Raw genomic sequence first — 243,489 nt, forward strand, 5'->3', positions numbered from 1 at the left:
GAGGAGGAAGGTCTCGCAAGCCTCTTTATTGGGGGTGGAGTGGGGAGGTAAGTGGGGATGGAGCCACGCAAAAGACGATGGACAAAGAAAAGGAAAGGCAGCCCAGCGCCGACTATCAAGTGAATAATTTTTTTCAAGACAAATCAAGAGCGTTCCAAGGGGTGATTTATCTAAGGAGGTATTCGGTGAGTGAAATAAGGAGGTACGACAGATGGGAATATATCGTCAGTCGCAGCAGCCACACTAAAACCAAGGAGGTCCTTGTCTAAAACAGCGCCTCGCCAACAGCGATCGACTCAGGTGTTGGGGCGGGGAATTTTCGCACGAACTACAGCCGTGTACGAGAGTTTGGTGAGGTGCGACAGCACAGACCCGAGAACATGTGGGCTGGGCTTGCTCACGATTCACGAACACCCTATGCGGTGAGTACCCCTGTACACCGGAAGAAGCAGAGAAAGCTGCTGTAGCCTTATCAATCGATCAAACCAATGTATCTTACAAGGTTAGCGACTCCAAAACAGCCATTCTTAATTTTGCCCGCGGACGCGTTCACCCCCCCCCCCCCCCCCCCCCCCCCGCGTGGCGAATATTGAGAATGTGCACCCTAAATTCCAATAGGCGTATTGAGCTCGTGTGGGTGCCGGCTCGCGTACTATGGCAATCCCGGAAATGAGGTCCCCGATAATTTAGCCCGATGACTTATATTTGCCGGGCAAATGGCGACCCCAGACGAGATTTCTCGAGGGACTGGGCATACACGTTCTCAGAACTCACCCAACAAGCACGCCTTGCCCGTCGACGCACGCACGCACGCACGCACGCACGCACGCACGCACGCACGCACGCACGCACGCACACACACACACACACACACACACACACACACACACACACACACACACACACACACACACACACACACACACACACACACACACACACACACACACACACACACACACACACACACACACACACACACACACACACACACACACACACACACACACACACACACACACACACACGCTATGTCGACAAGTCGAACGGTTTGGTTTATGGTTTATGGGGGATTTAACGTCCCAAAGCGACTCAGGCTATGAGGGACGCCGTAGTGAAGGGCTCCGGAAATTTCGACCACCTGGGGTTCTTTTACGTGCACTGACATCGCACAGCACACGGGCCTCTAGAATTTCGCCTCCATCGTTATTCGACCGCCGCGGCCGGGATCGAACCCGCGCCATAACCACTCAGCCACCACGGCGGCTACAAGTCGAACGCGATCTAAAAAAATCTTAAGGACGATTACGATAATAATAATAATAATAATAATAATAATAATAATAATAATAATAATAATAATAATAATAATAATAATAATAATAATAATAATAATAATAATTGGCTTTTGGGGAAAGGAAATGGCGCAGTATCTGTCATATATCGTTGGACACCTGAACCGCGCCCTAAGGGAAGGGATAAAGGAGGGAGTGAAAGAAGAAAGAGGTGCCCTAGTGGAGGCCTCCGGAATAATTTCGACCACCTGGGGATCTTTAACTCTCTAATGCGAAATTTGAGCGCAGCGCAGCTGCAGGTGTTTTGATTTTGCGATATACTGAAGCAAAGAATTTGAGAGATTCGTGTATGTATGTGTGGTTACAAAGCCCTCTTTATTTTCCACGGACACTCTTAAAGTAACCTTTCTCTCCCAGTCTTTCACTGCCATGAAGGCGGCATTTATGGTCGGAGATATGAATGGAGATATGTTCAACAGCGCCTCCTCTGCTCCCCCTAAAGCTACCTTCGCCGCTTTCATTCTCGAGTCAGTATATATTAGTGCTAGGCCAGAAGCTGACCGGAGGTCACGCTTTGATTCTGGCTAGGAGTTTCACAATTAGCGGGATTAAAACTCTGCTTAGAGTGTGATTAATACAAAATATGCCGCAGCTGAGCCGTGGCGCTGCCAGCGCGTGAACGCAGTCGACCGTAGCCAACCGGTCAGCTGAGACGTCACTCATCATGCAGTGGTTCCCTTTGCCCGGAGCAGGAGATATTTGCTGCGACACGTCTACATGTAACCTTCGAGCATTTGTGCCTCGCCATCGTAAAGTATACGCCTCGCTGCACGAGCTTTCACGCCCAGGAATGCGGGTAACACAAAAGCTTCTCGCGGCACGTTTCGTACGGCCCGGCATCAACTGCGATTCCCGACAGTGGACTCGCGAGTGTCTTGCGTGTCAACGTCTCGAGGTTCAGCGTCACACTGTGACACCGTTCGCGATGTTCCCAGTACCAGATGCTCGATTCGATCACATTCATGTCGACTTTTGTCGGACCGTTGACACCTTGCCAGGGCCAAACGTGCTTGCCGAATTGTGTCGACCGTTTCACGCGTTGGGCGGAATATATTCCGATTTCAGACATTACAGCCGAAACTGTTGCTCGCGCTTTCGTCGGCCAGATGCTATGTCGTTTTGGTGTGCTTTCCTCCATTGCAACAGACAGAGGAAGCCAATTTGAGTCTGCGTTGTTCGCCAGTATGACAAAACTCATCGGCACCTCGCACATCAGGACTACGGCCTACCACCCGATGAGCAATGAAATGGTTGAGAGATTTCACAGGCAGCTGAAAACAGCACGCATGGCAAGTGAGCAGTACACTTGGGTGGCAGCATTGCTCTTCGTGCTCTTGGGCATACGCACGGCGTTCAAGGCAGACATCGGATGCAGCGCTGCGGAGCTTGTCTGCGGTACGACGCTACGTCTGACCGGCGAGTTCTTTGAGTCTGGCCAACAGTAAGCCCGCATTTCCGCCGCGAACTACGCATCTCGCCTACGTGACATTATGAACAAGCTCCGAGCTACACCTCTGCGACAGCCCATCGATAGGAGGACGCACATGAGCAACGAACTTTAGTCATGCAGTCACGTATTTCTGCGGAAGAATGCAGTACGACGACCACTGCAAGCACCGCATGATGGGCCATTCAAGGTTCTCCGTCGTGGGCGGAAGACGTTCACTATCGAAATGCGGGGACGGCGGGAGGTTGTCTCGTTGGACAGGGTGAAACCTACGTACATGGAAACGCAGAACACGACGCCCACCTCCACCCCGTCGCCTGGTACCCATACACAAGCGCCTCGTTGGCCTCGTTCCACGGCAGCGGATTCCACCACGGCAGACTGCGGCACAAGACATGCCGCGGCTAAGCCATGGCGCTGACAGCACGTGAACGTAGTCAACCGGTCACCTGACAAGGGGCCGGCATACAAAAGAATAAAACTAGTTAGCACCGAGACTCCAAGCCTCATGCTTCGTCTCTGCTTTCCTCGCGCGCGCCAGCAGCAGCAGCGTCTGACATCGCTCCGTGGCTGCCAATAAAGAAGGTGAATTTTGTATTGCGCAACCGACGTGGCTGTAGCAAAATTCATGCCGCCAGTAAGGTCCTAAATAATAAGCATACCTGAATAACAATAGCTGCCTTCAAGGGCTCACTATTCTTGGGGCTAACTGCATGGAGTTCATGAAATGCAGTACGTTCATTTTAAATTCCCGCGCTATTATGGTGCCGCTTACGTTCCTCGCTAGTGGCGCTGCTGCGGCATGCAAGTGGCCAAAAATTTACGGGACAAAGTTTTAGAATATTCAGCTGCTTTTTAAATATACACTGCGTGCTCTTGCAATCATATCGATTCCAAAATTTTGCACGAAACCACCTACTGGCAAAAAAAAAAAAAAAAGATAGCATGCAGCGCTATTTCGACCAACCAAGGGCAGAAGCGACGAGTGAACGAGGGGCTATTTCGAAGAGTACCGGGCTCGCGTGTATGCACACAGTTTCTTTCGTCTGGTTGGCGCTAATTTATGAGCGAATACATACAATTTCAGTGGATGCAGCAGTCAGGGTACTATGGACCGATCAGAAAAGCCGTTTATGATGGACAGCATAGTGAGCGTCATTTTACCAGCAGCAGGAACTGGCGAAAGGATGAAGATAAAAATGCCCAAGCAGTTCTGTGAGGTGCAAGGAAAACCAGTAATCTGTCACACGATTGGTGCGTTTCTGCAATACAGTTGGATATCGGAAATAGTTGTAGTGTATCCTCCAGATAAGTATTCCCTAGTAGTTAGTACTTTGAATACGGCCGATTTGCTGGAAAAAGTTACGCTCGTGCCTGGTGGTGGGACTAGGCACAGATCCATAATGAACGGCATGAAGCATCTTGAGCAGGATCCTCCGGACATCGTGATCATTCACGACGCCGTGCGACCCATCGTACCAAAACACGTAAGTGTGTTGACGCTTGCTGAGGCTCAGTAACTGATGAGTGGTTCCGCATTAGAATGAATGAAACATAAGTTTGTGGCTTTTTTTTTTTTGCAGGTCTTGGAAGAAGTTGTGCAGGAAGCGAAGCTGCACGGTGGAGCAGGCCCGGTAGTACCTCTTGTGTCGACAGTACTGAAGATTGACGACAAAGGATTTCTCGAAGAGTCACTAGATCGGTCCAGATATGTTGCGAGCGAGACGCCGCAAGCATTTCAGTACCCATTATTGATGAAAGCATATCAGAGGTCTACAGAAGAAGATTACACCAATGGTACAGAATGCCTTGCGCTTTTGCACAGGCACTGCGGGGTAGCACCCAAGTTAGTACCAGGGACTGATGAGCTGTTTAAGGTTACATACAGAAAAGATTTGTATTCTGCTGCAGGAATGATCCAGGATGCACAAAGCACGGCCATACCTCAAGTAGCTGAACGATTCTAATTTCTTCTGCTACAATCGGTGTATGCTAAGGCACAAATTGCAGCACCTATTGTCTACGACATTCTGCAAAACCATGCCTCATTGTCATTTGCTGTCATCACTGGGGTAAAAAAAAAAAGCACAAACCTACCATACTAACTGTTTCATTGTATTTGAGGGGCTTGCTGTACCCATCTTTCTCACATTCATATTTCTCAAACAATGAAACCAGTGAAAGAAATGAGAACACGAGGAAGTACACAAGACAGCACTGTCTGGTGTACTTCCTCTCCTTGTGTTGCCGTTTTTGTTGCTGGTTTCATTATGTTTGATTCACACCAACTAGCTCGCATGGTTACCCTGTCGCTGTTCATATTTCTTGTGTGTCCAGTTTTGTTAATGGGAATTTTTAATGTCCCAAGTTGACATAAATTGTTTAACATTTTTGTCACTTCTGTGCAGCTGTGGTGCGTACATATATTGTGCTGCAGCTGTTCATTGCACCAGTGCAATTTATGTTGCAGTGCAACGTGCTCTGCCATGATTTACTCGGAAAATAGCCAACATAGCTGCTGGCTTTGCTGTGCTTGCATGCTTTGAGGTATGCAATTTTGCATTTGTAAAGGAAAACATCTGAAGCAGAACTGTGGATAGATATACTCGACTCATTGAAACTGCACAAAAACATTTGCAATTTGCATTACCCATGGCCACTTTTATGCCTGGCATTGTTGCTACGTCACCGAGCTTGCCTTCTACTCTACTGACTTTAAACAGAAGTGATGCAGGCTTAAATTCAATCGGTGCATGACAACTGGGATAACCTTTGTGCTGAAGCTGTACTCGCTGATTGCATTGTAAATTAAAATGTGTGTTGTAGCGCTGCTGCCAGCAAGGTGTATGTTTTAGCATCGTGCAATACTCGTGGCTGTCCTCTGTAAGCCTTATTTGAGAGGACTCATTGTGAACCACATATTTGCAGTACTAATCAAGGCATGTTGTACCCATATTGTCCATTTGCACGTAACATCAGCTTTAATGCCTGGGTTAACCCATCTCAACTCATTTACCATGGCCATTCAAATCATTAGTTGGGTGGGCAGCATTAAGCAGCTCCCAGCTCACCGAGACTATCGAGCAAGTCTTCTCCTTCTGCAGTGGTCGCACTCAAAAATGGTGCTCATCATGTGACTGCAGTGTATCGTTCACAAACTTATTTGATGGAAGTGATAGCACAGAATCGATGTCCAAGACTATCAGCCTTAGTTCACTCATATAGAATGGGAGTTCATTCATTATACAAGCACGTTCATTGCAGGAGTAAATATGGTACGCTATGATTGTCCTGTTTTTTTTCTCTTTCAGTCCTCTGCACACTGCCAATGATATGTTTATCCTATGATAAGCCAAAATATTTTAGTTTGATAGCTCAGTAAGTATTAAACACACTGCCACAAAACTGACTTTTTTCCTGGAGCAAGGAAAAAGTGTGTGCCCAGTGTTGCAAATGTACGCCGAATTCTCATTTATAAACAGAGTTTGGGGACAGATTTCCGTGTCAATATGTTCTTGTAAGGAGCAGGAGAGTTTTTCAATAAATGGGTATGCATGGCACCATTTTAAAGATGCTGTGTGGCGCAAGAGGGGGCATGCATATCCAAGTGCCAGCCAGCATTCAACGATTCGTTTCACATCCAGTGGAAATCATTGCTTAAGAATAAGGCAAGATTTGTGGCGTGAAAAATTACTTGTGCTCCTGAAGTCCTGAAGGATGTGTTTTGAATAGCTTACCGATTTCTGGTCAGTAGTAAAACCATGACAGTGGGTATTTCTGCCACTTGTTCTCCGATTGAGAAAGCATACTGAAGCTCGCCATGCTAAAGAATATTTGCATTTCTCCCAATGAAATAATAATGGCCACAACGAATCCAAATGGCTGCATATGAGAGTTTTGCCAGAAAACGGGGTGACAACTGCTGTCCGAGTGAAAGCAACAATGATGGTCCAGCCTGGATGTGCATTTGAAGCACCTTGACCAGTGCAAAGCAGACGGGCACACAGAGAAGGAAGGACACATGCTAAACTTGCAACTGATATTTTGCTATAGTACAGAAGTATTTACGCACACACTCTTGCAGCGCTTGGTGCCACCTACCTGCTGCAGTCATGTCACGTGATAATAGTGTAGAATCTTGTTGATATGAATTCCTAAAATTGTTTGTGGCAGGAGTGCACTGTGTGGAATGTACAGAATATTGGGTGTTCCGAGCAATCTCCTGTGGCACTTTGGATGATGCGAACGCGCGAGCTGTGACTGCACCCTTGAGTACTAAGTGCTGTTGTCACATCGGCGATGCGCGATGGCCAGTCACGTGGTACGCACCGCAAGTAGCGAGTGCGGTGCACGACCCCTACATCATCGACGTTGTGATCGCCAGTCACGTGGTACCTCGCACAATGAGCGGTGGCACGGCACCATAAATAAATAAATCTCTGCCGTAAACAGATCTGCGTGAATGCATTTCCCATGCTTCTGCATATGGATTTTGCTTGTTTTGGATTATAGGAATATTTTTGAGACAACTTGAGATTCGTAACATCGAGATTTCTACATTAATGGTGGACAATAAAATTACAAATGACAGTTCATCAACAAGAAACATGACATTGCTTGCAAACATGAGTAAAGTGGATAAAAAGGCAACAATGGAAATAAAGCAATATCGCAAAATGTTTCTTCTAGATGACCTGTCATTTTTCATCTTGTCTTCCATTATTATCGTGAGATGTGACTGTAGCTGAGAGGTGGCACCAGCAGCGCAAGATAGTCCATGCAAAAAATACTTCTGTTGTAAAACATCAGTTGCAAGTCTAGTGTGCGTACCGCCCTTCTCTATTTTGTGCGTCAAAATGCCTTAAATATAACCAACTAGCCTAAGTAAGAACCTTGGCTGCATATGCACTTTACAAAGGGATGATTCATTGAATGAGGCAGTTGTAGCACATCGGAGGGCTGTGAAAAAATTGGAGGGGACACTTAAGCTCTGCCTGAAGGATATGACATGATAGCGTTAATGAGCTAATGCCCATATATGCAGAATTTGTCATTCTTTACTTTACATTCATAGGCCCCTGGGAGTCCTCGTACCACTCCTTCCATGATGGTGCAGCGGTTAAGGGATGCGCCACTGCCCTGCGATGGCAGGTGCTCCCAGCGGTGGGCCTTGTGCGACCCAGGTTGCTCTTCCCAAGCAACCTCGTGCAATCAACCATTAATTTAGCCGCCACCTGCCAGGGTGGCTAGTTTGCTCACAATCCAGTGGGCAGGTTGTGATGACGGCTCAAGGTCACGTGACTAAGGTAGCCTACCTTGGTTGCTTCTGCGAGGGGTGGCCGTTTGGGCCACCCTACGCCGCCCCATTTATCGCTCACAACGCCGACGGTGTCGGATTTTCTGCACAATGGGAACCCTAACGCTATCACGATAAGAGCCAACGTGTCACAGTTTGGTTTTTGCATTATCTGGAAAAGAACGCATTGGCTAGAGCAGATTGCTGCAAGACCACCACAGTGCCACTGTAACAAGTTGCAAGTGATTGCTTTGCAGTGGCCAAATAGATTTCCGTTGCTAATTCAATGTGCACCTCTAAACTGCTAATGCAATGTGCACCTCTAAGCAAGTACACCACACCCATCTGCGAGATTTTCATTAAAAATGGAACAGAAGAAGAACCAATAAAGCATACGATAGTATGGACGCCGGGACAGGCGGGAGTGGAAGGCAACCAAGCGGTCGACAGGGTAGCTCGAGGGTACACTTTTTACCGAGCTCCCCCCACAAGCGACCTCAAGGAAGCCGAACCTGTCCCTAGAGATTACTCGGCAATCTTAAACCACTACAAGGGCTGCAGGAAACGGTACCCCCCACCACATAAATCTCTCTCCAGGGAAGACTCCGTCGCCTGGAGGCTGCTACAGACGGGCTCATACCCGAATCTAAATACACTCAACAAAATACAACCCACACAATACACAGACAAATGCCCATGGTGCCATGAAACACCCACGCTCGATCACATAACGTGGGCCTGCCAGAAAATAGAGGTGGCACCAAAAATACCAAACCCGAGTGCAGAGCAATGGGAAGGAATGCTCTCCAGCGACCGTCAGGATGTCCAACTAAGGCTGATCCGGCGAGCACAGCTGGCAGCGGCATCCAGCGGAGCCTTGGACTAGGGGCAGACGACCATTGCTAAGAAGACTGACGACACACCTGACTCCGCCAAATTGCTCACCTACTCTCTAGAGCTCAATAAACGTTTTCCTTCCTACATGTTGGTCCTCTTCATAACCGGTGCTAGTTGTAAGAAATTGACTTCATGCCCAGTGTCGCGAGTTCACTACACATCGATTTCCAAAATAAAATGGCACCAAAAAATTTGAGTTCAGATTTTCAGTATGGTTTGGTTGCATTAGCTTATATAATGTGGTAGTTATGTTTTTACTCTCATAATTTGGTCATTATAGGGTTATGCCTAGTTGTAAAACTGCATAAACCCAGTGCAGAGTTTTTAGGCCCGAAGTCAACGAGTTAATGACTTTGCGCATATGCACCTTTTAGTCTGGCGGAGGAAACACGCAGCGTGTGACGCACGCGATGCCGAGATCTGACCATGTCGGATCTCAGCCCCAGCGCAGGTGTGGTGGTGCCCTGTTGCCTTACCTTTCCCGCACCCCCAAGAAGAAAGCACGCTCCCGCAAGACTGCTTCCCCACAGTTTTGCGCAAAGGTGCGCAGAAGACATATTGTGGTGGGTGCGGTGGCCAAATGTTTCGGGGAAACCCCCTTGGGTGTTTCCTCTAAACATTTAACCAACACTGTTCCAATATGCTCTTGCCCCACCATATGCTAGCATTCCCGGTTAGCTCAATTATCAGGAGCGGACATGCGTTTCACTCACATGAGAAAATAAGAACTGTTTCAAGGAACACACCTGTCCCATGAAGCTGATAACTTAATCTCCAAAACATAGCTCCTTGTACACTTCACGCAACTTAAATATGATTTCTTTGAAGTAACCTCGAACAGACCGCGCATCTTCTTCACAGTGCCATACAGCCATCCTGCTTCGCCAAATACTAGGTCCGTTCGATTCGCCTGCACTCCCTGCACCAGTTCTGTAAAGTTCCGCAGCGGTGCCGCGAGCGTGCAGCGCCAGTTCCAGCAGTTCAAGTGCTGCTTACTTCCAAAACGAATGGTCGTGTGCAGGCCTGGTCGTCTGCTAGCCTTGGTGTCGCCACCAAATTGAAGCCAGCAGCGTGGCGCCCAAATCAACGGCCGCCAACATCCCGAACCGCGTGAAGAATTTTCAAACAGCACATCGCAACGAAGTGTTGCCATGAATCAGTCTCGATGCAACCTTGCGGCAGCTAAGCGAAACGCACGTGTGTTCTTTTACTGAACACGACTGAGGTGCGTGCGCGCCGACTTGCATGCTAAGCAGTTGTTGCAACAACGTGCATCATGCGCTGCATGCACGTGTTTACTTTTTAGTTAACACAACCAGCTTCGAGTACTAATATAACTTTACTAGTAGAACGGATCGATAGACGCCGGTTACGGGTCCGTCGAGAGCACGATGGTCGAGAGATGCAAGGTGCCGGCGAGGGCCGCCGTCCCCACCTCCGTCGTCGCCTTTTCGGGTGGCCACTCAAGTTCCATGAGAGTCGTCGGGCCCGTGTGAGGCACTGTAGTCATCGACGAGTGGAATAATTTGAGTATGTCCGCCGTTTATCGCAAAGCGCAAGCCATCGTCGCGAAAGCCGTCGTCTGCTTCCATGGCGGCTACAGCTGCACCATTTCGGCACCGACCATTGAGGAGGTGCACAGTTTTCCTGCATTTTCCTGAACTAGACGTGCACGTCTGCACTTTTTTGAAACGAATGGCGTTGTGCAGACGGCGCCATCTTGCACTGCTGAAACGAATGGCGAAGTGCAGCACTGCGAGAACCAGTTCACGAAGTGCAGGCGAAACGAACGGACCTACTGTGCAGGCCAAGAAGGAAGAATACATCGCATTTATAAAGATCCGGCTCAACGTCCAGGAATTGTATCCCACACGGCATCAATAGTGAGTCTTTATTGTCTGCTGGAGCACGTCCCAAAAAAGCAGCACATCCCAACAATCAAAAAAGACATGTTCTATTAACTCTTGTTTGTGATACAAGCAGTCAGCTCCCCATGGTAAAAACAATCCCTTCTCCTCCATCCATATTTTAACCAGCAATGTACCAGAGTGCAACTTGAAGAAAAATGTCTTCACACCTGCTGGCACCACCATTTTCCATACTCTTTTTAAAACATTTCCTCTTTGGCCTCCACTATACAGAGATCAATACAATGGCTCGGGGAAGACACAGTCAAGCAAATCTTTTAGCAATTTCTTGCGCATGGCACTTGAAAAGCATTCCAAACTGAAGCGAGCATTCAGAAACCGGAAAGCAAAGATCAGTTCTTTCAAAAAATGACTTGCATTGTATCGCGTCGACAGTGGAAATAACATAGTTTGGCAAAGCCGAAGAAAGCCTCACTGGAATAAAAGTCTGCAGGAAAGGGATATTTGAGAGTGCAGTGCAAAACATAGTGACCCATTGTAAACTGTCGAAACAGGCAATATAGAAAAAAAAAAGTCCCGGTTAGCTCAGTTGGTAGAGCAACTGCTCTGGTGAAGCGATGGTCCCTGGTTCAAACCCTGGACCAGGCCGAATTTTTCTTTAACTACGAAGTTTCTGTCGAAGCTGTATAGCTTTCCTCTGTAGCTGTATGGATGCGCTTGGGTGGATGCCAAGGAGTAATTTGCTCCCTTATTAGAAGGATTTTATATACTTTTCTTTCCGCGAGAGAGCTGCGCGGATGCCCAGTAAGAACCATTGCGCGGGGTCACCGTGGACCGCGGTACCTGTGAAAGTTCGTCTTAACCGAAGGGCATGCGAAACAGTTTGTTTTAAGTGTTTTTTTTTTTACACAGAGTCCTATGGGAAACCAACGAAACGGTCTCACATTATTCATCCAATGAGTTCCGTCTTTAAGGGGCTCTGAAATGGGCTCTCAGGAAAGGTGCAGTATTCCTGGGATGCTCAAGGCTGCCGGTTCATGAATATCCTCCAGCAAGAGTTTTAATGCATTTTGTATACTCAGTTTTAGGGGTGTGCGAATATTTGAAATTTCGAATACGAATCGAATATGTTTGATATTCGATTCGTATTCGAAAACAGATATTCGTGAATTTCCGAATATTCGAAAATTCCCGAATACTCGCCAGCGGTCGTATACTGCGCATACTTTCATAAATTCGACCGTGGCAAAACCACAATATCTGGGCAATTAGCTGATAATCGAGTTAAAAATTCCAGGAAAACAATACAGAGGTCCTATCCCCTTCCTTCTCCGCCGTTTATCACGCGGACCGACCGCATCCCGACGCCGCAAGGCTTCACCTCGTGAGAATTTCCCCAAGTGGGCTTTCCCACATATCACCCGTGCTGCGAACAAGATAGCCGACAGCCCGCATCGAGCAATCGCAGCGCGAAATCGCGCTTTTTTTTTTTTTCAATCCTTCGGTAATACGTTACATATTTAATGCCCACATCCGAAGAATGCGTCCTGTCGCCTTCAAAGATCTCCGAGCGTGACTTCCGCCATCCCGTTTTGTAAACTACACTATGCGGAAAAGCCTACTTGCGGAATGCCGCGGGAGCCTCCTGAAGGGGCGTGTCGAGTAGTCACAATAGGGCAAGCGATTCTGTCAAAATCTCGCCTATTCCATGGTGCATTGTAACGTGAACACCTCTTTAGCGGGCGTAACGGCAGGCGTGGCAACAATCGGAAGGCCTCTGTCACTAGGGGAAAAAAAGTTGCCTGGCTGCGTAGTTTCGGTTTCTGAGCTTCACCGCTGCCCAGCGACAACTTCAAATGTCGGCCCGCGCATTCGCCGATAGTCCAATCCCAGCTCCACGCGGCTTATTTCTTCTTCCTTTTTAGAAACCGCCTCGCTTGCATTTGTGTTGTTCTTACAGCACTCCAAAACGGGTGGCTCGTCACGGGCTTACAGGTGTTAACGCGATGGAGCTGCCTCATAAGGCCTTACTACATCTTCAGCATTTTCGGCAGCAATTTTTTTTTTCGGAAGGGGGGGGGGGGGGGGGCAAATTTATTAATAGAGGCCTTCGGATGAACCGGGCATTTCTTCCGGTCCCTTGAACTCCGAATGAATGAGGTTTAATAGTCATTTTATTTTTTGTTGCCAGTCTTGTCATTTTAGGGATATTGTTTTCCATGACATCATTATAGTTTGGATACTGTTATGCAGTCTAATCAAGTAGTATACATTTCTGTGCACATTGTTTTTTTATATGGTACTGAGGCAGTCTAGTTTTGTTTATTTTAGTTGCAAAGACCATACACTATTTTGAAAAAAAATAAGGGCAACAATGTTTGCTTGCTCATCACTTTATGAAATTTTTTTTTGTACTGAACAGATATTCGATTCGATATTCGAAGCCATTTTTTCCTCATATTCGTATTCGGTTCGTATTCGAAAATTTCAATATTCGCACACCCCTACTCAGTTTCATACATAGCAAGCAATGCTGAAAAGATAGTGCATCTCTTCGCGCAGGCTAAGTCCGCGCCCAAAAAGTAGCTCACTGAAAATTTCAGCCAGAGGGCCCGAACACCGAGTGCCTCACAGCTTTGAACTTGATTTTAAAAGCTACCACTTCATCTTATACCGCTCTTTGTTTTACCGAAGTTTCGAGAAGGAATGCTGTGTGGCGGAGTATTATGGTTTCACGAACACACTGCTTCAGCAACCTCCACAACCTGTTATGTATGAAATGGAGTATAGAAGCAGAGCTATCTGTAGTCAAAACTTGAATTTCAGCATCTTTGCGCCTTTCCCTCTCCTCGTCATTTTTTGTATGCTCAAAGGTCAGCACACCCCTGCCGGCTCCACTGCCGAAGGCGAAGCTAACTGACCCACCGAGACGATGCTGCCGATTGGCCGTGGCCATGGTAGCTGCACGACGCCTGAAAGAATGACCAATCTCTGAACAGAATTAGGCAGGGGCATGCGACGGAGGAGGGCGTGAGCATGAGAAAGTCACTGGAAAGGACTCGCCAACTTTCACGTGTGCGTGTGGGTTCTCTGCTGTGTGTAGAAGTGTATTATTTGGCTCAGGTGTTCATGATGAGAGAATGAAGTGATTGAGCAAGTTAATGCACTCTTCTCAAATGGTGTTTTCGAGCCCCTTTAATGGGAGTCTACTGTATAGTTTAAGCCATAGCACACAACATTATTCATAATGCAGGTTTAATACTCGTATTGCATCTGCAGGAGCACATGATACAGGAATGCACAATGACAAGACAATGTCGAGCAGGCTCCTCCTGTACAAACTGCAAGCCTGGATTACATGTAAAATTTATGCACAAATAAAGCTTTAAGAGGCTTGCACAGAAGTGCAATGTGACAGTTAAAAACGTGCACAACAGACAATACGGCATTGGTATGCTCTACAGACAAAATGATCTGCATACATTATATATAAGGTTCTTTTTAGTTCACAGGTATAAACATATAAAAACAATTGGAATGCAAACCATAAGGCTGCATACGTCTAAATCTTTGCTCATAAGAAAACATGTATCCACTTTTAGGTTCTGAATAGTGTACCTACATATCTCCACATTTACAGTGGTAAGCTCTGTGTCTGCAAATATATACATGAGCTACAGTTACAGTTGTACTCTGCAGTAACCACTAAAAACATTAAGGCAAGCAAGATTGGCAAGATGGTACCAGTAAAATAATACCAATCAACAGTAGAACATAATAAAATATGCCCATTTCATGTGTAAAATCAAGGATGCTTAAAATGATATATGCACAGGTATTATGTATGACTACACTATATATAGCAGAGCAAAGCATGACCTTGAGCAAATATGCAGCCATGACAGGCACAATGATGCATGCACACAATACAAGGACACAATTGTAAAGCAGTGGTTAAGTTTCTACAGCGTACTCAAACACAGCAGGATTGTTCAAGCATTGGCACATTTAGAGATCAAAGCTGGTATGCATACACAGAGCTGGTTCTATGAACACTGTCATTTGTGCCATGCAATTATTTATATAAATGTAACGTAGCAGCAACCTTACGAACAAAATTCACCGTAATAGTAAGTAACTAACATCAAGCCTGCCTAAATAAAAATTAAGCTTCTGGACTTCACAAGGATGCCTAGTAATGTAGTCTTGCCATCACACACAAACCTTTAAAATATCTGGTTCACACAGTACGCCAACAATGATGCTTGTCAAAAAATGCAGTGAGTTCTCTGAAATTAGCACATCACAAGAGGAGCATACTGAGCCCACCTCCCTCTGCAAAGAGAAGTCAACCTTCTGTGGCCTCAGATGCGGTTCGTGTCATCTTTTTTGTGACGTCCTGGGGGAAGCTTAAATTTCGGTTCGTAGGTGGCCTTTCGGGTTTCTTCGGCAATACTGGTGTTCCCTCCTTACTACCCTCCTTGGCAGGTAGAGGAGGCTGTGGCTGAAACAAAAAGTTTTAATATGAGTTTTTATGTTCGTTGTGTCGCCATCAGGACAGATCACAGCACTTGCAGGAGCAGCAAGAATGATCATGATAATTATGATGAATTTTTATCGCAAGGGAAGCTTTGGCCAAAGAACACCATGGCACAAGGTCTTTTCGTCTGCTCAATGTGGGGTCAAAGACCCATCTACCAAGCATTTCAGCCCTAGAGAAGCTGAGCAGCAGGCTAGGGGAAAGCTTGTACCTACTGTGTCACCAGTGTGTACCTGCAAGCGCAGCAAGAAAATACATCTGCACTTGCTTATACCATTTGCTCTCTGCCTGGATACAAGGGTTTGAGATTCAGTAGAATAATGAAATCAACATGTTCCGCTCACTCGATTTTTGGTCATGCCAGGAATGCTCAAGGAAGGCTTGCGTGCTGGTAACACTGGAGTATCTTCTGTCACATTGGTGTAATCAGCGTAAGCCTGCTTCTGAGGAAGAGGCGGTGGCCTGTCAACCTCCTGCGGAGGTTCTGGCGAGCAAGCCGGCCCAATGGAGCTGGCTGGAAACATGGGGAAGCTCATAGCAGTAGCCAAGCTTGGTGTAGTTGCTCCTCCACTCCCTGCTGCAGAATGCACATCACAAACAGCCAGACAGACAGTCAATCCACACAGTGCATGGGCAAGCATTTCACAACTCGACCATCATTCACTAAGTGCTTGAATGATCAAAAAGTGTACCGAACATAAGCTGGAAAATGGTTAATCCTAAATGTCGAGCAGTCTGTACAGAAATGGGAGGCCACAAATGCTAGATTGCCTTCTTTGTTTCCCTGCATTGCTGTGTACAAAGGTGGGTACTTAAGTGTCCAAAGTCGGCAACAATCCTTAGTTTTCAGCAAATTGAGGGGAGATGTAGTGCAAGAAATTAAAATATTCAGCCAAAATTCATTTTATCACTTTTATGACAGTTTTGAGTTCCTTAAGCACTCAATAATTTGCAAGCATAATTAGCTCATAACTGTCCTAAAGAAGCAGAAATTCGTGTTTTTTTTTTAACAAGTCAACATCCCAAGGGTAAGCCCACTGGAAGCACTAAAAACTGTGAATTTCCCAAAGCACTCACAAAATAGGGCATATATACCAACTGCAGTGTCGTTACCATCATTAGAAAGGTAATTTCACAAACTGCCATGAACAATACAAGCATTATACTTCTCCTTAAATGTAATCAGCATAAGGCATGCAGGCCTTTCCAGCAAAGGCACCTTTTTTTATAAAAGGAGTGATAGCTTAAAGGAGCAGCGACGCAGCTACACAGTGCAGCCCAAAGGTGAAACTGTCGTTCAGGCTTTGCACCCGATGCTGCGCAAGAGGCGGCTGAAGTGAGTGTTTTAAAATTAAAGTCTTTGTTAAAGTGTTTAAAAAAAATTCTGTTCATTCGCTGAGTTCACACAAGTTTTTTTTTTATCATAATTGCTTCCTTAAAAAGAGCTGCAAAAGCTACTCTCATCAGCAGAAGCAGGTTTTGTGTATTGCCTTGGCCACCAGGGGCACTCGGTATTGCTGCAACACTTTTACTGTCTTGAAATATGGGCATAAAATATAAACAGCCGTACAAAAAGCAAAGCCAGACACAGCTTTTGTATTTTTTAAAGAAAGTTTTCAGTCAATTTAGCTGCATCTGTTTTTTTTTCATTGCTTTTACTTTTTGACGTTGGACGACACTGCGATTGCAGATTCTGGAAGGCCGCGCCTTTTAGCTCCAAAGGTCTCGGACGGGCGCCTTTGCCTCCAAGGCCCTTCGCGGCAAAGGAGCAACATTTGTGCTGTGTAGGTGTACTCCTTAAGCCTTTGGATATAAGGACCTGATTGCCTTTGCGGTGCCCGTGTGACAGGAGTATAAGATGTTTATGGTAAGTGAGGTTTAAAAACTATGCTAGCGAGTGGAAGTAAATATTGCCACGCTGCTGACTTTCTGCCGGCGCCACCTGGAGGTCGAACTGTGTTCCTGAGCGCGTGGCCGAACGTCTTCTTTGTCCAGAACGAGCGCGGCGGTGTTGGCAAACCTCGCCCGAGTGAACAGCTTTGTTCTCTGTATTTTCGCCGGTGACATTTTTGGTGGAGCCGTGCTGGGTATCATCCCATGTACGCTGACCGGGACGATAGCCCTGACGCTTCTCCCCGACGAGCAGACGCCACACCTGTCCACAAAGCGAGCCGTCGCCTGCGAGGCCTGCAACCCGAATTTGAGCCACTCACGATTCCTGCTCGGGCCATGACTTCCGCCACTGGCAGCCAGACAGGTCAGTCCTTCGGCAGTGCCCCGCCGTTCGTCTTTCTTGCACCTCGGTCGCCACCATCCTTCCACGGCGACCGGTTCGAGGATGTAGAAGATTGGTTGGCCGGTTTTGACCGTGTGGCCGCGTTCAACCAATGGGACGACGAGCGAAAGCTGCTGAACGTGTACTTCGCACTGCAAGACTCGGCGAAAACGTGGTTCGAGAACCACGAGGCGTCCTTCTCTAACTGGGCAGCTTTTCGCCGCGAGGTGCTCGCCACGTTCAGTTCGAGCGAGCGAAAGGAGAATGCCGAACTTGCCCTTCGCTCCAGGTCACAGCAGTCCAACGAGAGCGTGGCCATGTTTATTGAGGACATGACCCGCCTCTTCAATCGGGCCGACCCAGCCATGCCCGAAGCTACAAAGGTGAGGCACCTTATGCGTGGGGTAAAGGAGCAGCTGTTCGCTGGCCTCATGCGCGACCCTCCGAGAACTGTCGCCGCCTTTGCCAAGGAAGCGACGACCATAGAACGTTCCTTGCAGGAACGGAGTGCCCAATACGGCCATCAGGCAAATGTAGCGGCCGCTCAGTACTGCACGTCCTTGCCAGGCCCCGGGGATGAGGCGCTGCGAGCGCTTGTGCGGAGCATTGTCCGCGAAGAACTGCGACACCTCCACTTGAGTGCTCCGTCAGAAAGCGTACCTTCGACAGGCGATGTTCTCCGTGACGAAATCCGGCGAGCGGTGCAGCCACCCCCAGCACCCCTTTCGGAGCCGCACGTAATGTCCTACAGCGATGCCCTGTGCCGACCTGCCTCGGCGCCGCAAGCGTTTCACCCCGTTGCCGAACAACCACCACCCCATCGTTACGTGCGTCCCATCGAGCAGCAGCAGGACCCGTGCCCTCCATTCCGCAAAGCGTACGTGTGGCGAACGTCCAACGATCGTCCGCTCTGCTACCACTGCGGGGAGCCCGGCCATGTTCTGCGGAATTGCCCGTACCGGCGGATGGGTCTGAGAGGATTCCCACCGGACGCGCCTCGACCGCGCTATGGTGAAAGACCGCGGGACATAGAGGAGTACCTGAACTCTCAAGTGCCGCCCCCGACCTCACAGCGGCGACAGTCGCGATCGCCATCCCCGAGGCGCTTTGCTACGCCCAGTCGGCCCTCAACCTCCGGTCAGTTCAGAGGCACGTCCCCTCGGCGGGAAAACTGAAGACGGCGTCCTCCGGGGGTAGGGCCGCCGCCGCTGCACGAAGTCAACAGCCTCCACCCGACGATTGGACGTGACGGCCCGAGCGTCAACGACCCGATCCGACGACCTCACCGACGTGCTGCGAACGATTAGTTTCCGCTGAAATTTTAGTAACCGTCGACAGTTATGAACTGACCGCACTCGTCGATACCGGCGCTGATTTTTCTGTGATGAGCAGGGAGCTAGCCATGACACTCCGTAAGGTTCTGACGCCTTGGTGTGGACCCGTGATCCGCACTGCCGGTGGCCATGTCGTGACACCAATCAGCGTCTGCACTTGCCGCATCCAAATCCGTGGTCTTACTTTCACCGGCTCCTTTGCCGTGTTAGCTGACTGTTCAAAGGACCTCATACTGGGCATGGATTTCCTTCACGAGTATGGTGCGATCATAAACCTTCAGAAACTCATGGTATCTTTTTCCGCCCAGCGAGCCGTTAACACAACCACCGAGCCCTGTAAAGTAATGTTGCGCATATGTGACGACCACATAACAATCCCTCCGCGAGCCAGCAAGTTCGTCACAGTCGAGTGTACTGACAGCACCGGCGCTCTTGGCATTGCTGAAGCGAACATGTCCCTGCTACTCGCTCGGCAAGTTTGTGTCGCCCGAGGCCTAGTAGACCTTGCCAAAGGTCGTACCGAAATCTTAGTCACGAACTTTACTCGTGAACCGCAACATTTGACGAAGTCAGAAGTCGTCGCTTATTTTGACGAGCTTGGAGAGTGTACGAGGCAGTGCTCTTTATCCACCACGTCAGACCTCGCCGACGCGACGGCTACAGCCATTCCGACTGACGTGAACCCGCACCTCTCGGCCAGTCAGAAAAACTGCGTGCAAAGCATAATCTATTCCTTCCGCGACTATTTTGCGGAAACTTCCAAGATCCGACAGACGCCGCTTACCAAGCATCGAATTGTCGTTGCTGACGACCAAATACCAATTTGCCAGCGCCCTTATCGCGTGTCTTCCAAAGAACGCGATGCCATCCGCCGCCAAGTTACACAGATGCTCCAGGACGACGTCATCCAACCTTCCACGAGCCCCTGGGCATCGCCTGTTGTTCTCGTCACGAAGAAAGATGGCACCCTCAGGTTCTGCGTCGATTACAGGCGCCTGAATACCGTCACGAAAAAAGATGTGTACCCTCTGCCCCGCATTGATGATTCCCTAGACCGCCTGCGCCATGCCACCTTCTTTTCATCCCTTGACCTCCGCAGTGGGTATTGGCAAATAGAGGTCGACGAACGCGACCGAGAGAAGACCGCCTTTATTACGCCAGACGGTTTATACGAGTTTAAGGTACTCCCCTTTGGCTTGTGCTCGGCCCCTGCCACGTTCCAACGAATGATGGACACCGTGCTGTCCGGTCTGAAGTGGCAGACATGCCTCGTATATCTTGACGATGTCGTGATCTTCTCTGACACGTTTGATGAGCACCTGAAACGCTTGCGTGCTGTTTTCGAGGCCATACGTTCCGCTGGTCTCTCTCTCAAGCCAGAGAAATGTCACTTTGCATTTCAAGAGCTGAAGTTTCTTGGTCACATTGTCAGCGCACGAGGTGTTAGTCCAGATCCCGAAAAGACGGCCGCCGTAGCTGCCTTCCCTAGGCCAACAGACAAACGGAGCCTGCGTCGTTTCTTGGGCCTCTGCGCGTACTATCGCCGGTTTGTTCCCAATTTCTCCCGGCTAGCAGAGCCTTTGACCCGCCTGACGAAGGATTCTGAACCCTTCATCTGGGGCCAAGACCAGGACAGCGCCTTCACAGAACTCAAGTCCCGTCTGCAGTGTACGCCTGTGCTTGGCCACTTCGACGAAGAGGCCGACACTGAACTGCACACTGATGCTAGTAACGTTGGCCTCGGCGCGGTCCTTGTTCAGCGGCAGGATGGTCTAGAACGCGTGATTGCTTACGCCAGTCGCACTTTGTCCCGTTCAGAAGTCAATTATTCCACAACAGAAAAGGAATGTCTAGCTGTGCTGTGGCCCGTTACGAAATTTCGTCCGTACTTGTATGGCCGCCCGTTTCGGGTCGTGAGCGACCACCATTCACTCTGTTGGTTGGCGAACCTGAAGGATCCCTCGGGGCGGCTTGCTCGATGGAGTCTTCGGTTACAAGAATTTGATGTCACCATCGTGCACAAGTCTGGCCAGAAACACAGCGATGCTGACTGTCTATCCCGCGCCCCAATCCTGTGCCCCACTGACGAGTCCGACGACGATTCCGCTTTTCTTGGTGCTCTCACCACGTCCACCCTTGCCCAACAACAAAGGGCCGATTCTGACCTGCTGCCCCTCATAGAATACCTTGAAGGAATCGCCCCATCTCCACCTCGGCTCTTCAAGCGCGGACTGTCATCGTTTTGCTTGCGCGATGGGGTACTCTACAAAAAGAACTATGGCCCAACGGACACTGTCTATCTGCTTGCAGTGCCAGCTGCGCTTCGTGACGAAGTTCTGCGCGCGTGCCACGACGACCTTTCTTCGGGCCATCTCGGGTTTTCCCGCACGTTGGCGCGCATACGCACCAAGTACTACTGGCCCAAGCTTGCTGCGGTTGTCCGCCGTTACGTCCGAACCTGCCGAGAATGTCAGCGCCGGAAGACGTCACCGACTAAACCAGCCGGGCTCCTACAGCCTATCGATCCCCCGCGCCTCCCATTTCAACAGGTCGGCATGGACTTACTCGGTCCGTTTCCGGCGTCTTCCATGGGTAACCGGTACATTGCTGTTGCCACTGACTATCTCAGCCGCTACTGTGAGACCAAGGCTCTTCCCCGTGGTACCGCCGCCGAAGTCGCCATAACATTGTGCTTCGTCACGGAGCTCCAACGGTCGTATTAACTGACAGGGGAACCCCGTTTACGTCGGCACTTACGAACGAGGTACTTCGACTCAGTGGCACCAGTCATCGAAAGACAACAGCGTACCATCCGCAAACCAACGGACTCACTGAGCGGCTTAACAAGACAATTGCCGATATGCTTTCTATGTATGTCGACGATGACCACGCGAACTGGGACCGGATACTTCCTTACATAACGTTCGCGTACAACACTGCGCTTCACGAAACGACGCGCTTCACTCCTTTCCATTTGGTGCACGGTCGCGAAGCCTTGACCATGCTGGACGCCATGCTTCTTCCGGATCCTACTCCCTCTTCTGTCGTGGATGCCGACCAATTTGTCCGTGACGCCGAAGTTGCTCGCCAAGTTGCTCGACAGCGAATCCGGTGCCAACAACAACGCGACGCCCAGCGTTACAACCTCCGCCGCAGGGAGGTGATTTACACACCCGGTGACCAAGTCTGGGTGTGGAGCCCAATCCGTTTGCGAGGGCGCTCCGAGAAGCTTCTTCGCCGTTACTTTGGTCCGTACCAGGTGTTACGCCGCCTCAGCGCGGTGACCTACGAGGTGCTCCCTCAAGGAACTGCTTGGTCCTCTCGACACCCGACATCCGAGGTCGTCCACGTGGCGCGAATGAAGCAGTTTTATTCCCGTTAGCCCCGGACCCAACCCCGCCATTACCTTTCGCCTTATTTTTTTTTCTTCCCCTCGCGTGCGGCATTGAGTCGATGCCTCTTAGATGGGAGGGGCAATGCCACGCTGCTGACTTTCTGCCGGCGCCACCTGGAGGTCGAACTGTGTTCCCGAGCGCGTGGCCGAACGTCTTCTTTGTCCAGAACGAGCGCGGCGGTGTTGGCAAACCTCGCCCGAGTGAACAGCTTTGTTCTCTGTATTTTCGCCGGTGACAATATCTTGCAGTAGGGAGGAATACATATTAAAGCATCTAGAAGCTTTAAATTTCAATCTGTCTAACCTATTCGTACCAGATACTTGTAACCTGAACAGTTCCTGTGACTGTGACATGCCACATTTTACCTAGTGACTTCATGAGAGAGAGATGCAAGCACTGTACATGCATAAATACACGCATCCCAAAGCATATCTACACGGTGGTCATTTCATTATAGATATGAATCAAAATAAACACTCCAGCAAATGAGGGTACTAGTTGATGCAATACTGAATTTTGATGCCAAAAACAGCAGTTTTTGAGTTCACAGTAAGTGCACTAAGCGTGAACGATATCATCTGTAATTCTGTTTGACAGAGGTGGTGATGTGCTTCGTGTGTGTATCGGCTTATAAGACTGACAGTAAAGTTGTGAATGCTTTAATTTATATAAAAAAAAAAAGCCCTTATAAGAGCCCTTCAGTAACAAAAAAGTAATCATGGTTCAAAATTTGTGTGTGGTATTAAATTTTGTGCATAAGGCTTGCAAGGTGTCGTTAACATCAATTATGAGTCACTTTCCTTCCCCATGTAAGCAACACACCACAAAAGCGACATGTCAAGAGCCAATGCACACAAGCTGAGAGAGACACCAGAATTTCCTGTAGGGTTTTTGTAGCGATGCTTGAAGAATATGGTGCAAGGCATAAAAACAACAAAAATGAAGAAAAAGAAGTGCTAGTGCTGCTCTCTTGTGACTGGCCCAATGATGTTGCATGTCAATAAACTGTCACTGATGTTGCAAATTGAATTGTCACACCACATAAGACAAATCTGTTCATTTATTTGCGAGTTTCTTGGCTAATTAATCACCTTTCCATACCACACAAACACAGGTATAATAAATGATGGCGGCATCTCCTGTAGTGGCAGGTTCTGTCTGCCATGAAATTCATAGGTGAAAGTTTTTTACTGGTAAGACAATATGAAACAAGTCCATGTCACTAAACTAACAAAACGCTGCGTATGCTGCATACACGATGGTGACCTCAAGAAAGTGATGCCTTGCAAAGAGCCTGCTGTTCCAAATCCTTCATGGGACTTTGAAGGCGACTATCGCAAGTGGTCACTTGATAATCGCTTCATCGAGAACTTTTGCCACTTTTTAAGCGAGGCTTGTCTACACTCCTTCGTCTAACTTTCTTCCATATCCCCTCTCCCTTTCTCATTATGCCTAATGGCAAACACCTCTAATAAGAAAAAAAAAAATCCTTCCATTACCTTGAGATGGTGGTGTTGAAGGGGGCAGTTTGAACTGGCCACTAGATGGCCTGCTGTGCCTCTTTTCAGCCTCAGACCTCAAGGGGCGGTGGGGAGTCAGCTGGTGAGCACAATAAGAAATAAAATCATTTTTGTTGCTTTGCAATGTAAGGCAGTATGGTACTCATTCAATCATCTCTGGAACATCTCCTTATGCACGGCCATGCATAGAGAATTAAATTTCTACTGCACAAGTGAAGCCTTTCTTTAGAGCAGACAATGACCAGAATGTTACATACTAATCACGACAGGTGAACAAGTTACTGTACAGCACTGAGTTCATTGCAAAATTACCACGGGACAGTAAGGCACTACTACAATCTGGATAAAGACATGGATCTCAAGATTTAGTTCCAAATGCCTGTGTTGCCTCTTGATTGTTCCTAACAGATTTCATCGTTATCTTGCACTGCAGCACTTCTGTACACTGAAGTCTCCAGGTAGGATAGGATAGGAATAACTTTATTAAAATGTCGGCGCTATTTTAAGGCAATAAATTAAAGGGCCCTGCAACAGACTGTGCACATACATTTTGTTTGCTGGTTGCTTAGAGCGGGATGTGGTAATGCTATTAGCTTCAGTCCTAACAACAGCGCGGATGTATTCAAGTTTTTAATTATCTCAAGAAATCAGCATCCAACTACTGACAATGTCACCGTCAAGACCCCTAGTTTCCCGCGATGCCGTGAAAAATAGCAGACTTTAGCATCTTTTGTGGAACTGGATGTCAGCAGCCACATTCTCTCTTTTTTTAATGATACTGTGTTTGGAAATGAGTAGGAATGATAGAATGATGGCAATGTGTTTAATTTAATCGTCCGAATTCTGAAGAAACATAAAATCTGTTAAAGAACGAAACTCTGCTCATGCCTTGACATGTTTGCTCCCTCATCTGTTCAAGCAAACTACCACGCAAAGCAGTGCACTCGTGCTTGTAACAAGGATGGGACAAACCATGATAGTGGCGCCTCTCGAAAGTATATTTGTACGCATATAAAGAGAGTTATTTCCTTGAATAATCTGCTTTGAAAAGCACCTTGCATTATATATATTGCCACACTGCTGACATTCTGCCGGCGCCACCTGGTAGCCGAACCTGTCTCCCAGCGCATGGCCGAACGTCTTCTTTGTCTCGAATGAGCGCGGCTGATCGGCAAGCCTCGCCCCAGTAAACGGCTGTGCTTCCCGCGTCCTGCTACGTTTGTCGGTGACAATATGGAATGAAGCTACGAATATAGCATGAATTTAAGAATATTTTTTGCTGTTCTTTGCGATAACCACAACGAGCTCACCCACCAGGCTTGTAAGCTGTGAGGCCAACTTCTCAACTACCCTGTCATCAAGTCGAAGTGCGCGACATGCACTAGCGAGAAAGGGTTGCTATAAATATGAAGACAAGGTGGCGCGGGCAGTTGTGAAAGAAGAGAAGGCAGCGAAAGAGCCGTAAAGAGTAGGGAAGGGAAGAAAAGAGCTAACAGGCACAGAAAAGTGCAGTGAAGCAGCGAAGCAAGAAGAAGCGGAATGGCAGCCACTGATGTGCAAAAGGCCGTATGTTTTAAGAGGTTTCCGGCAGAATATTGCAAATTGTTTTTTCTAAATTCTAGGGAATTTAATATTTTCCGCCGCAGAAAATTAGGGTTGTTAGTCGTCACTCCCACCAAGATCACAAACAAACCATTTCTTGACCGCAAGAGCATAATATATGACTGAAAGCCTTTGAAAATAACCTGGTATACCAACTCACATGGCTACTCCTTTCTTTTCTTAGTTCCTTTGTTATTTTGAAGTACATATCAGAATTCATACTACCACTACAATATGCGTGCAAACACAAGTATAACAGTACTGTTTCTTGCAAGCCTCTATTTCATCACGTTTTAACTCTATTCACATATTTAATTCATCAATTATTGTAAATCTAAGGCATTCTTTGTTAATCACACCAACAAGTATTACATGAAACTTGACAATGCTTCCACAAATATTTTCTACTACATAAAAATTTTTATCCCTTTAACACAGGTGACATATTCACACAAAGATATTACCTGCTGGTCACTGATGGGCTGTATGTGACAGAGGCGTAAGTCAGAAAGTTACTAGCCTTGTTTTCCCTTATCTTGTAGCCACTGGGCAATGTCCACAAGTGAACTAAATAATATTCTTAAAAAGCAAGTTTGTACTAAGTGACGTATTCATCATTCATCTTGCTCAACACATTAGAGCGCAGCACTTCAGAGTCCAAACAATCCTTATTGCTGTATGTTATCCATGTAAAATCTGTCACCAGCCGATAGCATTCATTACCTCCCAAAGGTGAAATGTGGCAGCGAAAAGTTTAACAGGTCAATGATTTCATAGAATGATCTCATAGTGAAACAGTCCACGGTTTAGTCATGTTGCTATGAGCCGTTTCCATAAAACTCAAGTGGTACACTTGTTGGCTGCCTAATTACTAAAGACAGCATTAACATTTATTATGACGATGCAATTTATCCCCAAAACAGTGCCATGTATGTTGATTCAAAATTTAGTCACCTGCCATTTTCAGTAGACAACTAAGGGCATAAATCAAGATCAACATTGTGAGCATGAGATTACCTGTTCATTCAGTTCAATAATGGGTGCCTCTGAACCTTTTTCAGTCGTCAATGGCAGATCGTACCACTGGGACTGTGACTTCTCTTCATGTTGTGAACTTAAAGATGCAGCTGAGTTGCGCCTCAACGTGAGACCTGTGCTGTCACGGCTCTTTTTCCCATGTGGTTTGTGTGGCGACACCACTGAGTTTTGCTTCACAAACACTGAAGGCACGAGCGCACGGGTTAACTGTGTGCTCTGTGGCTTTCCAGGTACACCTGGAAGGCTGAGGTAAAAAACAAAGAGAAGAAAGGGCACAAACAGTCAATATGTGACACTGTATCAGCAACAGCACACCACGACCCTGTGACAAAGACAGTAAAGCTACCATGAAGCAGTTGTAACCAGCACTTTGATTACCTGTTATTTGTAATGGAAAACAGACCACTAGTTTTTGCACAACTTCAGTTTGGAATAGGTTTCCAATTTACGTTACAGAATCCAGTTCACTACACCTGTTTAAAAATAATTTGTGTTTTCTTCTTCGCACTCAATTTTAGATACTTTATTGCCAATTTGTTTTGCTTACTAATCGGTGTCAATTTCTTCCATTATTTTCATGCCGAGATTGCTGTTTTTTCACTTGTATGTTTCTAGTTAATACTTATGACAGGTCTCTCCTTAAGTCTTTGGCTCTGTGACCTCTTTTTGAATTCTGAATATGCACTGTAACATCGTTCATGCTATAAAAACCTCAAACCAGAGCTAATGATTCCGAGATTAGAGTTGTTTTGAGCAAATGAATACAGCATTTGTACAAAGAGTACCAAATTGATGACGAGAAATGGAAGATGGAAGGCTGCCCAGACGTGAAAAGAACATGGACATGGTGAGAATGGTGTACTAAACATAACCTTATAAAAGGCACATTACAGCCATTTAACATACAATACAGCAATGCCTCTATGTCCAGATATAGATGCAAATATGAAATTCGTGCCCTTGCAAGACTTCCACATGCTTACGTGATCACTTTGGACGGCCTGGCTGCAACATACAAGAACAGTAAAGTGCTGAAATGCACTTCCTCACTGCTTTCAAATCCACATGCAGTGTTGTGAAAAAGTTTTAAATTCACATTATCCAGCTCTAACATGTCCGATCTTTGACTTGGGTAATATGATCCATCTGGACAACCATTATAAACTAGACACAAAGAATCAATTTCTTACCTGATCATTTTCTCTGTTCTCAACATGTCTACGAGTCGATACGACCATGACGGCACAGCCATGACAAAGTAAGGCCTCTGTTTATCTTAATGTGTGCATTTATATTCCAAAAGCAACTGAAGTGTCATAACACCGTTCCAAGCAAGTTTAAGAACATGTACAATGTAAACTCCCCCAAGTGCTAATTTATGACTACTTCTCCGATTAAATGCCAATGAACTTGTGCAGCTTGAGCTATGCATAAATGTGCAGCACAGCAATGAAAGCACATAGTTGTAGTTAAGGCCATTTAAAAAAAATTAAAGTCAACTTGTTACTTTTTATTTCGCCGCATGCATTATACCAGCCCTTTTCTTCGCTGATATTCATTAGCCTACTGAACTTCTCTTCAAAATCTGCATCAGCATGACACACACAACACAAGATGAAAAGGCTGCACATGCACTGACCACCAGCTCAATTTCACTGTTGTACTACACTGCCCATGCATGCAGTGAGAGCTAACTCTCAATGCACAGCAAGCTCCTGGCACTGCATCTAGTTCACGGCAGGGGTAAATACACAAGCTTAGTATTGCTGCCTTGGACTCACTACTGCAAAGCTGCAAGTTTACTCAGCATATGCAACTACAGCAGAACCACTCTAAAGTAACTTGGACCAGCAAAAATCTTTACTATGTCAGGGAGGGTCTTTACTATATCAGTTGGTGGTGGCATGGATCTGAGGATGCGCTCGGGCTGCTAGCTAAACACGAAGTGTTGATTTATAAAAGACACTCAGAAATACCTTTCATCCTGCTCTTATAGTCTCTTTATGTGATAATTATTCTCTGTTATCACATTTTATGCTATCATGTTTTCTTTTACATCTTGTGGAAATACTGCATTTGCACGAATACAAAGCGGCTATGAATATAATGAGTTTGATTCCACATGAAAACCAAAGCTTTGTGTGAAGATGGCGTTGTCTTTGGCAGCCTTAGCATCATTTAAGGGGGGAAGCTGGTCTTAGAAAAAAAAATTGTATTAATGAAGTCACAATTATGAAATCTTCAGAGAACATGTATTTTTGCGTGCTGATTCCAAATATGGAATTTAATTTAACGTACAAGTCCTTGTGGACTTGATGCAATATGTTATGTAACTTTTTGTGGAGAGCTTTAACGAAATTTTGCTGCAGGGAACTTGCTAGAATGTATGCCGTCCACTTGTCTTGACAACAAGCTATGCAATAAGGGTAAAATTATTATCCTGCCTATCCCAGAAGTTGAGTTACAGGGTCTTGATCTTCATACTTCAAAAACGGGAAGAAAAATTTGTCTTCCTGTTTCTGAAGTGACAACTTCAAAATTCTATAACTCAATTTCTATGACAGGCAGGATGGTAATTTAAGCTTTATTGCATAGCTTAATGTCAAGAGAAACCAATGGCATGCATTCTAGCAAGTTCCCTGCAGCAGGATTTCTTGAAAGCTCTCCACAAAAAGTTACATAACATATTGAATAAGTGCTCAAGAAATTGTTGTACATTAAATTAAATTTCATATTTGGAACCAGCACGCAAAAATACATGTTCCCTGAATATTTCATAATAGTGACTTCATTAATAAAATTTTTTTTCTAAGACCCTCTTCCCCCCTTAAGACGCAACAGTTGAGAAACGAGCGTGACACAGTCAAGTGTCGCAAAGCTACCCACGCAGTGCCACCGCTTCCCTGTACTTCGCGCTGCCGTGCTGTGAACGTTCGCCCCTTTTCTTCCCTACCCTACACCTCACTGCACTTTTACTGGCTTTCCTTTCTCAGCTACGTGCACCGCCTTATTTCTATGTTCATGCTGCCAGGAGAGGAAACTGATCCATTCAGTCAAGGTCACTGGGCACGCTCAGCGCGAACATGGATGGTGCCGAGCAGCGGCTCTTTCTTGTCTTCTACTGCGTTGCCACCGGGGATGGTGCAAGTCTTGGTTTTGGCGGCCGCCACATGCCAGCGCTACTACAGCAATCAGTTGCGCCAAGTTGCCACGCCAGCTGACCAATCCAGGATTTTAAAGCAATGGCTTTTTCGCTCATGGCCAACGCATGGCCAACGCATGGCCAACGCCGATGACGCCAGACTTTCTGCATAATGGGGTCCTCAAAGCTGCATATTGTTTTAAAATTTTTACTATAAACGAAAAAGAAAGTACAGTCATCTATGCAAGGCGAAATGGGACTGCAGTTTCACTCTACTATATTCGAGTTTTCTACAGCGAGGTTCTACTGTACTAATCCCACTTGCCATCTCCTTTATCAGTTTTGTTATGCATACTTGAAAATAAACATATGGCAGTGGCATTTTACTGATTTAGCCAATTACAGTGCAACAACATTAAAACATAATTAGCTTTCAATTAATGCCTTTTCTCTCATTTAGCATTATATACTCGGCAGACCAGAGCAAAACCTCGGCCTGTCAGCGTTAGTCGAAATACATATTTAAAGGCTTGGTGGCCTCGTGAATGTGCACAGAAAAGTTTGCAGCCATAGGTCCAACAGTTCTCTCCTTATGAGTTTTCTCCATGCTTTCTAATATGGGCCTCTGGGCCTACATAAACATACAACACTTTATGATGTATATTTTGTTAAGCACCAGCATGATGGAATGCATATTTATATAAAAATGACAAAAAAAAAACCCTAATGGAAAAGCACAAGAGACTTTGGAACTGTTTGACCGATTGCGGCATAAATCTGGTTTAGACAAATCAACCCACTTGGAAGGCTGCTCAGAGCACACCTATTGTTACACACTTCTTGAAAAGCTGACTATGTGGGTGCACAGTGAGTAAGTGATGCATTTTTTAAGGATTCTGTAAAAGAGAAATGTGCATTACATTATGCCCTGCCCTGCATTATGTATTTTACTGAATTTGCAGTATTTAATGTTAAAGCAAAAGAATAAGCAAAGGTGATATGCAACATTACACTCGGAGGCCAAAATCAAAGTAATGCCGAGAATATAGTCGGATACAACTCAAGAATGAAGCAGCAGAAGGCCCTCCAGCCAGTGGCATTGGCTAATTTTCACGACACCGCGGTTAATCTGATTAAACCATGGTTAACTGCCTTCCGTCTGGCACTCCCTGCGATGTCATGCTAGCATGTCCAAGGAGAATAAACATGATGTCATGAGAATCGGTTGACCCCATTGGCTGGAAGGCCTTCTTTGAGGGGCATTCGCTGCTCTGTTCTCGAGTTGTATCCCACAATAGCAAGCTACAAAAAGATCAAATATGCAGTACCTGGAGATAGAGGCTGTTTTCCTGTTACTGCTACAAAAGAAAGAAAAAAAGCAAAACAAGTGTTAGTAAATAAGAATTAAACAAAACGCAAGCCCTGCATGTGACTGTGAACATCAACACAATTCACCTCCTTCTCATTGTCTGCAGCTAGTAGCAAAGCTTGTGCAACAACTGTATGCATTTAGCATATAAAAAGGTCTATAAGGTGCATGCTGCTAGAACAAGTAAGGTGAGAAAAGCACACCAAAAATAGCAGGGCTGCAGTTATCAAGGAAAGTCAAATATGTATAAATTCTATGGATTATGGGTACATTAAATAAAACAATCTGCACTCCCAGGCAAAGAACAAATAGCATTAAGTGCCCCATTCAAGCTGTATCAGGTCAGTTTAAGACACAATGACACCTAACATTGAGCTTTAGTGTATTATGTACAGCACATGCAATATTAGAGGTCCTTCAGAGGACTGCAAGAACATTGTTGCAATAAGCAAGTTGCATGATGAGCTCCTGCGTCTGGTTACTACACTGTCTACTCCAGTAGCCAAACTCTTAAGCCAGAAGTATTCCACATGACTCTGTAGAAGCAAGGGCTCTCAAACAACTATATTTTGAAGCTTATGGTTTAAAACTAGGAGGCATCTTTGGAAATGGCTTTAGAAGCACTATGATCTCATCCATAAAGATGCTACATAAAGCCTCTCATAATAATTTCTTGTTTAACAACCAAAACCTTTGTTTACAACCACAACTGTGTAAAGCCACATCTGAATGCACACTTCAAAAGTTTAAAAACTGTTCAGATTCCCATATGATATGAAAACAAATTTCATGTGCCAGAGCCTTAAAAACATCCTTTTTTACATGCAGGTCTATAAGGCATAATTTCACAGCCCATTTATTCTTGGCACATTTCAAGAAGAATATTTCTTAACAGATGCAGCAAAAGCTGTGAATAAACATTAAAATCTCGTGGATATGCTGCCAAAAATACTGAATATCAAGAATCAATCTAGTCAAGCATTTCTTACCTCTCTGGTGCAAAAACAGAGCTGTCAGTACGTTCAGTACGTGACGACTGAGTAGACGGGGGCACAACCTTGTATCGCCTAATAAGTATGGGGTGTTCGTTCAACTCTGGAGGAGGGGGCTGCAGAGAAATCAAGCACTCAGCTTTTGAAATTAAAATGCAGGCATTCACATGTGTGATACACATTTCTACACTCGCAACAGATGCTGCACTTTCTTTTTAAAGGTGTAAAACAAAGAAAGTGTTCTGTTCTAGTGAACAAATCTTACAGAAACAGGCAAGCGCCTGTTTCTGTAAGATTAAGGGGAGACGCGGGTCTTGAAATGATAAAAAATCCGAAAATTCAGATTTCTCAGAAATGGCACACTCGGGATCTATACACTATACAAAGTACCTGCCTAAAAAGTTTCAAGACCTAATTCGACCTCCAATTACTAAAAATAAAAAATAATATATTTTGTGCCTATGAAGAGCGGAAACGGCAATTTCAGAGCGAAATGCGGCAGAACTTCGCATCCCTCGCTTCCCACAACTGCATCCCCGATGGCCGTCATCTTAGTTTTGTTTGAAAACTGGGCTCCTTCCCCCGCATCCTGGTATTACTCATTGCTGTGAAATATTTTTGCAATGCCCACATTCCGCTGTTTTTTCAGACTTCTACAGCAGCCTCCGAATGGCTGGCGCGTGCATTTCAAATGCAATTTTCTCAGCTTAAGTGTTTTTTGCCAACATGACTAGCCTTACGAAAGTTTTTATTATGTTTTTAAGGTTCAATTTTAATTAATCTTATAACGCTGAATTCAGAAAGATGGTTGGTTTACAGTTTATAGGTGTTTAACGTCCCAAAGCGACTCAGGCTATGAGAGACGCGAATTCAGAAAGAACTAAACTGTGGAGCTATGCTATTTTTTTTTAGCTGAGTCGAAAATTACAAACTTTGCGAACCGTAATGTCACCTAATTAATTTCATATTCCATAATTATGGCATTTGGACATAATTGAACATTTTTATATAATGATATACCTAAATAACAATGTAAATACCACAGCTCTGCATGGTAGGCCTTTGGCTACAGCTTCTTTTCAGTCGAAACCAAAAACATTGTCTTCATTACCTGCAAGAAATTACCTAATCAGGTGTGAGTTAATTTTTCACAACATGGGAACGAAGTGAGATATACTGAAACTAATTACATTTTTAAAAATGGGTAGAATACATATGCACATCCAATACTTTTATAATAAAAAATTTAATTTCAAGACCCATGTCTCCCCTTAAATCACTTGAAGGCAAGTTGTTTCAACGTTGTCCACTACTTACCACTTTGCCATAAGTTTCTTCAATGTGTGCCTTAAGTTTCAGATACTTCTCCTGCATGTGCGAGTGGTAGGGCTGAAGGCTTTCGGGGGCCTTATCCCTGTGAATTTCAATGCCAGCTTCGAGAAGTGGTATCTGCAGCAAAGACACACAATGCCTTACAAAGGTAGAACCAAGATTGAATGAAATGGAACCACTGGGTAACCCGTAGAATGAATGTTTTCAAATAATTCTACAGAAAGATATCAGTACACAGCCATTTAATTTATAACATATTGTAGGCACAGCACATAGCCGCTACACCTCATTGTGATTGATCCTCCCATTGAGGGTCTTAGAATCAATCAGTGCAACTAGTCATATTTTAATTATCCCGCTGGGCACTTTTCTAGCACAGAATTCACGTGAAAGTGTGACAGTTCTAAGTATACCACAGGCCAAATTTGCTGGCTAAGAAAAAAAAGTAAAGCTTATCTTCTAAAACTTTCAATACAAAGATGCTTCTTTCCATTTTTCGAATGAATATAAGTGAAAGTGGTAGTGAATGACAACTGCAAATGGCAGTTACTTATTTTGAGGAATACTAAATTCTTCAAGTTTTACCTATAAAAGTTTCTGTGTACATACAGCAGGCATTTAGTACAGCAGATAGGATGGAGACAATAGGCAAAGCTTTACAGAAACAACGAAGTGTTAACAAAAGACAGTTCTTTGAATGCATGGAGAGTCCTGCAATCAGAGACATTTACAAAGCAAAGAGATAAGATGATCAGAAGAGGCAGGATTTGTCTATAAGCAGTTTTCAATGGCTATGCATACTGAAAGAAATAAAAAATGACAAAATAAAAACTGAAAGAAATGAAAAATGAGAATGACAGAAAAAAAAAAACTGCTTAGAGACATAGAAGAAAGGATGTACATGGCACTGTCACACTGCTTAGCTCGACACTAAGTGCCAGACGAACATAAATGTGCAGTGCCTCAGATCGCATCATAGCTGAGGACTGCTAGACGAACCATTCAAAGGCCTTCTGCAACGGTCTACCAACCCCTCTCCCGCACACACCCACCCCCCCAACCCATGCAGAGAGAGAGAAAGAGAAGGTGCTCAATTGCCTTACCACGACCAAGGGTATGAAATGAAAGACTATCAGCTATTTCCATGAGAAGCGAAAATTTGTTCTTAGGAGCAATGCTAAGCCACACACCACACAGCAGGGTCACTTCACATCAACGGATCACCCAAGAGATTTCCTGTTTCCTCACAAACCAGGATCCCTACACAACTCAGGATCAGCAGTTCTTGTTTTGTCGTGTCATAAAATATTTGCAAAAGCTGAAAAGAATCTAAAGTGCACCAAACCTTTCAAGCTGTATAATGACTAATCATGAGTAAGTATACACCACATTTACTTCTATAACAAAATCAGTATTTTTCCCAAGAAACTGTATGAAAACTTTGGAGGGTGCGTTCATTAGATGGAATAAGATCTTAGTAAAATTCACATTTTGACGAACAAAATAATGCGCAAGTTCATTATGCAAGTAAATACAGTATACAAGCAGCCTTTTCCAAATTTCAACACACACACACACACACACCCCACACGCACGCGCACACACACACCCACGCGTGCGTGCGCGTGCTTGACTAATAAATGTTTCCTTTAACAAAGCGTAATATAAAGTGTATATTTCGCTCTCTCTCTCTCTCTCTCTATATATATATACATATATATGGTTTAAGGGGGTTTAACGTCCCAAAGCGACTCAGGCTATGAGACACGCCGTAGTGAAGGGCTCCGGGAATTTTGACCACCTGGGTTTCTTTAACGTGCACTGAAATTGCACAGTACACGGGCCTCTAGAATTTCGCCTCCATCGGAATGCGACCGCCACGGCCGGGATCGAACTCGCGTCTTTCGGGTCAGCATGCAGCCAAGCACCATAACCACTCAGCCACCACGGCTAAACACACACACATGCATGCACGCACGCACACACACAGACAGCGAAGTGTATGCTTCGTATAAGTAAACATTTTTATTTTACTCGACGTTTCGATCTTTTCAAGAGTGATTCAAAGTGAAAGAGTGATTTCATATCACTCTTGAAAAAGATCACTTTTGAAAAAGATCGGTCTTCCGATCGAAACGCCGAGTAAAATAAAAATATTTCCTTAAACGAAGTGTATACTTCGCTCTAATATTTTAAGCAGTCAAGTACGTCGTGTTTTCGCAACTATATATATATATATATATATATCAAATTTGAGATCACTGCGGAAACCCACATTGGAATAGTGTGAAAGCACTGACGCCTCCTCGGCACTAGTCGCCTCTCTTTGCTTCTCTTTGCCTCTTTTAACATGTGGTCTGGAAGCTGAAGCTGCACTATGTGATGGCACAGACAGCTTAAACATGATGCCACATGCCCACACAATGCGCAATTAAGCACCACGGCATCAGCACGCGGCAACAGCGAGAGAGCGACTGGCGTACAAGCCGCGCACCGAAGCGGAAGGGGCTGTATACTCATTTCAAGTTGTTTTTTGGTGTGCCGTCGCTCCGTGTCTCTCACGTGATCGTGACGTCACTTCAGCAAACCACCAATGGCGTAGGAGCAATGCGTCGAAGCGGATGGGGCCGTATACTCATTTCTCGTTTGGTGTGGCATCACTCCCACTCCGCGCCGTACCGTTACACCATTAATTCCCCTGAATTAACCCTTAATTAACCTTAATTCACAATTAACACCCTTAATTCACACTTAACACCATTCATTAATCAATTAATTGATTGGATTTCAATTAACTGCACATTTTCCCTCGTTTCATCTCAGTACTCATTTCGGGTGTTCAAATTTGGCGGCACACATTGGCTCCGCCCCCACTTCCGGGCAAGTGGTCCCACACTTCCGGCATTTTCAAATTTGGCACCACTTTTGCTCTGGCCCCGCCCACTTTTTGGACATTTTTAGCTCTAATTAACTAACTATTCATCCGATTTCGAAAATTTTTGTTTGCGTAGCATCCTCACATCATCCTCTTTCGATTACAACCACTCGTCCGATGCTGCCTCTTCTGAGTACCCCGCAACTGCTGCGGACACGTTTTGGCAGACACGACCTTGTCAACATGGCCTAGCGAAGCTTTCGCTTTAATAAGCATCTACTCAATTACAACTTGATGCTGTTTGCGCCAAGATAGTACCCATAATGATGCAATTGCCTTTGGAAGTTAGCACCAAAGGAGAAAGCGCATAAAAATAAGCTAAAATGCTATTGTGTAATAGGAAAAATATAAAAATTAACATGTCCATTCAGAGTATAACCTAAAAAATTAAGGCCCTGAGACATTAAAAGGGCAGTGGTAACTGAGATAGTTGGTTCATACTTCAGGGTGGTTGCAGCAGAAGTACGAACCCATAAACACGTTTTGGAAACCGTAAATATAAACCTGCCGAACTGTTAGACCCGAAGAACATCTGAAGCAAATAAAACAATAAAACAACAATCTTGCGCCTAAGACTGCTTGCTAATTACTGCACCTACAGTAAAACCTCGCTAAATCTAAGTCACTGGGACCATGAAAGATCTTTGAATTAACCAAGCACAGAAAAAAATGGGCCTGGGCAAAAAATGGGCCTAGGAAAGAAATTTTGTTGCTGGAATGCGCTACCTGCACCGGAAAAACTGCAATTTCCAAACACTGCCACGCAAAAGTGTACCCCCCTACTTGTAGCTTCTGCTGGCAAAAAAAAAGGCAGACTCCAAATACAAGCCGATAATACACGTTAGAATCCAGTCTTACCTGGCAGGCAATGAGCTCCTTCAGTCTATTAATTCCATCCGTTGCTGACCTGTTTGCTTCCAGAAACTCCTGAGTGAAGAATGCCTGAAAATGATATTGTTGATAGCTATTGTTTAGAACACTGACAGGTTGTCTAAAATTACAGGTTCTCCTGCTCATGCCAAGCAAGTGCACATTTTTGTGTCATGAAAGGCAATTCTTTGTATACAGACAAAAAAGGGACTCTTTCCATGATGCCATTTTAAGCAGTTTCCTTTCTGAGAAAATGCATAGAATATACAATATATTAACCAATCCCAGACATTCTTTTGAAGGCTGAAGCCATCTTATTGCAAGAGAAGTGATCAACCAGTTATTTATTATCTTCATAAAAAACCAATCCATCAAGGAGTAAAAAAAAGGACAGTCATGATCTACAGTTTACTACCACGAAGTTAACACCAATTATTTAGGTTTTAGTTTCATTCAACCATGTTACACATCTTGCTAGGTGTTCGTGCTTTTATGACACAAAATATATTGTTTATTCGGAAATGAAGAATATGAACTAGGACAACCACTAGTGGGCAGGTTACAAGTGCTACTGGTTATTGCAAGGGCACCAAGAAAGAAATACACAGTTGACGCTGTGGGGCCTGCTTTCATAAAGAGAGTCACCTTGAACTACATACTCTCAAGCATATTTGTTACCTGCCGCACCTGTGAACCACAAAAATAAAAAAGTAACCCAGTGGAGTACAGCAGCAGTTGAGAGGACATGATGAGGATATTGCTGAATATTGAAAAAAGCACACCTCACTAAGGTCGGCAGCATTGCAGAGGCCATTTCCAGCATCAGCTAATGAGCAGTCGAATTCACAAAGCAAGCAACAAATAATGTTGAATAATTAGTCGTTATAGGTAGTTAACGATGTGACTATTAGGCAGTGTATAGGCTCTTATCAGACATCCACCATTCTTATGTGCAAACAGGTTTGCAAGCTCAACCCCTGATCAGCTGATGCAAGCTTTAGAATCAGCAAAGCTTCATGGTTTTGGCAAGACATCAGCAGTGAAGTGGCAACAGCAATGTTCAAGAATCGCAACTGGCACTGCAAACTCATCTGTATGGTTTCTACTGAGAGCAAGTATGAACCCGCATCGCAAAAGAGAGTGAAACCTTGTTGATATGATGAAAAAAAAAATGCAAGGAAAAAAAAGTATTATCCAATATTACCTGCTGTTGAACCCTGACATGATTAAAGCCCTTGTTATGTTTGTTTGTACGTTTGATTTTCTGTTATGCGTGTTCACATACCCTTATGTAATACCTTCGGGTCTTTAAGGAAACAAATGAAATGAAGTATGATCCAACCACCTAATTTTGAAAAATGTATCTGTTGAATGAGGCACAAAGGTGCTTACTGACAATTTCAATTCACGAAAATGTCGAATAGCATTTCTTGGCACAAGGTCTGAACAGCTCCATTTTTAGTGTTCGCAGATTTCAGTCGACATTTGCGTCGCTCTAAGTGTGGAAGTAAATCCACAACTGCCACAATTTTCGCCATCTGAACCAGCAAATCATATTGCCACAGTGTTAGCCATTTACCGGCGCCGCCATGCGGTGGGACAGCACCTGCTGGTCTTCTTTGTCTTCCCCGGCTCGTGCGTTTGTTCGCTGTGTGTGTCTGCCTGGCTAGTCCTGGTGTGCCCTTCTGCACTTTCTGCCGGCTTTCGGTGACATTTTGGTGGAGGTGCGGGGTAATTTCCCAATGCACGAAGAGCTCCCGGGAGCTTCCGACGATGCCCAGCTACACTCAGTGGACACGACACCTGTCCACAAGGCAAGCCGCCGCTTATGAGGCTTAAATCCTGAGTTCCGACCCCTGACGGCACAACCCCGCGCAATGACGCCCACTTTGACAAGTCAGACCACCCTGAACGCCGTCAGTTCCCCACCGCTGCTCCTTCATGCGCCTCGCACTCCCACATCGTTTCATGGCGACAAGTTCGAAGACGTGGAAGACTGGTTGGCCAGCTACGAAAGAGTCGCTGCGTTTAACCTGTGGGACGAGGACCGCAAGCTATGCAATGTCTATTTTGCCCTGGAAGACTCTGCCAAGACGTGGTTTAAAAACCACGAGTCCGCTATCTCCACCTGGCAAGACTTCCGGTGACAGTTGCTTGACACCTTCGGCAGCAACGAATGGAAGGAGCGAGCTGAAGTTGCCCTGCAGTCCCGAGCGCAGCGGCCAAATGAGAGCGTCGCCATGTTCGTAGAAGACATGACGCGGCTCTTCAACCGCGCAGATCCTACCATGTCGGAAACGAAGAAGGTGCGTCATCTTATGCGAGGAGTGAAAGAGCAGCTTTTCGTAGGACTTGTGCGTGACCCTCCTAACACTGTGGCAATATGAACCGGGAGCACATCAACAAGGTTTCACAGTACTTTGACTGAATAAAGGTTTAGAAATTTGTTGCAAATTTCCAACACATCCATCAATATGACCAGTGGGTACCATATTTACACGATTGTAAGTCGACTCGCATGTAAGTCGACCCCCCAAATCGCATGTCCGAAAAAAAAATAAAAGTTGACGCGAATGTAAGCCGACCCCCCCAATCGCATGTCCAAAAAAACAAAAACACCGGTGGAGCGCTTCAAAAACGAAAATTTATTGCATAGATGGGCTATTCATCCTCACTTGAGTCATTTTCAGTGGTACTGCTGTCATCGTCGTCGTCGCCGCTGCGATCCCACAGCACATCGTCCTTCATGGATAGCCCGCACTTCCTAAATGACCGCACCACGACATTGCGTGGAACGGCCGCCCAAGTGGAAATCACCCACCCGCACACAGCCACCAGAGAGGCTCTCTTCACGCGCCTCGTTGGCGTAAGTTCCCGCCCTTTTGCCGCCAGCCACTCGTACTCACGCCGGAGCAAGTCCTTGAATGGCTTGTTAATGCCAACGTCTAGCGGCTGCAGCTGCCCCGTCAGACCACCGGGAATCACCAGCATATCTGGATCTTCTTTTCAGAGCTCTGCCTTCACTTTCGCGGTAAGGTGGCCACGAAATGAGTCCAGCACGAGGAGGTTCGGATTGCGATTTTTGAGGGATGCCCCTGGCCTCAAAAGCCACACCCGACGGTACCAATCAATAACTAAGTCGTCCGTTAAAAAGCTTTTTTCGTTCACTCGCACAATCACACCTTTCAGGAGCATTTCATTTGGCATAGTTTTTCTTTTGAAGACGATGTACGGTCGGAGCTTTGTGCCATCTGCCAAGCATGATAGCATAACAGTGAACCGAAGTTTCTCGTTTCCTGTCGTGAGAAGCTTAACCTCGCGAGCTCCCCTCACGCTCACTGTTGTGTTGCTCATCATGTCGAAGTAGACGGGAGTCTGGTCCGCATTGCCGATTTGGTCGAGCAGGTATCGCCGCGAGTCGCGGAGCTTGAGGTAGTGCCTATGGAAGGCGAGAACTTTTTCCTCGTAAGCAGCAGGCAGCTTTTGGCATACACTAGTACGCCGACGAAGAGAGAAGCCAGCCCTCTTCATAAATTTTGAAGCCCAAGCCCTGCTGGCTTTGAAGTCTGTTCGGAGTATTCCAGCTTCCGCAGCAAAGACCTGGGCGTGTTGCGTGATCACTTCGCATGTCACTGGAAGGGACTGATCATGTATTTTGGTGACATACGCTGCAAGCTTGACCTCCAGCTCCAGAAAGCGTCCCGACTTTGGCCCGCGGAAACCTCCTCGCTTGGAGTTGCAATCGAAAATTTTGTCTCGCTGCTTCCGCCACTCCCGCACCAACCGTTCAGAAACGTCGAACTTGCGGCCCGCCCCGCAGTTGTTGGTTTCTTCGGCGTAAATGATGGCCTCCCTCTTGAACGCTGCAGTGAATGAGAGCCGAATGCTTTTCGAACCTGGAGAGCTCATGGCGAAGCACGCGGTCGGCAGTCGAGTCAAAAGCACCAACTCCAAGCACCACCAAACAAAGAGTGATCGGTGTCGGGGCGTTGGCTCTTCCAGCAAACATCGGCATTCCCCAGAAGCGTCGCTGTTACGTATTATGCAACCAACTGAAATAGCGGCTCTTCCATCAGCTAGCGACACTCCCAGGCGCTGGCGCAGACTCCGCGATTGGAACAGCGGGACAGCGGCCCTTCCCGCGAGTGAAATGAAATGAAATTGGTTTTGGGGGAAAGGAAGTGGCGCAGTATTTGTCTCAAATATCGGCGGAAATCCAGTTGTAAGGGAAGAGATAAAGGAGGGAGTGAAAGAAGAAAGGAAGAACGAGGTGCCGTAGTGAAGGGCTCCCAAATAATTTCGACCACCTGGGGATCTTTAACCTGCTGTACTGGCATCGCAGAGCACACGGGCGCCTTTGCGTTTCGCTTCCATCGAAACGCTGCCGCTGCGGTTGGGTTCTAACCCGGGTATCCTGTTCAGTAGCACTGAACCATTGCGGTGGGCAACGGTGTGCGCAGTAAAAATAATAAATGAAAAATCCTGGCCAAAAAGCCCGTGGAATACCTGAATGCTATGCTTGGAGCCGTAGAGCAAACAAAAACTTCTAACATCGCAGTAGCGTCCCTGATAGATTGTTTTTCTTGCTTTTTTTGGCAGTTCAAGGTTTCGTTCGATTGTAAGTCAACCCCCCCCCCCCACTTCGGAATTTTAAATTTCAAAAAAAGGGTCGACTTTGTGGGAAGCCTGCTAGATTCCCGCCGTGGCGTCTGCGCTGCATCCCGCGTCGCTCTCTTTCCCTTTCTCCCGCCTCGGGCGGCGGAGAGATGGCTGGTGGCTAATCGCTGTCATTCGGCTGCAGCTCCGCCCCCGGCTTCCCAAGGGCCTTTGCCATTGGTGACTTTTGGCGGGAATTCGGGACCCGTTTGGGGTGGTCACGCGGCGCGCGACTGTCCGAGCGGGGCCCAGAGAGAGAGACCCCTCCGAGACAGCGTAAGGTGCGTACGTTACAGTTCGTCCGGGCCGGCCTCTGCCGTTCGGACCAGTTCATACTCGAGCTCGCCAGCGTGGGTCCTCGATCCGCCGCGGCTCGAGCCTGTCCAGGGGTCCAACGACCTCTGACAGGCGCACCTCGCGTTGACTGCCCACTCTCTCTCGCAAACGGCCCAACGGCCGACACGAGAGAGATCACAGCACTGCCGCGGGGACAATCTCCTGCAGCTGCGTGCTAGCGGCGCGCATTTCTCTTGTTGCCCCGAGCGCGCACCGGAGCCTTGCTCTGAGCGCGCCCCGGGACGGGGTGACTGTTGAGTGTGTGTATGTACCGCTGGAGGACGGCGTCAATAAACGTCTCCTTTGTGAACTTGGAGGCCTGTTTCTTGCGGCGAGCCGCTCTCCTCTCTGCAGAGGTTGAACGCCGCCGCAGCGGTGCCCCAGGGTGTGTGTGGTGACGGCTGATCGGGGCCCTTGGCTCGCGCGAAGCTCGAACCCGCGGTGAGTAGTGGCCTGTGCCTACTGAGAAACCCACAACTGGCGCCCAACGTGCTAAGTCACTGGCTCTTAGCCTTTGATAGCACATTTGCCGAGCAGGTCGCCTTGACGATCACGCTTGCGCACCATGTCTGCCACCCCCATCGGGGCACTCGGCAGCTACGTGTCGGCTCCCTTAGGAGTCGTAACATCCTTTGATCCGTTGGCGGCTGTTTCTTCGAATAGCCAAATACCGTGGTTGGCCGCAGCTCCCATTGGGGCATACGGCGCTACAACCCCCAACGTCGATCACGCAGCTCCCATTGGAGCTGTATCGGGAGCACCCTGCGGTGCACCCGTCAATCACATGCCTCCGCTGTGCGTGCTTTGCACCCCGTGCGAAAGCGGTGCGTGCGACGCTGCCGCAACCGGCCGTCCTGCACAGCAGCAGCCGTGCCCCGCGAGCAGTCAATTCTGCTCTGGGAACGGTGAGGCGCTGGCCCGGCTCCCTGTGGAAACCGCGCCGCTCATCGAACTGGGCGCCTTGCCTCCTGCGTTCGTGCAGCCCGCCCAAGCCTCCTCTGAGGCCGGGGCGCAGTCGCTGCTAAGAAGTGCTGCCCAGATGATTCAGTCGCTGTCAGGGGCGGTTGAGACGCTTTTGGCCACGCCGAAGGTGTCTCACCCCGCGGTCAAGTTGCCCATGCCAACATACCGCGGGTATGATGACCTCCTCAGTGCCCGGGATTTCCTTGAGTCCCTCACCCATTACCAGAGAGCTATGGGTCTCACTGATCAGGTTGTGCTTGCACACATCATCCCCGCAGCACTGACTGACACCGCAGCTAGGTGGCATCGGCTTTCCGGCCACCGGGCAGCGACTCTCGAGGAGTTCCGTGCAGCATTCTTGCGCGAATTCCTGCCCGCTGACTATGAGCGTAGGATGCGGCGAGAGTTGGAGCTCCGTACACAGGCTCCGGATGAGTTACTCCTGGAGTACGTACGTGCGATGGAGGACCTTTTCTAAATCGCCGAGCCCAGAGCCTCGAACGAGGAACGTGTGGAAAGGACGATCAGGCAGGCACATCCGACTTTTTCGGCATACCTGCGCGGAGGCCGGTTCCGAGATTTTGAGGAGCTGGCCGCCGAGGCAAAGCGCATTCAAGGCGACATTCTCGCCGCGCGCGCCTATCGTCCGCCACCGCCAGCAAGCGAGGCCCTCGAGCCACGCTGTGCATGGAGAGGGGCCATGCCCCTACCCAACCGGCGACCACCCGCACACGCTGCCTCTGCAGCCGTTAGCGGGCAAAACGAAGTATGGGAGTTGAGCGATAGAGCTCTCGGTCCCTACTCCTACAGGAGACGGACAGCCTGCTCTGCACCGTTTTCTGGACCGCCTGCCCAGGGACGCCAAGCGCCCCAACGCACAGCCGAGGGGAAAACCCGAATCAGCCGGCCCTTTGGCCGTGCAACGGGCGGAACCAGGCAGGGAGAGGCGCCATTGTTCCGCGACCAAGCTCGCGGCAGTGTGCGCTGTTTCCGCTGTCAAGAGGCGGGGCACTTAGCGAGAGAATGCCCCGTAACCAGGCCTCCTTTGAGGCAGGGAAATGGCGGCGCGGGTCGGTCGTAAAGGGACGGCCGGCCCAAGCCTCGCTAATCCCCTCAGCGTACAGAGCAAGCTGCCTTGCTAATGCGCACGCGCCGTTTATTCCGGTCACCATTGCTGGCCGCGAATTTTCGGCGTTACTGGATACGGGAGCCACTGCCTCCTTGTTCGGTGAAGAGGTGTTGTCCCACTTGCAAAAGCACTCGGTGCGCTTGCGGGACTGCCGTACGACATTCAACCTTGCGAAAGGTGTAGCCCATTCGGCTGGCGCCGCGAGGCTGACTGTCAGGTGGGGAGAGCGGACGAGACGCACGCGTTTCATCCACCTCCCAGGGCTCAGTGTGCCCGTGATTCTCGGAAGGGACTTTCTCCTGAAAACCGGGATCGTGGTGGACATTGCGAATGGCGGCTATCGCGACGGACCATTTTCCCAGCTGAAGCCGTTCATCTGCCCACCGGCGTCAATAACTGCCTGCGCAGTGAAGGCGTTCGGAGAGTGCCATGCTCAGCGGCCAGGGCCAAGCCCTTGTGTCGAGCGTTCCGTCGTTCACGCTCCCCTTTGGGACCGAGCGGCGCGGCACGACCAGGCACCACATCCGCTGGCCGCCTTTGCGGTAACGTTGGATGACACTCAGAAGGCTCGTTTGACAGCACTGTTGCGTCAGTACGATGAGCTCTTCACGGATCAACCTGGCTGTACTAATTTAGTGAGCCACAAGATCCACACCGGAGATGCGCTTCCTTTGAAGTGCAACCCCAGACCCGTCAGCCTTGCGAAAAGGCAGGTGATCGATGGGTTGCTGGATGAGATGCTGTCGGCGGACATTATCCGTCGCTCGTCCAGCGCTTGGGCGTCTCCGGTTGTGTTGGTGCCTAAGAAAGATGGCAGCCACCGGTTGTGTGTGGATTATCGCCGTCTGAATGCGCTGACTCGAAAGGATGCCTATCCGCTCCCGACGATCAGCTCAATCGTAGGAAACCTGGGCAGTGAGCGGTATTTTTCCACGCTAGATGCCTCCAAAGGTTACCTACAGGTCCAGATGGCAGACGCTGACCGGTCTAAGACCGCGTTCACGTGCCACAGAGGGCTGTTTGAGTTCACTCGCATGCCCTTCGGTCTCTGCAATGGTCCTGCGACTTTTCAGAGGCTCATGGACCGCGTCCTAGGGGAAGCTAAATGGTCTCACGCCATGTGCTACCTGGACGATATCGTGATTTATTCATGAACCTTCGATGAGCACTTAGGCCACATTGCCGACGTGCTCGCGAGGGTACGGGCTGCTGGGATGACTTTGAATCCTGCGAAAGCCCAAATAGCGCGGACCCGAGTTCAGTTGCTAGGGTTCACGCTGGGCGAGGGCTCCGTTGAGCCCGATGCGGACAAACTCCGAGCCATACTCGAGTTTCCCGTGCCCAAGGACGTACGCGGCCTCCGCCGTTTTCTGGGAATGGCCAATTTCTATCGGTCGTTCATCCCGTCCTGTGCCCGCGTGCAGGCACCCTTGACCAAGCTCTTGGGAAAGACTGCCGCGTGGCGATGGGGGCCCGAGCAAGAGCGATCCTTTCGCCTCCTGTCTAGTGCCATTGCCGAGACAGCGCAGCTCAGGCTACCCGACCTGACCAGACAGTTCGTAGTCCAGACTGACGCGAGCGATCTGGGTTTAGGAGCAGTTCTCCTACAGGATTTCGATGGCGTGCTGCAGCCGCTGGCCTTTGCCAGCCGCTCCTTGCTGCCCTCGGAGAGGAATTACTCCGTGACCGAGAAGGAGTGCCTCGCCATCGTGTTTGCACTGCGGAAATTCGACGTCTACCTTGACGGGACGCAATTCGTGGTGCAGACAGACCACAGTGCGCTCAGTTGGCTGATGCGGCTCCGCGAGCCTGCGGGTCGGCTGGCGCGCTGGGCTCTCCTGATACAGCATTACGACTTTTCGGTGCAGTATCGAAAGGGGAGCACGAACGTGGTAGCTGACGCGCTATCCCGTGCCCCACTCGCCAGCGGCGCCTTGACGCCAGCAGGCGAAAAAGCGGACGAGCCGCCGGGCGGCAAGGAGGGGGAGCCCGCAAACGGGCTAACCCATTCCGCTAACCAGGCAAGCAGCGCTTCGCAAAGCGGGCGAGAGGCAAAGCTCCACGTGAGCGCCTCGGAGACGCCGTCGCGAGCGGAAATTTTGGCTGCAAACCTGAAGGGGGACGAGACCAGGCCCCCCTCTGGGGTAACAGGAATCGTTTTCAGCCGGAAAGAGCTGCTGAAAGCCCAGCAAAATGACCCCATGTGTCGCGAGATGAGCGACGGTCTCAGGGAGACGGAGCGCCGGGACGCTACTTGTATTGTAGTGGGCGCAGGGGGTGAAAGCCAGCGTGTGTCGCGGCGAGCCCCGGGGGATTCATATTTGCTGGGCCATGACGGGCTCGTGCTGAAATACATAGCCACCGATGATGAGTCCATTGACCCGTTCAAGGTGGTTATCCCCAAAAGTCTGAGAGGCGCACTGTTGCGATTTTCTCATGACGAACCACTGGCCGGTCACCTGATTGGCTCCAAAGTTTTTGCAAAACTGAGTCAATCGGTGACGTGGCCCGGCATGAAGCGTGAGATTTTCCGCTATTGCCGTTCCTGCCATGTCTGTCAAGCGGTGAAGTCAAGGGGCGGCAAGCCGCCCGGAATGATGAAACCAATTGACAGTGTGCGTCCGTGGCAGATGGCCACCTGCGATCTGATGGGGCCTTTCCCCTGGAGTAAGCAGGGGTTCATTCACCTGATGGTAGTAGCTGACCATTTTTCCAAATGGGTCGAGTTGTACCCGCTTCGGAAAGTGTCAGCACGAGCGGTGCTGGATAAACTCCAGGAAGTGTTCTGTCGGTTCGGCTTTCCGGAAAGACTGATCACGGACAATGCGTCCTATTTCACCGCTCGGGTGTTCGGTAACACGTGCCGTTCCCTCGGAATTGAGCACTACACCACTTCACCCTACCACCCCCAGTCCAACTTGACCGAGCGAATCAACCGAACGCTCAAGCCAATGCTGGCGGCCTTTGCCGAGTGTCAAAAGGACTGGGCAGACCATTTGAGCGAATTTGCGTTCGCCATTCGAACAGCTGAGAATCGCTCAACTGGTTTCTCTCCCGCCTTCCTCAATTTCGGGAGGGAGCTGGCGAATCCGATGTCAAACGTCGTGCAGAGCCAGCTCGGGGATGAGCAGACGCGGGCAGACTGCTCTGCTTATGCGTCGACGCTTCGGGACCGGCTTGGTCGGGCTCTCAACAGAGCAAGGCAGAGTTTGGCGGCAGCCAGAGCCCAGCAGAAGGCTCAGTATGACCGCAAGCACCGCAGCCTGACTTTTCAGGCGGGTGATCTTGTCCTGAAGCGCAACCACGTTCTTAGTGATGCGAGCAAGGGGTTCTCAGCCTCGCTCGCTCCTAAGTGGCTTGGTCCGTACCGAGTGGTTAGAGTCTGGTCGCCGCTCGCGTACCTGCTGGAGGATCCCCTTACGGGGAAAACCAGCCGTGCCCACATCGCAGACCTGAAGGCCTATGCGTCACGGTCTGACGAGTTTGCGTCGGTGCCCATTGGTATCACAAGCAAGCGCAAAGGCACAACTGGTGCTGCGGAACGCAACCGTACCGAGCACCGGTACAATCTGAGGCGACGGTCACCGATGTGATTGATGCCGGATGGCGGACTCTTCCGCAACCGAAGGCACGCAGCCTCAGCTAGCTGGCGAGCTTTCTCGTCGGGCCCTACCCCAGGTGAAGCACGGCGGTTTCTTTTTTTTTGTTTGCCGCATGCTCAGTTCCAGCCTTGTGCAGTTATTTAGTCGTTTGTTTGTTTTAGTCAGTCTGTAGCATATTTTTGTTTCCAGTTTATTCGTTGTTTCTTCTAACGTTCTGAGATCTGTACATATGTAATATACGTTTGCGTTGGCGTTCAGTTTTTTTTAAACCAGACTTGTACATATGTAAGCTTCAGCCTACTCGCGATTGCCCCTTTCTTGTAGCGCAGAGATGGCCTTTTTTTTGTACAGCGCGCCTTCTTTTCATTTATGTTCTGACCCCACGGGTGCGGCCTTCCTCGCGAACACGGGACCGGCTGGTTCGCGGGGGGGTCGGCGAAAGTCTCCCCTTCCGGCTGGGGAGTGGTTTGCTCGTTAAGGAGCGAGTGTCTCGTGGCATGGTCTTTGTGTGGCTATGGGGAGCGTGAAGAGTGCGTCTGAAGAGTGTGTCCTTTGACCCCTGCCACGGCGCCTCGGAACGATTCCGACATGCGGGTCGTTGTGACTGATCAATGTCCGCTTCTGTGCCGGTGCGTGCCTGGGATGATGTGCGTGTTCCCAAGATCAAAGGCAACGCCGAGAAGGGGACAGGAAGGACAGCACCCTTTCCCGTGCGGGTCCTCTTCGGGATCGTCGAGCGTCGTCAACGTCCCCATGCTCAACTTTGATGACCTTGTGGAGGACATGGGACCGCCGTCAATAAATCGTCCACCGGGACCCTGAAGGCACCAAAAGCGTGAGTTGGCCGCCGACAGGCCCAATGGGCCGCGCCACCGAACATTATGAGGCTGCAGGCCACCTGTCAGCTGGCCTTGCGTACAGTGTACAGTGTAGTTAGTTTTGTCTCCTTGAAACGTATGCAAGTGTTGTTTGTTTTCTGTTCTTGTTTGTTTGTCTTTTGAGCTTATGGCTGGAACTGAAGTGTGGTAGTTTTATATGGACTAATTTTTTATTTTTTATTTTTTTATTGTGCCGCACGCTTTCGCCGATGGGTAGGAGGGCATTTAAGGAGAGGAGGATGTGGGAAGCCTGCTAGATTCCCGCCGTGGCATCTGCGCTGCATCCCGCATCGCTCTCTTTCCCTTTCTCCCGCCTCGGGCGGCGGAGAGACGGCTGGTGGCTAATCGCTATCATTCGGCTGCAGCTCCGCCCCCGGCTTCCCAAGGGCCTTTGCCATTGGTGACTTTTGGCGGGAATTCGGGACCCGTTTGGGGTGGTCGCGCGGCGCGCGACCGTCCGAGCGGGGCATAGAGAGAGAGACCCCTCCGAGACAGCGTAAGGTGCGTACGTTACTGTTCGTCCGGGCCGGCCTCTGCCGTTCGGACCAGTTCATACTCGAGCTCGCCAGCGTGGGTCCTCAATCCGCCGCGGCTCGAGCCTGTCCAGGGGTCCAACGACCTCTGACAGGCGCACCTTGCATTGACTGCCCACTCTCTCTCGCAAACGGCCCAACGGCCGACACGAGAGAGATCACAGCACTGCCGCGGGGACAATCTCCTGCAGCGGCGTGCTAGCGGCGCGCATTTCTCTTGTTGCCCCGAGCGCGCACCGGAGCCTTGCTCTGAGCGCGCCCCGGGACGGGGTGACTGTTGAGTGTGTGTATGTACCGCTGGAGGACGGCGTCAATAAACGTCTCCTTTGTGAACTTGGAGGCCTGTTTCTTGCAACGAGCCGCTCTCCTCTCTGCAGAGGTTGAACGCCGCCGCAGCGGTGCCCCAGGGTGCGTGTGGTGACGGCTGATCGGGGCCCTTGGCTCGCGCGAAGCTCGAACCCGCGGTGGGTAGTGGCCTGTGCCTACTGAGAAACCCACAACTTACAATCGTGTAAATACGGTAATTGGAGGTGACTTTGCTTGTACCAGCTCCATTAAACTGCACTAAATATTATTTTAAAATTAACAGGGGCACCTAATTACATTATGTGTTGGCAATGCAATAGCATCAGAAGCTGTGCATGCCTTTACAGGAAGTGACGTCACTTCTGGTCTGGTGATGTCACTTTCCCCCGTCATGGATAAATTTTATAACCAATGCCACATTTTTTCCACAATGAGGCTTCTAATGCTATTGCATCAAAAACTACCTTTTCATTTTAGACAGTGCTTACTTTCAGCCAAAAGCCATTAGCATCGTTAGAGCAAAATTCACAGACCTTAGTTCCATCCACCTATTGCAATTAGTACAAAATAAGCAATCCCATCTACGGACTTAAAAATCAGACTTGCTGTAACCTTGCAGCGTGTGCCATTTGATGAATGAACATGATGCATACAATTTTAAAATTTGCAGTGCACTTCATAATGGCACAAGCCAAAAGATAACAGAAAGACACTCCTGTTGACTCTAAGCCCATACCTTCTCGTAATTGCCAATGCCTCCATTGACAGCCGCATCGACAATGCCTCCCAGCAGCATGCTCAATGGATTTAGTGGAAGGCTTGTGTCAGCCCTGTACTGCAGCACCATGTCCCTAATCTTGGTGTTGGTGGCTTCCATGGTCTCGATGGCATTTTGCAGTGGGCTGACCTCAACAGTTTGCGCCTTGACCACCACAAACCAGCGAAGAATACCAGGCAGCTTGTGAGCAGTCTCAAGGGTGGTCCGCTCAAGCCAGATGTTGCCAATGTCGCTGTCCGAGTCCTTCTCACCTCGCCGCAAAGGGCGCGAGTAGGTGAACTTGTTCACCTCATTCACCTAAACAAGAAAGAGACCTTAGTGATGCTTCTCACAACCAAACAAGGAAACACACCAAAGCAAAAGTAAAATATACTGTTGTATACTCAGGACAGCAGTAATCCTCATGAATATACTGAACGCAAAGCAAGGAAGCTCAATTCCATGTCTCTAGACAGAACTATTTCAGCAACAACACAAAAACTTAATCTCTATTTATATATTTTTCTTCCAACAAACATGGTTCCTGTTTGTAAACAAATGTGTGCGACGTCATGGTAAGCAAAAAGTGGCGAGGCACATTTGGGTAGAGCACGTGGTGCATGTTCCATAGCCTCGTTTACATGAACTCCATACCAGTGAGGCAACAGTCACGGCATGCCCTCAGAAGGCATGACTGCCCAGGTGGTAAACTGACTCCTGCCAGCTTCTACTTCTGCTCTGCCCTGCAGAAAATCCCTTCTTCAGGTGTGAAAAAAGATTAAGTGTAATTTGCTGAGGGGGTCTGTGAGTCAACCCACCCCCTTGCCGTCAAGTTTGACTGGACCTTACCCACGACTCCCAGACTCGACAGCGTTTGCATGGACCGGCTAACTGCTTTTTTTACCTGCAAACTGAACTCGTCAGTTCATGTAAACGCTGCTCATGTTTCACTTACACTCAATTCATCTACACTACTGCGGCAGGATGCACATAAGCATGTACTGGTAAACATGCTGTCAACAACAGCACTGCGATAATTTCCTGATTTGGGGGCTTGGAAGAGGTCTTATTAACAGTTCTAAAAGGCAAATAGCACTCATATCATTTCACTGGCTTTCAGTCTTCCAAATATGTTCCACCATGACTGTACAACTCTATACAGTGTAGACTGATGATACATTTGAAAACTACTTCACAGTAAAAAAAAAATAAAGAGAGAGAATACTGTTTACAGGGCACGTATGACTGCACCACTGCAAATGCATCTACTTATTCGCAAACTTTAATGTCTCTGTTTTGTGAATGGATTACAAGGCCCAAAGAGCACATTAGCTGTAACACTCGCTTCATCCCATACACCCTTCAACGGCCTTACCCTGTAGTATTTGAGGATCTGCTCATGCACAGGTTTATTCTGGAAGCGGTGAGGATTGTTCATCACAGGGTCCACTTTGTTTATCTGAAGGTACTGGGCCTGTGACTCAGTGACATCTTTGCCAGGAATGGTCAACTTGGTCAGCAGCAGTGCATTGGGAAACTGGTTGAGCAGCCTAGAGCTGAAGTCACTCAATCGCTCGTACTCCTTCCCTCTGTACACAAAAACCTGGTAGGCAAGCATTTGGGATACGTACGTTAGCACTACAGAAAAAGAAATCTTTAACATACACAACCTATAACTTTTCATTACAACAATGACCTGGGGTACATTTATTTACAGCCTGGTGAATGGCTACAAAATTAGGGGTGTGTGAAAAGTACTTTTTCCAAACCGAATCGAATATGAATACTGTAGCTTTGCCACTGAATCGAATATGAATGGTTTAGCTAAAAACCGAATCGAATACGAATCGAATTTTTTATGAATATTCACTACTTCTGAGCAAATTCAATGAAATCGTGAGAAACAGCGAAACGCTGCTTTCACAGTTATAGCTGTATCTGTTAAAAGACACAACACTGGTCTCCATTTGGGGGGGTCACAACACGAAGTTCGTGTATTACCTTTATCATTGTCATGTTATGTGAGTAGGAAAAGCGCCTTTTGCTCTTGATAACGAAAGATGATAAACTAGCGCCACATCTCAGTGCATGAGATGGGTGAGAGGTGTATGAGGCATGGTCTCCGAGGTCGGGCATAAGGGCCGGGGTCCACATTCCGAGTTTGTGTCATAATAAAAAGCGTCATAATCTGGCGCAGCGGCCCCACCTGATTGGTCGAAACGTCGGAAGCAGATGTGGTGGTTCGGATGCAGCGAAAAGAGTAAGAAACCGGACCGGTGACTTCAAACACATAGTGAACCATGCGCTGTGGTCACAGTCGCAACCGAACAGACATCTGTTTCCGACGTTTCGCCCAATCAGGTGTGGCCGCTGTGGCAGATTATGACGCTTTCTTTTATGACACAAACTCGGAATACGGCCCCAGGTTTGCTGAACCTGCCTGGGCCCTGCCGCGTTGTGCAAATTTTGAGGCCGTGTATGAGGATTATAAACACTGCCACACGAATGGGCCGCACCAAAGCACTGAACCTTCAATCCTGTGCATACCGATCGCGCCACCATGACACGTGGCGTGTATGGCCCGTTTTTGGAAAGTCTCGGAAAAAAAATACGGTAGGCCTTATTCAAACTTCGCGCCAATTATTAAAAAACTTGAGGACAAATTCTTTGTTTCGAATGATTTTGAACATACACTATTTGATTTGTTCAAATAATTGAATAGGAGGATATCTGATTCGGTATGTGAAACTTCCGAATATTCACACACCCTTACATAAAATGAAAGACAAAATAATAAAAAACCAGTATGCAAATTTACATCACATATGAATTCCACTGAGTTAAGTAGGCGTTACCCTGGTGAAAGAGGCTGCTGCCTTCGTAACAGATTGAAACAGCATGCAACATTAATAAAAGCTTCTTGTGGAGTTCTTTTCTGCCTAGAGTAATGAATGCAGCTACATGCCAGTTTTTGGCCATGTTTCACCATGGGGAAGGTACAAGGACACCAAAAGAAATTCTAGAAGTGCAGCAGTTCATATAGCAAGGCAACATTGGCATTACCATCTTCTTGGTGCACTTCACAAAGAAATACTTCAGCAACCTAACTAGAGGCCAACATTATTTTTAACACTGTGCAAAGGAATTCTGGATGCATCCAATGTTCTTGCTATTTTAGTCTGCAGACTGCACACTACTTGCCCTGCACAAGCAAGAGTAGACAGTTGAGCTTGTTGGTTCATCTTGAGGCAGGTAAAAAAAAAAAATCAATGGGACAGTTGTAAACGGTAGACTCGGATAAATTCAAACTTCAAGGGACCAGAAATTTATGTTTGAATCATCAGTAGTGAACCATAACATGATACAAAACTACATGCGATTTGCTTTATGGGTATCTATGCATACAAATAGTACAGCCAGAACTCGATATAATGAACACGGGTATTACGAATTACTGGCTATATCAAACTCTTCATAAATATTTTTGGCAAAAGCATGCAATTTCTATTTTATATAGCGAACGCGGTTGGCCATGAAATGGATATATCGAACTCCCCAGTGCCAAATTGTGCCCTTTCGGATGGCAGGCGGCAGGCTTCGCCGCGCTGCACAAATGACTCATGGTGATGCGGCAACCTTTCGGGCCAAGCTTAGCGTTTTTATCTAGCACTCGCCAGCAGAGGCGTTTAGGGTTGCAGTCAGGCAGCCAGCACATGTTCGCGCTTCTGGCACCCGTCGACAGTGGCCTGGAAGCAGCAGCGCAGGTGGTTGTAAGCTTGCAGTAACAATTCTGCGGTCACGTCGACTGTCGTGGAGGTGGTGAAAACAGCGATAGCTTTCGCTCTGACGTACCGCTTTCCAAGCGACAGGGCTGCGATATGGGGAACCCACAGTAGCCGGCGTTCAACCAGCGCTCGAGGTGCTATGCGGGGAAGCCAACTTAACTGGTGCTCGGTTTTTTGGTGGCCTTCGGAATAACTGCAAGCGCCTTTGAAACGCCGCTAAAACCTGGAAAAATGTCTCTCTGTTTCTCTAGTAAGGATCTCCAGAGTTGCTGTCCCTTCAATGACTAAATATCGCGCCGCTGTTGTGCGCATTTGTGACGAAATTTTATATTACGAATTTCTGCTATAGCGAACTATTTCACGATTCTTTACTTGTTCACTATAACGAGGTTTCATCATCTTGGATCTATTTCTTTCACCAAACATAGCTAAAAGCTTTACCTCAACATAAAATATGGGTGAAAGGCAGTGATATATGTTTACTCATGTGCAGTTGAAAAAAAGTAATCAATAATGCGCTAGTTTCCCAATAGGGTAAAACAACATTAAGACCTCAAGGAGTTAAAAAATACGGTCCGAATTATCCGAAGGTCGAATGGGTACAAAAAAAAAAAAAACTTTCAGAAACAATGTCACGCCGCTGCAAATTTAAGTGATGAAAAAAAAATAGGCAAAGGTTGTCTGCCTTTAAGATAAAACTGCGCGGCAATGACGATTTTTCGCAATTCTGTCAACCTGTATTGCATGCCCACTGTCGGGAACATCAAAGCAGAGTTGCTCCAAAATAGCAAGGCCTTCTGTGGCCTACATTGGTGTGATGCAGTAGCGGTGGAGCCTCTTCGCAAGCGGGGATGTCCGTTTAAGGAGGCTTCACCACACAATGATCGCACATTATCGATGCACAGGACCATGTGGATGGAAGCAAGGGGAACAAACATTTGCACCCTAATGGTAAGATGCCTTCCAAAATGAAAAAAAAAAAAAACAGTGACGCGCCAGTTAGCGTCCAAACCGGTTCACAGCTGGGCTTGGCTCGCTGAAGTACGGGCGACAGCCGCAATAGTCACAGGCTGGTAGCAAAGCTCAGAGAGCTAAACTACGCGGTGATGGGGCGACTCCAATCTACACAGCCCCTTATGGACTGTGTCTGAGTTAATTGGTTGGAGGGGGCGAATTTTCAGCTCACACGGTGCCGGTAACCTTACGTATCTGACCTCGGTCGCCGCTATTTCACGTGCCAGGAGCGTAGGAACGAGACAAAAAGTTTGATCTATTATCCAAATTTAAGAGAAATTGCGGCGCAAGTTAAGCAGCTTTAAAATGGATTAAAAATATAGCCAGCCAACCAAAATTTTGAAATTTGTCTGAATTAACCGAAAGTACGAATTATCCGAGTTTGAATTACAGCGAGTCTACCGTATACTGAACATGCATTTCCACATAAAGGCACTGGAAGTTAAGCGCATTGTGTGTGTCGTCTCCCCTCTGTCCCAATATTATCACACTGCTTGTCTCAGGCTGCTCACGAGGGTCCCTGTGGCCTGTGTTGGCACTGCGTATGAGTGCAGTTTGGCTTATGGTTTATGGGGTTTTAACGTCCCGAAGTGACTCAAGCTATGAGGGACGCCGTAGTTCCGGGCTCCAGAAATTTCGACCACCTGGGGTTCTTTAACATGCACTGACATCGCACAGTACACGGGCCTCTAGCATATCGCCTCCATTAAAATTCAACCGCCGCGGCCAGGATCGAACCCGCGTCTTTCGGGTCAGCAGCCACCGCCGCGGGGCATATGAGTGCAGTTCTTGTTCTGCTTGTTCTAATAATAACTGCAGGTCTAGAGGCTGCCTTGTCTACTTGTGTACCCGTCTTGTATCTTCAATACTTCTAAACAACGATCCAAGATCAACCAGCACTGCATCTTACCACTCCAGCATAGGCAGGACATTTGAAAATTTTGAGTGTCAAATGCAAACCCTGCTCAAGATAATTTTTAATGACTCAAAAGTTTATACTGAGACTCATCACAGACCAAAAGCAGCTCACCTTGTTTTGCAGGAAGGCAGGGAAGTTTCGGCCATAATAAGCAACTCGGAAGTACTCAGGTTCAGGCCGTAGCTGACGCATGATGTTCTCATAAAAGGTGGCAATGCGCGCATGCAACGAGCTCAGCTGTGCATAGTCAAAGGTCTCATTCTCATATTGAGACAGCAGCTCCTTGCTGAGCGTGACACCTGCTTCCCAAAGTTTGCCCTTGTCAAAATAGTCAAGAATATCATGGTACAGGCGCTCCTTCAGTTCACGGTTTGTCTCACACTGCGGGTACTTGGCACTGCGCAGTAGGCTTGGCAAACTCTCATCTGACCAGCGCAGCAGCTTGGCATGTAGCTGCAGTGTGAAGGCTGCCTCTATGTAGTTGTCACACTCCAAATGCAGGTCACAGAGTTTGTGCAAGTATCGAATGTACATTTCTTGCCGGCTGATCTCATGGTAGAAGTCCTGCAATGAACCAATGTAAAGTCTTCATAGCGTTCACATCTTACACGCACAACGCTTGCACTCCAACTAAATAAAATCGGGTAATCAATTCACACGCTCAGCACCCGTTCTTCAGAGACAGTGACGCACAAAAATGAAGTTTTATGCCTTTAAAAACCAAGATGTTACAATACAGCAAAAAAATATATATACTTTGGGCAAACAGCCCGTGGTAGCCTGCTTTATATATATTCTATCTAAAACTGCTTTCTCACAAAAATAGCTCAAAACTACTAGTCACTTCATTACTTCCATGATCAATAATTCTGCTTTCAATGTACATATACTGCATCCACAGCCATGCTATAACATAATATTTAATCTCAATATAGGCTGATCACAACCGTATGTCAAACCCTTGAATTATTAGATCCCATATCAAGGTAAAAGCACTACTTGGATTAAGGCCAACTTCTGTATTTAGGTGAAAAAAAAAAAAGCATTTAAAGACAGTCTGTAAACATTTTATTATACAAAAAACAGCACTTGCTTTAACTACAAATGATGGATGTTGAACATTAGATGTACTGTTTGGAGAGCATAACCTTGTAGCAAGAGTGAACAGCCTAAAACAGCGGAAGTTTCTGCCAAACAATCTCAAACAGGACTCGAAAGTGCTTTTAGTGCTGTTTAAACAGCAGATAAATGACAGACCTAAAAGTGAACAATTAGAAGCCTAAGCAAACAAATAAACACTGAAAAAACAGTGGGAGTGCTTTGATTCTGCCATCAGATGACTGACTACAAACACTGAATGGAGTCCGAGAAACTTAAGGAAGATTTAAGGAAAGAATTGACCCTTGAGGATATAATGAAAATGCCAGCAGGATGAACATGCAAGATGGGCTACCTTATCATTACGGTCCCAGGCACACGTTGAAAGCCAATGCTGCCCTACCAGAATGTGCACAGTCTACCCTTGAACAGAGCTGCTGTGTGCTGGTTGTCACCAGGGCCATGCATACACTATAAGGGTTTAAGCTACTTGTTTACAAAAGGCAAGCAGTTTCCTTAACAAAGCTGCAGTTCCTGTACCTGCATCAGGATTCTGGAGCTGGCTTCAAAACTGAACAAAAATGCTTTTTTTCCCCCCACATAACACTCAACTAAATGAATGCAGTAAAGCCCTCCTGCTCGCTCTCTTCCACTCTGCAAGTGGCTTGCAATGTTGCACAGTGGAAACAATCATTCCAGTGGTATTTATGTGGTGTTTACGTTTGACATAAACACCTTCCATCCATACACTATGTAAAAGCAACAGCATCAAACTTCATTCATGAACCATTATGGTATCAATTCCTCTCATTCCATTTCTGAGCAATTTTAATAGTCACTTAGTGCTGAAGTATATATAAAGGTTCCCTCTTGCTTTCTCGTGTTCAAACACCCCGCTGCCCCTTCACTCTGCATGTTGCCATACTGCAAACATGATAAACTCGCATAGCCACTACATCTAAGACCACGTTCAACTAGTATGTGCCTCACACAAGCCAAACACAAGTGGACAGATTCAGCAATTCCACTTCAAACAGCCTAGTAACACAAGGATCTCAAGCAAGTCTACCAAATTGCACCAAGGTCATTCATACGGTTATTTGGACAGGAAGTTAGAAAACATTAGCTGGTTGATACTTTTATACTGCAAAAAATTAATTTTCACCACGCTGTGAATGTTAGAACATGCAGCAAAAATTAGCAATGTATTCAGTCACGCACACTACCAGCAACAAAACTCTTACCAGCAGGTTCACAGTGCAGCTCATCCGGTTTTCCTTGTTCTCATCTGTAATAATGGTTCGGTACTCCAAGAGACGTTTCATCAGTTCGACCACAGTGTTGATGAACTTCTCACAAGCATCACGAAGTGTGGCATGGTTTTCACATAAGCTGAACAGGCTGAAAAAGCAAAAACAAAAATTTTCTTACATACTACACAGTATAGGTTGGACCAGATTTTGCTCCGTATAAAACGCAGAAAACTGAGCTGTCAACGCAGATGGGATGCATTCTCTTGGGATCCCGTGAGTTTATTCTGGTTTGGGCTAGTCGGCTCATGGTAGACTTGTAGAGAAACAGTGCAAAAAAGACGAACGAAAGGGGCACGTACAAGAAAAACTGATGCAGGCACTGACAGCATCCGTCTTGTCTGTAAGCGTGCATTTCATTTGTCTTTTTTTTTTTGCACTGTTTCTACATGCTTACAAACATTATATACACAATGCTCATTGCACTGAAGATAATGAAAGAAAAAAATGGGCCACTCATCACGAGCAAACTTACATTTGCTTGAGAAAGTCCTGATATTGCTGATCCCCTCGTCCTCCTTCGACTAGAACATCTAACTTAGTGATCATCTCATTTTCAAACTGCAAAAAAAATATATATATAAAGGGTAAGAGAAAGGAATACTACAGTCTAATAAACATGATGAAACCACAGCAGAGAATGAAAAAAGTTTTTGGCGTTTGGTGCATATCGTTAAGCCCAATTAAAACATGCTCTTTGTACGTGGTGGCAGTTCACTGGAACACTTCGCTTTCACCTCACACTTCAGCCAAAATTAAATTTCACCTTAAATTTCCTTGTTTGCTTGAAATTTACATGGATAAGAAATGTTACACATACAATCCAGGTTTTGCAGTGAGCTCTTTAATGCTGAAAGTAGAAAGTGAAGCTTTTGCGGGTGGCATCAAATTTTAGGCCTGATATTTTCAGTACGTCAAAGACCAAGAACAACTTACACAAAGTGCCTACATTTGCCAACGGTATTGGAAAGACTTTATATACTGTTCACATACAGCCATATCTACTGTATTTGCACTATTGCCATTGCAAAAAGTTGCTCCTATTCATATTATGGTATGGCCTATTCAGAACACTATGTGCATGTAATTTATGAAATTAACAGGTGCAAACTGACTAGCTGAATTGCAACAAGATCAACGCACCTCTTGGAAGTTGCCCTTGATCTCCAGGTTGTGCACGTAGCAGTCATCCTTGTGGTAGGAGACCGCCTTGCGTGGGGAGTAGAACTCGCATTGCATCATGTCGAAGAAAATGGGAATAGTAGCCTTGCGTAGCTCTGCCTCAGGTATCATGGTCATCTCAAGGAACGGGCCCACCATGCCAGGAACAAAGCGAATCTTGTTCTGGCCTGTATTTTCCAGTTGCATGGAAGATGTGCAATAAGGCTTCAGTCAAAGCAAGCATAACTGCCGGTCTCCTTTACCTATCAAGAAAATACCTACACACATCATCCCTCATTAATCATTCTTCAACATGCAACCATGAGAGCAAACTATACAATGCAGGCACACAACATTATCCTCCACAGCTTCTATACTGCCACTGTACTGAGCATGCTATGGTCATGATGCACTAGTATTGTATTACTGATAGATAGGCCACTGATTAAATTGTCGTATGTAACAAAATACAGTACATCAAAAAAATGCAAGAAAGTGACAAGCAAAAAACTTGGATGCCTCATTCTACCAGCCTTGTAAACATCCAAGTTCCGATCTCTTCGATCTCAGTCTTTTGATGCCTTCTATGAATTAAAACTACAACCTTAAAGGATGGTTATTTTTCAGGGGCAACAACACTAAATAAAAAAGGTTTGGTGTCAACATATGCATGTGCTGCCCAGAACAGTTAATTTCTCCTGGAGTGTTTCGCATAACTTTGACGTTTACATTGTAGATTTTGTTTTCAACTCACTGATAACTCAGCTGTTAAATAGAGGTTTCAAGTAAATAAATGAAGAATACTGTGGTAAAGTACGAACATTCTTCGTTTTGCATTTCTAGCCAAATTAATAAAACCTGTGCTTTCAGAAGTCACTACTACTTCGCTGAAAGTACTGTAAACAGAGAAATTTGATCCCTAAGATATGAGATATACAGCAACAGCATGCTTTAGTATGTAGCAAGCATAGATCAAACATTAGTTCTGTGAAGCAAAAAAGTTCATGCCAAACAATTTCAGCTGGTTTCTAGTAGTTGTGGCAAGTAGTATACCACTTCTTAAGCAGCACAGAGGTGCTGCAAGTGATGTTAGATCATGATCATATGGAAGAGTGCTTGGCACTTGGACTCTGAGTAAGGATGTGAAAGAATTCCTTAAATCCTGACAATTTTTACTGCATTTTATGTGTCCTCACTTGTTGAAAACCAAGCAGGCAAGTTGTACAATCTGATGAATATAAAGGAGCACTGCTTGTGGAACCTCTAACCTTAAGAACCATTTGATGGAGACTTGAATCAGCAGAATTAACCAACGTTAAAAAAAAAATTGCTTACCAGTGACTCCAAAGCTTTCCCTGTCCTCTTATTCCTATGATGCCAACACTGCAAAGTGCTTGTGACGCTCTGACCAGTGACTGGAGCATGCCATACTTTACATATTTTTTTCCTGTGCATGTAAGCTGGTTGCTGCTGATGCAAGCATGTGGCTGAGTGTTTTCTTAGCTCATTTTCTCTGCTGGCCGACTCCTATTGGCTCCTGCCATTTGTGACATTGAAGAGATCTGACTAATAATTCATCTGCCTGCCACTACACGCAAGAAGCAGAAATAATGTGCAAAGACCCGAAGGTGGTCATCCGAGTGAAAAGGCAGATTGTCCCCTGTGTATAGAATAGTCATGTTTGGCTTAGACGTTCATCAGTACATGATCTCAAAATCAGGATAATTTATTTACTATGCTCAAAAAGTGTTTCAGAGGCACTTTTAAATTCCAAAGTAAATCAATCCTCTGTGCAAAATATCAGGGCAGATTTTTAGGCCCCTTTTTTTTGAAGGGACACTGAGGAGAACTCTATCAATTTTTTTTGTTAGCAAAATCTGATAGTTCGGCATTTCATGGCTTTGTTGCCGTTTGCCCGGGCGCGGAAGATGCATTTATTTCAAAGAAATTTGGATTCGAAGTTGAAAAAGTTTTTCCCACCGCTCTGATTCAAACTCGGGGAACTCTTATGATGTCACGGCAACTCTTATGACGTCACAGAACGGAGTGACGTGAAACGTGACGTAAACGCAGACTCCGTGATTTCTGACGGCTAGCGGTGCGGTGCGCAACCTTCCTTTGCCAGCCTCAGAGATTCGTGGCAACCATGAAGTAAAGAAATTCCCCCAAGGTGGCGCCTCTTGTCCTAGGAAGTCATCACGCTTGTACTTGCGAGATTGGCCTGTGGCGGCGATACCTGTATTTTGGTTCTTGCTATTTTCTACATTACAAGAGCTTTGTTTTCAGGAAGAGTGGCGTTTTTGGGATCAGGAGTTTCTATTCTATCGATACAAGTCAACTTCAATTTCTCCTCAGTGTCCCTTTAAAGGGTTTACTCTGTGCGTTTCATTAGCGAGGCGCAGCTAAAAGATGCCAACAAGTCAAGACGATGGAAGCAATGACATACCAAGGTTGAACCACATCTTCCGTATCTCAAAGCCCGTTTCTCGTCTCATGTCTTTGTACCTGAAAAAAATATTAAATATATAGAAGGCAGCACCTGGTAGAACAAAGGAAAGACCAGAATAAGATGTGGCCAAACACAAACCTTGCAATAATCTTGTTTCGCTTGTTGTGTGAGAAGTTCTCCAGCTGCAATGCATCTTGAGTGAGAAAGGCTATGGCACAATGGAAGTAGTTGTTCCACACCTGTTGCAAGAACGAAACCATAAATGCTCATTCTGAAACATGGCGGCGTTATTGCCAGGAGAACAGATACAGACCTGGTAATCGAAGGGGTTGGTGAAGCGATCTCGAATGGTATATGAAAAGTGGCGCAAGGCCTTCAGCATGACACTAGCAAGCAAAGAAGAGACATGTATAAGTTCCTCGGAGACACGGTTAAGATACTTATGGATTATAAGGCACAAGTTTCAAGCTGCAAGTACCTGTTCTGAAGCATTATCATGTCATTCCAGTCCTTGGGGTAAACATTCTTACTGACCAGATCTTTAAAGACTAGCAGAATTTCCATTAGGAAGTCAAGGAGGTCAGTAGATGTGGGGAAATGGTCGAGGTAGCTGTGGTAGTGGCACTTGGCCATTTGCCTCAGTATTGCAATCATAAGAGCCACTATGTTGCCCTTGATATAAAGAAAAAACGAGTAATGTCAAGGTACACATTTCTGAAATGTAACCATGAGAAACAGGTTTGCCACTGATGAGTACATACCACAATGGGTGAAGACCGGTCAGTCCGAATTACAGTCTGGATCACAGTCCGCAGCACAGAGTGCATGACCACTGATATGTCTTCAATAGTCTGGGTCCGGTCGTGGCCATGAAGGACCACCATGATGTCACTTAGTATCTTGACACACAACTCTAGCTCCTCCCCTTTCTCCATGAGAAGTTGCACATGCTGGTTGATCACGGGCAGAAGAATGGCACGGCACTCTATGTGGGACAGAATTATCAAATATGTTAATGTTTTGTGAATGCAGATTTCAATTTACTTAACCCGGTGCTTTGTACACAATTGTGTAGATTGCAAACTCGCAGTTTTTTCTTAGTGTGTGCTCTACCTAAGCACTGATTTCTTTGAGGCAAAATTAGCATCCTTCATATTTCAAACAGGATGCATTTTTAACTAGTGAACGCCACAAATAATTTGAACCGGGACTTTTGTGCACACTAGTTGGTGTATTGCTAATTGACAGAAAACACAGCGTGAAAGAACGTGGACAAGAGGGAACACACAAGACAGAATGGGCACTGTAACCCCATCCCCAGCCATAATCCTGGCGTGTTATGGCTGCCATTTCTGTGGTTAACCTCGCTGCCATAACGACCTGCCAGTTAAGCAGAGCGTCCAGTCATGTGTGTTCCCTCTGGTCCATGTTTTTTTGCGCTGTGTTTTCCGTCAGCCGCAAATATTATTTCTCAAAATAGTCAGCATGGTAGCACATCCTCTTCCATTTGCTTGCAGATAGAATTTGAAATGACCACTGATGTCAACCTTTTTTCCTACTGAATTTCTAGTGTCATGCATATCTTTGAGAATGGAAATTATTCCACTATCCCTAAGGTCTTAATTTCACAAATCCTGGTATTCTATTATTGGTTTCCGTCTAATTTGACAGTTCGTAAAAAATTTTCTACATTCATGTAAAAAATTAACCACTGGTGTGCTTTGTTGGCAGGACATACTATTTAGGCAGAAAAAAAAAATGTTTGAAACTGATGACGATGATAGTGAATTTTTATGGTGCAAGGGCATCTGCGGCCAAACAGCGCCATGGCACAAGGTGTTTTCGTTTGCTCAAGGTGGAGTCAAAGCCCTATTTTCCAATCATTTCACCCTGCATAAGCCGAGCACCAGGCCAGGGGAAGCTTGTACCCATTGTATCACCGGGGATCGAACCCCGCACCTCCCGCATGCGAGGCGGATGCTCAAACCACTAGGCCACCGCTGCGGTACTGCTTTAAACTGAAATGATAAACGGAGCTTGAAAGGTCTAAATACTACAAGAAACACAATGTGGTCTTCGAGAGCTTTTTGAATTCCCAACTTTATTAATAAAGAAAGGTAACAGCTGAGTCTGCAGCCCGTATTTGCCAAAACTTTTCATTGATAATATTGTAAGTGGTAGCCCATGGGAAAAACACCCAAGAGAAATCATTTGCCAGAGATTGTATTCACAATTTAAAATTTAGGCTAGATTTCACAACTGCCCCACCCTCTTTGGTGACCAAGAGTCTACAATGAAAGATGGAGTACAGCAACATTGAAAACCTGGAGTTGGAATATGACGGGTGTGATGAAAAAAAAAAGGAATGGAAAAGGAACGAAAAAGGCCATGTCAGTGCTTTTCCTACTGCGGACAATCTGGGCATGCTCCTAAAGTTAAGTTGTCCCACTACTCCCAAAAATGTAATAACACCATACACACTGAGGGAAGTACCTGTGCTCTACTAAAGACAAGGTTGGATTGCATGTGAAGAACAGTTCTGACTTCCTGCCATAAACAGTGCTAGAGGAGAGTAAATTATTTACAAGAACCTAATTAAGTGCAAATCGAACTTTTATACTGGCAACTAAGGTCTTCTGAATGGCTCAGCATTTTTCTGTCCATGGCCAGTGTAGAGAAAATATAACTACCATAGTGAGGTAAATAAAATTTGTTTAATGCAGGAATGCATTTAATGGCTACATTTTCACTTTCCTTTGTCCGCAAAATTTGTATGTCTGGGTTCTGTCCGTCTACCCATCCAGGCTTGTTCTCTAGGACCTAGGACCATTCAAGTGCACAAGGTGCTGCTTGAACAATGTTCAAAAATTTTAGTTCCTTGTAAGTGTTAGTTAATAGTGTGAATTTGAGGTGCAGAAACTGCGCGCGGTGTAGAAACTAGGCAGTGACAGCATAAAGCTTCAAAGTCCGCCATGACAGCGACAGATGGCGCCCCGTGCCAGTAGGCTGGGTGCAGCACGGCAGATGCATCTTGACCAACCAACATGTGAGTACTGATGGCACATGATACGGCGGTAGCGGGAACTGTACGCGCTATGCTAATGGTAGTCTCTATTATGTTTGTGCCAAAGCTAGTATCCTCACATTTCGACGTTTCTCTGAAAATGTAACATACAAACTGTGTTGCAATGGCTTGAGAACATGGGTCAGCATGAATGCATTCCTGCATTGGGGTAGTCTAATTATTTTTACTTATTTTCTCATTTTGAGTGCCTTGAAACAGGAAGAGAAACCAAACTATCACTCAGAAAATGCTTCCAATGCTCCAGATATGCTTGATACTGATTTTAACTAACAAAACAAAAGTGCTCGTGCTAACAGAAGTTAGCCTGACAAAGTGGCAAAGCCCGAAGAACACGAAAATTGCTGAATATGTGAGGTGCACAAGCGAGAAAAATGAAAGCGTCAGTTGGAGGTTTCAACCTGTGGGCCAAGCATTACCCAGGCGAGTGGCAACACAGAACCAGCGCAGCATTCATACACAATGGGACTCTGAGGTCACAACCAATTATCCATGTTGCATTATCTGCACAGCGGTGCACTGATTGCTCACATCATTCAGTAAAATAAGCACGATAAATTTTCAGACAGCTTAAAATTTTCAAACAAGAAGAGGGTTCAAATAAGTGGATATTCAATTATGGATATTTTGTTGTCTACATTTGCTTTTACCCCAGCAGAAAATAAAACCAGCTTTACAACTTCGTTATTCTGCCATCCCCAAGGAAATAATATTTGAAGTTAGCAGGCACAAAAAACAAATATGTCTGGTTCAGTTTTATGGGGTTTAACGTCCCAAAGCGACTCAGGTTATGAGGGACATCACAGTGGAGGGCTCTGGATAGTTTCAACCACCTGGAGCTCTTTAATGTGGGTTAATATCACACAGTACATGGGCCTCTAACATTTCACCTCCATAGAAATGTGACCGCTGCAGCCGGGATCGAACCCATGTCTTTCATGTCAACAGCAGAGCACCATAACTAAAAAATAATATAGCTTACCTGGAAACTTAAACACCTCACTATGAACAATGTCATTTACACACATCATCTTCTGCTTTGTGAGCCTTTCAGGTGGCAGATTGTTGAGCAGCTCTGTGACAATATAGCTGGAAAATAACAGTGCAGATGAAGCAGTGATCTTGTATGCCAAGCACTCGTTTTGCTCACCTCAGCTGCTCAGCATTGAAGACATGTAAGATGTCTGGAATAGTGGCGGGAAAGTACTTCAGACAAGCACCCTGAATGAGCAGCACAGTGTCAGCTTTATACAGCATCATCCCAGTGATAGACTTCAGGAGCTGCTCTAGAGAGAGCTCAAACTGCTGAGTTCCTTTGCCTTCATTCAAGCTGAAAACAAACAGAAGCGAAATTGTGTCACCCCCTCACGTAAGCAGCTATGTAAGCTTTATCTCACATGCAATGAACGGATACACGAAGGGCAGAAATTGCAAATGAAGTACCCATTTCTCCCCCATTTGCACCCATGCAGGGCAGGTGGAGTCAAGTCATTTTATCGGTGGTGATCCTCCCAGCTCTTACAAAATAGGAGAAATTGAATTAAAATGAAACCACTTGGCCCGCCGATCAGGCAATCCTTTAGTAGGATATTTATCAACCGATGGCACAATCATACCGTTTACCACCTCTCACCATGCTGCAAGCCATTCTCCCAAGACACCACAGTTCCAACATTCAGAAAAAGCGCAAATGATCCGAGTCTGCACGCTTGGCTTGCGATTTTGAAGTTGCGTATGATGGCTTCATGGCTTCATGCAGGCATAGGGCAGAACATACTGGACAAAAATTTTCCTACAATTACAAAACACTTAGATGACACCAATCAGCTAGGACACTGCATTGTTACTATTAGAAGAGGATTGAAAGTTTTCAAAAACTGCCATTTTCAGGGGGGCGCAACTTATACACAGGTGTACTTATACATCGGAAAATATGGTACGTGAATGCTTCAATAGTGCACATTTTACAGCGTATCTTGTTGAGCCAGTAGGTAACTGTTTACATGCACCACTCATTAAAGGGTCAGCCGCTGCCATGCTGTGCACTGTCTGCTTCTGCTATTCGGTGACTCTGTGGCCAGTGAAGGTATCAGGCAGGCTCTGCTCCCTATAATCCAACTGGCTACACTTAACTGCCTTACGTGCTCCATGACTGCCGACTTGCCCTTTCCGATCTACCCCAGCATGGCAGATCACCGTGACACGCTCTCCTGCTGCATCAGCCCAGTTCGATATGATATGCTGCTGTCAGATTCATGTAAACACAGCTTACTTCTTTATAACAAAAAAAAATTTGTTGGAGGCACTTAGATATCTCTTAACTGCAGGAAAGCGAAAGTCGTTTGCGACTCATTGAACTGACTTGAATTTTCCACACTTGAATTCATTTCACGACAGAGGAGAAAAGCAGCTGGCAAGAGTGTGGCGCCATGTGACCTAGGTGGCGATGTAACGGACGGACGGTCACCGTGAGTATGAGCCCTTAAAGGCTATTGCCTTAAAAAACTACGTTAAAAGTTATAACTAGACCCTATGAGTAAATCAGATAAGAGATCACAAATGCCCAACAAAGGTATGAGGCCATATCCAAAAGCTCTGGGACTGGTGTATTATTTGGATACGATTTGCAGCAGCATTTTGAAGCAGTAGATCAAAGCAACACAAAAGCTGAAAAACAGAAAATTTCAGTCCACCGGGCCCAAATGCAGTGATGTTGTCTTTTAAATGTTTATTTATTATACCTAAAGCATCCTAGACCCAGATTTTGCATATGCTCTGCATATGCCATGTCACGATTTTTATCATGAATTCTATAAAAGAACACCGCTTGTACAGTTGCGGACAGAAGTAAATGAACCATGCTTCGGCGGCCAAAGTCTTCTCATCAAACCAGCAAACATTTTTATTTTCGTTACGCAAAGCAACAGAAGAGTGACTGCTGAAGCGTGGTCCATATTATTCTGTCCGTGACTGTACATCAAATTTAGTGCATCGCTAAGAAATTAGTGTGATGAAGATAGTGGTAATGACTCAACAAGTGTTTGGGAAAGAGAGCACTAGCCATCAACAGTGCTCGAATACTGAGTACTGCTTGAAAGGTTGCTATAGGGAGACCCACCAATCACCGAACACCTATTTTTACCAAAATTTCACTACTGGGCTCATAAGGACTGCACTCTGCAGAAAGGATCCATCATAAACAGTACTGACTGCTGTGTAACAATGACATATTCTCTTCTTTAGCAGGAGGTTCACAGCAAAAACAGCATCTCCACCCACCGTATTCATCTACCATATTTACACAATTGTAAGTTGACCTATTTTTTTAAATTTGTAAATTTTAAGTGGAAGAGGTTGACTTACAATTGAAACCAAAGCATGGCACCAGAAATAAAGGCGAAACAAACGAGATATCTGGGATACTAGAGAGTGGTTGCAATTTAATGCTTGATCCACGAATCTACCTAGTAGCATTTGGCTAGTCTGCACGCTTGTTTGGAAGGATTTTTCATTTTTTTACTTTTAACTGCGTGCTCAGCATTTATAGGAGTGTCAATTGTTGATGGAAGGGCTGCTGTTCCAATCGCGGCGGCACCCCCACTTGGAACAGCGTCACTTAAGAGGGTTCACCAGTGACAGTGTCCATAGGAAATACATGGAAACTTTCAGAAGCTGTACCGTGTCTAAAAATGGCTCGATTTTCATGAGGTCTGTGGCAGCGTTTTCTTCTTTAATGAATAGAGGAAATGTTGCTGACAGATATTTTTTAAGTTTCATTTTTTTTACAAATCAGAGGTAAATATCCAGAAAAATTGCACTTTTAGATATTTCGGTCTTTCATGTCATCTCATGAGAAAACTAAGCTAAATATCAGAATTTCGTCCGCAACATTGCCTCCCTTTTTCTTTCTTGATTGTCAAATCGAAATTTTCATTCACATCGAGCGTAGTATTTGCGTTTTACAGGCTCTGAAAGTTGTGTATGTATTTTCTGCGGGGATTTGAAATTCGCGCCAAATTTCACTAGCGCGACGTGGCTCCATCTGGCGTCATAATATTTTGTCGTTACTACACTCTACCACCAGCCTCTTGGTTGTCTGTGTTCGTGCGCACAGGTTTTTACTCAGAACTTGGACGGACCTGAGCTCTTCGTTTCCTTTTTTCTTGCTTGGGCTGTATTCGGAAAAGATTTCTGCGTTTCTTTTTTGCTCGAGCTCTTGGTGTGGAAAGGAAGTGGAATGCAAAGCCACACCCAAAAGTGCCCCCCCCCCCCCCCCTTCCCCTCCCACACAATAAGGCATTGTTAGTGCCAGAACACAGGATGGGGGCTCCCTATTCAGGACAGTGTGGGAGAACAGCATTGTTTACTTGCCCAGCGCAAGGGTGCAGTGACCCAGGTGTCGATACAAGTCAAGAATGAAGCTGCAAATATTTCTTATAGGAGGGCCTCGAGCCGATAGCGGCCGGCGCTTACATGAACCCACACGCCTGGTTCTTTGAAAACCGGTACTGGTACGCACGCCGAGCCGGGAGTCGACAGGTCGGGTCCAGTCAATTCCGCTGCAAGGGGTAGGTGACTGAACTCGACCCTGAACCGGTGTGCTTGTAAACGCTGTTGGGTCGAAAAGTAGGGTTATTGAGAGGGAAGGGGATAAATGCGAACTTGCTTTCCACGTGCGCCGTCGCACGTCCGATACAGCGATGGCGTGCCTCAATCTTGGAGGCTGCTACTGCTTGCTCGACGCTTGGTGTTGATACAGCTGAACCGGTCTCAAATCGCTAAAATCGAGTTCATGTAAACATGCAGTGGATGAGTTGGATTGGCTATGCTCAACCCAACCCCCAAATCGACCCGACGCTATCGGGCTCATGTAAACAGGGCTAATGGCGTAGACTGATTGTCATGACGTAGCGATTAACCTCTTTTCACTGAGGCACTTGCCAATCACCTGCAATTTCACGCTATACTCGCGGACAAATATGTATGCCAGTGCAATAGCCCATATCAAGGGGAGAAAGGACCGTCTCCTTCCTTTTCCTGCTCAGCCCCTGCTGCACTGCAACTGCGACGTCATGAGAACCAGTCGAAGCCAACGTTCGGCTTTGGCTCCAAGCTAATGAAACCAGAATGTGTCGGATCGGCATCAAAACATCGGTTCTCTAACGAATCTTTGGTCGAGCGTTGCTCTTTTACCCCAATTCTCCTCGCGACCAGGCATATCTCTGCCAGAATGTTCGTGTTATCAGTGCAGGTGCTGTCCACTGTACGCGGGTAAGCATGGTTGCACCTTATCTGCAGAAAGCAGCTCGCGGATTTCCGAGCCCCCTACTCCAGAACAGACATCTCTGTGGTGTAAACAACGCGATGTCAAACGTTCATGGCCTGGCTGGCAAACTCATCCAGTTTTGCTTCTGAAACGGTTTCGCATGTGTCAAGCATTCCCCAAATTAGATACGCCTCGGTATGCGCCACACCTAGTCGCACCTCCTGCACTACGCTTCCAAAAGTCGCACATTTCAATCAGAAAAACGCTCGGAAGGGGCGCTATATAAATACATATATAACATATATAATACATAAAAGTATATAATATATAAAATATATAAAAGAACATAAAAAGGCAGAGCTCATAATGAGACTTTTTCGGAAACCATGGTAAGTGTGGAATTTTCACTTTCAAACCCCTGACGTCATGACAATTCAGGTGCGCTGCCGTTTTTGTGTTCAGAAAGAGCACACGTGGTTGGCATGGCTGCAGTGGCCATCTTCTATTAAGTTGCAATTTTTGTTATTTTTAAACCACTACTAGCAACTTTGTCCAGAACAGTTGGTAGTCGCTTGTGCAATGAAGAAATTCGCGTTCAAAGTCACCACAAATAGCAACAGGACGATCTCAGTGCTTTTGCAAACTACACATCTCACCCTTTTACCCAAGTCTGAGTTGTTCCGTGGTGAAATTATAAGCAGTGAAGGAGACATGAAACGAAGTATTTCAGCAGTAATTTAGTTACTGAAGTGGCTATCGCCCATAAATAAACTGAAGAATTCGGCGACGCCGATAGCAACAAATGTGCTCGGTGGTCATGGAAGAGGAACCTTCAAGATAAGGCACTAAAAACAACTACAACAACCAAGAATAATGTCGAAATAGTTGCGCCTGGCTGCGTTCCTTTAAGATAGCGCTGATCGCATCTCGCATAACAAAGTGATATTCCCGCGCACCAACGGTTTTGAACTCAAACAAACAAGTAGTACAACAGTTTCGCGGCGTTCCTTTTGTCAAAGAAGCATTGGCCGGATGCTTAAACAAAAAGTAAGGTCAATAGCAGCAAAGACAATGCAAAATAAACACTGGCAGCGTAAACAATGAGAGCGCAAAAAGCTTTTCACAGAGGCCGCGTCGTCGAATCGGCGTCCACACTCGTACACAGTAACCAGGCTTGTATTGCGTGTGGCGACAGAGGAATACGTGGAATATGGAATAGCCGGCCAAAGTGTTGAAGGGGAGGTGTTCCCAAGGTGTGTCAAAAGATGACTCACACTCATCTGTGCTGGCTAAGCTAAACCAACACTGCTTTTAACTACAGGCTATATACCCCACCCTATCATTGTAAATGTATTTTCGCAGAAAAGATGCGAGGGAGCTTAGGGAGACCCAAACCGGAAAACGTACTTTTCCTTGTGGCAGCTGAGTGGTGGGTTACTGGAAAAAGGTCCATTCTGTGACCACCGCCCCTTGAGACGGGCTATTCTTTTGTGCTTCGGTCTCCCTGCTTTGGCAGGATATACAGAAAGTTCTCGGCCCTACTTTTTGTTCGTGGAAGAACTAATACTTTCGTGTCGCGGTCGAGGAGATGTCGCAGTAGAATTTACACACCTGGAGGGGTAACAGAAGTTCCCTCCTTTTTGTGGTACTTAAGTGCTGCCATCTATCGACAGAAAAAGTTCAAATTTGAGTTGATTCGTAGCTGGTGAGCCCTCTTAATGTAGTACTTCGTCAATCGCCATGTGTGCTCCGGGGCCTGTAAGTGTTTGGTGCTCATCCATGGCTACATTCAAGATGGCTGTCATTCTTAATGCTGAAGAAACGAACAACTGCATGCTGGGCCGCAAGTCAGACGTTTTGGAACAGGTGATGCAGGTGTGGTGGCTGTAGCGAGGCAAAATTGTCAGCTCTTCCACGCGATGTCGTGGTGCAGTTGTTTCCAACGTGTGGGAATTCGCGGGACGATGACATGCTGTGGTCGTTTTGCTCAAGTGGGGGATTTTGCTGGACGACGACATTAGAATGACGTGCTTTGAGGCCGTAGCAACGATGATTGCAGCACTGTACTTCGTTTCATACATCAGGTGCAACACTGTCAAAGCTAGCGCTCTTGTTTGCGCTGCCTGCATCCGCGGCCAAAAAGTAGTGCGCTCCTTGTGGCGAGCAAAACATGTTAAAGGCTTTGCCTGCAGGCTTAAGAGATGACACATTTGTCATCAGCTTGACTAAATACACTCTTACTGCAGACGACAAGCTGTCGTTTTCTTGTGCCTTAGACCACTCGGCGACAGAACAAGCGCGGAGTAACACGCCTCCCTTTATTTTTCCGTACGGACTACTTCCGCACCTTTCACAGCGTTGCACCTGATGTATGAAACGGAGTAGTGGGGACAATGGCGCAAGCGTGATCAAGTAGTCCATGGACTAATACATTTTCATTTCGGACTGTGCCTTGGGCATGCCCCCTCCTAGCGAGTCTTCTACTCCTACTGAGTCTTACCACCCGGCCAGTCTTACCACCTGGCAAGTCTGCTACTCAAACAAAGACAGTTGCCCCGAAGTCAATGCCTGTAGAGTATCAAAATTTCCTCTTTGCTATAATAGTAGAAGTCCTTACCTAGCAAACAACTTCCTGGAGTGAACAATGAACTTGAAGATGTATTCAATACTCTTCATTGCACGAAACAGGAGGCTGCCTTCAGTTTCTTGAGTGTTGGTGTTGATATTGTCAATGTAGTACTTCAAGACAACAATGAGTTTGCTGTAAGGCAAAAGCACCATGCATTACAAACAAGAAAATGCCTACATGGGGGCTAGCAAAGTAAACAAAATAAAAGAAACCTGGAACTTCAGTAAAGCCTGCATGGCTGTACAGTAGAATCTTGATAAAAGCACGGTTGATATAAATTTATAAAATTTCCTGGCCAGAGTGCACTGCATACAATGTTCAGAATTTCAGATGTTCCAAATAGTCTCCCATGACATTACGGATGATATGAAAACATGAGCCGCAACCACACCCTCAAGCACTAAGCGCTTCCCATATATCGCCAATGTTGCGATAGTGAGTCGCACGGTACGCACACTGAGTAATGTACAGTGGCTGTGTAGCCCTAGATAAATCCCTTCAGCCATAAACACATCTGCATGAATAGATTTCCCATGCCTATGCGTACAGATTTTGTTTGTTTTGAACGATATGAATTTCAGATGATACAAACATTTTTTGTGATCAAGCGAGATTCATATCATTGAGAATCCATTGCATTAAACTGCTCACATAGCTCTGCTTGTAAGAAAAAGTAGAGGAAACTGCCGCAACAAGCATTGCAGCAATGATGCTGACTATCAAGCAAACGAAATATTCATAAGCAGTAAATACACAAGTGCCATTAACTACAATACTGCAGTGGAAGGCTTTCCAACACATAAGAGCTAGGGTGCTACAAATCATCAAAACTGCAATGTCTAACGTTATTTTTCTATACAGAACTGGATGGAAAAAGGTGCCTAAAGGAGGAACACATTTGCTGTTAACCAGCGTTTTCGTGGCTGGCACACCTCAAAGACACAGTGCATGCCCATTTTGAGAAGTCAGTGCAAGATGTGCAGGCCACTGGATGGTACATGAGTTTGCAAAGGCAACACTTGTGGATGTTCACCTAATTCTGAATGGGTTCCTAGAACATAACTGCATGACTACTTTTCATGTGGTACACGTTGAAAAGGATAGCACTGAAGCTGAACTGAACCAAAGGATGCAAAATATTCTAGCACAACTACGCATTCATCAGCCCTGCTGTAAGGCTGTAAGGCATCGTTTTTCTTATTTTATAGCCCACCCTAACAAATGTAATTACCCGAGGTATGCCCTGCTGCTAAGTTATAGAAAATTCATGCAAATGACAAACGCAAAGTGGAGTGGATTATAAATTCAGCCCAAATGTTATCAACTTGGTTAAAGGGAAGCTGAAATGGTTTTTTGAGAATTCAATGGGATTTGAGGATTCAGAGATGTATGCAGCTTCTGTGTTAAACCATGCGAAGTAGTTTTTCACTAGCATTTAAAATAGCAATGTAATTGCCAATTAAGACCGCAATGAAGTGCAGGCTTCTCCTCAGTGTGCCGGAGAAGTGCAGAGAAACTGATGTCATCGTTGCCTCGTTGTCATCGTTGCTGTGCATTGTCCGATGCCACCAAACGATGCTTCGTGGGCTTTACCACTTTACCTTCAGTGGCATTGGTTTTTTTCCTTCAGGCAACTGTTTCATTGCTCAAAACGTAGCATCGCCATACTTGAAATCACTGTGGCCCCTGCCCGGGGCTGTGTATTGCGGAGAAGCCTGAATGACTACATGGCTTTGTTCGGAGATAAGTCACCATTTCAGATGTTAGCACAAATTTACTTCACATCCTTTACCTGCAAGTTTTGCACATTTGACCCCTTTAAGCTCGTTGAATTATAAAACCTCCTCAGTTGCCCTTCAAGAGCAAGCAAGCAGTTCTTTTGACACACCATATTCACAAGTTTACTGCTCTAACATTACTGCTGAGCACAGCTGTAGGTGTGGAAAGGCGTAATAATAGGACAAGCCAATAGAAATATACAAGAAGAGCTTTGCCCTTTCACAGATGTCTTGTTCACTGAACCATTCTCAAGAATTCTCAAGCAAGCCAACGATGTTTGCTATACGTGCAAATATGACAATGGGAGCAATTTCAACTTTTGCCATGAACCATAAAGAGGCCATGAACAACGCTATGGCATGCCAACATGGAGTAAATTCTGATGCGTAACAAGTGCTGCAAGAGAGAGTCATCATACCCAGTCCTTTCACTGGCCTGTAGGAAACTGACTGTCTGAAACACGACAACCAGTGCTATGCTGATTCAATACTTAAAGAAACACATACTATTACATCTTCGCAAAGTGGAGTTTATGAAAGTAAAACATGGTTAACTATAGAATCATCTGATGCAAGGGTACAAAATAATGCTTCAGAACCTGACTTACACTTGACAAGTAAAAAGTTTCAGTGTGCAAGCAACTGGCTGCACTGACGAACTATGGCATGTATACTTTCTGCACCCATTCCTGATGCCTTCCCATTATGTTCACTCACCTCTCTTCACTTGTTTTCACAATGTATGCTTCCCATATTGCTGTGTTTTAACTTCACACCCTTACAGTCAGCCTTTCCCTAGCTCAGTTTCACCATGGCCTACAGAGTGTACTAGGGCTACACGGCTCCACTACCACTGCGTGTATGCAACAAAGCATTAGTCTGTTTTGTGAGGTGCCTTGCTAGAGCTGCACTGCCTCCATTCCTACAGCTGTGTTTGCTGCCAGCACTGTGCCAGCCAGGAATGCGAACACCTGCGGTCAGCACATGACTGTCGATACACTGGTGCATGCTCACCTGTCACCGAAGTTTACAAGTCATACAGACTGTTCTTTTTTAATCACTACTCCATACCACCCTATCTTACCACACGAGTACATCGTCGACACCAAGAGATTCCTTTCCCGATGCATTTCCACAGATGCTGCACATGTAATATTCATATGCATCATGTGGGGCAGAAAACTGCGGACACATTTTCATCCAAAAAACCGGTGCACAGAAAATGAAGCGATGCAGCCATTGAAGGCATAGCTACCTTTATACCTCCAAATAAAAATGCAGAGAGCTTACTTGTAAGCTAGTGTTGCACTGAATGTTTCCTCAATATACAAGTCTAACACTGGCTTGAAGTGCTGGTACTTCCGATCAGAAATGAGGCCAATGATGAAAACCTGAAAGAAGAAAAAACAGATTTTGCTTGAAGGTTTGGAGCAACAAAAAAAATTTATTAAGGTAGGATGACACTACCAAAATAAAACTTACTAGGGCTTCAAAGACAAGGTTATCATACAGCTCAGAATCAGAGTTCTTCATCAAAATGTCAAACAAGGCATCCAAGATGTCCTGCAGAAACTGGAAAACGAAACAACACATGCTAGTGAGTACAGTTCTTGGCAAGCATGGTAAACAGATACGTTCTACAGGAACAAATTAGTGCAGACCTCTGGCAGACCAACCGTTATATATGTCACACATACCACTCAAATCATCAAGCAACAGCTACTAGCAAGAACACTATTTCTGGAGAAGTTACAAATATATGAAAATTACATATATATGAAATTTTCATATATATTACATATATATGAAAATTTCCCATATGATGCCACCAAGTATTCAGTGCTTTCCTCTGCTAGGTCAGCACCTTTTGCAGGAGCCAGGGCACAGCAAAATGTCACATCAGAGGCTGACATCGCAGCATTACAAAATTCGTGCACACACGTTAACCAATGCAGAGGGAAGATGAGATGCATGTGCCATCAAGGCAGTGGTGTGCTTCCAGGTACAGTTCTTGCCAAAAGTGACCAGGCAGCAAGGCTTCTCATTTGAGCATGTATGGCCTGCCTCCCAAGCTCTAAATCTCTGGAAGGCAAGAACTTTTGTCCTCATCTTTCAACACCTTTTAATCTTTAGGGAAGCCGTAAGGGCTCCACTGTACGAGTGAAAAGCAAATCATGCTGCCCGCTTCTCTTTGAGCAAAGACAGTTTTAGCAAAGACAGCCTATATGGCTTATGGTTTATGGGGGCTTAAAGTCCCAAAGCGACTCAGGCTAGAGGGACGCCGCAGTGAAGGTCTCCGGAAATTTCGACCACCTGGGTTTCTTTAACGTGCACTGACATCGCACAGTACACAGGCCTCTAGAATTTCGCCTCCATCGAAATGCGACTGCCGCGGCCGGGATCAAAGCCGCATCTTTCAGGTCAACAGCTGAGTGCCATAACCACTAAGCCACTGCAGCAGCTATATACAGCCTATATGAAGCGGGCCACCATTGCTGAACAACACCTGCAAAGAAGTTTCATGATTTTTTAAATTTAGACACTTCTTTGAGAGGAAATTTGAGCTGCATATGAAAGATCTGTAACCTATTCACTTCTGAATAAAGTTGCTTTTAAGCAGTGTGCCACAAATGTGCTTTATTTACATGAGGCATATAATATTTTGATATGCCATGACAAACCTCTTAAACTGCATGTCAAAGCGCACCAGCATAAGAGGTGCTGGAAATGAAGCTGCAACCTACAAGGGTGTCTGCAAAGCTGTCAACCAAGAGCAATGACAAACATAAATCTACAAAGTGTTTTCTTACAACTACTATGCAGCAAAAGTATCAAACTAGTGTTCGAATGCATACAAAAAAGGTGTTCACACGAATAATACCTTCACAACTTCTTCTCCATCAACTTTCATTAATGCATGGAGGTTTTTTTCCAGGTTGTCAGGGAGAGTCCACCACTTCAACAGGCCAAGAAGGTCAACTGTTATTAAAAAAAAATGAAGAAATACTGCATGATATATACTGCCAACAAGTGCTCATAAACAACACAGCTTCAAGCAGAAGAAAAATCCAAATAGAATATAAACCACTAATTTCTTAATATCCTAATGTAAGAGCAGCTTTTAATTGACCTTTAAACTCATGATTCCTTTAAATTAACCATTTCTGTTGTTTACATCTTACGTGTCAGCGATAAAATGTGAATAAAATTTCTAGTTCGTTGCCACAGTTGATGCAGAACATTGGTATCAACTTTAACAACGCAAATGAATATTAGCTCCCTCCGCCTATTTCATCCACAATTTCATGTAGCAGCTGCCTTAACAATGCAATGTAAATGAAAGAAGTTGCATTGGCAGCTTGCGCTAAAACAAACCCCAAATCCTAATGAGTGCACTGTTTCTTGCTTTCGCAGCACATTTTACCTATTCACCTATTTTAAGGATCCTTGAAGGCCTTACATAAGAGGTAATCAAAATAACATTTTGATTGATTGAAAAATAACCGGAGAAAGCTTTCCAATCCCACTAAAGTCAAAGGGATTATACAATGAACCATCGGGGAGCGCCCTTTGTTGAGTTATTCACCCTTGATCTGTCTGCAAAGCGTACTTGGAACAATGGTGCCATCATAATGCATGGCTGTGGGCCACCCTGGCAAGGCAACAATTGCACGCAAACTTCCACTGCGTGTGTGCAAGGTGTCCCTCTGATTGCTGTGCCCAATCTCAGCACGGGGCTGGTGAAATGGGCAAGTGAAATGCAATTTCATCCAATATTTTTATTCCGAATTTTCAAAGTGGAATTTTACCTGCATGCTCAGATCTGAATACTTCTTTTTGCGCTAGTTTCCAGAACGCACGAGAAATCTCTATAACCAGAAAAGTCTGGCCGCAAAAAAAAAAAAAGCGTTGCTGTGCCCCTTTAAACTTTGGGGCTCATCTAAATTGTGGGGACCTTGAGGCCACTAGCAACTGGCAATAGCAGCTTGATACACATGCCTATTGTCAGCACTAACGTTGGAGATGTATAAAGCTATCATGCAGGCTGCAAACAAGTTTGTCACTAATTGCTACGAAAAGCAGGATGGCCTATTATAATCAAATCAAACACCACATATTTGGGAGAACAGCAACAAAATGCGTGCCACAATTATTCACAACATTGCAGCAGTCAGAATATTTTTTCAGGATTGACAGTTTTTTTTTCTTTCATAGCAAGTAGGAACATTACAACTTCACCCATTTTCTACACTGATCTCTGGCCCCACAGTGGTTTCAACTCTTAATGCGTGCCTATATAGAAAGGTAGGATACCAGAACTATTTTCAACCCTAGCAATTTCACTGTCAGCTCAGCTGCTCAGCTGCAACCAACATAACTTCTGCTGCTTTTACCAAGGCAAACTCCACAGCAATAGTCCCTAGCCGTGTCCTTACCGTTCTGTGTGAGCTTGGTGGAGCACACCAGAGTGGAGATTTGGAAAGAATCCTTGATTGCAAGACTAATTCCTCCTGTCTGGAATGATGCCAGCTGGGCCTTGTTAGGCTGTGCGTTGGGTGTTGACGAGTTCTGCATTATAGAGTTGAACTCGGCCCGAGTTGCTGGCAAAGTGAGGTAGCTGGTATCCATTTCAACATGCCGCTTGTGGTCCAGCTGTGGCGAGTTCATTTCTTATTGCAACAGAATCGCGTGCACTACACAAAACATTTGCAAAAATTTGTGCACTAAGGAAGGCACTTGGGAAAATCAGAATTAAAACTAGTGCAGCTTGATATCATTTCCACAGCACACATAACCTACCAGGGGCGTATGTCCTGCCTGCAGATTTCTCTCATTTAATCTCTCTTCCAGTGATGGCTATGGCTACGAAGTGGAAGCAACACTGGTTGCAAAGCCAAATATCCAAAAAACAAAGCTGTGCTTATCTCTACTTACAGACGTGCAGCACTCAATATCCTTAAGTAATGTGCAATCTATGAATACTGAACAGGATGGCTCAGCACAAATGACATGTGAGACTCTAGTATGTACATAAGCATGATCACTGCAGCATTTTGCACTATGCTCCAACCTGGCTACTCGAACTGGAAGTCAACGTATCTGCTGAGGCCCAGCATCAGTATAAAAATCATGCCATGCACAAAGCTTAGTGCCTGAAGTTTAATGATACCATTACTTTCGCAGCTGATGCCACAAACCAAGATTTAATTTGATGAAGCTCCCAATTATGAAAATGCTCACAAACTACTAAAGACTTATAAAAGATCACAATTTTTTTTGTGAGTTTAGGACATAGTCAGAACCATACAAATCATTGATGCCCGATATTCAGAAGCATGATTTGAAACGTATCAGAGACTCTCCTAAAGCTATAGCAGTACCTCGTCTGATAGAAAGCTGTAAGTTACTTTATACAGGATGCTGCTGCAAGCAAAACAAAGATGCTGTTCTACATTATGTAGAAGAATCAGTTGTAGTAATATTATTAAATTGTAAAGGACATTACAGTTCATCCCTGTAGCACTACGCAAGTGCAGTAATGCTATAGGTGCTAGGCAAATGTCATTTTTTGGGCAGGTTGAACATGGATATAATCAAGCCATTGCACTGACACAAGAAGAGGAGAAAAACAAATATAAAACCCACTAGAATTTTTTACACACAGCAAAAGGCTTCTTGGCTTACACAGGCTTCATGGTGAAACTTCCATACCATTGTAAAACATTAGTCTAAAGAACTGACATTTAGCTTGCCTTGTACATGTTAACAAAATAACACATTATTAACACAACTCTATGCCAACCTTACATAGGGTGTTTCACCTAAGACTGTTAGCAATTGTTCAAAATAGGCTCCTTGAGTTAGGACAGAGCTTTTCTTTCCATAGAATTGTCAGCGGTGGTGTGCATAGAATATAGCTAAGACGTATTAACTAGCAGGCTTGTTAACTAACATTAAATACAGTAGACTCCTGTTAAGACAAACTCGGTTAAGACGAATTCTTGGATCCAAGATGAACGATGGGAGACCATTTGGTTGGTTTCCCATAGGTTTCAATGTAAAAAAGATCCACTTAAAATTAATTGTTTTGCATGTGCCTCAGTTAAAAGAAACTTTCGCAGTGACTACCTGCAACGGCACTCGCGAAGCATCTGCACGGCTCTATCGAGGAAAAACAAAAGTGGCGGTGTAATCCATGCTATGCTTAGACTACCCCACTGCAGGAGTGTATGCATGCTGACCCATGTTCTAAGGCCATAGCAACACAGTTTGCGAGTAAAGTTTTCAGAGCAGAGTCAAAATGGTCCTTCCATCTCAAGTGCCAGATGAAATCTGGGGCAGATGCAACGAGCAGGAGTGTAGGCAGCGAGTGTATGTTTCCAAAGAGAGCATCATGTGTGGACAGCCTGCTGGACCGAAGCAGAGCATGTGCTGAGAGAGTGTCATGGAATGCAGACACGAGCTGGGGGCTGGCCATGGAATGGTGCCATGAGGCAAGGGATGAAACAGGCCATGAAAGAAACGAGGATGCTAGCATTGGCACAAGCATAATAGAAAGTTATAGCATACCACGATCAGCGAACCACTATGTGATTTGCTTCCATGTACTGGAAGCTCCTCCGAACTTGGAAGGTATGTGGCTGCCGCTACCTAGTGTTTTCAGTACAACAATTTTCTTTGTGACTCTGTGTGTATCTGCCTTCACAACGTTGTTATTGTGGGTGATAATTTTAAACCCTGCATAGTTGACACAACTCAAATCAGCAATATCGTGGACTCACAGTTACAAGAAACAGGAAATGAGAACGTTTGAGCCTGGATGGACAGACAAAATTTGTGCACAGAGACGTGACCACCTAGACGTTAAATACATTCCTGCATTAAAACTATAAAATGCTTCTACATAAGAAAGCGCACACTCACAAAATGACTTCCACGCACCTTAAAGCAAAAGTGCAAGGAAGCTAGCTTGCGGGAGCATGCTTTTTTTTTGGGGGGGGGCTTTCTTGCTGGTGTGGAAAAGAGGGCACCTTTGTGCCATTCTGCGCTAGGCAGAAAGATCTGACATGGCCAAATCTCGGCATCACACACAGGTCACATACCGTGTGTTGCCTCCGGCAGACTGATGGACATGTAAGTGCAGAGTATACCCGCTCGTTGACTTGGGCTTGAAATATGGGCGCCGAATTTTCAACTAATGTGGCGTTGCAAAATTCATTATCGCAGTGGCCAGATATTGACACTACGTGTGCACTGTCTGTAGCGGACGTAAAAGGAGCGTGGTGCACCTCCTGTGTTAAGGTGGGGTGAGACTTCAAAAATGGTTTTCAAAATTGGCTATAGAGTAGTTGTAACACAAGCTATGGCTATGAAACTTGCTGGCAATCTTCTAAATGTATGCAGCTTGCATTAGAGCTCCAAACTAGATTAAAATTTCGCCTATTTTTGTTCTTGATTGTTTTTTTTCCACTAATGTGCGTTTTTTCTTTCAATCTACTGAATGCAAAACTTTGCGTGAGAGTAGAAGTGGCTATTATAAATGACTGGGACTAAGATAATGCACTCTGAGCAAAGAATAGATTTGTTGAGTTTTTTTCTTTTGGTGCAACAAATATGCCACTCATGAATGGTTTTTTCCAGTCATAAAAATATAAACTGACTCAGGCTATTCATTCTAGTTCCAGTCATGTAAAAGGCATTGAATGAAGTCTGTGGAAAGTTTTGTTGGCTTACATGTCACAGTACCCGAGAAGAAGGTACATAAACCTTCAAAAAAGCTGTTTTGAGATAAAAAGCAAATAAATACTCTGAAAACTCAATTTTGAAAACTGCAAATTCCAACTACCACGATGAAAAAGGAGTAAGAAATCATTTCTGAAGTTGCAAATACCCAAGAGTGATACATCTTCTGAAAGCTAAAGAAATGCTTTGTCAGAAGGTCGCAAAATCTAAAAATTGTTTTTCACCAAAACAAAGTCTCACCCCAGCTTAACAGCTACGCTGTAGACGGTGTGAGAAAAAAACGGCTACATATTTGCTTGAAGCTGGAGGGAAAGCAAAAATCAGTAAAAAAACAAACAAATAGTGGTCCTGCAGAAGAGACAAAAGAGCTGATGAAAAAAAAAAATGAAACGACCCAAGTCATTTTCATGTAGTATATGATGAGACCTTGCTTTATGCCCTCAATCTTTAGCACCCTCAATCTTTAGCACTCTATGCATAGTGTAATAAATGCTCCATTTGCAGTTATCCTCTCACTAAACTGCTCTTTTATTCTATGCTTCATGCTACACATTATTTTAATACATCTAGCACGCTCAAATACCATTTTTTGAGGCACTTCTGTCAAGATCAACTTCTGATAGGCAAACACATTTTCATGGTCCTTTCAAGTTTGTCTTAAAGGGAGTCTAATGTAGTCAACTTTTTAACTATTGCAGTCAGGCTCCTCATTTATTCAGAGGTTTGTAGCCCACTGTAATTGGCATCCCTGTCAGTTTTTAAGTTTTCAAAAATGCCATTCTCATCGCTGCTACAGCACAAGAAATTCTGGGGCTGCAAACAGGCAAAACTGGAACCACTCAGCCAGAGAGAGTGCTAGCCATGCCTCAAGGGTACATCACACAGCAACGTGCCTGCGACGTGCTCTCTGCCCACTCACCGCTCCCACCTGAGCGCTGTCAAAAGAGCCCGTGACACCCATGCCACTGTGTGACACACGCTTGTAGGCGTGGCTAGCACTCTCTCCGGCTGAGCGGTTCCCCTTTAGCCCATGTGCGACCCCAATATTCCTTGCGCTGCAACGGTGACAAGAATGGCGTTTTCTAAAATAAAAAAACTCATGGATATTCCTTACTATGGGCTACAGACGTCTCAATAAATGAAGACCCTAACTGTAACAGTTAACTATTCAATATTAGTTACTAGGCTGCCATTTAACACACCTCAGCTGTATTGTGATGTACACCAACACTGATAGTGCTATGTCGAAGAGAGCGCTCTTTTAACTCAAAAAGCTTTGGTTTGGTTTTATGGGGTTTAACGTCCCAAAGCGACTCAGGCTATGAGGGATGCCACAGTGGAAGGCTGCAGATAATTTCGACCACCCGGGGTTTTTTAACATGCATTGACATTGCATAGTACATGGGCCTCTAACATTTCGCTTCCATCAAAATGCGACCGCTGCTGCCGGGATCAAACCAGCGTCTTTTGGGTCTAAAAGGCCTATTTTTAAAAACTGCTAACAGTCTTATACCCCTGTTGCAAGGCATTCCTCGAAGGCCTTTCCAGCAAAGGCATCTTTTTTCACCAAAGGAGCGAAAACTTAAAGGAGCAGCGACGCAGCGATGCAGCTACACGGTGCAGCCCAAAGGTGAAACAGTCGTTGAGGCTTAGCACCCGCTGCTGTGCTCGAGGCGGCTGAAGTAAGCGTTTTAAAATTAAAGTGGGGTGTGAAGGGCCGCATACGGGAGGCCCCAGCATTGCTGATAACCCGGCAACCACAGCCCAAGACATTTTCCCTGCCTTCAAATTTATCGACCCAGACATGTCAGTGAAGACGGTGGTGGGGAATGCGGCGGCAGATGCAGAAGACAGATGTGCAAAGACCGCCAGATGGCTAAAGAGGAGAGGCTGCGCGCGGTGCCCTACGCAGCCGCGGTTTGCGCCATGCTTCCCCCCCCCCCCCCCCCCCCCCCCCCCCCACTGGCGCGCGAAGACGGGTTCATTTGTGCGTTTGTGTGTGCAGGCCGACAGGCGACCTTACTAGCAGCGGACACGACGGGCTGCGTAATGGCTCGAGGTGGCGGAGGAGGTTGGCGGCTGGCACCGGACGGACTGACTGCAGAGAAGCGTCGCCCTCCGAGGAACACCTGATCCCCTTCGACCCATCCCCAACGATGCCATCGGCCTTCCCGTCGTAACAGCCGCGGATTCTTAGAAGTTTGGCGGGTGCCTTTGATCGGATGTGTGAGCAGCGACGACGAAAAACCGTTGGGCGAAGATTACCCAGAGAGAGAGAGAGAGAAAGGGAATCTCCGGAGAGACGCGGCGGGGGCAGGGAGACAAAGGAAAGGAGTCGAGCAGAGACGGGCGAGGCGAACGGGCGCAAGATGTCGCGCTGGTCTATAGTCAGCGAAGCCGGACTTCAGCGTCCGTAGCAAACTGACCGCCAGCCGAAAGGCCCAAGAGTCCTATGGCCTCGACCCGTCACAGCACCGCCAGCCGAGAGACGCCGGGAAGAGAGGCAGACCCCGGGAGAGCCGAAGCAGCCGCGGCCCGCCGACGCGAGACGATTGGAGTGGAGCCCCGATCTGCCGGACCTACAACCAGAGGCTCCTGAAAGCCAGCGGTGAGCGGACCACCAGTTTCGCCTTCAGGCAGAGAAAAATAAATAGTTTTGCCGGGTTACCGCTTTGTTGGCTCATTTCTCCTCGCTTCAGCAGGACCCGTAGATTCTGTGACTGACCCCCGACAGGCGGGAACGTCACAAGTGGTGGCAGCGGTGGGATTTTGCTGAAGTTGTGGTGCGAGACCATTCACCCTCGTACCCGAGGAGAAAGAGGCCAACATGTCGCTACAGGTATCACCGAGTCTTAACGAAGGGGTGATAGGAGCAAATCAGATGCTGTTGGGAGCTGTGATTCCATCGTTCACGGGGGGCGACAATGGTCCCAAGTTAAGGCATTCTCTCCAAATTTTAGAGCAGGTTGGTAATCTGGGCGGATGGCAGGAGAAACAGTTAATCGGGATGGCGCGGTGCAAGATGGTCGGGGCGGCTCTAGACTTTGCGTGCTTGGATGAGGAGGTGGCCGGCGTGACTTCGTATAGATCGTTTAAAGCGCTCGCGCTGAAGGGATTTGATACTGAGCCGGCGTACAGGAAGTTTGAGAAGTTTCTAAGCGCAAGGCAGAACGCTGGTGAGAGTGTGCGCTTGTTCGCGAGCCGACTGCGTAAGCTCGCAGTGGAGGCCTTCGGGGACGTTGATGGCGATGAGGCGTCGAAAAGTGAAGTGAGACGCGAAATCCTTAAGGAACAGCTGACCTCTATTTTTCTGAATGGGCTCCGCGATCCGGTGAGGAGATTTGCTCTGTCACATGATCCCAAGACATTCGAAGAGGCTGTGGAGGTAGCGTCTAGAGAAGAGCTGTTAGAGGAAGTGACCCGCACGAACGCCGCTATTGTCCGACGTGTAGAAAGCGGGGAAGAGATGAGTGAGATTAGTGAACGTCTAGATCGGCTGGAGAAGCTGCTCGTAAAGAGCATTCGGATACGTGAAGAGCCTCCATCCAGGCAGACGGGAAAATTCAATCGACGCGTCGAATCAGGCGTGTGCTTCTCGTGCGGCAGATCCGGGCATACCTCACGTTGTTGTCGTATGCGTCAAGTATCGCGCGGGCGCATTCCAGATCACACGGCCTGTTACGAGCGGCGTACAGAAGAAGGTGAGGGCAGCCGTGGAGATGTTGAGGAAAGAAATAGAACCTCTACTGGCGGCCATCACGAGCGAGGGCGTTCAGAAGCGGTAGTGAGCCTATGCGCAGGCAAAGCAGAAGGGCTGCGCGAGGCAAGGGAGACCAGTCGCCATGCAGACCCGCTCAGCAGCGCGGCGGACACCAGAGTAATCGATGTTCCCCCTGCGATTGAGCGAACCTGCCTGTACAAAGAGCAAAGGAAAGATCCGTCTGTCCTAAAATTGATAAACGTGTGCAACAGCTCAGAAGGGAAAGAGTCGGGTTTTTATCATTTGGACTCTTGTGGTATACTCCGTTACAGAGACAAAGCGCACGGGGCCGTAGACAGAGCTGTTGTCCCTTTGCAAATGAGAAGTGAAGTTGTGAGGTTATGCCATGATATGGAAGGCGGAGGACATTTAGGCTTTCAAAAGACCCGTCGGGCAGTTAGCAAAGGCGATTTCTGGCATGGACTGAGACAGGATGTGGCTGAACACTGTAGAAACTGCCAGTGGAGAAAGACACCGAGGGTTAAAGAATTGCATGGACCACCTCCTGATATTACGTAACATTTCGTGGGCAGCATACATGACGTAAGGGGAGTCTGTGAGTTGCTGCGACCACTGAACTATGAGAATGACTGACTGGCTACACATTCTCGTCTTAGCAGCAAAATTTTGTCTCTGAGCTGTCATGCGTGAATGCCTGGTGATTTACAATAAGAGCGGACCTGGATTTGTTGTTTTGTTTGGTTATATTAATTTGCTCTGCCTGATGGAGTTACTGGCCCGTTCATAACGTGGTGCTGTGAAAGATGGAGTTGAGAACTCTGTGACGAACAGTCTGCTGTGAGAGTAACGTGAATGCCAAATTTTCATAAAAAATTTCTTTGTAAGAAGAGGGGGTTGTGAAGGGCCGCATACGGGAGGCCCCGGCATTGCTGAAAAGAACTAACCCGGCGACCACTGCCCAAGACATTTTCCCTGCCTTCAAATTTATCAGCCCAGACATGTCAGCGAAGACGGTGGTGGGGAATGCGGCGGCAGATGCAGAAGACAGATGTGCAAAGACCGCCAGACGGCTAAAGAGGAGAGGCTGCGCGCGGTGCCCTACGCAGCCGCGGTTTGCGCCATGCTTCCTCCCCCCCCCCACTGGCGCGCGAAGACGGGTTCATTTGTGCGTTTGTGTGTGCAGGCCGACAGGCGACCTTACTAGCAGCGGACCCGACGGGCTGCGTAATGGCTCGAGGTGGCGGAGGAGGTCGGCGGCTGGCACCGGACGGACTGACTGCAGAGAAGCGTCGCCCTCCGAGGGACACCTGATCCCCTTCGACCCATCCCCAACGGCGCCATCGGCCTTCCCGTCGTAACAGCCGCGGATTCCTAGAAGTTTGGCGGGTGCCTTTGATCGGCTGTGTGAGCAGCGACGACAAAAAACCGTTGGGCGAAGATTACCCAGAGAGAGAGAGAGAGAAAGGGAATCTCCGGAGAGACGCGGCGGGGGCAGGGAGACAAAGGAAAGGAGTCGAGCAGAGACGGGCGAGGCGAACGGACGCAAGATGTCGCACTGGTCTATAGTCAGCGAAGCCGGACTTCAGCGTCCGTAGCAAACTGACCGCCAGCCGAAACGCCCAAGAGTCCTATGGCCTCGACCCGTCACAGCACCGCCAGCCGAGAGACGCCGGGAAGAGAGGCAGACCCCGGGAGAGCCGAAGCAGCCACGGCCCGCCAACGCGAGACGATTGGAGTGGAGCCCCGATCTGCCGGACCTACAACCAAAGGCTCCTGAAAGCCAGCGGTGAGCGGACCACCAGTATCGCCTTCAGGCAGAGAAGAATAAATAGTTTTGCCGGGTTACCGCCTTGTTGGCTCATTTCTCCTCGCTTCAACAGGACCCGTAGATTCTGTGGCTGACCCCCGACAGGTGGGAACGTCACAGGGGTAACCTATTCATTCGTTGAGTTCAGACAATTTTTTTTATTCTGACTGCTCCCTTAAAAGAACTGCAACAGCTACTCTCATCAGCAGCAGCAGGTTTTGTGTACTGCCTTGGCCACCAGGGGTACTCGAAGGCCGCGCCTTTGGGCTCCAAAGGTTTCTGACGGCCGCCTTCGCCTCCAAGGCCCTTAGCGGCAAAGGCACAACATTTGCGCCGTTTAGCTGCACTCTTTACGCCTTTGGATATGAGGACCTGATTTTCAAAGGTCGTTGCGGTGCCCGTGTGACAACGGTATTAGGTGAGATGCCCTGTATATATGACCACCCAGTTGGCGTGTTGCAGGCATAACTTCGACGAAACAGTTCTAAAGCCATTATAGCATTTACAAAATTAACATGAATTTTTTGTGAGCTGAAGTAATGGGCTGGAAAATAGATATTTGAATGCATAAAGCCTTATGTGAACACCTTGTCTCACAGAGGACATACCTTAGCGAAAGATGTTTAAATTTGCAAAGTGTAAATGTCATGCATATGGAGTAATACTGAGCAAAGCATTCCTCTTACCCTATACACCAGCAGCTCATGTACTTCATCATTCAGTGTGGTGCCATTTTCTTGCATCAGCTTGACAAACGACATAGCAAATGGTTTCTCAACTCTGTCTTTGGCTGCATCAAAAAAAAAGAAGAAACAAGACATACAGTAGAATTTCGCAATTGCATTCACTCTGAAACAGGCTGAAGACATCGCATTAAAATCGCTCACCTTCATTTGATGACCTGTGTTTAAAAGTGAACAGCAAGTGAGCCTTGTAAAATGCCTCTATAGGAACTGCAACCTGGAAAAAAAAAAATGACACAAGACACTCACAAATACGTGAGAAGCTAAAAAAATTCGGGGGACATTTAAACTCTGTCTTCTTAAGAGTATGACAGGATTTCGTTAATGGCTCTTTTAAGTGGCCTGGGGTCCTCTTTACACATCACTTCGCAGAGACGGATACTGTCGGACAACCCACAAGGCTCCCTTTAACGAAGTCGAACAAATGTGCCTCAGTGGCCTAGGGGGTAGCTTCTCTCACTCTGAATCTAAGGGACACGGGTTCAATTTACATCTCACCCAAATTCTCCTTTCAGAGCAATTAATTTACTTTACATTCTTACATGTCATAATGACGTTTGAGTCATGTTGCTACCATATACTCTCAATTTATATGCTGTTTTAACCTCTTTTTAAATCCATCGCTCCACACGACGTCAGTACCTTTTATACCAAACCGTAATTTCTCGCACGCCACTGGGTTCTCTGCTGAATGGGAGCCTTATCGCTGTCACATTAAGAGTCAAACATTGAGAGTGGGATTACAAAATACAAACCATTATCATGCTACTCCACTGAAAACTGTTCCTCTAATAGGCAGTATGACAGTCACTGCCAAGTGCTTCCTTATTAGTATGCATACGAAGTGCATACTTACCATTACTACACATATAATAGCTGGCTATTCATATTTGGACAGTTCATTTTTGAAGGCCAAAAATAAGCAATATGAGAGAATGCAAGCCCACAGTTCTGCAGCTGAGTGTGTTGAAAGCTTGATGTCGCCATGCGACTTCTTTCAATGCATTCTTGCAGGTGCATATGGAAAGCTATTGAGGTTCCTCGAGGCAAAAAAGTTTGAAAACTCTTGCTCTACCACTATTAAGGCCACAAAACTATCGTTCTAAAGTTGCTGAGAATGGGAACATCTCAGCAAGCCACTAAAACTTCAAGGGTGCCAGAACATTGCTGCTTCTGAAGTATGGTCACAACAAAGAGCAACTGATTATCATTGCGAACAACTAAATACCTTGGCTCAACTCAGAAGTTATCAAACAAAGCTTCCCTACTGGCGTGCATACAGCTGCACTTTTTCTCATGATACTTCCTAGAAATGCTGAGAAAATGGCGCTGAAGACTTTAATTTATTATAGCTTCAACTAAGAATTTAAAAAATCTTTTTTGTTTCAAGAGAACATTAGACTATATTTTATTATTGTACATGGTCAAAAACTCATTATAAAGGGCAAGGACATGAAAAATACAGCACACGAATTCTGTAGAAAAAAAAAAGCCAAAAAGAGTTCAAAAGTTTGGTCAGCCATTCCCATTACTGCTTTTATGTGACATTGTTCTCATGTACAAAACTTGCGTACAAAATCCAAGTTAATCGAAAGGATGATGAAAGTGATACAAAGGCTGCCCCTTCAAATGGAAGATGCCTTTCATAAATAACATGAGCATAAATTAAGCAGCCTCTCTAATACCTTGAAGGTCTCCATCCAACGTGGCTTGTCTTCGTGGTAGTAAATCACACTGTGGTATTCATCCAAGCTTTCAGAACCTGATCCAATGCTTATGACACCCTATATGAAAAAAGAAATAGTATCCCGTGAGATTAGTCCAACCGTTACTTTTGTCCAACAAAGAGCGATTTATGCAAATGACATCACACCTTTGAAAAAAGAAAATGCATGTCAATTCCATTGCATCCTCTTTAAAACCAATTTTAAAATACATTACCAGACAGCCCACTGCATCAAATAAGAGTGTTCAATAAAATTTTGCCTGAAAGTTAGCGACAAAAGCTTCATTACCCTGAACAAGCTTTTTGAGTTTGGCTTGAGAAATCTTCATTATCTAGCACCACACTACAGTAAACCTGTGTACAGTAAAAACAAGAGTAAAGTGAAAACTGTGGCCCCATTTCACCTTCTACAGATGACTGTACATTTTTTTTTTCACTTACAGTAAACACACCTTTGATAAAGGAATGGTTACAGTAAAGAGCACTTGGCCATTGCAATGTACTTCCTGCAGAATGATTACGCCTTGGCATGCATGAAGTCTAGGAAATTTCAGGGCAACAGACATGTAACAGCATGTAATCGCAAAGCCAACAGTCGGTAACAAACAGATATCAGTGACGATAGACTGGCGCTCTCTGAGATGGCTTAACCAGGGCCAGGAAACTATATATACCACTGTCCAGCCAATCCAGATGTCAGAGCCAATTCTACGCATAGTGGCCAGAACAAAGCCAACTGGGGCATCATATTGTTGGCATGGCAACCGTATTCAACAGAATAAAGTTCATCCCCAAGTGGGATTTGGACAACTGCTGGAAAATGAGAGCAGCTTCGTTTTTTGGTGCCTCAGACAATTTGGCCACTGCCACAGCCTATCCCACTGCGCGATTATGCAGGAATGATTCATTTCTAAATATCAGTCCTCTTTCAGACACCAGGTGCACTGCAGTAGTTTAAATTAAAACTAACTGGAGTTTCCTACTCCTGGCTCAACCACCAGATTCAAGAGCTGCACGGAGAAGTGAACTTTTCAAAGGACTCTGGGCCGTGAGGCAAAGCGCGTGGAGTGCACAAGGAGAAAAAAAAAAGAAAACCTGGCTGTGAACATAGAAAGAAGGTGGCATAGGACGATGAGAAAGGGAAGACAATAAAAGTGCACGGAGTAGCAGGGAAAGAAAAAAAAAAAAGGGCGAGTTGTCGCAGCACCAAGCAGCATGAACTAGCAGCAGCACCACGTGGCATCACGACAGCACTGCGTGGGGTGGGGGGGTTTGCCACACTTGATGGTGCCACATGCATTTCTAAACTATTACCTTTCAAATGATGCTGAGGTCACAGAAGATGACACCATGTTCACGCAATGCTTTCATTTTCATATGGACTGATAACTACCCTCTTGTGTTATATACGGGGTGTTTCACCTAAGACTTAACACAATTTTTACAAATAGGCCTTTTGATTTATAAGAGCGCATTTTTCGGCACAGCATTGTCAGCGGTGCAGTACAGTACATCAGAATACAGCTAAGAAATGCTAACTAGCAGGCTGGTTAACTAATATTGAATAGTTAACTTTTTAACTATTACTGTTAGGCTCCCTAGTTATTGAGAGATGTGTAGCCTACTGTAAGTGATATCCATATCAGTTTTCAGAATTTCGAAAACGCGGTTACCCTTGGCGATGTGACCCAACAAATTTTGGCGGTTTCGACGAGTTACGTGCACTGGAAAGGTTGCTTTCCCTGCAAGATTCTCAAAAGCTTATGTATTTTGGTGTGATGTAGCCAAAATTTGTAGGGCCACAGTGCCAAGGGTAACCCGTGTTTTTGAAATTCTAAAAGTGATATGGATATTACTTACAGTGCGGTACATGCCTCTCGATAATTAGAACCTAGCAGAAATAGTTAAAAGTTAACTATTCAGTATTGGTAAACCAGCCTGCTAGTTAGCCCGTCTTAGCTGTACTCTGATGTACTACACAGATGACATTGCTATGATGAAAAAAAGCGCTCTTCTAACTCAAAAAAACATTTTTTTTTAAATGTGTAAAGTCTTACGTGAAACACCTGGTATGAGGCTACATTACATTTGTGCAAATACGATACTTTCACAAGACTTCAACAAAATCGAAAACGTGATAGCATAAAATGTGATAACTGAACATAAACTATTAGTACATAATGGGATGATCAGAGCTGGATGTAGGTGTTCCACTAACACTATGTGTTTAGTAGCCAAATTACCAGACAGCATCCATCCTCAAAGCCATGCCATTGCCAACAATTGATATGGTATACTGTTATCCCGTATACACTAGCGTAAAGAACTCACTTTTTTTTCCAGACTCCATAGCATTTCAGTGTAGAGGATGTTTTATAGCATTTTGGCCTAAACTGCTACGCTCCTCTCCAATGCTCAAGCACTTGCCAGCTCTCTAAGCATAAAGTGGCGCAGCTGGGTGTGCAGCAAGCCACAGCCACCGGCGCTTCTGTTGAGGGCGCATAACGTCTTGGTGCTCTGCCAAGCTCGCCGAGGGCACCGCGCCATGCCACCCCCCAAACCCCTCTGGCAAGAGCTCTTGTCAAAAGATAAAAAAAACATGCTGTGATGTAATCGGTGCGCGGCGTCTTGGTATGCTGATAAGGTCTGCGCTGTGAACAGTGTGAAAACTGAGGAACGCGCTACAAAAAGCTAATGGTTTAAAAAAAAGTAAATTCTCCATGACAAAAGTGGGGGATGGGTTCTTTATGCAAGTGGTTTCATTACACAAGTATATATGGTAATATTTTTGCATGTTCATGTGACTTTACTATAGAAAGGTTCTACTACACTTGTATAATTTTGAGAGACAGCTCAAAGTAATAAATTAAACACACTGCTCTGCTCTCACATGAAACAGCATAAGAAAAAGCACTTAAGAAACAAAACCAGAATAGCTAAACCCAGAAATCAAAGAAATTACCAACAAGATACACCACACTTTTTTCATCAGACGAAAGGTATACCTTTGGCCAGTTTTTCACAGATGAAATGTAAAAAAAAAGGTCTAGTTAGAACAAGCTATCAAACTTGTTCACATTGGTAAACAGAAACTTGAGCAATAACACTAACTAGCATCTCAAAACAAGTGTCCAATAAGCTTCTGTGATTGTGTTGCGCTGTGTAAGGATAGAATGCAAGAAAGGGATTTAAAAATGCTGGCAGCACACATGAAAGGGCTCATGCATACCGTATTTACTCTCCAAGCTGAACTCGATTGTACGCCCACCCCAAAAAATCATAAAGCTGAAAAAAAAAAGAAAAAAAAAAAAGACATCCCCAGACCTAGACAGACAGCAAGAAAACTAACCAAAACAGGAACAATGCATTCAGTGGGTTGTGCAAATACTTTTCGTGAGTCTAGCAGAATGTTTATTCGCCCTCATCACTTGATACTGCTCACTTTTCTGATCGGTCCTCTGTGCTTTTCAACTCTGCTACTTTGATTATTACAGCATAAAGGCTTCTGTGATTCACTGAAAACGCGAGTTTTGCTGCAGCACAGCTGAACAAGTGCACTCTTTCGTCTTCTCTAACTACACACACTCGCGTTCTGCCAAAGCCTTACTCTTGCTGCGCTTAGAGATTCTGAGAACTGTCTGTTGCAGGAGTATATGCTCAGAATGCACAGTAGGCGTCACCGCTTCACTGAACAAAGCGCAGTATACGTACAGTCAAATGCGGTTACAATGAACAGCATGATTCAATGCGATTTGTTTGATATATGGAATAATTCAATATACCCGAACCCGCTTATAATGAACTTCAGTACCAAATTCATTATACACGAGGTTGCGAATAGTGGAGCGAAAACGCGCTGACAAAAAAAAAACAAAAAAAAACCATGCCACTCACCATGAATAATCTACTCCAAAAGTAATTTATTGGTGAGAAATGTACACCTATTTGCAGTAGGCAGTGATTTTTTGCCTGAACACTGCATTTAGCTTCATCAATAAGAATCGACATGCGACCCCATTTCAACAAACACTAGTCTGCTCCTCACTACCACTTGTCGTATAACTGTTTACTTTTGGTGCCTATATGCTCTCACAGAACACAATATTTACCTTGTCCTGTAGCAGAAATGATGCAGCCGGGGTCTCCATACAGCAATTAACTTTGTAATTTAAAGTTCTCAGTTACCTCCAATGGCAAAAAATTTTGTTAATTACCCATGATCACCTAGTTAAAGCAAAAAATACTTCTATGGTGTTCCTCATCGTTTCCAGCCTATATACGTATTGTCCACAAGGATCTGAGAAAGTGCATCCATGCATGTACAGTCATGGACAAAAGTTTGCGGGATGCGGATTCGAGGAAAAAAAAATTTATTTCTATGCGGTCGGGCAAAGCAGGTTAAGGGGGGACACTAATGTAAAGAGTGAACTTTTGAACTGCTTGCTCGATTTCATTGAAACTTGAGGGGCTAGTTTATATCACCGCTGGGACCATCTCTGCCAAATTTCATTATTCTAGAATAAGTGTGAAGCACATTATGCAGCCTTCATGACAAGGATGATTATGCTCGCTTCGGAAAACTATTGTTTAGAAAACAAGTCTAATTTTCCGAACTTTTTGTGTTATGTGGCCTTAGGAATGTCCAGAGCACACAATTGTGGAATTATTTTGCTTAGTTTTGCTATATTTTAAAATAATGCTACCATATAAAGAATGACATTGGTTTTTCATTTTTCACTATTTTTCTTAACTCATTTTTTAGTATGAAAAAAGAAGAAATTTGAACAAAGGAAAAAATTGAAAAAAAAGGAAGGAAGAAATGTTTTTCTACACAAACTGACACCCTGTTGTGTTCCCCACAAAATTTTGCTCCAGAAAGGTTGCTAAAACACTAATATATTATCAAGTAATATTGGAATGATAGTATTCCTAAGCTAACAGACTCGGTTTACTGAAAAAACAGGAAATGAGAAAAATAAATGCACAAGGTTGAAAATCGCCCCACTTTATTTTCAGCACTCCACTGTCCAAGAAAACCCCCAGCCGAATAATGAAATTTAGCAGAGATGGTGCCAGCAGTGATACAAACCAGCCCCGAAAGTTTCAGTGAAATAGAGCAAGCAGTTCAAAAGTTCGCTGTTTAGGGTAGTGTCCTCCCTTAAAGGGGTTGGGACATCAAATTTTAAAGCTATAATAAGCATGTTTTGGGCTTCCTCTGTATGTAAGGTCACCCACAGCGAAGTATTGGATGCAACAAGCACTTAAAATATATTTTAATTGAGCTCCAAAGAGTCCCTAAATGCTCTTTCTCACGATCGAGGCCCATCGCTAGTGTTATAGGTCGTGACGTAGAGCCCTGGGAACGATATCAGTGAATAGTAGTGACATCACAGCACAGTAACGTGACGTACACGTACTACGAACGGCGACGCGCGACATCGGAGAGGCACTGCGTCGGTGCGCTGATCGGAACATAAGCCGTTCGGCACCATATATCCACTGCCGAGCGGAACCTTCACGTCGATGAGACGATGACTACAGTTGCTCTTGTTTACACCTTCTCTGTAATACGAATAAGCGAAACGAGCGACTACATTTCATATGTTCACCCTTCGGCTCGGCTGCAGTACGAATAGGCCTAGCGAGTCCGCTGGGTTCGTATGTGCGATGTCGGTGATTGTGGAAAGCGAGTCCGTGAGTTTTAGCGAATACAAATGGTCATCGAGCGTAGTTTTGACAACAGTGACCTGATATTGAGGATTGTTTACATCTTAGGACGCAAATACATCAAGCGGGAAGCGCCGCTGCTAGGCAGTATGACCCAGTCTGTCGGTCAATGCTGCAGGCGCCCGCGGCGGCACGTATACAGTCGTCAGTGTCGCTTAAGGGCAACAAATAAAGCCATTTAATTTATCTCAAATGGGTGCCGAACATACCTCTAGATAAACCAATTTAAATTTAAGTATTGCACTCATCGGAAAAACAAAAAAGCAGTTACAACGAGTCAGAAATGCCGGTCCTACGTGTTGTTAATAACCCGGCTATATGAAGTGTTCCCCAGGCTGGCGCTCGCATTCTTCGGCGATTCTTGTAAAGTTAACGCATTGCGGAAACAAGTAAACGCACAACCGCCGCAAAAGAGAAGAGCTTGCTTAACCTAAGTGGAACGCAGCTTACAATTCATGCCGAACTAACGCGCAATTGCTGCCTGTATACAGATGCAGATATGTAAACAAAAGTAGCCCCGAGATGCAGTCGTCGTCACGGGCGCATTCCTGGAGGAGTTACGTACCCGTGCGGTAGATGCTGAATCCTGTACAATTGTCTGGAAGCATTCATTTAGCGAATATATGGACTGTTTGCTAAACTAACAGCAGATATCGTAATCAGACGCCACAGGACCCTGAGCATACAGTCTTGCAGCACGGCTGCACGGGCGGTGCGAAGTGAAGACAGACTGGTATTGGCCGGTAGGAAAACTGAGGCATCGTGTCGCAGTAATGTGTCAGCTACGGGCCACATACACAGATGTCCGCCGAGCATCGGCGTCGGCGTGGCAAAGCGAAATACAACGCAGAAACCACGTTCACATACGAGGTATGGCGATTGAAATCGGCCGAAGCAAGCCGCTTGGTTTCAGGACTTAGTGTCCTTCCTCGCTCGCTTGGCTCTCCTCAGCATATCGCAGTACCGACCAAGTTTGCCGGCACATGATTTCGAAAGGCGCTGCTATGCACAGCATGTGTAGGAGAGCAGATGATGCAGCCCTCCGTGTGTCACTACTTTTGGAGCCCACATGACCGGGGTTGCTACTCTTCCCGGATCGCGACGTCGCTGCACAGTCTGGCGCTCAGAAATAGAAACCAAAATCGCTCAGTATAAATAATGCAATAATAAATTATTTACCGCACCTATATGAATTGCGCAGTGTGTATCACGCGTCCTGGGACAATACGCAACATTTGAAACAAAGAACACGCCAACCAAAAATTTGGCGTCTCCATCCCTTTAATGAAAAGTGCTGAATAATCACGAGGGGACATGGGTGCTCCATTCACAGCAAAAATATCAGCTGACTAACTAGCGAGGCAATGCAGAAATAAATTTTTTTCCATGAATCCACATCTAACCAACTTTTGTTCATGACGGTACGTTTAACTTAAAAGTTTGGAATTGAAAAAGTTAAGATTTCACTTATTCTGCTCAAAAAAGGTGCTTGCCGTCTTCTACATGCATCAGCAAACCATCAGCGATACTTCTTCATACCGACTCTCAAAACAGAACACTCCTGTTTAAATCTTCTGCTCAATGTAACATAAGATTCACATGAAATCAAGAACCAGGCTTACAGGAATGACGACTCCTTGATCATTGCACACTTTCACTGTGACCTCTATGTTTCTATCTGAAGTCTTGGCACCTTTGGAGAACTCAGCCTGGACAAGTGTCAAGTACAAGTCATTGCGCACATCACCTGCAACAGAGCAAGAGTAAATACAATCGTTATAACATAAAATATTACTATTTATTCAAAACAGCACACACCTCGCCATACTATGCAAGTATAGGAGGTATTAACATGACATCATCTGCAAGGGGCGCTAGCGGCCAGCGCGGCATTCACCACGTTGGTGGGCATGCGCACGGCCGCCGCAGCCAGCCGCAGCATTTAACTCACTGGTGACGTGTGAAATGTGAGTGTATTTCGCGTCTTGATGCAGATAACTTCTGTCCGGCCTGTAAGACCGTGTGACTGAGCGGATATGCCGCGAACTGCGCGAAGCAGAAAAGAGCGGGCACACTGAAAAGGTTCCACTTCGCGAAAACGTCGACCCGTAAGAACACGGAGCCACCGGCGTGGTGTGAGACGTACAGGACTGCTGCCATGTGTTGAATTCTCCGATTTCGTAGCCTGCCTTGTGCACGGCTTAGGTTTGCCGCCAGGCCAAGATATTAAACCGTACAAATCTATGAGAGGGTGCAATTGTTTGACAAGCGGGCAAGCCCAAGAGCCGTGCTCAGGGTGCCGACGGCCGAAGTGCTGCTTTTGGAGAGGGGAGTAATTCGAAGTGTCTGTTCGCCTAGCTGTCGGTTAGCTTGTCATCTCTATTTGCTGAAAGTGACATTTCACTACTGAATCTAGTGGAATCGCTGCACATTGCACCTCTGTGAGCCGGCCTAGATACCAGGTCTTGTGCATTCGAAGCAGCGCTATGTTGCTACAACCAAAACTGCAAAGCAGTCTTGCTGGGTCTGCCGTTCGTGCTACGAGCGCATGACAGTATTTGCTCGACCGCTCTGTCGTGCAAAACAAAGCAGTTATGACACTTGCCTTTCTGCTGAAACATTGTCTATGAAGCCTCAGCAGTTATGAAGTCAGCAGGTATACAACAGCTGGAAATACAAGCTTCTGCGGTGCCAGTTTTGGAATGTGGGTAATTAATCATGTGCTGTTTATCTACGATGTGTCCAGCATGAATAGCAGACAGCTATCAACTGATATTAAACGCTGCAAGTCGTGTACATTTTTGCGTGCAGCTGGCCAGTTTTGCTGCAGAGTTGCGGCGTAGTGTGGCCACCTAACCGAAACACTGAACATGCAACTCGGTTATATGACTGTGCAGAAGAATTCTGCTGCAAACCTCATGCTCACAAAGCATTCCAGACAAAAAAAAAAGTGGACGCTGACACATTTAACAATGTGCAAAGATGTTACGGATCACTAACAATATAGGCCAGATATTTCACGGCGTACTTGACACTGCGCGAGTTGGCGTGAAACGACCGCCAACAAGGCGCGCTAGCCGCGACGACGCTCGCGCCGTCTGGTAGCACGGCCTCAAGGAATACCTCCTATACTTTAGACAACAGACCTATTGCAAAACCAATACCTTCACAAGTAACTGCCATACTGCACTCTGACCAGCATGGTGGTCAGAACAGAACTAGGGGCACAGGGGTGGAGGGTTCACATCGAAACACAAACCATGGCTTTTTCACCGAAAGAGGGCACTACTGAAGGACAAGTGAATTTAAGAGGCAAAAGAGTAGAAAGGAAAAACGTTATTCTGAAGAGAGCATTGTGTATGTGAAAGGGAAACTGAAGCCTCAAGCTAGCAACGCAAACAGGCAGGCATCTCACCAGGCAGGATAACCTCAGGGAAGCCCATCTTGCGTGCCACAGCTGTGGTCCCAGAAACAAGATGCGGGTTCTCCTCCCGCACTTGCTTGTTGTCACCATGCAGCAGCTTGAGGCAGATCCAGAGGCCCTGGCCCTTGTGCTCCTTCTGGGTCACTTCCTTGGCAGCCAAGGCCTTCTTGATGGCAGTGTCCAAGAAGTCTCGCTCCCCACACCTGCCAAACCCAAGCCCTCAAAGCATGAGCATGGAGTCACCACATCCAAGTGACAGCACAAGCTTTGCTGCAAAACACAAGATTTTAAACCTGTCTGCCCCTGTCCCTGCTGAAGTGCTACACGCAGTCAAGTGTTATCCTCTGGAAGAGCATAGTGAGCTCCAGTCCATTAGTGCCTGCTCCTCCCTCCACGTGAATGTACCACACTGTTACAGACCAGCAAGCTCCAGTGTACCCTGGCAAAGTGCATTTGGATTGCAGCCTGAGCAGTAGCCGTGCATATTGACTACCACACTTGCCATAGCCATAACTGCAGCCACATAGCAATTGGTTTATGATTTATGGGGGTTTAACGTCCCAAACAGACTCGGGCTATGAAGTGAAGGGCTCCAGAAATTTCGACTACCTGGGGTTCTTTAACGTGCACTGACATTGCACAGCACAAGGGCCTCTAGAATTTCGCCTCCATCGAAATTTGACTGCCACGGCCGGGATCGAAACCCGCGTGTTTCAGGTCAGCAGCCGAGCGCCATAACTGCTGAGCCACCACGGTGACAACATTGTGTTCCATGTTCCATGAAGTAGCAAAGAGGGCATTGTTTTTGGAGTAGCACAGACTTTTTGTTTCGAATACCAATATTAAGTAGAAAACTGCAGCATTCGAGCAAAGGTAATAAATACACAACAGATGCGTAGAATGCACTGTGTTCGTCCTTCTCTTCTTTCTTCTTACCTTCTTTGGCCTTGTGACATTGTGCTGGAAACCTATGAACTTAAATCTACAATACTAACTAGCCCAACAGCTAACTCTACTAAAGTAAATTTTCTATATTATGAAGGAAAATCCTTCAGGATCATTTGATTGTCTCAAATTTACACAAGTTCATCTAAATAAGTCACTTCGTACTTACAACCAGTTGAAAAAGCTTTCACTTCAGCAAACATTTCCTTAAGGTCATCAGAAGTTTGTTCAAGTGGTGCCTCATTGTATACTTTGCAAGACAATGTAACCAGCATCTGTATGCAACAGGATTCAACCATGATGCAGTCTCACCCACTCATGCACAGTCCCAGAACCTCCACATAGCCTGGCACTCTTTAGTAAGTTGAATTGTCCCAGAAAACTGCAACAGCTATTGCAAATTACTATGTGGACAAACACAGTCCTTAAAATGTAGTAATCTTGAGGGTATAATTCAATACTGCTCTTGTTACAACCCAAGCAGCACCAAAAAAAAAACAACTTAATGGATGAACCGTCACTAGCAACATAAGTGCCTGTGAATAAATTGAACTATATAAACCGATTTTCGAAATTAAACTTCCCAATGAATATACACACAGAGTGAACAAGGGAAGGGAAAGTCTCGGGGTGCTTGCCAATGTTTCGACAAGAGGACTTGTTTTCGTCTGGGCAAAGCGTTCATCATTGGCGGGGTTTGAATAGGGCCTTCACTCCTCGTTGAGGCTTCCTTGGAGTTGAGGCCCTTCGTCAGCGCAAAGCGCTCATCATTGGTGGGGTTTAAATAGGGCCTCCACTCTTTGGAGGCAGACCTCCTCGGAGTAAAGGCCCTATTCAAACCCCACCAATGATGAACGCTTAGCCCAGACAAAGACAAGCCCTCTTGTCGAAACGTTAGCAAGCACCCTGAGGCTTTCCCCTTCTTGTCCACTTTGCGAGTGTCAAGGAACCATCTGCTTGCCCTTTCTCTACCATGGTTCCCATTGAATATGTTAATTGTGACTCATTGGTAGAAAGAACAGGCATTCACCTTACTTACTTGTGAAGCGTATGAAACTGCAATGGTACAGAGCATATGTTGAAATGAATAACACCACAAGTCAGCTTTCAAAAACAAAATTTTAGAACTTAACTATGCTGGACAAGGATAAAAAAAGCCCTTTCATAGCTTTCCTAAAATGACTCATAAAACCATATGCAAAGTGCAACACCCCAAAAACAAAAAAATCAACAATGTGCTGTAACATTTTAGAAATGGTCATAGTGCTATAGATTGAGAGGCATCTGCTAATCTCCATTTTCTAGTGGGTCAATCAGTATGCAGACGATTATGACATAACTACAATGAGAAGTTCGTATATCTACACAGCACTTAACCTAGCCATTTGCCTATCTGTGTTTGTCCACCTAGTCCCACTAACAGTCCTGCTTGGCACACAATATAAACTGATAATCCTCATGTCCATGTGAGTAATCTTATTATAAACTGATCAATAAAATACAAAAATTTGTTTCACAGGCATAAACCACATTTTAAATTGCAGTAGAGCCCCGCTGTAGTAAACATCGATATAGTAAAGTGTAGCTGTGGTCCCATTTTGTCTTTCATAGACGACTGTACATTTTTTTTTGTAATACATAGTAAAGGTTTCTTGAACCCTTTATATCAGAGCACAGCCTGGCAAACTGACAACGGTGCCCCTACATACCATATTTTTGCGTGCTGAATACTACTGAAATGAAAAGGCCATCAAGCATGTTTTTACCTTTCGCTTATAGGCTACCTTGGTGCTCTGTGCGTGTTCATAAACACAGGTGTACAGTGTGATGAGGGCCATTATGGAGGGAAAAATAAATTTGAGAAACTGTGTGAGGTACAGATATGTACCACATTTGAAGTCGTTTTACAAAGTCATTGTTACACATGTGTACCCGTTTTTTCTACAAAACCAGAGGTCGGAACAGTTTGAAAGTGATGTCATCCAATCTCTAGAGTCATTTTGAGTGCCACTTTACCATTTGTATGCTTGTCAGACATGAATACAACTCAGGCATTATAAAGGGTTAAAATAAAGGATCGGTTATAGTAAAGGGCATCTGGCCATTGCGACATACTTTCCGCAGAAAATGACATCGCTGCAAATGCAGTCTACGAACGGCATAATTGCAAGGTCAGAGGCAAATGGACATAGTAGAAGAGCAGTAGTATAGTAGTACAGTAGTAGTGTACCGTAGGGATCCGTATTAGGGCCTGCACTTTTTCTAATATACATCAATGATATTTTTCTTGCGTCACTCCAAATGTTGTATTAAGACTGTTTGCTGATGACTGCGTAGTGTACACTACTGTTCATTCTGAAGATGACCAACTTAATCTAAACTTAACGCTGCGTAACACTGCCTCCTGGTGTGACACTTGGGGTATGAGAATAAATGTCACTAAAACATCATCAATTACCATAACGAAAAAAAAAACATTTATTTTACTTATTTGTTATCAGGATCTGTAGTCATGCGTAATAATCAGGTAAAATACTTGGAAGTGACGTTCACTGAAAAATTGAATTGGGAATCACACATAGATAACATCTGTACAAAAGCACACCGACAACTTGGATTCCACCAATGAAAATTGTCAGCTGCACCCTCGCATGTAAAGCTTAACGCCTACAAGACCCTAGTAAGACCGATTATTGAGTACAGCGCCACAGTTTGGAACTCCCATCAGTCTTACCTGAAAAAGAAATTAGGAAAAATTCAAAACCTTCATTTTAAACCAGCCAGAAGACGCGACACAAAGGAAGAAGCAAACAAGACGAGGCTGGACTAACAACTGAAGTTTTATTGAAAGGAAGAAATCAACGAAGACTCGCACTGAGATGCGTGCGCACATAAGCCGTATCAGTGAAAGGGCACACAAAAAAATTTTTCAATGTCAGGGTCTTACTAACAAGTTATCTAAAAAGGCAAATTCCTTAGCGTGAAGGTTTACCGACGGCTTAGCCACACACGTGTCCTTAGCCTTAGCAATGTAGAAGGCTTCAACTATCTCGCGACAGATTTGTTTTTCATTTCTATAAACTACAGTAGTGTCGCTGAAGTCAGGCGTGCAAAGAGACAGATCATCGTCCGATTTGCATTCTCGAGATTGCACGTGCAACGCCAGATTAGAGTTCGCCTTCCCACCCAGAGAGTTAGAATGCTCCGTCAGGCGCACATTTAGACATCTGCCCGTCTGCCCGTAGTAGCATCGACCACAAGGCAGCGGAACGCGATACACCACATTCTTTCTGCAAGGGATGAGCCGTGTCTTATGTGACGCTGTACATCGGGAACGATCACTTGATGTTTTATCAAGCCTCCTTTTTACGCTGGCGCACAAGCCTCCTATCTTGTTTTTAGCTGTGAAGACAACGCCAACATCATACTTCGCCGCAAGTTTCTTGAGTCGGTGTGAAACACCATGGAGGTAGGGAAAGGCGGCCACCTTTTTTCGCCGCACCTCCACGTCAGCATCTTCCGACCCCGTGTTGCTCTTTCTCAAGCGAGTCAAAACACGTTCAGACAAGCGGGCAAGGTGGGCAGTTGGAAACCCAGCTGCCATTAACTTTGAAACCTGCTGCGAGAATGAGTCCTCAACGCGGTGATGGCAAGACTTACGTAAAGCGGACTTGATGCATGCGACTGCCAAGCCATCCTTTACCAACCTCGAGTGGTCAGACTGATAGCTAAGCAGAGGCTTCCCTGACCTGGGGCTGTAGCCCCAACATACGTGATCGTCCCCAAAGCACAGGTCTAAATCAAGAAACTGCAAATGGTTATCTTTAGGAAATTCAGACGTAAAAGACAGGCCCTGACCGCCCTCCTTGAACATTCCTAGAACATCTTGTGCCAACCTATCAGAGTCATCCTTGCCTAAGAAAATCAAGTAGTCATCAACGTAGCGAAACGCTACTACGCCGATGGCTTCCAAACCAGGCTGTAAAGCAGTGTCAACTTTGGAAAGAAAAATGTCGCTGAGCAAAGGTGCGACCTGTGACCCTATGCTCAGCGACATTTTTCTTTCCAAAGTTGACACTGCTTTACAGCCTGGTTTGGAAGCCATCGGCGTAGTAGCGTTTCGCTACGTTGATGACTACTTGATTTTCTTAGGCAAGGATGACTCTGATAGGTTGGCACAAGATGTTCTAGGAATGTTCAAGGAGGGCGGTCAGGGCCTGTCTTTTACGTCTGAATTTCCTAAAGATAACCATTTGCAGTTTCTTGATTTAGACCTGTGCTTTGGGGACGATCACGTATGTTGGGGCTACAGCCCCAGGTCAGGGAAGCCTCTGCTTAGCTATCAGTCTGACCACTCGAGGTTGGTAAAGGATGGCTTGGCAGTCGCATGCATCAAGTCCGCTTTACGTAAGTCTTGCCATCACCGCGTTGAGGACTCATTCTCGCAGCAGGTTTCAAAGTTAATGGCAGCTGGGTTTCCAACTGCCCACCTTGCCCGCTTGTCTGAACGTGTTTTGACTCGCTTGAGAAAGAGCAACACGGGGCCGGAAGATGCTGACGTGGAGGTGCGGCGAAAAAAGGTGGCCGCCTTTCCCTACCTCCATGGTGTTTCACACCGACTCAAGAAACTTGCGGCGAAGTATGATGTTGGCGTTGTCTTCACAGCTAAAAACAAGATAGGAGGCTTGTGCGCCAGCGTAAAAAGGAGGCTTGATAAAACATCAAGTGATCGTTCCCGATGTACAGCGTCACATAAGACACGGCTCATCCCTTGCAGAAAGAATGTGGTGTATCACGTTCCGCTGCCTTGTGGTCGATGCTACTACGGGCAGACGGGCAGATGTCTAAATGTGCGCCTGACGGAGCATTCTAACTCTCTGGGTGGGAAGGCGAACTCTAATCTGGCGTTGCACGTGCAATCTCGAGAATGCAAATCGGACGATGATCTGTCTCTTTGCACGCCTGACTTCAGCGACACTACTGTAGTTTATAGAAATGAAAAACAAATCTGTCGCGAGATAGTTGAAGCCTTCTACATTGCTAAGGCTAAGGACACGTGTGTGGCTAAGCCGTCGGTAAACCTTCACGCTAAGGAATTTGCCTTTTTAGATAACTTGTTAGTAAGACCCTGACATTGAAAAATTTTTTTGTGTGCCCTTTCATTGATACGGCTTATGTGCGCGCGCATCTCAGTGCGAGTCTTCGTTGTTTTCTTCCTTTCAATAAAACTTCAGTTGTTAGTCCAGCCTCGTCTTGTTTGCTTCTTCCTTTGTGTCGCGTCTTCTGGCTGGTTTAAAATGAATACTTACCAACTCGCCCAGTCCTCAACCTTGTTCAAAACCTTGCTGTCTGTTTTGTTTATTCACATTACTCACATTACGATAGCGTGACACTTCTGCGCAAAAGGGCGAGCATCTCGACTTTAGACTGCCGACGACAGTTTGTGAGCAAGAAATTTCTTCTGCTTTATTCCAATTGTATTACCATAGATAAAGACGCCTACCCAAAGCCACCTCATCACATCTCTAAAAGAATCAATCAGGACATGTGCATAAGACTGCTGGCTGCAAGGTGTGACGCATTTAAGTTTTCATTTTTTTCCTCGTGCCACAGAATTATGGAATAGCCTGCCCCACCAGTTTATGAATGACCTGTCAGTTGATGCTTTTGTTAAAAATCTTGAATCTTTCTTTGAAGAAGTCACTTTTGTAAAAATTTATTACTAGCCAATGCTTTCTTTTTATATGTCGTTCATGAGTGTCTTTCACTGAGTTTACAGCTGTGCGCTCACTGATGCGACGATTCCCGTGTGCGACGATTCCTTGATTAATGTTTCGGAACACCTTGACCTTTTTTTTTATGTATTTTACATCATTACACTCTTGTCAGAGCCTGGAAAAGGCTCACAGTATAGTGAAATAAAGAAATAAATAAATAAATAAATAAATAAATAAATAAAACTGCACCCTTTGAGGTGGCTTAACCACACAGCTCATGAGCTGCGTGGAGAAGCCAAGTTTTTGAAGGCCTTGGGGTCATGAGGCAAGGTACATGGTGCACATGAAAAGAAGGTGGTGCGGGCCACTAGAACGGAAATGTAGCAAAAGTGCAGTGAGGAGTAGGGAAGGGGAAAAAAGGGGTGAATTGTCTCAGCACTTGACAGCATGAAGCAGAAATCAACAGCTGCAAGAAGCGGAGGCGCGGGAGCACACTGTGGGTGGTTTAGCCGCGCTCGATTGTCGCGCATGTTTCCCAACTATTGCCTCCTAAAACAATGAGGTCGCAGAAGATTACTCCCCCCTTCACATTATAATCATGGCCGCGTTATATTTGTGCAGACACTTCCGCAAGGCAGACGAAATTGAAAATGTTTTGTTAAGTTTAGTTTAGTTTATGGGGGATTAACGCCCAAAGAGACTCAGGCTATGAGAGACGCCGTAGTGAAGGACTCCGGAAATTTCAACCAGCCGGGGTTCTTTAAAGTGCACTGACATCGCACAGTACGAAATTGAAAATTGAAAATGTGATAACATAAAATGTTATAACTGAAAATAAATAATTAGCACATAAAAGAATGATAAAAGCAGGATGGGAGGTATTTCTAAGAGCTGCTTTTACAAACCAATACTTTGTGTTTAAAAATTACTAGACAGCATCCTGAGAGCCATACCATCACAAAACAACTGATATAATAAAGATCATTGCTGATCTGAGCAACTTTACTGTAGAGAGGTTGTACTGCTTAGTTGGCACATATCATGACAGAAGTTAGTTTATTTGTGCAAAAAAGAATGTTTCATAAAGAAAGAAATTTACTGAGTGGTCTTATCGGCTAGGTTGTTAATGCAGTCTTGTGGACCTATACACACATTTATCCTCAACACTTTATCCTCATACAGACAGTTGAGGTAAGATGGCTACGGTTCAACGTGAGTAAAGATCAAGTGTACCCACACTTAATACATGCTAGTTCCAGTGCTTTATAATCAACTATACTTACTGAACATAGGGGACGAAATGCTGCTTCTCTTCGTCACTGTCAATCTTCCCACTGATGACATCAGTAATGTCCATGGCTGAAAATGATCAACATGCTAGTGAGCAACAGAGCTTATGTATTGAGTGCAACATCATTACTACAGGCTAGTACTATAGACCTTTCCAATGAGGGCTCCCTAGGTGTCGCCACATTGTTCGCTGGCTTGTTGTGTGCACCCCATGCTAGCGTGGTGGAAGCAGCAGAGGTACTAGTTAGCAACTACTAGTTAGCGTTTCGATATCTCCTCACCTGGTGGAAAGGTCTATAAATGTATCTACTGCCTAAATCACTGGCTTGCTGGTAATAGAATTTTATGCAGAGGTGGCATGTAGTGATAGAAGTTGTCTAATGCCAAAAGCGAAATTAATATAATGACACATACTGAAAATAAATCAAAATATGACATTCCGCAGACAGGTTAATCCAAAACTGCATAAATTCACAAAGGGCAGTGATTCCAAATGTCCAGGAAATTCTCACAGGAATGCAAAAGTAAATTCCAAACATGGTTTTGCTCTGTAAATCAAGGGGCATGGGATATTGCTCAGCCATTTGGCCATGTTCCATAGCTTTCATTTCATAAATCAAAGAAAAACTCCTGGAAATGCCACGAGCACTTGTGTGAAAACTCGCATATATAAGTACAACAGACCACATGTCATTTTTGTCATGCTGGCTTGAGCAAGCTGGCTAAAACAGAGGCCCATGCTGCTAGCACAGCCAATATGGTGAAGTTGAGCCATACAGATGGCTTTCAACACAATAAATACCACACAAAACTCTTGCACCAAGAATGATGTCACTGCCAATATTGAGTGCATGCAAAAAAATTAACAGAACACCTAATAACCTTATGTGATGATTGCCTTGCCATCATGTAAGGTAACTAGGTGACGTAAGGTGACGTCGCTTCTCTTCAGCCAATGGGCACATTTTATAATCAATGACACTTTCTTTTGATGAGGCTTTTAATGCTGTCACATTAATAGTATGAACAAAACTACAAAGCAGTGAACATGGTATTTTTTTAGTTTAGTTTAAGGGTTTGACATCTCAAAGCGAATCAGGATATGAGAAGCACCGTAGTGGAGGGCTCCAGATAATTTCTACCGCCTGGGGTTCTTTAACATGCACTGACATCGCACGGTACTACACAGGCCTCTAGCATTTCGGCTCCGTCGAAATGCGACTGCCGCGGCCTGAACATGGTCTAGGGAAGCAAATAGATGATTGATGAAAATCTTTTCAGTGTTCCTAGGAATGACAACGAGACGACACCGGCAAGGTAATATGAATTTTGTTTTGCAGCCAACGACGGCAAGCCGCCCTTGTACTGAAAAATTCTATGTTTGTAGATTAGCCCCGCCATAACTACAATGCATTTTTCATGATTTTGAAGAACACGGCAACCACATATGATGTCAGGTGAAACTTACCATAGCAGCCACCTCTGCATAAAACAAAAGTGTAAACAATCTTTAAAATGAGTGTAAAGACACCCTGAACTCAACTTGTGAGCATTTCACTTCTTTAGTACAGATGAAAAGCTGGACCTACTACAACTATCTTCCTGTTTTTTAAGCACGGAAAGCTGTTTTCTTAGCTAAGGCAATCAGAACTGAACAAATAAATCTATATTCATAGCAGTACAGTTAAATTTGTGACATTAAACATGAAGTCACATTTCTACACAATATTACAATTTGGTACCTGCATGTGATATCAATGGAGGTTTCCTTTTCATTACTTGCATACCTTTTTTTTACTCCGAATGCTAGTATTCATTTATCCATCTAAAAAAGCTGCTGGAGGAGATGGTCATCCTGACCCAACAAGCGAGCAATTTTACAATGGAAAACCACGCTGAACCCCATTTAGGAATACATGGCTGAAATGAAACCCCCCTCCCAACTGCCCTTTCCGAGAATGATTGACCCATAAATCCACCTCTAGTTTAGCCATGCTCCAAGTGTTGTTAATTCTTGCGAAGAATTTAGAAGGTTCAGTTGATCAACTCACTCATCCCAAAATAGTCATCACGTGTCGAGGTAAGTGTACAGTGAGTCTTGTTGTTTACAGCCTTTTCTCTCTTAACAAAGCTCATTTCTCAGCAAAATATGCATATCTGGGATCTTTGAAAGGTAGCCCATTGAAACAGATGTGCTTCATTGTGGAGGTAATAATTAGGCATGTGCGAATATCCGATAATTTCGAATATGCAGTCGAATAGTAAGTATTCAATATTTGATTCGATCTGAATGCTTGGTATTGAAAATTTCGAAGTATTTGTTTCAAGCGAATGACGTTTCAGGAAATGTCGTTGCATGTGGTTTTGGTTCAGCGTAGCTCCTCTGGGATGGCACTGCGGCGCGTGTGCAACCAAAGCCCCGACTCCCTGCCGCTTGCCTATGCTCTCACACATAAGCTGGAGCTGGTCTGCGCATGCTTGTGGCAGCAGATGTAAGCAGTGGAAGTGCACCATCCAGATCTGTACCTGCCAGGTGTCTGCAGCCGCATTACCCGCAGTACGCATGCACCATAACTGGCATGGGCGGAATGTATCAACAGAGATTTAGCATAGTGTGATCCACTTATGCACGCCGCCAGTGTGCACACGCTGACTAGTCTCGATGGGGCAGGCGTGTTCGTGCGCGCGTAGCGACTCTCCACGGAAATGGATCGCGCTATGCTGACGGAGGAGGTGCGACTCCCTTGACTTACGCGGAACGAGTCTGAGCTGACTGCAGCTGTCACAGCTGCTCTTCTCTACATGAAATTTGCTAAACAAGCAGGATGGCGCAAGCATGAAGGGGAGCTAGAACGAGACACATGGAGATGGGTGCCCCTTTCAGACGCCTGATGCAGGGTGGCACTGGGCACGTGGTGCGTACACTGAGCAGATGTTATGGAGTCACCGCTTAAAAGCAACAGTTGTGCAATGATGCAATCACAATTAAGAGAAGCAGTTGGAGGCCCCACCTGTAGGTCTCACACCCCACATGCACATTGGAACTTTATATACGTCGGCTTCCCCAATTTCTGATAAAGTGTCTACACAGATTCAATGCATTCTCTGTTTTTTTCATGTACTGGCCTTTTGAGTTGGAAAAATGAGATTTTAAAAATGCCTATTGTGCCATTCAAACTTTTTTTGTGTGCCAGAAGTATTCGAAACATTCACTTGGAAATTATTCTATCTATTCACTTCGAATTCGCTTCGAACCAAAACAGCACTATTTGTACATGCCTTGTAATAATCCCTTTAAGCCCAAAAATTTATGCCATTCTCTTTTATTGATGCAAATTCCAGTGCAGTACAACATCAGTGTTTTTATTTAGCGAGATGGCTAAAGATAATATGTATAACGCTAACATGTATAACGCTACTCACCAGCAACGCCGAATGGTCGACGCATGCCTTCAGACTCAGGTACCTTTTTCGAATACAATGTTGACCTTTTGTGTTCATTTTCCTTGAGCTCCATAGCACCTTTAAAGAAAAAGCAAGGTCTTTATTTTGGAACAACAGAACAAAACACTTTCAAGGCAAAAAACGTCTTCAGCTAGTGGGTTGTATGAAACTTTTGTATCTTACCAATGCGAATGATCTGACATATGAAGTACACTCGTTCACGAGTGAGATCTCTGCTTCCCAGGTCCTAAAATAAATTTGACAGCTAAAAGACTGCATCTGCACTGACCAAACACAAGAACATCGGCAAGGTAAACACCTACGAACTTACAGTGAACAGCACTCTCAAGTTGTTGAGCTGGTCCAAGTCTTTAATAAGACCACACTTGGCCCATTGGACATAGTAGTTCTCACTGCAAAAAAATATTAAACGATTCTTTGCTACTACACTTTACTTCACACAAATGTTGAGAACAAGGCAGCAACCATGCACCCTTCATGACCAACAGCTATAGGCCCACATTCCTCACCTATGGCCCCATTCAGCTCTTCACAATCTTTACATACAGATGCTACTGGTGAATTCTGATTTGGAGAAATTTTGGCACAACAAAGGTCACATTCTGGTGCACCCAAAATTGGATGTGGTGCACACTGGGACATCCAAATTTTAAAGTTTGGAGTACATTGGTGCAGAAAAATATTAGTAATGCTCATGTTGAAAAATGTCAACACAAATATGGTGAAGTAAATGCATTGAAAGAGGCAAACTTAAGACAACTGCATATGGTCCACACCATTATATTTGTTAAAAGCAATTTTAATTTTTTTTTGTCCTTCCCATGCTTTCAGAATATTTCAAAATGGCTGTGGCCACAATGCCTTACGAGATTTTTCTGTCTAGAGTTACGATCCGCAGAAACACATTTGGTTTTCCAAGGTATTCTTCAGATATGCTTCAAAACTGGTCTCTGTGAAAGTTAAGAACTCTATGCATTCACCGGCAGCAAGAGGCAACTTCAGTGCAACGGCAGTATGGCACTTACTGCAAACGTGCCTGAAGAAAGTGAGGAAGCGCATTAGGTTGTCAATGTGGCATTGCAAACCCTTTGATTATCCTGGTACAGGCTAACTATTGTAGTGGAGATTAGTGAACCACTCTTAAATGCACAACCACACAGCAGGAGCCTCTTGCTATGCCAGCAATGTACCTGCTGATGATAATGATGTGATGTGAGCATGCTAGGGCATTTTATATCTAGGTGACACACATGGTGGCCAATGTATAGGCACTGCATTAAGTCTTATTTCGTTAATTAAGCAGTCTCACAAAAGTCAAGGATCTTGCACGGTTACTAGTGGGCAGAAAACTAATAAGTTTAAGGTGTTATCACTAATGTGTATATTCTCAAGTCTCTGCAATGTATACATCATAATAGCAGCACAAAACTTCTCTGGCCATGTACATGAAGGACTGAGTAAGATTACGTAGATTTGGTTCTCAATCAAAGCCCTGTAGCTGTTGCCATGTTACAGGATTCTTTTAAGCCCAGAACACTGAAGAAAGGCACTGAGATCAAATGAAAAGTTAGAATAACAGGATAAGCCCAAGAAATAGCTGCTGAAAATACAATCACTGAAAAAATTATCACTTCAGCATGAAATGTACCAAGTGTTAATTACAAGCTAAACATAAAGCCTAATATAGCAGATCTTAAGTGCCCTGTGAGTTAAGAGCTCTGTGAGTAAGTGTTCTGTGAGTAAGTGCTCTGTGAAGCTGTGTGCAAAAGCCTACCTGACAGAATACAAGGCACAGCAGAAGCTGCCTCTCAACACTATTACGGGCACTTAAACTCGTAGCATAGAAGCTAAGTCTGAGAATAAAAAAGTGCCAACATGTAAGAACAGGAAATACCTGCGCACATTTTCATTTCCCTACTGATTTAAACAGGAGCTGCTAGGTGTCAAGTTGTGTTGTAGCAGAGGTTACATCCTTCGCCAGTGGTTAAACATAAAGAATGCCTAGTCACATGTTTTACGAGGGCAGTAAGTAAAAGAGATTAGTCCTGGTTCGAATATGTGGCAGATGATGCTACCCAACTCCAAAATACACTAGCTGCCCGTGCACTACAATGAATGTTGATGCTGAACTGCAAAATGCTAAAGTGATCAACTAGGACTCTGATAATAGATTTTCCTATATTGCAAAGCAAAGGCATGAGGGCTCTGTGCACGGTAGCCTCCACAGAATTTAGTTTACAATCCTTATTATGCGGCAGCTTTGGAAGCGTTCTGCAGCCTATGCTTTCATTTTGTGCCGTCGAAAAACAAATACAAGAAGCCTCTCCATTTGTGGGCATAAAATCAATACCATGGGTAGGTGGGGCCAACTCACAGAAGCTTAGAAGGCTGTGTGGAAGGAGCCACACACTGATGGCAAAACCCAAATTATACTCCGTTTCAAACATCATGTGCAACACTGTCAAAGCTAGCACTCTTCTTTGCGCTGCCTGCATCCGCGACCAAAAAGTAATGCATTATTTGTGGTGAGCGAAACATAGTAAATGCTTTGCCTGTAGGCTTACCACATGACACATTTGTCATGATCTTGATTAAATGCACTGTTATTGCTGACAACACGCTGTCGCTTTCTCACGCCATAGATCACTTGGGCACAGAACAAGCGCAGAGTAACACACTTCCATTTATTTTCTCATCCGGACTACATCTGTACCTTTCACAGCGTTGCACCTGATGTATGAAAGGGAGTATACAAGCCAGTGGTACCTGCAGCTCACAAGAAGCTATGGAAGCTCCAGAAGCAATCACTCTATGAGTGCGAAACTGAAGCCACAAGTTGCTAGCAGCATCTTAATAGAAACTTTGGAAGCTGCAGCCGCACTCGCTCTCAGACTGGCAGGGAAGCCTGTTGAAACGGACACCATGAAATGCCATATTTCATCATGATAAAGTGTCACACACAAGACTAAAACCTTGTAAAGAGCTTCAAACAATCATCTAACACTCTGTGTGCAATGCTAAGGGCTGAGGAAGACAGTGTGATGACCAGACCTGATGAACTTTTGTTCTTTAGCATCGTAGAGAGTCATTAGAAGATCTGCATCGTCTCCGATGCGGCAGACAAAGTTCTTCACAACAACAAACAGATTGTGGCAGTAATGGCTGGATGCCTTTGGAGACCCAATGTCCAGCTGTGCCTAGCAAAAAAAAAAGTAAGCAAGCAAGCATGTGTGTTGAAACTTGCTCAGACCCACCAGACTTGCCCATTTAGCCCACGAGGTAAAGGCAAACTCCTTACCATTTTTTTGCTCATTTACTTCATAAACTTGCTGCTTAAGGATGGATGCGGCTTTCAACCCCAACTTTCTTGCCGATAGATTTTGATGAAACGTTTTCTGCATGTTATAATACTTTCAAGCTGAAGTGCATAAAATTTCTGCCTTATATCTGGAGAACTTTCATTTATATGAATTTATTTCTCTTCTACACCTTGTGAAATGCCTACGGACTCGACAAAATGTGGTATAGTAGGATACAACTTAAAAAAAAAAAAGGCAGTTGGTAACAAAGGGTGGCATCCTGTATTACTTACCTAGCCAATCACAACAGTAAACGGATCCATCTTTTAAATGTTTGACTATACTACCAGGTTTCAAAAATCTAGAGCTGTTATTTCTTCTTGTGATTAGCTTTTTTTTTTAGGTAACAAGAGGAGTTTTAACAACATACTACTTTTTTGTCATGGGAGAATTCTGTGGGGTGGTGCTGCATGTGGGTGGAGCTTCACTGCAGACTTTAAGCTGTATCTGACTATAGAAGACTGGCTCAACATTCACTGCACTTCTGAATGCTACATTTGACGCCATTTTTACATATTTTTTTTTCATAGGACACTTTTTTTTTTTCATTTTTTAAAAAGGAGTTGGCATAGACGTGTCTAAGCTGTAAACAAGATGTCACACCAAAAATCTACAATTCATAGAAATAAGAATGCCATCACAAAGAGCAAAGTTCTGTGACTGCAACAAAACAAATAGGGTCAAAACAGACAAAAGAGTCATGAAGAAGCTTTACGAGGTCAGCATCTAGTCGGGAAAACCGGAATGGAGAAAAACTACCATTTTTTGAAGATTTCCTTGATATGCAGTGCTACCACGGTGCATGAAGCAATTTGTTTAGAGCACTTCCTAGTGGATTTCAGCAACGAAGCTTCGGCACAGCATAGAAAACGAAGCATACGAGCGGGTACAGTGATTAAAAAAAAAAAGCCATTTTTCAAGATCTGAAAGCTGTGTCTTCCATTAAAGGTGCAGTTACAGCTGCGTGCATCCAAAATTCCCCAAATTTTGGTGAAAAAGGTGTACTTCGATGAACAGAAGTATGTGACCCCTTCCTAAATTCAAAATATGCACGCCCCACGAAGGCACTCTTTATGTTGTTTGTTATTCAAAGTGCTGTTTAGGAAGCAAATCACATCATAAGCAGTAAAACTGGGACACAAATGTAGTTATGAACAAGTAAGTCCCTTACTTTTGCTTCCCAGTGGACATAAATCAGCACATGTGCATGGCAAAGAGTGTAAGCTGATGCTAGGATGATTATGCTAGTTATTATGTACCATGGAAAGAGTAAGCAAGGTATCCACTTGCACAGCATTCTCCTTATATTCGGCACAGGTATTAAATTATGAAAACTGTTTACAGGTATGTAAAAACAAGCTGTGTTTCACTTGAACAGAAGCTCAGGTGAGATGTCACAGGAATCATGCTGGTACATTAATTGTAACTTCTACTGTGCTGTTAAAGATAAGTAGATTAGAGAAGTTCAAAAGCTTTCCCTGTGCTCACGGTTCACCACAGCAAACATAATGACATTAGTTCAATGCACATAATTTTGAAATGAATTACATGAGATGTGGGCAGTTTCACACATTTTTAATAACTGAAAATTTTTATACGTTGAACTGTAACTCTCAGTATTAATCTCGGAGCTACCATATAAAAGGAGCAAAGTCTTGCAAACAAATACAGCTAAAAGAAACATTTGAAACTGCCTCATCATTATATCTCACAGCCATCACTGAGCAATTAAGTGTGCCAAAAGACCATTAAGAGCACACAAATGAAAACATTCTAAAAACATAACCCAATGAACAGAATGACCTGGCCACATGTGACCCCCAAGGGCTTTAGCTGACAAGTTTACCCCAAATGAAAGAAGTGAAAGCTCACGCACACGCACACACTATGTTTGAATATGATATTTCAAGGTAAATTACGATGGAGGAGTGCACTGAGGTCTATGCACTCCTCCGTAATCCCACCAAAATGAAAGCCACCAGCATTCTTCCCTTACCGAAGACATCTGTTTTATCCTTTTTGTGGCATCCACGTGTGCACGGTAAAGGTCAATGGTACTAGTCACATCTGGGTTTAAGATATTGCCGCTACTGTGCCGGACAACCAAATCCAGGTCAAGGATCCTGCAAACAGTCAAGGTAAGCATTGGTACAAGAAAAAGCAGCCAAGAGAAAAAGCCCTGCAAAATCTTGTAAGGCGCCTTTCTGAACTTACGCATTTCCCATTTCAATCTTTGCAGTCACTTTCTGCTTGAGTTCTCTCAGTTCATCCTGATGGTAAACAAAACAACAACAACAATCAACACTTCTCAGGTCATTTTTGTTATTCTCATGGTCCCAGTGCCTAGCGTATCAGTCCCACCATTAAGTGATGCTATAAAAACTAAGATCCACCACACTGCCTCATAACGATCTGACATTTTGTGCGATATGTGTGTTACCAAGGGTGTTCAACACTTCAAATAACAAATGGCAACTATTTTTAAATTATAAATTATGGTGTTTAACGTCTTGAATAACACATGAAGTATGAGGGGTGCCACAGTGAAGAGCTCTGCATTAATTTTGACCACCTGGGGTTCTATAGCATGCGCAGACATCGCATGGCAAAGAATTATTTACATTTTGCCTCTATCGTAACACGGCCACCGTGGCCGGAATCGAACCTGCAACCTTGGGATCAGCAGCTGAACGTCAAAGCCACTGCGGCGGGTAGCAACTAATTCACTGTGAATTGTTTCATTCATTATGAATGTTTATACAAGCGGAGGACCCAGAAATAAGCAAAATATATTTTAGTAGGAAGTCAACGCCATCAAATAATGTAAGGCAATAACTGCGAGAAAGGCAAAAACAAGAAAACACATACCACAGGTAAAGTCCCAGACATGATCTTCCTTCTTGAGTCCATTAGCTCATACATCATGTTCCGAACAGAATCAAACTCTGCCCTGCTGGTCTGAAAAAACATGACATGTTAGCAAGGTTCATGTGTTTTAATAATAAAGCTTGCCACACCAAAAATGAATGCATCATCCAACTAATAGCAATGAAGCTAATACAACCCACACAGATTCATCAGGCCATGCAGCAAACTATAAATAAACACAACATTCCAACATAATTTGCAGGAAAAGATACAACCATTAAATATAATGCTTAATAAATGTAAGCTGTTCAATGACAGTTAATTTCGTTTTAAAAAGAAAAAATACATACAAGGTACAACTGTTTCCAAATGGGGCCCCATTCCCGAAGAACAGCTGTGATCTCCTTGATGATGGATGGCTCCTTAGGAATAACCACTTCATGGGGGCTGGCAAAAAACACGCGTGTTAGGCGAAGCGAAAAGTAGGCCCTGAATGAGTGAGGCTAAGAAAGTACCCTGTCTTGTCAATGATGGAGTCCTTGACAGCAATGTAGGCTTTTGGAAATATTCCCTTTTTTGTTTTGCTATTGCTGCAGCAGCCATAGTACCAGTCTAAAAGGGAAGGAAGGAAAGACGTAGGGAATTGAGCACCTTGACTGGCAAATCTGACATGAAATGCCAATTCTCGAGATTGAATAGATTAAAGCTGAGGCCTTCAACAAGGGTACAGTCATGTGGAAGACCGTCTACAGAAGTATGGTCAACAATTACTGAATACCCACAAACATGCAGAAGTACTCGATTAAACTTTTACTGAAACTCCTTTTTTTTTTACGAGCACCTAGGTATTAAGCGTGCAGATTAAAGAGAACAAGCTACACACCAGGGATTAAGAAACTTAAGAAGGATACTAGCAAAAGGTAAGAAACACTCCCATCTCATCTATACCTTCGAGTTCCTCGTAGATGTACACAGAATCGCCGACATTCAGCCGAAGTCTATGGACACCTTCCTCTGTGAAGTTGGCAATTGCTGCGCGAAAAAGGCGAGAAAATGAAAGCACGAATTTGTGAATATGACATCCCGTAATTACTCACCCTTGAATTAAGAGGACACAGCAAAGCCTGCATCACACTTAAGACATCGTATAACGTACCACCTGAGCCACCTAACCTCTGGGTAATCGAATAAAGTTGTGTTACGAATCAAGAGCAGAATCTTGTTTAATGAAATAGAAGAAGTGCCCACTTGATAAGAGATACTGAGCAAGAGACCAAACTACCTGTTGCCGCGCGCAAATTAAAGTACAGCTTCGATCTCGATGACTCATTTGAGACAAGATTAACTTCCATACACGACCAGACGACATGCCAAACATGTAGGACGTATCAATATACACGTTCACGCGTGTCAAATATCTCGCAGGCGCCGTCGACACTACCGAGGCTAGCTCACTGGGCGGTTTAGGCGAAAGAGGATGTTTCAGTACAGCAGCCTTACCCACTCCATATTTTGCTTTATCCGACACGGGTGTCCACTTGGTCATAGTGGCGAAGCACTTAACAAAAGTCACATAACATGAATACTTCAGCAGTACAGAAAACAGAGAGCGTCATTTCCATACCGCGACGATTCATTCGTCACCCATAGCAGCATCCGCTGCTGTGCCGCTGAGTTTTCGTGCGGCGGCTTACCGCACCGAGAGGGCGCGTGAATGTTTCCTTTCCGCCAGGAAACTATTTCCGGTTGCTGCCACTTACAAAACAACAAAATACAAATCGAGCAATACAAATTGTGTTATTTTGATTTGTTATTTTTTCCTCAGAAAACGGCTCAAAGTGCAAACCACATATTAGTGCTTTTCTATTTATATTCAGCTTTGCATCTTAGGTTTTTGTCTTGCAAACAAATGAAAGCAAAATCAGGCAAGAAATTCGTAGGCGCTCAGCGTGGTGGCTTGATGGCCGCTACAAGCTCTTGTTGTCTAGGCGCGCTGCTTGAATTTAGCACAGCTAGCTTCTTCTTCGGCTGTTCGGTCTCGTGGCTTCCATGAGGCGCGCGAGCGCGCTGTGCGCGGAAGCAGTGCGCCTATATCTTAAGAACGCTCCAGACGCGTGAGGTAAGGCCAACTTTCGTGCTGTCACAATCTAAATTTCTGTTAGGAATAGCTGAGCTATCGCTAACATCTTACTGGACAAGCAGGCGTTTACACCTCCAGCGCAGCTTCAGTTTGAATTGTGATGGCGTAAAGGGCGCAGAACGCTTGCCAACCGAACCTAGAGCAAGTGGGTGTCAGTATGCTGGTTCACGTTTCGCAACTGCAACACAGCGGTCGTCGGAAGTCGCAAAACGGTTTCATTGCAAGGGACTCATGTTCGCGTTCCTTGTGTGGCGTGCACTTGTTTTCACTTGACCGCTACGTTAGCACTAGCTGCGCATCGTCAGTAAAACGCTAAGCACATCGACAGCCTCAAAACAGCCTTTCCCTTGCTTGCACTTATCACATGCTTGCAGCTGTTTTATATACCAAAGCTTCCCTGCTTAGTATACCACGCTCTATCTCGCGCCTTATATTTTTAAAAAGGAAGTGTCAAGAGGTATGCCTGTTGTTTATGCTACTGAACGCTTTGGGCATGAGCGTCGTTGTTTGCTCTGTGAAAATGTGCTTGTGAAAAATTTTAGAAGGCTACACTTTGCGCATTGCTAAAAACTTCAATCTGCAGACTGTGATTTTTCTCCATGCCTGTAAGTGGGGTGGCACGCACGGGGTACTGAGGCATACATATGCGAGAGCTTTGAATTAAAACTTTAATTAAACCTGAGGCTATGATCATAAAATTTACCCCCACTTTCCTTATGGAGACACTTGTGTTTGCCTATATGCTTTTGCTGTGTATAAATCTATAGAACCAGCTATAGCTGGCTCAGGTATTGCTTGATTGTATGATTGGGAACGTTTACTTACCGTATTCAAAGTGTTTCAGGGCTTCTTTAAGACACTTTACATGTGCAACTGTCTTTAACAGTTTTTTCTGTTTTGTCTGGTGCACATTTTACAGACTACGTCAACAATGGCCACAAGCTCACCTCCAGCAGATGGGGACCTGATTGAAATGATAGTTGATGATGAAGTACTTTCATTCAGCAAGGCTCTCTTAATGCAGTCCAGCCCCTTCTTTCAACACACGTTTACAGATGGACAACCGAAAAAGAAACGGGTGCGTTTTTTGTGTGTACATTTTATTGAATTTATTTGCTTCAAACCTTATCTGTCTTGCTGCAAAAAGCTTAGCATTTAGACAAGGGTAGATTTATGGGCCCCTCTTGTACAGGCAGGTTTGGTGTGGGGGTGCAGTCTTTCTTTGCCAAGTACTTTTTTGGAAATTTTTTCATAGAAGAAATGGGGTCCAATGCGGTTTTCCTCATGAAAAATATCGTTCTCAGTGGGCGGGGTGACCCCCACCTCCCTAAAGCAGCTAAACCAAATGTGACTGCAATAATTTTTGCTAGTTACTGAACGTGTACAGGGACTTTTTATGTGCAGGTAGTCATCTCTGGAGTGAGCGGCCAGACGTTTAAACATCTTCTGGGGTATATGAAGTCTGGAAAGCTGGAATTATCTTGCAACAATATAGCAGATATATTCCATGCTGCCTGTAAGCTTCAAATGCCAGATATCATTCGTCAGTGTATTGAGGTGAGTGTGTTATATAGGTATGTGCCAGTCCTTACATGCTTCTAGTTGACAAATTTGGGTTAAGGTTATGCAGAACTTGGAATGTCCATGTTTCTGAAGCGGATCAGGACCCACCTCTATAATGGCCCAACCAGAGGGTCTGATAATATATTTCATTTGAGCAAGGAAAACTCAAGGGAGTAAGGGTGCATGTCTATAGGTGGCGCTCTGATATATCTCTTGACCATTTATTGTATATGGCTCTCAAGCAGTTTGTCTTTCTGCCGTAGGTGTGCACAGAGAAGAGGCAAGGTGGGCAGTGGCCCCCCTTTAATAGACATGGGGAAGGGGGGCGCACATTCTGTACCATATTGTTCCCTACGACCCAGCAAGCATGAGCGGACTTCACCGTAACTTTGGCCCTCCCTTATGGAGAGCTGCTGCGGTGGCTCAGTGGTTATGGCGCTCGGCTGCTGTCTCGAAAGACTCGGGTTCAATCCCGGCCGCAGCGGTCGAGTTTCGATGGAGGTGAAATTCAAGAGGCCCATGTACTGTGCGATGTCATTGCATGTTAAAGAACCCCAGGTGGTCGAAATTTCCGGAGAGCTTCACTGTGGCATCCCTCATAGCCTTAGTCAGTTTGGGACGTTACACTACCATAAACCAAACCAAACCCTTATGGAGAGACCTATGCACACCTATGCCTTCCACTTCTACTATTGTCACAGCTGAAAGTTTTAGTTGACTCTGAAAAACTTCGTGCAGTTAACAGGGCTAATTGGTGCTTTCCCTTCTTCTGGAAGCTAACTTCTAGGGGCTTTTTCTACCTTACATTTATACCTCCATGCCTCACATAACAGAAGATTTACATAGGAATTTCACTGAAGCTGAAAGGGTTGTAATTACTAATTCTACATGTTTAATGGTTTTTCCTTTTCCTTCTTCTACATATTTCTTCTGTAATCATACTATACTATGCCATTCATTGTTAGCATAATCGGGATGGATCTACAAGATGCATTTTCTTGTTAGAAATGAGTGCAGGCATCACATATACCTTTTTTTGTACTTTACTTGCTATAGGTAGGCTGTAAGGTGGTACAGTGCAGGCTTGCTTCTAAAAAAGGCAATAATGCCAGGCTTATTTTTCAAAAGAGCAGCTGTTGTTGGCTACTTTAGTTAGTGCATGCTAATTAAGCTGTTCCCAAATATTTCTTTTAAACAGCAGATGAGAGTTACTTCCAGAAATGTCAGGCACAAAGGAGCAATATATTCATCTAAACGTTCCAATAAAAAAGAAAACGCTACACCTGTGCATGGGTTTGTGAGGTGCACACAAGTAGGTGACATTAATGGAGACAGCATTGTCAGCTAATTATGTGCTTTGTAACTGCCATTCTCAATTTTCCTGGCTATAATGATGCTCTCAGCTCATTTAAATAGTTAAAGCCTTTTTACCACTTGTATGCACCTTTTTTGTTGTCACAGGAAGTTTCTTTGCCTATTTAATGCCTGTACTCTCCCAAAACATGGTGCATTGTATAACTTTTGCTGTCATCGCTGTTCACAGATGGAAGCACGCTCAAGTGCAGTTGGAAGACAAATTATTTTGTACAAAGCAGCAAAGCGCGTGAATAATGTGGAGGAAATGAATGCTGCATTGTACCGCATGGTTTCAAATTTCACGCTAGTCACACAATCAGACGAGTTTCTGGAGCTTGACGCTAAAGATGTGTGCGAACTGCTATCATGTGATGTCTTAAGTTGTGAAAGGTAAGTGTTCAATTGTCTGTATAATTGTATTTTACTTCGCAACTAAAAGAGATTTACCTGTCCACTTTCAGGTTCTTTTATGTATTTCTGAGTGCAAACCTGATTACTTTAACATTCAGGGGCTAGCAAGGTTTGTTATGAAACTGCTCATCAAGGCACAATATTTTGGTACCAACTGCGCATGTTCCAGCTGGAGAGGCGGTGCACAAGGAGTACAAATCTGCACAATCCATTTCGTGTTGTTGATGCAAGTTTTGTATGGCTTTTAGGCAAATAGCTATCTGCTGAGGCCAAGTGTCTGGTATTGTTCTTGATCTTGCATGCCTTTCAGGCCAGGTTATGTGACAAATTTTTGTCTAGTTTTTGTGAGTTAATTCGCACTTCAGCGGAAAATGTGTTTTGACATTGCAGGGAAAAATATAAAGTTACACATTGTGTAAGCAAGCGAGGAGGAGGAGAGTAGAACATATAGTTGCTGGAGGTGACAGCAGTGGAGAAGGCAGTGGTAGGTGTTGCATGAAAGGAGGCAGGTAGCATAGAAGAGGAAATGGGACCATATATGGCTGCCTGCTATTAGAGTATATGTGAGGAGGCAAGCAGCAGGGGAATGGAAGCGAGTGGGAACATACCTAGCTGCCATCAGAGCAAAATGATGGCATGTTGATTGATTGGTCAGGCTACATCTAACGCTTTGATCCTTCTTGGGGCTGAATGTGGCAGCTGTCTCAGCCTGTATATGAAGTTGGATGTACCCGTACATCTGGGTGGGGCTAGTTCACCCTGCTCAGTTTTGCTTGTTTAGCTCAGGTTTTCTTGGCTGCTCTTAAAAATGACAGCAGGATATTTGTATTCGGGTAATATTGAAGGGGAAATGGGGAAAGAGAGTCGAATTTTGGATAGAAATGATGTCTTCGTGGGATTGCCTCTCATAATGACGAAATAAAAAAATCAAAATGGGTTGACAACAGCTTCACATATTCACTCAACAGCCATAGTTGAATGCATGAACTTTTTAAGTACTTGTTAACGAAAAAGGTCAGCTCGTCACAGACAAAAAGAAGCACCCAGAAAATCTTCGCAATGGCTCCTGCCACGCCTTGCCTCCCCTTAGTGCCATCACTGGTTGTATTTAGAGGATTACTATTCCCAAGCTTACCATCTGTTGGCAAAGCAAGCTCACAGCTGAGGATACTCTACCTTTCTCAGCACCTGCCAGGGAACTTGACACACACAGTGCATGTCTGCTGTTACCTGTTCATCTTTTAAGAGATATTACAATTGAGTTTCTGAATTTGTTTTCTCTCATTTCTACGTGCTATAAAAAGTATACTGCATTATGATCTCTAACATAAAAACAAGGCCATGCAGCATACTATGAATTTAAGTTTGGCAGGTGTGACCAGACCCGCCGCGATGGCTCAGTGGTTAGGGCGCTCGGCTACTGATCCGGAGTTCCCGGGTTCGAATCCGACTGTGGCGGCTGCGTTTTTATGGAGGCAAAATGCTAAGGCGCCCGTGTGCTGTGCGATGTCAGTGCACGTTAAAGATCCCCAGGTGGTCGAAATTATTCCGGAGCCCTCCACTACGGCACCTCTTTCTTCCTTTGTTCTTTCACTCCCTCCTTTATCCCTTTCCTTACGGCGCGGTTCAGGTGTCTGCCGATACTGCGCCATTGCCTTTCCTCAACAACCAATTTACAATTTATAGATGTGAACAGCACTCAAGTGGGCGGGTATGTCAGGTGTCTGGTAGTCTTGCTAAATTGCACTTGATGTGACTCGTTGCACACCTTGACAAAACTACTAGAATTGCATGTACCTGGCGTTTTAACAAGACACAGCAAAAAGGCCTGCAAGAATCTTTTGAGGGAGTGTGATTGTAATGTTGGTTAGCATTGTCTTTTCCTGTCCCCGCCCTTCTAAATCAAAGTACGAATCTCTATGAACTGGCCTAGTTGTCTTTACTTGTGCAGTACATGTTTGGTAGGCTATCTTGTGCTGCCTGCATTAAGAGATATGAACCCTGTATTGTAAATTATTAATTGTGGGGTTTAACGCCCCAAAGCGACACATGGGCTATGAGGAATGCTGTAGTGAAGGGCTCCTGATTAATTTAGACCACTTGGGGTTCTGCAACATGTGCTGACATTGCAAATCACATGGACACCTTTTGCGTTTCACCTCCATTGAAATGCGGCCGCCACGGGCAGGATTGAACCTAGGTCATCCAGCTCTGAAGCCAGGCGCCCTAGCCGCTAAGTCACTGTGGTGGGGTAAAGAGCCCTGTATCAAAAGCGATTTCAATATCTGAGTATTAGTCTTTGTTCTTGCATTCTTAGCTGATTCAGAGATTCATTGCCTATAATCCACAGAAGTACCTTTCGACATGCTTAGAATGCATGTCGATCTTAGTCGTTATCATTTAAAATATTGTCATTGATGCATTTTAAAAAAAATGTGGTTAAACATATTATCCGGAAAAACATATGATCCAAACCGCTTAATTCTGAAAAGTGTAGCTTTTGAATGAGGAACAAAGGCATTTATTGACATTTTCACTGCATAATATTCTCGATTGGTGTTCCTAGGTACAAGGTGTGAACAGCTTCTTTTCTACTGCTTGAAGAATTCAGTTAGCATTCGAGTTCTCCTTGGCCGGGAAGAAATTCACAACGCATCCGGTCCGTTTACGGCAATGGCAAAATTAGCGGTTTCGTTTATAAATGCTTCGCCCCCTTCACTGCGGGGAAGCCGCCGCAGCGGCTGGCTATCGAGTCGTTTTTATTCTATGTTCCCCAGAACCAGCCCGTTGATACGTAAGTGCATCGTTTTAGTTCTCGGATTCTTTGCCTCCTTGCCGTAAGGCTCTCCGAAGAAGCTGCCGCGTTTCTCCTCTCCATGCCGATCGCGTCCTCGCGGTATGGTCCGCTCGTATGTCAACGCACTTTTTTTTATATGCTTCTCCCCTTTGCACCCAGGCACTGCAGAGAAAATACCATGGTGGGTGACTGCCGCTGCATTTCAGCTCGTTTAGTTGCGTGCCCCCAAGTTCGGCCCACTAGTATGTTTGCACATGTACATTTTGTCGCTAAAGTTATTCTACGACCAGGATTTATCAAATTTTTGAACGTAGTCACCGGGAAAGCATGTTATCTGGGTAGACATATACTGTATAACTAGGGTCCAGTTGTATTGTCCTCGGTTTAGAGCACATGAATTGGCGGCGTATCAACGAGATATACCACTACATAGGTGTGCCATGTCGGGCAATGTGCTGTACAAGCTTAAGGTGCGATTTCATGGCATGCTACTACTCCACAGAGAACTGGACGTGTTCAATGCGGCCCGTCGCTGGCTAAACCACAAGGTAGACACAAGACTGGCCCTAACTTCAAGGCTGATGTACTGCGTACGATTCCCTCTGATGAGTTTGATGGATCTCAGCCACTGTGTTGAAGCAGATACTCCACCTGGCCTTCAAGATGACCACAACGTTCGTGTCATGATTCTTAGCGCAGTGTGGTAAGATTGTGATATATATATGTTATGCTGAATAAGATACAGTCTGTGCTTGTGAATTTATTCGAACTTAATTGCAGTTTTACTTTCCTTGAACTAATGTTCTTCTTTTTTTTGCTCAGCTTCTGGGTCGCCAAGGCAGCTGGCAAAGAAGCGGAGGTTGGGCACCTATCTTGCATGCCACGCCATTACATCAAAAAGGATGCTGAAGTGCGTACCTTTACTGCTTGCTTTACTCTGTTCTTTCATTGACTGAACTGTGAACACATTCTCATTTCAAAGCATGAAAATAGGTGGCAAGAGAAGGCTAATTGAACTAGCCAACATGTCTCAGATTAGCTGTAGTTAACCTGTATTATCTAACAAGGGACTGCAGTGCTGATGTGATGTCCTTAAGGCCCTTATGTGCTATAGGCATTGGACCTAAAAGCCACTAAGGCCTTTGCTCAGAAGGCATTTACCACGAAGGCCTTCATCCTAAAGGCTGTTGACCAAAAGGCCTTTACCCTCAAGGAATTTACCTTGAAGGCCTTTACCAAGGTGAAGGCCTGCCAGGTGTACACATCTGGCAGGTTGCCCACGACCCGGTAGGCAGGTGAGTTGCCTGCCACAAAGCAGGCTTCAGAGACATGTGTACATACGTATGTATGTATGCGTAAAATTGAAAATGCGCCTAGTAGTGCTATTGCACTAAAAAATAAAATAAATGCAGCAAATAATCACATAGCAATAAAATAATTCTCTCATTTATACAAGGTTAGCTAATCTATTATGAAAATGTGAGTTATCATTGAGGAAGCAATAGTTGCGGGAAGTTCGTTCCACTCAGTGGGCGTTCAGGGCAACAAAGACTGCAAGAAAACGTATGATTAGACCTATCGAGGCCAACTTTATGATGATGATCGATGTGGTGTGAAACAAAGTGGTCGAAGAACGAATTTGTTGCACAGGATAGAGTGGTGATAGAGCTTGTGGAACAAGACAAAGTGAAATATTTTGAGTTGCGATGCTAAGTATGGAGGTTGGTCAGGTTTTATGGCTGTAATGTTTTCAGTTCGGCTATAATTCGAATAAATGAATTGAGAAGAGTTGTTCTGAACAAGTTCTGCGGCAATTTCTTTTTCGTAGCCTGGATCCCATAGAGAAGATGCATGATGATGTTTTGAACATAACGGAGTCTTATACAGCAATAATTTTAACGAGGATGAGGCGTTGGAAATGTTTCAGCGTAACTAACCAAGCTTGCATCTAGTGTTGTTAATTACATATAGATGTAGGTTGTCCATATGAGGCTAGATGAAATAAATATGCCCACATACTTCTATGAATTTATTGAGTCTAAGGCAACGCAATGGGTAAACCCCAAGGAAGATCTTGATATGTATATGGATTTGCTTGCAATGTTTGTAGGTTTGTGCCATGTGAAATAAATAAATAAAAAGAAATCAAATAAATAACAATGACTGGAATTCGGGTCTGCGGCGGTGCTAACAGTTCATCTTCGCTGGCTGTAGCGTGAGAGCACTAGGCTATCGCCGCAGCTGATCACACCTCATGTTAAACTGCAATACACTCTTGTGCTGTGGATTGCACATTGTCTTTTTCGTCAACTAATCCTGCTCTCAAGCTAATATTCACACTTTGAGATATGTGGCGGTGGTGACTGAAAGGTGTGCTCTGCATTCGTTAGTGTGAACAATGTTGTGGTGGAAACACGGCACTAGAGCAATGTGCGTTGGCGTTGACAACATTGCTGCAGAAATGCGGCACTGGAGCATAGGCCACCGGCATACAGTGGGTAAATTGGCATTGACGATGTAAAAGTTGAAGACACGCATAACTGGCTCCCTGGGTCAGTGGACACCTCACTCGCACTTTCAAGTATGTGGCAGTGGTGTCCACCAGCAAAAAACTGTGCTTTCAAACCATATTTCAGTGGTAAACTGCCAGCCATTTTGTTCAATTAGTATACATGCGGTGTGTTAGTAATCCTGGTTGCACACATTAATTTACACTTACTAATATTAAGTTCCATCAGCCATAGTTCACACCAGTTAAAGGCGCACTAGAGAACATTCTGGAAAACTTTGTTTTTGCTTTTATTTAGTTTTTGGGGTTTCCATGAATAAATAGTTTCAGTCACAGACAACTTAGCCGCAAATTAAGCCCACGGAAATAAATATACCTGAGGACTCTTTTGCAATAATTAAATACTTGAGATGTCGGGTATTTTTATTTCTGTGGGCTTAATTTTCAACTATGTTGTCCACGACTGAAACTAGTATTCATTCACAGAAACCCAAAATAAAATGAAAGTGAAGTTCCAGAACATTCTTGAGTGCACCATTAACAATTGCAGTCAGATTCACCTGAAGATATTTAATATTGTCAGAATTTTTACTTCTGCAGAAAATAGCATAATCATATTCAAAGGGGTGTATGTTAAAAGATATCTGAGAGGGAAGTCGTTAATGTCAATTAAAATGACTTGAGGCCCTCATACAGATCCCTGAGAACAGTGTTATGACTGTTAACTGAGTGAATTGTCAACAAAAGCATTCAGTTCATTTTAATAGTTAGGGTCAATGGTAAGACGAATAAGCTTATAAAGTAGTAATTGATGAAAAACCTTGTCGAAAGGTTTGGAAAATCTTGAAGTATGCAATCAGCGAATGGCAGTTGGTCCAGAATGAGGTGTAGTTTATGGGCGAGAATACAAGCTGTGTTTTACATGAGCATAACTTACCGCAGCCTTACTGTGTCAGTTAAAGAACAAGTTAGATTCAAGAAATTTTGTCAATGCTTTAAAGATTTTATGTTCTAGTAACTTTAAACATGTACTTGTTACAGAACTGATAAAGTTAAATATTGTTTTATCTGGGGTAAAAGACGTTGCTGTTGTTACTTGGAACGCTTCACACTGGTGAGCAAGGTTTACAGCTTGCTACCACTGCACGTTTTCCTGATTTTTTTTTTGCAACAGGTGTCGACAGATGGAATGGAAACAGCAATGACTTGTGGGAGATCTGAGCAGCCAACACTTCTTTCAGTGACCCTTGGAGCAGCAAAGACCAGGCTACTGCCAGCAGCATCTTCAAAAATTGAAGAAGGCACTCAAGAGCTTCATATTGCAAGTGTGCTGGAGTCTGGGCATCTGAATGTGCCTGAACACAGTATCGAGCAAGAAGCAAGCCTATCATTGCTCTCTTCCACTGCAGAGTGCGACTGTTCCATGGACAGTGTTGCACCAACTGTGTGCGAGTCCAGCGTCAGCAACATATTCTCATCTGAAGTTCAGGCCACATGCCCATCCACACAAGAAAGTGATGGAGCAAGTGTAACACAAGACACACAGTGCACTTATTCTCCAAGTGACTTTTGCTCTCGAAGTGATGATGACAAAGATCAGCTATCAAGTCAGTCTGTTGACTCTGTCATCTTGCATGGGTTCAGTGGTGGTGACATAGTTCACCGAGATTATGTTTCTAATTTGAAGACTAAGTTACTGCTCAGCAGCCAAAGAGGCGTTGAGCATGAAGTTTTGTTCGCAAGGTCACCACTGCTCTCTGAGCAGCCAAAGGCTGACTTTTTGGTGGTTAGTGACAATCCAGAGAACTCAGCCATACCGTCAGCCTCTGTATCTGCGGGAGTGGAACACAACTTCAGTGATACCCCGTGCAAGGTATGTCAGCATGAGGTGCTGTCTCTAGTTTAGTTCACCTGAATTTGATACATTCTGCTTTCTTCTGAATGCTCGCAGAAATAGACAGGCAGTAGGAGCCTATCACTGTACAAACTCAGTCATACATTGTGATAGTTGGCCATAGTCATTGAAGTACCTTAACGTAAGTTTTCATCCACAAAATTCTCATGTGCTGAATGTTATATCAAAAGCAGCTGTTACAGCTATGTGTTTTATCGTAGTGTATACATAGTTCATGTGAGCAGTTATAAGCGTGGGAGCTTGTTAAAACACTAATCTCCAATGCAGATTATAGTAACTAAATAATGCTGCCGGGGTATATTCTTTTACACTGCAAAAATATTTTGCAGATAGTAATGCTAGCTACAGTGGAACCTCATTTCAACCAGGTAGCATCTAAAGCAAGGATGTGATTGTTATATATAATATTCCTTAAAGCAGAAGCAGGGATTGTGCAAACTAATCAGCAAGCAGGCCAATGCAAATGAGAAGATGAGGACAGTGCTATGGGCTTTGAACTTCCTAATGTGAAACAATGCTCCAGTATAAGCATTTATGTCCTTTTTGCATACTTTGAAGTCAGCATAATGAAGGTTAGTAGGAATTTTATTTTTATAACGCAGCTTTTGGCCTGTTCCTGGGTAGAACAGTGTTGTTGGTGCAACCGACAGAGCGAACGAAAAGCACGCGGAGGGTGGCTATAGCAACAAGAATGTGAGGAGGAAAGCGAAGGAGGAGGGTACAGGGGGAACATGAGGAGGAAAACAAGATGAGGATGTGGTGAGAGAAGGCAAGAGCGATGCTGCAGAGGATGAGGGTATTGCAAAAGCAGTGTTCAGTCTGTATCAGTGGCTGCTGTGAAATGCACCGCCCAAGGTGAGGCTTAGCAGTGGCAGGTCGCTGTGCGCACTGCCGAAGTCAAAACCCAGAGTCGCCTCTATTCGGCACTGCGTGTTCCATATGCAGTCTCCTATGGCTCAAATACCACAGCAGCTGCGCCATTACCAAGAAGCATAATTGTCTGCCGATTTTTTTACAAGACAAACCTTCTGGTGAGTTTTTTCAGGGTTTGGATTTAATCTAGAGAAAATAATTAATCAAGGCATCTCTCATAGCCCCCAAGTACACCTTCAGGATGTTAAAACCCGCATACTGTACCATACCATACCATACTGCACCGCACCACACGACACCACACCACATTTTACAACTCAATTTACAACTGCTTTTTCAAACCCTATGCTGTTGCCAGAGTAGCTGCAGAAGCAGTGGCATCTTATCATAAATTAAAACAATGGTTGCTAATTGCCTATGGCTATGCATGCGATAAAGCTAATTGATTTTATGGTTCACTCATTGGCAATGAATATCCTGTAATTTTTTTCAGTACGATAGATTGAGCTGCCTTACTTCTCACTCAATGACAAATGTGGGAAAATTAGTCTGCAAATTCTTTTCCATGCTAATAAAGAAGTTATTGAATTAAGATCTGAATTATTACGTTAGGAATTCTTGTATTCATGGGGGTGAGGGAATAGTAGTTTTTCGAAATGAACGTGAATAGTGCACCTTTGCTACAGAATTGAATATGAATGATGCAGCTAACAACGAAATTGAATATGAGTGGAATACTTATACGCATACTAAATTCAATCTGTGGCGAAGACCGAAAAGAGCAGTGGCGCCATAATTCATTCAGTTATAGCTGCAAGTGCCAGAATGCACAACTCTGGTCTCCACTAAGGTGATGGGACGCGACGGGGCACCATTGCGTTTTGTTACAACTGTTGTACGGTTCATGGAAGTGGAGGCTTGGTGGCAATGCGTGGGAGCTTTTGCAGCTCTTGATTGTATCGCGCGCATTTAACTGTTGCCTCTTAGTGATGCTGCGGACACAGGAGATGGCACCGTGTTCACGCAAAGATTTCATTTTCATGTGGGCCAAACTCCCCTTTCTGCCCCTCATTGATTTGCACAAACACAGCATTTTCACAAAACTTCGATGAAAATGAAACTATGATAATACAAAATGTGGTAACTGAATATAGATTATTATTGTATAATGGGATGATTAGAGCGGGGTGAAAGGTATTTCTTAGTGTTTGTTTTCTAAGCCAATGCTACGTGTTTATTAAAGCCGAATTACTAGACAGCGTGGTGCTCAGAGGTGTGCCATCACCAGCAACTGGTATGATAAAGACGCTGATGTGGTGAAGATTCTTATGATCCTAGCAAGTTTACTGTAGAGGGGTTCTACTGCATGTGTCATTGCCTCAGAGGTCGGGCATTGTGAGCAGCGTTAGCTAACCTGGCTGAACACGCTGTGGCACCCAATCTTAGAGGCCATCTGTGAGCAGTATGAACGCTGCATCACAAACGCAATGGGCTACGATGCTGAACTTTCCTGCCTTTGTAGACCAGTTGCGATAGCATGCAATTATAGCATCGGAGTGGGCCGTTTTTCAAAACAGCAATAAAAAAAAAACGATGGGTTTATTTTGTTCCTGTTATTTGAAAGCTATATAAATACTTCACACATAGTCAGTTGGTTGCAAATAATTTAGAATGTGTACTGTTTGATTCATTCAGCAAATTGAGTTAGAGGATATTCATTTGTTATTTGAAAATTTTGAATATTCACACATCCCTAAATATTCAATTGAATTCAAAGCTATTTGTTGCTTCCATGTACACGGCCACCCCCGTGTGTGCTGAAGGGTACCAACACTTAAAACTGTCTTTAGTTAATCTCAGAAATGCTATGCATAGTATGAAGCAGCTGTTCATAAAGGGGTGCAAGCACATAGAGTGAGTTCTTCTCATATCAGATAATTAAAATTAATGCTCACAAGATTGCACTTATAACTTTTGAAGATGTGTACAAATAATAACTGCTTCATTGTTGCCAATACTGCATCTGCTTTTTCATACTTGATTTCACTGTGCTAGTATGACTGCCCAACCTATGCATCTAAGTTGCTGTTTTTTTTTCATAGTTTGCTATATAAGTGCTTTTGGTAATGTGGTTTAACTGCGGTAAGCCAGTAGTAGTATACCTTTTGCTTTAATGCAACAAAAGCTTTTGACATGCTTCAATTGAGGCCCTGTTGTTGTTGAATAAAGCATAGGGAAGCTTGTCACAAAGCTTTCTACAAGTTCTAGAAGTGCATGTGTCAGGTCCATTGCCTGAACTTGGCATTTCTTTCAGGATGGTGAACAAGGCACATTGTTCTTGATTGGTGGAATTGAGGCTGATGAAAGCCCATCGATGTGTCCTATTCTAAGCTATAGCATTAAAGGAAATTCTTGGAGCCCAAGAAAAACACTTCCAGTTCACCGCTATGGACACAAAGCCGTCTTTTTAGATGGCTGCATATACATTATAGGTAAGTTCTGTTACAGCCGCATCATTTCTGTGTTAAATTTTCTTGAGTAAGAGAAAACCTGCCTTCTCAGGTGGTTTCGAGAACTTCAGCCCTGTAAACTTGGAAAAAGCATCTAGCCGCTGCTGCTTTTGGTTTGAGGTGAGCTCAGGCAAGTGGGGAATCATGGCCCCCCTCAACAAAACCAGAGCACACCATGGTCTTGCTGTCTTGGACAACACCATCTATGCCATTGGTGGAGTGGACAGCAACAACAAGTAAGCAGCATCATATAATGAGAGGATATTTTTGGTCTAGTCCTTTGCTTTGAACTTGCAGTGTGCCTTGGTTTGCACTGGTATTATGGTCTCAGATGATGAGGCATGAACAAGCTATTGCAAGCCACTATGAAACAGTCTTGACGGCATTGGCTGAGTGTCTTGGTCTTGTCTATGGGAGAGGCAGTAATTTTGGTGAGCTTTGCGATATTCGGTCAACTTCATTTTCCTGCACCTGCAAAATATTCTCCAAGCAGTGCAGTCGACACTTTTTTTTGGTCAAAGGTGCGGCACTTGTGCAGACATCATTCAAGTATTGCTCATATTACTTTCTCAGAAGTGCTGCTAATGTGTTTGTTTCTCATGCAACAGTTGTCATTCTTCATTGCTCCTGTCTTTGTTGTGACTTTGCTAATGCAGTCAGTTGCAAGTTATGCATTTCAGTTCAATTTTAATTACTTCAAATGCAGAGCAAATGCACTTAAATCTTAAACTGCTGGAGAATTATTGGCTGTGGGCAGCCGTTTGTGTATTGCTATTACACGTTCAAAGTGGTAACTGCTAGGTCAATGTAATCTATTTCATTTACTGCCCTGTGTGCACTGGCCAGCAAGCTATGGATGGCGAGGTAACATGAATTCGTGATTGGTTTCATCTGGCAAGGGGAATTTCTTAGGTGTAATTCACGATGTAGCTGTTTGCTGTCTCAGGTTTGACATATGGGCTGGATGATCTTGAATATAGTTGCAAATCATATTTCTAGGCTTTGTTACCATTGGCCAACTCAGTGATACACTTGTATTGCATTGTGTGGAAAGCATGCATACTGAATTGCACTTTTCAGGCTTTTGGGTTGTCTTGAACGCTATGACAAAGAAAAGGACGAATGGACAAAGCTGAGTGCTGAGCTCTATTCCCCAAGAATGGCCATGGGTTTCTGTAGCCACAAGCGACAGCTCTGGGTTGCTGGTGGAATTGTTCAGATTGGTCGGAGAACGTGCTCCACCGCCTACGTGGAAGTCTACAACCCTGAAACAGAAAGGTAAAGGCTTTTGTTGGTGGCCTGAAAGTGGAAAACTAGCCTTTTTGTTTTTAAGTTGTTGCATTTCCAAGGAGGGCAAAAGTGTGCCTGCCATAATATGCTCAATGGTTAAGGAAGTAGTAGTGTCGTAAGCTGCAGTGCGTGAGCGTGTCTCCGTCGCTCTAATGGTGGTTTGCAGATCCTCGTGCATCGCTCTTAGGCTCTCTTACTTTTTGCACTTTTTATTGCAGGAATGCTACATTTTCGCCGCTCTTTGTTCACAAATTTTGTCAGTTGGGCTTCTGTTCGTCCACAGCCGCACTTCTAGGGACCTGCAAAAGTTAAGAACGTGCGGCTTAAACGAGGTTCAAAATTCTCGTTTCCTGTTTTTTTGTAAGTGTTTAGTTCTATATATCATCGATTTCAGCTCGGCCAACTACGCAGGATTTTAAATTATCAGCTACAATAAAAACATCGCGAAGGCAGACACTCACGGCATCCCAAAGGAATTTAAGAGTGCACCTTATTGGGCGAGTAAGTAGGTCGTGCATAAACACTTAAGCAAGGGAAATGTAAAAGAAGACATGGACAAGAATGCGCCCGTCCCTGTGCTCTACTCGTCCGTGCCCTTTTTTGTGCATTTCCCTTGCCTAAGTATCCTAAAGGAAATTGTTGAAGCACCAGGCAGTGGTAGGCCGGAGGAGCAAGCTTCCAGCGCATGCGCACATCAGCGTGCGGTACGCGGATCTCTACAGAAGAAACGCTGTGAGGGCGCCGGATGCCTTGCCCTCACATATTTTATGGCACCAATCCTTCGTCACCCTTACCTCACCGAGTGAGCGCAGTGGTGCAGCGATTCACCACTGCTGTACCGGCTTGTGGCTGTTTCAAACACAGCCATTGGTAAGACTTTCAGACCGAGGGTGCTCTTCGCGAGTAATGCGGAGAAGTAATAGCTCCCGCAAGCCTTATTGTTGCACAAATAGTTTGTCCCGAGACTGTCTGTTTTGCACGTAGGCCAGCTGTTGTCCAAGTCGTTTTATTCTTATTCATTTTAGTTTTTACTGAGTCCATTTTAGTCCGGCCTCTCTCCCCTCTTCCCTACAAGTAGAGGCGGACTTCCCTGTCTTCCCATGTCAACCGTCGCAACCTCCCTCAGGTTGCGTAATTCTCAGCTCGCGTCAGGACTTCCTCCGTCCTCGCTAGCCAACCCCATGGGTTCTTCCCGCGGCAGCCACTTTCCGGCCTCTCACTCTTCTCCCCTACTAGTGGAAAGAGGATTTTTTTAGTGCTCGCGCACTAAGGCTTGCAATCTGGAAAAAAACCTGTTGTCTGTCTGAAACCAGCTTGACCTGTAGAAATAATTTTAAACAATGGCTGTGGTTTAGCTCTGGTTAACCCTAGTTGAATTGCGAAAGCTTCGTTTCCTCGGCACGTCGTCTATGCAGCGTCTCATTCCGACGCTCTCGAGAACTCAAACCGGTCTCTTCCGCAGTTGGAAGAGTCATTCCGGGACGTAGCACGACTTCTAGCCGCAGCTTCGTTACGACGCTCCTCGAGTAGTGCGGCGCGTTCTTCTGGCGTCTCTTGAGCGCGTTCTCTCTTCCTCGCTTCGTTCTGTCGTTGTTGCGTCTTTTTCGCGCTCTCCATAGCTAGCCCGCCTCCATGATAGTCCTTGCGGGTACAAAGGCAGGGCACCCACATAGGAGATGCTGGGCTGTCTCCTTTGGGTAATTGTAGAGGGTGCACCCAGGGGAGGCGGAGAGGCCAATGCGGAAGAGGCGGGAGCCTGTGTTGGCGCAGCCTACCTGAACCTCAGGAGGAGGCTGCGCTCTTTGCAGTCCAGTCCAACAGATGGGAGAGGGTGTGGAGGATGGCCGTTAGCCACCCTGGGATCTGGGTGATCGAGGAGGAGGTGGCGATCCACTATGCTCCTTGCTAGGTCCAGGGGGCAGAAGTTCCTAGAGAGAGGAGTGCCAGGGGAGTGTGCCGCTTTGGCCAGGGAGTCTGCATCCTCGTTGCCCAGGACTCCGACATGGGCCGGGACCCAGGTCAGGCGGATGCGGGTTCCCCTGGTGCAAAATGCGTCAAGCCGCCAAGACAGCCTGCGGGCGATGGGTGGGCCCTTGAAGGGCCTCTGGATTAGCTGGAGGGCTGCCCTGGAGTCAGTATAGATGGCTGCCTCCTTGATCCCAGGGCTTTCGCTCAAGATGTCAGCAGCCAAGTGAATGGCGGCCAGTTCGGCGGTTGTGGACGAGGCTACAAATGGGAGTCTGGCCTGTCTGCTCACGAGGAGCGATGGGGTAGTGCAGGCTGCAGCCGCAGATGGGCAGGGTCCTGGGAGGACGGAGCCATCCGTGAAAGTGGGACAGTGCCAGGGGGTTCGGCCTGGGGAACCGCAGCGGCCTCCTGCCGTAGGCCCACAGCAGCAGTGTTCCGCCTCGTCTGGGAACCAGGAAGGGAGAGGTGGACCTCGTAGAGGTGTCCAAGGTCCGGGCGAGGAGGGAGGGGGAAGGTCGCGGGCTGTCCCCCAACAAGGTCTTCGAAGTACTGGGCCACCTGACCCATTTTGGAGTTGGGCCTCGTGAGAAGGCGGTCCAAGAGGGGGCGCCCATCGGGCGCGTTGTGAAGGCGCTCTATGTGGCAGAGGGAGGTGCGCCTGTAGAGGAGCTCCAAGGGCCATGAACGTGCTTCTGCCAGGGTGGCAGCCACAGGAGAGGAGCGAGGGAGCCCCAGGCATAGTCGTATGGCCGCCCGCAGTTTGCGCTCGATGGCCAAGTGTTGGGCCACAGTGAGCCGGACGAGAGGTAGAGCGTAGGTGAACTGCGGGACGTCCATGCCTTGGTAAAGCTGGAGTCCCAGCCTGGGGGTGATGCCGTTGCCCTTGGCTAACAGGGACCGTATGGCCCCCTGGATCCTGGAGGACTGGGCCAGGAAGTGACGCACTGCCGGGCTCCATGTGAGTCGGACGTCGATGAGCAGACCAAAGTATTTCACTTGGCGGCTCCAGGTGAGGTCACGGCCACGAACGTGGAGGAAGGTGCGGCCAGGGCGGGCACCAACCCTGGTGCGGCCAGGGCGGGCACCATCGCCTGGGTTTTGGCGGGAGAGATGCTAAGTCCTGCGCGCTCCAGGAAAGCGTCGACAGCATCGATGGTCCGCTGCACGTTCTTGATGGTGTGGACCCTGCTTCTGCGGGGCCCACGGCACCAGATGGCAATGTCATCCGCGTAGATTGCCACGTGCATGGGTAGCCGGAGGTCCTTAGGCAGGAAGTCGGGCAGGAGGGCCAAGACGGCGTTGAAGAGTAGGGGGCTAAGGATGCTCCCCTGAGGTACGCCACGCCAGATGTGCCGCAGAGAGCTGGTGACATTGCCCAGGCGGACACATCCCCGGTGGTCAGCGAGGAACCCCCGGACATACTGGAGGAGGTTGTTGGAGATGCCCATGATGTTGAGAGCCTCAAGTATGGCCTCGTGCCGGATGTTATCGAAGGCGCCTCGTATGTCGAGGAGAGCCAGGCACACTATATGGCGGTTGAGCTTCGCATCTTCCAGGGTCGACACCAGATCTGCAATGGAGTCAGCGGTGCAGCGATGGTGACGAAAGCCTGATTGCTGTTCCGGGAAGTGGGCGGTGACGTTGCCCACCCATGACAGGAGTTCCAGGGCCATGGCCTCCATGATTTTTCCAGGAACGGAAGTGAGGAAGACAGGCCGGTAGGAGCTGATGGCCGATGGCGGCTTGCCTGTTTTCAAGACGGGAACGACCAGGGCTGTTCTCCACGCATCGGGGAGGATCCCTGTCCGCCACACCTCGTTGAAGGAGGACAGCAGGCTAGCCAGGTGGTCCTCGCCGAGGTTGCGCAGCATCTGGTATGTGATGCCATCTATGCCCGGGGCTGTGCGTCGCCTGGAGCGGCTGAGCACTGCAGAAAGCTCCCGGTGGGAGAAGGGCGCAGTACAGGTAGAGGTTATGTCTGCCTCCCGAGGTGATAGTCCTTGGAGTAGGCCAGGTAGAGCATGAGCCTGGGTTGGTGGCCGGAAGTCCCCGCAGGGGAAAAAGGCATCAGCCAGCCGATCCGCCAGTTCCTGGCAAGAGATACCCAGGGAGACAGCAATGGCCAGGTGCGGCTTGAGTTGGGTCCGAGGAGCAAGGAGAGAGCGGAAGAGCTGCCAAGCCCTGGCGGGGCTGCGGGCAGTCACGAGGGAGGCACAGATGCCGTTCCAAGATTCGTTGCGACGCCTGTTGTGTTGGCGTCGGCAGGCGGCATCTAGACGGTTGTATGCCGTCCAGTCCGTCTCTGTCAGTGTGGAGGGCCCTTCTCTCTGTCTGCCGTTGTTGGGCTTTAGGTGGAGCAACTTGAGGTCAGGAACGGGCTGTACAGGGGGGACCTTGCAGGTGATGGCGGCTGCTGCCGCGCACCTTGCCACATGGGCCAAGACATCGCCCTGGAGTGGGAGGCTGCCGAGGAGGTCCCGGAAGCGGTCCCAGTGGACCACTTTGTAGATGCGCCCATCCACCCTCCTACCAGGCTTGGGGCTGAGAGCGATGGGGTAGTGGTCCGAACCCCTTTGTATCAGGGAAGGGGCACCAGTCGTATACGCACCGTTGAGACACGATGCTCAGGTTTATGCACGTGCGGACTCATCCCCTCCGGACAAACGTGGGAACACCAGTGTTGAGGACGTGGGGAGACGTACCACGCAGGGCGGCGGTGAGGTCACGGCCGCGGCGATCCGCTCTGCGGGAGCCCAACCTAGGATGAGCAGAGTTGAAGTCGCCGCAGAGCAGGCAGTCGCCACCTATAAGGCTGACCAGATGTGGCAAGGAGTAGGCATCCCATGGGGTTACATGGCGCACATAAACACTTGCAACAGCAGTGTCAACCCCCCTGAGGCTGACTCTGACGCAGACACACTCCACTGCAGCTTCGTCAACATTAATTTCTGCCTGGGGGAGGGCGAAGCTGACGAAGAGTACTGCTCTGGATCTGCCAGGTAGGTGTTGATGGTCCAGGCAGGGGTCAGCCGAGCGGGTGGTTAGGAGGCAGGAGGACCTGCTGTAGCATCCCACGTAGCCAGGAATGCGAATTTCCTCCGGGCGGAGGTAGGCCTCTTGAAGTGCCAGGACATCCGGGGGTGAGGGGTCAGCCTCAAGCCGGCTGATGAGTTCCGCTCTGCGTGGTCGCAGGGCACGGCAATTGCACTGGAGAACCCGTGGTCGGGGGGTCACCAATGGAGATCTAGCCATGGTGGACTGGCTGTAGATGCTGTCCCTGCGCCACATTCATTAGCGGCTGGGACGCCGCGGGGAGGAGCAGCGTAATGGCTTGGAGAGTAGCGGCCAAGGTCCGCGTCAGATGCTCGAGTTGCCTTCCTAGCTGGGCGGGGGGCATGTTGCCCTGAGGATGGGCAGGTCCAGGGCAGCTTTGGGGAGCTGCGGGCTGTTCTGCCGGTGGGGTGGCCGGGGGGGGGGGGGCAGCAGGTGTTGGCCGGGTTTTGAGAGCCTGGGCATAGGACCTCTCCCCTGTACGGAGGTTGGCTCTGATGGCTCTCCGGGAGACAGGTTCTGATGCTGCGTTGATGGCTGCTGCCACCCGTCGCTCTTCCTGCCAGCGGGGGCATGCTGGATAGTCTGCGGGATGGGCCCCTCTGCAGTTAATGCAGCGGGGTGCATTGTCGTCACAGGGAGTAGAACCATCTTGAGAAACAAGCCACAAAATGTTTACAGTCACTCCAAGAATGGTCTCAAAATATTTATTAAACATAAACACTGCAAAAACGAAGGCCGTGCTTTTCCGGCCTCGTAACAAGTTGACAAATATGCCACCACTCTGTTTGAGGATCGGTAAGTCGCTCATCGAAACGGTCCCTGCGGTCAAAAGTTTAGGTGTTATTTTTAATGAGCATTTGAGTTGGAATGATCACGTTGACATGGTGATGAACAAGCTGTCAAAGGTTGTCGGTGTTTTGTGTCTACTGAGATATTTCATGCCGAAGAGTATCAAGAAAATGTTGTATAGTGCACTTTTTTCCTCTGTTATAAAATATTGTTTTTTGGTGTGGGGTACCACGTCTTTTACAAATATTAACCGCTTGTATCTTCTTCAAAAGAAAGCTGTTCGAAATATTATGAATGCTCCTCGACTAGAACACACCGAACCGTTTTTCAATGAACTTCGAATCATCCGTTTGCCACAGCTGTACGATGTTTTACTTCTACAACGGTATAAAACCGGTATTAATCACAATAATTGCAATATGCTAAATCTGTCAAGATTACAATGCAATGAGCCAAAGTACACTACACGTGCGACACCCAAATGGTATGTGCCTAGGATGCAAACAAATTATGGTTATCAAATGTTGAGCTACACTCTCCCATATCAACTAAATAAGGAGTCCGAATTGATGTACAGCTAATGCCAAATATGTTACTTTTGTTCTCTTCCCTTTTTTATATCCCTCGAAGTGCTAACATGTTGTGTACCACTGCAATGCCCTTGTGGGGTGCGTCGGCCTCGTCAAGCCTTCCCAATGGCTTTTTGTCGGCGCACCCAACATCGTCATGATGTTAAATAAACATGATTGATTGATTGATTGATGATGGCGTCCACAGCGGCGTCAGCGTTGGTTTAGGTGCAGCTGGCCGTGACATGGTCGAGGCGGCCGCATCGACCGCACGGATGGGGTGAGGGAGGGCCGGGCGGACAGGCAGGCGAAGCTTGAATATTGCCACGTGGGGTGGCGGCTGTGGTGCCCCGAAGCGGATCTGGATGGTATTGGGCGGGCCTCGACGTACACCCAGAATAGGCACGGAGGCCTCGAGGGCTGCAGGGAGGTCAGAATCCCCGTCAACAGGGACGCCATGGACGAATTCCATGGAGGTGCCCTTGTCCGCGGCAGGTCGTGGGCGCACTGGTATACCGACGGGGCTGCGGGTGTCAAGAAGGGCCTCCATTGCCTGAGTGGTAAGCACGTCCACAGCGACGATATTACGTACAGGTTTTACCCTCACAGAGGAGACTCCTGGGGTGAAGGAGAGTTCGGCCGCTATGCAAAACTTGCTGAGTTGCTGGAACGAGGAGCCCTTGTTTTGGGGGCAGAAGAGGATAGTCCCCACAAGGCCGTCCACTTTCTCGGGGGGAAGAGAGGGCGGCGGGGACGACGACGGCGCCCACAGAGATTCTTGAGTAATCCAGTCTCCTTCTCCTGTGGGGTGGTTAGCAGAGGGGAATGTATCTGCTAACAACAACAACAACAACAACCTCTGCTGCTGGCTGGGTGCGGGAAGGCTCACCTGGGTTGGTGTCCCCTTGCCAATCCTCTATTGGATAATCCGAGGGCTGGAGGGTGCCATCCGATGTAGGAGGGGGGGGGGGGGGGCGGAAGGTTCAGTGTCCTCTCGTGGGAGAGGTGGGAAGTGGTCTATTTCCACCACCGGGAGGCAGGGAACCTCGAGGTGGAGGGTGGCAGAGTTGGGAGGCCCCACAGCAAGCGCCTCAGGTTGGGGAGGGACTGAGGTGGCAGCGAGTTTCTCAGCCAAAAGTTGGGGCTCTTGTTGAGGCTCAGCAGGTGGAGAGGAGGTAGTCCCCTGTGTCGATGTGTCCAGGGGAGCAGGAGGGGAGGTTAGCTTCTTCCCTTTAGCTTTCTTCTTGGTGCGAGGAGGGAGAGATGCAGCAGCAGCAGCAGTCTCCTTGGATTTAAGGAACTCCTTGGCTTTGGCACGAAGGCGAGTGAGGGCCGGGGAGTAATCTGCCTCCTTGGGTGCAGGAGAGGGGCTGCGGGGCATGGGGACCTTCATGGTGGTAGGGGCATCGAGAAGGCGGCGTCCCTGCTGGGTCTGAGCAAGCAGGAACTGGACGCTGTCCTCTAGATGACGCAGGAACATAGCTGGATCAACGCCCAGGCTGGCACTGCGGCGGTGGATGGCAGTGTCCTCCAAGAGTGTCCGAAGCGAGCGGCGTGAGGCCGCCGTGGTTGCAACAGCAGCGAGGCAGCCCGGAGGAGAGCGGGCATCCGGCGCAGAGCCAGGGAGCGCCTGCCCGCAAGGAGGTCAATCACCGCGGGAGGCAGGACTTCCCAGAGCGAACGGCGAACGGGCCCGTTTGGAGAGGTTCACGGCAGCGGCGACGGCGCAATGCGTCCGATGTCGAGGGAGCCACGAGGGAGCGTCCGATATCGGCGGCTGCTCGAAGAGAACTCTGAGAATACACTGAGGCGAAGCGCACATATATATACCCCCGCAAGGCGACACCCCCTCTCACTCTACTCCAGCGGAGCACACATAGAACTCATATTTCACATAAAACTGATTTAACGAGAATTCTTTTCACAAATGTGCAGGAGCCCAGCAATGTTACAGTGGCCTAAAGTTGCCTGTAGAGTTACATGTAATGGCTTCTAACTCTGTTACACATGGTGAAGCCATTTTCTTAATCTGGCATTCAACACAGAATCACACTTCGCCATCAATTATAGCTTCACAAAGAAAACAACGCAGAACTCACAAACGCAACATCTCAACACGTACAACATCACCTTATATACTTGGTCTCAGCGCGTGTTGTGTACGCTTTTCATAGTTTTCCTCGAAATGACACCGATTGAGAGTTCGGTTGATTGGTGTGACTGGTGTCTGCCATCTGACACACACAGCACCTGTATTGCTAGCAAAAATAAAAATTTGTACCGTAGGAGCACCACACAACATGCCATTCGTTGTGGGCATGTTTGAACGGCTGGCACAATGCGTTTTAAAGGTTTTAGCTAATAGTGCGACAAAGGAATGAAGGTTAGCTGTCGAAACCATTTCTACCGTTAAGGGCAAGTTTGAAAGGCTGGTGTGGGTTCTGCTTCGCTGCATAACGATACACTTTGCAAGGAAGCAAGCTTGCCAGTAGTCCTCCGTCTGTAGATTTTTATTGAGTAAAATTGGGGCTGTTTTCATCCTTCCATCTCGGTGCAGTCAGTTTAAATACCGGTTTTCGCACAAAGCGAATTGATTTTTAACTGAATGAATGTATTGAATGAATGCGAATTGAATGCATTGAATGCACCCCAGTATGTGTGAGGTGATGTTACCTGCACTGATCAAATGAGTTCACAATATCTTGTAGGAAATTTCGTGTGAGAATACTTGCTTTTTAGTTGCCAGTTATGTATGCGCTTACACAGAAGACAAATCTGGCAGACACCTTATAAATTCAGCAAATATCCCTGTACTGTCGTAACACAACCTAATGAGGAACGGAGTGTTTCCTGCTAAAAACACCTTTATTTTGCTGCTTTTACTTTAAATGCTTCAAATCTTGTTTAAAAGCTTCAAATCTCTCATCGAACCTGTGAAAACTTGCAAGGGTGTCAGGTGCATCGGTTGCCAATTTATGCACAACCGCCAAATTCCAGCCCTAAACGAAGTGCCTAAAAATACATCCGAAGTGCCCAGTTCATTCTCATTAAAGGCAAGGCTACGCGCTCTTATCCGCGAAGAAGTGCGCATTCCAACTTAGTAAACAATCTCGTAATCTGTCTCCTCAGTGTGCTCGTAATTTAAACATGCTATCACCAACATCTGTACCGCTGGCGATTGTGTACCGAGCGCAGCGGTATACTTACCGGGGACCGAGCACTCGTACCCGGCACAAAAAACATCTCGCCGATTTATCCGTAATGCGTACGAAATGTCACGGCAGCTCTTCTTTATTGGAAAATCTAATGTTCATATTTCAAATTTAAGGATTCTTCTTCACAGCCATGGCAAAAGAAATGGGGTGCCGAATTTATTTGACGCCTTTTGTGGCACGGCGGCAGTGAACAGGCCGACGCGCCTGCCGAGGCAAGGATGTGCTGCATCACAACACACCAGGTACGAGCAGTCGGAAAGTAACAGGCGTGTATGAGCCACTTCCGGGCAAACAACCCTGGGGAAGAACTGGAAAGTGCCCAGCTCATAGATTAGTCCTTTGAAGCGAAAGTTTGCCTACATGGAGTTTAATTCTTTCCTTACCTCGATCCCGGCCGCGGCGGTCGAATTTCGATGGAGGCGAAATTCTGGAGGCCCGTGTGCTGTGCGATGTCAGTGCACGTTAAAGAACCCCAGGTGGTCGAAATTTCCGGTGCCCTTTACTACGGCGTCTCTCATAGCCTGAGTCGCTTTGTGACGTTAAACCCCCATAAGCCAAACCAAACCAAACCAATCTTTCCTTACCACGCACTTTCAAATTGGTAATTTTTAACGATGGCACGATGAAGCAAACCTGGCCGCTTCTGGACAAGTAACGCCATTCAGTATGCTGCAAAGGGACTGTAATTAAGTTTCAGAATCGGGTTTTTTTGGCCAGCCGATTGAGGGTGTGTATTTTTAAAAGTTCGCATGAACCCCGCGGACACGGAAAAATCGCGACAAAGCATGGCGCCCCAGGTGGCGTCCTCGTCTCGCACTGAATTGAAGGGTCCCCGCTCAGTCATCGCCACACGTGTACTTGGAGCACCGATGCGCCGTGCACTAGACGTATTGTAGAACAGCGACTCACCGTTATGTAACAAGCTAAGATCACGAAGCGGACTTGGGCACATGGCAGATGTGCCCATGTTGGTATAGACATAGCCAGGAGCAACAGTTCGCGCTCTGCAATCAATCGAAGTGCGGCGCGCATACGCAGCGTTCGACACAGTGCTGCCTGGCAGACCTTCAGGGCTCATTCGCTTGCGGCGCAGGTGGGCGTTCGCGGTGAACTTCTTGCCCTCTCCGCGGAGCTGCCTGACGCTCGTGGAGTGCGGTGGCACCATGTACGCCGTCGGGGGCCTGCTTAGCCACCGGTGCGGCAGGAAGCGCATCTTCACCACGGTCGAGGACACGCTTGCATTCGTGGACGAGCGCAAGACTTGGGTCCACCGGGCGCCCATGCCCAACGCGCGCCACACCACCGTCGCAGCCGCGCACGGTGAGCACCCGGGGTGTCGCCAGTTGGCTGGTGGGCTCTGAAAGCGCTCAACTGAGGCCGAAGCCGCGAAAGCAGTAGTAGCTTATTAAAAGAATACAAAAAGGAAAGAAAAATGTCGACCGCGGCAGTTGCTGTCTAATATCTTAAGCGCCCGAGCTGCGGCCGGCGGAACCAAAAGGGACAGGGAGAGGACAGCAAGGTTAAGTGGTGAGATGAGCGACAGTGAGAAAGGACAGGGCGAGCTATTTACTCTGTTACAAAACAAATAGTAAACAAGCTAGTGCCGCGCGCGTGCGTCTCCAGACACTCTCGGAGATATAAGTGCGAATAACCCGTCCTGTTGCTAATTAATCGGGCGAGCGGCGCACTGCACAAGCGGCCCGGGCGGGGAGCCTGGCCGCATATTACCCGGAGTAGTGCACGCGGAGCGTTCACGGCACTGCGCCCACTACGTGGTGATGAGCAAGCGGTACGTCAAGCCCACCTGCTCGGTGTATGCGCAGAGGCTCACCGTTGTTCCGTCACGGGTACGCGCACGGCCGCGCGGCCACAGGAGCGTCGTGAGATTGTCCGGGGTGATTCCTAGCGCCCTTAGGCCGCGAGTGTCTCGCGACGCGGCTCTGCGAAAGCGGCACAGTGCACGAGAGAATAAAAATTTCCTGCTGCGCCGTAACCTAGCGATAGCGGGAGCTGCAGCACTTGGGAAAGATAGATGTAACCTCTGCCTGACGTTAGCTTGGACGCCGTGGATACGTAGCACTGATGTTTTTTTGTTCACATCTGGTGGTGCGTTCGTGCCGATAGGCAGTACTAAAATATGTATGCGGTCACGATGTGTCTCAGGAGCAGTTAAACTTATATAGTTGCAGACGTGCAAAACCACATTACAGCGATAGCTGTATTAGCTTAATTATCCCGGCTTCACGTCGTCGTCGTCCCGCCAGTATGTCCCATTCCGCAGCAAAAAATAGACAACTGTACGCGCATGTACAGAGCTGCCGGCTCTGGCACGGCCACCCCACGAAGGGCTGCACCCTCCGGCGAAGGCAAACTTGGGCAACCGAATTCGAGCCGGAGGCTCTGACCCCCGACTGCGATGCAGAGTACACTTGCCCTCAGCCATGAAACCGCCCAATCTCGAACCAGCAAGCGCTGATCACTCGTCGTACTTTGAGGGTAGGGAGTAGGCGGCTGTAATTTTTTCTAAGCTTTCTCTTGACAACTTTGGCGGCTTTCCAAAAGATGTAGTGTTCCCTCACCGATAGTTCGATAACGCTGACGCGTCATGAGACCCCGTCGCTGCATGACATGCTATTAGGTCGGGCACCGGGTTGTAACGCGCGGTCTCCGCTTGGTGCTTCTCCAGACGGTGTGATCTTCATCATCGGGGGCCGGCAGGCGGAGAGACCGGACTACCACTTCGACAACATCTTGGCCTACGACACCAAGCTGGACAAGTGGATGACGCTGGGAAACCTGCCGACGAACGTGACGGACTACCACTGTGTGCTTGCGCCCCCCGAAAAGCCCTCGGACAACTTGCGAGAACTGCTGACCAGCCGCGGAGACCACAGGTCGCCCACCAAGATGGCCGACAGATTCCCGGTTGCAGCTCCGGACGTCAAGTCCTACTCCCAGGGAGACATTGCCGTCCAGCAGCAGAACAAATAGCGCGCCTCCTCGAAGCTGAACATAAATTAGGCCGATTAAAAACTTTTTTTTATGAAAAATGAACTAACCCACGCTTGCCTCAGTGGTGGACGTGGATGCCACATGGTCCGATTACAAATATGGAAGAACAAAATGAGATAAACGAACGTTCGTGGAAAAAAAAAGTTTTTTTTTCTTCCATGTGAACGTTGTCTTTTCCAGCTTATCGCGGTCAGTACGGAGTGTAGCACTGTATCTATATCAAGAAAATCGGAGCGTAAGACATCACGTCTTTCGTGGGTCGATCGCTCATGCTTTCGAAAGCGAATTGAAAAGGAGTAGGCCAGCTTTGCTACCGAATCGAACACGAATAGTGTCGCTAAAGACCAAAATGTGTGAATATTCGTACAAACAGAATATTCATGCCATATAGTCGTGGGCTAGGGACAGTGCCATATAAGCCATGCAAATATGAACCTGTCGAAAGACGACACTCGTCTCCAGCAGGGAACATGCAACACGAAGTCAACATATTGTTGCCGCCCACACGTGAGCGCACAGCTCCCCTGCCCATGTCGGTTTGGTTTATGGGGGTTTAACGTCCCAAAGCGCCCTAGGCTCTGAGGGACGCCATAGTGGAGGCCTCAGGAAATTTCGACCACCTGGGGTTCTCTAACGTGCACTGAGATCGCACGGCACGCACTGGCCATGCTGTTCGGCGCGACCGTGGGTCTCCGTTGTCGGCTCCTGGCGACTTGTGGCCAGAAAGCTTCGTGCTTCGTGGGCCAGCGCTCATCTGCTCGTATGTAAGTAGGTAGGTAGGCCTCAATGCTGGCACATACCCACCGCTGGGGAGTGGCCAAGACATAGGCGGTTAATTGCTGGATGGAGGAACGTTTTGACGGGAAAAGTAGTAGTTATAGCATGTAGGCTGATAGTTTGGAAGACGAAAGGACAGGGGTCCTGTTAACTTGGAGATCGAAGACTGCAAATGGCTTAATGCGTATAATGGTATACTATGCCTGTAATGTTCCAAGCTCTCCATCGCGGCGGCAAGCCATGCACCTCCTCTTCTTTTGTGTAGCCATTGAAGTTCATTGCGCATGCCCATCGTCATCTCCTGTGTGCGGGACAACTGCGACGTTCAGATTTGCTCATGTTTTTTTTTGATCGAAATTTATTGCCCCAGGGCATCAGTGAAGGTGTGATGAAGGATGTAGTAGAGATTAAATGAATGGAAAAAGGTTAGCTGATTTGATGAAGTCCAGTAGAGAACGATAGTACGGTCCCTGCGTTCAGGCAATGTATGAAGCAGGGTTGCTTGGTGAAAGACCTGCTACCATCAGGTGCCGGATCCTTGTAGGCTTGAGAGCTGGGCAGTCCCACAGTAAGTGATTAATGTCGGCCTCAATGTCCTCGTGTTTACATATCGGACACCTTGGCCTAGGAAACAATTCTCGGTACTGAGGCCACTTCCGAGTGATGGTTGGTGTGAGGGCAACCCCGACCCGGATCCTCCTAAGGCAACCGCCTCTGCACGGGTAAGACCGCGGGAGAGGGTTACCGCACACGGAGGGATGAGAGCCGTTGTGCGGCGCCGGAGGAGTTCCTTTCTTGATGAAAGGAGGGTAAAATTGCCCAAATGAAGGAGCCGAGGCGGTGATGAGTTTGTATTCGCAAGGCGGGTCGCTAAATCGGCCTGGCTTTGATAGGTCAGCAGATCCCGTGGGACCAACTCAATAGGTACTGGCTGCGGGATGCGTGCCGCGAGCCGGTGGATGTCCTGACATATCGTTGGACAGCGGCTAACACGTCGTAGCAACCGGAAAACTTGAATGGCGTCAGTGCGGATGACAACGCGGGCCGCAAGGAGCATAGTTACGTCTGCCACGGAGCGGAGTGCTTCTTGAACTGCAACGAGCTCAGCACAAAAGGGCGAAGGGGGTTCAGTAAGCTGAAACTAAAATGTTTGATTCAGGGCAGGTCTGCACGGGCAGTAGATAGCTGTTGTTGCTTTGCAGTCTGGTATGCTTGCGTCTACGTAGACAACAATGGATCCTTCAGGCAGGCAAGCATTTTGTTCTTCAAATTTCTGGCGAAGCAGCGATGCCGAATTAGCAGATGTTGGCCGGCTATTATCTGTTGGATTGTTGTCGCTGAGCTGTACAAACTTCCATGGGAGAACTGGCGTTGGCGGCTGAAGAATGGAGTGTCACGTTGCATAAGCCCTCAGTGCATGCGTGGAGTGTGATAGACTGGCCTTAAGGCTGCGCGCTTCATGGCGCTGCTGCACCAGCTCATCAATGGTATTGAGCAGCGCATTCTCTTGTAAAGTTATGACCGGTGTGATGCGTGGAAGGCACGTAATGGTCCTCATAGCCTCTCGGTTCACGGCTTCAAGGCGATCCCATTGGGCTCTTGTAAGATGTTGAAACTGGGCTTGATAAACAATTCGCGGCTGCAGAACTGCCCTCACCAATTGCCGTGCAACGAACGAGCCTGCGCCATCAGTTTTAGGGGCAATTCTTCTAATCAAACCCAAAGTCTGAATAGCTTGCCTTTTTGCCTGAGAAAGCCATGCAGTTGCTGATCCTGATTGGTGAATCATTAAGCCAACGGTATTTACACTCGGACTTTCCTGTAGTGGGGTGTCTGATAGACAAAGACGGATTCGACTTGCAGGAAGTTTACGGCGTCCCCAGCGGTTCGCGACTGACGTGTATGTTGTTTTACGCACAGATAGCTTAAGTCCGTTGGATGATGCTTAATTACAGGTAACATCAAAGGCAGATTGAAGAGCAGCCTCCTGAATACGGAGATCTTGGTGAGTACTCCACACCGTAATGTCGTCAGCGTACTGAAGAAATTTTATGTCACGGATGTCATGTAAGCGCCAAGCCAGCGGGATGAAAGCAATATTAAATAACGTAGACGACAATACTGATCCCTGGGGCACGCCGCAGAGAGGAGCAAATGATCCGACCGCTTCGCCGCTGAGGCATATGGCAAATTTCCTGCCTTCCAGAAATGATTCGACAAAACTACGCACTCTCAGATGGAGATTAAGCATGTCAATGGAGTTCAGAATGGCTGCATGACTGATATTGTCATATGCCTTTTCAACGTCCATTGCAAAAACAGTACGCACATTGTGGCTGCGGGTAGATGACAAAACTGCAGATGCCAAGACAGCCAACCCGTCATCTGTACCAATATATGGATGAAAGCCGATTTTTGCTTGGTGATAAAAACCGTGCTGCACTAGCCACCATGACAATCGTGTGGCGAGCATTTTTTCCGCCAGCTTGCACAGCGTAGGAGTAAGGAGATAGGTCGCAAGTTGGCAAGGTCCGTCGGAGGATTTCCTGGTTTCGGGATAGGAATCACGACAGCGGATTTCCAGCTCTCGGGCACTACGCCATCCAACCATACTTTGTTTATGGTGTCTAGTAGTTGAGGGAGTGCAGCGCTACTCAGGTTCTTGTACACCTCGTACTGAATATTGTCCGGGCCGGGCGCTGTTTTCCGTTTCGCATCATCTATTGCAGCCAACAACTCAGGTATAGAGAATGGACACGCAGTTCCATCTACGTCGACATCAGACGGCGTTTGATACGCATGTGCTGTGATGCCTGCCATATTTAAGCTAGCGGCTGAAGAAGGCACAGCATCGTATTTTGGGAAAAAATTTTCGCGCTGCTTCTTTGGCGAAATCATCTGGCGACAAGTTAGCCGCGAAGCATGCGGTTGCTGCTTCGTCAGTCGAACGGCGACCGCGTTCCATTGTACGGAATGTTCGCCGGAGAGAGACATTCGAGGATTTCGCAGAAAATTGTTCGCACCACGCATGCCACTGCCGTCGAGAGAGGTCAAGTTTATATTTATGTGCCTTATCTGTAAGATAGTGCAATCGCGTACGTGCCTGCGACGAAGTAGGGTCTCGCGTAGCAGCCAGCTCGGCTTGACGGCGTGCCGCCCACAAGTTAAGAAGGCCGAGGCCTGGTGCCGGTCGACCAACATCAGTCCAGGTTGTAGTTGTAGCACTGTTGAGCGCTGTTTGTATGCGCTCAACAAGGATTGGCGAAGAATCTGAGGAGAGATTGTCCATATAGGAGCGAAAACTGTCCCAGTTGATCACAGAACATTTGTAGCGTAAAGGTCGGAAATGTGAGGTGTGAAGACCGATGATGATAGGGTGATGAACAGTTCCCCAGCAGTCTGGCTCCATGTGCCAGGAGGGAGTACCCGGACCCGACCACCACGTCAAGTCTGGAGCATAGAAAGCACTATGAGTTTGACACGCGTGCCGTGTTGCTGTCCCAGGATGGTTGAGCAGCACAAATTGGGCATCCGTGGAGGCGTCCCGCACACGCCTGCCACGAGGGCTCGAAGTGGGGTACCCCCAATCCTGGTGAGAGGCGTTAAAGTCGCCTCCGACTAAAATCGGACACCCGGGATACTGCCGACGGACACTTGTTAACCAGCCAAGATTAATACGGGAGGAAGCACCACCGGCTGGTCTAACGTAAAATGAAATGAGCACAACGGTCCCCTTCTTAAGTTTCGCAGCAACTGCCACTACCTCTTGATACGACGTGCACCAGTTTTCGAGAGCAAGGCGTACATTCGGAAAACGTGAGTCCACATCACGGTGTAAGAATAATTTAGGTGCTGACACTCGCCGCTCCCCGTAGAGAGAAGGCGCGGGCAGATTGTGTTCGCAGATGACCTTGAATCAGCGGTAGTTTTCGCCGCAAGGGTACAGATGGCGCTGTACTATGGGAGCCCAGGGGCCCGCGCTGCCCGCTCGCGTTCGTTCGGAAATTTTCACGCCACGCACGGAGTGTACTTGCTGAAACTCGTGTGTGTGCGTGTGTGTGTGTGTGTGTGAAGGCTTCTCCGGGTTCTCGAAAAGTGTTTGGTTGTGCCTGTGAGTCCAGTGAGTGCATTGTTCGGCTGATTTGTATTCTGCTGGGATTCACTCAACGTATACCACGCCGCGGCATGTGACGCCGAGTGCAATTAGTTGCGCTCAGCCTTGCTGCGCTTTAAAATGGGCAAGAAGTGCTTTGTACCGAATTGCAAGTCGGGGTATCGGACTTGTACGGAGCGTGTGTCGCTTTTCAAGGCTCCGCGTGAACCCGAACGTTTAGAAAAGTGGCGACGGGCGATTCCGAGAGCAGATAGAGTTTTGCAGCCTACCGACCACGTGTGCGCAAAGCACTTCCCGAATGAAGTGATCTCTGCAACATATCACGCGGAATACAAGGGGAACGTCCTTCTACACGCACAAAAAAAACGGTGCTCTCACCCGACGCTGTGCCTAGCATTTTCCCGAACTGCCCAGGATACTTGACTGTGCAGCAAAAAACGAGAAAACCTCCGCGGAAACGGCAGGCTGTGCCGCCGACTTCTCACAAGCCTAAGAAGCAAGGACAGCCAGAAGCGTCGAATGCTTCTGAAGAGCTACACCTGGCCGTTGAAAATACACCAAGTTTATTGCTGGTTGACACAACGAGTTCAAAACATTCTGATGCCGAATCAACAGACGCGCCTTGTAAGAGGCCACGCTTGGATTTCAACAGCGTCGCGCCCCCTCCACGTGAAGAAGAGGATACTTTTCAATACGATACTGACACATTGAGTGGCACATGCACTGCCTACGCACCTAGTCATACAGCTGAAAAGGTAATTTCCTGTTTTAAATTCAGGTGGCATTCCTCCAGCCGCCTCATCTAAGCTCACTAGTCGCAGCAAATCATGATATTGTTCTACAATAACTACTGAGCGGAAATTATCGTAAATACAATACGATTCTTCCCTTCAGTATATTTATTTGATTATAATTAATTAGCCAGGATCTCATTGGACATCTAATAGCACAGTGTGCTAGTAATCGCATAAGCTTTGCTCACTATTAGGTGGAATCCGGAAAGTGAACATTTATTTATTTAATCTCAGCGCCGTCCAGGCGTTAAAGAAGAGGTTGGTAACAGGAAAATTTTAGATTAATAAGAAATAATAAAATAGCAAGAAACATATAACACCGACTTGTTTAAGAGAAGTAATGACATAATATAGGTGACGTAAACGAAACTTTGGCTTAGTTGGGCGGCAGAAACATTCCTGATTCTATCATATCTTTTCATTCAGCAACAAGTTTCTTCCTCATCTGAAAAAACTACGCAGCAAGAGAGAAGTCATGGACCAACGCAAGAGCAGCGACCCACCGAGTCCCTGTTCCTCCGGGACGGAGGACAGCAAATGACAATTTCCGCTCTGTCATGCTGTGCATCCAGCCTTAAACTCCCAAGTGAAGCCTGGGCAGTCCAAGTTTCTGACAGATTTGGAGTTAAATCTGTTGTTTTCAGTGAGCTAGAATTGCCGAAAGAGAGTAACCAGGCGCCTTTTCATAGAAAAGTACTAGTAGTAACCACATCACATAATGACTCATTGTCAGTGAAATGTTTTGTTTATGGCCGTGTTGTTAACGTACAGACCATAAGTTCTGGTTTGCCCATGAATTCCCTAGCTGATATAGAGTGTGCAGTGCGGGTCTTTCATGAAATGCATGTGTGTGCAGGTGGTCCCAGTGGTGAAATGTACAATAATATACGCCCCGAGTGCGCATGTATTGACAAATGTGGAACCTGGCGGCACAACAGTTGCCTACTAGTGACAGAGAGTACAAGTTGCAATGCATGTGCTAAGTTAAAAGATGTACTTCGTATTCATGCTGCACGAAAGAAAAAGAATTCTCAACTGAAACACATTCGCATTCCGGCCAGTCCATCGAAAAAAACACGCATTGAAATGTTGCGGCGCGCCAGGATTGCCTGCTACAAGTCAAAAGTGCGGCTTCAAAAACAAAAACATAATCTTGAACAAGAATTGGCTAACTGCAAATCAAAACTACTAGAAATCAGTAATGAAACACTCGAACGCCTTTCCAGAGAAGCAAACCTTCCTGAAGCGCAAAAGCTGGTGTTGAAAGAGTGTGTAGCTGCAGGCAAAGCTCGCTCAAAAAACGGTAGAAGATACTCAGATGACTGGATCTTGCTCTGCCTTCTCCTCCATATTAGGTCACCTGCAGGATACAGATTCTTGATGGAGAGTGAAATTCTCGCCTTGCCTTCAGTACGAACAATACACCGCTACATCTCATTGGTGGGCTTTAAAACAGGCTTTGATAGTAAGTTCTTCATAGCCTTAAAAAGGAAACTTGAAAAGAAAGATGACTTCAAGCGGCACGGTATTATCATCTTTGATGAGATGCAAGTCCGTAAAAGCAAGGCTGTCAACTCAAAGACAATGACCTACGTCGGTCTGGCATCAGAGACTGAAAACAGTAGCGAGCTTGCAGACCATGCTCTTGTTTTTATGTTCTGCCCTTTTGGTGAAAGTTATGCTCAGCCAATAGGTGTTTTTGCAGCAAAAGGTGCCACGAGGGGTACTATTCTTGCACAGTTGCTCCTTCAGGCAATTTTACTTATGGAGGAAGCTGGAGCAAAAATTCATGGGTTTGTTTGTGATGGAGCTTCGACAAACAGGACTATGTGGCGAACACTGGGTATAAGTGGGTCACTAGAAGCCTGCCAGAACTCCTTCACACATCCAAGCGACCCCACACGAAAAGTTTTTGCATTTTCTGATGCTCCACACCTCTTTAAATGCACCAGAAACCGTCTTTTGCAACAAAGGTACCTGAAAAAGGAGGGACGTTGGATTAGGTGGGAGGACTATGCAGCAGTTTATAAAGAAGACCAAGCGAATGTTGGAGCTCTGAAGGTGTGTCCAAAAATAACACATTCCCACGTTTATCCAAGCAACTGTGAAAAGATGCGGGTAAAGCTTGCCACGCAAGTGTTCAGTCGCTCGATGGCAGCAGGTATTGGATTTTACAGAAACCGTGGTGTGCGCAGTCTGGGAGACACTGAAGCCACGCAAGAATTCACATTGTTTCTTAATAATCTTTTCGATGCCTTGAACCGGCGGTTTCCTCATGAAGGTGTCACAAAGCAGGGCTCTGACCTAGGCATTCTGTCACGTGGGGTAGAATGGTTGGATAACTGGGAAAAAGAGCTGCAGAGTGGAAATATCACGAAAGATATGTTCCTGACAAAAAGCACCTCTGAAGGGCTCCGAGTTACCTTGAGATCAACTAAAGTGCTTTGTGAGGTTCTTTTGCATCAGTACGAGTTCAGATACGTTCTTACAAATAAAATGAACCAAGATCCGATCGAAAGATTCTTTGGCAAGATAAGACTTGCTGGAAGCCAGAATGACCATCCTTCAATGCCAACATTTTTGCAACTGTACAATACAATGTCCATTTACAGCCTTCTGAGGCCTCCCAAGTTTGGGAATTGCTGCGTGGTCGATGAGAAGCCATTACTAGACGCATCAGACTTCAGAGCCCTGATCGAACTAGGCAGTGCAAGCAACTCTTCGCCTGGCTTCATTGATCAGCTAAAAGAAAAGCTTGATAAACTGATTCTTGTTGAGGACTGGGAATGTGAGGATGTTATCACAGTAAACGGAAAGGATACAGCGCAAGTCGTTGACTGCATTCTTTACTATGTGGTTGGATTCTTGAGCCGAAAGTTGATGAAAGCCACAACGTGCGATTGTTGCCGGTCTGCTTTTACCATTCCGGAAAACAGCTCTGCTGAAGCATCCCTGACCAACACAAAGAGCAGGGGTGGACTGTTGCACCCCAACGTGAATCTCTTTGAGCTGTTGAGAGCAGCTGAGGAGCACTTTGCAAAAAATGCTGGCAGTCAGTCTGTATACTGGGAAACAGTGGAGCATGTGCTTGGCACAAAGACCTTGACTTTTCCATGTGCTCAGCACAAAGAAGAGGTCATCGCACAAATTCTGCACTATTTCTTAACCATGAGAATGAGGCAGCACTGCAAAGCTGCAACCATGAACTTGAAAAAACAAGCTCAAGAGAAAAAAAAGCTTGCAAAACTTTGTTCATCCTGAATCCTGTTGCCAAGTTTACAGAATGTACTAATTTTTGTTAGATTTTTTGTGAATGTATGTTTTAAACAGTTTTTGCCATGTAATGTATATTTTTGTGACAGAATAAAGTATATGTTCAGCCCCCCTTTTAGCATACCATTCCTAATATTATACACAAATGTAAGAGCCCTGTACACACCACCAGACCTACTTCAGGTCGGACATTTTTTTTTTCTCATATAAAAGTGCGCATTGTTCTCTTGAAATGACAGAGTAGGATAGAAAAATTATGCCCATTCATGGGCAACTAGCGCAAGATATACTGCTTTGAGAGTTGCGATGGATTTAACCGTGTGACATGCCCTTCATCAAGCTGTACTGCACACGGCTTGCTGTACTGGCGCAAAGTATAACCGCCATCGCCTTAACACTGAGCAGAAGTCTGCGTAGGGGTCGCGTGTCGAGAGAACTTTGTAACCAAGTACATGTGTAAGCTAGAGGTGCAATGGTTCAAGGTGCTTTGAGGACGTTTATTTTGTAAAGAGGAAGATGAGCAGCGGCGGCAGCCGCACCGCCAGCGCACAGCGCGAGATCACTGGGTTGACGACCGAAGCTCGGAACGGCATTTTGGCTAGCTGTCCTTAGGCTATTTCCCCGAAAATCCTGTTACAATTTATTTATTTTTGCTTCAATTAGCTAACATTGGCGGGCGCAACTAGAAAATACGATTGATATACTGGTTTCAACGTATGCTAGCTATCAGAGCTATTACAAAAACGCCGTCGAGAAATCAGTTGCACATTCATTTAGATAATCAGCCTTGTTACTGCAGAATCCCGGTGTATTCATGCCTGTGCATACTTTTCTATATACCCCGATATCGAGCGCGACAAACGAGCAACGCTTAGCATCGATAACCTACGCAGCGCGAATCCGAGAGCCTCCACCTACTAGCGCCACCTGTCGCCGGGAAACGGAAACAGCGCCGGCGGCGAACACAACCAGGACGGCACGCCGGCTGCAGTGTCATCACCTAAATTATTCTTACACCGTGGTCCACATACACCGCCGCTTTTCCCGGGGGAGCAGCAGTTTGTACACGACAGTCTATAATTGAAGGAGACATGTAGGCACTGAAGCCTGGAATCGATGGCAAGGCGTTTGTTTCCTGTAGCAGCATGGCCCATACCTGGAGCTAGTGAATTTGTAGTCAGGCCTTGAGCTCTCCCACCTCCGTGGAAATGCCTCTGCAGTTCCACTGCAGCTCACCAGCATGACTGGAACTTGCCACTTCTAGTTACTAGCCCAAGCGCTGTAGAATCACGGACGTCAGGTTGGACAACTGGTTGACCATACACCGGAGCAAAGAAGTCGCAGAGTTGTCCAGTGGCATTGCGGTAATCTGGAAAGAGGCGGCAGGAAATGACACTGGTGAGCGGCAGGAAGGCGATGTTGCTACGCCATTGATAGATGTGGCGGATGATTCCGCTGCCCGTCTACATCGAGCGAGCAGTTCACGGTGTTTCCAGAGCTTGGTGACCTCCGCTAAAAGACGTGCGATTTGTTCGTCGACTGCGGCCATATCGTCCTGCGGTAGTTCAGGCACACTTCGCTGTTTTGTTGGCTGTTTTCGGAGGCGTTCTTTTCGCACAGTACCGTTAAAAGGCTGCTGAGCTGAAGGATCATGCGAGGTGTGCTCAGGGAGCTCCGACCACTAGTCGTCATCCCACTGGAGAGCTGCGAATCGATTGGATGTCTGCAATGAAGTTATATTGTCATGTATTGGCCAATGCTTAGCCATTCGACGACGAGCCTTTTGTGTTGCCTTTTGTTTTGTAGGACAGCTTGGAGATGTTATCTAGTGGTCGTCGGATTTACAAAGCCGCATCGATAATCCACTTTCCCTTCCGATGTACTTTCACCGGCAGCAGTGAAGGGGCAGGATTTGCGCATATTTCCAGTACGGAAGCAGTTATAGCAATATACCGCACTCGGTTTATATGGTGGAGGCCGTAATATACAGTCATAGTAGTACAGACGGGCTGGTAGTGTCAGAGGGCCTTGCATGGTGACTATGCAAGAGCGCCCCTTTCCCATGCGTCGGGCCTGGATGACACGGTGCGTGGGACAGTACAGCTCACGCTGGGGTGCAGTTTGATCCTCAGTGATATCGACGTTGTAGACGACGCAGCGCTGCAAGTCGGAGCCTTCAACTAAGTACACTTGTACTGGCACTGATACTTCGCTTGTTAGTGAAATACGGGTGAGCATTTGCAGCGGTTCTACGGCAGTCAAAGTCGGAAGCCACACTGCAATGGTGTTGGACTTTGTCCTGACTGTGAAGCCCCGAAAACCTTTGGTTCCGAGGCACGCGTCCAAGTTAGCTTGTAAAATCTTGTTCGGTATATCCGTGAGGCTTTTGTTGGCCAGTGATGTAATGGTCACTTTGTAAGAAGACGATCCGGGTGTAGGCTCCACCGAGTTCTCGATCGTAAGACAAGTGCGCTTACCTTGGGAGCCATCACTTGCCGAAGATGGAATCGGTTGGGTGTCGTTTGAGGGACGCTTGTGAGTTGCACGAGGGCACTTTTGCACGGGTAGAGGTGCCGATATGTCCTTTGAAATGCCCGGTTCATCATGCCGTGCGATTTGAAGCCCATCCGGTGGTGTAGAGTTGATGGCCATGTGCCCTAATGGCAGATCACTCACGAGCAGTCCGGCATTTCGGGAAGGCAAGAGGGGTGCACCTGCCGATGAACCGGGAGCACAAAGCTGGACCTGGCGCAGCGGATCAGGTGTCGACTGCGTGGCAGGTGCTGTCACGAGAGACGCCGGCAGAGCTACGTCCGCCAGTGTGGCAGCGGAGGCACTAAGCCTAGCGTCGGTGCCCAGCTCAGCTGCACTCATGCATGGTTCCCAGGAGGCCTCAGATGGTGGGAGGACGTCCGGAGCTTCTTCAGAAGGCTAGGATGCAGTTCTCTTCAAATAGGGCACGTGTTTACGTGGACGGCGAGGTTTTTCTGAAGAGCGATGTGCAGCTATTTTAGTAGGGACACACTTCCTCTTCTTCTTTTTTCCTCATGCTTCACATAACTTTTACGGACCTTTGACGTCATAACCATCGCTCCGCTGTTGAAACCGAAACAGGTGAGGGAAGAAATTCGATTGTATACTGTATAGCGGTCGTAGGCGAATACCACATGTCGATCTTTTCGTACTAGCGTATTACGCATCATTACAAAGAAAACACGCAACCAAAAATTTGGGGAGGAGGAGGAACCTTGAGGACTGTGTGCGGCATTGTAAAGAGTGCAAAAGGGTTAGGGTGTAAACTTGAGGCATGCGACTCGGAGTCATGGTGCCGGTCTCCGAGGGCTTTGCAGGGATGGCTGCTGGCGTCTTCCGTTTTCATTTCGGCGAGCTGTGTAGCAAAGTCTCTACGCATGCGCAGGGGGGAGATTGCCCCGTCAGCTGGTAACATTGTTCGGAATGTTTTGAATGTGCCAAGATTCGAGTAGTCTTAGCCGGTAATTTGCTTCAGTTGCGAGGATGGTGGCTTGTTGGAAGTTTATTCTGTGGTCAGCACCTTCGGAATGCACGGCTACCGCGTCGCGTTCTCTTGCGAAGTTGTGCACGTCGTTCTTAATCGTTATGTATTATTTCTTTTAGGTTCTTAGTTTTTACTATGTAATTTGCGTCGCAGTAGGCCCAAGGAATTTTGTATACAGTGCGTTGGGCTCTTTCGGTGACCGGTCTGTGGGTGCAGGTAGGGCATGCGCCAACGTGTTTATCGGCTTGTGCTCTACTCGGAGGCATTTTTGTTCTAAACTACCGGGTGATGGTTTGGCTGGCGCCAGAGACGTACGGAAGAGTCACGTATTTCTGTGGGGGTGTTCATTGCGGTTGGTTAATTTCTCGAATCATGTCGAGTTTCTGGAGGCAAATGGCTATCAGAATAAAATTTTTGAGGCAACCGTTTTTGGCGAGTTCCTTAAAAATCATGCGTTTTTCCTTTGTTTTGTTGGATTCTGCGCTGTGGTGTGTTTCAACTCTTCGTAGCAACGTCCTCACAACTGCTTTCTTATGAACTGTCTGGTGGTTTGATGTAAATTGCAGATATCAGCCTATGTCAGATAGGGATCGGATATAGATCGGATATAGGGAGAACTCATCTGTGGACACACCTCCCGCACTGCAATAATCTTTTTAATCCGTGAATAAAGGAGGCTGGCGAGCCTCACCGCGTCTTCTTTCTTGAGACCGTTACGTGTGGGGGCCACGCGTGCTTCTGCGAGGGCCTAGAAGATATTGGCACTGCACCTAATTATTGTTCCGCAGTTCGTCACGTTTTTGACTAAGGAAATGTCGTCCGTGGATGGAAACGTGCAGCGAACTCCTCCCTCATTTTCACCTGCCATGGTCGGCAAAAATGGCGGACGAGGAGGCTTGGCGCATGCTCTGGGAAAAAGATTTGTTTTTGCGGGTTACAAGAACATCCATCTCCTCTTCTAAGGTGAACTGGATATCCGGTTTTATGGAATTTAAATGAAAGAAATTTTGGATTTAGGACCCCTTGATGATGAAACAACGTTCGAGTTAGTTGTTGGGCTAGTTGGTAATGTACATTTAAGTTCCCTTATTTGGCCGTGTGCGTTGTGCTGGAAAATTAAGAAGTTGAAATTCAAATTCAAATTCTTTATTTACTCATGAAAACACAATAAAAGTTGGTCCAGCACTGCTTGGACCCGTAGCCGTAGGCTAGTTATGGGTCCAAAAAAACTGAAATTATATAATGCAGACACTTCGTTACATGCACAATAAAAACTTGAAGAGCGAAGAGTGGGGTACATCACAAAAAAGCATAAGAAGGAAAGTCGCTTCACTTCAAAAACATCGTGCATGTTCAATTACAATAATAAATTGGATGCGAACAGCAGATAGATGTCCTTTACCATATTTAATGCATGCGCCGAAAAGTTTTTCAGCTGTAAGTGCAAAATTTTGAGCGTATTTTATTTCTTGTTGAAGAGTATTCCATATCTGAACACCAATGAAAGAGAGCCGTCGTTCTCCATAAACGTTGTCCGTGGGCGGTAGATTAAAGTTGCCTATTGCTACATTTCAGATAGTACGCGATGACGTATAGAAGAGGGTCATATGGAAGGGGTGGTTGTTTCTCACGATACTGTTTACGACAGTTCCTGTTTTTAGGAGGCTTAATCAATCGAAGGGTAATATCCGTAGGTTGTGGAATAATGGGTTGCTGGGGTGATCCTGCTTATAATGCGTTATGATTCGTAATGATCTTTTCTGCAATTTTCTGATTGGCTGGAGATGACTATTGTAGGTCTATCCCCATGATTCCAGACAGTATGGGAGATGACTGTGGATAAAGGAGAAATATAAAATACGTAATGTACTTGTGTCAAAAAGTCTCGTGCTTGAAGCAGTTTATATAGCACCCCGATGCCACCTTTGCCGCCACTGCGAATAGATGGTTTTGCCAGTGCAGGCGTCTTTCAAAGATTGTGCCAAGATATGTAAAACAAGGTGTATATTCTAGTAGGGAGTTGTCAATACTAAACTTTACAGAATTAGCATCTACTTGTTTTCTACGGGAGTGAAATATAGTATATTTTGTTTTCTTGACATTTACAGTAAGATTGTTGGCTGAAAACCATTTAGAGACGTTTGCCGAATCTACGTTTCCTTTGGACTGTATTTCCTCGATGCTATTGCCTGTAATTATTATAGCGGTGTCATCTGCATACATCAGCATTTCTCCGAATTTCAATACACGTGGAACGTCAGAAACGTATATAGAAAAAAAGCATTGGGTCCAAAACATACCCTTGGGGCACGCCTGTACGAATACGTATGAAGTTAAACTGTCATCGACGTACCTGAGGAAAATCTTCGGCTATGGCTGGAAGGAGTGGAGAGCTTATTCCTCGATGTTTTCTATCGTTATATTTCCTAAAGCGACACAGATGGAGGCCCCATTTGGTGTTCCTTTTACCTACCTGTAGAATTCTCCTTTATAAGAGAAATATGCGTTTGATGAGCAAATAGTTCCAGGAGATGGCACACGTTGTCCACACTGAGTGGGGTTGGAACGCTGAGTGTGTCGTCGCGATGTAGGGCGTCTCGAGTAGCGGCTACTGCAAGCTTTACGAGGATTTTTGTGGAGAGGGACGTGTGCACCACGTCAAAGGAGACGAGACATTCGTCGGCCTCAAGGTTCACCTGAGCTACCACTTCGATGACGGCATGACAGACATGGGTCGCTGTTCTTCCTGTGATTGGTGATGTGAGCTTGTGAAAATATTTCGACTAAGATCGAAGGGCAGGAGCACCTGAACTCCACAATCTGGCGGAGAAGGATATCAGGCTTGTGGACTTTGGGCAGGCCGTGGATTGGTGGAGTCGATCAGTTGGTGCTTGATAACTGCAGGTAGAACTTTCGGCGGTTTGGGTGCTTTTGGAAGACAGTTTTTTCAATGTGTTTTGTTCAGGTTTGATTCGATATCTTGTGGGCTCCTTCTTCAGTCTCTCAAATTATTGACTGCTGAGTAAAGTAGATATTTGATAAAGTAGATCACTGAGTGCTTTCCTTTCATCCAGTAATTGGTTCTTTTATTTTCGGCGATCTTGCATGAAGCTCAGTACAGCGATAGTTTTGAGCTGCTGAATGCCGTTATTGAGCGTAGACATTATTTTTGGGAGAAGAGGCCTTCTCACCTGGATGATCGTGGCCCTTGATAAGAACTTAACCTTTGGAAGCTGCGAGTTATTGTTTGCTTGTTGCGCTGGGTTGAGCGAGAGGGCGAGGCATCACGTGATGTGCGTGTCGACGGCAGCGATGGAACTGTCGCTAAACCGCCGTGGTAGTCAAACATGACGCTCTCAACGTGATAGCGTTAAGGCTTACGTTCTGCAGAAAATCCGGCGCCCGCGTTGTGAGCGGACAAGCCTCCTGCCACCTAGGCCACGTGATATTGTGACGTCATAACAACCTGTCCACCGGTTACGAGCCAACTGCCCGCCCGTGCAGGTGGAAGTTAAATTAATGTTTGGTCTCCTGGTTGTTCGGGGAGAGGAACCTGGGTCTCACAAGCCCCACCGGTGGCTATGTTTGAGACAGGCACCTGGCAGGGCATTGGCGCTTCGCTTAAGCACTGCACCACTGCGCCAGTAATGGCATTGAGGACTCGCCGCGATCTATGAACGTAAAGTAGGGAACGAGCAATTCCTAATATAGGGGCATGTAGGCAGAACATAGATGAAGTGATACGCAAAGAGTGCCCCAGGCCGCTGAAGGGAGGCATTCGCGTCATACCCTTAAGGCGGATCTAATATGGCCACTTATATGACCGCTTATATGGCCACTTACAGTGGCCATTCCCCGCATTTAGCCGCCGGCCGCCCGCCCGCTTTCGCCTGACCGCCAGAGTATGCCTGCCTGCCTGCCTGTCTTTGGCGAGAGCGTAGGAATACGTGACCAGAAGGTGGTTACAAGGGAAACATCTAGATGAAGGTGGTTAGTGGGGAAGGAGGAGGGAGAGTATAGTTAGGCCAGAGAAATGAAGCACGGTCCATCTGCTGTCCAACTTCGAAACGCGCCGCCAGAGGAGAGGTATCATATGGAGTCGCTATCATATTCCCTACCTCAAAATATCGTAAAATATAAATACCTGAACAGATGTCGCTGAATCTAGCGTTACACACTGGTAACAGTCCTGCCAATTAAAAAAATATTTTTTTCGGTTTAAACCGAAATGTCCAAACCCTAGATATGCGTAACACCTTCTGCGCATCTACTGTATCCAACATAATTGTGTAAGCGGACAAGACGCACTTTAAAGCACGCCGTGCCATATGCCCGTATGCCTATTTTATACTGGCACTACATTCCTCAGCGTCAGAACGTTGCCTGCGCACTAATCGCAGCTTTGGTAGGGCTGCGAGGAACTGTTGGGATGGAGTAAAGGTGGGTGGCTGGGCAGCACACCCAGCGCCCCTATATAGGGGATCGCAGCGGATCAGGGCACCTTCGGGGCCTGGAAGGTTCCCAGAGGCGCCCTACCAGAGGATGCTCCGGAGGAGGTACCTTCCGGGGATGGAGGGTGCCGCAGCACCCTGTTTCAATGCTGCGGCCCAACGGCAGCTACTGGACTGGGCTTTGGAAGTCGCTGCGAAGCATCACCTTCTGGCCACGACACGCATCCAAGAGCAATCCCATCACTAGGATGTAACAATTAAGGGTTGCTCTACTTTATAAAGTTTTTCACCACCACCACCTCGTGCCAACCACACATTGTATCTGCTGTACTTTGGTTTCATAACTTCAGCGTATGAAATGCAACTTCAAATCATTATTTACAATTAACCGTCAGGTATCAAGAAAAACGTTCGCAATTGAGGTATGCTACGCAAGGAAGATGGTGTGCATCAGGTTTCTATGGTAGATCTACATGCAGTATCATCATCTCCCAAAGGTCGATATGCTGCCATATGATGGCAGCTGAGAGGGTGGTGTGTGAACATATGTGTAAAACCACTCATTCGTTTTAAAGATACACTTTCTTTAATGCCCGATGTTTGCTGCATTTTTACTTAGGGGTATGTCACATGCGTGAAACAACCTAGAACTGAACTCAGTGCAAGACGGATGAAAGGTGCATACTCGTATATAAAGTGCGCTCAATGTAATAACTTTGGAAACTGGGCTCATCCTTTAGGTTTCAGTATTAACACTGGCCGCGCAGATAAACTGACGATTTCAGTATTTTTGCCTTAAAAAATGCGCATTGTTTCATCAAAGGGCAGGCTAATTCCGTATACGACGTGTGTGTGTGTGTAAGTGCGTTATTCGCCGCTACTTCGGTAGTTGATGTGAACCGTTTGTAAGCATTTGAACAAATGAGTGCCTTACGTGCTGGCGCTGTCACCGGCGATTTGACAGTTTTGATACGAATGATGAAAAAACAGACCAACACGTCATTAGTGGCGGCTGCCCAGCTCGCCGCGTATCTTCATTGGTCCGTCGCCGATGAAGCTATCCACAAGGGGTTCATGCTTGAGGTGCACAAAGGGGCACGAGAGTGGCCGCATAGGCCAGCTATCGCGCAACGGGCGCCTCTCGCGGTCTGCGTTTTTTGCACTCAGGTAGTTGACAGCAAGTACCTATTTCGGCTATGTCAGTGCCCCGGCGACGCATCGGTGACAAGAGATCGCTTATACGGTCGAACGGTTACGTGCAGGATTGCCGAACATGCCGCCATCTAACTGGCTTCCAGGCTCTCAGACAAATTTGTCGTACGCCTTCGTCGGCGACGAAGCATTTCAACTTTGAGCCAACTTCATGCCAGGCTGGAAACTGGAACCGTTCCCAGGTTCCAAGAAAGTGCAGTCGAGCGGGTGTTGAACATCGGTTCAGCCGTGCACCACGGGTCTGCTCAACAATGCTCATCTGGCACATTTTTATGCAAGTTGTGTACGATAACATACTGCTTAACTATCGCATGACTCAAAAGTGGCTTGTGTATTACAGGCCCAACTTCAAATTATAAAGTTTGTACATATATTTTCTTGATAAGAGAGAGAAAGTTGCATTCAACGATACAAGTGCTTTCTTGGAACAGGTTTTAATAATGAAAACGACGTTGAGCCATCTCCTGAGCATATAAGAGGTTTCTGCTGGTAATTGTGCCATGTTTTTCTTTTTATGCTTTGAGAGTGCAGGTTCATTATGTAATGCAGTTACTCCTCTTTTGGAGGATCAGTTATAGCTAGCTCGATTACTGATATAATTTGCTCGTGACCAATACCTGGTGTCCTTGCTTTTAAATAACAAAAAATGAGCTGCTACATAAGCACAAAAAAAAAGCTTAGCTTCTTATACTTTCAGGCATAACTGAAACCGGTATGAAATCTTTTGCGCCCGAAAATACAAGGTCTACTTTATATACGGTGTAGTAAATGCAATGATCAGAATATCAGGGCATTGTATCGGGTCTTTCTAGGGCGGATGAGGCTGAAGCCGAACAATGCCAAAGGAGTGGTCAAGGCTGCATGTGCCCTCCACAACTTCATGTGTATTGAGGCCACGGGCATGAAGGAAGCAGCGGGCCATCATCTACTGTCCCATCGGACATGGCGACCACAAAGACGCCTTTGGAAACGCCATCCATGGCGCATGGAGAGCAGGCACTGAGAGGGACACAGCCGCGTTTCCTCTGGAGCCTACGACTGCAAGGAACAGCGTTAGATCAGTGAAGAAGGTGCTTGGCTTATATATGCTGTTTTTTTTTCTTTGTTCAATAAGAGCAAGTCCTCTGGCAGTGGGTTCTGCTTGATACGCCACAGCGCACTCTTGTGAATAGAAAGAAGAAATAGTGTAATGAGAAAGTAGCCACTTAAAACAAATGAACTTTATTTACTCAGTACATTCGTACTTAGTTGCAACCTGCAGCAATTCGATCTCCATTTGCGTACGAAGATGTTTTAGACACTGGCGCACTTTTCCAGCAATTACGAAACCAAAGTGATCTGCCGAATCTGACTCTTTCCTTATCATTTGGCCCGACAAATTCTTTTTTTTTATCAAAGGGCTTTACAGTCGGTTTCATTTTAGTCATTGATTTGGGAACAATCTCATTTCTGCCGCTCTGACTTAACGTGGCTGCACCGTCAAAGCGTGCTGCCGCATGCCTTGGCGTTTCCGGCGCAGAAGGTAGAATCTCTGCTTCTCTTCTTTCTTCGTATTGGTCTTGTACTGCACATGATTCTGCAGCTTTGACATTGCGGATGTCTTCAATCAGCGTTTCTGCAGAAGAACAGTTCTCTTTCCTAAGTAAAATATATGTAAAATAAATATAAAACCCGCACTGGAGCAATGTTAAAGCATTGACGCCTCTTTGCACTCTTTGCCCCTCTTTGATTCTCTTTGCATTTCTTTGCCTTATTGACTAGATAAGGATTGGTTGATTGCCTCTATCGATTTGCGAGGTTCGACGTTAATTCACCAATTTCCCCAATAGCTGTGATCACCTGCCCTGATTAATCATATTTACTCCGACTGTACTCTTTTCACTTAAATCGCCCATTCTGAGTTTTCAAATTTGGCGCCACGATTCGTTTTGAAATTTGTCGCCATGCTTAGTTTCCACCCACCTACTTGTTTCGACAACCATTCGCTATGTTCACAACCATTCTCTACATCTGTGAGTTATCATCCGATTGACATTAAGTTTTTTGCGCATAATCCTCAAATCGTCTTCTATCGATTACGACCATTCGTTTGATGCTATCTCTTCTAAGAACGCCATAACTGCTGCGGACACATTTTTGTGACACGACCCCGTCGACGTAGCCTAGAAATTCTTTCGCATTAATGACTGGCTCCCTGGGACAGTGGACACCTCAGTCGCGCTTTAACCTACGTGGCGGTAGTGACAGATGGGCGCTGCATGCGTTAGCATTCACAAAGTTGCAGCAGAAACGCGGCACTGAAGCTATAGACCGTTGTCGTTCATCGTGTTCATTGCCGTTGGCAACGTTCTAGACTCCGATGATTTTCAGGAACGGAAGGCGCATAACTTCCTCCCTGGGGCAGTGAACGCCTCAGTCGCGCTTTCAGGTACGTCGTGGTGGTGAGAGAGAGACATGGGCTGTATGCATTAGCGCTGACAAAAATTACATGATTGCCGACCACGGCGGCCGCGTTTCGGTGGAGGCGAAACGAAAAAATTGCTGGCGGTTTAGCTCTGGTCAACCATTTTCGCAAGCGAAAAGCTGCGCCTCCCTGGCTACCTTTGTGGTCGAGCGACTGGCGGTTTCCATAGATAGTCATACTGAGACACACAGTAGGAGGAATTTTTTTATTCTTGAAACATCTTGCTTTCTTCGAAACGACACTAAAGACGCTTATATAAGACAGTAAGTGATAAAGAGTCTTGGGGGAAAGGAAATGGCGCAGTATATGTCTCACATCTCAGCAGACACCTGAACCCTGCCGTAAAGGAAGGGATAAAAGAAGAAAGGAAGAAAGAGGCGCCGTTGTAAAGGGCTCCGGAATAATTTCGACCACCTGTGAGACAGGCGTCATTTCCTTTCCTTAAAACCAAGTTTTTATTTTTCCTTCCCTTACTTCGCGATTCGGTTGCCCACCGAGATATGAGAGACAGGATTAATTTCCTTTCCTTAAAACCAATTTTCATTTCATTTTCCTTCAATTACGGGTGCGGTTCAGGTGTCCACCGAGGTATGTGAAACAGGAGTCATTTCTCATGGTTTGACCTCTACCTACATTCAAGGTGAAACTTGCTGCCACACCGACCTCTAGCTGCATTTAGTCAAACTTCCGGCCCCTCTGACGGCTCGAAAAGCTGGCGTAGTGAAGCTTTTCGCTTCAAAAGGCGCTCGCCTGCTGTGCGGTGTCAGTGCACGTCAAAGATCCCCAGGTGGTCGAAATTATTTCGGAGACCTCCACAACGGCGCCTCTTTCTTCTCTCAGTCCCTCCTTTATCCCTTCCCTTACGGCACGGTTCATGTGTCAGCCGAGATGTGAGACAGATACTGCGCCATTTCCTTGTCCCAAAAACCAATTTTCAATTTTACTTGTGTCCTTTCGAATTTCCGTGTCCTCTTTCTCCCTCCATTTTTTTTTTCTGCAGTTTTGTTTCTTTTCGATTTTTTACGCGACAGCGTATACACCTCGTTCGGTCGAAAAGCCGTGGGCGTCGTAGTAGTTGGCGCCGCGCGTCGGAAATATTCCTCCCTTACTGCGCGGTTCGGAGGTCCACCGAGATATGCAAGACAGGCGTCATTTCCTTTGCTTGAATTGTGCAACGGGCAAGGCGCCGCGCCTAACAGGCGATGGCGTCCCGTGAACCCCTTGGCAACGCTGTAACACGCTGACGCTCTTGAAGACGAAGCTTAAGCATGCGTTTCTATCATTACATATTTGCTTAATCAACTTTTGCATTTATGTTTTTAACATACTACCAACGTTTGAATGTTCACGCAGACACCTCCTGTCTACAGCCGACGGAGGATTTCGTCTAGTAACTGCAGCAATAGGCCGCAACGCTCATTAGTTGGCGGGTACCGTATAGAAACGGCATCTGCCAGGGCGGGCGGACTTCGTATCGCCAGCGCGGAACGTACTTACCACCGGCAAGTTAAAATATAAGCTACCCCTCTTTTCGCGGCGCCCCACTCATGGACGGCGCACAGGACGCACATCGACTAACGCATATTCAGACAATTCCACTTAAACGAACTTTTTTTCTTTTTGTGGCGCCCCAGTTTGGGACGGCATACACCACGGATATCGACTAATGCTTAGTATTGGAGCCCTTCGATATTAACGTAAACAGGCTAACATTGCAAAGATTCACGGCAATATAGTTCTATAATCAAGAAGGCGCTGCAAGACTGCTGCGGCAACCAGCCGCGAAGCCGTCCAACGCAAGCTTTGCCTGCAAAGTCTAGCTGGAAAGACTAACATAAAGCACCAGTTGTTCTTAGCCATAACTCAAAGTTTTTCAAGCCAATTCGGCAGAAAATTCTCATGCAATGAAGCATTCAACTAAAAACATCACAAGTCACGATTCCTTAATGCAAGAGCGCGCAAGGATGGCGAAGCGCGCTAAAAATTCTTGGCAAATACTGAGAAAAAGGACGCTTAAGCTTCATCTTTAAGAGTGAGACTTGACAGCGTGTTGCAGCGTTGCCAAGGAGTGCACGGAACGACATCGCCCGGTCGGCGCGACGCGTGACCTGTTGGACAATTTAAGGAAAGGACGCCTGTCTCACATATCTCGGTGGACATCCTAACCTGGCCGTAAGGGAAGGAAAATGAATAATAATAATAATTGGTTTTTGGGGAAAGGAAATGGCGCAGTATCTGTCTCATACATCGTTGGACACCTGAACCGCGCCGTAAGGGAAGGGATAAATGAGGGAGTGACAGAAGAAAGGAAAAATGAGGTGCCGTAGTGGAGGGCTCCGGAATAATTTCGACCACCTGGGGATCTTTAACGTGCACTGACATCGCACAGCACACGGGTGCCTTAGCGTTTTTCCTCCATAAAAACGCAGCCGCCGCGGTCGGGTTCGAGCCCGGGAACTCCGGATCAGTAGTCGAGCGCCCTAACCACTGAGCCACCGCGGCGGGTTAGGAAAATGAACTGAAAATTGGTTTTAAGGAAAGGAAATGACGCCTGTCTCACAATACTCGCTGCACACCGTAAGGACACGCTGGACACGCCGTTAGGGAAGGAAAATCCCCTCCCACTTAGATGCGCCATTTTTCGGCCAACGCCGCCGACGCCGACACCGGCTTTTCTGCGATACGAGCTCCTTAGCGCTGTCGCGTTAAAATATCAATGAAATGTCGATTGAGGCGTCAACTTTTTGCCTACCGCGTCCACGACCATCGTAGGCCCGCCAACGATGGATGGGAACGGTAATTTCAAACCCTTCCGCGCCGTTCTTGAACACACGGCGCAATCCGACTTGTAGCTAGAAGCGTAGCTTAATTTTATTTTTAGTATGGCTTTCTTTCTGCATGGCGGCGATTTTTGAACCGTTTGTGAAAACAGCGAAGCGCAAATGTTGAGAATGGCCGGCTCCGCCAGCATGGCATACGCCCCGAAACGCGGGAAATGACGTGATTAAGCTTGGTCCACGGTTAACTTTGTCGACGGTCTAGGTAGAATGATTACCAGAGGATGCGGCCTCATCATCCATGTTTGTCCAGAACGAGTCCAGAGTGCGAAGACCACAGGAAGCAGCCCAGGACATTGGTCTCAGCGTCTCGGTTAATTTCTTTTTTGCGCCCGTTCTGCTCGGATCCGCGGCCGTTTTGAAAATGTATTGACGTTACCGATGTTATTTATCTCATTTATAGAGTGTCCGCATCATTAGGGCACGATTTGATGCCGCCTGCGCTGCGAAGGGTTCGCCCGACTGTTTCGCCCTGCGCGTTAGCCAGTAAAATATGGTAGCTAGAACTTACTTTTTCAGAAATATTTTCTATTAGATAGGCAGGCATTTTGTATACTTGAAAGTTTCCTTGAAATGTTTTTCTTTTTGGCTACAAGCATATCTTCGCAAGTTTTCTTTAAATTTGATCTAAAAACTTTAATTTTGCAAATAAAATTTTATAGTAAGACATAAAACACTTCAACCAAGCTTATCATGAATTTTTGTTTAATTGGCTTGTTTGATGTATTGCAATAGAATTTATACCAAAAAACATGTAACGAGAATCCGCAAAACACGACCGTTTTTCTCGCGGCAAACAAATAACTAAATTGATCGCTAGCTGTGACATAGAATGTTGTCTCAGTGCACAAAGGCAGGCAGGCCTTGCAAGGGCGCGCCAGTGCTGCGCAGAAGATAATGTGCACGTTGCGAAATAATTGCGGTAAGAAAAACGAGAATAAATATCGGATTTAGTGAAGGTTTTGCAGTGCAAACTGCCATTTTCATATTGCTTGTAAAATAATGTGCATAAAATAGCTTTTCCCGCACAAAAACGAGCGCTTATCGTGAATTGACCTCTGCTGCAGTACGCTACACGTAATGTGCTGTGGGAAGAGCGATAATTTGTGATTGTGCTTTTATTATATGCGCTGGCGAAATAGCGAGCTTCGGCATAGTTACGTGGGTATCAAGGCTGCAAAATGAACTCTATACAGCTGCTTATTTTATCGAAATCGGGCATTATTTGAAACATGTTGGTCGTTCTGTCGAAATCTGTCATTGTTATCAACATGCAGTTTGACCCACTGTGCCTCTACAAATGCTTAGTATACATTAAGCTCTATATCGTCATTCGGCGCTGCAAGCCACGTCTGCGCAGCACATTCTGCGAAACTGTGATTATTTCGCCGCTGCTCCGCGCCGATCCCTAATGTCGTAATAGTGCTTTGCATTGTACAAAAACCTTGCTTTACCTGGATTGGCATCGCTAATTCCCCTATTGTGAGATCGCGAAAAGAGCCGCGCAGGATCACGGGCTGCGCCGCAGGTAGCCGCCCCGTTTACGATGGCGCATTTCTTCGTTCGCAAGTTCCAGCAGGTGCTGCTACTCGAGGAGGCGGTTGCTCACAACGGCCGCACGGTGCTTATAATACGCGGTGCATCTCGCAGGTCGTGTGTGTCCTTGGAACGTAAAAATCCACCCACTTTTCAGTTCATTATTGCAGTCAAGGTTGCGTGCTCATCATGTGAGTCATAAGTGCTGATTTCGGAGGCGATGAAGGGAGGCCCCGCTAGTGAGATTCGACTGTTCAGTCTTACTGGCGTATGCAAAGAGGGCTTTTGAACACAACGGCGCTTTGCGCTTTTGATGGTTGCCTGCATGGAAAAGGGCGCATGTAAGGGAATACAGACAATATATCAGTATTTTTCCCTCAGCTTCGCCTCCTATCCTAACCTCTGACATCGGACGGCACAAAGCCTTGAAGTGCCATGTCCATCTCTTTGAATATTGGTATAGGAGCACATTTTTACATCATCAATTTATTTCGTTCCTTTGGTATTTGGTACCCTCTGTAACAACATACGCTCTTTTCAAACCTTGAAATTACGGAAAAATTCATTTTTCCTTATAAACCCTCCCGATGCGAAAGCTGAACGTAGTCATCGTCAGAAATTTAGGGGATTCGGATTCACGAAAAAATATGCATTTCTGCATTCCCTCGCTAATCGTTCATTTGGTCCCACAGATTGAGCAGACATATATCTCCTCATTATTTTATGCTTTTTACTCACCTGCTTGGTCTGGCCATGCAGAAGGAACTTTTTTTTCCTTATACGCATCCCGCAACTTGCGTTGCAACTTATGCATCCCGCAACTTAGGAAGAGGAGATGACCGCAAGCCCATGTGGGTTGAACGTAATGCGCGTAACAGTAAATGTAAGCCGATTTAACTCTGAGCTTTTTCATTGACTGCCTGCAGGAGGAGGAGGAAATGGCATTTCCCCACCTCCCTCGGCATTAGGACGGGGAGGCAGGAGGCATCATCGCTTTAGACGCAGGCCGAGAGGTCTTGTGACCCGGCCCCGGCGGCCTCTTCAGCCAGTCGGACGAGACGGAGCTGGAACTCAGGGCCCGAACTAAACATCATGGTCTCCCAGGATTCTTTAGAATTGATATTTAGGGCCCTCCCAGGAGAATTTGGGCGTTCCCAGATTTTATGCTCGAGGGACCCTCTCAACTCGCAGTGTGTACATTCGTCTGATCTTACATCCAAGGACATATGGCTCGTTCGCCAGGATCGCATGTGATGCATGTGGTTACGTGTATGTTTTGAGTCGTCTCTACGCGACTGCCTACGTATTATTTAACGACGGGTCTGGTGGGGGTACGAGACTACGTTACAATCTGTAATGTTGAGTAATTTCCCCATATTTTGCCATGCGTTCACCACTCCTTTGGTCTAGGAGGTCCTTACTAGCCCGGTGGTATAAACCTCGAGCTAGCTCGTGAGCCGCCCCGTTGCCTGGGACGGCGGCATGCGCCGGTGTCCAGATCAACGTAATTTTTCTCGCAGTTTGGCGCTGGTCGAGAATCTTCACCGCTGCGGGCGAGATTCTGTCTGCGCTAAAATTTTGGATGCCAGTTTCATTGTCGCTTATGACGAAATCTGCTTCCGTGCTGAAACAAGCCAAGGCTATATATACCGCAACTTCCTCCGCCACTACAGCGGAGCGCGAAGGAGGCAGCCGTAAGGACATTTCCGCGGCCATTTACTAAAGCGGCTACCGCTCGTCCGTCGTGGCCACCCGTGCCGTCCACATACGCTACCTGCTGCGGCGTGCATATTATTATGTAAAGGGGGGATGGTTAGCCACTTCCTGATTCCCCCCTTAATTTCTGCCTTCGTGGTGGGGCCCCTGTCCGGATTGATTCCTACTTTAGCCAGGATAGTCCTGCCCGTTTTTGTGGCGCACAACCTCTCAATCTGAGATGCGCGCACCGCTTTCGCCAGTTTCGCCCACGTGTTGTGCATCCCGAGCGACAAAAGTCGCTCCGTGGATGTGCACGTGGGCAGGCCCAGTGCGCGTGTGACGCATCTGCGTATTAATCTGTCAATTTTCATCTTTTTCGGCACCTTCTAGTCGTGATAAGGCGTAGAGTAGCTAAGCCAGCTGGCGTAGAGTAGCTAAGCTTGTGCCAGCCTCATTAAATTCTTTTTTTTTAATCCCCGCTTATTGCTCGCAGCAAGGTTTCGATGCGCTATACAGCATACCAAATTTCTTGTGGTTGTTTCTCTTGAATACATGCTGAACAGTAAAACTATCGAACCGAAAAAACATGGCTGGCGGTTTAGCATTGCTAAGCACGAAATAGTGTGCGAAAGCACAGTTTTTTTGCAGGTGGTCACCGCCGCCATGTACAGCCTCCGTCATAAGAACACATCCCAAGGGGTTTGCTTCTAAGCTGTTCAGCAGGGCTCCCTAGCACATCCAGCAGATCAAAGCTTGAGAGGGCTGAGGACGCAGAGCCCTTCCTTTTTCGAGTGATGACGGTCCCTGAGGATGCATAACGAGGCATACTGCAGGCCTCAAAAGCAAACCCCCTTGGGTTGCATATTTTTGACGGGGGCTGTACCTCAAAGCGCGATTGAGGTGTCCGCTTACCCAGGGAGCCAGTTATGCCCCTTTTATTTGTTCGGAATCAACATGGCCTTAACCGTCCGCTGGTTTTCAGGAAAGGGAAGTCGCATAACATGCATGTCCCAATTTGTAGGCGGACGCCACCGCCTACTCAAAGCGTGATTGAGGTGTCCACTGACCCAGTTACACTTGCTACTCAGAGGCTTCACGCACCGCTCACAGACACACCCCCCTGAATTCTGGAGGGTGCGGCTACAAGTACTTTCGCACTGAAATCGCTAGAAGATAATGAGAATAGGCGATACCTATAGACGGCCGTACTATTTAGCGCATTCAAGCGCAACGCTTAGTATGCGGCAAAGCATCTGTGAGTTAAGTGCTTTCGCATTCCCCCAGTTCTCTGTAATGTTTAGTTCACCGCAGTAAAGTGCAGTGAACTATAACGGGTGCGTTTCCGTATGCGCCCGCATTTGTGCACAGACCTCACCAGCATTAAGCTGCAGTTTATACATTTTACGCCTGAGGTGAGACTCCCAGTGAATAACCTGAGGTCGTCCTTTATTCCTTTCAGGCCCATACACACACAAACCGGGAAGCTCTAATTTATTTATTTATGCTATTATTGCTCTTTAATGTCACCTGGCATAAAATTTTGCTTCGAAATGCGAAAAAAAATTAAATCCTTAAATTCGAGAACGAATGAGTGATTTTGGCTTATATTGAAGAAACTGCCAGCACAACAGAGATTAAAGATGCATCAAGTTAGAGGAAACTCAGAATTAGGTATGAAAAGATAGAAAGCAGTTTCTTTCGCATGGTCGAACACAGTAAAACGTGAGCCGCCGCGGTGGCTCAGTGGTTATGGTGCTCGGCTGCTGACCCGAAACACGCGGGTTTGATCCCGGCCGCGGCGGTAGAATTTCGATGGAGGCGAAAATGCTAGAGGCCCGCGTACTGTGCGATGCAAGTGCACGTTAAAGAACCGCAGGTACTCGAAATTTCCGGAGCCCTTCACTACGGCGTCCCTCATAGCCTGAGTCGCTTTGGGACGTTAAGCTCCGATAAACAGTAAACCATAAACAGGTAAACGTGGCGGTTCTGGCCGCACTCAAGAAACCTTGGAATGCCATGTTGACTAGCATTTTTATAAGGAGGAAGGGGGGGGGGGGGGGACTCGCATGTTTTTGTGGGCAAGGCCCGAGAGGGTTGTGCTATACAGACCTCTGTGAAACGAGAGGAACAACGAGAATAACTTCAGTCTCAGTAACAATATTTGGGTCACAACCAGAAAAGGAGCAAAGGACCCTACGGTGTTTCCGTCGAGGCGCATCGCAAATGTTGTGCCTTCGAGGAACTGTTCCATGAGTTTCTGTACTAGGGAAGGCAGGTTTAGAGTGTAGAACAAGTTCAGAATGGCTGCACGACTGATGGAATTTCCGCCATGATGGTTCGGTCCCTGTGGCTGCGAGCTCATGACAAAGGGAATGATGTCCAGATGAACAACGCGTCTTCGGCCCCATGCTTGGACTGACGGCAGTTTTGAAGAAGTGGTAGTAGCCATGCCATGATTGAATACCTCGGCTGTCGCATGTGAAGCCGATGGCGCTCCCATCGGTCGGCTGTGGTAGAAGATTTTAGATTGAGGTCAAACACTGCCGTGGTGACAGCAAAAGTTTGCACCGATGTCGAACCCTCTGGCTAATTGGATCGCGTGCCATTGCTTCAGCTCACTTTAGTACGTTCGCAGAGACTCGGCTTCGGACACAAATCTTGATGAACCTCTTTCCTCGAGCGCCGGGGGAGATCTGCAGGTGAAGTTTGGCAGGCCCAGACAACACCTCCTACACACCTCTCCAGGCCTGCGCGCCCTGCAAGTCACGCCCAGTAGGCTATCTTTCCCGCCGGCGCATATATACCGGCGCCGACGGGCGCCACACGCGGATATACGGAGCTACACGGATACACGGAGCGGATACAATTAGCTAACGGCTGATGTATTTTAAAAGTAATATAGCAGGTGCAAAAGCTTGCTCTTCCAATCATTCCAAGACAGAATCTCTGAATACAAAACACGCAGTGAAAAATAAGGAGGTATAGTAACCCATATATTACACATTGTACGGGGGAATTCTGTTTTTGCACTACTCAGCCAAAGGTGCAGGGAAAAGGGAAATATGGAATTTAAGGCCCAATTATGGGAATTTTCGTTTTCGGCGAGGAACCTTAGTGACAGTATCTAACAAATCGTTTCTAAATGTGTGGCATCGCAGGTGAATGAAACCATGCATAAAGAGGAAGTGGCACTGAAATAAAATGCCCCTTCCTTAATAACATGGCCTATGGTTCTCCCAAACTAACGGCTTCAGGACTTGCTTTCATGAATATTTTTATTTAATCATTCGCACCGTACGCCCCCAAAATAGTCATACCTGTCAAAGATTTCGCCCACCGGAGTAGATGGTACACTGCAGACTCCGGTTGCTGCACATAGCTTGAACCACGGTTTCCGAAGGTAGGGGCAGGGTTCGCAACAAAAAAGGAAATAAGTCGGCCGCCGCCAGCCATCCCTTTCAACGAGAATGCTCATCCGATCCATCAGCTTGTCGGCACGTCCATAACTAAGAACGACTTAGTGGTACAGATCTCGCTGGAACTTTTTGATTTTGAGTACAGAAAGGGCGAAGAGTATTTCTGCTCTCGCTGTCAAGTCCGCCGGACATCTAAGGCGTGTGTTCCATATTTATGCTTGGTGCGCGTGGTTTCCACTGCCATAGGATGACGGCGTGCAGTGAAAAACACAGTAGGGGGTCCAGTGTGCTCTGATGGAACGGATGACATCCTCAGAGCTCGCACCGGCATTTCCTTTGGTGCAGGAGACATAAATGCTGAGCATCCAGGTGAAAAAAAGAAAGAAAAGCACACAAACGTGGGTCAACATACGAGGCTATCTCGTCAAACCACCAGAGGATTAACCAATTAGTCACCCACTTCTCAGAAGTCTATCATCCTGTGTCAGACAGCGGCTCAGGCGCGAGTCGCTTCAGCAGAGACTTTCTCTGCTTCCTATAATTCGTATGTTGTTGCTGGCATAGGCTCTGGCGTGAAGAACTGATTTCGGCGAGTATTTCTACACAAAACGCTCATTTCTCGTCTAGCTCTTTACGCAGACTAGGCGTCGCGATCTTTCGAACATTGCACGTGACAGGTATCCGTATCAGTAACAAACATGAGAAAATATTTGGCCAAAACAGCCTGATTCATGTTTTCCAAGTCTCTAACCAAAAGCAAAAGAAAATATTCATAGTAATCAAACAATCATGCACCTTGCATGCGCTAAGACGAGCATGTAGTAGAACGTACACCAGTGCCAATAAAACATAACATATACTACTGGGGACAAAAGTGTCCGGGACGCGAGTTCTTGGCAAAACGTTTATTGTAGCTCCACCTGTCGCTACTCAGAGCCTGATGTTGTATAAAGGCATTAAAGTTCTAAATGCTCCTTCCTCTCTTCACAATATCAGGCGACTGGGTAGCGAGGTGGAGCTGGGGTGGACTGAAATAAAAGTTTTTCCTAGAACTCGCGTCCCGGAAACTTTTGCCCCCAGTAGTAACTATCTCGCTTTGCTTGACGGCTGTTGAAAAATGAGCTTGCCAGTTTTACTTTCGACATCCTTTCTTTACCGCATAAATGCGAGATCCGCTGGAATAGGGCGTGCACACTCGCCAAATCGTTTCGCTAACGGGGCTGTTCTGGCTGTTCTAAAGAGAAGGATGTCAGTCACAGAATTATGCTAAAGAATGTTTCGCCATTGGATCCTGCTAGAAATCCACATGCCTCTTTTTTTTAACCTACCCTGCGTGTTTAAGCAGATAAAATTGTACTGACTAGGCTACCTATATACGTGCGTCAGTCAACTTCCAGTGCTATACCGTCACACACAATCTTTTGTCTTCGAAGCGAGTCAAAAGAGAAAAAAAAAACGCTGTTTTGTGTAGTGCTGCAATATCGGAAATATCATAAAGTGCTGTGTTTTTACGAATAGCTCACAACCATAAAGGTACCAAGTGTGCAGAAAAAAAATCACAATCAAGGTCTGAATACGAAGTGCTTTTTTATTCACATCGCCTATTACTACGTCATAATTAACAGCCATTCAACCCCTCCTTAAACAATGACTTCCTCAAGCAAACAAATACTTAATTTACAGAAGAAATATGCTTCGGCCAGGATATTAGCAGGAACCGGACATCTGGTCGTCCAGTATCGTCCCCTACCTAAAAAAAGCAATAAACAAAGTAGTTGACACACATTCGCTCGGAAAGATGCACGATGCTTCCTAAAAGCAGCCACGAAACAACACCAGACAAGAGAGGCCGAGGCTCCCTGTATGAACGGCAGTTAGATTCGCCGTATCCAAAAATGTCAGCGCAAGGCACGTACGAATTCGCACTGCGAATTTCACCATCAAGGAGGTGCATAGATAACGTGAGGCGCGGTAGATAACTGCAGTTAACCGAGAGGCTACGAAAGGCGTCGTAATGTGTCTGTGCAGACAGAGCAGCGGGGCTTCAGAAAGCGCTTGCTTGGGATTCTTAATACGGTGGGTTTAAAGATGTCGCAGCGTAGTAACGAAGAGAGAGGATTCACCTCAGCTAGGTATTATGGGAATTGGGATTGAGGACCATTATTTGAGGCGGCAAAGTTGTGCGCGGGTGGCCGTAAGGCCGTTCAGCCGAGTGCCGCTTGCTGTTTCGAAAAGGTGTAGAGCAAACGGGTATACTTTTAATAAGCCAGTGTTTGAAAGAACTGCGCACAAATTATGTGGACACACATTCCCGTCCCATCTATCCACGATATACTGGATACATAATTGAACTTTTAACCCACAAAATGCTACAGTCTCTGAAGACCCCTGCAGCACTTGCAAGAGTGGGCTGCTGGATTTTGCCTATACCTTTTAGTTTGGATACAGGGAAAAGCATGCAAGCGAGAACTGTCGATGTGTATTTAAAACGCGAATGTTCTAACCACCGCGCAAAATGGACAGCAAGGTAGTTTATTCTTCTCTGCGCCTAAGAAAAATGATTGTTGTATGCTCATTATCTGATTACATTGGCGGTAAATAGCTATAGGGTGGCTGGGATGAGATGAGGATGCATTGGTAGGTCAAAGATTTTTTCGGTGATAAACTGTGAACGACCGGTTGTAGATGGAGGAGACCTCGACGTGAGGAGAGGGTGGAAAGACGAAGATGCGGTTTCAGAGCAGACGCCTTATGACATTACATGACATTATGACAGGACACATTATGAAAACGACTCGAGACTGCAGTGAGCACGAACTGGCGGAACAAATGCGGCGTTCTATTACGAAATGAGCAAAGAGACCACAAGTCTGCGACTTACGCGTTCGTCCTGCAGCTAGTGACAATAATTGCACCTCGGATGACACCTCACGCCGCCCACGCCGCATCTGCAACCGCCACTGATGTCTCCTTGACCCTGCGAGAAAGTACGCACGGAATTTTCCCGTGTGCTTGGTCACCGCTAGATTTAGTGGTATTTAACCATTCTGCCACGGATGAAGGCACCACGTGTGCATCCATGAAAATTATAATGTACAGCAACCGTTACTCGCAGCAAGGCGCATATTACGACACAAAATTGCGGATAGTGCAGCTAGTGGGGCGTGCTAAATCAATGTGCTTTGTTCACATGAAAGTACGAATCGTTCCCGAAGCGAACCACACCTAGTTCATTGATTCGCGGTGCGCTGAAGTTTTTACATCTACGGTAGTATGTGCACAAGCGCTGGTAATTCTTGAAAGCCAACAAAAAGTGCACCTAGCCAGATATGAACTGCGGCTTAAGAATAAAAATTCGGGGAACTGACATTTACATAATTGCTTTTTAATGTACACGCATTAAAAAAAATAGCACGCTAATATAACACGCCGGGACCCGACTCGTTGCTGGCGGTTCCATCTCTGTCATACAGCGATGAACGATATCGCACTTCAATAGAGAGCTCCGCTGACAGCAAATATGTCATCGTGGACCAGCGTTTTCGAACCATAAGCCGGCTTTACTCACAAATTGAGCTAAAAAATGCGCGCGTACCACTTCTTGATTCGCTATAGGACGTTCGGATCTCTCTGTAGAATATCTGTGAGTCTGCTGGCTTCCGGTCCAATTAATGAGCAAAGCTCCCCTCTCTTGCTGCAATGTCAAAGCTGCGACATTGAAACAGATGTCTTCTACGAAGGCTGAAAAGGCTCACGCTGCTTCGACCAGGTCTGAAGTGGTTCTGCGTATTTAAGCAAAGGCTCTTATTTTAAACGGGTTAGGTTCTTACACTGACCCCGCCGCCCTCTATCAGTTTGTCCAGGGGACACATGAACGTCGAAGATAACAAACTCCCATTGACTTCTTCACTTCTAAGCCCTGGACAAGCTCTCCCTCTTCGGTCATGCATTGCACACTGTGACTCCCTTGGGTGATTCGCGTGTGCAGTGTACATCAATGAACTCGTTAAAGCGACACTGAGGACAATTAGAAGCTGGCCTACACAGATAGGATGCCGCGTTCTAATTACAAAGGGACAACTCTCATCGAAAATAGAGCATTTATAAGCAGGAAAATAGCAAAGAGCATAATACAGGTGTCACCACCACCGGTTGATTTCGCAAGTGAAATGCGTGCGTCGACACCGACTTTGAAGCGCGGATCCCAGAGGCTATGCTACACCGCCATTCACTTCAGAATGGTGGCAAACCGTCCGTATCGGCAAGGACATGCCGAGATTAAACCGACTGGTGGGTGAGAAGACTTATAAATCAAATTTAAATCAAATAAATACGGGTTTTGATGGCGGACAAACGATAACGTAGCCAGAAAGAGCCAGAAAATCATTTTTTTTTTTACTGAGAACAATTGGATGTAGTTGTTTGAATGTCCCCCTAAACGGGAGCTCTGTGTTTTGACATTCGCAAGCTGCGTGGAGATTTCAACTTTCAGACGGCGAACTAAGTGCTGAGGTACCAGTAATGAGGAAAGCCGTGAATTCACTCACCCCGGGCCCCCATCGAGCTCCTTTGGTGGCCCAGCACAGCTGCGTGTTGCACGAGATGCACACCATCCCATCGCACCCTTCCCGTTTGATGATCACCACACGACACTGGGGGCACCGCATTGCTTGCCCTGTCCTCAACATCTCCTGCGACCAGCAGAAACTTAAGTGCCACTCGTTGGCCCACATAAGCCTGCAATGTTACAACTTGGCCCCTTCAGTTGTGAGACACTCGAATAACTGACCTACATTGAGCTTAACTTCGTGAAGTATATCGCTACACCATCCACGCAGTTTATTTCATTGCTGAGTTCGAAGCAGGCACTGAATAATTTTTTAAGTACAAAAGGATGCCTTAAGCAAGTAAGGTTAAGCTTTCGAAAAGCAGAAACATGCATAGTAGTGGCAGTTACGCAGCCAGAATTGAACTTAGTCGCATCTGTCTTACACCAATTTCGATCAAGTAGGTTCATTAAATCCTTCGTAGTCTGATCATCATCACGAATGATCCTTACCCGAGTTGCCAATAAGAGTTTCTAAAATGGACCCAAATGGCAAGAATGAAGTCCCGCTATGTATCAGCACAGTGTACTTTGCACACATGGGAGATAGTGGTCTTAGTGTGCACAAACTAATGGAGAGCGAACTCCATCACCCTCCTCCCCATGACCAAGCCAGAAATGTCTTAATCCTCAGCTACGTTACTGAAATTCTCTTTTCCCATATCATTTATGGGATTGCCACAAGGCTCTAGTGTGGCAGCCAGTGGCACACCGAGAATTTTTTCGCATTGAACGCATCGTAACGGACGCAAGAGTAGGAAAAAAATATAGAAGTAAACCACCAATAGCACTGTTCCTATAGAGGACAACCAAGAGGGCCACCTCGAGAAAGTTGAGCGAGGCTCTGGCCGCCGCGTCATTCTCTGCCCTGCGTTTCAGGTCGGCCTGGTAGTCGGCGCATCTCATGTCCTTGTGGATGGCCTCGCAGCGGAGGCAGTTTCGCTGCTGGCAGATAGGGCAGTAAAAGACCTCGACTTCACGCCCGTGCAGGCACCAGCCCTTGCAGTCGGGCGTCTTGCAGTGGAACGACGGCTCTTTGCTGGTGTTCTCGGCCTCTCGTAGGCCCCGCTCCTGGAGCGCAGCATAGTCCGCCTCCGACAGGCACTGGAACGGAAGGGACAGACCTCGGTACTTACCCTATCATATTAAACAAACACGCACGCTCGCACTTGCGCTAAGCTGGTGAGAGCATTACAGAAACGAAAATGTATTCCGCTTAATTTAAAAACATTTGGAAATTGCGAGCGCTATACCTAAAAGAAAGAATTTTTTTGTGCACGTTGCTCCGTAAATGTTCCATTACAAACACTTCAGTGGCCTCAGCGCACACAGGCCTACCTCTTGAAGATTAGGTATCTTCATTATTTTGCTAGGTCATGAGTGTCATTGTGTCATTTCTCCCCTCTCGCTGTGCACGGATCAGTTGTTCAGTGTGTATCTTGTGTGTGTGACGTGCATTATGGAGCACAGGCGACAATGTTATCATGCGCCAAATGCAAGGTTGATTTGGTCCGCTTTGTACGAAGACTAAAATAGTTTAAAATTTTATTACTTGTTGAGAAGCTGTGTTTATTTTAAATATGTAAATATCAGTACATGCTCTGCTAGAAGTAAACTGGGGTGAAAAGGGATGCGTTAAGGATAAAATCGTAAGAAATATTTCTTCCTTAGTTTCTCGAGGTTTCTGCATGAACAAAAATGTGGTTTATTGTGACATCTCCGCATAACTCGCCTGTAAATTTAGCTTGTTTTGCATAAAACCGTGCGTGCGTGCGTGCGTGCGCGCGCGCGCGTGTGTGTGTGTGTGTGTGTGTGTGTGTGTGTGTGTGTGTGTGTGTGTGTGTGTGTGTGTGTGTGTGTGTGTGTGTGAGTGTGAGTGTGAGTGTGAGTGTGAGTGTGAGTGTGTGTGTGTGTGTGTGTGTGTGTGTGTGTGTGTGTGTGTGTGTGTGTGTGTGTGTGTGTGTGTGTGTGAGTGAGTGAGTGAGTGAGTGTGTGTGTGTGTGTGTGTGTGTGTGTGTGTGTGAGTGTGTGTGTGTGTGTGTGTGTGTGTGTGTGTGTGTGTGTGTGTGTGTGTGTGTGTGTGTGTGTGTGTGTGTCCAATGAGAACGCGGCATAAAATAACTTCAGGGAGACATTCGTCCTGTTCGCATCACTTGTATTCTCCCACGGTGTGCATTGTAAGGTGTATCTTATTATTTATTCAAAATACTGGGTATAGTCTGCAATTCATCTCTCAGCTTGCACTTCGTGCAATCTTTGTGGGGAATGTTACTGTCTTGGTTTCTTTGGGCCGAGGTTGGCAGCGCAGACATCTGCTCTCCCATTGTTACTAACTTTGACGTGGCTCGGTACCCACTAAAATTTTGTTTGTGTCCTTGCATTTTGGCTCTTGTTATGTTGTTGCGTTTGAAGTTTCCAAGTAGCTGCATTTATAGGGTTAAGTACTATATAAGCATATCAAGAAATTACGTGTAAGTAATGCTGTTCTCATCTATTGTTTATTCTACGGCTACATAGCATATCATTCAGCGGTGAAAACTGTTGCGCACTGCGGAAGCGTCACTGTCTTCGCCCAGTGTTTCGTACTACTGCGCTTCCGATGTAAAAATCTGCCTACGAGCAACCTACGTGCACCAGCAAAGATGTGTTTTCGTGAGGTGCCTGCGGGCTTCGGTGCTGTAAACGCTCCTGTAGTCTGTCACCGCGATCTGCTCTATAAGGGAGCAAACTATGCAAGTGAGCATCTGCGCCTCTAGTGATGCTCAGTCGACCGCTGAAACGCAGTTGAATTGGGAATCGAGCGCCCGAACCTGAGCAGAATGTTTTTCGTTTCTTTTGGGGCTGCTTCTATTGGCTAAGGGAATAATGCTCTAAGCCGTGCAGCGCCACTGGCGATGACCGAGCCGGCGCACCTGCTGAGCCGTAGACATGAACCCGGGGGTGGTGCAGTATTACATGTCTGTAAAGCGGTAGCTTGTAAAACGGGTACCGCGCGGATGGGGAGAATACAAGCAATCTGGACGAAGCGCTCCAGACTGTTTATAAATATGAAAATACGATGGCAATATGGCAAACCAGAAGCGTGTACGGCCAGAAGAGGTTTGATTGGTTATTAGCACGAGGCACTTCCAGGCGATGAGTGAAATTTTTCGGTTATCCAAAACCGAGCGAAGAGGCAAGCGGCATGAGAAAATCACTCCTCGCGACAACACCACTCGTCGTTTGGGGAGCCTTCGTGCTAAACTTCGCGTGTATCTAGCACAGCCTTTAATTTCCACCGACCCGAGTACAGAGTGTCCTGACATTTCACCTATACACAAAATGCGACTGTCGCAGCTATAGGGGACTGACCCTCGAACATATGTTCGGCAGCAAAACGCAGTGCCCGCTGAACTAGTATACGGTGGGTAGCTGCTCCCGTTAAGAGATTCGTTAGGCGAATTCGAACACGGTGAACTTATAGCGAGCCGAGTCGCATTTTGTTAGTTGCCATGCAGTTTTGAATAACATGCAGGCTGACTGAATACACAAAATTAGGGCATGTCGCAGCTTCAGCGAGCTGCATTACGGACCGAAATATAGAAAAAAGCCCACTCCGACCCAGAGCTCAAAGCTGTGTCTCACCGCCCTTAGGTCGCTGTCCAGGACGGACATCTGGCAGTCTGCGTCATCACACTTGCAAGGGCACAGTACTTCAGCGGCTGGGGAGTTCTTTGCGGTGTCCGCCAGGCATTGTCTGAACAGCGAACATGCAGAGAAAGCAAAGCTTAGGATAACGGCCCTCAACAGACATACGGTTGCTTTGCCGAGTTTCGATATTTATGAACTTATTTTGAGTGGTTGCTGCTGACGAACAAAAATAAAACACTTGAGTATGCTCTAAAACCTGCAGTATATTGCATGGGGTTAGCTTCTGTGTTGACGGAGTGGAATATTTTTGTGATCGGCCCTTCCCAGCACGCTAACGGTATAAAACAGAACCTAGACTCTTGCAGGGAAACAACGCCATCGCGAGCGTTTAACAAGTGCCTGTCCCTCGAGGCATGTACTTACTCGCAAATCTGGTGGTGGCAGTTCCTGAGTACGATGCCCTTGCCAGGTTCTACTTCGACGAGGCAAATGGGGCATTCAAACTCTTCAGTCGTCGGTAAGGAGTCTTGCTCATAAAGCGCCATTAGCTCCTCGAGTCGCTTCTTTTTTTCTTCAGGGTCCTGATGGGAGAAATGGTTGTAGTTTAGCGAAATCGTCCCGACGACGTAGACGGCTCCAACCGACTCGCTCCGTCCGTGGAGAGAACTGCATTGCGAATGCCGCGAGAGCGGCGCCGTCTCCTTTTTCCAGCAAACGGCTGGTCAAGTGCTTAGTCGCGTGGCCACAGCTGCCAAGGCGGCGGTCGGCACGGCGGCGGCGCGCGATTGCAGCTGCGGCGAGTGACGTGGTATGTCTCGTGGCTGCCACACCTCCACCGCACCTCTACTTGAAGGTCAAATTGCGGCGCCGATGACCTTGGCTTGCCTAGGCCAGAAGAGCTTTCGCTTTAAAAGAGACGAGCTATTGAGAACATATGAAGGGCAGGGATTTTTAATAGATTCCACTTAAACAACTAAAATCCACGAATGCGTGCTAACGCACATTTCAGAAACGCTGAACCATGCGACTAATTTCTTGTTGCACCCTGCCGGCTGCGCTGGCTTCCGGGTGACAGCTAGGAACGCTGCTGTAATTAATGCAGGCTACGATGCTTCCATATCACTGTTTCCTTAGGTTACCGATTGGGCGTGAAAACTGCATATGCTCAGCTGCATCTCATTTCGTTTTTGTTCAGCCTTGTGAAGATTCAGCATTATGCAGGGGCCAGCAGAGGTCATTGTTCCCATTTTGAGTCTAACCCGAATGTGCCCATTTTTTTCGTCCATCGGACACTACTACAACTGGTAATTCTTGATAGTGTTGAGTGGTCACGTATCCGAAGCAAAGCCCTCGAATCCTTCTGCACAACTGAACCTAAGGGATCGCACTATGCTGGTCCTTTCTATAAGAGTCTTTGGCAAACAGCCACTGTGCGTGCCTTAACGAAAAGATTCTGACGAGGAAGCATTGTTTTAGAACTCCGCATAATGAAATCTGGTGTTACCTGAGTGATGTGTATCTACGAGTCGAGAAGGAAGCTCCTCATGAGCTTTGACGTCACCAGTGCCTTGAGCACTCACCACAGGCAACAACGGGATCATAGTTCGTACTCGCTGAAATTAATGCTTAAAGCTCTGCGCATCACTGCATTGATGAACTAGTTTCTGCGACGAGAAAGCTCGTGCAAAGTCAGTTTTATGAGCGTAGAGCTTCGTTTAATAAGATACCAAGCCTAGTGCGGGCTTTAACCCCCTAACGGAGGCCCTTTAATCCGAAAGCACTCATACGCTCACCAATACCAGCCAAGAATCTTGTAAACCGTCCGATCTTTCTTTCTTGTGCCGTTTCCTAGCAACAGCGACGCCGCTTACCCGAGTTACTCGGGTGAGCTCGGGTAGTCCCCAGGTAAGATCGGAGGAACGTCGCGCCATCTACGCGAGCAGTTGCTCGGGAAGAACAACATGGGTCGCAATGCCCCTACCGGTAGCTGTGACCGGAACAGTCACCTGCCACTGCAGTGGCACATCTCTTAACCGCTGCGCCACTACGCTGGTAGCGGTTTGAGGACTCAGCGCCATCAACGATTGTTAAGTACAGAATGACCATTTCAGCATTATGAGCATTAACCCACTACAGATATCGCGTCATAACCTTAAGGCGGAGCTTACGTGTGCCCTCCAGTTGAACAATGAACACCTGTTTTCGCACGTCTACTTGGTTGAACTACGTTAAACCCCACCCCTTGTTTTTTCCAAAGTGGCACCAAAATGGTCCTTTAGTACCCGTACTGCCATCTGACGGCAAACCAAAAAATGCTTTAGACGATCCCTACTCGCCTTGAACCGAACGCAGAGTGCCAGAAAACACAGGAGTTGGACTCGTCATGAACCAGAAATGACCGTCGGCTTATGACATGCCTCGTTCGTCCAAGTCCGCTAGGGAGTTGAACGCTGTGGCGAAAACTGCGACCGTGCCACCGCCCCCCTCGACTCCTGAACCCGTTCTTGTGCTGCCGCTCCAGGGGCGTTTCCACAACTACCTCGCGATCGAGGTGTTGGTCGGGTTCTCAGTGGTCACAGAGTAAAATGATGCACAAAGGGGGTAGCTCCGAGTGACTGCATGCTTACATGGACAAGAGCAGCACGCAAGGAAGAGCTCGCTTTGACCGCACATTGAGGCCTCCTGGAGGGACAGGCCAGCGTCATTATTATCGGCTTGCACCTGCTATAATCGGATACAAGTCAAGATGAAGGGGCACATACCCCTCAAACGAGGCGCCCCAGCCAATAGCGTTGACTGATTTTCATGACGGCGCGGTTAACCCGATTAAACTTCAGTTATTCCCCATTCATCAGCCACCCCCTGCGATTTTATGCTAGCAGGTCCAAAACGACCGGTCCAGGGGGAGAATCAGTGGCACTTTTCCACCGCGACAAAGACGAGTTGATGCAGCGCTTGTTAAAACTTACCTCGAGCTTCCCTCTGTCCATGTCGGCCACAAACTTCTCGATGTACTGTTCACAGGTCATGCCTTCGTGAATGGCGTGACAATCTGCACAGTTTTTACGCCGGCACATGGGGCAGGTGAAGAACTGCGCTCCCTTCTTTCTGCGGAAAGCGTGTGAACACCTCTTGTCGAAACATTTAGTATCGCACGAGTTGCTCTTCTTAACCAGCTTTTTCAAAATTTCCGGTGGAACGACCTGCGGTGAAGAAAAACTGGCACTGATTATTTGATATACCTACATACAGCTCATCGTGAATGTGATCACAGTGAGAGAAAAGCTTGAGACAGCCGATTAGTGAAAAACTGCAGCCAAACACAACAGGTCGCTAGGCAAGAGCCTCGGCAGTTCTAAATTCGAATGCTACTGCGAACTCAGTGGCTACAGAAAGAAAAGAAGAAACATCCACTCGATTTAGAGAGATGGAGCGGATTATAAGAGCCTTGCGGCAGCGTATCGCTATAGCGTCAAATAAAAGAAGATTAAGTACCCCCTTTTTAGTTTCGACATTCTCAGCAATTGATTGATGTTGACAGATGGACGGCAAGATTTCTTTACGAGCATCTATTCATTTCGTCTTGCCATCGGACTCTCCGCTATGGTTTCCGAGCCACGGAATAAATGCAAGTTGGCGACTACGGAAAGCGACTGGTCCGCACAATGTTTTAACTATGCTCAAACTGCGCCCAAAAAGCAACATGTTGAGCATGGCCCCATTCAAGTTTGCGGTGCACTCTCTGCTCTCATGTGCCGCGAACTTCTGATTAACGCCGCTTCGACCCTTTGTCGAAACATTAGAGGCTTTCTTCCCTCCCCGTGTTGAAGTTCGTGCTGCGCACGAAATGCACAAACAGAAACTGAACTGTATTCTCTTCTCGACAAGTCTGCATTAATTGAGGTTGTCACGTGCTACCGCTATGTGGATAAACAAACTGTCAGAATTGACTGAAACTGCAGGAAATGGTAAACTTAAATTAAAGGGCGCGTATTACTAACGGCTCATTTTAATGGCAGGACACAGTTAAAATAAAATGAAAAAGAAACGGAAAAATAGTGTCTGCGGGAACTGAAAAGCGGCAGAAGGATTCCATTGAAAGCTGTTAACTCTGTCGTCCTTTCTCTGTGGTCTTCCAAACAGCGCTACTTGTAGTCTTTAAAGAATGAACGACCAACTAGACCAGCACCAAGTTTTGTGAATCTTAGGCTGGCCTCTGTCACCTTTATTGGCAAGTAGGCAACGAATCTATTTGGCATGCGAACAAAAAAATAACACAACCAATGAAAAAGGGAAGGAGAAAGTTGGCAATTGTCACTGGAAGCAGCGCAGCGCGTGCCTGATTGATGGCGGATTCATGTTAAACCAGCAACTTCTCGGTCCGAAATCTCAAAGCTTCTCATTCTTAAGTTCGGCTTGTGTTCGGCCAAAACCTTTGCACAAGACAATCCCTACAGCCAGAATAGACCCTCCCCAACTCATTCCAATCACGAACATTTGTTACAAAGAAAATTTTTGGGAATCTTGATCTAGTTTTCGAATACACTCAAATACTTAAGTGCTTAAGTGCAAAGGATGCCTGGTTCCATACTCAGTTGTTTTTATTTTAAGCTGGCAAAAACAACTTAAACCAAATATTGGAAGAAAAATCGGCAAAGCGAGCACTAAACTGCCGCACTAAAAAAAAGATTAGCTTAAAAGTTTTACCATAAACTTTGTAGTAAGATGAATGTATTAGGTAATGGGAAACCCGAAACGAGAATGTGAAACGTGATGCTTTTCAGTAGATACATCACTTGAAGTCAAGCATTGTTGTATAACGCCTGAAATCTGGGCTCTTGGCAGACTACACTCACGTAGAAAGATGTGCACTGTGATCAAGCATTCGCTGCGACAGTAGCTGTATTTTAGAAGGAAATGAAAAGCACAATAAATTAATCAGCTGGACACTTACTTGCTGGACCTCTTCTTCATGTATATGCCCTGCGCATGGTTGCAAAATTCCATTCAATGCCGGACATGGCACGCTCCCGTGGGATGTGGCTTTTTCAACAGACTTCTGGATGCATTGGCTTGGAACATGGAAGCAAACAGGGAAAACGATGTTCAAATAAGCAGCCACCCTCGTGAAGTTGTCTAGAATGCACAAAAGCCGGAGCTCCTCCATCACGTGGCCACTGACCCCTTTCGCCATCGACGCAAAGCGCGCTCCCTACCGGGATTCATTTGCGGTAACGCTAAATCTCGAGAACAGGAACCTGCTTTGCGGCTTTGCAGCTTTGCAGCTTTCCATCCGGCCTAGGCAGCAAAGCTGCCCACCGATGTCCACGCTCATCGCGACAAAAGAAGAACACTGACGCTGAACAGCTAAGTCGGCATCAGTGTTTTATTGAGTGTATACCACACCGGCCAGACAAGATTCAGTCATACTCTCGACTTCATTCATCACGACTCTGGAGGCTGGGTCCTGCGCAGAGTGCCAGGGTGCGGGGATGTCCGCGCGCACAGGGGTTCGGAATTTCATGCATTTTTCTCGGCCCTTTCACAGCAGTGCCATTTATTTGTAAAGCGCGCCTCTGATTCTATTGCCATTACATGCGCTGTAGGATTCCAATATGCAGCGCTAAGATTATTAGTTTTGCAACAGATGTAGAGCACCAGGCGTGTGTTATGCAACAAAATTCATCGCGCTTCGATGACCCTGGCTTTTTCTTTCTCTCTATAATATTATAATCACTCACAAGGTAATGTTATGTAGCATGCCTTTTCATTCAGAAGAACTTACCTGCACAAAGCGTGCTCGCACTCGGCAACAACGTAGTCAGACCGGGGATACCCGCACGCATCGCAAGGAAGTATCTCACGTCCCTGTAGAGGAACAGTTTAGGGAACGAATGTTAAACTCGTTTTTTTTGTCATTACACTGAAATGCAATAAGGGTAATTTGGTAACGCTAGCACTGGTTCACAAGGCTTCTTTTTATTACTTCTGCACGTCAAGGCATTCCAGAAAAATGGCACGAAGCAGTCGTTTACCGTGTCCTGAAGTTCCCACGGTGGTGAAGCGAGATGGCTTCCTACCGACCTTGAGAAAAACTATCAGTTTTCTTAAATATACATTTGCATTTAGGCAGAAGTTGCGCAAGGTAAAGACTAGAGACGAACAGAAACAGAAAGAGCCGCTAACTCGCAACTGTACTCAAAGGGAGCGCATTTCCCCGAAAGAAAAAAAAAGACAAGGCAATTCTTTGTTTAATCTTTCTTTGAAGCCTACACCGTATTCTTTTGGTCACGAAGAGCACGTCAGATATTAAGTTTAGATGAGTTAACTTCTGTCTAGTTGGTATCGTATATTTAATGTCATGTTTTTAGCCAGGGCTGGGCACGGTACTTCGAAAAATATCTGCGATCCCAATACCCGATACCTTCAAAAATGGTATTTGCGATACCAATTAAAGATACCGAACCAAAATGGATTTTCAAAACAGGAACTCAATACTGTATCGTCGATATTTTGATACATCACTGAAATCGCCAATATTAATAAAGCTGGAAATATGATTTGCTAAGTTGAGAAATTTCTCCGTGGTTTCTGAAATTTTTACTGTATTTGATATAGAGCACTGTTTCTTGAAGTTGCACTTTCGGCACTCCTGGTTACGTTAAAACTTTAGCATTGTAATGAAGCCATGATGACGTTGAAACAATCACTTCCATAAGCAGCTTAGCAAAATCTTTTTTTTTAAGCTAATGTTATTCGATAGAACCGGTCTCACTTGACTCATTTGTGTACTTGGCGGCCGGGATTGAATACCATGACTTCGTGCTCAGCAGGCGAACGCCGTAGTCAATGGGCCACAGCGACGGGCGGAGGTATGAAGGCCGGACATTTTTGTGCGTGTGAGCTAGTTCACTGCGTGTGTTTTATTTTGGAATAATTACTGCATGCCTGATAATGGAGAATTCCACTCAGGTTCATGACGTGGTGTGTTATTAGGTCACAAGATAGTGAAAGTGCTTATAGAATGCACGTTCCACCTCGGAGAATGAGTTCATCTTTTGGGAGCGAGACAATGCGACGGTTGGGACAAAGGCCGTTAAATCGCTCCATGCGGTGCTTTTTGCTGACGGCGCGTTCTTCTTTGGGGTTACAGGCTTCATGGGGACCCGAAAATTGTTTTTTTGCGCGTAATAGCATAGTCTGTTTCGTTTTCTGCGTTGCCAAAGTGTTCGAAGATCAATTCGAGCAATTTTTAAGATGGTGGAGGGCTGTCTAGAGGGGCAGTTATGTGTTACTTTTTGAGCGGGCAGTCTTATTTCAACCATGTATTCTTGGACTTTTCGTCGGACAAATGGGATTCAGCACAGTTGTTTAGTGAACTTTCTCGATTGGAGGAGGGAGAGGGCGACAGCCTCCTCCATCCTCTCCCCTTAAATCTACTCCTTGGGCTGTATGAGGTGATGCGTATTGGTGCGGTATTATTGGTGAACTATCGTAGGCCGTTTCATGATGGAGCCAGTGATACGCTGTTGCAGGAGGATGAATTCAAGAATGGTTTTTGTCTCAGTGGCTGTATGGAACGGTAAGCATCTGTGATGGTCCAACTGCTAGCCATGTGTGACCAAGGGACTGAGAAGACCCCAGGCGACTCTACTACATCGAATTCGTACGGCCTCTGCTCGCACTCCTGCCTGGATGCATAAGACGGCTGCGCTCTGTTCTTTATGTGGTGTGTGCGGGGATATCGAACATTATGTACTGCCCAGAGTACAACGCGGAAAGGTATGTGATGGTCGCTTCCTTCAAGAAGACAGGATCCCGTCACAGTGCAGTTCAGGACATTATCTACCCGAGTGGAAACCTGACATGCAGAAGGGAGGCTTCACGCCTTCTTTTAACATTACTGCAGGACACGGATCTTGTTTCTAAATGGTGACAGCAGGAACGGACTATGGCCTACTGTGATTGAATGTGTGCGTAGATGGTGTCTTCCGGAGTGGACTACGTTATACTGTGAGTGAATGTGTGTATGGATTATGGCACTACAATGGCTTATGTTCTACTGTGACTGAATATGTGCATAGATGGTGACTTCTGGAGTGGACTGTGATGTGCACTGTGTGGATTGATTGTGTGCATAGATGTTGACTGCAGGAGTGAATGTGTGCTATTATAAGAGACTGTGCGCTTAGCGGGGTAGATGCGGCATTGTTAATATCGAAGGGACGCTGCGGTGGAGCAATTGCCGGCAGATAAAGCAAGGCTAACCCCACCTGTAGCATTCAACACCTCAACCTCAACTGCTAGTGTGGAGGTGATACCTTCATTGAAGCCGTCATCCCTATTAGGCGTCATGGAAGCGTTTGTCAAAGGCGACAGCAGGAATTTACGCTACAGCTACTCTTCTGTAGCTTTTGCAGAAAGAGGAATGGAGTTTTTAGTCTCCATGTCTCGCCTTTCAGGTATAATTATATCAGCAGGGACGGAACCTTCAAGAAAATCAGGCCAGCATCTGACGCGGCGACCCTGACCACCCGAATCCCTCCTGGCCCTCATCTTTCGACTGAGAGCGAGAGCAGGAGGGTTGGATGAGGTCGTCTTCTTTTGTTGGACAATTAGGTCTTTCACTCACTCACTCGTGCGTTGTCTGACACTTGCTGCTAAATGTTTTTTTGTTCTTTATCTCTTGCGCTGTCAGAGCAGCGGATTTGAAATTGTACTAGCCGTCAATGAAAATCACTTGCGAGTCTAGTGCCCATTTTGCGTGTTTCATTTAGTCTCGCCTTTCGCTTGTGCTCCTTTTCGTCATGAGCGTTAAATAACTCAACCCGCTTTCTTAATAATACAAATCCGCTGCTTACCGGTTCATATTCTATAAGGTTAATTAATGGCAACACGCCAAACACTGCACTAGCAAAATCACAGTCGCGTTTTCGCCTTATAGTTGCCGGAAAATTGAAATGCTTATTCGCGAAGGCTGTATAACGTTGTATTTTACAAAAACGTTGATCCCAAGAGAAATGGCTCCAAAAGGGGCGCACTGCGCGCCCTTTTCCCACAACTTTTGCTGTCGACAACTTTACGTCTGTCCGATGAGGGGAACCTTCGCATTCTCTTTTAGGCTCCAATACGTGAATAAGCCTGAGTTCAAGTCGATAATGTGAAACTCCGCACACACTGGACAATGATCAGTAAAACTCAGCAAAAATGCACCTATATTTATTATTAGAATGTATTCCACGTAAGCGGAACTGAACTTGACATTGTTGTAGCGACGCCTTGCGAACACAAAACTATTGTACATTTCTCAGGGCCTAATGTGGCGCGAGTAGAGTTATCTCTCCTTTTTTATGGAATTAAAATATTGTATAAGTTGGAAACATTCTACGAATCAAAGACACGAAAACGTTTCTCGAATTGGAGTGTCACAAGACGGTCGATGAGATGGAGAAATCTCCAAAGAGCTTAACACCCTTAGTGAAGCGTGCGAAACATAGCAGAATAATGCAACACACTGCCACTCACGCCATCTTCAATCAACTGCTATTGTGCGAGACTGGCCACGGCCATTACGCGAGCGCCGCCAAACGCAGGTGACATGATGCAGGCATCGTGTGCCGAAAAATCTCAGCGTACTTTTGCCTAGCGCTTCGACAAAAAAAATGGCTGGCGGTTTAGCATTACTAAGCAAGAAATATTAAGACACCTTTAGCAGACCGTGTTACCGTTACCGTGACCGAAGTACCGGAATCCCTCCCACTGGCAATAAGCATGAGCTGATTGCTCGCGATGCGGAAGGCTTGCGCGCAGCTGCCGGGTACCTGGCGCCATCTAGCGGCTCCTAGGCGATCTGCGCATTCGCAATGACGGCGCGCGGGCTCCAGTTACTCCGGTCCCGGTAACGGTAACACGGTACACTAAAGGTGTGTATTACGCGAAAGCACGTTTTTTTTTTTGCAGGTGTACACCATCGCCATGTACCTCAAAGCGTGATTGAGGTGTCCACTGACCTGAACCAGTTATTCGCCTTTCCTTTCTTTATCCTGACTACCTCAGAGGCTTCACGTCCATATGCAGATTTTGCGGGAGCTCATTCGCACTAAAAATGTTTTCGCAGTAAATGAGGCATGAAGCTGCTTACATGCTAGCCATTGTCATGAAAAAAGTCACGTGTATACAATAAATAAACGACCACTAAACCCTGCAATCTTAATTTTTAAGCGGTATACACCTGACTGCTGGACAAGACCCGTCTGTTTACGTGAGACATCCTCCTGTCTACTGCAATTTCAAACACACACAACCTATAATTTATTCTATAGGCAATAAAAATCCTACCGACAGTCTATAGACAATCTATAGATTTGTGGCCATACACTTTTAGTAGACTTTTTCTATAGACAGCCTGTAGACTATGAAAAGACAAAAGGAAATACTATAGGAGGACAGCAGAGTCTATAAAAAGTGTATAGATAAGTATATAGACCATTTTCACAAGGGATAGCTCGTGGAAGGACCAGGTAAAGAAAGAAACCCTGCCAAGGCGGGGCCAGGAAGTAAGCATCTGACGTATTCCCCTGCACCCCCTGATGAGCAGGAGGAAACACCTCGGTCAGAGCCGGCAAAGAGAGGAGTGGTGAAATCGTTTGATTCCGACGGCTGTGACGCTGCTGTATATGAGTCTCTTCAAAAGATTTCTGGCCATGCGTTCCTGGGATGATCACTGACAACTGCTGATCGTTCAATTGAGAATTTTCGACAGACGGTTGGCCGGGGGCCCTTTCAGTTTAAGGGGACTCATGTCCTTCTGTGACTTCGAAAGGCCTCGCCTTTCTCAGCCCGCAAAGACACTGAAGTATTATCTGCAGGAGAGGGAACACAAGCGTGGTTCAGCAATTAATTTATAGAGTAGACAATGCACCTTCGAGGAGAAAATTCTTTTTTTTATTTATTTGTCAACACACCGTACCATATGTGGCGTTTCGGAGGAAGGGGAAGGGGGTATGCAATAAACAAGAAAAAAAACTGTTTACAAGAAGAATGCAAACACTTCGTTTTCAATAACAACACAAAAGTGTTAAGTCTCTCTCAACTATTAATTTTTTTGCATGCGTTTCAGTTGTCCCATTCGCATTTAATTTCACGCTTACAGTACAAAGCCATTTTTTATTGTATTATTGTTTTCTTCTCTCCTCAACTCCGCACAATGCGCTGAGCTTTTCCTTGCAATTTATTGTACCAAGCTGGTGCTCTCTGTATGATACATCCCACGTCACAACTCCGCAGGGAGCGGGACTTTGCAATATTTCAGCCGAGGGAAAATGATTTTCCCGAGAGTGAAATCAAATTGCGCAATTTTTTTAAGCAGACAGGCGTTGCTCATACAAAAATGAGCATGGAGTTTTCGTTTATATTTTGCTCAGGCTTTGTTGACTGAAAGGTTCAAAGGTCAACATTTCTTCAGTCTACTCAACAACACTTCAACTAAATTTTCGTTGAGTACTTCACAACAAAGCATTTGTTGAGTAATAGTTGTTAAAATGGAGTTATGAAGGCGGTGTCAGCAAAATTATTGTGCTTCGGGGAATCATTATTTGTTTACTAATTTCTGTTGAATATATATTGAATTGTGCCTTATGGCAGCCACTGTAGATAAGCAAAACTTAAATAACCCAGGCCTGATCAAGAAATGCATGGCGTAATCAAGCACGCACTTTATGCTTAGAACGCAGCGCCTGTTACGATTTTAGTAAGAGTATTTGGTTCAACAGAATACTTAAATGAACTAAAAAAATAAATTACGTTTTTGGCTATTTCCGGCAGAAATTTCAGTACCAAGTTATACAACGTCCGAAAAAACGTTTAACTCATCCTTTTTTATTTCCATGCTTGCTATGGCTGTTTTTTTCAAGTAAACAAGAAAGCGCGTGAAATATGAAAAAATCCACGTGACCATCCGCTCATGCGCTCGCGACAGCCGCGCTCCCAAACGCAGAATTCGTGAAGAAAGCCGCGTTCGATGGCACCCCGAATGTATAGAGGCGAAAACTGGCGGCCAAATTGGAAGTAACACCTGTGATTTGTCTTCACAAAGCATCCTAGACCTTGCCACCTGGGAAGAGCTGATCCGGAGCCACGACCTGGATCAGCAAATATTCATCATCCGTCAGGCAGAGACAGCTTACTAGAAGACTATCTCCGCGGTCTCCAGTGCTGAGAGCCGGCTGAGAGGCACCCCCTCCTAATTGCTGCGCCCAGATCGTGAGTCCCCATGATAATGGGAATAAAGTTCATTCATTCAACTGCCATAGCCCGTGGAGACCGACACCGCGGACCGTGGCCCTAATAATATTAATAATGATTGGTTTTTGAGGAAAGAAAATGGCGCAGTAACTGTCTCATATATGGTTGGACACCTGAACCGCGCCGTAAGGAAAGGGATAAAGGAGAGAGTGAAAGAAGAAAGGGAGAAATAGGTACCGTAGTGGAGGGCCCTGGAATAATTTCGACCACCTGGGGATCTCTAACGTGCACTGACCTCGCACAGCACACGGGTGCCTTAGCGTTCTGCCTCCATAAAAACGCAGCCGCCGCGGTCGGGTTCGAACCCGGGAACTCCGGTTCAGTAGCCGAGCGCCCTAAACACTGACCCACCGCGTCGGGTTACCTATAGCCTCCTTGTCCCTTTTATTCATTCCGTTTTTTTTTACCTTTATAATAAACCACTATAGCATTGCCTCGCGGAACAGGCGTCACGTGATGTCCTACTGCCACTTCGTGAGGTTCGCGCCTGGCCAGCGATGCTGGTTAACGTAACGTGGCGAAAGACCATGCGCTTGCTTAATCCGCTTATCGCCTCATTCAAAGCTTAAGGCCGGAGGAGTTTCGATGAGTGCATTAGGCATGTGCGCGTTATCTCTCGGTACACCGGCCAGGTGCCAGCCTCACGGACCGGAAGTGGGACGTCACGTGACGCCTGTTCCGCAAGCTAATGCTCCGTCATGTGAATTCCCCCTACCGAAAGCAGCCACCTACGTCATGCGACCCCGTGATCGGTGCGACTTCAGGCCCGTTTTCTTCAAAACTTTTCACTCCATCTGTGCCACCGCATCCGCTTCCGACGTTTCAGTCAGAAGGGTCTCGCCGAAAGGAATGGATCCGAGAGACACGCAACTTCGGATTGTTAGAGCGACTGATCCGGTGAGGTAGTGGTACCGGATTCGAAACCCCCGCCATGACGAATTTTACTTCAACTGCGAAGTTTGTGAAAGCTGGATAGCTTTTCTTTGTGGGTGCATGCTAATGAGTAGTTACTCCCTTATTACAAATTTCTCCACCTCGGCCGGGGCTTCCCCTAGGCATTAGACCAACTTGGAATCCCGACTCTACATCGCACCGCGAAAGAAGGGATTAATGATCGGGTGGGGCGCGTGGTATAATTAAGGCGCGCACGGAGCTCTCGAGAGCGTTTTGAAGCATTTGGCGGAGTCTTTGCAGTGGTTATAAGCAGTTACAAGTAAAAGTGCGGTAGCAGTCTTGCAATAGGTGGACACCGAAACCTTACCGAGAAGGAAAGGGTGAACAAGGGAGGGATTTTAGAAAACCAAACAGCATTTACACTTACTCTCGTCACGTTTCTCTTCTTACACAGCATAGTGTAGTGTACACCAGAGGTGGGCAACCTCATGAGGTTTCGACCTCATGAGGTCCACCTTGACCTCAAAATGACCTCAACCTCACGTCGTGAGGTGAGGTTGGGGTGAGGTCGGCGACAGCTCGAAATTTTGTGAGTGAGGTCAGCAAATCAGACCTCAACCTCACGCGTGAGTTTGAGGTTGAGTGAGGTCGGCATTCAGTGAGGTCGAAATTTTGAGGTCGAGACTTTTTGCAGTTGCCACGTCTTACTCAGACGAGTGCAGCTTGCGAAGCGGAGTTGCAGCGCATCGCCGCAGTGTTCATGCAATGGCGCTTGGTGTTCGGTTTCCCCTGGTTGGGCAACCGGATGCCACAGCTACCTCTTAGCTTCCGGTGCTGCGCCGTAATGTCCGTTCAGTCTGAGTCTACAGGAAGACGCACCCATCGGCTCTTTCCGGAACGAGTGCTACTGTCACAGCACGCCACTCTCCCTCCCCCCCTGCCCGCCGGTCGGCTCAAACTCCCGGGAGCGCGCAAACTACGTAACTCGCGTTGACCCGCCGTAGCTCTGTGTGATGCCGCAAAGAAATAAGTTCAGTCCAACAAGCACGCAATAAATTCGCCCCAGCGCGGATGGCCCCAAGCAAGACTGCTTCGTGCTCATGCTCGTTGCCGGCGCTGACGTCATGGCTCTTGCCTTGCAGTCGAATAAAGGGGATTATGCTGTACATTACAAGCTGACTTAACAGAAACTGGAGTAGTCGGCACAGGCGAGAGAATGTGATTCAGGTGGTTCCTAACAGGGACACCTGCTAATTTTATTTAAAAAGCACGAAGCCAGAAAAACCTGTATAACACCGTGGACGCTTTTGATCTGTGACTTCCCCTTTCAAATATCACACTAATCTTGTATATTCTCGTTCCGTAATGTAAGCAGATGCAAATATAATTTCACTTTTTTATCCTTCCGAAAAACCTCTCTTTTGGTCTCCGGTTCCTTGTTCGTTCTCGAAAATTCGCTTATTGTTCCGAAACACCGCAACACGAGGCGAACGCACCAGCATAGCGGTGTTGCAGCGGCGAAAAAATGCAAGACTATAATGAATGTATCATGATGTGGTAGCTGATTCCTTTTCCTTTTTTTTAAGGAAGATGTGTGAATGGAACTGATTACATGCTCGCACTGTGCTGCAGAGTGGCTGTTTAAACCCTTCTAATATGACGTTTAATGGGGCACACTGTTGTTCGCTTTTGTTTTTAGTGTGCGATTTTCGTTTATTTTCTAATCATTCTTTTTTTTTCTCGCATGGGATCAGTTAGATTGGCGGCCTGCCTTGCAGACGACCAGGCACTACACGTTATCTTCCCTTTAACTATTTTGCAGAGACCAATCGTTCACCTCAAATGGCTTCGCAGAATGCTCGCGCAGTGCTCGTGGGTAAAAAACGTCGAGGATGTTGGCGCACCATTGATAAGTTCAATGAAAACAAGTGAAGGAAAACAAGTGATTGACTTAAAGCAAGTTGTCTCAGACTGGTTGACGAAATGGTACCCAGAATTCTGTTGTTGAGGCGTATGAGTACTTAGGCGGTCTTTTTTTTTCGGCGGGAGGGGGGGGGGGGGGGCTGCGAAAAAGATTTTGCTGCGGGAAAATTTGAGCGGAGAGCCGCGGTGCTCTTTACAGAGAAAGCGGTTCACGCTGCCCACTCTAGGCCAGTTGTTTTGACCCGTGTGATTTTAATAGTTGACACAGTGTTCGAAGACGTGATCTAGCCCTTTCTTTCAAAATGCCGCGTGTTCACCGAGTCATCGAAGAATTCCCAGTATTTCGAAACCATTACCATCGCCACCTGGAGGGAAGAAGCGGAAACAGAAGAGGGACTACCTCCCAGGAACTTCAACATCATCATCCTTTATTAACTGCAGGTATTCCTATTTTCCCGCACAATAATTGCGGTTGGTTGATGGGTAATGTGTAATATTTAATCAATATTCTGGCAATTTTTAATTTAGTAGCGATATATCAGCCTTCCCCGGGCTCATAAAGATACACTGTTAGCATCATCATCATCGCCATCATCTCGAAAATCAAAGGCATGTGACGTTGCATGATCTTTGCAGTATGTCACACATGAGAACTGACGTGTTTACCTGGTGGAGAATCCGAATGTTATTGATGTGAACTGGGTTATGGGCACTGTTTGTAATGCGCCATGCGCGCATGTGTAGTAATGTGGGATCCATATGGATCTTGCAATGGGGGTTTGATGGGGGCCTGGTATGACGAGAAATTACATCGTTGTCACGTGAGTAGGTGGGATGTCATTACAGTGTCGTCACGTGACTAGGTTTGATGGCATATTACATCGCTGTCACGTTACCTGGTATGACGGCACGCTCACATGATGTCATCACTAATTATACTAATTAGTCTTAGCGTTGCATAATTATATAATTATGAACTAATTGCGTGATGTCATCATCGTCGCGTGACTCGTCAGCTCGTGACGTTACATGGTGCTGTTTCTTGCGGACACTTTTTTGCGGATATGACCTTGAAAGAAGCCGCTCGCTTTTACACAGACGTAAATGCAACGTGCCTGTGTTGGTGTACTACGGTCGCAGCTTGTTAAGTGTTTTCGAACGCAACATACAGAGGACTGAAACAGCATTCTCGCTATGCCGGATAGAGCTAGAAAATAGAGATATACGGATATGCTGTGCATAACCGTCGCCTTGGAACCTAAATCGGCCAGTTTCTTTTATGCGGTAACTATTCTCAAGCCAGAAAAGAGTATCGTGAATACCTCCCCCCCCCCCTCTTCTCAATTTCTGGTAGATGGTGTAGAAGGGCTCTGTTTGTCAATTGCCGGCTCGTGCGTGAATGAGTGAGAGGCTTCAAATACGAACAAGTATACACGAAGTACGTTGCCAAATATTGACACATAAAGTACTCACCGACGTACTGGTGGTAACCGCGTATGGGACACCCCTGCCCGCATGCCATATACTTTGAGGGTTCATTCCAGATTATAAGCTTCTCCTCCTGCGTTAACATCGTTAGTGTCTGTACACACCTTATTAAATAATGCCATCATATTTTGGCTTTCCTGTCTCACAGGATTCTCAACTGTTTTTAAGTGAAGAGCTTCTTAATAGCTTTTTGTTTAGTTTTTCGTTTGTTTTCTGAGGTCGAGCAGCAGACCTCAACCTCACAATTTGAGGTTGAGGCGATGTTGAGTGAGGTCAGCAGTGGCCTCAGGAAAAGTGAGGTGAGGGCGTCTAAGAAGACCTCGACTGATGAGGTTGAGGTTGAGTGAGGTCGGCAAATTGTTTTTGAGGTTGAGGTGAGGTCCAGATTTTTGAGGTCGAATGCCTACCTCTGGTGTACACAGCATAGTAAGCATTCCAGTAAACGTCCAGAAAATGCTCCTGATTGCGCTAGTTGGTTTATGGATTCCGACATGGTAACTAGCACTAAAATGTCACGGACATAAAAAAGCAACAGGACGCACGCTATAGCGTGCGTCCTGTTACTTGTTTCGAGGTCCGTGTCTTTTTAGCGCTAGTTACCATGTCGGAAACGTCCAGGAAGTTCCGACTTGGAGGTAAATGGCGTGTTTCATGATATTGCATAGAACGTTGGTTAGACAAGGAGCACCAAACTTAAGAGAAAATAGCTCCCTGGTATTTAGATCGGAATGGCCTTCCCCACTCTTCATGCAACCGGGAAGTTTCCTATAGCAAATGAATGCGTGAACACCAGCATTGTTTTTATGGCAGGCAAGCTGGACGGAATGTTCGGAGTACGCCGAGCAAGACAAACCCCCCAAAAAGAGCCAAGTAAACCTTTTATTCCAAATGATGCAAATTCAGCGTCCAGTAGGCGCGCCCGGCCTGGTCCACTCAGTCAGCGAATACCTCGATCTGCAAACAAACCAGGTACACCACTGAAACACGGAATTTACATCATCTGGATGAGTTTTTCTTTTCCTATTTGTTGCGGAAAGGCCCTCTTGTGTTGGGCGCCTTTCCTTGAACGCCTCTTCCATTCAGCTAATACCCATATCGATTCATCAATAAAGGCCCAATATAGAACGCAGATATTAAAATGGGGCTTATAAGGTCACCGTGCACGAAGTAAATGCTCTGGTTAGAGCTTTCGGCTCAACTTCATTAGTTTGCATGAAATATTTCTTAGCATAAACAGTTTACTGCGGCAATATATACCCTAACATGCCCTATGTGGCAAACAACTTTCAAATGCTAGAGATGTATGCATGCGCCATCACAATCAAATTTGTCTGGAGCACTACCAGGTGCTTCATCATCACACGAAGAGAGCCTCACAAGATGATGGCAACTTCATCCAGCGCAAGCTACACAAGAAATAAGATAAAAGAACACTGCAAACGCAAAATGGGTGAAAATGCTGAGGGTGCAGGTGGAGAAACTGCCGTACCACGAATGCACTTAACAGCGCGTGACAGCGATTGAAAGCGTCGGCGTAAGCAACGGGCGAAAATCTAACGTCGGCCGCTAGTTTTTGTCTGCCGAGTTTTCGCGGTCACCACCACTAAGAACGAGATTCCCGCAGAACTATATCATGGCACTAAATTTAAGTCGAAAAAAAAAACGCACATACCTGCACTTTCTTGGATTCAGTGTGGCCCCGAGCACCGGAAACCGTGCCAGGATCAAATCGGTAGTTGTCAGCCGGACCAGCGCCGTGAGGCATCTGCGCTGGGAGCTCCTCCGCCGTGCCGGCCTGGAGAGAGCACCCAAAATATGCCATGTCATGGGCGGGTAAGAGGACGCGAAGAAAGACCAGGGGTGAATGGCACACACTCCAGAAACAGGACAGTTATTCGTTTACAATTGCTTGCAGTACATTTCATTCAAAAATTAGCGTTGACCGCAGCCAATAGAATTATTTAAAGCGCTAAAGATTGGGCCTGGCGTCATATTTAAATGACTTAAAGTGCTCATACGAGTGCGCCGTTTAAATGATTTTTTTACAAATCCTAGTAGTTTTGTAAACACTAAGATTAAAAAATTATTTTCGTCGCAAATTTTACCTAACATTCTCTCCCTCTCCCGCATCCCTTAACTAAATGAATCGCTTTGAAAACTATCAAACGTCATGAGCAATAGTCGAACTGTAGCCATAATGCCTTGAAAACAAGCTGGCAGATGTAAAAGCAATTGTTACGGTGTAAAAATACGAGTAATAAAATGAGTGCAATATCGACCTTTGCTTAATATGAAAAGTTACAAGAAAAAAAAAGGCCATCTTTTTGTCTTGCATATAAAGAAACTTCTGTGGCAAAGGCCTCGCACACAGCTTCTGTGCAACGCACAGTATTGCGTACGGCACTGTACGCATTATATGCCATGGCAATTTAAGATACGTGCGACGCACAGGAAAGAGCTTGTCGCAATGCAACGTCTGGCGTTTCGGCGCTGAATGACAACTTCAGGGTAGGCCGGCTCATCACCTTAAATACGAACACCGACTGCACCTTCCCGTTCACCTGCGAAGTTTTGCTGCCGCGATGCAACGGTTCCTCATATATGAGCACTGTACGCTCTCTCGAAGCATAACCTGGAAAGGGTTGTTGAAACAAGGTACAATAATTTTCAAGACGCGCAGAAGGCCATTTGCCAGCTGACCACATAAGTACATCTTCTGTATCAGTCTCAAAGAAGCCACTCACACCACTGAGCAACTTTCCGAAATTTTTGAACACCCCCGAAAGGAGTCCACCAGGCTCCGTGCTGCCGGCACTGACAGCTTTTTGTTCGCGATTACGCCCACGCCTCTGGTTATCGCTCACCTGCAAATAAGGAGAGAAAAGAAAACGGAAGTTACCGCATCCCCTGTGCTTTTTATCTCATCTTTACTGCGCAGCCCACAGGAGCAGATAATTATGCCATTTTGAATGCAAAGTTCATAATACTGCAAAATATCCGAACGCGGTCACGACGGGAAAGGACACCAACGACAATGTTCAGTTGCCGTTAATTCCGACCCATTGCAAAAGCCCCATTCCTACTAAAGTGCAGCTAAGATTGCTTTGTCTACTTGTCGCAGTCCATGGTCCCTTACGAATAGCTCCACTTACCACTGTCAGCATTATACATGGACGATGTCGTTATACTCACGTGGTATGGGGCGTTTTGAAAATAGTGTGAACTGTTGACTGTCTAACGAAACGTAATGTCAAACCGGCTCCTTCCTTTTAAATGACGTTAGTCACACTCAGGGATGATACTGTTGCGTAGTGGTACCTCTTTCGACTCGTCCATCTCTGAGCGTAGTTTATACAATGGGAAGATGGGGCCATATTCAAAGCGAACTCGGAATTTACACGCTGGAATAGTTTAGTCGCTTGGTTACGTTGCGCACTTCGGCTAACTCCGGCAAAGCGATCGAATTTAGCTCGCAAAGCATTCTAGACTGCTGCGCGCTGGTCTTTTAGAAGTAGATAACTTGGGCTTCTGCAATGTGTGGCTGGTACTCAGAGCAGCTTGAATGTATTACAAAAACTGCCGGCACCGAGGACCACATTTCTTTCAGGCGATGTATGCCAGACAGTTCTGTTTCATCTCTGCTGGACTAAAGGGGCTTTGGAAGACCCTCAATAAATTTGCGCTACGGCTGGGAATTTGAAGGACGTCGCTTCACGAATATCCGCTAGCAAGAATGTTTCTTACGCGTTTTAGACGATGAGTTATCTGTAGTCAAAATAAGAATTTCAACGCCTTTCCCTCTTTTTGCACGTTCAAAGATCCGCGCTGCTCTGCCTCGAATAGATCTCTCCCTGTTTGCAAAAGACGTGACGTCAGGAGAGAATTAGTTTGGGCATGTTGGTGGTGCATACTTAAAAAGGAAATAGCACACAAAAGAAGAGAGGACGATGTTTTTCGCTCTGTGGATGGTTTTTCAATTCTTTTAGATATGCGCGTTTTTACTGACTAATGTCGTTAGGGGTACTCGTCTCGATTTTAATTACTCTATTGTCACGCCTATTTTAGAAAGTTGTGCTGACTGTTTTAACCCTTTAACGTTCACGTGTCAGATGACTGAACAGGACAGCATTAGGTTTTTAGACTTGCGGCTGTGTTTTAACAATGATCATGTGTGCTGTTGTATATGAACCTAGGGCCAACATGCCTCCTTTGCTGCACAGTTCCACACACTCGAAGCTCGTGAAGAGAAATGTGCTTTGGTCCTCGTAATTATGCTCTCGACAAGTCATGCCGGCATGTAATTGAAGAAAGTATTCCCATGTAGGTGGCACGTTTGGAGGCGGCGGGCTATCCGAAACACTTGACACGTGAAAAAAGACGTGAAAAAATGGAGAAGGAAAAGTTAGCGATTATACCCTACATGCATAAAGTGTCACTCAAACTCAAGAAGGCGGGCTAGAGTCACACGTGAAAGTTGTGTTCATGGAACCTGAAAGGATGAGTTGCACGGTCAAGAAGCGAAAGCCCCACTGTACTACCAGGCTCAGGGAGACCCATGTCCCTTGTCGGCAGGAGTCGGTGTAGAAAATTCCACTCTGGTAAGTTCCTCATCGGGCAGATGTATAAATGTACGCCTAAAAGAGCACGAGAACAAAGTTCGCGTTGAGGTGGACGGGCGTTTGGCGATACACTGCAAAACGTGCGACAATGACCCACCCTGCCGACCACTTTTTGAGGGCACAGCTGCTCTGTATTATCACTGCGATCAGCTAACAAGAGAGGTCGTTGAAGTTTCCGAGATTGTGCCAATTGAAACTGGGTGTGTCAGTGGGTCGCGGATAACTATCTTGGAAGGTAATTGAATTTTTGGAGCGAAAGGCTGGTGCTGGCAGGGATTGTGTTCTGATAACGTTGTTTGTCATCATTCTCTTTCTTTAGCATTTATCTGGCGTGTATATATATATGCTCATGATCATGCAAGTATATATGATCATGATCACGCATGTATATATGTTATGATCATACGCTCTTGAGCGAAGACAGCAGCTTAAGAACGCGAGCCGTACTTGGCTGAATGATTTTTCTCTCAAGTATGAACGTTTCAGGTTTCTCTGCTTTAGGTTACGTTCTGCCTGAGAAACATGACATCACTGCTAGAGCGTATACCATTCATGCATGATAAGTGCAGTGCGGAACAACGAATGCGATGTGCATGCAAAGCAGCGGCCCAGTTAAGCACGTTTTATATGCTACTGCGTAATAACCATCCAGAGCGCACTAATATTCCAAAGTGCGCTAACAGCTTTTCGACACGGACACGACAGCGCTCGAACGCGGTATATTACGATTCGGGGTTGGAATACGGCTGTACCTGAGCGGCCAGGTTGCTGGCGTGCCCTCGCGAGCCGTCTCATGACAGAAGCTATAGCGCCTTGAACACTACCTGCGGCACTAGAATAAACTAGATGCCCAACAAGGATTTATTAGAGCACATAATTGCAGCGATCCCAAGCCATCCGGTCCCTTGAGCGTTCGATCGGTCACGATTGCAGTGCGATTTGTTCGTTTTGGTTTGGTTCATGGGTGTTTGTCCCAAAGCGACACAGGCTATGAGGGACGCCGTAGTGAAGGGTTCCGGAAATTTCGACCACTTGGGGTTCTTTAACGTGCACTGACATCGCACAGTACACGGGCCCGAAATCTGACCGCCGCGACCGGGATCGAACCCGCGTTTTTCGGGTCAGCAGCCGAGCGCCATAACCACTCAGCCACCGCGGCGGCACGCGATTTGTTCGGAAGAACAATATATATATTAAACTAAGTGCTTGCATGTTGACCCGAAAATACATGACGCACGAGTATACGTGAATAATCTGCTTACGATCAAGCGCCTACCGCAGATCCTACCTCCCCCCCCAAGGAAAAAAAATCATTTTTCGCTGCTTTTCGTTTTCGGAAAGCGGAAGAAATATATGCCGCTGGCCTTCTTCGGTCGATTAACACATTGTACAGAGCAAGAACTAGACGGCATCGCGACAAACACAGCCAATTGTCACCACATGAGATCACATAAGACCTTTCCCTGTTTGGAAACAATGTGACGTCAAGGAATCACGTGGCAAGGGGGCGCACCGGAAGAAAACAGGCTTGGTTGGCAAAAGTGCAGCCTTTCCGGTCCGGTCTGCCTGCGGTGCGCAGCGTCGCGAGCTGTCTGACAACGTGTATTTTCAGCACAAAATTGTGCAATAACTGCATTTAGATAAGGCCTAAGTACGCGACACTACAGTACCCAGACCTATTAGCAAATGAGAAATGGAAACACATTTAAAGTGTACGGTAAACGTGCACTTGAGCTACTTATGTGCGCGTAGTTAGAATAAGCCTGACCTTTGCAGTGCGCGGGCACTGAAAACCTACCAACCGCCTGAAAAGTATGTGTATACAACATCGAAGTGAAAGGACAGGTTGGCAAGGGGGTTATTTCAGGCTTCGACACCATTTTCTGCACCCTAAACGCCCTTCAAAGAAGCGACTGCAGAGCCCTACGAAGCGCAGGTGGGTGCGTGAGCGAAGACCGCAGCGTACGCACGAGCACCGTGCTTGGCCGAACCATTTTTCTCTCAAGTATGGAAGTTTCTATTTTGTTTCGTTTAGATTACGTTCCGACTGACGAACACATCATATCACTGATAGAGCGTATACCATCTAGGCAAGGTGCAGTGCGGAACCAATGCGATGCGTATCGCCATAACCAGCTGCACGCAAAATAGCGGAGTAATTAAGCGCGGGTTTTCGCAACACTGAATAATACTCATGCAGTGCGCACCAATATTCAAAATCGCACTGCGCACTTACTTGATGCAAATGAAACCCCTTTTTGACTCGGACAGGACAGCACTTGATCTAGCGCGGTATGTTACGATTCCTGGTTGAAATGCGGCTTTACTTAACGGCAAAGGTGCTGGCATACCCCTGCGAGCAGTCTCGTGAGAGGCCAGTTTCTTGAACACGGTCTGCCACACTGGAATAAAATACAAATGCTTATCCAGATGTCCTTTGAGTACTTTCAGCGGTCACACGCCATCCGGCCCCTTTGAAAGCTCGGTCGGTCATGATTTCAGTAAAATTCGTTCGGGACTCTAATAAATTAAACAAAGTGCTTGCTTGTTCACACAAAATACATCGGCGCACGAGCAACCAAGTAGATCTGCTTACAGTCAAGTGTTTGCCGTAGATCCTGGCAGCGCTTGACGTCGGTAGCTTTTGCTCTTTGCACGGTTCCAAAGCCCATTTTGCGCCGGTTTTCGCTATTCGAAAACCAGAATGTATGCGGTTGGTCTTCTTCGATCCACCAGTACAAGCGCATTTCACCGCACGAAAACCCAATAGCATTGAGAAAAACACAGCAAACTGCCACTACACGAAACCAAATGCGCTGCCTTACTCCGCCAGCAGCGGAATGTTTTTTCAACCAGTCCAAGCCACGCCCCTCGCCCCTCCTTCGAAACGTCATCCGTGACGTAGGCCCGGATAGGTCTATTCACTGCACCACGCTGCCAGCACTGGAATGTTATGCCAACCACGCTAAGACACGCCCTTCGCCCCTCCCTCGAAAACGTCATTCATGACGTAGGCCCGAAGAGGAGCGGAGCTTCCTTACCCAGCGGGGCGACGGGACTGACAGGCCGCGACCATGGTAGCTGCTTGACGCCTGAAAGAATCAAACTAATAGTCACCTCTTGACCGCCATATCGAGGAGCGCGAGCATGAAAAAAAAAGTCGCCGGAAAGGGCTCGCCAACTTTCGCGCGCGGGTTCTCTGTTGGGTTCTCTGTTGCGTGCAGAAGTATTCTTTAACTGAGGTGTTCATTAAAATACAATGTAGTGATTGGCCGAGTTTATCTACTCTTCTGAGAAGGTGCTTCAGGGCCTCTGTAAGGATGAACTTTCATCCCATTACAAGGCTGATATGGACAGCGGATTGAACATATCACCTTCCTCATTAGGAGATTCAAACTTGTCAGCGATGAAAGTGTGTGCTGTTTTGTGTACGACCAGACCGAGAAAGAGCATGCTCACGAAAACAACTCTTTACAGAGGACGTAAGTGCCGACCTTGAGTCTCGTGTCCGCGTTATTTATCTCAAAGTGATCTTGCACCAACTTCCCAGTTACAATCAGCGAGGAAAATACCGTCTAATGCGCTAAACTTGCACTCTCATTAATTAGCGGTTCTTGTTCAGCGCGCAGATGGCGTCTGCAAATTCACTATGAAATGGCTTTAGTAGACTACGCAATATACTGAACGGATTTTAAAGGAAGTACAATTAGCCACGTATTGAACACATATGTTACAAAGCCATCATTAATTGAATGGGGTTACATTTCTTATCACACTATACTCCGTTTCATACATCAGGTGCAACGCTGTGAAAGGTACGGTAGTAGTCCGGACGGGAAAATAAAGGAAGGCGTGTTACTCCGCGCTTGTTCTGTGCCCGAGTGGTCTAAGGCACGAGAAAGGTACAGCGTGACGTCAACAGTAAGAGTCTATTTGATCAAGCTCATGACAAATGTGTCATGTATAAAGCCTGCAGGCAAAGCACTCACTGTGTTTCGCTCACCACAAGGAACGCACTACATTTTGATCGCGGATGCAGGTAGCACAAACAAGTGTGTTAGCTTTGACAGCGTTGCACGTGATGTATGAAACGCAGTATAGTGACCTTAAAGCGTCCTGATGAGCAGACAAAGCGTTCACGTAACGCTATACAGCCTGGCCATGGAGGAAGGAAATAACTCAGGAGAGGCGGTTACATCACATTTTTTGACGCCGGTTCTCCCCTGCTCCCCCCTACTTGGCCGCCGTCTCGGCGCGCTTGCGCATGCGAAGCATGAGAAGCATGCATTGCAGCAGACGACGCCGCTGCTGCGCCCATCATTACTATTCACTGCGCCGTCAACCGAAGACTCTCAGTAGTCCTTGCGAAAGCGCATGACTTCCGGCACACTTTTTGGCGTGCAAATCGGATAGAGAGGGCCTCTCCTGAGTTTCCCTTCCTCCATGAGCCTGGCGATGTGCTATGCGAGTTCCGCTGTATTTACACCTGAGCCACATTTCATACCGTGGGTTCCGGCGCTGCACATTCCTCCGGGACATTGATGCCCTTGTATTGAGCGCAAGACTGGGACTCGTGACAAGCCTTGCACGAGACGCAAGTCCAGTGCTCGCACAGCTCACATTTGGCCACCGTCGCCGTCTTGAACACGTATGCGTAGCCACGGCAGCCCTCGTTGCAGCACTCCACGATCATCCCCTCTGCATCGTCGTCTGCAGCCGGCTGCTCCTCTTCATCATCCTCCTCATCGTTGTCTTCCTGCAACAGAACCAAAAGCAGGTGTACGCCACCTTTAGGTAGAATTGTTTTGTGCGCCATATTTCACCGTGTGTAGGGCACTGTGCCTCGATGCCAGGCACTGCCCAGGCCGCAAGCAATACATGTCTACCTGCTGGACTACGCCGCTTCTGCGACAGCGTTCGTCGCCGCTCTACTTGGGGTGCTTCTCTTCCTTGTTACCGTGTAAACGTGGCGGCAACAGCACAACCCATCAGTTGGCATAAGAAGGAATGGTGCCCTCAGTTTTTACATCTCATCCATGCAAGCCCATCTGAGTTTCGTCTTCTAGGGTCCAAGCGGCCATCATGACTTACCGCGGCCAATTTCCCTGTGGGCGAAAGAAATCTTGCTGTTACAGCATGCACAATACTACAGGATGGGAAGTTCGCGCGGCTGCTTTTAGCACGTGAGCGCAGAATACGTTGAGACATCTGTTGTAACTGCTGTGCAGCCAGTAGTGCGTCGTATGCGCAGGTTTTCACAAGTCTCCTACACTTCTATCTGCTGCCATCTCTCCGGCGAAGCCTTTTCTTAGCACGTTAACAAGTGTTCAATAAATAAAATTTTTCCTAACAGGAAAGCGCATGATCAAGTGAGGAATTTGAGTGAAATATATGCGACCTCAGGGCAACGTAACTGGCCCAGATTAATCCCAATTTTGCATTACGGAAAATTCGTTTCTGGAAGTACTTCCTGCTTTCAGAGAGCGTGGAATTAACTGAAGAAAAGGGGACATTGTGTCTGGAATCGCTTACCTCAGACTGTATCCTCGGCTTGTAGACAGGTGGAGCTACACTGTCTTTGTTCTCCCGGTATTGCGCACACGTCATAGATTCGTGCACGGCCTCACAGTTAATGCAGGTGTAGTGGTCACAGAGAGGGCAACGAAACAGCGCGTCTGTCTTGTCGACGAACGCCCGACCATCACATCCGACAACCTTGCACTGAACGAGCTTTTCAGAGGAGTCGTCGTCAATTGCAACAGCCTGCAAAAATAGTAAAGAAAACAGATGAATTGCCGCATAACACCCGCAACATAATAGGGCCTGCCATTTCGAACATCTAGGAAGCGCCTCCGCCATTCTCAGCTGCTTAACAATTCCAGCGCTCATAAAAGCACATAGTAGTACGCACTTAGCAAGCCTGATTCTGAATTTTAAATTGCGTTGCTCTATACAAGCCCGCCTGTTGTGCTGATAACGGTCCCTTGTGAGGAGAGTTTGGTACATCCCCTGTCTGCGTTCAACCCCCGAGAAATAACCTCCTAATGCACTGGCATTGAAAATGTTGGTTTATGGACGCACAGGATTTCATCGCTAATGGTCCCTTCATTGCAGACATCTAAAAACAGATTTATTATGAAAAAGATCATTACAGCGTAATTAAGTTGATTCACATTTGACTTAGAAATGCTTAAGGACGATGAATTTTCAGGAAGATGCGCAGGCGTATAGTGGAAATCAAAAGCAAAATCATCTCCATCACCAGCCAATGCGGCAATATGGCCACAGAGATTTTGGGCTGCTTAGCCCTAAGCGTTAGGTTTTGGAAAACTTTCCTTTCAGGAGACCTCATTTATTCCTTGCAGCTGACAGTTTGAACCGTCTGTGACAAATGTTTTGCGAAACTACTGTTCCTGCGATTATGTTATCAATTCATGCAGTTCTGCGAGTGAAAATTAAATTTATTCACAATTTTACGCGATGTATCAGAAGTGAATCATGGGGCATTACAGAGTTAAGTAGAGCGCATTAGAGGTGAACTAGGAATTAAGTGGCAGTGCATGGGCTCCAATGTTTTTATTTCGTCATGGGCTGCGCACGGGTGTTCGTTCATTCCTCCTATGACTGGGAAGCTGTCTCGAGACGCAGACCAGAGTCCCCAGTGCGCTCCTCAGCATATCGTTTCTCATGGTGTATGCGCAAGCGTGACTGAATCTACGCAGTTTAACTATACCGTAGAATAGTTCGCAAGCAGCAGCTGATGAAGGATCCATGCATATTACGTAGTAGACAGTGTGTCCACGCATGTTCTTTGCAGCGCATGCATATGTAACCAGTAATCCGAAACAGACCACCCAAACGGCACTTTCTCGTCGCCACGAACAAGTCATCAGCTCACAATTGACAACAATTGGGCATAAGCATAAGTTCTTCATCTGTACTGCAGGAGTGTGCACAGGCGAACTGAACTCTTATTTTTTTTTTTTTTTGGCAAAGGGAATATTAAGTAGGCGAGGCATACGGCTATCTCCACAAGCAGCACTGCCGATCACGCCCGCCATATGCCTCGGAGCTTCACTGGAAAAAGTTGTATCACGCAAGCGCCTCCTTGTGCGTGTACAGGAGGGAGAAGGAAATGATGGATGCAAGACAAAGCAGTATTTTTCTTCTTTTGTTTTCTGGCAGTGAGGAATATACGAAGGGAAGAGAACGCCGGGACCTACGCAGCCTCGAATTTTACAAATACAGGATAATGGCAACATGGCGCACAGACCTCCCTGGTCTGGAATAAACGCAGCTTTATGTCCGACTCACATGCTTCTTTTTATGAAGAAAGAAAAAAAAAACTTTACATGTCACGTCGGATGCCTCTTTCCTTAACAAGAGCGGTAGATCTCATGAGCGGTAGATCTCGTAAGTCGTGGCTTAATGACAATGCAGTTCTTTTCTGCTCGGTGGGCTAGAAGGTGCGTTGTCAGCAAAAGTAAGTTCGGAACAACGGGCAACGGGCACAACGGGCACTCAACCCATACTACATGACGAGCGGAAATGAAATGATTATTTCGAAAAAACAACATAGCGGATCCCTACAGAGCTTCACACAGGCAAAGGAAGATGGTATTCTTGACAACTCAAAACAAAATGAACAAGAAGCGGAAGGGAAGCCTCAGTCCGCTGGCCAACGTTTCGACAAGAGAACTTGTCTGTCGAAACGTTGGCTAGCGCTGTGAGGGTCCCCCCCACCCATCATTCTTCATTCCCTTACACGCATGCAGGCCTAGGACGCATGCATCTGCCAGCTCACTGGGGTGTGAATATATATCGAACAGCACCAAGACTTCGCGCTCCCGGTGCATACAAAGATGCTGAAGTATCACCGAGGCAATTAAACCCGACGAGAATCTATCAGCGTCGTGTAAATACGCTCCTGTACACATGGGGTGCGAAATATATAGTTTGGTTTCTGATACGAGTTCCCATGTATGCGATGAGCTGGCGACCCACATGAGTGCTGCGTCTACGCGGAACTGTGGTTTCAGATGGCCAATTATCAGACAAACGGTGATTACGGGGCTGATTACAACCCAAGCATGAATAAACAGTCACGCCATAAATGTTCGCTTGTTCGCTAAGTCACTAACCTCGCGCGTGCATTATATCTGCTATGCGTTCAGTGCAAATGGGAACGTTATTAATAATAGACGTTTTTAGCGTACCGGAGACTTACTAGCCGAGACGTATACCGGTTTACCGTACCCCTCCTGCGCGTGAGCAGTGGCATTGTTCGTGTTAGGGGGAGCCACTGCGCGTGCGCAGTAGGGGTCCGGTAAACCGGTATACGTCTCCGGTACGCTAAAAACGCCTAATGACAGTGATTCTTAAGCCGTAAGCCTTACTTGCCCAGTTGAGCAAAAACCTGTTCGTGCGTGCGTGCGTGATAACACTCGATGGTACCCATAAAAGATGGCGTGCTCATACAACCTGGCAGGTGGAGGTTAAATTAATGACTGGCCGCACGAGGTTGCTCGCAACCTGGATCGCATAGATTTCGCCGGTGGCAGCACCTGCCCTCCCAGGGTAGTGGCGCAGCGCTCAACCGCCACTGCGCCAGGAGCGGTACGATCGAGGACTCCCAGGTATCTATGAATGTCAAGTAGAGAAAGACCAAATGTGCACATATGGGCATCAACTCTTTAGCTACCGCGTCATACCCTTAAGGCGTAGCGCGGGCCTCGGTGCGGCGGCGACTGCCTTCACGAAGTTAGCGCGCAGACAGAAGAGGTACGGCGGCGTCGCGCCGGCGGCTACGTAGAGCCGTGCAGACGTTTAATTGCCAGCTGCATGGCATCGGGTTACATGACGCCGCAGCGCGCGGCGACTGCGTTCACAGAGTGAGAGGCGGGCTTACACCTTCTCACACGTAAGCAGTGTTAAGTGTCTCTGCCGACTTTTTGTTCGTGCCCTTGCTCACTGAGCACTTCCTATAGGAACACAGTTCATACTCACAGGCGGTGCCGTAGGAGCAGGCGCTTGTCGTGGTGACTTGTCCGATCCCGCGGAGCGAGGAGATGAACACGCCGTGCTGTTCTGGGCCTGCAATTAGAATGTTCGCACATTTCAGAAAGCAACATAACAAGAGAACTTCAATACTACTAATGGTCATGAGACCACAGCCGTAGTTTGGAATGGAGACAAAAGCGTCCGCTAGGGGCGCCACCGCCGATCGAGGAGCTGCGACCGGTAGACCGCGCCGGCGGCGTATACACCGTGCGGTCGCACCAGAAAAAAATGGCTTCTGAGCTTAATTGTGCCATTATTTCTCCTTTGTACTATTTTATCCGAAATTGAAGTGGTGGTCCTGCATGTGCTACAGTTCAGTAATCCTAGCCCGCTTAGATGAATAAAAGCGCTGCTGGAAGTGCCACGGCTGGCTCTTAACAGCGACCATCAGGCTGACGCACCGAGACTAGCAATTCTTAATGGGCGTTGAAACAATTCCTTAAATGTTTGGTGTGCTCATTATTCATAATATACACATGGCCTCAACGCAGGGCTTGGTGACGCAAGGGCCGCGTTAGCAGGCGGCAGTCATTGAATTTTCGCTACATTTGTGTCGAACGCCTGGCTTAATTCAGTGACACGGCTGCAGGTTTAACACCACGTTGCGTTATAGAGCGGTGCGTTTAACAACACTAGCCAGGGTGGGATTTTAATGGAGGGTTTAATGTGTGGCGAAGCGTCTGCGATTGTAGCCGACGAAGACTCCAAAACGTCGCGCTAGCTGTTGCTATGCGAAGCACCACGGCGTTCAACTTTCGGAAGCACAGTGCATTCGATGCGATACTCGCGCAGCAGGAGGAACTTCCTTCTGGTCATCTGCTAAGCTTATTAATGTAGCATGTCGGTGGGCACAGCTTATTCATTCAGTTAATTATATCGGTGTAATTCATATTATTCAGTTAAATCTCAGTTCCTAAAGAATAGTTGCGTGTACCGTTCAATTTTACTAATAAAACTCTTTCAACAGCCGATCAACACATCTAGCCTTCCCACTGACTGGAAAATTGAGAAGGTGCATCTCCTAGTTCACAAGCCGGGTGTTTGAGAATTTCTCATATTTTCGTATCATTTTACTCACTAGGACATGGAGAAAATTCAAAATAACACACGTCCCTTTGTGTTCGCTTCTGCTTTACATTGTTTCCGCAAAACTTATTGATGTGAGACTTAGTTTTAAGTTACATGGCATACTAGACAAGTCATCTTGCGCAGACTGCATTTTTTTTACATTTGGCGATGGCTTTTGATAAAGTATGCCAAAAATTATTTCTTTAAAAGTTGTCACCTAAATCTCGATGCCAACGTCTTTACGTTATCTGAATATTTTCTTCTCAACCACTCGCAACTTCTTCGCTAATGACACCAACTCAGCACTTTCAAAACTGTTATCTGCCTTACCTCAAGGCTGAACGCCTGTACAACTCTTATTCATACTTCAATAACGACGTTAACCCTTTATAAGACACTCGAACGAGAACGGTGCGTGCGACGGCTTGGGCTAGTTTTCATGCATCTGAACAGATAGGCTTGTTCTCAGAGCGCGCACGATGCTTTCGTGTCAAGCAGCAATGCAAGCAAGTACATTAATAAGCAACGGCATGTCCATAAACTCAGCCGCAGGCGACGCTAAGAAGCCACTGATGTTTATTTCTATTTTAAAAAATCAATATCTATAGCTTACAGACGATCACACCGGATTACAGAGAGCATAGGGATGGCCATTCACGATAGGGAAGGCAGCACAGGTAATAAATAAGAAGATGTAAAAGCAACAAGCGAAAGAGTGTTTCGCATGCCGCCCTTCCCATTCAGGCGATGTGGCACCGAGAGGCTGGGTACAAAACGTCGCTGTAATGGCGCTCCCGCTTCTTACCGCTATTTTTCCCGGCGAGCCTTTAGGCCGGATGCTGTTCTGGTACTGCCTGCACGACTGGTCCTCGTGAATTGCGCTGCACCTCAAACAGTTTGGCGAGCGGCACTCCGGACAAACTGCGAAAGGTACGTCGCCATTTGGCTGGACTCGGCCGCTGCAGCCGACCCTCTTGCAGTCCATAGCTTCCTGAGTAAAAAAAAAAAAACCGGCGGGTACTTCAGCCAGCGAAAACAGCTTACACTGAGAGTAGTCTGATGGAAATATATGGACAGCAAAGAAATTACCAGAAACCAGCATGAAGCCCACGTAACGTGTTTTGTCTGCTGCATCGAAATTTAAGGGTACTATTAATGTTTGAGCGAAGATTACTCCTGCACTGTCCAGGTCCCCACAAAAGTTTTCGGAACGCCGAAAAAAACGAAAAAGTTCAATTTCCTTTCTACGCAGAGGCACAACCAGGCATTCAGAAGTGCGTTGTTCAGGTCGCATAGGAAAGTACGGATCACATGCATCAATTCGTGACTGCACGCTTAGACTGGCCAGAAATTAAACCGTCATTTTCGTGTTCCGAAAACTTTTGTGGGCACCTGTACGTCAGTCAAGGAGCAGGTTAACTACATATGCCCAGGACCTAAACGCTAAGTATGCGCTGAAGAACATATCGTTGATGGGAAAACATACGTTTCTGACACCGCTACAGATTTGGTTCGTCGAACTGTGCTCATCTGCCACGAAAACTCTGCGGGCCAGGTATGTTTTCTTATCGCAAATTCTCGGCACCTCAGGAACATGACTGCTGATTTTGCCTCCTTAGTAGGTGTGTCACAGCTAGGCTGACTTATTTGGAACCAAATATTGGCTCGACCCCAATGTAACAAACTCCGAAGTTGTTCCTTCGCCATACACAGCATATCGAAAGGACCGAGACGCTCATAGCGATGGAGCGTCTCGGTCCATCGCTATGGACCGAGTGTTGATTCTCGTGGAGAGATGGAGTGTTGATTCTCGTGCGTGATAATATTCAGAGTGTACCACTGCGTCGTGCTCATGAATCCACAGAGTCTGTGTGGTGCAAATTTATATTGTCAAATGGGAATAGCCTTTCGGCAGGCCCTTCCTACAGATAACCAAATTCGCACATCCCGCAAGTATTTCACAGCGTCTCAAAATCGCTGTCAAACTTATCGTTAGATGCGATTGTTCTGGGAGGCGACTTGAGCATGCCTGAAATCGTTTGCAACAGCCGACATCCCGTCGAAGGAAGGAAGGAAGGCTTCAGATGTTGCTGGCACATACCCATTACGGGGGAGTGGCCAAGACACAGGCGGTTAATTGCTGGATACAGGAAAGTTTTGACGCGAAAAGGAGTGGTAATAGGATGTAGCCTGATAGGTTGGACACTTTCGTCATCCAGTTCGACCTTTTGTGCCTAAGCCACTTCAATTCAGGAAGTGCATGAGGATCGGCCACGTGAGCGGCGTCTGCATCAACTCCATCGTGTGCCCGCGATTCTCCGAGACACAGAGGTGACGTTTGCCGCGCGACTACCTTGAAGTGCGCCAACTGCCACGGCCCTCATGACTCTTCCTCGAAAGATTGCCCCCGTCTGAAGATCGAGCGGGCGGTACTGAAGCAAATGGTGCGAGACCATTCTACACACAAAGAAGCCGCCACAAAGGTGCGGCGACGTCGTTCGCGCCGCCGAAGGTCATCAAAGAATGCAGTCACATTTGAGAAGAATGCCCCAAACGCAACTGCAGCTTGTCCGCCTCCACCAAAATCCGTGCCAAATCAAGGGAGCCTGGCGCTTGGTGAGGCTGGACCTGTTGTCTCAGATGCAACTTGGCCACCACTGCCAAAGCCTTCTACGCCTGCAGTGTCAGGGATGTTGGCACACTCAGGGCAGTGTGCAGCGCCTACGACTGATCCAGCCAACAGGCATGATCAAGGCCATGGCCCAGATATGCAAGTGATTGCAATGCTAACGTCACTATTGAATGCCATGCGTGCTCTGCATCCCAGCCTACGCACGCCAGCAGCAAAAAGCGCACTTCAAGTGCTGGACGCGCTACATACAGTCCTTGCGGCTCTAGAGTAGAAGGCATCATGGCTCCTTCGGACCTGTATTTTCAAAATAAAGTCAAGCAAGCTTTCATTTTCCAATGGAATGCTCGTGGACTCCAGTCCCGGATTTTCGATTTACGGCACTACGTCTACGAGAATCACTTCCCCATTCTTGTGATTTGTGAACCGAATACCCCGAGAATTTTGCGAATATCCGGTTACGAGGTATTTGCATCACCCACGCGCAACAAATCCAGCAAAGTCATCGTCTACATTCGACGTGAACTTACATATGTGCAACATTCAGTTCCTCCGAACGAAGACAATCAGTACGTTTGCCTGACAGTGAAGAGCCGAGACCTGACGTTTACGCTACTGGCGGTGTACTTGGCGCCATCAAGTCGTTTCGAAGCCAGAAGGTTGAGTGGTTTGATGGCAGCTATACCTGCTCCGTGAGTCATTATGGGTGACTTAAATGCTCATCACACCATGTGGGGAGGCGTTAGGATGGATGTTAGAGGAAGACAGCTTGTGTCCTTCGCCTCTGACCATGACCTCCAGTGCCTTAATGGCGGAAGCCCGACCTATATTCGAGGGGTGACTTATGGCAGCTGCTTGGACTTGACTTTCGTTTCACAGTGCCTTACCAACAGCGTCCGGTGGTTTTCGGATGTAGAAACCCATCGCAGCGACCATATCCCAACCTATCTGATTATTACCGGCCATTCCACATTTTCCCCAGCCACGTGTAGGCAGCGCATTGACTGGACAGTTTTTAAATTACTTATGAAAGCTTGCACAGAGGGCTTCTCTACCGGTCTTGAACAAAAAATTAAGGAGGCCATGGAACACGCCACCTGCCCCTTTAACCCTGTCGCTAACTACACCGATTTTGACTTCGAATTGGGCGACTACGATCACAACGGCGCAGGGCAGAGCACGGATACCGACGCACAAAGTCGCGCCTAGACCTAAGAGATGCTAGGCGCATACAGAAGAAGATTCAGCGCAGAATTCAGGCACTACAAACACAACGCTGGAGGACATTTTGCCAAACACTTGATCCACGGAAGCCTTTGTCACGCGTTTGGAGCGTAATTCGGGGTCTTCGCACGTCCCCTCAACAGCGCTACCCGTTCAAATCCGTAGCGCTCCACCAAAGGCGCAGTGTGGTTGAGGTAGCCGAAGAATTCTGCGCAAGAATAACAGGCCCTCCGAATCCAGGCGCAACGCTGCACTGCAACAATGTTCCACCCTCAAGGGATTCTCGGATGGATGCACTATTCTCCATGGAAGAACTTGATGCTGCGCTGGCTTGTTGTAGAAGGTCATCATCACCAGGACCCGATGGTGTGGCGTACTCCGCACTTGCCAACCTTGGCCAAGAAGCTCGACGGGCTCTTTTGGACACTTATGGCAAGTCATGGACTGCTGGAATAGTTCCTCATGATTGGAAGACCAGTCGTCTGGTTCCACTTCTTAAACCGGGGAAATCACCGCTCGACCTTTCATCATACCGTCCAATTGCACTCGCCAGCTGCATCGGCAAAGTCATGGAAAGAATGCTGCTCACACGCGTGAAATGGTACTTGGCGTGATATCAGATTTATCCAACCTTCATGGCTGGGTTCCGACGGGGCCGCTCTTCTATCGACAACGTGGTTGACCTTGTAACGTCGGTGCAACACAGCAAAAGTTTAAAAAGATTGACCGTGGCATTGTTTTTGGATATCAAGGGCGCGTACGACAACGTAACGCATCAGGCCATTTTGGACGCAATGGAAGCTGCTGAGATTGGAGGCCGCACGTTCAGCTGGATACGCAGCTATTTATCAGAGAGGTCGTTTTTTGTCCTGACTGCGGACGGACCAACGTCCTTACACCGAAATTCGCGCGGAGTCCCTCAGGGTGGAGTGCTGAGCCCAGTTTTCTTCAACCTTGCTCTCATCGGCCTGGTCGACGTATTGCCTCAATCTGCTCAGGTCTCTGTATATGCAGATGATATGTATTTGGGCATCAGGGGTGACCCGTCCTCAAGTTCGTGCAAGACTTCAAAAGGCGGCATCGATATTGACATATCTTCGATTGCAGGGCCTGAAAATTTCGACCGAAAAGTGTTCACTTGTGGCGTTCACACGCAAAATAATGTCACGCTACACCATTCGCATTAATGGTGAAGCCATTCCCTATGAGAGAAGCCACAGATTCCTTGGTGTTGTCATCGACAAGAACCTCTCGTGGAGTCCACATATCTACGACATGAGAAAGAGACTAATTGCGATTGTCCACGTCCTCTCCTTCCTCGGGGGAAAGTCCTGGGGCGCATCAGTGCGCTGTATGCTGCAACTGTACCATTCCCTATTTCTGGGCTACATGCGGTACAGTCTTCCGATATTCAGTTCCATTAGAAAGACAAATATCAGGACCCTTCAAAGTGTGCAAGCGCAAGGTCTCCGTATCTGTCTTGGACTGCCTAAATGTGCATCAACAGCAGCAACTGTTCTTGTTGCCCGGGAACATCCTGTTACTACATACATTGCTGTTGACACCATGAGAACACATATTCGGCACCTCACACGGGTTCCCTGTCATCACCTCGCAACACTCCCAATAATTATGCCGCGGACTGCATTTACCAGTCATTGAAGCCCATCGCGCATATCTTCCATCGGAATTCACCCCTGCGTCAAGACCGTGCTCACCCTTATGGAGTCTTCATGAACCTCGGGTTCACCTCTATATTCCTGGAATTACGCAGAAAGCTGGTGTATCACTACCCGCTCTCAAAAAACTGACACTGAATCACCTGCATTCTTACCAGTCACCACATACATGTTTACACAGATGGATCAGTTCACTCGACCAGTTCTGCGGGGTCGGTGGTGATACCGGCCAGATCCATCTTCATGAAAGGGAAGACGACCTATCCAACATCTTCAACTGGTGCGGAACTCGCAGCCTTACGGGCTGCGGTAGAGTTCATCAGTCAAGAACCTCCACATGACTGGACGGTTTTAACCGACTCTAAAGCAGCCCTTCAAGCCCTGCAAGCTGCGCTACGCCGCGGGTCGCAGGACCAACTTGTTGCTGAGATCCGTCTACTGTACCACGGCACCGTTTCCAAAGGTCATGACATCATTTTTCAATGGCTGCCAGGACACTGTGGTATTAACGGTAATCACCAGGCCGATGCGGCTGCGCGTTCTGCTCACAACGACGGACTTCCAGTAAGGATCCCAATATCAAGACCTGACGCAGCGTGTGGCCTTCGCCCTTTGGCGCTGGAGCTCACACTTTTAGCGTGGAACACGGGAGAGTTTTGCAACCTCCGCCTCAAGGCACTGGACTCTGGACTGCGCCTTCGTCTTCCATGTAACTTAGCACGTCGCGACGCAACATTGTTATGTAGTTTATGGATCGGTGTTGCTTTTACCAACCACTATGCTTTCCGGATGGGGATGGCCGACAGTCCAGCCTGTGAAAGCTGTGGTCGTGAGGAGACCATCGCTCATCTTCTCTGTGAGTGCCCTGCATTTGCGAGTGCAAGACATACACTGTGTTGGGCCCTGGACCGCCTCGATCCTCGCCCATTAACAGAGCAAAAGATCCTCGGTCCGTGGCCACAGCAGTCGACTGCCCTCAAGGCATACAAGACACTCTTTGCCTACTTGAGAGCGACTAGATTGAGTGACAAATTGTGACAGCGTTGTGCGTGTGTGTGTGTATGTTATTCCTTTTTTCCTTCTCTCTTCCTCCTTTTAGTCCCCTTATCCCTCTTCCCCAGTGTAGGGTAGTCAACCGGAACCCCTTTCTGGTTAACATCCCTGTCGTTCCCTCCTCCTCTTTATCAATCTATCTATCTACTTTTCAATAGACGGCGTCCAAAAATATTTTAGTATGAGTAAGGGAACTATGATCCTAGCAAAAAAAAAAGGCTTCAGTGATCTACTTCCCTTCGCTTCTCAGTTATATTGAAATGTCTGACGTAGAGGGCTTGTGCGTGATATTTAAGGAACAGCTCTATATGGTCACACGCGACGTACCTTCGAAGACAGGGTCAGGTAAACAGCGAGCTGTAAAACCTTGGATATCAAGGGAATTGCGTAGCGCTAATTTCACAACAGTAGTACTAAAGTTATTGGCGGGCTTCCTTAAGAATCAACTGGAAAACGCTTAACGCTTATACGTAAGTCTTTTGCTTAGACGATCAGAGTATGCAAGCACATTGAAAATACCAATAAAGATAACAATGGAATTCTGTCTCTGTTGCACAATAATAGAGTACACTAGAAGACTATTTGAGCAAAACGGGAAGTCTTAATGCGTATTTTTCCTCAGTTTTTCTCAGTGATCAATCAGACCACAACCTATAGTCCCTTCTAGCTTTTGCTTGCGCCGTTGCAAAGGAGATCCGCTGCTTTCAGGGCCTCTATGAAGGTATCGGGCGTGTTCTGAACGGCTCGGCTCCTTGCCACCAGCAGTGTAGCGAACACAGCTATCAGCAAAACAGCCAGGGGCCCACCTTGGCACTACGCTGCGGAGTGGCCCAAAGCGCTGTGCGTGAGCAATTGATTTCTTTTCTTTTTTTGCTGACCGTAGAGTTAAGCATGAAGAATTCTTTAACTCTGAATACTCATTTTTGGCATATCAACGCAGAAAACGTTTATTCGTTTTTTTATTGTCCTATATTGCTATTAGATATGTTTAACGCTCTTATGACATTTTGTCTAATGATTTTCAAATTTTTTACAATCAAATAATTTTTTATATCGTACGCAACATAATTCTGTTCTTCCTAGACATCACTGAAAATACAATTCTATTAGCTACACTGGGATGTGCAGCAAGATAGAAAAATGTTTAACGGGTGGATGAAACTTATGTGCATCACACTGAAATTGCCTGTTTACCCGCGGTAAGGTTTGGTTTACGGGGGTTTCAAATAAACGCCCAAAAGCTCAGGCTATCAGGGACTCCGTAGTGGAGGGCTCCGGAAATTTCGACCACCTGGGGTTCCTTAACGTGCACTGACATTGCACAGTACACGGGGCTCTAGCATTTCACCTCCACCGAAATTCGACCTCTGCGGCCGGGGTTTAACCCGCGTCTTTCGGGTCAGCAGCCGAGCATAATAATCACTGAGCCACCGCTGCGGCTTTCCCGCGGTTAGGAGATAGTAAGGAATATTTCATACTCCTCTTTGTTCCAGGAAGAAAGGCGGTACCACGTTCCATTTTCTAAACTCTTCTCAGCGGCGTGAAGAAAACAAGACCGAAGGATTGTACGTAACGCTTTACAAGTAATTGATTTTATGTAATTCAGCACATTTTCTTGTAATTTTGTAATTAATCGATTACTTTGTTCGAACGCTAACGTTCCGGATAATTCAATTATTTTTGTCTATTTATTACTGAAAATTAGTTACTCTTTTCGAAAGGAAGTTACCAGCGGTGCAGCTTTGAGAACCTCGACCTCACCGCAAATACTGGTGCTAGCGGGGATGCTTCCTTCGTGATAGCGAGAACAAATCGGCTGCGGTGAAGCATCGCGAGCGATCATGTCCGGACCGCAACCGGATCACCGCCGCCTATTACGGGAGCTCTCGCCCCGAGAACTATCACGTGGCCGCTCTATAGGGTTACCTGTCTGTCAGTAGGCGCCGCAACTCAGCACCCCTCCCCCCCACCCCTGCACCGTACTCGGCGGCTTCCACAGAGCACGGAGGCGGGGATATAGCTCAAGAAGGCGCTCAAACCAAGGATTCTGTCGAAACGAGCAATACTTATACGGTGTTTTGTATTATCACTAGGAAAAGTTTGGGGACCACGTGGGCATCTGTAGCGTAAAGCGCACAGTTAAATGCGGCACATTTTTTTAGCGATGGATGCTTTCCACTTGAGTAGAACGGTACCTTCGCCTGCGTTCCTGACCTACGGAAATCTGACTAATTTAAGGCACTTTATATTTTCAGACAACCTTCGCCTAACTCATGCTGATGCAGTCCTTGGGTTTGCGAATACCTCTCATGGGACCTGGAGTTTTTGGACTTTATAGAGCTACCATCTCTGCTCGAAGGGGAGCGCTCTCGTTATTTGAAAATGATATTCCATATTTCTCGCTGCTGTGCGAAGCATTCTCACCTTGTAGGTAAAGCTAAGTCCGTGCGCTCTTAGTGCGCTAGGACGCTCATAGTGCGCTATGAGCTATGAACTACAGTGCGCTACGACGCTAAGCATCCTAATTCGCTTTGGAAGGAACAGGTTGCGCTTGCGCTAAAGCCGTTGTTTTTAGAATTTGATTCCAAAGTGTGGCTTCACGAGCCTCTGAAAAGGATGCAGTGTTCTTTTTGTAAGCAGATTTTTTAGGTTGTGCCCAGCTTGAGTAGGCACTCGTCGCTGGTACGAGCCCGATGTTGCGTTTCTTGCTTTCTGCAACTCTTTCCGGTGCCCCACAGATGTCGGTTTACTCGTATTTTTTTTTAAACCAAGGTTATGTCATGAAAAGCAAACGTACGTGATCGGTTTTTACCGTATGAGCACCGGGCCGGGGCGGTGATTAGAAATTGATAGCGGGCCGCGGTGGGTTTCGGAGTCCGGGCCAAAGTAGCGGCGAGTGGGGACGGACCCAGTCGAGATACCGACCAATGCAGACCTCTATAGCGTCATGTATAAAGTTATGTTTTGCAGCTTTTCTTGAATCGAAAGCATGCGTTGTAAAGTTTAAGCATTCCAGTTTAGAGGTTGTGCTATTTCTGCAGCATTTAACCAGCATCGCTTTCTCGCTGTGTAATCACAGCCTCCATGATCCTTTAATTTTAGCTCATACGAGGCGTGGGCCCGAGATGGTGGAAGGGACATTCGCAATTTTCTAACCGGGCCGGCAGTTTTAGGCAACTGAAAGCGACGGCGTAGACACTGCATAATGTGTTTTACTTATTTCTCTTTTTTAAATGAACATGGCCAACTGATATGAAGCAGCCGCCAGGACGGGAGTTGCATCGGTCAGCGCCTTTCTCGCGCACTGTTAAACCGTTCGCCTGGTCCGAACCAGGGAAAGACCCCAAAGAAGCTTCAAGGGTTTGCCCGATATGCCGACCCTGGAACGCGCGGGACTGCCTTTTAAACACCTCTGTCGCAATCACAAATTGACTCTGTTCCAGAAAAGCAGAAGCTTTAAATTAAATTAAACACAATTACCCGTAGTCATAGCATGACCTTTGATTGTTGGCATATTGTAATTATGACAGCACTGTTCTCTGAACATCTGATTCTGCTGCGCCATTCTGAGGAAGGGTAGAGGCCCCCTCGCTCTTACAGCTTCCGTTTGCTGCTCGTATCATTGGATGGCCACTGAGTAGCCCAGGGACGAATGTCAAGGAAAGAGGGGGGGGGGGGGGGGGGGCGCTTTGCGACTCGTACACCATTCGCTGTGCACGTTTATTAAGTAGGAATTGGCTCTACCGTCTGTAAATCGTGGCCGCGGGGTGGCATAGGAAGTGTCACTCTGCTGCTAATAGCAAATAAAAAAAATGAAAGTCTGCGGATATATTGATTGTCACAGTGAAATCTTACAATGTGTGAAAAAATTACGATCATAAACTCTTTCTCGTTCAAAAATGTTTTGTCCAGAACTTTTGGGTACGGGGTGCCCGCTAGCCCTGGCGATCGACCGCATCACCTCTCGAATGCGAGGCGGATGCTCTGGCCACAAGGATACCGCTTCAGCCTTCCAGTGGTTCTTCAGATTGGTACACAAGCCATTGCCCGGCCTGCTGTTTCGCTTTGCTGGGCGCACGGCTTGGGAAAGTAGCCTGCGCCTTCAAATCACGGCACTGTGAGCAACCCTCGTGCCTCGTGGATGGTTCAGCTGTAGGCACACTGTCTGCTTCCTGAAGGTATCCTGTTTAAGCCGCTGATCGGGCACCACAGTCAGAGGAAACTCGTAGAAAAAAGTTCGCACCACTGTACGGACGTTCGGCTTACGGAGCGCAGCAAAAAAAAAAAAAATGCGTTCGACGCCACTGTTTTTAGAATATTCCACGCACCTTCACAAGTTCGGAGCTCGGTGCCGCAGCCCACAGTATTAAAACACGTGAAGCGCGCGCCCGCCACCTAGCACAATCATCTAAACACAAGTAAACACACATGCAAAGGGACATTAGCAGGCAGCGTAACTCTGCAGGGGCAGCGGCAGTTAAGCGAACTAAAACACGAGAAAAAAAATTAGGAGGGCGCTAAAGCTTCTCCTTAAGAGTAGACGCGATAGCTCTTTTTCCTCCTTTTTTTAATTCCTTTTCTTTCTCATTTCTCACCGATTGCCAATCTACAATGACATTACCGATCACGTTCATCGATTACAATCACAATTACCGATCACGTTACCGATTACCAATCACCGTCTAGGTTACACTGAACGACATACTACGCCACTACATACTCATACACACATGTGTTTCTATACAATGAAAAACAATAACCCGGCATTTTCATTCCGCGCAATTTCTGACGCTTAAGTATCATATTTATACGGTTCTGAGTTTCTCATGTGAGCGAAATAAATGTGCGCTCCTGTTATTTGAGAGTGCAGTGCAGAACATAATCTGCTTGTGACCTATTGTAAACTGTTGAAACAGGCAATTAAAAAAAAAAACCTTTATGGCATATGCGTTGCGTGCCCGCCTGGCACGCAGGGGCCACGAGTTCGAACCCCAATGCCGATGCATATTTCTCATTTGAAACTACTGGGAATATTTCAGTCCAGTGTCTGAGGCCTTCCTGTCAATCCTAGGACAAGGCGACGGCCTTTTCGACCGAGCGAGCTGTATACGCTATCGCAGCTCCTCATGAGCACGTCGCTCTCTGTTGTCGTACTATCGGCTCCAAATGGAATGCGAACATCGCAGCGCGTGGCCAAAGGTCCATTTGACGCCATCTGCCTCTCTCCACGAGATATATAGGCGCGCTCTTCCAGTTGGCGATAGTTTTACTTGCTCTCCTAGCTCTTTATCGCTTTGCCCCACGGAGCGCCTCATTTCTGGTTGCGGTACGGCAAGATTCTGCTCACATCTAGAAACCAGCGACTCAGCAACGGTCACGTTAGATTCCAAACAACCCCGCCGCCGCGGTAGCTAAGTAGTTACGGCGCTCGTCTGCTGACACAAAAGACGCAGCTTGGATCCCGGCCGCGGCGGTCGAATTTCGATGGAGGCTAAATTCTAGAGGCCCGTTTAACTGTTCGATGTCAGTGCACGTTAAAGAATCCCAGGTATTTGAAATTTCCTGAGCCCTTCACCACGGTGTCTCTCATAGCTTGAGTCACTTTGGGACGTTAAGCGTTAAAAGGAAACAAAACCAGGTGTTTGAAATTTCCGGAACCCTTCACTACAGCGTCCCTGATAGCTTGGGTCGCTTTGGGACGTTAAACCCCCATACACCATCCAACCGCCACCCGGTCGGGATTTTTCATTGTTCGTATCGCAACTAGACGCTGATAAGAGCTAGGGCCCCGATAGGAGCAGAAGCAAGGCGCTGCAGGCCAGATAGCGAAGAGCGCTCGCTTCACTCACGCGGGCTACAGCCGCTGCCACCAGCGAATCGGCGCTGGGCAAGTTACGGTCGCTAGACAGCACGAACACGGAACTCCAGTGGCAGAGCGAGAAAAACGAACGCCAAAAAAAAAAGTAAACCTATCGCAAACCGAATGTGCGCGCCTATCTCTCATGGCGGCAGGCAGACGGCGTAAACTGGACCTTTTGCCATGCGCTCCGTTGTTGGCATTTCATTTCACGCCGATAATAGAAGCTTCCAGGCATGCAAGCCCCAGCGGCCGGCCTATGTGCGCAGCTACGAGATGGGAGCACGAGGCGTTCATAGGTTATATTACCGTCCTCCCCTCCAGCGCACACACGGTGAGTGTGACAATGCAGCTGCTGATCTCTTCTCGAGAAAACGTGGGAACATTAGCGTCTCATTGTTAAACAGCGCTGGAAAACGGGAGAGGCAAAAGAAAGACACGCAACACAAGCGCTTACTCCTAACTGATTCATATTCGGTGGGACGGCCCTTTGAGTTTTCTTTTGCAGCAAAAACAGCAAACGTAAAAAGAAACAATACTACTCACCATACAAGGGAGCGAAAAACATCCCAGTGGTGTGTGTTTTCCCTCCTCCTCCTCCTCTCTTTCCTATCTTTTGTAACACCGTCACCCTCGCCAAACAGACCAGCTAGCAAGTGAAATTTTAGAAGCTTTTCACATTCACAATAACACAGACGTTTGCATTAGTGATTCATCAATAACGCTCAATGATAAGGAAATTATACATTTATCCGTAAAAGACATCTTTCATGCACGCTTGCACCGTGGCGATTAGGTGCTGTTTTCACTATCTTGTATATGATTAGTAGCATTGGTTTTCTTTTTACGTTTGGAGCTCGCTGTATTTTTTTTTGCTATTCAAAGGAGAACTTTTAAGCCCTGTTTCTCCGAATAAAATTCAGTTGCGAGTCAGCGCTTGTGTTGCGGGTCCTTCTTTCGTGTGACCCGCCTTCCCGCGCTCCTTAACAGAGAATCATTACCAAGTCGATCAAATCGCAGCCTTAATTAATACAAGCGACGACAACGTCGACAAACAACTTGATAATTGACATGTAACAAAATATCGCACAGTTGAGCCGCAGTATAGTTCATTGTAATGTAATTTTGTTATGACAATGTAACTTGGAAGGCATGTAGCGCAATAGTAATCGATTAATTTTCTGTAATTGTTGTTACCTCTCCGGGGCTGTTATTTACCATTGTAATCAGTGACATTTCAGATGCAATAATTGTAATCGGTTACTTATTTTCTGTTACATGAAAAAGAATGGTTATAACGGACCAGAAACTCTGGAACTTTATTGAGGAGGGGAGGGGGGGAAGACTTCGAGCTTATTTTGTTATTTATTTATTTTATACTCATTTACATAACAAATCATATTTTATTTTATTATCTTCTATTTTTCAATGTTCAAACGTTGATGCAAACTGTCACGTTGTGGTGACCACACTCCAGCAGTCAGGGAGACAACGAAAAGGCTTCCAAAAGAAACTGTTTAAGGGGCTGACTCGAGGCCCACTAAGAACTGAATGACTCGGCGGCGGCGATAATCACAAGCGTGCTCGGCGGTCATCGAAATGAATGTCTGCAGTTCTTGGCCGCTCTCAATTTAAAGCTGGCAAGGAGCCTTCCAGTAAAGAACGAAAAGCAATTGCACGTGGCCACGATCAATGGAGATAACTCTGGTTGCACCTCGCATTACGAAACAAAAGGATAAAGCCGCGTGCCGGCATTGTTGACCGCGAATGAACAAACGGGGCAAAGATTCACGGCAATATAAAACGAACTGAAATGGGAAGCTTTACGCACGAGGAGCAATCAGTTGCATTGTAAACGTGTGCGCAGTCTTTTTTTTTTTTAATTCCGCTGATCATGATCATGTACACGGGTCACAGTCGACTTCTGTTGGGACATGACTGGTTTAGGTTACTCATATACGAAATGTTTTACAACTAGCTACAAAGCCAAGTAGCTCAGCCCCACTGTGCTTTGAAATAAGAGAGTCCTAGAACTGAAGTGTTGCAATTGTCAGAAATCTCATACAATTGCAAGCAATTGGTGACTGGGAGAGGAAGGGGGGCGCCGCCTCCTCTGGAAAAATGTTAGGGGGGGGGGGGGGGGCGACCCCCCCCCCCCCCTGTTCCGGGGTCCCTGTAACGAACTCAAAAGCAAGTGGGGTTGGGTCCGTTATCCGGAACAGCCTAACAGAGGACACTTGCACCAGCTTGTTTATTGCGCCCACGCATGTATTCCCGCACATTTCGCCGCTGTGATCAGTGACACGGCGCTTATCGAATATGGCCGCCGCGGTGGCAGAGTGGTTATGGCGCTCGGCTGCTGGCCCAAAAGACGCGGGTTCTATCCCGGCCGCGGCGGTCGAATTTCGATGGAGGCGGAATTCCAGAGGCCCGTGTACTGTGCGATGTCAGTGCACGTCAAAGAACCCCAGGTGGTCGAAATTTCCGGAGCCCTTCACTACGGCGTCTCTCAATGCATGAGTCGCTTTGGGACGTTAAACCCCCATAAACCAAACCTTATCGACTGTGTTCAAAAAAAGTTATGCTAAAAGTTTGTTCAAAACTGCAAGGGTGTGCATCATGCATGTTAGGCTTAGGCCTAGTTCTTGAATATGAATGAGGCTTGGGTTCAATTCACGAATATTTTAAAAGACAGATTGGAACCAGTCCAGAAGATTGCACGATGATTTGTAACTGCGAAAGATAGTTTTGATGTTTGAGGCTCCGAACTTCGAGAAGCTCTCGGGTGGAAACTTATCGCAGTGAACTTCTCAGATTAAAACTGTTGCTGATATCTACAACAAAAAACGGAAATGATAGAAATGACCACATATAGAAGCCTCACAATGCATCCAGTAGAACGGACAATGCCATGAACGTTCGAAATATGACGACCGGATTGATACGCTGAAATAATTTTTTCCGAACATGATAAATGACTGACGTCTGCTCAGTAATGAAATAGTCGCCTGAGCGAACTTCCAGGCTGCTTTAGGAAATACCATTTTGATATTTACTGTTCACGGGGTTGGTTGAGCGTTAAAACAACTTAATTTGAGGAGCGTTCCAATTCAACATAGAAAAGTAGTCTGTACCGAAGGTTTGTTAACATTTCTCTTAGTTGATTTTTGTTCTCAGGTTGGTTGCTGCACTTCATCTATATATGTAATTATTGCAGTTAATACATTTTTTTGCTATTTTATGTTTTGATGTGTAGATGTGTAGTTTCTCTATGCTCTGTTAATGTAGTTAACACACCTACAAAATAATGTCCTGCGGGGCGCTGTACAGGCACTTTTAATAAATAAAAATACTGCGCTGCGAAGGAGAACTTTCATGCATTTAATTTAGCTTTAGGCAGCAATGTAAGCCAGTTATCGGACATAAATATAATGTCTACGCTTAGGGCTGTGCAGTGGCTACAAAAAAAAGTTAGGTAACTTGGCATAAATAGAAGGCTTAGCAGGAGCCCGCATGATGACGTTAAAGTGGCCGGCGGCTGTCAGGCGTACTTCCACTACAAACTGCAACGCTTTAGATGGCCGTGTACTACATTGCACTAAACAAGAGCAACACGAGCGGTTCTAGTGTAGCTGACGCCACATTCATGGCTGTTTTTCGCTTCTATTTTCTCGCTGAAGGGGCACAGCGTCGTTATCAGTCGTTCACAACAAGCACTCCGTGCCGTGCGCAAAGCAGCCGTTCTTTAAAGCCAACAAGAAACAAACGCGTCAAATTGAGCAAAATGCTAAAATTAAGACGCATTTTATGACAGCCGTGTACGTTTGCCTCTTGAATCTGTTTCCTCGAAGCTTCGAGAGAAAATCAAAGCAATTAAAGCCTGCCAATTTCTTCAGTAGGCCGCATCTCGTGACCGATGCGAAGCGCGCCATGTAGTAATTCATCGACCAGTTGAGGGCGAGCAGGCAATGCCACTCTTTTCGCCCTCATTTCGACAATTCATTTCGCAGGTTCACAGTGCTAACTCGGGCATAGATCAGCGATGCAAGCTGGTTTAGCTTGCATTACGGAACTATGGCCGATTGTAACAAAACACGTAATGCGACAAGAGGAAGTGCACAGCGCAGGTTTTCAAACCTGAATTCTTGCGTACGCATGCAAGCGCTCTGCACGAGTCGGGGAAATTCGTCGTCAGAATCAAGCTCGAAAGAGAGAATAAGAAAGGCCTCTCGGGCAAATCCACTCACCGTCAACCGGACGACTTCTGCGGCCAGCTGCGCTCGGGCGTCGCTCGGCGGCGGAACTGTTTCCACGCGATATGGCGGTTGCCCTTGACGACGACGACAAAGATAGCCGCGTGTCGGGCGTCACCGGAAAGATTAGCCTGTTCTTGGCCACTCCCCCGTAGTGGGTATGTGCCAGCAACGTCTGAGGCCTTCCTTCCTTCCTTCCATTAGCCTGCGCGGCGTTCCCGCTACGGAGAGTCGGGGCGGCGGCTAGCGAAGTAAGCCATGCAAGCAAAAGCAGCTGCCTGGCATCGTGCGCTCGCTTGTTCGCAGTGAAATGGACGGCGGCGGTGAAAGACCGGAAAGGGAGATACGCCAGCGCCTTCAACCGGGCGGAGATGACAAAGCTCGCCACGATCGTGGCGGCGTGAGCAGGCCGATGTTAAAGCACAGTTGATAGTTATGCTATATGGTGCTTGTCTTCCTATTTTGTGCTGGCTCCGTCATGGTGACAAAGGACGAGAAAAACAGAAAAACAAAGGACGAGAAAAACGGTGCTCAAGGGACACAGCGCTACGCGTCGATTGATGCTGAGTTGCTACGGGAGAAAGCTGACATGTATTTGGTTTATGGGGGTTTAAAGCGACTCGGGCTACAAGGGACGCCGGTGTGAAGGGCTCCGGAAATTTCTACCACCAGGGGTTCTTTAACGTGCACTGACATCGCACAGTACACGGACCTCTTGAATTTCGCCTCCATCGAAATTCAACCGCCGTGGCCGGGTTCGAACCCGCGTCTTTTGGGTCAGCAGCCGAGCGCCATAACCCCTGACCCACGTGTATCCGTGAAGTAAAGGTGCGCATAAGTCGGATGGCCGAAGCGGTTTACTTGCGGCGTTCCAAGTGGTTGGCTGATGACGTGAGCTTTACTCGCACTTTGTTCAAAGAAAGCGTGAGGTAAACTGTGAAGATAAAGGCAGCAGTGATATCTTCGCATAGCCGTATGCACGGCAGCTGCTCGAGAGAATCAGTAAGGGTAGGTGCCTCGCTTGGTGACATTGCCACGTTTGGAAGTGATGCGCACACGGCTCACTAAATTATTTATTGCGCGAACTTGTGCTCTGAACAAAGTATCTCGGCAGCATACGAGCACTGGCGAGAGCAGTCGGCGGTCTATTGACGGAAAGGGCCGGCGGTCACTCGGGAAAATTTTATTCCCGGTTTGTCGCTCTTCATCGAAACATCAAGGAGCATGCGCTATGCAGAGCACACGATGATGCACGGTTCGCGCCGGGCGACGACAGACTGAGGGTAAAAGCAGAGAGAAATGAATTTATAGAGAGCGGACACTCGACGAAATGTGGCCCCAGGGAATGCTTAAGGGATTATTTGGTAGCCCCTCCCTTCAGTGGCGCCACCAGCGTTCGCGCGCATTCGTGTGCGCCCGAGCGACCGCCAGCGGAGCAGATGGGCAAAACGAGCCCAGGGGACGGTCATACGCGCGGCCGCGCCTGTGAGCGTGCGGCGTCTTTGGTAGCGCGCAGACTCCCTGTTTTTTTCTTTTTGCGTCTGTCTTGGTCTTCAACGCGGAACTCGTGCAGTTTCGGACGACGGCAAGGTGAGAAATGTTTTGTTTTTTTTTGCCCAACTAGTATTTCAAGCAGTTTTGCTGACCACGCCGACCGGTGCCTTGAATTACGCAGTTTGTGAAGAGGCGCACACGATTCGTGGCCTGCCGGATTTTCTGGCGCGGTTCGTGGCACTGCTGCTGTTTGCGATGGTTCCTAGCCTGACTTTCGGTAATGCGGTCCTGTTCATGAGACCAGATGTTCAAGCAAGGTTAGAAATTAAACAACGCGGCGTAGGGAGGCTAGCTTTGGGAGCACATGGCAATGCACCAAATCAGGGGGTACAGGTTGATATGGGATGGGCGTCTTTCGAGAGCAGAAAAGCTAGCAGTAAGATAGCATTTGAGGAGCAATTGAGAAACATGGGGGGAAAGCAGTGGGCTAGGAAAGTTTTCAGGTACCTGTACATAGGGAATGTTGACACGAAATGGAGAAAGTGAACTAGAAAATTGACAAGCAAATATCTGGACAGCAATAGGGGGGCAAATCAACAATAATCAGTTAAGAAAAAGGTCAAAGAAACAGACAGCTCTGTGGAAAACAGGGATGCTGACGAAATCAGCACTGGGAACATACAGGATTTTTAAGCAGGAAATTGCCGCAGAAAATATTTATGATAATTGTAGGGGAAACTCCGTGTTGTTTGAGGCCAGGACTGGAGTTTTGCGGACTAAGACATATCGAGTAAGGTACCACGAGATAGACACGTTGTGCGTCGTGTGCGGAGAGGAGGAGGAAACGGCTGAACACTTGATACTTTTCTGTAAAGGGCTTCACCCTACAGTGGAAAGCAGCGGGGCTGATTTATCCAAGGCATTGGGGTTTAAGGACAGTGAAGGGAAAGTAGATTTTAAGCGGGTAGAAGTAACCAAGCGAAGGTTATCTGATTGGTGTCTAAAATGAAGAGAAGAGTAAAATTTCATAAGTCATGGCTATGTGGCTTGAGCCACCGCCCGATTTAAAGGGTTCAGCCGTATCCATCCATCCATGCATCCAACGGTGGCAAGGTGAGAAATTTTTAGTTTTTGCCACACTACGCTGCATTTCAAGCAGTTTAGCTGAGCACGCCGGCCGGCGGAATGTGGCGCAGTTGTGGATGGGACAGCTACCATGCATTACGCGAGTAACGCCGGTCAATGTTGCGGGTTAAGTTTTACGCGCAAGCGAAGTTTTTTATGGTCTGCAAAAATATACAGCTTCTTTCGAGTGATATTTGTACGTTCGAGTAAAATATGCTGTCAACTTAGAAAAAAAAAGGGCAACCGTGTCGAAAACAAGCGTTCTCCCATTGTTAGTACGGGCGCGTAACTTTCGAGACTTCCGGAAGAAAAAGCAATCCATGAAACGCTCAAAAATTAAAAGCTTGTGCGTTGAAGACTCCGTCGTCTGACCCAGTGAAAGTGCGCATTGCATCCGCGCAGTGACAACACGGGAGGGCGCTTTTCTAAACGACGAGGGGAAAAAAACTAAACACGTATGAAAACAAGGAGCTGGTGTGCCGAAAATTGCCTTCTACGCTTCTGAAGACATACAAACTGCACCGGATCATTTCTCCTCAGTGCTCCAACACACTGTGGACGACTGGTTGGGAGCCCACGTTGTAGCGGTCACGGTGCCAAACATTTGTCGAACAAAACGCACAGTTGGCCGTGGATTAGGACTCACAACTTTTTGGGGGAAGAGAATAACGTCGGGGAATGGAGCAACGCTTGTAAATCATTGAGAGGTATCTTGTAGAATTGTGTGTGGTGGATAAATTCTCCGCATGCGAGGTTCGTAAAAGCATGTTTTCCTTGTTGGTAATTTCGCCACTTTCACATGTTTCGCCTGGTCGCACAGTTTTTGTGTAAGCTTTATCGGAGTGACACCCGCTCGTAATTTATTTTTCAGCTTACGGTGCTTGCAACAGCCACTGCTGTGAGCCGTGTTGCAGTAACAATGGACGCGCAAGAAGCGCGGAACGAGCTCAGCGATGAGCAATGGCGACAGCTACTGTATCGGTTTTGGATTTATATGCAGCAAAATAAACGTTGGTTTCACGAGGCACCTGGTGTCTTACTTGGTTGGCACTGTTTTACGAAGGAGATGGGGAAGCTGCGTTGATGGCTGGTCAAGAGCGCCCGGAATGTAACTTTTCATCTTTCCGGACCGAAAGTAAATAGATAGCAAACAGGAGGTCATACTGAACAGAAATAATCCGCAATGAAGGCGTAGCAGTCCGCGGAGCATACTAGCACTCAAATTGCGTGGGCCTGAAAGCGGAAGTCTCTCACCCAGTCGCCTGTGCGCTACAGTCAATTGGGCTCTATGGTAGTGTCCGCTCTTTATGAATAATAGTATCCGCTCCTTATGAACAAAGCAATATGAACAGAAGCCGTGCTGAGTAAGTTCGGTGTTGGTAACGATCTCTGGGTCACAAATAGGACCCTACGGCGTTTCCGTCGAGGCGCATATGTTGTGCTTTTGAGGAACTGTTTCATGAATTTTTGTGCCAGGGAAGGCAGGTTTAGTGTGTCGACTAAGTTCAGAATGGCTGCCCGACCGATGGCATTTCCCTTGTAATTGTCTGATCGCTGTGGCTGCGAGTTCATGAGACAGTGGATGATGTCAAGATAAACAACTTGTCTTCTCCACCCATGCTTGGACTGAAGCCAGTTTGGAAGAGGTGGTTGAAGCCATGCCGCAGTTGAAGCTCTCGGCTGTCGCATGTGAGGATGATGGCGATTCCATCAGTCGACCGCGGTAACAAATTTTAGATTGAGGTCGAAGGCTGCCGTGGTGACCGTGGAAGTTCACACCGAGGTCGAACCCTCTGTCTAGAGTCGACATAGCGTGATACGCATCATTGATTCAGCTTATTCCAGTATGTTGTATTCGGCCAGCGTCATCTTTGGACAAATATCTTGGTAGACTCCTTTCTCGAGTACCGGGGAGAGATCTGCAGGCAAAATTGGGTGCGGTCAACCAACACCTGCTATACTATACCTTTTCAGGCCTGTGCGTCCTCATTGTGACGTAACACCCCGTAGGCTACCTGCCCTGCCAGCGCATCTACCGTCGCCGATAGACGCTACACGCTAATAGACGCCAAGCGCGGCGTCCTTTGCAGCTGTGTGGAACATTTGGGAGTAGCTCTTCGTGGAAATATTGTGCTAGAAAAACTAACGGCCCTTTATGCTAAACGTCTTATGACCTCGAGCGCACCAGAAGCTTGGAAGAACGCAAAGATCATCTTAATCGGTAAGAAAGGGGACGTCGTCTTGAAAAATTACAGGCCGATCAGTACTGTCCGTTGCCTACAAGGTATTTACTAAGGTAACCGCTAATAGAGTCACGACAACCTTAGACTTCAATCAGCCAAACTATCAGCCCGGCTTTCGTAAAGGCTACTCAGCAATAGACCAATTAGGTGACAGAAAAAGCACAAAATATAACCAGCCCCTATATATATATATATATGTCGCCATCCCATCATAAATTACGACAAATCATATCTGAGCCTAAATCTCAGCAGTCGTGCCGGCATTACGGAATCAGGATTTATATGAGCCACGTAATACTGGAATGTATATATAGACGGCTGAAAAGCTACCATAGTCCTCCAAAAAGTAAGCATTAAAAGTCAATACGGAAGGTTCTCAGGCAGATCGCCAATGCTATTCAGCGCCTGTTTACAGGAGGGGACGTATTCAGAGGCCTGGATTGGGAACAGCTTGGGATAAAAGTAAATTTATTTCATTTTTTTATATAAAATAAACATTACCTTAGCAGTCTGCAAATCGCTGGTGACATTGCCTTGCGAAGTCAACAATGATGCGAACTGCAAAGCATGATTAATGACTTAGACAGGCAGAGCTGAACAGCGGATCTAAAAATTAGCGTGAATAAAACTAAAATATTCAACAGCCTCGGCAGGAAAGAGCAGTTTATGATATGAAACGAGGCGCTGGAAGTAGTGGAATACGTCTACTTAGGGCAGGTAGTGACCGCTGGTACGGACCATGTGAGGAAAATAACTAGAATAAGAATGGGGTGAAGTGCATTTGGGGTTCCCTCAGATCATAAATGGCAGTTTACCCATATCCCTCAAGACACATGTTTATAACAGCTATATCTTACCCGTATTCACCTATGCGGCAGTAACGTGGAGGCTAACGAAAAGGGTACAGCTTAAGTTAAGGACAACGCAGCGAGGTATGGAAAGGAAAATGGTGGATGTAACGTTAGGAGAGATGAAGAGGGCAGAGTGGGTCAGGGAACAAACGTGGGTTAATTACATTATAGTCGAAATCAAGAACAAATAGGCTTGGGCAAGACATGTAATGCAATGAACTGGATGGATACCAGGAGAAGGCAAGCGCAGCAAGGGCCGGCAGAAAGTTTAGTGGGCGGATGCGATTAAGTTTGCGGGGATAGAGTGGCCGCAGCTGGCAAAGGACAGGATTAATTGGAGGTATATGGGAGAGGAATTTGTTCTGCAGTGGAAGTAGTCAGGACGATGATGATGATAATGAGTTTTGTTTCGCCTTGAATGTTCTCGGAAGGCCACGAATTGATAGTGCAGGCCTGTGCAGCAAGAAAACTTTATTTAGTGTCTGTTCGCGATAGATATCATCCGGAACATTAACGATGACGCACGGAGAAAAAAAAAGTATATCCGAGAAAACATGCAATGTTACATTGCGTCTTTTGAAATTTGCAAAGGGCTGCTGCACCTTTTAAAAGTAAAAGAGTGGCTGCAAGGCCTCCTGTTTCGATCATTCCAGTCCAGAAGCTCTCAAATGCAAAACATACAGTAAAGAACAAGAATGTATAGCAATTCCCATAATGCACTTGATACGCGATAACTCCATTTTTGCCCTACTCAGGCAAAAGTAAAGAGTAAATTGAAACGCATCGGCTACCCTTATGCACTAGGGCATGCTTATTTTGCGGATTCCACAACACTTTGATGGCAGAAATTACATAAATTGTTCAGTACTCCATCTGCAGACCTTCCTGATCTCTTGGTTGCTCGAAGTGTTTGGTTCTATGCTTTTAAGAGGTTTAACGTCCCAAAGTGACTCGGACTATGAGGGACGCTGTAGTGGAACGCTCTGGGAATTTTGTTTACCTGGGGTCCTTTAACGTGCACTGACATCGCACAGTACACGGGTCTGTGCGATGTCAGTGCATGCACCTGGTCGCATTTCGCCTCCATCGAAACGTGACCGACGCAGCCGGGATCCACCCGACGCATTTCGGGTCAGCAGCCGGGCACCATAACCACTGATCTACTGCGGCTGCTCAACTCGAAATTTAGATTGTCCTTAGTATATTATCAGTTGCCTAGGTAAATGCTTTGTACACGGCAAACAATGCCAGTGATGTTCCATTACTTTTTATTATTTCTTCATTAGTTCTTAGTTTCCCTGTAGAAGAAACCGAAGGGTACTTAGAATGCCTTTTTTTTCAGTGCGAAATAGACAAAATAAAGAAAGGAGATACACACAGGACGAACGCTGACTTCAAATGATGGTTTAATGACACTAACAGAAATAAGTACACCGCAAGGCTTGAAACCCCAGCTCGCAACCGCATGGCCACACATTTGCATCCGCTTAACACAGGTTAACAACCCAGCACTTTCACCTAGAGGCACACGTGTCATTCTAGTCTTCAGATACCGCAACTCCTTGGAAGATATCACATGCAGTGCTACCGCATTTATTTCCTTCACTATATATATCAAGGGCCTCAACAATTTCAATGCTCTTCTGCTGGTTCAAGATGCGCAGCACATGTGTTGCCCAACGCTGGAGTGTACGATGGTGTGGCAGGGCTAGGGCACCAGCTGCAATGTTCAGCCAGGTGGCTACTCTTTACATGGCACTCGACTGCTCTGCGGTGTTCTCGCAATCTGTCGTTCAGACACCTAGCCGTCTGTCTAATGTATCTTTTTCCCCATGAAAGATTAAACAACGTTGGACTAAGCACTCCTCCCTGAGGAACACCACGAGCGACATGATTTGTCTCCTTCAAGAGTCTCCATATGTAGAGCCCGTCCTTATCGGCCTTTTCAAACAACTACCGAACACTGTTTCGATATCCGCCTACGCAGACGATATTTGCATATGGACATCAAGTGTCACGCGTCCCCAAGTGCAAGCAAGGTTGCAACGTTCCGTTTCCATTACGTCCGCGTATTATATGCGCCGTCAGGGGCTTGAATTTTCACGAACTAAAAGCGTAATTGTGGCTTTCACACGCAAGTTAATGGCGTGGTATCCGGTCACAATCAACGGACAAAATGCTCCATACGTAACACATCACAAATTCTTAGGTGTTACGATAGACCGTGACCTGTCCTGAACGAAGCACATTTCTCTGCTCAAGAAAAAGCGCGACAACTTTGCAAGCATTGTGCGGTGTATGGCAGAGAAATCCTGGGGTCCCTCTGAGCGATCTTTTACTTTACGTGTACCAGGCGCTGGGTCGAACCTGAAAGCGCACAGGTTCGTGCTTTACGAGTATGCTTTGGTTTTCCACGCAAAACTTCTACATGTGTTTGTGTGGACATCACCTTATGTATCTCACTGTATTATGCCATCATCAACCTTCATTCGCGCATTCCCTTTCCTCCCCTTCACAATTCCCCAGTGTGGACTAGCAGGTCAGGGTCACGTTACCAACGGGCGACCGCTCCTCCTTTCCTCTCATTAAAATCCCCCCCTCTCTCTCCCTCCCCATGACAGAGGTATCTTATAGACGACCCCTGTTCTACAGGGGACGAAGCAGGTCTCGTGCTTCTTCTTGCAAGTGGCAAGGCTAGTCCTTCGCCCGTTTACCTTAAGGCATAACCGCAAAAACTTTTAAGGAGCAGAGAACATGACTGGGACGCCGCACTTCCCTGCAACCATGCAACCCCTCTGTTAATTTGGTAATTTTTCCATCGCCTCATTTCGGGCGAAGGTGTGCTCGTTTGCCCTAAACAACCCACTGGTTCCGCTCGAGGTTCAAGTGGTCTTTGCCCCGTTCTTTCCTTCCGCAAGAGATGCCAGGAGAGTGACGAAGATCCTCCGGTCTGAGTTGTGGCGCCGTGCCTACGTGTGTTTGCTTCTCTGCAAGCGGAGTACCAACCTATCAAGGGGAGTGTGTATCGCTTGTTAAACCGTGAAGCTGCCAACATGCCGGAAGTCCTCGGGAGGACGCACCTCCCATGATTGTGTGCTTGGAAGAAGACAAGACAAAAGTAGAAGCCAACGTCTGGAATGGTAATCCGCCTTGGACAGTGTTCTCTACCGAAGAACTGACAAACGCTCGTTCCTCATCTGGCTCTTGCGCACTACGCCAAGTGCCACGATCTGTCGAATACTGCATATTACAGGCATCGGTGTGGGTAGCTAACATGTGAACTTGCTCGCCCCCAACCAGCTGACGCTTCATTTCTAAGTCTACAATCACAAGCAAAAGAAAACATTGAAAAATAATCCCGCAGGAGTGAAGAAATCGCGTGCCTCGTGCAAGGTAACGCAAGCACAGAGTAAAACGTGCCAGCGCGTATAAAACATACTGCGTACCTATCTCGCTTTGCCTGACAGCTATAAAAATAGCAGCTTAGCTTAGGCAAACTGCCAGGTTTTACTTTCAACATCCTTTTTCTACCGCGGAAATGTGAGAGTGCAAGCTCCGATGAAAGCGAGCATGGCCAATATGCCACTTGGTTTCGGAAACCTGGGTGTTCCGACTCTATTAAATGACTTAAAATCATGCAAGTCGCTGAATATTGTTTTGCAACGTTGCTTCGTTGGAGAATGCTAGAAATATAAAAACCACCTTTATTGTTTAGCCGCCACACTTCGTGACAACGTCAACCTCACCTCGTAGCATTGCAACAACGGCGATCCGGCACTCGCCCGCCGAGCTGGCGAGCAGCCGGTGCACCGCTGCTGCACCGATTTTGAGGCACTGATCGCATCAGACGAGATGGGGCCTCGCAAGCGACCGACAGCACCGGAGAGGCTTGGAAGAAAACGTCGACGTGCAGCCGCCGAGCGCCGCCGATACGCAGCAAAGCAAGAGCGTGTGCAAAACCGCCGAGGAACACGATGCGAGGCTCGAAACGGTGCAGGAAGCTAAGCGTCTTGTGCCAGGAAAACCATTTACTGCAG

The 243,489-nt window shown here is 46.6% G+C and overlaps 4 protein-coding genes across 8 annotated transcripts; 2 read left to right on the forward strand and 2 right to left on the reverse strand.

The window, feature by feature from the left end:
* The first annotated feature begins 3,741 nt into the window (after positions 1–3,741).
* LOC144113082 (D-ribitol-5-phosphate cytidylyltransferase-like) lies at positions 3,742–9,048 on the forward strand. 2 transcript variants are annotated; one of them, XM_077645995.1, is made up of 3 exons: positions 3,742–4,289; positions 4,386–4,599; positions 7,877–9,048. In XM_077645995.1, exons 1-3 carry the CDS (start codon positions 3,912–3,914, stop codon positions 8,050–8,052), a joined length of 768 nt encoding a protein of 255 aa, XP_077502121.1. In that variant the 5' UTR covers positions 3,742–3,911; the 3' UTR covers positions 8,053–9,048. The 2 variants fall into 2 exon arrangements, with proteins under 2 accessions (XP_077502121.1, XP_077502122.1); XM_077645996.1 differs by lacking the exon at positions 7,877–9,048 and adding an exon at positions 6,114–6,427 and having other exon boundaries at positions 3,743–4,289.
* A 5,053-nt stretch (positions 9,049–14,101) lies between these two features.
* Positions 14,102–119,123, reverse strand: mbc (dedicator of cytokinesis protein myoblast city). The gene is made up of 43 exons (XM_077645997.1): positions 118,894–119,123; positions 118,342–118,425; positions 117,909–118,005; positions 117,744–117,840; positions 117,394–117,483; positions 116,740–116,795; positions 116,522–116,648; positions 114,218–114,363; positions 111,477–111,558; positions 111,329–111,392; positions 111,125–111,223; positions 107,695–107,770; positions 99,741–99,952; positions 97,948–98,072; positions 90,558–90,656; positions 89,017–89,089; positions 88,816–88,919; positions 79,295–79,511; positions 77,740–77,837; positions 76,341–76,430; positions 76,149–76,249; positions 73,069–73,212; positions 66,336–66,515; positions 66,168–66,274; positions 62,865–63,088; positions 62,582–62,775; positions 62,417–62,489; positions 62,242–62,342; positions 62,101–62,159; positions 59,637–59,842; positions 58,969–59,054; positions 58,428–58,584; positions 56,197–56,649; positions 51,743–51,970; positions 50,347–50,685; positions 37,196–37,279; positions 33,388–33,519; positions 32,068–32,186; positions 31,038–31,067; positions 26,547–26,811; positions 23,907–24,006; positions 15,748–15,980; positions 14,102–15,367 (listed from the first exon to the last, which is right to left on the reverse strand). Exons 1-43 carry the CDS (start codon positions 118,937–118,939, stop codon positions 15,212–15,214), a joined length of 5,853 nt encoding a protein of 1,950 aa, XP_077502123.1. The 5' UTR covers positions 118,940–119,123; the 3' UTR covers positions 14,102–15,211.
* A 208-nt stretch (positions 119,124–119,331) lies between these two features.
* LOC144113084 (kelch-like protein 26) lies at positions 119,332–147,523 on the forward strand. Its single transcript, XM_077645998.1, has 12 exons — positions 119,332–119,512; positions 120,453–120,611; positions 120,938–121,090; positions 122,640–122,842; positions 126,163–126,363; positions 126,483–126,570; positions 129,344–130,042; positions 133,272–133,449; positions 133,520–133,703; positions 134,548–134,745; positions 145,446–145,672; positions 147,039–147,523. Exons 2-12 carry the CDS (start codon positions 120,465–120,467, stop codon positions 147,341–147,343), a joined length of 2,583 nt encoding a protein of 860 aa, XP_077502124.1. The 5' UTR covers positions 119,332–119,512; positions 120,453–120,464; the 3' UTR covers positions 147,344–147,523.
* Positions 147,524–179,020: 31,497 nt separating this feature from the next.
* On the reverse strand, positions 179,021–233,871 carry LOC144113086 (uncharacterized). 4 transcript variants are annotated; one of them, XM_077646003.1, is made up of 17 exons: positions 233,734–233,871; positions 217,850–218,035; positions 215,923–216,009; positions 212,449–212,679; positions 211,421–211,672; positions 209,958–210,008; positions 205,042–205,161; positions 203,970–204,092; positions 191,475–191,557; positions 190,644–190,761; positions 188,659–188,892; positions 186,113–186,270; positions 185,684–185,795; positions 182,882–183,163; positions 182,001–182,144; positions 180,335–180,430; positions 179,021–179,203 (listed from the first exon to the last, which is right to left on the reverse strand). In XM_077646003.1, the coding sequence occupies exons 2-16, from the start codon at positions 218,027–218,029 to the stop codon at positions 180,350–180,352; spliced, it is 2,256 nt and encodes a 751-aa protein (XP_077502129.1). In that variant the 5' UTR covers positions 218,030–218,035; positions 233,734–233,871; the 3' UTR covers positions 179,021–179,203; positions 180,335–180,349. The 4 variants fall into 4 exon arrangements, with proteins under 4 accessions (XP_077502129.1, XP_077502130.1, XP_077502131.1 ...); XM_077646004.1 differs by lacking the exon at positions 209,958–210,008; XM_077646005.1 differs by lacking the exon at positions 205,042–205,161.
* Positions 233,872–243,489: the final 9,618 nt, after the last annotated feature.

Source organism: Amblyomma americanum, chromosome 1 (genome assembly GCF_052857255.1).
Source record: "Amblyomma americanum isolate KBUSLIRL-KWMA chromosome 1, ASM5285725v1, whole genome shotgun sequence".
Lineage (NCBI taxonomy): Eukaryota > Metazoa > Arthropoda > Arachnida > Ixodida > Ixodidae > Amblyomma > Amblyomma americanum.

Coding starts and splice junctions, on each gene's coding strand:
- LOC144113084 (XM_077645998.1), top strand. CDS start 120,465: ATGGCCACAAGCTCACCTCCAGCAGATGGGGACCTGATTGAAATGATA. Junction 126,364..126,482: donor ATGATTCTTAGCGCAGTGTG/GTAAGATTGTGA, acceptor TTTTTTGCTCAG/CTTCTGGGTCGCCAAGGCAG. Junction 130,043..133,271: donor TCAGTGATACCCCGTGCAAG/GTATGTCAGCAT, acceptor CATTTCTTTCAG/GATGGTGAACAAGGCACATT.
- LOC144113086 (XM_077646003.1), bottom strand. CDS start 218,029: ATGGACTGCAAGAGGGTCGGCTGCAGCGGCCGAGTCCAGCCAAATGGC. Junction 216,010..217,849: donor GCTCGCCGGGAAAAATAGCG/GTAAGAAGCGGG, acceptor TTCTAATTGCAG/GCCCAGAACAGCACGGCGTG. Junction 188,893..190,643: donor ATGAAGAAGAGGTCCAGCAA/GTAAGTGTCCAG, acceptor TCTTCACCGCAG/GTCGTTCCACCGGAAATTTT.
- mbc (XM_077645997.1), bottom strand. CDS start 118,939: ATGACCAAGTGGACACCCGTGTCGGATAAAGCAAAATATGGAGTGG. Junction 62,490..62,581: donor ATGATAATGCTTCAGAACAG/GTACTTGCAGCT, acceptor TTTGCTTGCTAG/TGTCATGCTGAAGGCCTTGC. Junction 24,007..26,546: donor TTATTGAACTGAATGAACAG/GTAATCTCATGC, acceptor TGTGCTCACCAG/CTGACTCCCCACCGCCCCTT.
- LOC144113082 (XM_077645995.1), top strand. CDS start 3,912: ATGGACCGATCAGAAAAGCCGTTTATGATGGACAGCATAGTGAGCGTC. Junction 4,290..4,385: donor GACCCATCGTACCAAAACAC/GTAAGTGTGTTG, acceptor TTTTTTTTGCAG/GTCTTGGAAGAAGTTGTGCA. Junction 4,600..7,876: donor AGAAGAAGATTACACCAATG/GTACAGAATGCC, acceptor TTACATTCATAG/GCCCCTGGGAGTCCTCGTAC.